The 248,867-nt window shown below is 41.5% G+C and overlaps 2 protein-coding genes and 2 long non-coding RNA genes across 7 annotated transcripts; 1 reads left to right on the top strand and 3 right to left on the bottom strand.

Moving 5' to 3' along the window:
- Positions 1-5,847: 5,847 nt before the first annotated feature.
- Positions 5,848-8,469, bottom strand: LOC134165022 (zinc finger protein 252-like). Its single transcript, XM_062621350.1, has one exon. The coding sequence runs from the start codon at positions 8,451-8,453 to the stop codon at positions 6,768-6,770; it is 1,686 nt and encodes a 561-aa protein (XP_062477334.1). The 5' UTR covers positions 8,454-8,469; the 3' UTR covers positions 5,848-6,767.
- Positions 8,470-8,730: 261 nt separating this feature from the next.
- Positions 8,731-11,123, bottom strand: LOC134165023 (uncharacterized). The gene is made up of 2 exons (XR_009965330.1): positions 10,777-11,123; positions 8,731-8,941 (listed from the first exon to the last, which is right to left on the bottom strand). It is a non-coding gene; the product is annotated as an uncharacterized LOC134165023 (long non-coding RNA).
- A 48,583-nt stretch (positions 11,124-59,706) lies between these two features.
- On the bottom strand, positions 59,707-211,250 carry CRHR2 (corticotropin releasing hormone receptor 2). 3 transcript variants are annotated; one of them, XM_062621347.1, is made up of 13 exons: positions 210,745-211,250; positions 196,638-196,731; positions 162,429-162,548; positions 123,901-123,986; positions 117,529-117,635; positions 102,153-102,270; positions 97,663-97,816; positions 95,216-95,276; positions 87,303-87,375; positions 77,396-77,481; positions 74,143-74,278; positions 72,344-72,385; positions 59,707-60,912 (listed from the first exon to the last, which is right to left on the bottom strand). In XM_062621347.1, exons 1-13 carry the CDS (start codon positions 210,808-210,810, stop codon positions 60,772-60,774), a joined length of 1,284 nt encoding a protein of 427 aa, XP_062477331.1. In that variant the 5' UTR covers positions 210,811-211,250; the 3' UTR covers positions 59,707-60,771. The 3 variants fall into 3 exon arrangements, with proteins under 3 accessions (XP_062477331.1, XP_062477332.1, XP_062477333.1); XM_062621348.1 differs by lacking the exons at positions 196,638-196,731; positions 210,745-211,250 and adding an exon at positions 162,686-163,159; XM_062621349.1 differs by lacking the exons at positions 117,529-117,635; positions 162,429-162,548; positions 196,638-196,731; positions 210,745-211,250.
- Positions 211,251-230,360: 19,110 nt separating this feature from the next.
- LOC134165020 (uncharacterized) lies at positions 230,361-247,259 on the top strand. 2 transcript variants are annotated; one of them, XR_009965327.1, is made up of 4 exons: positions 230,361-230,537; positions 234,508-234,604; positions 245,098-245,253; positions 246,998-247,259. It is a non-coding gene; the product is annotated as an uncharacterized LOC134165020 (long non-coding RNA). The 2 variants fall into 2 exon arrangements; XR_009965326.1 differs by having other exon boundaries at positions 230,363-230,537; positions 247,001-247,259.
- Positions 247,260-248,867: the final 1,608 nt, after the last annotated feature.

Below are 248,867 nucleotides of genomic sequence, written 5' to 3'. Positions count from 1 at the left end.
CTTCCCTCACCTTTTAGTCTGTGGATCTCAAAACACTTTGCAAATAGGAAATGCAGGGATGTGACTTGAAAGAGAACGTCTGGTGAGGCAGTGGCAGAGCCCAGGTCTGCATCCTCTACTAGACATGGTGGAGGAGTCTCAACCAGTGAGACCAAGAAAACAGTTTTGTCTGTGCGGCTGTGTGTCCCCTTTTAAGTCTCCATCTCCCAGGGGAGGTTGGACTGCCTGTTCCTGGGTGCTTTGTAGCAGGTAGCAAGCTGGAACCAGTTGCCCAGAGAAGCTGTGGCTGCCCCATCGCTGCCAGTGTTCCAGGCCAGGTTTGACGGGACTTGGAACAACCTGGTCTAGTGGAAGGTGTCCCTGCCCATGGTGGGGGGGTGGAATTGGATGAGTTTTAAGGTCCCTTCCAGCCCAAGCCACTCTGTGAGTCTGTGACTATTCAGCTTTGTTGAGAATCTTTGTTTTTTTTTTTGCTGGGGAAGCTCTCACTTCTCCCTCCTCATTCATATTGGCAAAGCTACACACCGAAGCATGTGGGTAGGGAGGGCATATTCAGGCTGCACAGATGTATAATGATACAATTACATGCCTGCTTTTCAAAATTCCCCTGCAGACTGGGACTAAACCCTAGGAATTGTCTTGCTAAGGGCAGCAGGATGCCTTCTGTCCTCCAACCCAGCATCTGGCTGACCATGCTGGGATGCAACATTAGCCACAGACCTTCACAGCCCTGTGCCACTTTCCATGCTGGGTGCTTGGCAATCAGTTTGTGAAAAGCAAGCAGAGTGGAGTTAAGCAATGTTAGGCTGTGCATTAGTGGCTGAGCTGCTCTGAGCCCCTGGCATCTGAAAGCGATTTGGTGAGTAGAAAGAGGCTCCCTTAATGCTGAGCTAAAGATGGATCAGGCTTATTATTTGCATGGAGATGTTAAGAAGAAAAGCAGACTTATTTTCTCTGCTACATACTTTGTCCAGAATGTCTTTAGGAGATAAAAGAAATTTTGTAATGACAGACAACTAATGACAGACAACACATCTGTGCACAGCATAAAAAGCAAACTGAGTAGTACACTCAAGGAACATTTGATGCAGGCTGGGAAATACCCCATGGAAATTGCTGGGAATATGCTCTCCTATTGATGAGAAATATTTCCAGGCATCAAAGAATCTCTCCCTCCCCTTTCTCCTCTGCTGAATCCCTGCATCAGTGTAGCAAAGGACAGCCAGTCAGTGAATGTCCCAGCTGTAGGGACAACCTCCCTCCAGCCCCATTTACCTTACATTCACCAAGATTTAGCTGTCTGTTCCTCAGGCAGGCAAGGTCTTGTTAGTGAAGGTAATCCAGGCCTATCTTCCCCAAGAGTGCAGACATCCAGGATTCCTCTTCCTCAGCTTTATCCTTCATCCTCTGTGGGACTGAAGTGCTGAGACACAGGAAGCCTATATCAAAGGTCTGTAAAAACTATCCTGAAAAAGAGGATAGAAAGTGGCTCAAAGGGAGTCATATACTGCTGCAGGAATTGGGCTCCCAGACAGGCTAGGTGTGACTGTCACCTCTCAGAGCATCCCTCTTCCCCTTGGCCAGAAGACAGAGAAGGGGCTGGGGAAGCAAAGGCTGAACCTCTGCAGGTCCTGCTTGGAACAGGAGCTCCTCATGCTCTATCCCTCTGTAAAGGCAAGCAGTAAGGAACACCTACAGGGTCTGGTGTAATTTCTACCGTACACCACTTTATGGAAATAAGTCTCAGAGAGACCACATGTGCTCAAACTGTGCAGCTAAGATGCTGCTGCCTGCAGAGTGATCAAAGGGGTGCTGATCTGTGACCTGTTTTCCTGTCTTTCCAGTTCAGTTACATTCATAGGGCTGGGGTAGGGGTGTGTGTTTATGTGTGTATATAAGCTACCCGATTTGGGCTGGTCCATCCCAGGAAATTAGTCACAAGCTCCTTAGTTTCTGATCACACCTGACCCCTTAGCTGGGGACAGAGGGAGGCATGCAGGCCTGGTTGGACGGTTTTGCAACATAAAGATCACCTTGCAGCAATGACTTCATGTGGATTTGTGCTCAGGAAATGAGCTCTCGTGATTTATCTTTCCTTCTTGCACTTCAGCCCTTGTGCACAAGGATATTCAGCCTAGGAAAACAACAGCAGGTGATGCTTCGAAAAGAGAAGCAAGAACCCATGAAGATGCAGGAACATCCATAAGCTCATTTCTCATTCACCCCACAGTGAGCAGCAAATGGAGTCATCCATGGCATCAGCTAACATGGGGCTTTAATGTAGCCTGAAGTCACTGATAGTAAGTCAATACAAACAGGCAAAGCTGTAAGTGAGATCTGATCTGGATCTAACACCTTCCCCCAGGGAAGCCCAGATTTTCATGGTGTTTCCTAGGCTTCACAGCATTTCATCATGTTGTTAGATCTGATCCACAACTCATTTCTGCCATCTGGTCAGAGGCTTTACAGTCCCCTTTTCCATGCTTCACATTCCCCCCTCTTCTCTCTGCTCTTCAACCTACCCCAAGCTGGTTAAAGCTATAATAAATTAACTTGATCAAAGTAAGACATTCTTTGTCACAAGAGCTTTTCTGCTTCTTTGCCCATCCACTCTGATGGGGAAGTTTTGGGCCAAGCAATACTGGCTAAATAAGCATGTGCCCTGACTATGCACAATGAGCTGCAGCTCAGTGGTGCAGCAAAAGGGTATTAGCAATCTCTGCCTGCATCCTAAGCCAACACTCTGAGCTGTGACTAGGAATAACCAGTTTTCAGGGTTGCTTAGCTTCTAGCTCACAAGATTTAGTTTCCTAAGTCCTTTTTCCCCTAAGTGAGCTCACAGCAGTGCTGTTCCAAGCTCTCCTGCAGGGACTGGTTTTCTGCTCTGCGGGCATTTCTAATGGAAAGTGAACTTCAGCACAGTATAATGATGGCTTACTCTTGCATGACTTCAAAACCCTGTTACTCTCCTAGCAGAAGTTGTCTTCTACATTCAGACACTCACTGTTCATTCTATTTTGTTTCTCGGAGGCCAGTGCACATGTAGAAATGAGTACAGTTTGTACCTTACTCTATTTTCAAAGCATCTTATCCTGTTTTTCAGATGATGAAAAAGGAGAAAATCTTGTGACTTGGTAGAGTAGGATTTCCAGATCTCTGCTTTTTACTTCTGCCTTTGGTTTACAGTGACTTGGAGGAGGCTGGTGCCCTTTGAAACAGCAGCTCCCCAGGGAAGAGGCCAGACAGAAGCAGAAGAGGCAGAAGTCAGCTTGGGGTGGGAAAAAAGAGTGAGCAGTAGGGCTCTGCAGTGTCTCCCATGGGACAGCAGCCTTTTTACAAAGGATAGCAACGGGCTGTAATCAACTCCTGCAATTAGCGGAGAGCCACTGCCGAGCACTGCCCAACTCATCTACCCCACTGCAGGGACTGCTCCTGCTTCCAGGCTAACCCTGATCCTAGAAAAGGAGATCACAGATTTTATTGACCTTGTTCAGAGTATCTGCAGCTGGGGACTAGTCAGAAGCTTTGGTCCTTTCATGGAGATCTCTCACCTTGGCTTTGTTCCAGCACAAGAAATCACTTTCAAGGGCGAAACTGCTTTGGGTCAGGAGATGGAGGCAATGATTCTAAGCGTGCCTTGGCTACAGGAGGTTCAGCTTGATAACCTGGTCCCGTGTGGTGCTACCTGGTTGCAACACTTTGCCTTGGGACGGGATGAGAGGTAGCTAAGGTGCTGGTGGTAAGTAAGTACTCATACTCCACAGAGTCTGCCAGTCACAAGTGAACAGATAAAGCCTGTGTAGAAGTATGTGATTCTGAGTGTTCTGTTGCTCACCCAGTTTTCATCCTGGTGTTTTTCCTTTTCTCACTCCCCATCTGTAGGGACACTAGGCTCCCTGCAGCCTGGGATTCGTGAAGAAGTTCTCATGGGAACTATCCTATTCTCAAAAGGCAAGTAAACATCCCAGGGTACTTATGCTGAAGCAGATGTTAGTTCTGGCCCCAGAGACCCTCTTGTTCCCACCATACCAGAACATGCTGAGCACCAATCAGCTCCATGCATCCAATCGAAGCATAAAATAAGCACTCTTGCATAAGAGCTCCCATCACAGCCTGTCTCCATCTTTCCTCCAGACAAGCCAGAGACAGAACTGGTGCTGAGATTATGCACACAGATAGTCAATGAGGCAATGAGGTGATCAAAAATAATCCCACAGCCAAATTCCTCCTGAAATCCACAGAAATGATGTGCATGGCTAGAAATAGGACAGCAATTGTCTCAAGACAAACCTTACCTGACCCACTGTGCAAGATGAGATTTCTTCTTAAAAGTCTAAAACCAGAGAAGAGGCTTGGTTCTTTTTTTTCTTTAAATATTTTCTTTATTGAGGAGATATTACAGACTACCAGCCCCAATTGTCCCCAGTAGCTAGGACACCCACACTGGCTATGGTCAACAGCGGAAGACCCAGGGACATCCAGGAAAGCTATTGACATTGTCCTGTCTGTGTGCATGGACACAGTAATACAACTGGCAAACCCCTCATACCAGTTCCTCTTCCTGGTAAAAGCCTCTAGAGTCCTACACTATGCTAATGAAAATGAAATAAATGCCATCCATCTGGTGATTAATTTCTCCCCACTGAAGGGCTCTGCTGTACCTCTGCCCCTCAGCAAGCCTAACAGAGGCTGTTTTGCTTCATTAGTTTGCCTCAGCCCAAGGAACATAGTTTCCCAGCCCTGCTATGAAGTATTTACCCACCATATGGCCCAGACCCATTTTTTAACAAGGATGCTCCTTAGTCTCCTCTAGAACATCCTAAACTTGTTTTTTCCCTAGAACATCCTAAACTTGTTTTTTCCCCTATGCATCTGCCTTTTCTGTCCCAGAAATGAATCTGCACCAGGTCACAGGGATTTGAAGGGGAGATTTGTATCAATCAGTTTGGCTACACTTTGCAGGTGAGGGGACTGAGGTTGCTTTCTTCAGAGGCTGTCAGAGCTTGCTCTGCTGTTCAAAATCATGTTCTGGGCCTGACTGTATCAAAGGATGAGAGAATCTAAACACAAAAATTACTCTGTGCATTTGGGGCTTGGCAGCTGTTCTCAGCTTTGTGCCACAATAAAGTGCCTCAATGCAACACCAGTGTCCAAGTAGCTGGTAAAGGCAAAGCTCAAGAACAGTTTGTCCTGTTCCTTTCCTTCTCTTCATGCCTCAGTTTCCCTGCCTAGAGAGGCAAGCTGCTCCAGAGTGGGCAGTGAGGATATACAAGCAGCTTGGGTCTGAAGCATCACAGCAGGTAGTTGCCCAAAGTCATGATGCATGACTTTCAGCAGCCTCTAAGAGGATGCTATCTGCAGCATGTCCTGTGAGAATGAAGTGGTGTGTGCCTTAGGGGTAGGAAGGGGGCTTCTTTTCTTGCACAAAACCAGAGAGGCAGAGCTACTATTTCACCATGGAACACTCTTCCACTTGCCTCTTGGACTGTACCTATTACAGCAACACAACAAACCTCAGTATGTGTCTTTGCTTGGCAGTGCCCAGCTGGCCATGCAACAGTGCTGCAGAGAAACCTTGGGGAGTTGCTCAGGGTATTGTGGATTCCCTCCACATCTCTGCTCCACCAGGGATTTTCAAGACACAAAGATTCATCTGACTAGGGAACACTCACACAAAATCATCATAAGCGAGCAATGAAGACTGCTGAACTGTACATGCTTTTGAGTAGCTGCACATTCCCCTTTACACCAGGGACAGGAAAGGAAAACACCCTGACAGGGAAGTATTTTCTAGCTCTCTAGTCCTTAAAGACTGAAGACACTCCCAGCTATTTCTGCTGCTTGAATTCCCTAAATCATGCCCAATAAAGTCAATATCCTACCAAGAGCTTCACAGTAACAGGTAGGGAAGCAGGTGGCTGAGAACCAGCCCTGGTGTTGCTCCAGCTGGTGAAGTCACTGATGCCTCTGAGACTTGGGGTGACAAAGCCACCTGCTCATTGGAGATGAGCACTCAGTGCTAAGAAAAGCCATTCCCATTTACATCCATGCAATGGGACTGTGGGGGCACAAATCACAATACAATCTGTTGGTCTCTGGGCTAGGTTTGGGAAAACAGTCATTAATTTTGCATTACTTAATTTTATGGACCTGGTTTAAGCCAATCTGGGAGCCTGGTTTGTGGGATTCAGGGCTTAAAACCCCACTCTGGGTGGGAATAGTCTACTCCAGATATGTACACCTGGTTTATTAGGGTCCATCAGCCCAGTAGGATCAAGGTATGGATCAGAGCTACATGAGAACTGGCCCTTGCTTTAAACCCTTCAGTAGATGGGAGAGATTCCTTCAGCTTCTGAGAAACACAGTATTCTAACAAATATAAATCCTGCCTGGTCCCCCTGGCCAAACATTGCCCACACAAGACAATTTTGGCATCCACAACTTTGACACTCTTTAGAAGCACAACCATACCATTACAAAGGATGCCAAGCTTTTATCCCTCCATCTCTTAAGTGTTCTGAGACCTGGCTCTCCAGCCCCATCACTCCCCTGTAAGCAAATGATGCTCTGGGGGTGTCCTCAGAAAAGCTGCAGAGGACTGGTTTCCAGCAGTGCTCTGCCCCACTGTCCCCACTGGACCCTCAAGTTGACCTCCCAGTGCCCAGATACTGCACACATAAGGCAAGCAGAGTTTGTTTCTATCCCTCCCCTTTCCCAAAGGACTTTCCCAAAGGCCAAGCACCACATCCCCTCAGCTCTCCTCTTTGCTATTCATGGGGTACAACGCTCTGTTTGTTGTGGTGGGGTCCACTGCCGGCCCCTGTGGCCTCCCCCTGTTTTAAGCAGGGAGCAGCTCCTTCCCGTTCATGAATCTTCTGGTGCCTCCTCAGGTACTTCTTCAGCCGATAACGTTTTGCACAGACCCCACAATTGTAGGCCCCACCTCGGGAGTGGAGCAGCTGGTGTTTGATCAGGTGGTGCTTATGGGGGAAGCATTTCCCACACTTGGTGCACTTGCACGGCCCCATGCGGACATGGATGACTTGGTGACGGAAAAGGTTGGCCTTCTGGTTGAAGGTCTTCTCGCACTCGGGGCACTGGTAGGGCTCCTCCTTGGTGTGAATCCTCTGATGCCGGACCAGATTTGACCGCTGGGTGAAGCTCTTCCCGCACTCGCTGCATTTGAAGGGCTCGCTCACGTGGACTCGCTGGTGGCAGATCAGCTTGCGGTTCATGCGGAAGCTCTCCCCACACTCACTGCACTTGTATGGTCCCTCACTCGTGTGGATCTTCCTGTGTCTGGTCAGGTTTGATTTCTGGTTGAAACTCTTCCCACACTCAGGACAGGGGAAAACCCGTTCACCCCTGGGAGCTCCTTTCACTGAGGGGTCTTTGGACATGGATTTCTCCCAGTTCTCCAGCATCCTCTCTTTGGTGGACAAACAGCTTTTCTTCTGCTTTCTCTCTGGGCTCTGGCTCTCCTGGTGATTGGCCTCCACACGAGGTTCCTCTTTAATTTGGATCCTCTGGATAGCATTGAGGTTTGGCTTCTGCCCATAATGCATCCCAAACTCAATGCTTTCCTGTGGTTCTTCCTTCACATGAAGCACCAGGTTACTGGCTGTGGGGACTTCCTGCTCATGCTGGCCATCAGCATCTTCTTCCTTTTTAAGCAGACTCTCCTGTAAAGCCATCAGTGGGATCTTTCCATAGTCCAGATTTTCTGGTGGCTCTTCCTTGATGTAAAGTTTCTGGCAGGCTATTGCAGAAATGTTTGCTGTGTCATCAGTGGGTGGTCCTGGATCCTCCTTCACCTGGATTTTCCAAGGAGGACTTTTCAGATTAAATGGGATTCTAGGTATGCTACATCCCTGGGCATCTCCTTCATGGGACATATTTTCCGACACAGTCTCCTCTGACCTGAAGGAAAGATCAGGCTCCTCTTTAATCTGCATGACCTGGAGAGACACACCATTAATATGTCCCTCCAGTGGCTTTTGCTTTTGCTTAGCATGGTTCTTCTGGTGGACACTGAAATATCTCTTGGTGCTCAAGCTCTTCCCACACTCAGTACAAATGAAAGGCCCCCCATGGAGGTGTATCTTCTGGTGGGCCATCAGTGTGGCACTTTGCCCAAAGCGCCTACTGCAGTCGGGGCATTTGAAGGGCTTCTGCCTCTTGTGGATCTCTCTGTGGGTGGTGAGGGTGCCCTTCTTCACAAAGCTCTTCCCACACTTGGTGCAGGCGAACGGCCTCTTCTCCATGTGGGTCCGCATGTGGATACTGAAGTAGCTCTTTGTGCTCAGGCTCTTGCTGCAATAGGTGCAGAGGTAGGGACCACCTTTGGTGTGTGTCTTCTGGTGGGCACCCAGGCATATCTCCAGATGGAAGCATCGCCCGCACTCTCCACAGCAGGAAGGTCTCTCTCCTGTGTGGATGCTCTGGTGGGTCATGAGGTGCCCTTGGGTGGTGAAGTGAAGAGCTCCTCTGCTGTGTGGATCTGCTGGTGTCTCTTCAGGTTCCCCTTCTTGCTGAAGGATTTGCCGCACTCCTGACACACGTGGGTCTTCAGTGACACACGCTTAACCGAGTCCTTCATGGCAGCAGTGCCATGCACCCAGTGGTGCATGGTGGAGCTGCCAAGCAGACGTCAGGTACAAAAAGGCACAGCATTACGGGGATGGACTGTCTGGGAGGCCTACAAAAACCATCAGGACACACACATCAAAGTGTACTTTAATGGATGCACTTTATTCCCTGTAGGGGAAAAGGTGCTGCTGCTGAATGCCAGCTCTGGGGCAACAAGGAGAATGTGGTCTTCTTCATTTCTCAGCCTCCTTCCAACTCAGCTTGAAGAAGCAATGTTTGTAACTCCATTTCCTGGCTATTCTGATCTCCTGGAGAGGCTTCCCTGTCATTTCTGGAGACTTGGACTAGTGGACTGAAAAAATAAAGTGAAAATAGTTAGGTCGTTATTTCTTCTCCACCTCCTGTGTTCCCTATGTAAACACCACAAGTGGCACCTTCATGGCTCCATGGGAGGCTGAACTTGAGACCTTTGAAGCCATGGGCTTGGCTGGACTAGGAAGAGGCTTATTTTCCCTGGCACTGGGGGGGGGGGGGGGGAATCTGTGATGTACTTGCTGCTGCAATGAGGTTTTGACTCTCCTATTGGTGCACTAGTGATTTACTCTCAGAATAGTCCTCTGTCCTTTGTCCAAGAAGATTTATAAGTGAATATTTAATTAATGCACATTTTTGATGAGTGACTGTTCACCAAACAAAACCCCCCAAACCTAAAGGAAAACCAAACTTGGTACCACTTGCAAACCTGAAGTGTTCTGCTTTTTCCTGGCAAACCTCCATGTACAGTGGAAGACAGGTCGGTGGTGTCCTCAGGGGACAGCTGGAGAAGTGAAACATGGAAAGATAAAGTGACTTTGTCCTCCTCAGTAAGGTTCAGCTGACAGCAAGGTCTGGGTTCTACGTATTTACATTTACCATGCGGAATAAATCAGTGCCAACAGAGATAGCTTTTATCAAGACTGTGAATTGCAGTAGGGAAAGAGCCAGAAAGACTGAGGAAAGACAGCGGTGCTGAAAATGACTGTCAGCAAATGTAGGCTTTTACTGATCGTACTGATAGGTGAAGGTGAGGCTGCCAAATCACCAGTTCTGGGGCTGGCTGCCAGCAAGGACACAAGCTCTCAATGAAACTTGTCCCTGGAGGTCTGGGTGGCTGAGAAGGCTGTGGCTGAGAAGATGAGTCCCTGGGCAGCCTGCCACTGATGTGTAAGGGAAGTGGGGAAGGAGGATGCCATGGGTCAGGGGACAAGCAATGGGAGATGTGGAGTATAAACATTCAAGCACAACTTGCAGAGTGTTACATGCTCCTCAGAGGAGAGAGGTCAGAGTGGTAAATGAAGTGGTCAGCTGATTCAGGAAACAGTTATAATGGGGAAATTTACTTCAGATTTAGTCGTGATGCTTCAGCTAAGCCATCTGTATCCCCACTGATGCAGGTAAGAGCTACCACTGAAGCACAAGAGTGCTAAACTCCCTGTGCTAGTACAGAGGTACCACAGGAAAACAAAACCAACTATTAAAAAGCGCCCCAAAACAAGTACCTGCAAAGTTATACTGAGCCAGGAAGGCCAATACACACCCACTTGGAGCACCAACAAGGTTTAATGTTTGCTAGTGCAAGGGGAGGACTGTGAGGGTGGGGCAGGACTTCTTCTCCCTGGGTGGGAGAGCAGCTATGTGACGTCTAGAGCAGGTTTTAATTCAGCAGGCAAAGCCTCAGCTGCAGCCAGGCTGGAAAGAGGACTCCGTAAAGTTCAACAGTGTATTTTTTATTGACAGAGGTCAAAACTCCCTTACTGGGGAGTATATTCAGGTGCAGCTGCAGGTGAAGGGGTAATGGGCTTGCTGCCCTGTCCACAGCCTCTCTCCTCACCACAGATGCTCACACCAGTCCCTTAGAGAAAACATCTCACCAGCAGCAGCATTTCAGTTGCCTCTGGATTTTGGCAAAAAGCCACAAATCTCTGAATTCAGGTCAGAGTAAAAGGAGAAATTCCTGCTTACATTATTCCTTTTATTTTTAAAAAGTATCCAGACCCTACAGATCCAAATCCCACGTTTACTTCCAGCTCTGCAATCCCCATGGGCTCAGCGATTGAATCCAGGGCAGAACCAGATCCCAGGGGGTTGCTTCGTCTTTTCTTTGGGCTACACAGACCAATGAAGGGCAGTTGGCCGAAAGCATCTTACCTGAGCAGGCCATCAACCTCTGTCTGGCATTGCTCTCCTCCGGGGCAGTCTCAGTGGCACAGCAGTGTTTGTGACTCGGCTGCAAGTTGCGTTGCAGCCCCAGCTAGTCTGACCTAAAGGAAGTCTGTGGCCAGCGCAGTGAGAGCTACCGGAGGAAGGGTGAAGCGAAACAAAGACAAAGAGCAAAGGTTGAAGGGGCAGGGGAGATGTTCTCAGCATCTCATGCCAGCTGGAAGGATTTTCACGCCACTGCCAAGGTGTTAGCGGGAGCGTAGGAAAGAAGAGGAAGAGAATCTCTCCCTGACATGCCTCTCTTCTGCAGCGCTACATTGGTGGGAAGCTGGAAGGGTCCCCGGCTCGCACTGCCTGCTGGGAATTGTAGTTCTCCCCAGCAGTTCTGGTCCCCCACCCTGCGCTCTCTGCCCTGGCAGACGGTAGGTCAGGACCAGCCTATTTCTGCCTGTGCCAGCTGAGATCGTTTTCTTTTTATTGTTGTGGGCAGGAAAACATCCCACAGTGTTGCAAGCTTCCTTTTTCCCTCCCAGCCCGATTGTCTGGGACTTGCTCCAGGAGCAGTCATGAGAGGAAAGATGCATTTCAGGGAATATTTCTGTGTCTGCAGCAGCTTGCAATCCCCCTGAGGGGAGGTAGCAACCAAGGCTGGTGCCTAGATACCGGGAAAGGATCCCTTTTACTGCTCAGTGAAAGCACAAAATTGGTATGCAGATTTGACAAGGGTGGACACTGAGGCATATGGACTTGATTTAGCAGTGATTGAGCACCACCTGGGAAAGGCTGTGTCCCAGCAGGACCTCATAGAGTACAGCAAGAACTGGATCTGCCCTGTACAATGAGGCTTAGAGACTCAGCATGAAGCTCTAGCCCAGGATGCTTCTCTGAGGGAGTTTTAGGAGCATGTGCATGGTGGAAAGCTGCTTCTGCAAACCTCTTTCCTGGAGCAGGGGTTAGGGCTGTCCCATGCCTCTGAGGTTGGATAATAACACTCATTCCTGCATAAGCCAGCACCTCCTATTGTGTCCTAAATATGGCACAAGGCTGCAAACATAATGTTCTCCTCCACTTTGATTTAGGGAAACTGATGCAGGAGGTGGTGAGGTACCTGGCTCAAATCATGCAAGGAAGTTCAAGGTTACAGGGTTGCTGGAGTTCAGACCTAGTTTACACACTATATCTGCCTTGGATAAAGTCTGCTGATGTATTTCCTACCCCAGTACAAGCCAGCAGTATGGGGCAGCAGCACCAGCACTGGGGTGCACCTACAGTCCAGCTTGTGTCCCAGCCCAGTGAAAGAAAAAGCCACACAAATCTAACCACTTTTATAGCAGTACATGCACAGCAGAAGATACCCAAGCCTTATTCAGTTTGCCTTACTGAAGGTCTTCTGCTTTGATGCATGAAGATGCCACAGCCCCAGACAGACAGCAGGGACCACAGTGTTAAGCAACAGTAGACCCCAAGCATGCTGAGGGAGATTCCTCATGTGCAGGATGCCTTTAGGGAACACGTCTCCGCTTTTCCATCCTTCCTATTTCCATAATACCAACACTGCGGATGGTGCCAGTCAGCAGTTCCATCAGTCAGCCCCATCTTGGTGTGTGGCACCATGGAGGGAGTGGGATTGAGACAGTCATGGATGAGGGACACACACAGAGAAACTGGTGGGGACCATTTGTGTGACTCCTTTTCTGCCAGAGGGATCTGCTGTAAGGTGGCAGGATCATGCCATTTCAGCTGTGTCAGTGTCCGTTTGTCCACTGGGACACAATTTAGCTTATTCTAAAGTGGATGCTTCTAGTAGGGCAGATGACTTGTGTTCTCAGAGATCCTGTTTCCCTCCACTGACATCTGCATTTTCGCAGGTGAGTGCCTCCATTAGCTCACCCTCTTCTTCAAACAGACCAGATCTGCCTGCTGTCTCTCAGACTCTTATAGAGCCCCAAAGTCCAAGAAAATAAGAGATCAAATATGCCTTGGTATGACCTCAAGGTTTTGCCTGTGCAGTCAAATATAGACTCAGAGTACATTATGCTCAGGCCCAAATGGACTTCTTAGACCGAGCTGTCAGGGCAGGGTTAGGCTATGTGCAGAAATAGCCTGGCCTCTTCTAAGCCCAGTTTGGAAGTGGTGACCTGCCAGTCTGAACAGCTTCTGCTGTCCCGGGGAAACCCACTTTGGAAGTGAAGCTGTGCCATCAGCTGCAGTGACTCTGCAACATACCACTAGATGCCAGTGAAAGCTCTTTCCAGCCTGCTCCTGCTTTGAAAATCTCACACTTTTGGCAATTTAATTTGTTTTATTGTATTTTTTAAAAGGTAATCCTTCACTTTTGATCTAATAAGGCCTCCTTGCCTTGTATAGTATGTGTTTAAACGTTTTGCATACCTCCTCTCTGTTTCTCTCTCAGTTTCTCTCTGTTTCTCAAATACAGATGTATTTGCCTTTGATTGCTAGTATTTAGATGAGAACTTTTTCCCAACATCTCCCCAGACCAGAATTTACCCCTAAGCTCCTTTTCTCATCCCGCTTCCTATCAAACACTCTAATTCCCCAGGACCTTCACCTCCCAAATCCTCTAGACGTTGCATTGTGACTTGAACTTCTGACATGGACAGTTGGGCCAAGAAACACAGGTGCTGGCATGTCATGTTCAAGACCTGTCCTGCTCTGGGAGATGATTCCTCATATCAGGTCACCAAGAGGCAAGACATAAGTCCAGCTTGTCCAGCTATGGGAATAACAGCCTGCTGGAACAGACCTGCATGGGCAAGGGCAGGGGATTACTGAGTAGAAGCAGGCTAGTGCAGGGGTGCTGAGAATCAGTTTGCATATGTTTGGTATTTAGTGGAAAGGTGAAACGGATGAAACTTGTAGATGCTGCAGTACTAGGAAAGAAAACCTACATGGGAGATGGGTAAAATAGCAAATAAAGCTCACAGTCCTGTACAGCAGCAAGCTCTATGCTGCGCTTCCTGGTGTAGAGATCAGTACAGGACTGAAATGATCTCACATTTTATCTTCTAGTGCCTGGAGCACTGCATGTTGCAGAACAGAATCTGTCCCATGTTACCCACTGATGTTTTCACAAGCTCCAAGTCCTTGAGCAGCCTCCAGGCTTTGCACACACCATTTTTTCCCACGTGTTTGGTCAAAATCCAAGTAGATTGGACTATGTCACAGGCACTCCGAGTGGACACAAAGCCCAGCAGCTACCCAGGCTGCAGGAGGGATGTGTGTTTGTGTGTGTGTCTTTCATGTGCCTGGTGCAGCCACCCTCTCATGGCAGAGGACCACTAGGCTTAGGAACATCTTCCCCTTTGGTGTAGCATTCTCCTCCAGTGCCTGGTGCACCTCTTGCTCTCCTGGTGCCGGTTGCCGTTGGAGACAAGATGTTGGACTAGATGGAGTAAAGGTCTGATCCAGGTTGACAATTTCTATGTTGCTTTTTCAGATGAATCTAACTTTATGTTTAACCAGCCAACTGACAAGGCTGCATAGGAGAAGTGAGAACTAAATTTAAGCTGAGCTGTCATATGCTCCAGTGCCTGATTAATTATACAATGAAATAAAAATGGAATTTGGCAAAATAAAGGAGGAGGGGTAAATGAAATTTTCACTGTGCTTTAGAAGGAAATATTGCCACAGGTTTTATTAAAGATGCCACAGTTAATCATATCAGGAGGCTTGAGGGCACGACGTAGCTTGTTGTGCTGGGTGCAGACAATGCTGGAAAGCTGAACAATGTGACATAGAGAGATAAGGGAGCAAGAAGCCCAGTTATTTGTTCAGGTGAGTCTGTGATTGTTTCTGAGGTTTGCAAACATGATAGGTGCCAGCCAAGCCTGAGAGAACGCCTAGCTGCCTTGCTACACTATAGATTGTTTTTATTAATTTAAGAAATAACTTTTACAGTAAGGCAAAGTGATAAAGGAGAATAAAATGTTTAAATGACAACTAACTTTCTATGCTCTTCCAATCCCCCTGATTTTCTTTAATTGCTTTTGAGCATCTGATTAGCAAAGAAAGCTTTTCTTTTTTTCAGCCCATATCTCCTACAGCTTCATTGTGTAGCCCAAGCCTACGGTTTCCTGTCCTGCTGCCATGAACATAATTGCGGTGTCTGTGGCTGTTTCCATATCCACCACACTCATCTGATAAGAGCTTGAAATTAATAGCTGGTTTACACACAAATGGGCCTGTCACTGATTTCCAGCCTTGCCAGATAACAATGATATGTTTGCTTTTCTGCCCTACAAGCAGCAGGCTTCTCATTCTTGAAGACTCAGTTGTTGTTTGATTTTGTTTTCCTGGGGAGAGCTGCAGTCAGGACTGGTGACTGCAGGGCTTCTATCAGGAGTGAGAAGGAAGGTTTATGGCTGTAATGCACCCAAATTGGAAACACCTCCTTGCCCTGCTGTGCCCCAAGGACTGTCAGCATTTTGGGATGGATCAAACATCACCAGGTCTTCTATTTGGTGAGCAGGGAACTGGGGTGCTACAAGGGCCTTGTGACCTAGCCCTGCACTAGTCACCCTTTCATCCCCGGAGTCCCACTCTCTTCACCCTTGGTTGCAACTTTCTTTCCCAAAACGACAACCCCATCATAAGATAACTTAAAAAAACTAGTAAGGTCCAAACGACATGCCCGAGGTTGAACAGCACACCAGCAGCAGAGCAGAGAAGCATCTCAGAAGCTGATGTAAGGCATCACAGCTCTGCTGCTTAATAGAGCACCCTTCCCAGTCCCTTTCTAATACAACAGCTGCTACCCAATGCTCTTACTCTCCTGACCTCATCCCTTCTCCACAGAAAAACACCGTACGTCCTCCCTGCTGTAATCAGTAGACTTGAGTAGTGAGTGCTACTTGCCTTCTAATGTCTTTCATTCCTCACATCCTGCTGAGAGGGAATCCAGACTGTTAGGTGTTTTCCAGGCCCACATGATAAAAGTAAAATCTGGGCATGAATCTGGCCTGTGCTGGTGCCTCAGTTTCCTTGCTGGAGGGCAGTGTGGTTAAACCGAGCTGTAGGCATTACTGAGAAGGTGGTCTTTGCTTTCAAACACCTGCAGCAGAGCTAGGCTCCCTGATAGTGAGCAGAGTTTATATTTAGTGGAGGAATTTCAAGGGCATGATTCATCTGCTCTAATTTAGATACCTGCCTTAGGCTGAGGTGAATCACTCCTGGGCCTCCCTGACTCGGTTTCTTCATGCTACCTAGGAAGCCTGGCTCAGGCACAGATGTGCACATACTGCTGTGTAAATCCTGTTGTCAGTGGCCTGCCAGAGGGACGAAACCTGATATGTTGGCTCCCCTCTCCTCCTGATTCTTGCTCACACGCCTCCTCTCTAGGCTTTGTCAACAGAGACTAAAGGAAAGAGGCAGGTGTGAATTTACACATCAGGAAGCCAAGGAGACGTTATGCCTCCTCTGATGCTGCCCGTGTCACAAGATGCAGGGCACAGGGGAACCCCCTGAGCCACATACAGCCCTGAAAGCTGTGAACAGCTGTGGAAGAGCTGCTAATAAATGTAAGATTAAATCCCCTAGGCTGCCCTGCTGCACTGATCTTTCTCTTTCTTTGCCTTTTAGTGTAGAGGATGTTTCCTTCCTCCTTGCATTGCTTCCTAGATACTGAAATGCTCAGTTATTTCTTCTCTCTGCTACAGTTTGATTTAATCTCCCTGATCCTCTATATCACCCTTCTCAGACTCATTCTCTGTCCTTCACTTGAGAAAGGAGAGTCAGGATTTCTATATGTAAAGTCTACAAGACTTAATAAGGACAGCGAAGTCAGTTTTAGAGGGTAGAAATACAAGTTCAATGTAGTTTTATCTACTGAGGACCAATTATCTGGTGAAGAGAAAAATCCAAGCAAGACCTTCCATCAGCTTTAGTGACTTCCTCAAAGGCCTGGAGAGCCTAGTTCACAAATTTATCTCTTTTAAATGATGTGAAAGGCCAGTGGAATTAAAGTCTTTGTATTCATCCTTCAAATCCTATCCACTCTCATGTTTAGTGTGCTTTTAGCCAACACAGCCAGAAAACCCTTTGAATTAAAACCAAGCAGCCCTAAAAGCCAAACTGGCAGATGAAGAAACAGGGTCTTGTGGAGTTACAGCAGGATGCAGAAGCCAATATTTTAAGAATACTCTCTGAGAGTCCTCCTGCTCAAGGATGTTTAGGACCAGTAACACTCATGCTCCTAGTGATTCAGTCACCACTCAGAGCATTATTCATACTTCAGTGTCCCCAGGGCTTCCCAGCATTTTTAGCCATTGTCAGAGACATAGAAAGGAAGGCTCTTGACAGCTGTTTATAAATATTTAGTGTCTTGCCCAGGTGAATAGCCATAGTAAAGATCCCATGTTTGCAGTGTGCGGGAGTTTGCAGCACAAGCTAACAGTAGTCATGAGGATTTGTTGGGTGCCGGCTCAGAAAAGATTTTTGCCATTTAAGGGTTTGTCATTTTGTTTTCTTACACTTCTTTTAGAGGTGGAGAAAATGAGTGGCATCCTGATGCTTGTATTTTATATGCTACTTCAAAGAGAGGATGCTTTTAAAGGTCAGAAAACAAAGCTGGGAATGAAAAAAAGCACTGTTTCCTTGTTAGCCGCTCAGCCAGCGTGGGCTATGACATGCTGTCAGGCAGCTGCAGCTCTGCATACATTAAATACACCTTCACTCATCTCATGCTCTCCCCATTTTCTTTAGAACAAGTCAAATCCTTTGTTTGAAGGAAAATCCTTGAGCAAGCACTGGCTTTCAAATTAACAAAATGCTGACACTCAGCACTGATTCTTTGTAGGAGCAGAATGGACGTGAAAACAACCTGAGCAGCATCGCTCTTTGAATGTGTGATTTCATTCTCTATGCAATTAGTTTGAAGCTCTTGGAATCATCTTGTTTGTAAGCATCAGAGTAGGGCAGGAGACTTGTTATCAACCCGCACCAGAAAGATAAAAAAATGATTTTTTACTACTAATCTGCACTGAGATATCATACATCATAAGCCAAGGGTATGGATGGCTTGGTGTCCAAACAGCAGGTACTGATAATAAGCTACTGATAAGTGCGCCAAGGTTCTCCACTAAGTCCTGTATTGTCCAACCTGTTCATGGTCTTCAGTTAAGAGGGGGAACAGGCTGTCCTATGAGGTAGTGCAGTGTCTCTCCATGCAATTTTCAAGATCCAGCTGGATAAAGCCCTGAGCAACCTGCTCTGCCCTCATAGCTGAGCTTGCTGTGAGCAGGAGGTTGGGCTATACACCTCCTGAGATGCCTTCCAACCTGAGCTATCTTGTGATCCTCAGATCCCATGACCTAGGTAATGTTGGAGTTACTCTTAGAAAATCATCAGGTAGCATGTAAGTGCCTGGTAGAACTGTAATTTCGAGGGACCTTGGGAAGCCTGCAGAGAAACTGAGGGATCTGAGCTAACCTAGCCAGGTGAAGCTGCAACTAACATCTATCTGCAACTGTTCGCAGCGGAGTGACAAAGATGCTGGAGCCGCTCTTCTCAGCAATGGTAGATGTTATAACCAGTGGTGATGACCACAAACTGCAGCTTGTGAAATGTAGGTGAGGTGTTAGGAAAAACCTTTCCTTTAGGGAGGTGATGCACCAGACCTGTTTCCCTGTGCTTGGATCTGCTCTTTTGGATATGTTAGAACACAGCAGTGTGATTCTGCAGCTGTGAGTGGTCATTGCTCAATGATAGCAAGCACCGAGGTTATTTCTTCCCTTTCATTTGAAGAGAAGCTTGTAAAGTAGTGCTGCACCTGAGCACATCTCACTTCCCTGGGAGTCTGGTATTGCTCTGGGCTGAGATGGGAATTTGGAGCAAGATTTGTTTTTCTTTCTGTTTAATTTCTTTCATAGGTCTTATGTAGGTTTGGTTTGTGTGTGTCTATATATAAAACCCTGGGGTGTCCATGGTGATATCAGATTTGTTCTCCAGTAAAATCTGAAGTTCAACAGATAGTTTATTCCTGTACTTAAAGGGATTTCACAGAACCACAGGATGGTTGAGATTGGAAGGGAGGTTGGTCTAATTGGTTGGGAGGTTGTGGTTGGTATCTGGTCCAAGCCCCATGACAAGCAGGGCCATCTAAAAGTGATTGCTCAGGACCATGTCCAGATGACTTTTGAATACATATAGAATCATAGAATAGTTAGGGTTGGAAAGGACCTTAAGATCATCTAGTTCCAACCCCCCTGCCATGGGCAGGGACACCTCACACTAAACCATCTCACCCAAGGCTCCGTTCAACCTGGCCTTGAACACCGACAGGGATGGAGCATTCACAACCTCCCTGGGCAACCCATTCCAGTGCCTCACCACCCTAACAGGAAAGAATTTCCTCCTTATATCCAATCTAAACTTCCCCTGTTTAAGTTTTTACCGGTTACCCCTTGTCATATCACTACAGTCCCTAATGAAAAGTCCCTCTCCAGCATCCCTATAGGCCCCCTTCAGATACTGGAAGGCTGCTATGAGGTCTCCACGCAGCCTTCTCTTCTCCAGGCTGAACAACCCCAACTTTCTCAGCCTGTCTTCATATGGGAGGTGCTCCAGTCCCCTGATCATCCTCGTGGCCCTTCTCTGGACTTGTTCCAACAGTTCCATGTCCTTTTTATGTTGAGGACACCAGAACTGCACACAATACTCCAGGTGAGGTCTCACAAGAGCAGAGTAGAGGGGCAGGATCACCTCCTTCGACCTGCTGGTCACGCTCCTTTTGATGCAGCCCAGGATACGGTTGGCTTTCTGGGCTGCAAGCGCACACTTCTGGCTCATGTTCAGTTTCTCATTGACCAGCACCCCCAAGTCCTTCTCCGCAGGGCTGCTCTGAATCTCTTCTTTGCCCATACCTTTCAGTTTCAACAGTTGTCAGTCAAAAAAGTTAATGTTGCACTCTAAGATTTTGTCCCAGCTTTAAAAATCTTGAGAATGAATGCTCTTCAGCTACTCTATTCTGGGGTCCACAGAGGACTTCTCTAACTCCCTAACTGATACATACTAATTGTGTGATACTAAATCTCATTGAATGTGAAACCAAGCACTTATCTCCTGCTCTGGGGACTGGGCTGAGTTAGCAGCCAGTTTTGTGTTTGTGTTGCAGAGCTGAAATTGCGAGGGCTTTCGGCGCAAGCACAACGCCTTTGTTGGAAACTAAATCCTTGTTTCTCAGGAGCTCCTTCTGTGCAGTGGGAAGCTGTCAGTCCCTTCCTTCATAGGAGATCCATCATTATATAAAGATGGGCTATGTCCTTGGAGAGCAAAGTGCTGTTAACAAATCAGTGGATGGCTCCCGTGTTGAAAGGAATAGGTGGTGCTTATTAGCAGGATAAAGCATCATAAAAAGAAACCTTTGAAGTGCCAGAGCTTTGTTGTTCTACTGTTGAAGTCAATGAGAACTTTAATACTGGCTTCTGCTGAAGTGGATCTAGGCTGTCTCCACTGATTTTGAAGCATACAGTTAGGCAGAAGATCTCTGATCTTCCAGTCTCCCAGGTGTGCTTAGGTCAGAGCTCTTCTGTCATGGTAATTTGTGTGGGTGTCTGTGCTGTGATTCAGGTAGCCTCCAATTGCACAAGTGTCTGCAAAGTGCCAACCCCATGCTGAGTCCTCCACCGAGCATGGTGTCAGAGGCTGAAGAGGGTTACAGGACATCCACCTTGGGTAGGAGCCTGTTCAGCCTCCAGATCCAGAGATACCTGACCCAAGGACCAGCCGCTGGAGTCAGCACAGCACTGGCTGAGTGCTTGTGCCATCCTTGCAACAGGAGTTGGTTCAGTACCCATGTCTGGTCTGCTTGTACAGGACAGTGGCCCAGGAGGGTGAGATCTTGCTGTCACATGAGCCAGAGCTGCTGCATATAGAGGAGCCCTCAGGCATCCCAGCACTGCAGATCAATGGAGTCTGAGAAAACATCCCTGTGGGCTTGCCCTCTTCTCAGTCTTCCTTACGTAGCCTTAAAGGAGATACTAAAGTGGTGGTACTTCAAACCACTGCAGTCCTCAGTCAGCTTTGAATCCTCTATGAGGCCCTTCCATGGATGTCCCACTCTTGCTGCTCTCTGGCAAAGGCTTGGAAAGTTAAGGTCAGTGCCAGTATCTCCAGTTTCACCACTAGGGAAACCAAGGCCCAGATCAATTTTTCTCTGTGTTACTGTCTGTGTTACTCAGGCACTAATATATCCCTGGAAATTAAGCCCAAGTTTCCATTCACTTTCCTAGGTGAGTGTAGGACATGCAGTCTTTAATTCACTTCAGGAACGATTTTAAAGCACTTTTATGTGTTGACAGTGACCAGTTCTTTCTGAAAGGCTAAATAGAAATCAGTGACTCATCTTGGCCAGGAGCATTCCTCTCTTTTACTTTACCTTGGCATAATCCTACACAGGAAGCACTGACACTACATTTCTTTTGCCTCCAGTTTTTTTCCCTGAAGATAGCTTTATACAAATGAGCCTATCATCTTTAAATATTTCTTGCATTAAAGGGTCACATTGTTCTGGGTTGTCTAACACTTTCTTAAAAACCTCCATTGGTGGAGAAGATGCTTCTTTCGTAATTAATCCTGTCCTTCTGATCCTATGGTGTGGTTAGCCACCCAGTGCAGCCCTTTTTCTGTTGTTGCCCCTGATGAAAACAACTTCACCAGCCTCTACAGCATCTCACAGTGTGTGACTTTATTTGTGAGAGTGGCTGGTGTAATCCCACTGAGCAGTGCTCTTCAGACTTTAATGATGTATCAGGGGCTGGGTAATCAATCCCGAAGCAAAGAGGCTGGCAATCACATGCCGGAGACTTTGCTTGGTAATGAGCTCCTAAAGTTTCTCTTTCTGAGGGATGTTGTTATGTCTATTTAGTAGAGTGTGTTTCAGTGTGCTTTTGCAAAGAAGAAACATGGTGTTTCTGAAACAAATGGGGTTGTTTATCCAACAGCAATCCACAGAGGTGGCACAATCCCAGCCATGTGCTTGTAGACTTTTTCCAAGTTTCGCCTCCATATTTCTCCTTCTTGCTGCCTTGGCTTCTCCTTCCAGCTCTTCTGTGTCTTGCTACAGAGCAGATCCTGATAACTTTGCTTGTGCTGAGCAGCACATTGGGATACAGATCATCTGACCTAACTTCAGACTTCTGAGGCATGCTCGCTTTAATTAATTATCAGGGTTCCTCTGTTGTCTATAGAATCAGAATCATGGAATGGTTTGGGTTAGAAGGGATCTTTAAGATCGTCTAGTTCCATCCCCCCTGCCATGGCCAGGGACACCTTCTGCTAGACCAGGTTGCTCAAAGCCCCATCCAACATGGCCAATTTTACATATGTATTTATTTATTTATTGTTGTCAATAAAAGATATAATGACTTATCCCACCCCAAGATAATGTTTTGAAATAAGCCAGCTGAGAGGACCCTGGACATCTCGCTTAGGTTAGACACCTAGTTCACCAAAGGGAGGTGAAATGAAATCCTAGCTTTGGTCTGCAAAGGGTATCATTGATGTCTGTGAGGCTGGTGTTGAAATGTAGTGTGGCCTTGGCTCAGTGAGTTAAACATAAATATCTAATGACTTTTGAAATGCAGCTTCCAACTTTTGCTCTAGGGAAGCACAAGTCTCTAAAGGCTGTCTCACCTGTGTGGGAATCCTGAATAACTCAAGGCTGCACAAAAGGTGATAAACACCTAAATTGAGACAGCTAATTTGAATCTTCTTTCATATGAGTGAAAGTGTACATGTTGACCTAGTATGCATATACAAAATTTAGGACAATTACTTCCGTGTCATCCAAACGTTCTGACAGTTGGCTGCTTTCACAGGGTCACTCAGGAGGCATCTCTGCTGACTGATGGAGGTTTAGAAGAGAACACTTTTGTGGGAAATTGCTGGATGACCCAAGTGAGGACATCGGTTCTGCAGAGAGCCTGACAACCTGGTTCTGTCAGTAGCTTGTAGACTTTGGCCTCTTTTAAAAAAAAACATCAGTCAGGAATGAACATGCTTGTCAGGATTTAGAATTTTTCAGTGTATTTTTATCAGTAGGTGGCAACCTTCTTTTTTTCCAAAGCAAAGATAACAGGACCTGTGAAATCAATCGGCTCATGTCAGCTACTCTAGAGATGCTGGTTGATCATGCCAAAGTTTAAAAGCTCAAGTTAAACTTTCTCCTAAAATCATGAAATATGTTACAATAGATTAAAAGAAAAGAAATTTGAGGTTCCCATAATAATGATTTCAAGTGGGGTAGCAGTGAGTGGAGCGAAATAACCAAGGTTCTCAGGAACATCAGAAGTGTTTAGTCACACTTCATGGAGGAACTAAGTAGTCAAGATAGTGATAAAAATCAAGACTCTAGTGAAATAAAAGCAATATATAAGAAGCAGTTGTTCATCCAAATAGAGCCTCCAGCTGAGTTAATCACTGTAGACTCCCTTGTCATCAAAAGAGAATATAGTCACTTTCACATCATGATTCATCTGGCCTATTTTGGCTCATGCCTGAACAGGACCCCCTGACCAAATTGACTAGATCTCTGCTGACTCCAGAAGGTCTGAAGGTGGCTAATTCAGATGGAGACAGCTGCTTGCCAGATATATAATTTCAAATGAATATTCCTCCCTCCAGCTGTCCCAGACTTCGTGCATTGGACATTTTGCACAGAAGCCCCGCACGTCTGTTTCTGCATTTGCAAGCCACATTTAACCATGTTTGCAACTGCTTCCTATTTCTTTATCTGACCCACAGTAATTGCAGGAGTGTGGGAGGGGAGCATGATCTTGCCAAGTCTTGGGTGACATTCATGTGCTAACACCGTGCAACAAAATCCATGTCCCATGGTAATGAATGTTCTTCTGAGTTGACAGGGAGAAAAATGTTGTTAATTAGTAGGCTGAAAATACGGGGGGGGGTGGGGTGGGGGGGGGTAGGGGGGTGTTGTGCAGTGCTTATCTTTCCAGAGGAGCTATTCTGGTTATCTGCATTTGTTTGGTGATGAGCAAGAAATGTAACCGTTTTCCCCACTATTTTTGCTGTCTGCTTGGAGGACGTGTGATCAACAAGGAGAACTTAGTAGAAAAGACCTTGCTAAACCATGATTTTTAATTTCCATGATACTAAAAAATTCCTTTAAGAAGCTCCCAAGTATATGACAGCTCAGATCTTCTGTGTTTTAACATTCCACCTGGCTTCCTTTATATACCTAATGTGCTCTCGGAAAGAGAGCTCTATTCAGCTCTGTCCTCACTTCAAATGGCATGTGCCAGCCAGTTTGTATAAGAAAAGGGTGTTTGTTAAAGTTTGTGGGTTCATTGTCTGCCCTCCAAAAAGGTGATGATCACAGCTGCCACGCTTAACATAGCATTAGGAATAATTACTTCCTAATTAGTGCTATACAACACACGCACTGACGTTTCCCCTGATCCCAGTCGGGAGCAGCACGTTGTTTTTTTTCCCCAGCAGCTGACAAGACATCTGATCCTGGAGCAAGCTGGCTTCTGGAAAGGTGGCACATCACAGAGCTGGCCCACCCAGAGCCACCAGACGGAGCAAGGTGATGACACATGCTGCTCTGCCCTGGTGAATCAAGCCTGGACAGTGAGCTAATGGTGCAGACATTACAGTTTATAGGCTCCCTGAGCTCACAGCCAACAAGTCTTCAGAGGTTCTCCCAGAAACTTCCAAGGAAATTCCTCAGCACTAGTGACATAATGTCTGTGGAGAGAGGTCTTTTTAGGGAAAATGTGCTGAACTCTTGCCTCCTCCTTTCTTAAAGTCCAGACAGTGTGAGAGCTAAGGACTGTTCATGACAAGCTTTGCCCATAGTAACTCCAGTGGAGGAGGGTAGCTTCTGGAGGACTCAGTGTGTGCCCTTGCATTGTGTACTAGATATTGAGTATTGGAGTCTCCTGCCAGTGTCCAGCTTTAGGGGCTGTTGAGGGCCTCTGGATCCACTCCTGAAACATTCCACCAGCACCAACCCTGCATGAGTGATGCCAAGTAGGTAATGGTGTTGTGGTTCCCTTCTCAGAAGAGTCCTACCATTGCCTGCCCCAAGGGCAGCTAGTATTGCTTACTTGGAGCTTTGCCTGTCTGTCCTTCAGAGGGGATGAAGAAGAACCATGAAACAGCTGAATACCTGTCCCTTAGTCCAGTAGAGAGAAGTTCTGCTGTGCCAGAGACATCCTCCTGGAAGGTATTTGGATGTGATTGTGAGTGTCTAATGGGAATCTGAGACTTACTAAAAATAGCGGTAGCTTTGCTCAAGTTAAAATCTGAAGTCCACCAACCCAGGAGATAACAATGTCATAGCCAGCTCTATGTTACATGCTGCAGGGAAGAAGGTAATGCCAAGATATTTTTCCAGTGGTGATCAGTGATGTGGGAAGACTGAAGTGTTGGGTCCTAATTGCCAGAGGGTGAGCAAGCAGTGGGACCAGGTATGCACAGTGTCTCATGGTAAAAACAAATAGGATGCTCCAAATTTGGCAGCCTTGTCTCTGAATTATGCTCTGACACTTCACTCTTTGCTTTATGCAGCAGTGCAGAGAGAAAAGGGATTTGATCTGTGTAGACAGCAAAGTGTAGCCAGCAGGAATCCATTATTTTCTTTGCTGCTCATTGGAGATTAGCATTAATTGACAGTCATTAGCTGAGAAGTGCCTTTAATCGGCCAGTTTTTTACCAAGTTTTACACCCATCTATTCTAGAAATCAGTCATCTGCCTTGCCATACCCCGTGGCAGTTACATAAACCAGAGGAAGACATAATCTTCAACTCCTCTTCCCAAGCAATCAAGCCCACATTATTAGCTATCCTTTTTTAGCTAGGTATCCATTGTACTGCATAGGGTCAGTCTCAAGATTTTACGTAAGGTCTTGATAAAATCCTGCTTCAGAATTGTCCCCTTTGAATGCCTAAGAATGATGCTCAAATTTAAAATTTAATCTGCAAATTTAACAGATTCAAATTTAACAGATAATTAGCATCAGAAAATCACAGTATGATTTCCATATAAATGCCTGAAAAATTCCACATCCCAACTGTCCTCTGGCAACAGCAGCTGAAGCACCATGGCCTTGACATCAGCCAAGATATGTGGCCCATAATAGCAGGCACACAATTTACTAGATTTTTACCATTACCAAAGCTCAGGAATCTCCAGAGGAGGAGCTGAGTTCCCAAGACATGAAGTAGTTATACCGTGTAATACAGGGGGGTGAAAGCATGGAAGGCAAACCTTGTGGAATCTTGGCATTATGATAAGACAGAGTGCTGCTCAGTTTAGCAGGTTTTGTCTGCAAGATCCCCAGGCAGCGAACACAACAGGACCCAATTGACAACTGCAGTTGGTTGCCAGGTTTTGTCTCTCCTGGCAGGAGATATCTGTAGAAAGAATCAATCTTTCCAGCTCAGAAACATAATGAAAGAGTTCAAAGAGTGAATGTATCTGAATGATGGGTATATTTACTGTTGTACGCAGGGTGTAAGAGTCTCCAGTTAAAAGCATCTGTGCTGTTCTCAGGAAAACACCCAATTTATAATTAATATTAGAAGATATTATTTATTGTGGGGATTTGTTAGGGATCTACATCATTTGGGAAACAATTTTCTCTGACTCAGAAAAAAAGATGCTAGTGAGTATAATTTTAGAACTAGCTGCTTAAAGGGAAAGTTAATATGCACTTAGGAGAACAGCAAAACATTAACCAGCTGCTTTCAGAGAAAATTCTCATATTTTGCCTTAAAAGATCGTTCCCATTTCAAGGGATGGATCACTGAGGAAATTTCATCATGACTTATGTGCTTACTTTGGAACAAAGGAGCAGTGTTTTAAGCATGCTTTGCCTGTGATTCCTGGTGAACAGCGACTCCCAGACCAGCAGCACATGGAGTCTTGAGGGGCCCTTTCCCATCTCATGTTTGTCCCCGGTGTTTCCTTATGCATGGACTCTATTCCTTTACTCCCTTGGTATTACTGAAATGCCTCTACATAGCCAGCAATGACCTTATTTATGTCTCTGACACTGTTCCTAGAGACCTCTCTGAGCAGAGAAGAACCCTAAGCGCTTCATGGTATGTTCCCAGCTCACCTGCCTCGGCCAGGATTTGTTGTGTGAGGATAGAGATGCTTATGGTAGGTGCCTAAATGACATGTCAGGATGGGAATGAAACATCTACAGAGCACATGTGTGAATACCCTTATAGTGACTGCCCTCAAATATTTCTAGGGCACAATTCCTCTCACCTGAAGGTAGATCTCAAAAAACAGAACACATGCTGTACAAATGCCCATTTATCTCCATACTATTGCAAAGGTGAGAATAGACAAGTCACTTAATGCTCAGACAAGTACCGCAGATGTCCCAAGTTAGTTGAGATGACTTTCTATTTGTGTCTGACTGAAAAGCCAGTTCTTATGCTGGCCAGCTGCTCTTCTACAGCAGGGGAAACCTGCTATGGTGTTCCACTAAATCCTTTAAATTAGTGCTTCATCACTATGTGAGAAACCACTGTGTCTGCAGCAGTTCTGGGGGAAGGGAAAACTTCAAGTTTTTGGTTTTGGCAGGCAGTTTCACAGGCTTTCTCCCATTTATCAGCACTTCTTATTCTTACATTAAACAACTGTGACAATAATAGCTGCCTGGCAGTAGGAGGAAAAAATTGCTGGGGTGAAAACAGCAAGCTTCTTTAAAAACAATGGTACATCACTTAATATATTTTTACATACAAATGAGATCCACTGCTATAGAATTAATTAAGATGTGAGAGCTGTGGTTTTAGGCAAATAGAAAGTTTTGCTGAAAAACTGAGATATTAAGAAGTGAGAGAGAAGAAGGCAGTGGGTGGAATTACTTGGGGAAGGTTTCTGCATTATCCTTTGAGGAGTCTGTGTGCTCAGATAATATGTCAATCTTCTGTGACTTTTTAGCATGCTTTTGTTATTTTTAGTGGCATAAAATGTATAGGTTCCAGCTGAGAGCTAGGACTACCACAGCAAGGGATGCAGACCTCAGTGAGAGAAAACCACTCTCCTCTCAGGAAACACAGCTTGTCTGGGAAGGAAGGGAAGCAAATTAACAGAGAAGGACCCAACAATATAATGCTGAAGGCCAGCAAGACCCAGAAGGGCAGCTCCAGTCCCTGGCTCATGTGTCCTCCTTCCCTTACACCTCCAGTTTATGGTGGGGAGCTTAGAGTGCTTTCTAAAGCATCATGTTGAATCCCTTTTTTCACTACCTTGACCTGGTGTTGCCATTCAGCTTACCTCTGAGGCACCTCCTGCATGCAGAAAGAAGCAAGTATGAGTTGGGGGAAACCCTGGCTTGTGACTTACAGGTCTTCTGAGTTAAGAAATACCAAGCCCTGGATAAAAGGTACAAATGAACCCTTCCATTAGAGAAAGAAATCTCAGAAAGGTCTGCCTAAATCATTCATGACAGCTGGAAAGGGGAAGAGAATGTGCAGTTTTCATATAGCTAGAGGCAATGACTCACAAGCTTTTATTTTCTGGATTAGACATTTAGAAGATCTCTCTCATCCAAAACCAGGCTAAATAATTCATGCTCTAGAAGAGCTTATTTTTTTCTGATGACTACAAATGGGGACTGGAGGTGTCTGACTCAGCTGAAGCTGTCTGCGCTTGTGGGAGAGATCAAGAGATTTCAAAGGCCAAATGCAGTTTATTCATTAGTTTAGTGCCAAAGAGCCTGTTATAGCCTCTGGAGCCTGGGGGCTTGATTCAGTCATCTTAATGAAGGAATAAGGTGATGATAAATATTAATAAAGGTGTCTGAAACATTTGTGTGAGACTGGCATTCATGACATCTGCCCCTGGGAGACATACGACCTTCTGGATCAGAAGTCAGGCAGGATGCTATAAATCATCTCAAATAGCACCCTAAACCTATCTTCAGAGAGATGATCCCTAAGCCTCTATGGATAGGAAGGTGAGCCATGGACACTTAGTCCACTGCACTCAGGTGAGGTGAATCCATTTCTAAGGCAATGTTGGTTATGAACCATTCTGTAGACTGTAGACAGTCACAGTCTTGAACTTAAGTCTCACAGAGAATGTGCCATAAATGCTCCAGTGTGCCGAAGGTCTTCAGTCCAGTCATGGCTGTGCTGTTCAAATAATGGTCACTAAAAGTAATCAATAAAGGCTTACCAGTTTCACCAGTTTTCATACACACTTCTGCAGGGAACAGAGGCTGAACATCTCCCAGCATACAATGTCATTGAAACAAATAGCACCTGAATGCTTTTTCTTTGCTCTCTCCTTGGCAATGGCACCTTTGAAATCACACTCTGTCTTGCCAACCTGCTCCTCTCCTGGGCTTCCAAGCAGCTGGTCATGTCAGAAGAGGAGAGCTTAATTGCTTTGACCTTGACAAAAATATAAATGCACAGGAAGAAAGGGGACAAAAAAGGAGCCATGCTCTTCAGTTGTTAATATCAATTCATAATAGTTCAAATGAACTGAGTAATATGATTACATTTAAAAAGAGATTCTTTTTCATAATCTCTCTCAATACCTAAATGGTATATATCTTTCTTTTTTCTTCTTTCTTTTCACGTAGATTTCACTGTGACAGCAGGAGGGCAATCTCAGAGCTGGCATATCTTCTGTTCCCATCAAACCTAGGTAATTTTATCCTAAATAGTGACATTGTTAGATTCTTCCCTGTTTTCAGCATGGACAGCCTATGAAAAGCATTTCAAAGAATAAGATGTGTGCCATTAGCTAATATTCTATAAGATGACTCAGGTGCATGGCTTAGCACTGAGCTGGAAACTGCTGTTGCCAAGCTAGGTGCCTGCCACCTCTGCCAATGCCAGTAGTGATACTCATTGGTCCTTGGATTAGAGTTTTTTTGGGCTGTCCTGATATTTAGGTGTTCTGAGTGCATATAATAAAAAAACAAAAAGAAAAATGAAAAAAAACCTCAAACCAACAGAATAACAAACCAAACATAAAATATATAATGTTGTATGTTCTGGGCATATGTAATAAACTATATATAGGCATATGTGGTATATAAGAACTAGAGAGCCAAATTGTCACCACCAATCCATACAACAACCAGTAATGATGAATATTTCATCATATTCCTCATCTTGGGTAAGATGTGCCACAGGTGCATGTGTGATCTGCTGTTTTCTCCTCTGAATCACCTGCCCTTTGGCATCAGAGTTTGAACCAGGTGGCTTCCCAGCAGCTCCAGTGCCCTGATCTCTATGCTTGTGAGAGAAGAGAATTTGTGCAAGGTGCATCCCCCACCTGCTCTGTTCTCCTTTTGAGCATGTCCTCCCAGTACAGAGAGGTGGATACCAGGCAAACTCCCTCCCACAGGAGCCTAGAATTTTCCCTGAATAAGAGTGACATTCTCTTCAGTTCTCTAAAGCAGCTCTGGAAACATGGGAATTTCAGTTCTGCAGGGAGTCTACCAGAAACTTCCCTAAAAGATAATGATCCCAGATCCAAAGCCCTGATGATGTGGTGACTGGAGAGGCAGAGGTTACATTGCTGACCTCCTGAAATATTTTCCTTTCCCCCCTGGAGAAGTTTATACTCAAGTGCTGTATCATTATTTTCCCATCCCGCCTCGTTTATCCACCTACTGCACCTTATCATATCCTGCCTTGTGAGCTCTCTGCCTCTGGGCTCTCCTTGTTCTGCTTTCCTGCATGATGCATAGCACAACACAGTTCTGATCCCAGCACCCTCTGAAGGTGCAGTAGAAATAAACAGATCTGGCATCGTCTAGGGCTCTCTCTAGTCCTGCAGGGCTGTGGTCATGTGCATTGCTTTCACATGCTTTCACATCAGAGATAAATACAATGTAAATGTGCAGATAGAAGAGCTTCGTGCACAACCACAGCTCTAAAAAATCATTGTGTAAACTAACAAACACCCTAGATTGTATTGGGTTCACTGGAATTGAGTCACTTGAAGCAATAAGCTTGTGAGAGGAAGTACAAAGGCATTTTTAATGCAGATATCGCTAATTACCATACAGAAATGAGTTCCCTTCACTAGAGACTAACCCTTATCACTTGCTGTATCTGATTAAGATGAAGCCTGGTAGATGGAAGCGGAACTGGGAGGTCTGACCCAGATAGCTGATAGGTCTGCTTTAGCCTAATTGCAGATAAAGTGATTAATTGAAAAATTACATTAGGGATTATATTTTACCTTTGGACTTCTGCTTGCCTGCCAGGAGATGTCTCCAGGCCTTGTATGAGCAGGTGAACATGGATTTCTTTTTCCCTGGGGCCTCCTCTAAGGGGAAATCTTTGCAGTCTATAACACAGCAGAACAGCCTGGAAAACACTATATATCCAGAGGAGAAAAGAGAGAGGCCAACCAGGTATGAATAAGCAAGCTCAGGTCCCAGCAGCAATATGGACTCAGCACTTCCCAGGCTGATTTACCTTTCTTCATGGTTGTGTCTTTCTTGCTCTGGAGCTGGGGTACACAGACGTGTCAGAGCAAAGCACTGTGTCAGTTTGCATGGAACTAAAGGTGATGAATCAAGGTCTTCTCAGGGCTCTATGTGTGGTCTCCCAAGGGATAGATTTTGGGCCCAACACTGCATAGTATCTTCTTAAATGGGATCAGTGGTACCCTGATGCAGTTGGTTGATGACACCAAACCGAGTGGGGAAGTGGACACTTTGGAAGGGAGAGCCACCCTTCAGGAAGAGCTGGATGGGTTGGAAAAGTGGGCCAACAAGAACCTTATGAAGTTCAATAAGGACAAGTTTAAGGTCTTGCCCCTGGAAAAACAAAATCCAGGAGTGCAGCACAGGCTGAGAGACCTGTCTGGGCAGCAGCTCTTTGGAAAGGGACCTGGCATCCTGGTAGGCAGAAGCTCAGTATGAGTGAATAGAGTGTGCTGCTGTGGCAAAGAAAGCCAACAGGAGGCTGGGTTACATCAACAAAGGCATCACCACCAGACGTAAAGGATTTATCATTCCACTCTACTCAGTGCTTGTCAGGCCATACCTGGAATACTGTGTTCAGTTTTAATTCCAAATATACAAAAAAAGATGTGGATGGGCTGGAGAGGGTCCAGATAAGGGTCACAAGGATGATGCAAGGACTGGGAAGCCATATGAGGAAAGGCCAAGAGAACTAGGTCTGTTCAGCCCTGAGAAAAGAAGGCTCAGGGGAGACCTTCTCACCATGTTCCAGTATTTAAAGGATGGCTACAAAGAAAATGGAGACTCCCTTTTTACAAGGAGTCACATGGAAAAGATGAGGGGTCATGGGCACAAGTTGCTCCCAGAGAGATTCTGACTGGACACAAGTGGAAAATTTTTCCCAATGAGAACAATCTGTCATTGGAATAATCTCCCCAGGGAAGTGGTGGGTTCCCCAGCACTGGACACTTAAGATTTGGCTGGACAGCGTACCAGGCTATCTAGTGTAGTTCATGCTTTGCCTATAAAGATTGGACCAGATGATCCTTGAAGTCTCTTCCAACCTGGTATTCCATGATTCTATGATATGTAGGCTGGGATAAGCTGCCCAGTTGTGGGCTTTCTTGTTTTTTCATCATTGGTCTGGGTATGTCTAAGCAGCTCAGCCTTGTGCAGAACCATATGGACATTGCTTTAAACACCCTGTAGGGGGCTTTTCATCTGCCTTTTCTCTTTTGGTGGCTTCAAAGGAAGATTCTTTAATGCAGCTATTAAAGCTAAGAACTTGTGGGAAAATTTACAATGAAACAAAGTTCAGTCTAAAAATGTCTTCAGTCTAAGTATTTCACCTATGTTTCAATGAACTTTCCCTAGGGCCTTAACTCCAAGCCTTAGGTGCTGGAAGCTCTGGCTTTCCCAGCCCCATGCTGGTTGGCACATAGTAGGCCAAGGGCACTGGGCCCTCACAACCTCTAGATGATGAATGAGACCAATGAGCATTCCAGCTTCCTTCAACACCTACAGACACAGGCAATTCCAGGCCACCAGAAAAGCTGATTATGTTTTTGTTTGTTTGCCTAAGTTTCTATTGACTTCCTTCTAAGTCAACACTGACCCCACATAAAAATAAACATGAAGCATTTTGCTTTCTCCCTGTCACTCCAACACATCACACTCACAGACATATATACTCCCTTCTCTGGCAAGCATCCTGAATTTCATATGAACTTGGGAAAACAAGGAAACCCTATTTTTCTGCCAGATTTAGCAATTGGTTACAATCTGTGCGATTGCTCAAAATCATGTTCAGTTTTGAAGGCTGAATAGCAGGTTGAAGGCATCTGCTTAAAGAACAAGCAGCCTGCATACCCAACAGCCTGTCTACTTTCTCTACACACACCAGTTTAATAAAAGATACTGTTTCTACTTACAACTCCTCTGGACTATGAACTTCATTCATGAGAGTCAGTCTGTGGTTCCAAGTGTTAATATTAGACAATGTTTGTCTATGAAGTATGGGCTGTCCTAACAGAGGTTCAGCCTAGTTCAGGGACCTCTTTGCAGTATCTGAAGGCCAGTCTAGGATTAGTAGGAAGCTTATTACCTGTACTAACAGGGCATACAAAGCCACAGCTTACAGACTAGGCAATGTGACTTGCATGCACTTATTACCTCAAGATATGTTTGAAAGCCTTTTTTCGCCAGGGAAATTTGTTTCTTTATATTTTGACTGGCTAAAGAGCACCTATAGCTCCTGGCTTTTCACTGGGGATAAAAAAGAAGGATGGGGTGCACAGGCCCTTAGCTTCATGTCATGAATTTTGCTTAGGCTTTGTGCATTCATCACAAGAACCAGCTCAAAAGCTGTTGCTGTAGCAGGTTTGTGTAATGTAATGGGTACAGGGGAAAGAAAAGCAGACAAAGGGGAATGAAAGAGGGAGGACTTCTGTATTGTTTATTCCTGATAGGATGATCAAGGTGGAAATGGCTTCAGGAAGGCACTTATTTGTGGTCTCATGAAGGGAAAACACTTGGGGTTTCTTACAGACTCCAGGATATTTGACAATACACATAAGATGCTAAGAGGCTGCTTAGAAGCGTGGACAGTGTGCATGAATAACAGAAGCAGAGGGGCAATAAAGCAGATGCTGGCACCAAGCTGTGGAGCACAAGTGAGGGAAAGCAAAGCTACTGCCCTAAGAGATTAGGATACGGGCTGCACAGCTAGTGATAAAGGAATTCTCCTGTGAAGCTATAGCAGGTGCACCAACTTCAGCCTCATCATAAGTAATCAGGGGTGGGATTACCTCATTGAAAGGTTTATGAGTCTCTCCTGTGCAGCTGTATAACATGGGATTCCTCCAGACATGGAATTCTGAGGACAGCTTTTATCATCACAAGAGAGTGGGGTTTTGACTTTTCCCAGGACATCTGACATTTGGAAGAGACTGGGGGCATGGGTGATAAACCAGCCGTTTTGCAACATCCTATCTCAAGTCTGAGTTAAGTTTTTCCAGAATGAAAATACAGGGGAACACATGTTCTGCATGAGGCATCCTGTTGTGCTGGTGTTTTGCTAAAATTTGAGGTATGTTTGGACAATAGAGGAATGAATACAAAGACACTGCTGAGATTTCTAAGAATTGTATTTGAGAGGCTGCAGAATTTTTCAGTGGGTTACTCTATTATCAGAGCAACTCCAAGCTGCATGCCTCCTTTGAGTGCACTTCTTGAGGACATTTTATTGCTGTCTGCAGCGTCAGCACGGATGTCACATACAACCAAGAGCTACCAGTGCAAGGATGTGACCTCTAGGTCTTCCTCAGAAATGTGACAACAGAGAGCATCTTGAATAAGAACCAGGTCTGCTAATGAGTCAGAAACGTGCTGGCAGCCATGGAGGTGAGGCATATCGTCCCCCTTTCCTCCTTGTCTTCTCTAGTGTCAAATGTCTTCCCTATGTGTTACAAAAGACTCACTGCAATTACAATGTCAGAGGTGGACTTTTTTACCAGCCTCCCTTCCACTGCTGTTGCCACCTTTTTGTTCAGGACAACCCATGCTGAAAAGTCCAGGGAAGGACATACACAGTTCTCAGTGTCATTTATTTTGGGATGGAGTTACTCAGTAGTATTGCTGCTGAAACAGTGCAATGGGAGAGAAAGCAATAGCCCAGCAGGAAATTATTAGTTGACTTCAGCTGTGTGGGTGTGAGGTATCACTTTGCTACCAACAGCCATCAGGCCCTAGAGACTGGGAAGATAAGTTTAGAGATGATGCTTTATTGCTGCTGACTACTTAGCTGATGGCTTAGTTTTATAGGGCAAGCTGAACTGCCAATATGCTGAAACAATCTAAAAAAACTTGCTGAAAAGAGTTATGAACAACATAAGATTCTATAAAGCAATGAGATATTTTTGAGCATCCTTTTCTGAGATCGTGGGTGAAAGCTACCGCAGGGTTGCGATAACACATTACACAGCTTGTCAAACTCCCTGTTGATGTCTGAGTCAGGATGGGGGGGAACAGGGGGCTTAATGTTTGGCTGGGCTTGTTTGCAAACACCTACTTGTGCACTCTGTAATGCAATGAGAAAGAATTGAAAGAATTTTTGGGGGCTGAGAATCCACTGAGCAGCTTTGTGTCTCTTAAACAGAGCAGTGGGAAATTAGTCAGAGGGACATGGTGGCGCCTGTGTGCTCATTCTTGGGAAAGCTGCAGATAACTGATTTATGAGTGTGTTTTGACATTGCAAACTCCTTGGAGAGCTTCTCAGGAGACCTTAGAGACATGAAGAAGGAAATAGTTCACTAGAAAGGGAAAAAACTGGAGCCAGCTTGACCTGCAGAGGGTCTGAAGTTAAGAGGAGGGCTTGAAAATGCGGTGGGAGATGCCAGGGTTCATGGTTCTGGGAGCAGGGGCAGGCAGCAGAGACATTGTAAACATTCTGGAAGTAGATCAGGGATACCACTTGGAGCTAGGGGACAGACAGGCCCTCCCTCCCTATAAACAGCAGTAGCAGCTAGTAAATAGCACAGCAAATGTCCCAGCGCTGGTGCATGGGTAACAACAGTCCCTTAGGAGAGCAGCAGGTGGCTCAAGGAGGTATTTGGTCGGCAAGATGATGTCTGTCCCAAGAGCTGTGCAATTTTCCCCTTGGTGCTTTCTTAGTGATCTTCACTCTCCGGTCCCTTCAAGGGCTTTTCAAGGTGTTTTGAGCAAATGCCAAGGATTATCCTTAAGGAGGTCTTACAGCTGTCCTTTTGGACAGGCTAAAAGGGGAGATGTGGAATGGGCCAAGAACAGGAAGACCAGTGCCTGCTTGAACTATTTTGCAGAACTTTGGCTTCCATGCCCTCAAGCAAATAGGGAGAGAACAAAAGACTCCAGTCCCCACTGGTCCAATGCAGTTGATGGCTCCTTGAGCACAGATCTTGCAGTATGTTAAATTCTGCAAATCCTACAAGGATTTCAGACTCAGTAATAGAATGAGAGTGGTTTCTCTAAGCTTTCATGGTGTAAACCTCCCCTAGGTAGGATGGATCTTTTCTCAGCTTTGCATTTCCTAGCTTCTTATACCAGGCTACTGTCTCCCAGAAGATATAAGTGGAGTATCAGAAGGAGACAAAACTGTGGCATTCTGGATGAAACCAGACTGACTGTGGAATCCATGACAGTCCTGCTTTGTTCTGGGGCCTTTGCAATTGTAATTAACAGCTCTTGGATGGCAAGGAGTCAAAAGTGTGACAAATCAAGCTTGGGAAAGTTATGTTTATAGGGGATGTCTTACTGTTTCTGAGGCATTTCTGATGGAACAGAAAAGTGTAGAGAAATGTCTGGTTTTTGTATGTGTCTGTAATTTGTGTTTAGCATTTTGCAGTTTTCACTTGGTGCTTAGCAGTTTAATGCATTAATTTTTGTCCTTTAACCTTGATTCCTTTTAGAGGCTCGCCAGACTAATTTATGCTCCATTCTGATGTTTTGGTACTTGCTCCAGACAGCTAAATGGGTGATATTTGTCAGCTGTAAAAAACAGAGGAGCCAGTAAGCCTTTCCCTCTTTATTCCCTTCCTATTGTCTCTTAGTAGCTAAGCATCAAGAAAAACTCAGTCCTTAACTTTAATGGATGACTTCATCATATCCCTGATTTCTGTGTGCCTTCCTTGGCACTGACTCCTGGAGACTTCTGAGGAAGCCAGTGTGAATATTCCTGCAGGGGGAATCTTGACCCATCCTTCACTTGCAGTTTCCAGGGAACATCCACGTTCCTGCTGTGGCTTCACAGTCAGGCTAGCTGGTGTCCCAGCTGAGGCTGTTCTAAGGACCTGAAGATAGCACAATTCCTCCATAAACTCCTTGCACAATCTCTGTTTCCTATACTGTTCATATACATGGAATGATAACATAGTTACATGATGTATTTTTATACATCAGAAGAAGGTATTGGAATAAGCAGGTTTTTTCTGTGCTGTGTTTGAGGTAGTTGCAAGCTACTCAAATGTTACTTTACTACAAAAATGCACTCACATCTTGGACCACTGTGAGTAGGGAGTGAGTTTGCTGATTTTGTTGAGTTGCTTGCTGAAACCAAAATGTTTCTGCTGGGATTGCCAAGGTTTTGCCCTACAAGCTGTACTGCTGTTTTGTCTTAGGACTGGTGTGCATGTGAGAGTATTGAGTTACATTTATGAAATACTTCCACAAATCTAATTTGGGGCTTCTAATTCCTCCTCCACAGGTAAAATGTCATGGAAAATGCAAACATCAGACATTGTAATGCTGCTGGTGTCAGAAGGTACAATGCTATCACTACGTGTAGACCTCCCTGTACTGGATGCTGGTGTCAAATAGCTTATTTCAGACAAGTTGGCTCTGGCTTCATCAGCTACCTGATAAACAACACCTTCTGTTGTGTTGAAGAGCATTGTCAAAGCTATTTATCTCTTATCTTCAAAAAGTGAGCTAGGGAACTGACTCACTAAAGGATGGGGAGCTTGTATTGTGGGTTTACTTTTCTTCCTGAAACATAAAGATTAGGCCAGTGTCTATTGCAGAGCATGGGAACATTGATCCAAGTATACGTTGTAGCATGACTGTCCCCGTTTCTCTTTCTGTAGACGGCTAGCAGGCAGAAACATTGTTAAATGGTGGAGTTAGGGAAATTTCTCTTGCTTTGACTCTGCTAGCAATTTCATATTAAATTCAGAATAGCAATTTGAACATGGATCAAAGTATTATGACAGCTGCCAGCCTTGAGTTTAAAATTTCTGTTTGGAAAAAGTAGTGGAAGAAGCACATCTTACACATTGGTGGGTAATGGATTTTAAATTGCACATCCTGTCACACCCAAAGAGACTAGGATTTTTGCTGAGAACTCTTGCTCCCTTTCTTTACACCACACTATGCTGATGCTCCAGGGGAAATGTATTGGGTTTTTTTAGGACCAGTTTCCTGGCTGCATTGAGGGTTTGTTGAACTGAGAGTATTTAATAAGACCTTGAACTGACAAAAAAAAAGTCTTCAAGACTATTTTTCTTCCTTTACTGCACCCTGAAGCCAGCAAAGCATTTCAATGCAAGCAAATTGCTGTTACGTACAGTTTTTTGGCATGCAGTACTTGCATGTTACAGCTATGCAGTTTTAGATTAGGCTATGTCCTACTGGTGTTTGCTGCTGTTACCACAGATTGGTTCTCAGAAAGTGTCTTGGATCCTCAGCGATGTGTGGAGCAGCTCTCATGCAGGCTGCACACAACCACGTCAAAAAGACAGATCAGGCATGATTTATCTGACAACCTCAGATGTCTAAAGCTGGAACAGTCTCCTTAAGCTACATTTGTTGCCAACAGAGAGAGCCACTTACAGAGGCCTAAAAGCTGTTTTGATGCCTCATTTAAAATGAGATAAGTCATGTTCTGGACTCTTGATGTTAACTAGCTCTTTGTTGACCACTGAAGGGGCGTAGGTCTATTAACTATAAGAGACTTTTCTACCAGAGGTAAGTGTCAGAAGCTGGATGCTGTGGATAGTTGTGCAGTATTTCATGGCAAAGATAACTTGTCTCTGGGGGGGCAGAAATGACTGACTTTTACCAGAAGCTGGGTTTCCACTTAAACCCTTCAAGCAACCTTTAGTAATAAATAAAGTCTTGCTGCCAGTTATTCAGTCATCTATAGCTGTTCCACATGCCATTGCAGAACATAGCTGTCTGTTGGCTGTGACTGCAGGGCTGAAAGTGATCACCCAGTAGTAAGGTTCAACTGATGAATAGTTACCTCATGTTCTTACTCTTAATCAACCTGACCTGCAAATGAAAAGCTGTGTTTGACCAGGATAACACTTCATGGGAAAGAGTTGAGGCCAGCAGTGATGTGCTGCTGATTTGTGAGTGACCACAATGCAGGAAAGCTGTGATCACATCCTTTGCTCACCATGGTTTGATCTGTCTTGTCTTCAGCACTGTGTTATTAGTGCTTTCTGACTGTGGGGGTTCCAAGCATTTTTGCATCAGTGCAGATGAAGACAATGCATAGGATGGGATCTAGGCTGCAACCCATCCTAAAGCAGATGTCTAAAATAGCAGATCACACGTGTCAACTTTCTCTTCCATGACCTCTGTTTCGGTAGAAATCACTCCAAGATTAATCTGTCCAAAACATAGACTATTGAGACAATTTATTCCTGCATTTTTAAATATTTTTTAACAGCCTTGAGCACTGTCTATTTATAGACAAAATAGTACCTTTAAACACAAAGTACAGTCTTTAGTGGTGTTATTTAACAATAACCTTTATTAATTAGAGATGAAATACAAGGTCACCTTTGTTCTGATTAACTTTATTTAATTTACCTTCACTCCACACACTATTGCTTCTTTATTGAGGAAAAAAAAAAATAAAATAAACCTGCTTGAATTGCTACGGTGCTCACTTCAAGCCCTGAAGAAGGTATCTTGCAGAGAGGAATTTCTGCAGTGGGACCATTGCGTGTTTAATTTCAACAGTATTGATGCAATGTTCAGAGCATGATTACATGGCGGTAATATTGTGTGACTTGAATACCTCAGTCATGCTTTATGCTGACAAAGCTGAGACCACCATCTCCATAGCTTCCCTGTATCCACACACAAGTGGATGAATGCAGAGGCTGACAACCTTTGCATTTGCAGGTTGCCAATGGGTCAGGCAACCAGGAAAATCTGCATTTTCTTATGGCATCTCTCTGTCCATCCCCTACAGAGGATGCCTATGTGCACTACATTTCTTTGGTGCCTCCGGCAAATTGATACCAAAAAAAAAAAAGCATACAAAAATAAGAGTACAGTATTGCTTTGTATTACTGAAACATGGGGTTGAAGTAGAAAAAATGGGCAGAGTGAGCATTATTTGTGCTAGATTTTATTCTAGTCCCATGTTTTCTTTAAATTGGAGCTAATTCCAGAACCAAATTCACCTGTGATTCACACCAGCATGATTTGGAAATAATCCCATGGGTTTTCAGGTAGCATTTTGGGTGCACACTGATAATAAATCAGAGTAGGACGATTCATCAGGATTATAATGGAGTAAAGCTGTATAAAAGACTAGAATATGAGAGTAACATTTGCCTCTAGTGGGGACTTCCAGCTCCCATTGTCACCTGTACAGGTCTATTTCACACTGTGAATGGTGCCAAGAACTGTTCAAATGGAAGGACTTCATTTGCTTACCAGCACAAAGGCATCTCCTGCCATTTAAGACCTCCTAAGGTACTCCTCGTGGCCTCTGGCTGCTTCCACTGAAAGTCTACATGCAAGTCCCATGTCATTTCAGTCAGCCAGCCAGGAGTATGTCTCTGATGCTCTGGGGTGTCTCTTATGACAATAGACATCCCTGTTTTGGCAGAAAAAGACAGAAGGAACTGTGTATTTACAGGAATTAACAATGCTTCATGCTGTAAGCTTTTGTAAAAATGGAATGAAAAAGGACAGTAAATAGTGAGATTTTTTGAGTATCTTGGATTTTGTTTTCTTTTCACCTAGAGGTTGTTTTACCTCTACTCTTTCCTTTAAGGATAGGATTTATTTTTCTGTATACTTTTGTCTGTGTAAAATATTTTTATTTCTGTATTACTGAAATTTTAATGTTCAGCTTTGCAAAATCAATTCGTAGTGACAGTCTGATTCAGGAGATGTTTTCCTCTAGAAGGCTAATGATACCATCAGTAGTTTTCTCCTCCCATTTATGCCACTCTGGATCAAAAGGAGCTCCATATGAAACAATAGATGTGATTCATCATTACATTATACTAATATAAAAGCAAAGTGATACATCAGTGAATCAATCCTGGTGGATTTAAGCAGGTTCAGAATATTGGTCATTTCAGTGCATAAAAGATAAATTCACCTTGCTAGTCACTAAGGTTCTCTTTACAGTAAGCAGAGAAGTTGATGGTATAGTAAGTAGAATACACTGTGCCTAGGGAAGAGGTCTGTAAGGGGACAGGTGGGTCATAGCCTCAGGGTTCCCATTCCTCTCCACATCCTTGAATGAGCAGCTCAAAGATAGGTTTCTACATTATGGACATCCCACATGAGCTGAGATAAAGCCTTCTATCCAGCATCTTTGTCTACAGTACCTGTAGGATGCTTGTTCTCATTGTACCTGCAGTAATTGTTGGAGTTTGTCATCCACAGGGCACGAACACATCCTAAACCAGCACAAAATTGGGCTAAAGTTACTGATTTTAGTTTATCCTATCCTTAAGGGGTGAAAAAGAAAGAGGAAATTGAGTCACTGGGCCTTTGGAGGGAACCAAGACTTTTTGCATGAAGGCTGTATAATGTGCAGCACTGGTTCAAGGTTTATCCCCAACTTCCTGGGCTCTGGAAAGATGTCACCATGCTTTTTTTAATTGTTGTGCACTTACCTGGAATTTGCTACTCATCCTCAGAAAGCACAAGATATTTTCTGCCTGCCAAATCTTTAGGAAAGTTTTGTGAGACATCAGCAATTGCTAGAGAAATATTTGAGCTTTGATGAAGGTGCAGCCTTTGCTTTAGCTGAGATAGAAATAAAGATGCATTCCTCCCTGCTTGGATACCCACATCAAGGCACATACCGCTGGAACAGGTCTTTCTGCTGAAAACCAATCAACCAGTAAACTAAATTTTCTAAAAATAATAAATATTCACACCCAGAAAACCCAAGCTGAAGTGGGAGCATTGGCTAATAAAATCTTAAGAAGCCCAGCAATTTGCTGGCAACATAACTTAGAGATTTAAGTGAATTTGAGGTTAGAGAGAGTCTGCTTTTTACATGATTTGAGCCCTGATATTAGTGCGCATTAATTGCCATTTCTTATCCCAGAACAGTAAGAGCTGAATATTTAAGGCATCTGATGTGCATCGGGAAAGGATTACAGCAAATACTTATGTGTCTTGGGTTGAGTGAGTAAAACAAACTTATTTAGCGTTTTATTTCAGCATTAACCAGATTCTTCTGGCAAAAGCTTAAATTAAGAAAGGTCTAAATAACAGAGTAACCATGGATTAAAAAGAAGACTTTGAATTTTCTGATCAAACTATTGGTCTCTAGAAAATAACAAGCCATCGAGAAAAAGAGGTGATGTTGGAAGTCATTAGTTTTGAAGATTCTCAAGAGATAAAAGCAATTAATGGCAAAAGATAATTTGTTATGAGATTCCTGACATTGACCATTTTTGCATGATTTTTTCCTCTTGAAAATCTTAGCTCAGAAGTCTGAATTAATATCCATTAAAACAATAGTTTTAGAAGGCTGACATCAAAATTAATTTCTTTTTCCAGCAAGTTCATGACATTTTACAAAATTCTTTTTTCTTTTTTTACCTTCCACTTTTTTTATTTCCTTTGAGATAGTCCTAGTCAAGTTCATTTGCATTATGAAGAAATGAGAGAGACCCTGTGAAGTCTTGATAGGTAGATCTGGAGTGAAAATCCACCCTATGTGGTAGCATAAATGATACTGCCATCAACATGGTGAAGGCCTACAGCTTCCCTAGAGCCATAGCAGAAAATAATAGCCAATGCCATGCCACCTTTGTGTTAGATAAATATTTCTCTTAGGCTGGGTTTTCATGGGTTTTATTGTAGAGCTCAGAGAATTATGAAATCAAATTATACCCATATGTCTCTTCAATCTTAGAGGAGGTCAGGTTGTTTGTCTATGGGGGGGTACGATCGTTGCCAGCCTTTAACTTAAAACCAAACATAAAAGTTGCCCTGGCTTGGTTTGTCTTGCTGCTATTAAAGAGTATGGTTAGGAAAATTAGTGGAATAAGCATATAATAATTGAAAGCCGTAAAGACTTTCCTAAGGGTTGTTTCATATTTGTTATTTGTTCAAGATGCAGCTTACAACAAATCTTCTGTTTGATGTTCAAATATTGAAACTTGACAGCTCAGTTATAAGTTTTTCATGTACTAAGTGCAAAAGGCAGCAAAAAAGAGCTGTTAAAAGAGAAAAAAAAAAAGCTTTCCATAAACACAGTCCAGATACCCCCTTCAGATTCTGTGCATGTTTCAAATGTTTATCAATTATTTTCCTTCTCTTTTTCACACCAGCATCCTTTTCTCCAAAGGTAGGACAGAGGATGTGGGCAAACGGGAGACATGCCTATTCAGGGTCTGGATCAGGATATTTCTTAGATCTGAAAGGAGTTAGAGCAGCATCTACTTTGTCTCTAAATATTATGACCCACCTGTAGATCTGCTGATAGTGCCTTAAACAATTATTTTCTTATTCTTATTGGCCTCCAGACAATTTTACTCTGAGATTTGTGGAGAAATCTGGGTTGGACTCCACAGGGACAAAGACCCTTTGGACCTAAATGAAGTTTCTGTCAGCTATTCAGGTCAGAGATGAAATCTCCAGAAAAACTGCAGGTATATTGTTACCTGGCATGCATCTTCCATTGTAAAATAAACAGAGGAAGCCACAGAAAACTATGTCAGTGTAAAGACCTACCAGCTGCATCTGAAATAGATTTAGAAAGAGGTAAGGAAAGACTAAAGGAATGTGTGAGATTTTGGTCAAATAATGCAGCAGGTGTGTCACATTAATTAAAACTAACTTTCAGTTCTTGATGCAGTTGCTTCAACATTTGAGATGCTCTATACCATCAGACAGATGGATTTGGAACAGCGTATGTGATGGGTGTGTTTAGCAACCTAAAATGCCTGGACTGCCCTTGACCAGCAGCAGAAAAACCCCAGGTGCCTACACTATGAATGTCCGTGCAAGAGGTCTACATGACCATTACAGGGAATGAAGAGTAACCCAACATAATAAATTCAAGGAACGCTGTCACTGTAAAACACACAACCACAGCTGCTCAGAGGAATGCCAACTGGATGTTCAATCTGCTTAGTCAAAGGAAGAGGATAAAGGAAGAGCTGTTCATGACCTAGAGAAAAATTTTCAAAACAAAAAACCTCTGATAGTACAGGACTCTCCAGCAAAGTAGACCCAAGCAAAGGCAGATCTGCAGCCTGGGAACTGAAGCTAAGTCAGTTCAAACTCCAAAACTAGCATAAAAGCAAGATCATTGTTATTAGTACCAATGCCACTATTTGAAGTAAGTGGAAACAATGTGTCAAGTTTTGATCGTAAGGATTTGGTCTAGTTCAACAACAAAGTGGGGCCTGACCAGGTAAAGGCCTGAAAAAAGCTGTCTTGGAAGGTTAGTAGTCTTTGTCTGGGCCCTGAAGCATCCACATTTCTGATCTCTCAGACCTCGTGCTACAGTTAACTTTTGACAAAGGAGAACTTTCCATAATAAGAGTAAAGTTTTCTGGAAAAGTAAACACTGGGGACAGCTAGTTTGAAGCTCTGGGATGAACTTTCTGCAAGAACTAATTGCCTTCACAAGCCTCACCCCCTTCTGCCCAGGCTGCTTTTAATCTCAAAGATATGGTGTCGTGGTTTAAACCCAGTCAGGCAACTCATTCACTCACTTCCCCCCTTTCTTTTCCTCCCCCCTACTCCTGGAGGGACGGAGAGGAGAATCAAAAGAATGCAACTCCCACAGGCTGAGATAAGAACAGTTTAGTAACTAAGGTATAACACAAATCACTACTGCTACCACCAATAATAATAATGATAAAGGAAATAACAAAGGAAGAGAATACAATACCTCCCACCAGCCGACCAATAACTCACCTCCCCAGCCCGACCAAGCACAGACCCATACCTCCTCCAACCCTGCAGACTCCCATCCTTTCCGGGTAACTCTCAGTTACATCCTGGGCATGACGTGCTGTGGTATGGAATACCTCTTTGGTCAGTTTGGGTCAGGTGTCCTGTCTCTGCTTCCTCCTGGCTTCCCCTCCTCCCTGGCAGAGCATGAGGCTCACAAAGTCCTTGGCCAAACCAAAACATCCTTGTTATCAGCTCTGTTCCCAGGCCGAAAGTCAAAACACAGCACTGCACCAGCTACCAAGGAGGAGAAAAATGACTGCTACTGCTGAACCCAGGACATACGGAAGTGCTTATAGTTTACTTAAAAATAACCCACTGTTACCTGCATGCATACACACACCCCCTCTGCCAGGAACACACATATGAAAGACATTAGTCTGATTAATGCCTGTTTCATTACTAGTTATTATAGTCATGGTCAAGAATGAAATTGAAAAGATATAATGAAATCAAAATAAACATCATTGTGTCCTTGGACTCTGGTAGTCATGTGCCACACCAAAAATCCATGTCCTTTACTAGGTCCAATCTCATAATCTCATACATATTTTAATTTTTTTTAATTTTTTTTTTTTTTTTTTGTCCTGACTTTTGGACATTCAAATCTTTCTATGTTATGGTGAGATTTATGTTTTCAGATTATGGACAGCTGAGGCATGGAGTCTCTGTATCCCTTGCTCTGGTCCACTTCACCAAAGCAAAAACATGTTTTAGCTCTCAGCTGCTGGAGCAATGAATAGACAAATAGACAAAAACAATTAAAGTGGTGGAAAAGTGCACTTCCTGCCACTTGTCACTACCTGCAAAACCTTGTGATGGATCAGTTATATATAGATATATAATAATATATTTTTGATCAGGGAGAAGGGAAAAACATCTGGAAAAGCTGTAGTACTGAGCTGTGAGGATCCTGTATCTTTTCCATCTCATAGCTGAGCACTCACTGATGGCTCCTGACTATGTTATTATTATATTAGACAAGTGGTTTCCAGCAAGATAGTATGGCTGGAGATGGTTAAACAAACTGATTTCTCCAGAGAGCTACAGGTTAAATATGGATGTGTGAAAAAGAGTTTTATTTTCCACTTTCCTGTGTCTGACTCTATAATGGCACTGTCTGTGCATCATATCAAACCTCAAATAACTCCCTTCCAATTTTCTGCTGAGTATTAATATGACTGACTTAATTTTCTTTACTCACAGTGAATTTGTGCTTGAACACCGTGAGCCCGCTGTGTTTAGCTAATACACTCATAAGAGGGGACTGCAGGTAAATCCCATGTTAGGCATAATGGGAATGAAGGCTTTGTGCACCTTCTCGTACATGAAAGAAGCAGAGAAATTCACTGAAGTCAGATGGGGATTGTCATGGCCACTGTCTAGACACATCTGGATTCTGTGCTGTAATGGGACAAGAGCATCTCAGAGGCTGGCAGTGTAAGGAGAGGCAGTAGTGGCTAAACAGAATGCAAAATAATGAAGGGATGGACAAATGGCAGTTTGCTGTCCTCATCTGAGACCTGATTTTTAAGCTTTCTGCACAAGCAGAGCCTGTTAGTTACTTACTTCTGGAGCCTGGGCTCCACAGACTGTACAAACCAGCATCTACATTCAGGTGAATCCCCCAGTCTATTTAGGAAGAAACTGTAACTTAGACGAGACATAAGCCATTGTACTTTTTCACTAACAGGGCTAAGCATTGAAATATATTACATGAGCACAAGGGAGATTCTAGCTGTATCCAAAAACATAGTTAGGTGCAGAGGTAGCCCCAGAATGGAAGCCCCAAAGGAGGCTTTGTGCAAACACTGCTGGTTTCCTGGGCTGGGCAGATGGAGCCATGTCCGAGCTGCGTATTGCTTGAACCCACAGGGGGACCACTGCCTTCTCTTGTCTCCATTTTCACAAGGGATACTGTCTTCTAACTTGCCTACCAGGCATACGTCTGATCCAGAGATTGATGCATACAGCCCAAAACCTGAGTTAGATAAAGGCTCAGAGTTGCTTTTAATGCAGTTTTTGCATCAGGTCTCCAGCTGTGGTTTTACAATGGAAAACTGCTCTGTAACTTTAGAACATTTTCCTTGGCCTTGTGTATGAATTATAACTATTTCATAACTTTCATTCTCTTTCTTTTTTTCTTAAAAAAAATCATACTTACTTTTTCTTAAAAAAATCATATAGCTTAATCATACTATAAAAGCAGAGGGCACTGAAAGCAAACAGCAAAAAATCCCCACACTCAAGTGGTCACCACTTTCTTTGGCTCTTTCCAAAGAAATACACATATTATTTTTCATTCCTGAGAAATAATTTGATGACAGTGAACCCCAGACAGTGCTATTTTATGTTGCCTGTAGGAGTGCTGAGGGTTGAGGACTGATATCTCAGCTTGTGACTCCTGCTTGTACTACAGAATATGTAACAGCAAGCTCCTCTTTGTCCATCCCTTTGTTACCTCACAGTCATTGTTCTTTGCTGCTGCCTCCTCTCCTTACACTGCCAGTCCCTGAAATGAAATTCAAGCCAGCTTGTCTTGTTGCAGCACCAAACCTTCATCTATCTTGGTCTGCAAGTGTGCTGGTCTCTGCTGACTGCACTGTGCTGATTCAGTCATCACAGCAGAAAGGGACATTACAACATGGGCTTTCTCTCTTTTTAACTAGTGCTGTCCAATGCTGAGATAAAAGAATAAAATAAATAAAAGTCTTAATTTAGGAAACGGCAAAGAGAAGAAAACTGGGTGACTAATGCACAATAGTCAGAGCATTTCAACTTCAAATGAAGAGATGGAGGTACAGGAGAGGTTAAGTAAATGCAAATCAGTTTTCTTTGGCTTGATATAAAATGATAATCATAGAATCATAGAATAGTTAGGGTTGGAAAGGACCTTAAGATCATCAAGTTCCAACCCTCCTGCTATGGGCAGGCACACCTCACACTAGACCGTGACACCCAAGGCTCCGTTCAGCCTGGCCTTGAACACTGCCAGGGATGGAGCATTCACAGCTTCCTTGGGAAACCCATTCTAGTGCCTCATCACCCTCACAGTAAAGAGCTTCTTCCTTATATCTGACCTGAACTTCCCCTGTTTAAGTCTGAACATATTTCCCCTTGTCCTGTCACTACAGTCCCTAATGAAGAGTCCCTCCCCTGCATCCTTATAGGCACTGATTTTGGTAGGAGAAAGTAGTAGAGAGCTAACAATAATATTCATGCATATGAGCTGCAGGAGGAGAGTCTGTGTAGAATTTATTGACAAATACAAAAGTAATCTGCAATCTGACCATGGTGATGACATTTTTCACTTCAGTACATACATTTCGGACTTCAGCTTCTGGCTTTTGCTTTGCTGGTGCTCTTTCAGTATCACAAAGAAAAGATGCAAGCATGCCCTTGTTTACCTCATCAAAGCAGCGTGATGTCTTGCTCTGTGTAAGTCTGGAAAGGGCAGTTGTTCTTAGAACAATGAAACTATTAATGTATTGTTGTCAAAGGCACTAAATAGCCTGAGTAGGAGCGGGTTTTCCTCCAACATTTGAGAGGTAATTGATCTGTAATACTGAATGCAGCTTCTTCCAGTGGAAGGAATTTTTCATATTGACATTTTATTGTAGAGCAGGATAGTTTAGGGACAGAATCCTCAGGTGGAGCTACCAAAGGTAAGCACATAAAGTTCATTACAACTTTCCTTTTAAAAACTAAAATATCTGACAGATAAAAAAGTCACTAATCCTAAAATGGTTTCTGCAACAGAACAATTCAGATCCAACGCAGATGAAGCTGGTCAACTTTAGTGGGTAAATTAGTCAGTGCTCTAACCAGTATATTAATCTCTCAGAAAGACATTGTGGTGAATGAGAAGGTAGATAGAAGTAAGTTACAGGCTTAGCTTGGTAGCTTTTTAATAATATGTTCTCATTTAAACAGCAATGTGATGTGGTACTTGTGATACAGAAGATCCCCACACAAGTGATTCACCTACTGGTGTCTAGCACCTTCAGAACCCTGCCTCATTTGGTTTCTTACCCTGCCACCCCATGTAGGTGTCTCAGGCATCCTAGGCCACTTCAGGTGATACTTAGCAGGTATGTTTAGACAAGTCAGTCAACCAAGTTCTGAGGTTTAGCTCAGGAGATACCTCTTTTTAACCCACAGGAGTCTGTACCAGCCTCCAACCCCTCTCATAGCCTCTGGGAATATTGTTAATACAGCCTGTGGGAGCTATTGGGGTCACCCAAAAGCAAGCACCTACATGTGCACAGGATAAACAACCCTCTGGGCTGAGCTTGCTCCATGGATGAGACTTCTACTACTTCCCAGGAGGATAAAGGCACCAGCTGCTTGGACATACCTACATACTGACACCTAAGCCTAGGTGCCCTTCTCGGGGAGGTGAATCCCAGTGGAGAGCTGTGAGCTTTATCTGCCCCCAGAGACAGGAAGGAACCAGGGTGCTTGGTATGCTGCTCCTGCTGTGGACTTGAGATGTCTCTGTAGGTTGGGACACAGGTGAGCCAGGAAGCTTGCTGCGTTGTCATACAGCAAAAAGATACTTGGGAAATGGCAACCCTTTTGAAAGCCCGTTTTGAATCCCATGTAGTGAATACCCTCTGTATAACAGCAGCTACAGACATTCAGCATGATAAGGTGAGTTGTTCATGTGATTCTGGATACAGATGTTACTCTGGCCCTGGCAAACAAAAGATTCTCATTTCAGTATGGGCCCAGACGGGATATATATAGCATACTCGAGGGGTATACAGACACTCTCATGGCAACAAATTATGTGTAGAGAGTGAAATAACTGTGCTGAGATAGTTTGATTGTTTGGATTGTTGATTCAGATAGGAACAACTAATAAATAACACCATTCAAATTTATGCTGATGAGTAATTGACAGGGAAAAGCATGTAAATCTTCCTTGCTGAAACAGGGACCTGGAGGTCTGATGTATTTGTTTTTTAATTGTCTTTGCACAGTCTTTTGGTTTTATGCTGCAGATGTGAGTGCTTGCAATCATTTCACAAGAAGCCTGTCCCATATGAATCATAAATGTCTTGTGGCTAGAAGCTAATATCATTTCAGAAAGTGTGGGAAGGGATGATTTATTGGTGGAGTCACATGACGAGTTTTAGATCTGCACAAGCCTGAGGCTTTCCTTTCAATCCTTAGGAGCACAGAGAGTTGGAGGGGGTGGTAGATTGGATCTGGATATCTGCCTTTATGAGTTCAGCAGGAGAGGGAACTACATGCTTCCTAGAAGAATTATGATGTTGGCAACTTTGAGAAAACATTTTTATGCAACTTTTTATTGCTTTGCAAGCAACTTCCCAATACTTGTCAGTGCTGACCAAAGCAAAAATGATTTTAAAGCCTGTGTACACCAAGTGGGGGAAAGAAGGAAGATGAGCCCGCCAGATATTGTTAACAGGGTCAAGGTTAACCTGAAGAACAGCACAAATGGGAAGACATATTGCTAGTCACAGATCTTTATCAGTGAGCGTGTAGAACACGCAAAGGGAGTAGCTCAAAATGAGAAAATGCAAAGCAGCAAAGCTGAAATAAAACCTGCAAGCAACCTCACTGATTACAACATTGAATATTTGTGTCATTGTCATGTGCTGCTTATTCAGGCAATGACTTGTGCACAGCACATCTCACTTTCCTACTCAAACCCCAGGATTGATGGTTTTCCCTGCAGAGTCCTATGCCTTCAAAACATTTAGTCATTGCAGCATGTACCTACTGAGGGTAGCAGGTGATCTATATAGTTTCTGCATCCAGTCCTTGTTTTTTTCTTAACAAGCCTTTCCTCAGATCAACCATCTCTCCCCTCCTCTAGGCAGGTTGTTCGCTAGGTTGTCTTACCCAGTAGGTTGGTCCTTGTTGTTCTAACCTCTGAATTGACGTAGCCCAGAAAGCCAGCAATATGCTGGGCTGCATCAAATGAAACGTGGCCAGCAGGCTGAGGGAGGGGATTCTCTCCCTCTACTCTGCTCTGCTGAGACCCCCCCCCTGCAGTCCTGCTTCCAGCTCTGGGGCTCACAACATACAAAGGACATGGAGTTGTTGGAGGGAGTCCAGAGGAGGCCACAAAGATGATCAGGTGGCTGGAGCACCTCTGCTATGAAGGCAGGCTGAGAGAGCTGGGCTTATGCAACCTGGAGTAGAGAAGTCTCTGGGGAGACCTCAGAGCAGCTTCCAGTGCCTAAAGGGGCTGACAAGAAATCTGGAGAGGAGCTCTCAACAAGGGCAGGTAGTGGTAGGACAAGGGGGAATGGTTTAAACTGACAGAGGGGAGATTTAGATTAGATATTAGGAAAAAGTTCTTTCCTGTGAGGGTGGTGTGGCCCTGGAACAGGTTGCCCAGAGAAGCTGCTTCATCCTTGAAGTGTTCAAGACCAGCCTGGGGGGGACTTTGAGTAACCTGGTCTAGTGGAATATGTCCCTGCCTGTGGCAGGGGGTTGGAAACATACGGTCTTTAAGGTCCCTTCCAACCTAAACCATTCCATGAGTCTAAGATATGATATCCCATTTTTACAAGCCCATCTTTGCAAGGTGTTCATGGTAGGACTAGAGTCTGTAGACATTTGCAGAAGTACTCTCAGCCTCTTCTGCTGACCCACAAATGCTAGAGAAATTAGGAAAAACAGAAGGAAGCACCATGCAAAGAGCTTCCTGTGATTTGACATAGGAATTGTTTTGGGGTTTGGATTTTACTTTATTTTATGAAGAATTTGGTCAAAATAAAAATGACAATTTTAAAAAATGTGAAATACAGTTCTTAGTCACCAGTAACAGCATTTTGAGCAACTTGTTTTCCTTCAACAAAAATTATTGCCTCATTTAACCCAGTTTTGCAAATATCTTCAGTTCCTGTGAAATTCCCTTTTGGGCTAGAGACATGAATTTGCTATCTATTGGAAAAAACATCATGTTTTGGTTCAGTGACCTAAACTGAGTTGGTGATGTTGCTGAATATAGAAATGATACCACTTGCACGTATTTATCTGCGCAAAATGGAAACGCTCCCTACAAAAAAAAATCTGAGGAGAAAAAAAAGAAGCCCACTCACCTAAATTAAAAAGAGCAAGTGAAAAATAACAGAGGTTTTTCCTCTTTGTATGTTCATCTATACCACCAGAAAAGAAATCTAAAACAGCTTCAAGAAAAGGAGCAGTGCTGTTCCTCCCACTTGTTCTTTTCCCAAGGTATGTGATACTGGGTTCAAAAGCTTGATCTTTTTCTTCTGAGTTCTAAGTAGATCAGATTTAAATCATCAAAACAAAAGAAACCAACTGGTGACTGTAATTAATGTTTTTGCAGTGATGAAACAATGGAGATTTCTGAGTGAATGGGGGACTCATCACCAGTGGTTGCACTCAGCAGCTGGGCACTGTGCTGTCATGGCTGGTTTTGTTCATTGGGATACAGGTGTATCTAGCCAAAGCCTGCTGAGGTCCAGGAGAGCCCACCCATCCAGTTCAAAGGATATTTTCAGAAGACCTGTCAGATGTGTTTCAAAAGAGCACTTATACACTGAAAAATAGATGAGCACCTACAAGGATATTTACTGCAAGTCAATTCACTCTGATATGCATTCAACTCCACCAGAAATCAATGGGAATTAAGTACTCAATCTATACTAGAATGCCTGAAAATCCCTTTAGGTGTCTATCTGCATGCTTAGAGCCCACTACACATTTGGCCAATAGCATGGAAAATGTACATTGCTACTGGATGACTGTGTTTGTTACCATACTGCCTCTAATAGGAGCTTGCTATTCGCACAACAGCTCACAATTCTGATGCCCATGCTACATCGCACACAGATGCACAATATCGACCCATTGTTGAATGGTATGTTTCACACGTGGATTGAACTGTAAACCTCTATTATTATGGGTTGTTTTTTTTTTTTTTGTATTTTAGTGTTGCACATTGAAAAAAAGCCCACACTGTGCTAGATGCTATATGGACAGCCACTGAGAAAAGTCTGTACCCCAGTGGGATTCCAGTCTAAGTGCTCAAGCTAGACAAGAGCAGAGAGAAATTAATACAAGCAGATATGGAAAGAAACTTTCTTGAAGCCACTTGGGAAGTCTACAACAGAAGTGGGAAGAGTGCATAAGGGTCCTACTCCCAGTCCAACACTTGATTGGTTGCTGAGTGTTGCTTGGTCTGGGAGTCATGTTTTAGCCATGAGACATCTTCTTAAGTAAACATAAGGATCGAAAAACCATGTGTGCTCATATACATACATGCAAACAAAGAGAAGGCTATTAAAAGCCATCACTAGATATTCAAAGTGAACTTCAGCTTTCACTCGAGTTGTTACTGTGGCAAAACAGCATAGGGTGACTAGATTTGTGGTTGGTTGGCTGGGTTGGTTTTTTTTCCCCAAAAGCTTATACGATACTTTTGTTAAAGAAAGGCTGCCCTACACCTGATGACTTATCTGAAATACTTGCACGCAGGTACCTGCTCACAACTCTGAGCAACCTGATCTAGCTGAAGATGTCCCTATTCATTGTGGGGTGGTTGGACTAGATGACCTTTAAAGGTCCTTTCCAATTCAAACTCTTCTATAATTCTATGATTAACAGAATTGAGGCCAATCTCCATCTGGTTGCTGGGCAAGGAGACTTGCAGAAATCCCTGGGAGATATAAAACCATGGCAATCACCAGATCTCACAAACAAGCAGTTGTGTTGACCTTGTGGCTTGCATTACTTTGATTGCATACTGCTCCTGAGTACAAGGGTGAGGCTTAGATGTTGCTTCACCCTTGTACTAGGGGAAGAAGCAATTTCTGTTTCGGACATTAAGTGATCAGTCAGGACCCACGAGTTGACCTGGCAGCTGATCAGTTGGCCTCTGGCTGAACTGCTGAGCTGTAAAACAGCTATCAGTAAGCATCCCCAAGGTCAAAATGAGTCAACTGCTACATCATGGACAAGCCAACTGAAGGACATTCAGAATTTCTACTGTCTAAACGTGCTTTCAGGCTGGATGTGACTGGTGAGGGTTGGGATGACCCAGGTTAACCACTATTCCCTGCTCAGTCTGCATTGGGCAGCTCACCGTGCCAATAAACACAATACTGTTGGACCCTGAGGAAAGCATCCCTGCAGGGTCCTGATGCTGTTTCTTATGACTTTGCCAGCAGCTTTATAATTTGTCATTTTTCCACCCCAGAATACTGAATCACTCATTTGACATATGCCAATATCCAGAGTGCAATTAATTGGTTCAGCCTTTGACATGACCCCTTGCAGCCTGGAAGCACAGAGGAAAGATGTGTCAAAAGGGTCAGAGGGTTCATTCCATAGCCTTTGGAGACTGCAGAGCTCACATCGCCTTCTTGGAAGCTGTCTCATTTGTTAGCATCTAGGAAACTCATTAAAGTTTTATGAGTTCTTTTTAAAAACTTTGGCTTCTCATAGCTTAAGGTCACTGTAATGCTGCTCTATGGTAATTAAACTTAGCAGAAATGCTTTCTTTCTATGACACTTATTAGCAAGTGGAGAAACTTAAGAAACCAATGTAGAATCCAACAGGACTACCCAGATGACGCATGTTTTTAACTACATATTTTGCCATCAGTCCACAGCTTCAAGATATGGTCTATTTCTTTTACAAAAGTTTCTTCTGAGATGCTTGTTATCTTCCAGCTCTATGGCATTAAATGAGAAAGGGAATAAAGTGAACTATTCTATGAACATTTGAAGGATCTATGTGAAACCTTCACACTCATGAACCTACAATATCCTTTCCAAACAGGGAAATACCATTTTCTGGGCAGTGAACTCAGAGGGTTGTAATCCCAAAAGTGCTTTGTTTCTCCCATGTACTAAAAGGAAAGCCTTGTCATGGCTGTCTGCAGCAGAAGTAGGTACCAACACTGCAGAAAAAGTGAGGCTGACCAAAGACCAGGGTCAAAGGCTCCTTCAAGGTGCCATGAAGATAGCCATCTTTGTGCACTCTCCTTGGACTCCCTTGAGCTTTTCCCCACACTGGGAAGAGTTTTCCAGTCAACATTGACTATTCGCTGTGTTCCTTCTAGTGACTCTCACCTGAAATTAGACTTCCAGCTGGCCATAAAGTCAGGTTCCATTTTTCTCTCTGGCCCTTAAGCCATACTCTCCTCCAAGCCCTGGAGGCACATCTTCCCTTCTTCCAGTGCATGGGTGCTCTAGGTCTTGTGTCTAGGTCTCATGTCTAGGTCTCTTGCCTCCCTTGTCCAGACCATTGATAAAGACATTAATAGAACTGGTCCCAGTACTGAGCCCTGAGAAACACCACTAACCAGATTTAACTCCAGTCACCACCACCCTTTGGGTTTGGCCATCCAGCAAAGCATAAGCCCATCCAAGCTATGAGCAGCCAGTTTCTCTAGGACAATGCATTGGGAAACGGTGTCAAAAGCTCTGCTTAAATTGAGGTAAAGACAACATCCACGGCCTCATCCCCTGAGCAGGTCACCTTGTCATAGAAGGAGATCAGGTTAGTCAAGCAGGACCTGCCTTTCATAATCCCCTGATGACTGGGCCTGATCAACTGGTGGTACATGTCATGTGATGGCACCCAAAAATCCCTGAGCTGATATCCCCATATCCAAAGAAATGAAGTTCAGCATCACTGACTCCCACAGGGAGTAGTCAGGATGAGGCAACATGTTGTCTCTGCTGCAAGCTGGGACTGGGGATTTATTGCAAAGGAGGAGTGAGAAAAGATTTTAATTGTGTCAGAAGGAAGCAATTAGTCCAGATCCACAACAAGCTTATACTTGCTCTCAGATGTCAGTTGGCACATGCATTATCTGCAACACTCAGCACTACATTTTCCTGGAAGACCTTTTATGAGTTCTATTTCAAGTACTTAAGTGTTCATAGTTGTTCATTTCCATAATGATTCACTGAACACATGAAGTCTTGTTTTCTTCCTACATAATATGCTACAAATCGGAACGAACTTGACCAGTTTTCTTCACACACAGAGACATACATTCACACATACATAGACAGTTGGATGTGTATGTACATCTGCATACACTGGTACATAAACACACATACACACAGAGAGAGAGGCTGTCAGTCCATCATACCCACAACCATTTTCCTGGCATAGCTAAGACTTTTCCTGCTGATCCAAAAACTTTTGTTGAAAGGGACATAAGGCTTTAAAAGGTATTACAATGTAAAGGAGATAGTTTTGTGCAAAGAAATGTGACTTCATTCATCTTTGCATCCCTCCCAGGAGAAACCACACGAAGAAGCCTTTTTTGAAGGTAGGAGGCATGAGCATATTTCCATATCATATGCTATGACTGCACACCAAGTTGCTCAGGACTTTATCCAGCTGGGTCTTGCAAAATCTCTGGAGATGAAGATTGAACACCCTCCCTGGAAAACCTGTCCCATTGCTTAACTGTTCTTCTGAGGAAAAACTTTCTCGTTACACCTGATTTGGTCCTTTCTTGTTTCAGTCTAAGTCTGTTATCTCTTGTCCTCCTGCCATGCATCATTGTGAAAAGCCTTGGTCTGTCACCTCAGTGATCTCCTTGTAGGTACTGCCAAGCTGTTGTTGGGTCTCCTCCTCCCTGTGCTTAAGCAGTTGCTCTGGCTTTATGTGCACAAGGCAAGTGCTCTAGACCTGAGCCTCTTTGTGGCCTGGGGCTGACACTGCTTTAGTTTATTAATGTCTTCTTGTACTAGGTGACCCAAAGTGGGCACAGCATCTAGATGAGGCCTAATGAGTGCAAAGCAAGGGGAATAATCACTTCCCTCAAAACAGCCCAGACTGCTGTTATCCATCGTCGTTGTCAGGCCAGCAGCTGGCTTGCCTTCATTTCAGAATCCACCAAGGTCCCTGGGTTCTCTTCCAGATGACTGCTCCTCAGCCAGTTGGTCCTCACCTGCACCTACCTGGACTTCTGCAAAGCATTTGGCATTGTCCTGCATGACATCCTTGTCTCCAAGCTGGAGAGACATGGATTTGATGGATGGACTTGGTGGATAAGGATTTGGCTGGATAGTCACACTCAAAGAGCTTTGGTCAATGGTTCAATGTCTAGGTGGAGAGCAGTGGCATTCCACAGGGGCTGGTATTAGGACTACTGCTGGAGAGATGTGACTAAGATGACCCCTTCCCTACAGTATTAGCAAAGCGTCATCTGACAAAGGGCAGGCTGCATAGCACAAAGATAATAGTGGGTCACTCTGGCTATGCACTCCAATGGCAGATGCAGCTTGTGCCCACAAAGTTGTGTTTTGTGTCTCCTGAGAAAAAAACCCAAACTCCACCACAGGGGAAAGGGACCAGTCCAGTGGAAGTATTGCTGTACTGCACTTGTACTTCAGGGCTGGGTGCATGTCCACAGCAGTGAGGAAAACTGAGGATGGATCTTATCTTTTCAGCCCTGAAATGTAAAGGGCAGGTTGTTTTCATTGCTAACGTGAGCTATATTAACTCATAGTTATGGTACTGAGTAGGATCTTAACTGCACCTAATAAAACCAAACGAAGGATACAGGCAGACAAGTAAACTTAAGGAAGCAATAAGGTAATATTGGTCACTTGATAGATTAGAGGAAACAGTGTTCAAAGCACTATTTCCTTGGAGACTACTTTCCACTCCGTTTCTATGGCAGCTTTCATCAGAACTTGATTGCTGTAAGGTCTGCGTGGTCCTTGTTGTGGAAGACAGAAAGATAGGAATTGCCTTTTTATCTGGAATGAGAAAGGGACACTGAGAAGGCAAGTGTGAGCCTGACATCTATTTTACTCATACCAGTAAGAGTCTTTCTCAGGACTTCAAAGGTAAGGAATCCTTCCAGGGACTAGAAAACAGGCTGATGGTGACCAACCTGCAAATGAAGAGAGCTCACTGATATGTGCCGCAGCTTGTGACTCCAGAGGGATCAGAACATGAGCTCCAGAACACACATATTTCATTTCTTGTTCCGACCAGAGGGTAGGGTGCCCACTGGTTAGGCAGCCTACAAGCCAGTCCTAGGTTGTCTACAGGGCAACCATGTGCAGAAAAGCTAGAGTTCTCTCTATATAATATGTCAAGCCTCATGTGTCCAATCTCAGATAGGAAACCCTCAGCTTTTTTTCTTAAATCCTGGCTTTTATGACCCCCCAAGATATGCTGTGTTCAGAATTACACCTGTCTATATCTCTATCATCCACCTATCTGCTCTGCACTCTCTGACAAAAAAGTAAAGCTGCCCTTAAAATAATATTTTATTGCTTTTTTTGGGATGGTCTGAAATCTTGCTTTTATAAAGCTGATAGTAGAAATTCAAACTTGATTTCTATCACAGTGCTCTAGGAAAAATATGCTGTGGCTGCCAGTACCTCAGGCCTGACAGACTTCAGAAAACTTCCATGGCAAAACAAACACGGGTAGTGCATGTGTTAGAATGGCAATCACTTCAGCATTAACATAAGCAGTATGTCATTAATGCTCTATGCCCACCATGATGGCTTGAAACAGGGTCCAATCCTGGAAGGACTGCAAATCTCTGCTTTGGACAAATACCAATAGGAAAAAGGACTTTATTTTTTGTGAAATTACACTGCTGGTAGCAACAATAATCTGCAACTTCTGTTGTATTGCAAATCCCTTTTTCATTTCAGACTGACCTAGAGACAGAGCAAATGCAGAGGTACTCAATCCACACATTTCTAACCTGTATATATGCATATCTGCCCCTTCAAACACAAATGCCATGAGACTGTGCATCCCTATGGTGATGCATACAAAATGAATAAAAGCACTGACACAGTCCTCTCTCATCAGGCACTTTTGTTTCCCAGCTGAAGGTTTGCATCACTTTGCAGAACTAAGGGCATTGACAGCAGTGAATGGCATAGGCAGGCACAATTGCAGTCTTAGTTGTTATCTCCGCCACACTGGGATCTATCATGCTAGTTGGCGTGCCACATGCAAGGCTATGTGAAGACTTTTCCCTGCTCCTCCTTGGCAGAGATGATAGGTCTAACTAGACAGAATCTCCAATCTCTTCTCCCTCAGTTACCTCACTGAGGCACATAAATCCAAATGAGAGTTAGGAGGGGCAAACATTACAAAATTTTAATTTGTTTAGGAAGAATGGCTTAGATTGGATTTTTTGAGCTTTGAGCAACGTGGTCTAGTGGAAAGTGTCCCTGCCCATGGCAGGGGGTTGGAACTGGATGAGCTTTAAGGTCCCTTCTAACACAAACCATTCTAGGACCTTATGATTCTATGAAGTTTGCTGTGCATTGTCAATCAGCTCAAAGCTGAATGTGATTGAGCTATTAGGACAGGATGCCTCCAAAATCAGGGCATTAACATCAGTGTTTTCCAAGATATTTTCCAGCCTTACATACTCCTTCTAAAAGCTAGTGAGAAATCAGTTTAGATCTGAAAGTTTAAATCCAGCTTGTGCTGCAAAGTCCTCTAAAACATGTGAAGAAAATTCAGAATAAGCATGCTAAAGGGGAAAGAGCAAATTACTCCATCACTTGTAAGATACAGGTGATGGAGAATATATTACACAACTTGGTTTTTTTTTCTGCTGTTGCAAAACCCAATGGAGAGAAGCGGAGCACAGAGGGACAGAGACTCAGTGTAACACCATGAGATGAGAAAGGAGGCATCCCCTCTTGCTCAGATTTTATCATCAAATTGTTCTTGGCTCACTATCACACAGGATTTCTTTCCCTCATCTTAGATACAAAACCATTCTCAAGATAGGTCTCCTCTTCCTTTCCAGAGTAAAGAAAATGATACCTTATTTTATTGAAACCAACCCAGAGTAGTGTTTATTACTGAAAATATACAGTATTTTTGAACATCACATAAAAAGCCTAGTAGATACATCTGCTCTACTTCAAAATGCTCAATAGATAATCTTGGTGCAGCATGTAGCACTATCCTCATAATGCAAACTTCCTCTCCTCATTATTTTTACAGCACTTCCCTTTTATATTTTTAAAACCCAGAAAACATGTTCTGTTGTCCTTCCCCACCCCAATCCCCTTAGCTGAAAAAACACAAAGACTATCCAAAGACTGCTTACATTGTGTTGAAAGCACATGGCTAAGAGGAAAAAAAATATTTTATAGAGCTAACTAGAGATATTGCTGTCCTTTTTGAAATTCTCTGTATGAACAGAGCATGGTTCTTGCAAGGCAAAGTGCCCTGTGTTAAACAATCCAGTGATGCCCTGGACAACTCCCTGTCTATCAAAGGGAGAAATGAGGAAGGTAGATAAACTTGGGTTTTTCACACTGCCTTGCAGATGCTCTTTTTCTTGCTGCCACATGTTCTTAAATGACAGTTTTGCAGAGAAGTAATTTTTACAAAGGAACAAGAAAGGCATGGGCTATCTATACACAAAACTGTTGAAATCATTTGGAATACAATGTAGAGGGTGAGATGGGCAGTATTTTAAAAACAGTTCTTGTTCACCACAATACAGAAGGGAAAAACAAACAAACAAACAAACAAAAGGTGAAAAAGAAAGTATTGTTCCAGCCAGTGTGCTGTTTTAGACTTTGTACTGCAAACTTCCACAAGGTGCAGTCAGTGTTGAATCTCTTTCTTCTTTGAAACTGCTTCGCCACCACTTACTTCAGGAGGCCTTTGCCTGGTTGCCTTAAAGCAGCATCATAAATACAGGAGATGAGAGTCCACAGAAATATGATGGGCACCTCATTGCAAAAGAGATCAGTGAAGAATAAAGGAAGAAAGTTTGAAGAAAGGGGCATCGGAAGAGTGAAGAAAGAAGAACCCTGAAGGCCACCAGGTGCACGTGTATGTGAGGGCTTATCACACGGCTGCGGTCTGTTTGATGCTATGGAAGCTGATTCGTGTTGGAGAGGTGGGGATAGACATGGCACGTGCCACACGCACTCGGAGGGAGTGATGGTCTTGCCAGCGGTGCCATCTTTTCCTGGCAGCAGAACGGACCTGGTGAAAAAACAAAAGAAAAGAACATGACCACTTAGAATACACAGGGGTTCTCTGTAAAGGGCACTAGACAGCATTGAGACAAATGGTGGTATGTGTAAACACTGAAACATGCAGGGCTTGATTCAGCTGCCTAAAAAAGGGCATTCACTTGATATTCTCTTGGGTACTGCACTCTGGGAACAGCATGGGTTTCCCATATCTCATATGTCTCATATATCTCACCTCTTAAATAGTCCAGGGCATTTCAAATGGCAATAAATGTCTAAGCTTAGGCAACTGGATCAAGCCCTCAAGATGGATGTACCTGATGGAGGTCTTAGAGTGACCTATCACAGGGACTATAGTTGCCTCTGTGTCCCTTGTATATGAATAATCACATATCATTTAACTAAACATTTGAGTCTACAACACAGACAGACCTGACCTAATCCCTGTGAGCATTTTCTACAGGCAGTGGAGAGCTACTTCTACAGTCAACAGGTTATCCTCAAGCACATGGCTACAAATAGGCCAGAGAAATCTTGAAATGCCTTTTTTTCTTTTTTTTTTTTTTTTTTTCATGGACCATAGTGTGAGGCCAGGAACCCTGGCTCAAATATATATGTATATAAGCAAAAGAAAGGCAAGTGACAGGAATCCTAGCCTACACACAGTGGGAGGGAAGGCTTGATATACTCCTAACACAGGCTGTAACCAATTCCTGCCAAATCACTGGCAGAGAAGATTCAAAGTCAGAATCTGGAATGAAACATTTAGAACAATCTCTGGATACTTTTTTTTTTTTTTTTTTTTTTTTTTGGCAAGATCAATTGAGACCCCTAACCTAGGCAACGAGGTAAGCTTACAAAATCAGTTGAGATGAATCTGGGTCCAGCTTCCTGGACAGCCAATGGGTAATTATACTTATCGCACTTGGAAAGGACGTTGACATTCTGCTGCCAACCTGGAATCCAATGCACTTTAAAAAAAAAGAGTATTTTTACATGTAACCTGTATATCTAGCCAGATCTCCTTTTCTAAAACCACATTAGAAGGTGGGGTTATAAATAATATAAAAGAGACATAATACCTCAGCTACTGACCCACAGCTTCCTGACTTCCTGACCAACAGAGCACCAACCAATATGATTGAAGAGCATGATTCATCTCTTCCTAAAGTAGATGTCCCAGGTAGGCCAGATACTGTGGTCAGATGAAAAATAGCTATTTCCTTTCATTAGTTTTAAAATGAGTCTAGACAACTAGCTCTGTTTTAGATGTCTGAATTATAAATTTAGCTAAATTTAAACAATATTGATATCTTATCCTGAATGTTTTTCAGTCTTTAATGTACTTATCTTCAGAGCATCCCTCAAAAGTAAAGGAGTGCTCTTATTCCCATTTTACCACCAGCAGGCTAACGCTTGGGTATTAATAGCAGTGATGTTGTTGTAGAGTAGACCTTGATGTGGTTCAGCTACCATAGCAACTGTACAAGGCCTGGGATGAGCTTACACAGCCTGTGTGAAACATGCTGACACAGCTTCTCAGCTACCAGCACCTGACCGAGGTAGAGCAAAGCCATCCTGGGTGTATATGCAATCACCACCAGGACTGCAGGGAAGATGCTGTTAAATCGAATTGTCTGAAGCTCTACAGCCACTGCTTTTCTCCATTTCTTGTAAAACCTGGTTCTTGTCTTCAGGTGCAGTGTGAGGGCTACTCAAAACATAAGGAACACCCAACCCCACTTCAGAACAGCTCCAACATGCTGTTTAATGGGTGCTCAAATGAGTTGATGAGCTCTAGTACAGAGGTATTTCCCACCAAACCACACACACTCAGTATTAGGCGTCCTAGATGAACAGGAAAATACCCTGATGGTTAAACCACACAACAGTTCACAAGGAAGTCATGGGAAGGGGGGATCTGCACTTCTCTCAGATGGTTTCTATCATCTCAGGTCTTGGTGGGCCTTCAGGGACTTAGATCCATAGTCTGCAGCATAACTACTTAAAACCTCTGAAGTGCTGTGATCTGGCACCAAACAGTGCCCTCTGATTACCAGCTTTGTCCATGAAATACACTCCATACACTGGAAAACAGTTTTGCAATTGCCCTCTTCGGTGCCTTCTCAGGGGAGTGCTAAATGTGGAAATGTGGCTTTTCTATCAATCAGAGCCCTTCTAGAAGGCACAGACTGGGCAAATTGGACCTGAGGATTTCTTTCTTTGATTATTTTCTCAACTACGTGTGATCTGTGCTGCTTGATCTGACATTCAAGACAAGTAGATGCAGATGTTTATAGTAAGGTGAGAAGAGTGCCACATACACTTTCTTTTGATTTTGAATCAATTGTTTCAATATAAAATAGTGATTTTGACATTTCACAGGGGTGAGGCAGACCCTAGTAAAATAAAGATTATGAGGGAATAGGACTGCTTGCATGGAGAAGGGGAAGAGTGAATATCCAGTGAAAGAGGAATTAAAATTAAAATACAGCACTTCCAGGAGCATAAATGAATTTGAGATAAGGATAAGAATAATTGTAAACAATAGTGCATGGGATTTCTGGAAGAGCTTCTCATTATGAAGTACTAGGTACAAGATGACTCAGTTTATAAAATGAGTTAAATGAGATAGCCACAGTCAGGATGGGCTGACACAGTCATATATGACTACAGTAGAAGCCAGCCTGGAATGTTGACTTTCACTGTCTAATCCAACTGACCTCACTGGCTCATTGAACCCTCTTCTTGAAACGTGAGAAACAGTGTAAAGATGTGTCATGGTGTTGCACTTTCCTGGTTGCCCACTATTTTCAAACCCATTATGGTTCTACCTTCAGTGGCAAAGGGATACTTATCATAGAATCACAGAATGGTTAGAGTTGGAAGGGACCTTAAAGATCATCTAGTCCCAACCCCCCTGCCATGGGCAGGGACACCTTCCACCAGATCAGGTTGCTCAAATGGGGCACCCACAGCTTCTCTGGGCAACCTGTGCCAGTGCCTCATCGCCCTTATAGGAAAGATTTTCTGAGCAACTGGTGTGAACAGATACTTATTCAGCCAGTGAAGCCAGATTAGATTTACCATTTGTGCTTCAAACCAATCAAGTCAGAAACAGTCATCTGGAGATAAAGACGCCAGCCTAAATAAGCAGTTGTCTGAATGGCTTTCATGATATGGTTTGCTTACAAGCTTTGAGAAAGGATAAAAAGTAGTAACAAAAATGCTTGTACTGCTGGAGCCATTCCTAACGGACTGGGAACATGGAAACAGACTGAACTTAAGACAAGGGTGAGTGCAAAGCATTCCTTAATGACAGAATAATTCACTGCAATTAGGATGTGACCAGAGGGCAAGCAGAAAAGGTTAAACTCAAATTTATCTCTTACAATTGAACTCAGAAATGTTAGCTTAACTAGGTCTATCCATTAAGCATCTGTAGAGTCAGTACTATATCCTAGAGTCAGCATCAGCACACCTATCACCTGAAATTAACAGCATTTGCCTGTAATAGCCCAAAGATGCTACAGGCTATTGTCAGTGGTTAAAGCTTAACAAAGAGCCTCAGGAATACAAATTATAACCTTCATCTCTATGTAACTTTGGTTGTTGATATGGCAAAGTGCTGCTGAGCAGAGCACTCAGCTCTCTGCGTTGACCCTTGGCCTTTTTCTTCCAAAGTTAGCCTCTCAGAATAATTCTTTTTAGCTCTTTGCACTTTGCATACTGTGAATAATCAGTTTCTGAACATGTGGTCAAATCAGATTTACTCCAGGCATAGGTCTGCTTTTGATAAAATAGACATCAACTTTGTATTGCTATTACTTATGCTAGGCGCTGGCTGATGGCTAATTTCTTGCAGCCATCAATTAGAAATTAGCTGAAGAAAGAGCCTTTAGCAACATTAAAAAGCAGGTTTTGAAAGAAATGTCATGTCTTATTAGCAGAGAGGAAGAGAGCTTGATTCATTTACACTGTGCTTAGAACAAAGGGGCCCATTCACTTGGGGCTTTTTGACTTAATGCTGAAATACAATACTAGTAATGTAGGTAGAAAGGAAGGGTCTGATAAAAAGAGTAGGATTAAATGAGCTGTCATGGTAATAGAAGCTGGAAGTAGACTACTGGGGCCCTGCCATACTCTGTCCCCAGAGAATCCCTCACAAGACAATGTTAACAAGTGAGGGGCAAGAGGACAACAGGTACTCTCTGACTACAGAATAATCACAGTGTTCAGTAGACTGTGACTACATAACCCAAATTAAGTTCTTGCTTTGGTCATATGCAACATTTTACTCCCAGAAAACCTGATCCAAAGGTAAATGAAATAAATGAAAAAGGTTTATATAGATGTCAATGGTCTTTTAAAAGGACTGATTTTTCTGCTATGAAAAGAGGTTTCAGTGATAAATTCATCAGGTTCCAACTACACTTAAGCGCCTTTGTGCTATGTTTCAGATCCTTGGGCTGCAGTTTGCAGGTAAGTGGAAAATAACTTTAAACTTCAAGCATCTTTGCTTCTGAACAGCAGTGCAAACTGTAGAAAAGTTGATGAAGATTTATTCTGTCTTATTGTAAGCTACAGATGAGTAAGAGGGACTTTCAAGGAATGTCCAGATCAGCAAAAGGGAACTGGCTTTGTGGACTTCAAATTTCAAGACACTGTGTCTGACTCTACAGCATAAAACACTTCCATGAAGTTTCTGAAGACCGGATCTCTCTGTATCAGATACATAGGAAAGGCTGTAAGGCGTTGGCAGCAGTTCATCAAAAAGAGACAACTAAAATAGGTCATTTGAAATCTACCCATATTTGAGTGAATCACTGCCTATAAATGAAGATGATGAGCTGAACTGTGCATGTGCATGTATTAGATATATAATCCTAGGGAGATAAATCCCATCCATTACATAAAAGAACTTACACCAACATAAGGTGATGCCTTACATGATACCTTGAAAGCTTTCCAAAGGGTTAGGGAAGAACACTAAATGCTCAAGGGAGGAGGAACACTAAATGCTCTGAAGAAGTCCATAGGTCAAGATCCTTGGAAGGCTTAATTGCAGTCCTGAATGGAAGCAAAGAAACAAAACAGCCTAAATACAGAGACCCCTGGACTGACAGACCTGGGGATAGGCAGATTAAAATGCTAATACCCTCAGAGAGACAGGAGTGAGTCTTTATTTCTTGTAAACAAAGTACATTGCTGAGCAACTATACATATATCCTACATGACTTCTCACCCTATTGGTATGGATTTACAAGGCTCCCAGTAGAGTTAACCTCTCAGGTCAAAGACGGTCATGTTACCATTAGAATAAAAATTGAACCAAGCAATCCCAGGCACAGCTACAGGTTGGGCAAAGAAGAGATTCAGAGCAGCCCTGCAGAGAAGGACTTGGGGGTGATGGTCGATGAGAAAATGAACATGAGCCGGCAGTGTGCGCTTGCAGCCCAGAAAGCCAATTGTATCCTGGGCTGCATCAAAAGGAGCGTGACCACCAGGTCGAAGGAGGTGATCCTGCCCCTTTACTCTTCTCTTGTGAGACCTCACCTGGAGCATTGTGTACAGTTCTGGTGTCCTCAACATAAAAAGGACATGGAACTGTTGGAACAAGTCCAGAGAAGGGCCACGAGGGTGATCAGGGGACTGGAGCACCTCCCGTATGAAGAGAGGCTGAGGAAGTTGGGGCTGTTCAGCCTGGAGAAGAGAAGGCTGTGTGGAGACCTCACAGCAGCCTTCCAGTATCTGAAGGGGGCCTATAGGGATGCTGGGGAGGGACTCTTCATTAGGGACTGTAGTGATAGGACAAGGGGTAATGGATTAAAACTTAAATAGGGGAAGTTTAAATTGGATATAAGGAGGAAATTCTTTCCTGTTAGGGTGGTGAGGCACTGGAATGGGTTGCCCAGGGAAGCTGTGAATGCTCCATCCCTGGCGGTGTTCAAAACCAGGTTGAACGGAGCCTTGGGTGAGATGGTTTAGTGTGAGGTGTCCCTGCCCATGGCAGGGGGGTTGGAACTAGATGATCTTAAGGTCCTTTCCAACCCTAACTATTCTATGATTCTATGATTCTCTATAAAGATGCCAATATCATTGTCTAATCCTCCTAAGGTAGGGAAGGGATGTACTCAAAACAATCTGCAAGGCTCAAGGCAAACAAAAATGAAGCTTGGATGGATTTTTCCTTTTCCTTATATAGCCTACATTACACCACTATTTTATGTAACATTATTTTCTTTTTCTGCTGGTCTGCAATTAGCCTGCTTAGGGGGTCTGTAATCAATCTGTTTGTTGAAGTCTTTGGCAGCAGTTCCATACAACCTGATAACAGGTTTGCACCACCTGCCAGACTAGGATGTTGAGGTTTGATTTCTGAAGTCACGACAGTACAATTCTGTTACCATACACAACTGCTTGAAAGGCTAGAACCAGTTCTGACTGGTTACAAAAAATTGTCACATATCTGCAGTACAAGCAAATGCTGTTGCTTTCCTCTGGGCCACAAATGACCATAACTAACCACTAGAGGAGTTGTGAATGAAATCAGACCACCTCTAACCTCTGTGATTTTGTTGTGGAGTGCTGTGCAGTCACCTCGCAAGAGCAGTGTTTTAGTGAAAAGGAAGATGGGGTAGGGAAGGACTGCCTGACCAGTTGCTGCCTTTCACCATGCCTGGACTTTTCAATTTTTGCTCTCCGGCAGGACCCTGGTCTGAAGACCTACTGTAGTCACGGCAATGTAAGTAACCTTCTACAGAACACAGGGTGTAGGAGGTGGTTACCGAGAGGGGACTCAGTCCTGGAATTAACTGCTGCCTGGTGGTCCCGAAGGGAAGGTTTGACTCTTTCAGTTGATTCTATATTGTCCAGGCATCCTCAGTAGTACTCATACTTCAACTGCTGGTCACCTTTACTCAGAAAGCAATCACTGTGGGAGGTGGAATTAGATTTTAGGCCTCTAGTCCACCCCCATACTCATATTTATTCAGTGATTTGAAGGAGCTCTTAATGGACATCCTTTGGGTTCAGAATGATTAATACGAAATCTGCTTAGATGGATGGTGGATGACCATTTCGGTGATGATTCATAGCCACTTTGAGCTTAATAGATTTTGAGAGACGGTGCCTAGGATCCAAGCAGAAAAAATTAAACACATTTATCCTTGCCTTGCACCTTGTTGTGAGAATAATTTACAGTGCCATCTAACAAAGTAACCTGTTCCATTGCACTCTGTTTATGATTTCTTTCAGCTAATTGGTTTCCATTTTAAATGTTAATTCATACCCAATTATCAATATTGACCAGATAATACTAGAATCTGAGGTCTTCTTGAGGTAGGAATTCATGCTTTGTGGGATGATTTCAGACAGAGTATTATATGAAATTAAATTCAGTCTTGTGATCTGTGAGTTGATATAAAAGATTTTGAGGAGCATCTGTGTTTTTGCAGTCATTGGAAAATAAATTCACAACTTAACATTCATTCTTTTCAAGTGGCATTTAACATAAACACATACTTTTTTTTATTATACCATTTTTCATAATATCTTAAATTCTCCGAAACCTCTTGTCATCAATTTTCTTGGAAGTCCAGAGATGCTCTTTATCACTCAGATTAAATGAAATTTGCATTAAAACATTTGCAGAAAAACATTAAAAACTGTCAACTTTGTATCTAAACTGCCTATTCTTATTAGGTTCACTGGAAGAATTTCTGTATAATGTGGTGGCTACTCAAAATCTGAAGCATCCGTATCTCCAGCAGAGAGGCTCAAAATTGTATACCTTCTCTCAAGACCTGGCCCATCAGCTTAATTCTCCCTGCAGCTGACAAAGCTGGTCCAAGATCAGTGGAAAACATTGTGTGTTGTGGAAATGAGGGAAAGGGATGTGTTTGTATCAAAGAATCAAAGTCATAAGGACACATTTGTCTAAATCAAAAGAGGCTACAAGATGTCACAGAGAAAAAACCTCCTTTCTGTTTCATTTGCCAAACTTCACAGATAGAACACTGACAAAAAGAAACTTTGATTACTTTTATCTGTGATCATAGACTTGAATCACAGAATCATAGAATATCTTGAGTTGGGACCCATACGGATCACTGAGACCAACTCCCTGCTCTCTTATGTAGGCAAACTCTTCTTAGGGACACATTCTGAGTGCTTTTTTTTAAGAAGTTGATTTTGCTCTTTAAACCTAATTTTAGTTGCATAGATGTTTTGAAGTTATACAGACTGAGATGCTCAGACATTGTAGCAACTGGACTGACTGGTATAATATATAGCTATCAAGCTAGTAGAATTTTCTTTATTTTCAGTTCATACAGGTTTGTCATGACACGTGGCTCTGTTTTCTTTGACTCTGTCACCATGCAGCCTTGTGTTATCTTTCTGCCATTTGCTCAAATTCTGGTAACTGCCATTAATGCTACTCTTGTATCCAAATCAAGTAATTCTCACATCAAACCGATTGAGAAATACTCTCGTCACATTTACTAAGTTTCACTGCAATGTATACATGCAATACAGGCAACAAATTAATTTCAACTTTTTCTTTCCTCAAAAATGACTGGGGTTAATTGTAGCTTCTCCTTATTCTGAGAACATTAAAATCTGGCATGCCTATGCAAAAGCTGCATCCAATTACCTTCATCACCACCTCTAGTAGAGTTGCCTCTCTAAGAGCAACTGATGTCAGAATACAAATGACATTCTGGTACTTCCATACATCTCATGTGATGCCATTCACATGCACTAAGAAATACAGGCCTTTTAATAGCAGACAATTGAGGAAGACAATGTACTGCAAATCTAACTGAGCAGTAAATGACTTTACTGCTTAGATATGGAAGTTTGCAGTAAGAAAACACACTTTCACTATGCTAACAAGCAAGGTCTTCATATATGCCTCAGTTGGCAGTGTAGCCTGTACAGACCTCTCACTTCACAAAAAGGAAAAATACAGCATTATTGCCAGCTTTTGCAATGTGATGTGGCCTTCAGGATGCAATCTGGGAAACATAAGCTCTTTTTAGAATGATTTATGAGTATGTGGAGATCTAGGGAGGACAGGCACTAACACAAGGGAGAGCTTTTATAATAGTATAATATAAAATGCATTTTTTCTTGAAAAATATGATTGCAAACCCAGAAAGCACTGAGAATTCACTGAATCTTGTACTTGTTTCTGAGCTGTGCAAAGCTGAAGCTAAAACAGAGCAGGAAATTTCACACTTTAAACCTTTATGATACTTCAAAAACATTTCCACAGCAGATTAAGATGAATCCAAAGTCCTTTCACTGTTTTGAAATAGTCAATGCTGCAATATTTGGGGAGTTTAGAATTATATTATACCTCAAAGAAGTATTTAGGGAGTTGCCATGGTTTAGGTACCCAAGTGGAAGTTGCATGTTAGATGTAAACGTATGGCTACAGGGAAGATTTAGCTCACAAATTCAGCTATTTGTAGGTGTCTACAGGTGAGCAGAGTGCCTAGGCATGCATAACAGTTAATGGAGAGACAGTCTGCACTTTCAGTGAAGTCTAGAGTTGTTCATGTGTGTAAATGGAAGTTTCTATTGTAGGCTAAGCTGACAAGATGATCGTATCCACTGGCTTGAATTAGTAACATAGCCAATTTAGAAGCCACTTGTATCCCTCTTGGCTTCTCACTTCCCAGTCAGAAGGTATGAATCTTCTACAGATCCTATATCATAACTGGTAGAACCATGTGGATGCCTCAGATACTCTATAGCCTCTCAAGTGGTAGCAGATATCTGTGTTCAGGGAAATTAATCAAGATCACCTACATCACCCAAGCTGGGTGTCTTAACCTTGAACTGACTCCCACAGAAGTGCCTATTCCAAGTGTAACAGTAGTGTGGTATCTGGGAAAATCAGTTATGGACATCATTCCAGACCTGCTAGTAGTTTGTTATCAAGGCATAGAAGTACATGACATGAATCATCCTGCATTTCAACAAACTTGATTATGTCTGAACTCATTTAAGTTGGAAATTGCAGGTCGGCTCATGGCTTTGGACTGAGAACCTTGGAGCGGGGTAGTGAAGGGAGTATTTCTCCCAGTACAAGGCAGCTGAAAGAATCCCAGAACAGCCAAAAGAGTGGAAGCCTGGTATGAACAGCCAACTGGCCCTAGCCCAAGTGCACAAAATGGAAGTGAACTAGGACGATACAAAGTCCTGACTTAGTAAGAAATCATATGGCTTGGGTTCCAGTCCCTGATGAATATGAGAAGTAATACTGAAGGGACATGACAGACTTTTGGTGCCTTCAACCTCATCAGACTGTGCAGCACAGCAGCTCACAAAAATAAAGCATGGTCATGAGCAACTCAGCTATATGGCAAGGTAGTCCCTCAGTTAAGGTGCCTGTACTTCTTGGGGAAGATTTCACCTTGCTATTTATTAAGAGGCAAACAGAGTGGTCAGAATTTGTTGAAGGCAAGCTGGAAAGAGAACTTAGAACACTCTCCTGCCAGTATGAAAAAGTAGCATGTGCCTAACCTGAGAAAGCAGTGTTGCTTCTTGTTAACATCACCTCAGAATTAATGAGGAAGAGGGAAAATGAAGAAGAAAAAAAGCCACCACTAATCTTGGTTCTTCATTGGCTGAAGTGTAGAAAATGCAGAGCAGCTGTGTGAGAAGACATGCCCATCCTTTCTCATAGCCCACAGTGAAGTTAAGAAGCAGCACAAATCAAGTACACACCAAATGAAGCAGGAATAACTGAGACATAGCATTAATTTCTGCAGAGACACAAATTTTGACTGGACAAGATGACACAGTTAAATGCAGGTAAATGGGACACTGACAGTGCAAATAGGGAAAAGATATAAACCTCTCACACTTTGGGGTGTAAGTAAACCACCGAGGGATATTACTGAAACCTTTCTTGTCTGAGTAGCAGTACTTGAATTCTGAGGAACACCAGTGACCCTGTCCCCAACCGTCTTTTCTGAATGCAATGGGCACTCATCATTCAGAGATAGATAGGCTCACAGAAAAACTCACTCAGCTCAGCATGGCCATAATGAAATAAAAATGGATCACCTGCAGAATATCTTTAACAAGAGCCCAGATCAGAAGAAATGCCCAGGTATGCCCAGAAATCATATTTATAATTAATGAGAAACTTCAAAAAAAGCCTTAAAATGAACAACAAAAATCTGAGAAAACTCCTTTTCCTCTGCCAAGTAATAACCTGATTTTGATAAACCTTTGTGAACAAAGGACACCTACAAAAAGAACTGGGAAATTCAGATGCACATTAACAGAAACTTCTGCAAGAGCAACAGACTGAAGAGACTATGACCCCATGTAAAAAACATCTCATGTCTCTACAATCAGGCATCCAAGTAAGTTCCACCTCCCAAGAATTAATTACACTGACAAAAGGGGACGCTACTTACCTCACCATTCAAAAAGCAGTAAAATACTGACACAAAGAAACCCTGTAAAGGACAGAAAACAGTCAGTTATTAAGCATGAATTTCAACACACAGAATCAGCGACTGAGCTGGGATCACCCTGAGCAAAAACATAATCTCGTTGAGATCATCCACCTTTAAATAGATGAAATTGGTACTGTACACCTTGAAGAGAAAATAGTGTCTTTCGGCTCACAGGTGAGACATGAAAGCTAGAATCTAGGCAGCTCTTCTACTAACAGAGGGCATTGCCTCTTCAGCTGTGCTAAAGCATATCTACAGCTTCCAGCTGCCCCCTAAAACAGCACAAACCTCTCACAGGTACTATGGTATGCCTGCCAGATCTATATGGATGTCTCAGACACTTTCAGGGTGGTGCCAAATGACCTGTGATGGTCTTGTGTGGGCAAGCATATCATCAGGTTGCTTAAGTTCATCTGAGCTGAACTGCTCTGTGGAATCTACTGACAGCAGTGACTAGACCCCTGTAATGACTGCAAAGATTGTAAGGACTATAACAGAAGATCAGATGACAACGTGATGATTTCCTCTCTAAACCTGTGAACAGAATCCTACCCATTTTGCTTTCAGAAATTGACTGTAATTATTGTCATCATAAAGGAGAGATTTCCTGTTTTCTTTCTTACATGTTTCTTTATAACACAATAAAATAACAAGTGTAGCATTTTTTAAGACATTGAGTATCAGCAGATAAACAGTACAATTAATTTTAGGGAATGAAAAATGTGGATCAATTAATTAATAAAAAATAAGGTTCCTTTGTTCATAGATAAAAAGGGACATTTCCCATTTTGGATATTCAGTTGTGATTTCTGGTGGGATGTTCTCTTTCAAAACTAAACATGCAATCAGTAAAAACAGTAACCCAAACCTCATAACTTTTGTAATCCATAACCCTAGATTTGGCTTGACAGTGTGTGTGCTGTATATTTGTATTGATATCCTGGGTATCAGAGTACTTGTTCTTGCCCATATGAGAGAGAAAACATTAATGTCAAACATAGTTCCACCCTAGTTCAGTAAGGTCTTTAAGCGGAGGTAAAGCTGTAGGACACATCTAAAAATCCAGAAGGCAGATACAATTACTCATGTTCCACTTTCTTTTATCCTGGCAGAATGATTAAATATTATTAAATATTATTAATATTTAATTAATTATTATTAAATATTATTATTTTTGTTACAATTTAATTTGAATTAATATTATTAAAATTATTAAATAAGGGGAGGGAGCAGATAGGTATGAGTTCTTAGTTGGTACAGTCTTGATAGCTGAGTTCATGTACCACTGCAGCAGAGCTGGAGTGAGAGACTGAGCGATACAGGTAATGTCTTAGCCAAGTTAGCCCAACTGGTAGGAGTTGTTTCCCTTTCCTTTAGCAACACCTACTCTAAGTCTCTGATCACTGTGCGCTTTGCGAAGAGAGAGGTTCCTTGGGAGGCTGATTTCAGGGGCAGTTTAGGATAGAGGCAACATCATCTCTCTCTCCATTGGCTTTAGATGGAGCCCAGATGAGAATCTGTAGCTACAGACTGAATATAGCACTGATATTAAGGGAGATGAATGCCTCCAGGACACACCGGAGAGATGTCCACTCCACATGGCATGCTTATATATCTATTATGTAAGCATGAACAAAGCTGACCTATTTTCAACTAATATTTCTATCATGGACTTAATTGCCATAAATTTGATGGCTGAAATGCACTGGGGATCCTTTCAGCCGTAACTGATAGCAGCTGTAAACATACTCTCTTACCTGAAAAGATTGCAGGAAGGAATTGAAATAGATGAAAACAATCTGGGAAATGTCATCTTCACCAGGGTTGACAAAGAAAAGCATGTAGGTGATGCCTAGCAGAGGCAGAAGAACTAATGTTGCCTTGACTGCCTTCCTGTGGGCAGGAAACAGAAAACACAAGTGAACACAAGAAAAAACAACTGTGTTACCTGAACCACCGTAGGTTGACCCAATCCAAATAAATCACTCCTTAATGGAGAGAGGGGATGAGTCTCAGAGCAATTCAGAGGAAAGTGAAGTACCTACATTCGCTAGAAAGGGAACTGAGCTGTCTCCTTGAGACAGTTCAGCGCCTGCACATGTCAAACAGGGTGAGAAGAAAACAAAAGGATGGCCTAAGACATGTCAGGGCTATCTGAAATTTATAGTCACTGGAGGAAAGAAGCATTTTAAGAGAGAAATTCATGTCAACTTCTGTCCAGAGTCTGTCACTAGTGAAGAGTTAGGGAACCCAAGTTCTCCCTCTGGGTACCTCCATCTCACAAGGCTTGCTGCCAGAGCGTTTGTTGAGGATAGCAGTGGAAGCCTATGTTTGCATAATGGCCGAAAACTTTTGAGTTTTTTTCCCAGGAGGACATCCAATTTTAGACACTTCTTAGTCTGCCTGCACAGGAACAGTTTCAAGATTTGTCACCAGATTATTGTGTAACCCAAAATGAAGGCTTCTTGGGTCCTCAGGCAATGAAGAACACCAGTTTCTTAGGGCTTGGGAGAGGATATTTAAGAGGGATGCTATGGGATACCATATCTGAAAGGCTGGATAGAGTTTAGAAGAGGACCATGGAAAGAGTGACAGCCTCCACCTTGGGTTGTGAAGATACAGGTGAGTTTGCTAGTTAACACTTTCCGACCAGTGCCTGACCCCTTGGAGAAACATGTTCTGAGAAAGTCTTTGCCTTTAAATCCTGCTGTTTGTCCCCAGACTGTGAACTCCAAGGGACAAATGGGAACCATTTTATATCCCTCCCTCCCTTTCTTTCTCTTCTTCCTCTAGGCAGTTTCTTCTCCATCAATGAGGCTTTAATTTTGCCGAAGCCCTAAGGTTCTCTGCAGGTTTGCTGAGTGATTTGTTATACCTCACGGTGATGTGATAAATGCACAACAAGGCAGGAAGGCAGTGCTCATGAGACCTGTTCTATGCCCATCTTTTGATTCTGTCTGGAGCGTAAATGTTTTCTCTTTTTCTGCAACACCTGCACACCCAACTCAATTGCTTAGGGCTGTCTTATAAATAATCAACAAGCAGGCTGTACACAGTGAAGCACAGTGATTATTAACAGAATTATGAAGGGCTAATCTTTATTGTTGGTGCTATAATAGTGTCTTGGGATATCAGTTGCAGAACAGCACCTCATTGTGCTAGGTGCTGTACACACACAGAAGACTGCAATTTTGCTAAGTCTGTAAAAATCTCTGTATAATGCTGTAACAGGTAGATAAAGACAGGCAGGTAGGAAAGCAGGGGAGCACAGAAACATCACCAGTGTCATGACAGAGTGAGAGTCTGAACAATAAAACTGCCACACCATTTAATACCTGCTTAACAAATGTTTGTACTACTCAGCTTTAGAGCAGCAAGGCCTGCCCCAGCCTTTCCTGGAACTGTAAGGATTTCTATTTAGGCTGTGAAAAAGAAGTTTCCCTCACAGAGACTGTAGCAAGGATAAGATCACCATCATCTGTTCAAGGATGAAGGCAGTTGCTACAGATTGCCTCAGAATCTAATATTTCTAATGCTCCTTGCAAACTGTGGAGGGATAAAAAGGTACTGAAATTTGAATAAGGGCTTTTCCATGCTAGTTTTAGTGTAATGGCATAAAGTTTGAGCAAGAAAAATGGGTATTTTCTCCTCTCATTTCTCAGGAATCATGCAGAGAAATGTTTGAACAAGAAAATCAAGACTTCTGCATTAACTTCACATTTGACTTCAAACCACAGACAGGAGTGAAAAGAAGGAATCAGGTAAAACAACAAAACCCCATTATTGCAGAATTGCCTCCAAAGTCAAGAGCAGGCTAAATTCAGGACACCAGGATTCAAGCATCTGCTTGATACACTGAAATTTTATCTCAAAGTGTTTTAGAGGATTGAGACCAATCTTACTGCGCTATTTCCCAGGGTAAGGACCTGTCTGTCCATAAATGCTCCAAACCTTGCAAGATACTGCAAATGCTAACAGACTGTTTAGACTGATCTAAGCCTACACTGCTGCTGGAAGGCGCCAGGCCACCTTCCTCCTGTTGCTCCGGGCTAAACATTCCTGTCTTCTCCTTTCTGTTATAGTGGTGATTGTCAGGTTGCACAGCCAGCCAGCTCGGGGAACTGATCTACCTGACAGGCCACCCCATCTGAAGGAAATGATTTGCTGAGGATTAGTTCTGTGATGCAGTTACATGAGTGGTTACACTAATGCTGGCACCAGCTTAGAAGGGGCACAGTTGCCCTTCATTCCCATACCTTACGCTTAAAAAGAACATTAAACCCTACTATAAATACCTGGATGCACACAGTAATCATAAGTAATGGTACTGCTATTGATTACAGATATGAGTGTTTTAGCCCAGGCTCTGATCTTCTTTTACTTCTCGCTCTGCTAGGACATTAGCATGAACAAGGATCTTAATATGCATATGCACATGATTTATTGGGCAGTCTTCATATTGTATTGTTCTGCACCTACAAAGCTAGAGAGGGGGACAGAGAAGCAACCAACCTACTAGTGACCACACAGTTTTTCACTGACTTAGCTACATGAATGGCCTAGACATCAGTGAAAGAAGTTGTGATGTATTTATATAATACATATGCTTGTGTACATACAGAAATTGATAAAGTTCCTTTCCCCACTTGAAATCAAATCCTTCTGATTTCACTGGAAGTGGGAAATTTCATGTGTGTGTTGGCATGTGCACGCCTGATGGAGGTGAAGAGGCTGCTGACTGTGGCAGGGCACATGCCTGTACCTGTAAGCCCAGGCTGTTTGCTTTGCTTGGACATTGAAATGGTGTGGACAGACAAAATGCAGGTACACTTTTATAGGTAGCCTGCAAAAATAAATACTGTGTACTTAACTGTATGAGCTCAAAGGGCAAGAAAGACACCCTCTGAGATCAAGAGTGGCATATGGAAAGACAAAGATGGGACAAGGGCAAGACAGGCAAGGCAGTTCTTTCTTAACACCAGAAAGAGCAAGAAGCACCAGCTGACTTACCTGTACTGTATTGTCTCTGAAGTGGTTGAAGCTCTCAGCTTTGTCATTAAAATCCTAACTATATTAAATAGAAATACAAAATTTATCTGGAAAAGAAGGAAAAGAGAGGAGAAAATAAGACTGCTGAATCAAGTAATGGTTTAAAGGATGTGATACTCCTTAAAAGGCACATTTTGCAGTTCCAATCTGAAAACAGCCTTTTGGTTTTACCACTGATTTCAACAGACTTGGAAGTTTACTGGAAATATCAGACTATGCAGCAAATATCCAAAGGCTATTAATGTTTTCAAAACAGCAATGAAAATGGAGCCCAAAATTCAAGGTCCCAGCAAGGTACTTATTTTTATTCTCTATTACTCCCTTCCTGGGTGCCACAAAGAACTAAAGGTGGGATTTGTTTGCCTACTCACCTTTGTTTCTGATTGAGCACATCCAAGGCTCCCTGCACAGACCATTTGGCAGCATTGTGCTGCGTTGTTATGACAGGCATTTGAAACCATCTTTCCATTCCACAGGAGGCTGTAATGGTTAGGTAGGGCTTCACAGGCCTACAGTACAAGGCTGCACTGCAGGGATCTGAATGTGAGATAGCCACACCAGACTCCCTTTCTATTCAGTGAAAGCTACACCTTACACTTGCAAGAGACGTTTAAAACAGAGCAGATAAACCATGCCTGAAAAACCCTTATTTATTTTTTTTGCAGTCTTTAAAGGTGAGATGATTGTATTTACCACTACCCTTTTTAATCTGCTGAGCTAGGTAATTAGTATTTCTGTTACCATATCACCACTGAGAATTGAGTTTTGTTCTGATTACTGTTGTTGTAGCATTGCTAGCAACCTTGTTACATAAATTTCCTCTCAGTGTAAACACAAAAGAAAAAAACAACAAACAAACAACTCTGAAAAGAAGATTCTGGATTATAGGCTGTGATTAGCAGAAGGATTTGGCACTGAGGAGCAAGTTTTGGGTTGCTTTCAACACATGAAGTAGGGTAGCTTACAACATACTGATCTGTCTCAAAATTGTTGACAATGTACACTGTCAGAACTACAGAACTGTTATCTCAAGACTGCCGAAGTCACAGCCTACTCTTTTGAGAAGACATTTATCTCACATGCATTTCCAGAGTGCCAGGATTCCTGGCATTTTGCAGCCTATGAATGGAACGATTCTGTGATTGACCTCCAAGCCTTTATGAAAGTTGTAGCAGAGCTGCCAATTTAAAGGTGTTCTCAAAATAGGCTGCTATTATTTCATGCAGGGTGGCATATTTCAATGATTGCAGTACCTTCGCATCCATCAGATCATCCCCTGCAGTTGCTTTAACACTATTTATAAGAAATGGTACAGTAAGCACCTGAATAGACACTGGGAGAGTGGCAGTGTTGGTAATCATGAACATTAAACACTTATTACGTGAGATAGATACAAAAATGCTGCTCTAGGAGTTAACATGTGGCATATTTGAAATTATTTTCTTATCAGAGCAGGGCTTTAGGCAGTATAAGAAATAAATAAAACAGTGCAGTTTGTATTTTTTTGTTAGAATTGTCTTTGTCATACTTAAGAGCTTGAAGTTAAATGGTTCTCTATGTATCAGAGACTAAATCAGCTTCATATCACTGGTTTGACTTGAAACTTTAACTCCTCACATTGATGACTTACACCATTCCTCAATTCAGAAAATGTTCAGGCAGCCTCTACTGACAGGGAGGTGGATGGGGGTGTTTATCCCACAGAAAGAAAACTTCTGCCTCTGAAATTCTGCTAGTAAATCTGGAGGTTCTTTGTCAGCTCAGAGCTAGGTTTGGGTTATTTCTATCAAGGATGCAAAAAGGGCACTGATACAGACCTTGCCACTTTTGCAATCATAATGGAAGGTGCCGGGTGGAATTACAAACTCTTAGGGAAGCGCAAGTTCCAAATATAAGTAGGACTAATCACATGGGGTTAACATGATGAACTGGACAAGAGAAAGCATTTCAAGTTTCATGGGTCCTACTTTGACGTGACAGGAGGGAACTGGAAATTCAAATTGCCGCAGGCTGCATCAGAAAAATTAAGAATTTTGATCTTCTATGAAATTAAATTGCAGAAGTGTGATTCACCAGTCCAGAAGGAGAATTGTTAGCTGAAAAGTTTGGGAGTTTCTTCACTAAAAACAGCTCTTTATTCTGCATAAATCAATTTTTCATTCTCCCACTCTTTCCCCTAAGATTCCCCTATTCAAGGGTTGCAGAAAGAAAACACTGATGATATACAGAAAGGACGTATTAATACTTCTCACTTAAATTTTTGTGTATGTTTGTGTTGATCCCTGTGACAGCTGGCTAGCTCATCTTTTTGGCAGCAGTAATACTGACTCTCAGATGAAGCTTGCTTGTGCTGGGTACCACCAAAATCTGAGCATCCCAATGGAGGCCACATTCAGAGAGACAATTCAGCTACCCAGGCACAGACCACAGCAGCATTTGAGGAACTTTTACACAGTGAAGGCCTATGGGTGGCACTGGTCCGTGTGACACAGGGCTGGTAAGAGACCAGAACCGTCTACAACAGCAACAGGAAGGCAGACAGATCAGTGTTTACTTTTAAGAAGCTGTCCAGTGTCAGGGGAAAGCCTGCTAGGGACATTATTTCTTTAACATTTCCTAGGAGAGAGGCCATTCACCGCAAGTCCTCTTCCTAGTTCATGCATTCAATATCCTTAGTCACTTGGGCAGTGCTCAAGCCTGTGAGACCAAAGGCAGACACTAAAATCCACCTGAGGATGTACTGAGAAATTCCAAGTCTTCATTTCAAAGAGACTGCCTCTTCCATTAATGTTTATAATCATGTACTTGTCAACAAGGTGGATGGTCTTGCAAACATCTTACTATTATACTGTTTTCCTTCTATCTTTGTCCCAAAGTTCTCCTTTGCTGTGCAATCCTTCAAATGCCAAACAGGATGCTATAGGTCTCATGCCCACAATAAAACTCAGTAGCCTTGTAGACAGCCCCAGGGTAGCTATCTACCCCTGAGCTAGTTATCACTACCTCTTTTAATAACCTATGAAGAAAAAGAAGTAGTTTTACAATATAATTCCTCCTGTCTATCTGAGATGTTTACTTCAGCATGAGATGGCTCTCCCCACTTTGAAGTGTCTGCTTATGTGATTTGCATAGACGGGCCTGTTGGGAAGTCATAAATTAAAGGCCTGTATTACCAGGTTGTGTTTAGTTGCCTAAACACAGTCACTGAGAGCCATTTTTGGTACCATGGTGTATCTTGCTACATTAGCTACCTAGGAGTGAAGTGACTTGGCCTCGCATGTAAAGTGATTCTATCACACAGTAAAAGCGCAAATAGCTGAGTTGGATTGGCATAATTTCATTTTAGATTACTTCTAGGCAGCTGCTTATCCCAGGTTCTACTCACATTCAGTGGAAAGAAACAGGTACCTCTCAACAGTGGTTCACTTGACATATTTTAAATGGGAGTTTTTGGTTAAATAGCGCTTGGACTTGAACCAGCTGCCCAAAGAAATCATCCAGTGATCTTCAGCTTGTCCAGGGGTATCCCATGGGAACTTCAACTGAACGAGTGTGGCTGTATCTACCGAGGATCTGTGACATTATATTATATGGAACCTAGTTCAGGTGACTACCAGATTGATTCTGTTTAACAAGCAAAGAAGATGAAGCCTCTGGTGTTTATTGCTTATGTATGTATGTACAGCAGTGTTTCAAAGTAAGAAAGATCTTAGTACTGCAAAGTGAGTGCTCCTAGGAAAGAGATTCTGTACTGTATCTAGCACACAATTATTTGTCAAGGACTTTCTTGTTATTATTGGAGCTCTGTGTCAACAAATTAATTTGTCTCAGAACTAGACAGCTCTAACAAAACCCACACATTAGTTCCATAAATGGAGGCTGATGAATGGACATTTAGGAGAAGTAATGATGACAGGCAGTGCATCCTTTTTATTTACCTTTAATCTCATTTGATGTCTTATTTTTGTTTATACATGTTTTCTGCTTCATAATACAAAATAGAACTCATGATTTTTCCCTTTATATTCATTGATAGGTAAAATGAATCTAAAGGTGAGGTCTTGATGACAAAATAGACCAGCTTATTTCTTATTCTCTTACTTTTATTTATGGTGTGCTAAGAATATCCTTACTGCTGGAATAAAACTGTCTCCAACTACAGATGAGAAAGAAGCAGTTTTCCTGTCTTCCCAGGGCTTTGGAATTTTAGTGTTTCCATTTCTAAATTGAGATTAAAATTCAGAGCGCCAAAATGGAGCTATAAGCCAGTGATCCAAAAAGCATTTGAACCATCTGTTTTGGCACTCATCAATTATAATCTGAACATACAAACCCAGAAGCTCTTTTGAACCAAAAGAAACTTTTCAGTGAAAGATTTAGGTCATAAAAATTTTCTGTCATAAAATCCAAACTCCAGTTAGGAGGAAATATATCTCTCTTAGAGAGATGAAATAGCCAAAGTATTCCAAGATGTGTAAAAGAGGGAACGATGAATGTGAAGGCTTCTTTAGGGTTTTCCTTAAGCTCAGGAATTTAAATGGGAAGTAATTAAGCTCTTCTTCATCTCTTTTGAGAGTTTAATGAGCAATTAGCATTTATTTTGCTCATTTCTGCTGGGCTTTCTGTTCTATGCTTCACAGAAAGCTTGTACTTCTGTGTTTCCGAGAATGTTTGCTCCTCTTTACTCCCAGGAAATGTAAATATCATTCTGTTTAGACTTCTCATTTTTATGCAACATGATAAAATCCACCCCAGGATCAAGTAACTCAAATTGGCATCAGAGCAGTCATTTTAGCTGGAGCATTATATACCATCACCCTGACCTCAAATGAATAGTCAGTTTATCAATGCCTTGTTTTAATTTTTCTATCATACTGTCCTGACATACACTCAAACAGGGCCTTTTATCATAAAATTTTTCCTTTCAAGAATTACAGGCACCGCAGTGACTCATTTTGGCATATAGCAAAGTGGTGGAAAATACGATCTGATCAGGAATAACAAGTTACGATTAAGAAGAGCGAGGCATAATGTGGCGGATGGTCATGATTAAGGAGACTATGGAAGAGTCTAATGCTTCAGGCAAGCACAGCAGGACTATACCCATCCTGAAGATTGCATGGGATGGTGTGTTTTGGTGAGGAAGGGAGGAAGTGGTAAATGAACACACATCCTCCTTACCTAATGTGTGTGTTACACATCAGCACACAGGCCCTTCTTTGCCCACACTGTCACCTAAACTCAAGTCCAAACACAACCCCAGTCCTAGCTGGGATCGCACCATTTCCTCACTAGAACCCTGTATCATGCATGAGCATGTCCTCAGCCTCTTTTCCAGTCTTATACCCCCCCTCTTACCACTGTGCTGGTCTTTCTGTCTCTCCTGAAACACCTTGTATTCAAAAAGCTTTGTTAAAGAAACACACTGCAGGTAACTCCCCAGTAAAATCAACTACCATGGGGTCTCTAGTCACATGTGACTCAATAGGGCTTCTCTCCAATTATTTCACCTGAAGCCAGGAACACACTGAATGCTGCAACACCAGAAAAACTACCCCTTGCAAAAATAGCATGCAGAGAGTTCTTGCCTGGAGAGAGAAATAGTCCCTCAATAACCAAGTCATCCACCACGCAACCAGCACATTGAAAATTACCAAGATGACATGAGACCCTAAAACACGGGCAGGCTGCTGTGAACAGCCCACCTGGCAGTTTCACAGGCAGGGCAGGTTCAAGTCATGAGGAAATGAGATGATCCAAGAAAGGAAACAAAAATATTTGGATTTGCTGAGAAAGTGAAAGAAAATAAAACAGAGAACAGGATTCTGCTATAAAAATTGATTTGCGTGGTCACACCTTGAGTACTGGGGCAAGCTTTGATCTTGACACCACAAAAATGGTATGTTGTTAATGATTAGCACATCATAAAGACTTCAGTACACGTCAGTTGTCTCCTGAGAAAAATTCCACAAGGGAACAAGGAAGAGCCCAACTCATAAGAACACTTAACTCTTCTACAGCACTTACCATCCAGAGATCTCAAAGCGTTTTACAAAGGAAGATAAGTATCATTAAGCTTGCTTTATAGCTGGGGAAACTAAGACCTAGAGCAGCAATCTACCTTGTTCAAAAGTAAACAGCTGATGAAGGAAAGAGATAGAAGTGATCTCCAGGTCTTCCTATCAGCTCATATACCCACTTACACCAGTAGTTAATTGATTGTGGTGAATTATTTTCAATAGGACTCAAAAAGCAGAAGTTATAAAATTATTCAGTTCTCAAGCACAAGGGAAAAAATCTATTAAAAATGGAAGAAAGGTTTGAAAAAAAAACCCAAATATTTGACCTGCCTGTTTGAATAACAGAAATTTTAATTTGGTTTTAGCTCTGTGAAATATTGCAGAGCAGTCTACTTCACAACAGTAGCTGCTTCTGGTGTCTATTGGTGCCCCTGTTGTTTGTCCTCTGATCTTGCTGTTTTAATGGTTCACCAGTTCTTTGACAGAGATTGTATTTAGAATTGCACATAAGAATTTTCTTAATAAAATCAGGCTGAAGTTCAGTTCTCTGACATGTATTTCCAACCCTCTGCTCCTTCTTTAAGTTCCGAGAGGGATGTATGATTAAAACTTGGTTATGCCACTCTGAGGAAAGACACCAGAATTAAAAAAAATCACTAATTTCAAGAGAAGATATCTAGCAGAGTGTATCTTTATAGTGTTATTGAACTGCAAAGCATCGAATGTACTGAATGGTTAGATCTCTCCTGGAATATGTTCAAGCCAAAATCCATTCAGAAATGAAGGAAAGAAGGATGGTTACCTACATTTTCTTCCTCACAGTTTTTTGTCAATATACAAGTTTCTTACTCACTGCTTAGGATCAGCATATCAGCGTTTATGCCCAGCTTCCTTTGCCTCTGAAATTGTCTCAGAAATTGTTTCTTGTATTCGGCCTATGTCAGCATTCAGGTTTATTCTAAAGACAAGTAGGAAAGCAATCAAAGAAATCTCTCTACTGCATTGTTCAAAGTTTTTGTTCCCTTAGATATAACAGAAATAATATGATTTAAAGATAGACTTGAGGACTACTGTCATGATCAAAAGGCTTATTTTGGGCCAATCTTTTTTTCCCAGTGAGGCTTAGAACTCCTGCATGACCTTAGAACTCCTGGTGTTATGCTGTCTTCTGCTGCAGCTGTTCAATGCATAGAGGCAATAAAATGAGAAATCAAAACGAGTGGAAATAATTTTTGACAGAATCCTCATATCTTTTAAAGAGACTTGGCATCTTTAGAAGCAGGTTTCATCCCTCTGGAACTAAGAATTTTACCAACAAGAAGACTCAAATCATATTGCCACTGGCTGGTACAATGATGCTCTCAAACACATAATGACGCTACCTTTGTCAAACAAGTAAACAAAACTCAGCTGAGCTGTATGCTAGAAACTTGGCTCTTAGTTAAGTAAAGTGGATGAAACCTATTTTAACTGCCATGGGTTAAGTGGTCACATGTGGATAGGGACTGTAATTTGATGGAGTTTTTAGTGTGAGCTCCCAGTACAGAGGGATAATTCTCTCTTAGAATTGCTATGTTTTTTCTTTCATAAAACATAAACTTCAATTAAAAATTTTTATCTTCATCTGTTCAAATCCAACTCAATAGCTGTGACTGAAAGTGGTCACAGACTTGTATGATTTGTGAAATCTTTGTGTGTTCCATTTCTGGTGACCATTGTTCACTGGAGGGAAGAGGAAAGCAGCATTTTGTCCCCATGTGTGTGAGGCAGAGGAACTGACTGTGTTTGACTGTGTTGCCTGGAGTACATGTCAGATCATCAAACTTCAGTGCTCTTAATCCAGCATTTCTCATGGCACCCTTGAACGGGTCAGTAACTCCTTTAATAATATGTGATGCTTGAGTCATTACATACGATTTGATTTCATTTGCATAAGGATCAAAAAATGACCTTGTCAAGTTGCTTTAACACAGTGTGGAATTATATATGTTAATTATAAACACAAGACTCAACTTCTAGTTTGAAAAGAAAAGGGGGGGGGGGAGGGCATATTCTAGCAATCAGGAGTGTATTGTAAGAGGAATTTTCAGATTTGCCTTTTAGACTATATTTCCAGAAACCTCCTTTCCTCTCCCAGCAGTGCTTTTTGATGCGAGTAACCATAAGGAGAGGGAAGGAAGGGCTTGTCCTTATGTTACTTTTCAAAATTGTATCAGCTGCTTTCCAACCCACAATGCAATTACTGTTGACATCTCATTAGTGTTTTAATTAGGGCTCAAGCGCAGGCCAGTGTAGAAAGGTTCAATACAGAATGTCAGTTCAGGCCCACAAAGTTACTGGCTCAGCCTAGAGGGGTCTCAAGGCTGCTCTAAATTAGATGTAGACCTGTATATAAAGAGGCAGCCTCCAACCATACCTCTATTTTCTATGCCTCTTTGGGGTCTATAAAGTGCAGTTCTTGGGAGAACAAAGCTATTTTCAGGTCTCTAAGGTGCCTGTGGTATCTGCCAGAGATGCTACCCAAGGCCTTTACAGATCTTGTTGACTAAAGGCGTTACAATAGATTCACAGACTTCGAGGGAATGATTTGAAATCTAAATGCTGCAGGCATCGCAAGCCTTCTACCTTGTGTTGTCTAAATAGGATTCCTTTGTGAGTTAGTCTCTGTATCAGTGAGACAATTTACTGTGAGGCTGTTTGTGGGTTTGGGATGTCTCCCTCGGTGACACACAATTATATTGTGCACACCAATTGTATTTCTCTCCTTATAAAATAAAAAAAAAAAGAGTTTTTAGACAAAACCAGACTCCTACTACATTTTTTCTCTTTTCAGCTACTCACAATATTGCCTGTTTGCTTCATCTTAATGATTACAGAAATTAACTCATGATTTCAGGTTAGGAAAATTCAGATTAGTAGCTAGCTTCCTAGGCAACAGAGAAGGTTTTTTTCATGTTGAATCACATGAAAGGCACAGCATTGACAAGGTGAGAGCACAAGGCTTTGAAAAAGCTGGCAGTGGCTGCCTATTCTGGAGCATTTGAGTGCTGGAGTGGCACTGGTTCCCTGAAAGGCGACCCCAGTGAGCCCTGTGAATTCTCTGTTAAGATATTTGCCTTCTTTCTAGGTAGCTTTTATGGCAAAGGAGTGGAAGAATAGAATAAGCTTTTTCAGCATTGTCCTTTCTAATAGCATTGATCTTTTCCATCCACACCGAGTATTTTCTGAGAAAGCATCACTGTGCTTTAGTTGATGGTCCAAAATTGTTTATGAAGGAGCTTCCTTCTTCCTCTGCCTACTCTTTGCTGGCACAGGAGACAGTGTTGGGTAAACAGATAAACAGCCTGTTAACTGTAGGCGGCACTGAAAGTGAAACTTAACAACAGGAAAGCTAACAAGCAAATATACAGCAATGACGGGGATGTAGAAGATGGAAACACCTGTACAAGGAGATGCAATTCCTTACCATAATGACTACATTTTCCTAATCTGTGCGTGATGGAATTGCCCTAGTTCTCAAGAGCCTCAAGTGGATGAGCGGACACTGTATGTACCTTCTGGTTTTGAACATTTTTCCTTGCCACATCTCAGAACATTGTACGAAGGCAAAGAGCATTACAGATGGAGAAGGAAAGAATGCCCTGAGGTCAAGGAAACAGTCAAAACTAGATCACTGTAATTCTGACTTGCAACGTTAGCTGCAGTGGCAACTTCAGAGAACAGCTGAAGACGTTTGACCTTGTTTGTATCTTATTTTACATAAAAGTAGACGTGGAACATAACAGATGCCTATCAAATTTCCCCTCAATGGAAGATGGCAGCATGCTTCCACCCACACACATGCTTACCAGAAGAACAAGAATCACTGGCCCTTGATATATGTAGTCGATATATTTCCCTGGTTCTTTTCCAAACCAGCATCTGGAAGGAAAAAAAAAACACAAACCAAAAACAAGCAAGTAAGAAAATAATTTATAAAGGGGAATGCACTTCTTTTAGATTGTAATCTCAAGGGCACTGTAGGGAAATGTTCCCTTATTTCCCAAGTTATTTAGTCATATACACAATCAGCAAGTGACTGAGTTTTTTGCTACAAAGCCACATTTAGTTTGGACACAGACCTGGCCCTGATTTTCCCCTCCCATTAGACCATTCATGTTCCTCTATGTTTTTTTGCTACTGCCCATATAAATATTTCCAAGAAATGTGAGAACCTGCTGAAAAAAAGATGCAGAAGATGTGTCCTGCTGGGTCTGAAAAAGGGATGAAAGAAATATTCTTTGTAAAGAAAAAAGAAATCTGTTATTTATTGCAGTGCCCAGAGACACTTCAATTCCACAAATTAAGGGCTGTTACCTAAAGCAAATATGTCTCAAGTTGCATGGAAATGCTGTCTAAATAAGGTACTGGCTTGGCTTTGAACCAAGCTGGTGACTACCAAATCCAGCATATAGTACAGAGACATCATCTGAAGCTAGCAAAAACCAGATCCAACATCACCAAAGGGAAATCAACTCAGGTGAAGTGAAACCACAGGTAAACTGAAAGCCCTCAAACTAGCAGAGCCTGGATGTGTCACAAGTGCTGGCTTGGCTTTCACTTCCACTAATGACAGGTGTTTTTCTCCCAGCTGTGTAATACAACAGACTAAACCTATGATATTGCAGCAACCCATTCTGTTGTTCACTTCATTCTCTTAACTGAGAGTAATAAGTCATACTAAGAACCATAGAATAGTTAGGGTTGGAAAGGACCTTAAGGTCATCTAATTCCAACCCCCCTGCCATGGGCAGGGACACCTCACACTAAACCATCTCATCCAAGGCTCCGTTCAACCTGGTCTTGAACATCGACAGGGATGGAGCATTCACAACCTCCCTGGGCAACCCCTTCCAGTGCCTCACCACCCTAACAAGAAAGAATTTCCTCCTTATATCCAATCTAAACTCCCCCTGTTTAAGTTTTGCCCCTTGTCCTATCACTACAGTCCCTAATGAAGAGTCCCTCCCCAGCATCCTATAGGCCCCCTTCAGATACTGGAAGGCTGCTTGAGGTCTCCATGCAGCCTTCTCTTCTCCAGGCTGAACAGCCCCAACCTTCTTATGTCAGTAAATGAATCAGAAACTGGCCTCAGGTCTGAACTCAATCATTCAAACTACTGTATTTTTCCTTGGTGCATTTTTGGCCCAGGCCAAGCAATAGCCAACTCTAAAACTATTCCTGGAGAACAAATCTGGAGCTAGCATGAGCCAGAGGACATTCCCAATGGTCCACATACTGCAGCTACCCTGATTTGGAGGCCAAGAGGGTTTAATAATATGTATGGAACTACTCCATGCTATTTGGACTCCAGCCTCAGTAACAATTCCAGGCACAGCTAATTGAATATAAGAGGCATAGCCACATGGCCTGGATCCTGGTTTCACCAAGCAGATACAATTTTGCTATCATAATGCCTTAAGGTTTATGTAGCTGAGCTGCAGATCCTGTAGGAAGTGGAATTTGGAGTTCAAGGATCTGAGAGTTTTTTTCCCTTGTGTGGATACCACATAACAAGTCTACATAGGAAAAGTTATGCTTTCCCTGTGTTCACCTTGTGACAAAAGACAAGCTTAGTGGCATTGGAGACATGAAACCAAGGGTAATTCCTGCACCAAGGAGACCATGGAGACAGGTGCAGATTTGCAGTTTTACAAGCATGCAAGAAATAATACATATTGCCTCAAAGAGGTTGCAGTCTGTAAGACATGACCACATGAGTTCAAGGCAAATAAACTGAGATAAGGAAAGCTATGGTTCATGTGGAATTCTTTTGAATCACATAACGCCTTCCTCCAAGGTTGCTTGCTAAAACCAAAAAGAAGCTGTTTGCCCATTGCAAAATGCTCTTACTGCACTGACTATATGGAAATGTTGAGATATGCAGCAAGCATTTAGGAACACAACTCAGTATCACACAGTTGTTTGCCTTTTCTTGGTTCAATTTCTACATCTTTTAAATTCCAAATGAATGAGAGAGCTTTGAATATTTTATGAATATAGACATGTCTGTATTCCCTGGTGCACTGACAGCAAATTAGTGTAAATTGGCAGTTTTGCAACTAATCTTCCAAAATTTCATGATGAGGGCAAGACGGAATAAAGTACTTCCTCCAGCCAAGTTATCATCGAAGAAGAATTCTGAGGGCAGCCTTAAATGAATGAAACTGATTTTTTGTTTTTTTTTTTGTTATGCAGATGGAAAGATATGAAGATGAATGAGTTACAGGATGTGCCAAAGCAGGAAACACAGCTCTCCAGAACTTGCAGGATGTACATTTGAGAGAGGCTTTTGAAGGGCATTTTGGGAGAACTGTTATATAGTGCCTGAAATGCAGAGAACCAAGAGCTATTAGAAGTTTCTGGGAAGCTGGCTGTTCTAGCAGAGGAATCTATCAGAGGGACTAATAAGAAGCAGACCGAGGCATGTGTCAGTGTCTTAGAAAATGTCAGCACAGAATTTGGAACTGAGCTGGGAGAGCACACATGATGTTCCAAGGCAAAGGCTACTCACTGCTCTTTGGAATTCAAATATTGTTTAACTGTAAGACAATACTGAAGAGCAAAATGCTGGCATTTATTATCTGATGCTCCGTATTAGACCAAGGTTGCATTGAGTGAAATATCATGTGTATAAACACACAATGTGAAACAACAAGGTTGTGGCCAAAGGCAGACTTCTACAAGTTACCTACTGAGGACCTGGATGCTCCAGATTCCTTTTGTAGTTAGTGGAGAAAAAAGGGCAGCTTTTCTAGGACAGTGTTCAGCTCATTAGGCTATAAAACAGATCTGTTACATTGTAATCTAAATGTTTCTAATAGACCCCTTAAATCAGGTGAGTAAGGGTGGGAGGACCAATATTTGCCGCTGACATTACAGACGCCTGCATTTGATTAGCTGTAGTCCATATTTACAATCTAGCTGATCAGTCTAGGACCTTAGTTGAGACACTGCAAAATCTTCTGCCTGTCATTTTAACTCATACTTTAAATCCAACAGAAGACATTATTTCTGCAATGAAATCAGCCCTGTGTATTTCTCTAAAACCAAAATCCACTGAAAATTACTTAGTGTATCAGAATTTTAATTCAACCTGTGCAAAATACCTTTTTTTTTTTCCTTTTTTTTTACCTCTGAAAGAATAAACAAACACGCCATGAATATTGAAGAGGACAATTAGGAAGACAGTTCTGATTAGATTAAGATATGTAAACACTCCTACTGAAAAGCATTAATTAATATTCTTCATGGTTCTCGGATACTTCTTTATATACAAAAACCATCACTGGTTTTATCATTAGTGTTAATTAGATCTTACTAATGTTCTTCCCCTTACCAACTGTCCATCAATGAAATTACTACAATAATTTTTAACAATTGAGACGTTACAGTACTGCTTTTTCAGAGTTGTCAGATTTTGTGAAAGAGCTGCAAAACCCAGGGAGGGTATTTGCCCCAGTACTGACTGTATTTTGCCTCACTATGCAGAACATGGTCTCTAGTAAGGACAAAACCCCTCTACTCTGCCCTGGTGAGACCCCATCTGGAATATTGTGTCCAGTTCTGGGCCCCTCAGTTCAAGAAGGACAGGGAGCTGCTGGAGAGAGTCCAGCGCAGGGCAACCAAGATGATTAAGGGAGTGGAGCATCTCCCTTATGAGGAAAGACTGAGGGAGCTGGGTCTTTATAGTTTAGAGAAGAGGAGACTGAGGGGTGACCTTATAAGTGTCTATAAATACATAAAGGGGGAGTGTCACGAGGATGGAGCCAGGCTCTACTCAGTGGCAAACAATGATAGGACAAGGGGTAATGGGTACAAACTGGAACACAAGAGGTTCCACTTAAACTTGAGAAGGAACTTCTTCTCAGTGAGGGTGACGGAACACTGGAACAGGCTGCCCAGGGAGGTTGTGGAGTCTCCTTCCCTGGAGACATTCAAAGCCCGCCTGGACACATTCCTGTGTAACGTTATCTAGGTGTTCCTGCTCTGGCAGGGGGATTGGACTAGATGATCTTTTGAGGTCCCTTCCAATCTCCAGCATACTGTGATACTGTGATACTGTGAAAATGAAAAATACTAAGATTCTGGTTGAAGCATTTTCTAAACATTCTTCCTGTGTACTATTTTGAGTTTTTAAATGACTGTCACTTACATAACTAGAACCCCAGTTCAACCTCCAAACAACTTAAGTTACACTTGAAATGCATACTCAGATGAAGGAGTTTCCCATTCTGTCCAGATTTTTGGGCTGTCCACTGGGATATCCAAACAGTCTTGGAAGGTGCAGGAGAGTGTATGTTTTCTGCATGTGTCCAGTTTGCTAGGTCTAACCTCATGGGGGAATACACATGATTTCCACAGTGGCCAAGATAAATGGAGCTTTAAGATAGCCTACCTGGGGAGAACAGCATGTTTTCATGGAACAGCTGAGGTTGGCAGGACCTCTGGAGATTGCCTAGTCAGAGTCACCTGAAGCAGGCTGCTCAGAGCTGTGCCCAGCTGGCTTTGGAGCAGTTCCAAGGATAGAGACCCCAAGAGTTCTCCCAACAACTTCTTCCATCATTCTACCACCCTCACAGTAAAAGGGTCTTTCTTGATGTTCAGACGGAATTTCAAGTGTTCCAGTTTGTGCCTCCACCTCTTGTCCTGTCACTGGGCACCACTGAGAAGAGTCTGGCTCCACCCTCTTCATATCCTCCTGTAAGCTATTTATAAAATTGATAAGAATATTCTGAGCCTTCTCCTCTCCAGGCTGAACACTCACAACCCTCTCAGCTTCTCCTCAGATGAGAGGTTCTCTAGTATCCTGAGCTATTGCTTCTCTAAAGCCAGGGCTCAGTTTTCTCTCATTTGTCTATATTTGCACACTCTTGAAGAATTCAAATTAAAAGCATGATTTCTATATCATCCCAGCACAGAGAAAGTGTTCTGTAAATGCCCCCAAATTTAGTGTAAACTGTCTCAATGGCTGATGGACTTCAGAGGAGAACAGACTGTTAAGTAAATTAAATACACACACGTGAACATCTCACACACATGTACCAGAAATGTATTCCTACATGTGCTTCAGTTTGAATGTTTAACAGAATCTGCTCCTTTCCTCAGGCCAGGAGTCAGTGAGCAGGGGCTCTCTGATTTATTACATGCTTTAACGCTCAAGAAGATGACTGAATATTTATGACAACTGACAGGCCCTCAACAAATTATTAATTTCTTGGTTTGCTTTGGTTCATTTATTTTACCGAGTCTCCCTTGCATAAAGTATTACTACAAGTATGAAAAGCAGAATTCATTTTATAGCCTTTGCCTTACAGCTTAATGCCCCTATTAGCTCTTCTTTTAAAAGAGCTCTGCCTATCTGACTAGATGCATGTGCTAGATCAAAGCAATTGCACTCCCGAAGCTGTAAGGACTTTCTCAATGCACAATACATTTAGAGCAGCTATGATATGCAGCGAGGATGCGTGTGAAGATTTCACTCCAAGGCAAACGTCAGCATTAAAGACAGAAAGGTGAAAACACCCCAAGACATCAGGTCTAATTGTCTGATTTTATCAAGAGTAACCTGGCACTTCCTTTATCAGTAAGCATATTAGGCAAATTTTGTGTATGAATTAAGAGTGCATGAGTTTGTCCATGACACGGATTTAAAAGCACAAGCTCCATTTGATAATCCACCCAAGGACGAGAGCTGAGCCTAGAAATTCAACATGAACAGCCTAGATATTCTGCATATGAAATAGGATGATTTTGTCTTTCTTGCCCTGATGACTGTATTTTGTACCCTCCTTTTGTTGTGAAGGGTCTGGGCCAGCTACACCTTTGCTGGTGAGAGGTAGCACATGTACCTACATAAACATATCATGTTTTTCTTCTATGATACATCAAGGTGAGATCCCTTCACATTCACTCTGCAGGTGTATAAAGGTGGTGAAAGAACGCACAGGTACAGATGCTGTAGTGATTTCTCCATCTGGCCATCTTGTGTGCAGTGTGATCACAGAGTGTGTGGTGTCTCTGCCTGTGGCAGGGATGGTTGGAACTTAGGATGATCTTAAGGTCCTTTCCAGCCCTAAGCATTCTATGATTTTATGTTGTGGCATGTTTCTGTCAGGGGTCCTAGTTTCCATTATTCCTTCTAGGACTGATGAACAGTCTTCCAAAATCAGGTGTTCAAACCTTGGTGTTGAACTCATTCACAACAGGAATGTTTAATGTGCATTGCCATTATTAAAGCATGTGGTGTTTTGCCTCTCCAGTGTTCAAAACACAAGTTTTAGTTATTTTGGTTTGTGCTGCTTAAGCTAATTCCTTCAGCTCTGTTTCTTGAGGTCTAAAGTCCTTCTTCAGCAGAACGAGACAGGTGCCATGCTGCCCTGGCTTGTGCAAGGTAAAAACTACATGGAACCTGACCATGAAGCAGACCCAGAATGCTGTGATTCTTTACCCATCCAGAAATAAGAAGGTCTGTGAGCTCACAAATCAGTAAAATCTGGTGATCTGAGGTCATGTTTCAGGCCTGATTGACTTGGACACCCTTGAAACAAGTTCCAACTGAAGTTTTCCTGGTCCTTTTGAAACTATGGTATGAATTCTCCTGCATGATTACTGTAGTGAGGGATGGAATCACGGAAAACTTTTCCTTCAGTGAAGGGAAGCCTCTTTGATTGCCAACATGTATAACTCCTGGGAATTAGATTATCACCTTCAAAGTACCATTAAAACTAGAGAAGAGAGATTGGTCAAGTGTTCAAAAGTTTGTGGGGGTCAGAGAGGAGGAACTTCATAGTGCAGAGTAAAATTCCTCTCATGCCTATACTACAGATGCTCAAAGCTCAGCCTGTCATCCTATCCATCTCCCTTGTAGTCAGGAGAAATAGTGCATGTAAGCCTAATCCATCCAACCTACTTTGGACACCTCCTTCCAGATGAGACGAAATGCACCCAGACTGCATTTACTGTTTTCACTGACCATCATTGATTATAAGACAAAGCAGACTAGTAGAGATGCAGACACCTACAAGGTAGATGCTTACATTTAATCAGATGTGATACAGACAGACAAACAGTGTGGTCATTTGAAAAACAGGTTCATGGAGAAAAGATATTTTTTTTAATATTAGGGGAGAGAGCTGTAACAGACAACAGGCATTGATCCAGACACTAACTAGTTGAAAAGTAGAAGCTAAGCTTATACTTGGAAAGTACATCTGACCAGTATTGATGTTTGAGGGAAACATTCCCAAAACACAGATGCCTGTTTATCTCCCATATTTTTCAATGTCATGCACTAACTGCTTCTAATTGGAAAAGCCAGAAACAGAAACGTGAAAATTCCAGCCATAAGATTATTCCTGGCAGACTGTCAACTGAATTCTATATACCCAGAAGGCTAAATCCTTAAGCGCTCAACTGTAGTTTTTATCAAGGTCTTATTCAAGCAAAATTCCCATTGAAGGAGATTACTATGACTGTTAATCATCTATAGCAGTATGAAATGATAGCTTCAGGGCTTAGATAAGGATATTTGGGGAAGGTATTTTCAGGAGTTGACTCAAGTAGTACTCTGAAATTTGACATGTTCTGGGCTTGAATGGAGGTGATTTGACCTTTCCTCTTGCCTATCAATCAGCCTCATTTCTAAATTACCAGTTCAGCCAGTAGGCATTTCTTAATCCATTTAGAAAGGTACATAAACACAAATGTTAACATCACTTACTGTTCATTTTCATAATATAGCTTGCCAATGGCCCAGGCAATGATGATTGGGCAAGGAATACCTGCAGAAGCAAAAAATCAGGAGTTAATCACATATAGATGGATGGATGGATGGATGGATGGATGGATGGATGGATGGATGGATGGTACCAAAGTAGTTTCAGATTTGTGTGAGAAAATCTTGGTTAAGGCACGTGAAGACTCTAAATACAAGTGATCTTATCTGGGTATCCTTGAGACAACACAATTGCTAAGGCCTCTTAAAAATAAAAAAAGATCATCTCAACATCTAGTAGAGTAAGAACAGTTAATAAAAATATTAAGAAACACACATGTATACCTCTGTAAGAGATCAGAACAATTCTGGTTGACTTTAAGGCAACTGTGGTCCCTTTGATTTTCTTGCAGTTGCTATAGCAAAACATTAAAGACTACTTGGAGGTTAGATATTTATGTCCCAGGCTGCAAGAAGCTTGTAAACTCATTTGGATCTTTGGAAAAAGCACATTTTCAAAATGTTCAACATTTTTTTGAGTTGAGTCTTCCCTATGAAACAGGATTTGAGAATGATGATGATTAAAGGATTGTGTACAGGAAGGCAAAGCAGAGACAGAAAGCACCCAAAAAGGCGAGAGGAAACATATATTCAGCTCACATCACTCCTACAATTAGCCATCAGAAACCCAGAGGGCTCTGAGAGAGGTATGGAGGGAAAATACTAGGGACCAAACCAGTCAGGGGGTCTGTGAGTACTGTGTGAACAACATTTTCGAGTTTGGTGAGAGAATTGAAAAATATTGGGAAAAAAATTTGATCAATTCCCCACATAAACATTTTCTTTCTTCTACAACTCCTCTTTCATCCTATATGATTCTGAATTAAATGACATACATTGTTTTAAAATAATTTCTGCCTTCAGAACTGCGATTCAATTACTTCTGCTCAGCTCTGAGAGGAGGGGGCATTTCTGAACAAAATAGCATTCTGCTTTTAGAAAAGAAAATATTTGTGACTTTTTTCCATGTTTCTCCGTTCAACAGAAAAGAACTGCCAAATTCACTGGTATCGTTTGACCTCAGATTCAAGCAAAAAAGCTGCCCGCCCAGGGCTTTTCTTGCAAAACCTCTCCCGGCCAAGTTCAAAACACGGACATGTCTGGAAAGACCTCTGAATGTATCCACTCCAATCTCCTGCTCAAAGGAGAACTATCAACACCAGCCCACCTCAGCCAGGGCTTAGCCTTGCTGAATTTTCAACACCTCCAGGGTCAGAGATTCCACAGCTCGTAAGTCATCTGTTCCAGTGTTGTACTAGCTTTTGATAAATCTTCTATTTTCTTAATATCCAATTGGAACCTCCCAACCGGCAATTTGTGGCCATTGTCCCTTATAAGAGCTGCTATTACCAAGAAGAATTTGGCTCCATCATCTTGTAGTTATCTTTCAAATCATTATTGCTACTAACAGATCCCTCCCGAACTTAATCTTTGCGTGACTAAACAAGCTCAGCTCCTTCAGCCTCATTTCACAGGTCATGTCCTCTAGATCCTTGATCATACTGACAGACTTCCACTGGATAATCTCATTTTTACACATCCCTTTTGATTTAACAGACCCAAACCTGGCCACACTATTCAAAAGGCAGCCTCACCAAACCTCAGTAGGAAGTACTAGTAATTTCTTTCAATCTTCTGGCCACAGTTCTAGTGCAGCCCAGTATGTGTTTTACTGCATTCATGATGAGAAGGCACTGATGATTTATATTCAGCCTGCATCCACTGCAAGCCCTACATCCTTTTCAGCAGGATAGCAGGGTGGTGCAGGTTATGTTGATGCAGCTAGGGAAAAGGAGCAGCCTTTGCTCTGGCTCAGGGCAACACAGTAGAACTGGTTACAGGGCATGCAATGAGCTATTTTTCTGTCTTTGAGTAGCCACAAGGATTGTACAAAGATTACGCGTGACTTTGTTAAAGGCTGTTTTCTAGGAACAAATTGCTCAGCAGTCCAAAAGACAGCTGTGAAGTTTGACTGGAAGATAATTAGGCTTCTCTTCTAGTCAGCTCCTCACTTAGAAGTGTCTCTTGAGACTGAGTGGTCCACAGGGCACAGACAGTATTTTTCTGTCTCATGCTGTGCTATGATCACTGCTTTGCTGACCAAAATGAAAGGGACACGGTATGAACTATTTCATTCACAAAATGCTGAGCCCTTAGAGCTCTCTTTCTTTAACACCAGGTGCCTGAGGACCTAAATGAAGAAGATAAATCCAGCAATAACCTATTAGCTTAGTGAAGAACTAACTCTGATCTCATGTTGTTCTGGGAAAGTTAGGTCTGAATGTCAGATTTCACCCCAGTTGGATTTTTAAAGTTTATTCTTGCTGCTCTTTTCTTTATTACTTCAATGCCAGGTACCACGTAACACCATTTCAAACACACAAGTCACTTACACCATCCTATGAAGAGAAAGACCCATTTTCGTAGCTTGTCTGTGGAGTAAGTCATCACTATAGCAGTGTGTAAGTAGCAGCCTTCCACAAACATCCAGAAAAAGTTGGTCACCACAAAATAATTGTAGACAGTGGTAATACATCGACACCAGGGCTGGAAAGGAAACACAATATAATATTTTAAAATCATGGTGAGAACATACAGAAGATTCTATACATTGCTATTCTCTTAAAAAAATCAATGGTGGAATTCATTCATGGGATGCAGATTTATACCTGTGACTTGGAATCACAATATCTTAGGTGCGGTCAGAAACTCACAGCTATGTCTGTGACTCTGCTGAGGCTTGTCTTTGACCACAACATGCAGGATCTCCTATACCTAAGCATGACTGTAAAGACAATGGCACTTCCACACCAGAAGTCTGCAAGAAGTTTAAGAAGCAGCTTTTTAGAAAGGAGGAGGCAGGCCATTTGACTACAGATAATCTCTCAGAGAGGTGAAGCCATAACCTAGGGCTGTATCTTGAGATGATGGAAGAGTCTAAGCATATCTTGGGCAATATAACCCACCTGCTGAGCAATTCAAAGAAACTAGAAGATAGCAGTTAATGTCGGAGTCTTCCTTCATTTCCACTGAAGGGAAGGAGCACCAATAACAATTAGAAAAAAGATATTTTAAATTAAAGATATGCTTTTATCAGCTGCTTTATCCCCTCTATTCCTGCCATTAGTGCTTCAGTCTGTGAGTCACATCACTACACACATCACCTCTGAATTTTGCTGTAACTTCAGAAGGAATTTTTGGTGAGGCTCAATATATCAGTAAAGGCATTTTCTCCTAATGTCTGTGTGCAGTGAGAGCACAGCTGTGGAATACACAAATAGCTGTACAGAAGCAGATGGTAACATCGCATCAATAAATCACAAGTAACTGCTGGTGGTAATTTCCATACTGCTACACACAGAAGCCTGGGGAAATTTATTTCTGACCAAGCAGGCATTCAGCATATTCCCTAAAGCATGACATTAATTACCTATGTTAGCTGGTATCATTGATGCCATTTTGGTTTCACCATTCTCCAGCCTTTTAATTAACTCTACTAAAGTATTTGAAACTTTTGACCCTCAGTTAATTTATTTCAGACTTCAATTGCATGAGGTATTGATGATCTCTAGGCAGTCAACAGAGCAGCAGATGCACTATCAAACCCAGGACAATTCTGTGGACTAAGAATTTACTGGACAAGAAACACAGTTACAAATTGATAGCCCATTCACAAGTTGTCATCATTTCTGTTTGTGGAGCTGAAATAAACAGAATAAGTCTTTCGGATGTATTAAAGCTTTCATTTCTGTATTATTTCATTAGGATTTGAAATTTAGCTTGGCTTCATCTTTAAGATAGGATTAAAACAAACAAAAAAAAAAGAAGATGAAACATTTGTTTTTCAAAATTTTGTTTAGACCAACTTAACTTATTTTTTTTCTCTTTTCAGCTTTGAGCAAAGGGAAGTAAAGCCACAATCAAAAAAAAAATCCACCTCTAGTTTTGGCTAACACTTAACAAATATTTTGGCTCCACTCCTGACTGACTCCCAAACTAGCAAGACTAGGCTTTTCAAAGACTCTAAGTCTCAATTTTTTGAAGGTATAAGCATGAATTAAATCTTTCCCTGCAGCCTCAATCTAGTGTAAATTCTCTGTTATAATGTCTAGACTCTTGTTCCCCTCTCTCCCTCATTTGCAACACTTACTTACACGGTTTTTGTCCTCTCCACAGTGCCCATTTTCACAAGAATTGTAAAAACTAATTATATCTGAGACTGTTGATCCTGTGTCAGAACTGAGTGGAACTGGACACTGGATTGGGACAAATACAGGAAGGTACACATAACGGTGGTGAGATTTCCCTCTGTGTTTCCGTAGGAAACCAGAACAAAATGAATTTTGAGCAATTCCATTTGGAATTGTGGATTTATTATTATTGAATAATAAACTAAATTAGTAGAACTCATTACTTTATACCTTTTAATTTATTTCACCAAGGATTCTTGATCCCCACATGCATCCACCATTACTCCAGACATATTCAGCAATTCCCCTTCTTGATTTATTATTATAAGCACTATAACTTCATGCAAAATGTTTCTACATTAAGTCCTTGATGCTTCTGTAGCTGTATTATTTAATCTCTGCTGATCAGCACAGAAGAGTTCACATCATTAGCTAGCATAAATGATGTTTCTCCCACTGATTTTGGTGGTGTTACTTTGTTTCTGACTTGAACCACAAGAAGAACATAACAAATTTATCACAAATCTTTTATAAAGCACTTTCCCAAAATGACTGCAGCCTTCTGCAGAGAAAAAATGTGTTAACGAAAATTGAAGCATGTGAGGATCTTTCCTTACACTTCCAGGTTTATATTTTTCTTGGCACTTTGTGACGGTCACATTTTAAAAGGCATTTGAATGCCTGACTCTAACTGTGGGATTTTTCTTAAATAACTGTAAAAAATTGTATTAAGATTTGCAGTATTGTCATGAGAGTTAATCACACAGCATAAAACTGTCAACAATAAAGCTCATATGCCACCATCTTCTGTGGTCTGAAAATGTCAGAAAGACAAAGTGAACAATGAATTAACAGAAGCTACATCTTCTCAAAGGAGCATCTGATTGAATAATAATACAGAGTTATGCATAGACTTCTTCCTTGTCTGGGTACTAATGACTTTTCTATTTGTTTTCCTGAAGTGTGGGATTAAAGTTCAGATGTCAAAATTGAAAAATTAACCAAGGATGACAAGTGCCCAGCCAACATTAAAATGAATGAGTATCCTGGCTCCTGGGGTGATTTTCAATTTCTGCAGGACCAGCTCCTACACGAGTGGAGCCACGACTGATATCAGCTACGGATCCAGCTCATAATCTCTAGGCACTTTAATCGACCTGCTTTCCAAAGACAGCATGAAGGGGGTGTGTGTGTGTATGGATGTGCATGTACGCTTGTAGTGCACTTTCTTCTTGATCATGAAGGTTATTATCAGGAGGTAGCCCTAAAAGGAGAATACTGTGCTATAAGAACATTACAAGGGAAAAAGAACAGAAAAAAACCTTGCCAACGGACTATCAAAAAAGATGACTTGCCAAGGAAATGTGGGTTTATTCACCATGAAAATAAAGAAGAAAAAAGCTTTAAATCCACACCAAAACCCTTGTATTATTGGGGCTGCTGGGAAACAGGGAAAGGCATTAGAGTACTTGCACAGGGACTGATTCAATGTCCTTCCTTAGACAATCATTTGCAATTGGGAGTTACTTGAGTGAACAAGAAATAACACGGAGAGTAAGAGAAATGGGAGAGTATGGTGACATGCTCACTTTCCCTAGAATACTCAATGCCATGCAAAGAAGACATGCCACTTCTTGCCCCCTTCAGACTTCTATTTTTTTATTGAGCATATCTGTCTGGTCCCTTGAACTGTCTCTCTCAATCAAGCAGCAGAAAGCTGACTTATATAGCTATGCAATCAGAAAGGTCCTCCTTGCTTTTTTTGTCAGCTAGGTTAGCACTCCATCAGTGTTGTGAATTCAGTCTCTGAGAATTCAGTCCTCCCCAAGGGATGAGCAAAAGGAACAGCGCTAATGCAAAAGAAGCAGCAGGAGCTGGAATGAAGCATTTGAATCTCTGGAGGAATGAGCACTCCCTTTCAGGGACAAGGATTGCTGCTGGATGCAGTCCATAGCACAGAACTTCATCCTCAAGACCAGCACAAAAGTGAAGAAGGGAAATGGAATTTTGTGAAAAAAAAACAAACCTTTAAAGATATCAACCAGCAAAAATTGGACTGTTTCAGGCTCTATTTCTTATTTTCTTAGAAGTCCCACTGACTCTAGGCAGTAGGGTGCCCACTGTCATCAAAGTAGCTGACTCAGAGCCAGATCAATTATTTCTGCTAACGGAGATGTTGCCCTCTGGCATTAATGCTTTAACTACACAGGTGTACAGCACTGCAAGAGGATCTGACAAGAATGTTCAAGAAACACCAAATTTAGTGTCTTGAACAATATTGTGTCTTACAGTACATAAATTTGGAAAGTATCTATGGACAATGAAAATAAGAGTTCCCGCTTTGGGGCAGGATTTTTATTAAAAAAAAAACCAAATCAAACAACCTTTGATATTAATGTAATGATACATATATATAAAATATATATACACACATATATATTAATGTAATGATATATATATTCTATATATGTACACATATATATTAATGTATGAGACAATGTAATGAGGAGATAAATAAAAATTTAGCAAATCTAAGCCTAATTTTCTTCCCTTTTTCTAATTTTTGAAATTACATGAAAGCCAGTCTGAGGATATTGATGTGTGTCCTTTGTAATATTTCTATCAGTTTAATAAATTCAGCATCCCTGCCAGTTCCTAAACTACATGCCAGACATACTACTCCAAGCACTTACTTCATTGCTTTCATGTATGTTGTGATCTATCATTTGAAGCAGAAACCACATCACATTCCTCAAGATGAATGTGGTGATCAAGTTCCAGTGGATAATATTCCGCAGGCATCTGATACTCCTAAACAGGGAAATACATTTAAATCAACATATATAGTCAATATATACACATACACATTAATGACTATATAAAATGAACAAGCTAATTCTGTTCATTTGCAAAATTCCTCATGGTTTATCCCCTTCCACAACTTCCCTTATGCTATGAGACAGGAGGTTCATGGGTCCAATGGGTCATCAGTAACAGTGTTTGAGGTTGTCTGCAGTTATGTCTTTACTAGGCAAGCATATCTGGGTCTGATCCCATTCTCTGGCTCTCAGGATAAATTGCACAGCCAGTGCCAAAGCCAAAGCTTGGATTTTGCAGTGTACTCACAACACAAATAAATGACATAAATATAAAGCAGCAACAGAAGAATGCCCAAATCTGTGCCGCTTCTCCTCGCTACATACCTTTCTTACAGAAATCACAGCATAAGTTTTGCAAAAAACCTGCATAAAACAGTTTTTCTTGATAACATGAGGAGCTCCCATTGAAAATACTTAATCAAGTGAAACAGGATGTACTGTAAAGACTCAAATATTCAAATGGTCATTTCATCCTTGGTTATCATTTCTTCTCCTCTCTGCTCCATCCCTAGAACAACTAAAACTGGTAAGACCTTAAACAATCAGACTGGTGTATAGTCTGTTGCATTGTTCACAAAGGAGATTTGGCAATAAATATCCGCACTGGAGTGCTAAAACTGAATTTACATTTGATCAGCCTCTTGAACAGGTTCGCCTGTTTGGACTTCAAAATTTTCAGACCCATTAATGCAATAGGAGAGCATGGACTGCCTCGTTTTCAGTCCAGGGCTTGGTTGGTTGTACCAAGATTTCTTAAATAAGGTAGAGCTGCATATTTTCCTTCACCAGAAAATATCTGTGTCCGGTTTTGATCCTTTCCCAGCCTCCATTCAGATGCAATGTAAAATAAGAACACAATGTAAAATATGAGCTACAGTAAGTTGGGACACGCTGCTTTAAAACAAAAGATGGGATATCTTACATAGCACTTGCTGCTGAAAAAAGTTCCAGGAGGCAGCCAGTGCATGGTGCTGATGCCAGCAATCAAAGTCTCAGTGAAGCCAGACAGAGAGTTACTCATTGCAGATCCAGTCATTTAAAGCAAAAACATTTGTCTTCTCATTCTTTGGGAAATGGTAAAAGAAGGCAAACGCCAAGCTGCAGTTTCGCAGTTACAGAGTCTTCAACTAAATGATCTTTTCTCAGCTAAAACATTCCAGTTATTAAAATCACTTCCACAGGGGTTCACGCAGCCAGTGCGTTTTCTGGGATCATTGAGTTAGCATTCTGCATTTTCCATATCAGTCTGTCTCCTTGCAAATTAAGCTGTCAAATAACATGGGGCAAACATAGAAAATGGTGTTCTCAAACCTGCTCAGCTGTAACTGACTGTAGCTTGTCCCAGTGGCAGCAAAAAGTACAACCCAGCAACCGACTTCACTGTTGCCTCAGGTGTTTTTCATGCCCATCAAACCAGCCTTCTTAACAATAAACACTATTTTGCTATGATGAAACACTTATTTCCCTTTTCCTAGGACTTGATTAGTCAATCTTAGGGACAGAAGCAATTCTGTTATGTCCTTCAGCCTCACAAATCTCTCAAACACTTCACAGCAACTCAGAAAAAAAACCCAACAAACAAGCAGAAGACCTCCCACATATGAGATACTGCAACTTACAGAAAGATTCTCAGAGATATAACCCTACTAAGTCAATGCTAAATAGCCTCTGTGTTTAACAACCCCAGTTCAAGGTGTGAAACTGGCATTTCGTTTTCAGAACCACAGTGACTCATGACTGGAATCAATTTGGAAAACAAATCTTCAACTGCTCAGATCCATTCCCTTTTATTTAAGCCACAAAGACCAAAAGCATTGCTCTCGGTGTGACCTTTGCAACCAGGGAACATGTCAGACATGTCTCACTTTCAAAATTTCACTGGTAACAGATGGCAAAGGTTCACGATTAGTCTGTCAAAGAAACAAGGCAACCGACACCTACAGCCTTTCCTGCTGAACTCCAGGAACCAAGCTGGCTCTAGACAGACTTTGAAACATGCTATTAAGGTCCGTTCTCTGCTGATCAACTGCCCATAAATGTCCTGTGGCTGCTCTTCATCTACATGTTTTATTCACTCCTTTTAGGTTACGGATTAGCAGATTAAGAAAGGAGTTTGAAACACTGCTTCTACTGGGACAGGGAGGCAAGGGACTAGAAACTGAGGAAATTCAGGTCAAAGTCTAGTTACTGACATGAAATTAATTGCTTCTGAGAGCTCTAACAACAAAACGGATCCAGCACATTTGCTACCTGAATGTATTTCTTAACAGTGAGAAGATAAAAGGGTGGGGAAAAAAAATCCTTGTTTCATGCCTCCATTTAGACGTAGTTTAATCACCCCGTATGAGCATCACTAAATCTGGCTTGAGGAAACCTTGTTCCCTCAAGATTTACAGCAGAACATTGAACTGGCTACAGAGGCAAATAAGATCAAACAAACATGTTTTGGGTTCAGTTCATAAAAAGAGTTTTTCCTTCCAGTAAGATCCTAGTCATCCTGTGCTTGGAATATAAAGACAAACTCAGCATCTACTAGCTACATGATGTTTGCCCTCCATAATACTACTTCATTCATACTATTTTGTCTTCTTTGCCCACCAATCTGCATCTAGCCACCGGCTTTTATTTGGATTGCAAAAAGCTTGGGACAGAGACAAACTTTTAGTGATGTTTGTTCAGGACCTAGAGCAAGAAGGTTTGGTCTGCGTTGGGAACTCCCAGGCTACACAGATAATTATGATCAAAATTCTCCCTGCTGATGGAAGATGTGTTTCTGGTATAAAAGTAACTAAAGCATAAATGTGATCAGCAGCTGGAATTTACTAAAATGAAGCCTGAAGCCTTGTCAAATGATGCTTTGAGCACGAAACAGGGACGGATGGCTCCCATGTTCCACTACCTTTAGCAAAAGCCATACTTTGACTACCAGCAACCTTGTACCATGGCCTCATTCTCTTTCTGAGACACTCTGTGTGTGGCATGGAGGGTAAGTAGATGCTTTCACCTGCTAAAAAAGCTTCACATCTTTGGGGCTAATAGAGTTGTAGAGCAAGCATTTGCTTTCCTGGCTGCAGTCTCTCCCTAGCCACATTCCCCACCAAACTGCTGCCCTGGCAAAGCAGCACAAACAGGTGAGGGGCAGGATTTGTTTTTGTGATGGTTGGGCTGCTACTCGGCTGGTGTTAATAGCAGTTAGGGTTTCAATGGAAACATGAGTATAGTCAGGCTGAGAAACACGTCTGAAAGTGCTGTAGAGTTTCTCAATGGCTCAGGCAGTGATGTGACACCAGGCATAGAATGGTTTTAACTTTTGGAGGGGGGAAGGGGTTGGTGGATTGTTTTTTGTCTTTGTTTTCCCTTTCCTTTTCTTTTAGTAAGAGTCTAAACTGGAGACTCTGAGCTTGGTTTTGTTTGTAGAGAGCCCAAAGCACATGGTTTCTGTTTGTTTCTGTCTCCTAAGTGCTACTAGCACAGAAATCACTGTGGCAGTAATGCAATTCATAGCCAAGGGCAGGAAAAGCTTGAGAAATAACTGTGTCAGGTTCATAGCGGAGAGGGAGAAACAGCAGGATTAATATAGTGTGGAGGCTGCAGGGCACAGCAGCGGAGGACTGCAGCTAAGTCAGTTGATGTAACAAGGGAAAGATCTCTTGCCAGTCACCTGAGAAAGCTGTTCTTATCTACAGGCATTGCTGGTGACTGTTATTACCGTAATTTAGCAAGGGCAAAGCATCTAGAGAGGTACTGACTGAGATGAGGGTCCCTTCATTTCAGGCATTATTCACATGAGACTGTTCTGCTGGGCTCAGAACTTACCCTGGGCATCAAGTCTATCTGTGTAGCGAGCCTGAAGTCTGAGGTTGACAGTGGATGAAGGACATGTCCCAGACTGGGTGACAAAGCTAGTGAGTAACAGGAGACCTGCAGCACAGATAATGTTTGGTGAAAGGACAAAGCCAACCTTGTTATACTCACTCATCTCTAGGTGGAAGCTAGCTTAAATTGATCAGCCTTAATTTAGATTTCAGTACTCCTGTTATTTGTGAAAATGACCTGTCCCTTTTTGAAAACTTGTAACAGTTTTCTATGACAATGAACTCCACAGTTCCTTTCTCCTTGATGAATTATTGCCTTCACTCTATGGAGTGAAGAAATAAGCAATTCTATGTTTTAGAAACAGCAATAACAGCACTGAAAAGGAATTCGCATCACATTGCAACTGGCAGGAGGTAGAATTTGAAACACATTGAGCTGTATTTTAAGTTAGCGAGTTGAGCTTTCCTACAGTCACAGTGATTGGCATGAGTGCATTCCCTCAGAACTCAGAAGCTAAGAAATGAGCTACTCTTACTTTGGTAGGGAGATAATAGCATAATTTGGACAGTGTGGCAGTGACAACATCAGGAAAATGAGAGAGCAGTCAGCAGGGACCTATCTTCTCAAGAGGGCAAAGAGTCGTGAGAGAAGGCAAAAATGGGAGATGAGGGGACTGGGTGGTGAAATGCTACTTCAGACATGATTGCAGCATCGCTAGGAAGACATTGTGAGTTCCAGAGCCATATGAAGCCCCTTAGACTAAAAGATCAGATGATAGAAGGTTTCATATTCTTCTTCTTGTAAGGTAACATTTCTACTTGTTTTACACCCCTTGATGTGGATGAAATGTTGCAAGTGCAGCCCAGCTTCCAAGAACAGCAACACAAGTCACCATCCCAGAGAGCCTGAAGGCTTGCACATCACAAGACACCATGGAATGCAGCTCTGGACTTCCTTTGAGGAGCCTTTTCCTGTATTTGCTTCCTGCACTGATCTTTTTCAGATTAAAGTGTTGGTCAAGGGCCTGGCTGGACTCTTCTACTAACTCCTCCCTGGTGCATGGGTCCAAGGACGGAAGGAATAATAAAAGAGGTTGTAGCAGTTCAGCCAGAACAGACTTAAAGATTGAGGCCACAACATAAAGATGTAAGAACTTCCATATTCTGTCAGACCAATGAGACATGTAGGCAGTCCCCAGTGGTGGTCAGTAAAAGACAGTCTGGAAAACAGTATTGGCAACAGGGGATGTAGACTTTTAGTTGTTTCTTGCCTTTACCTCTTTTCTTCTGGCAGTCAGGGGATTTAAAATATTCCTGATGCATATATTTATGATGCACATAAAATCATATTAAATCACTCTATTGGTGGGCCCAACTTCTCACAGGAGTCACTGAACTCCTTTTGTGGTTTAGGTTCATGGGGGTCAGGCCATGGTGTATTCTACTAAAATGATGGAATGAAGAGCTCATAAGCTGTTAGTCAGGGCAAAATACATTTGTCGATGTTGGTTCTTCTTCTCTGCTTGTCTGTCTCTTCCCAAGGGCTGGATGAGGACACATTTTCCAACAACTACATTCCCTCCTGTCCCTTGGGAATTAAAGGGAGGAGGGACAGAAAGAGCCAAGAACTGGATGGCAGGAAACTGCTAGTCCCATGGGCTGTGGGAGCAAACTGGGAGGAGCGATTGGTAGTGTATCCTTAAGTAGCACAGTTCATTCAGCAATTTCACTTCTGGATGTGCCTGACAGCAGGTCAGGGCCTGAAATAGACCCCTGAAATACAGCAAGTAGTGTCAGACAGGCACATGCAAGCTGCGCATCTTACACTCAGTATAGGAATGGGCAGAAGGAAAATTATTTCCTTGAAAAGGTGAGAAAAGAAGGACTTTCAGTTTCTGACTTGGAGGGAGGAAAGATACTTCCACTGGGAGCATCTTGGTTCTGTAAGTGAAAGGGTTTATCGGCTCTTCATGATTTAAGTACCCGTGCTTTGCCTGCTACTGAGTAATCTCCAGACAACTACTTCTAACAAGACAAGAGTTTCCACTGACAGACTGTTGCACAAGAGATCTGCTGCAGTGCCACTCTGCCTAGTTTGGCAGAGGTGTCCTCATGTCCCTGACAACTGGGTAAGGGATCAGGAGCACAAGTAGTGTTCTCCCAGATCCTTTCAGTTGCAGGGAATGATGAGGGAAGAAACAGGAATAACCAGAAGATCGATACCTGGCTCCCAGCCTGGTGCCACCAGCAGAATCTTGTGGGTTTTGATCATGGGTCACTTTACATGTCACCAGGACTTTTGGTAACAGACAGGGTCTCAAAGGGGTCTTTGCACAGGAGTTCATTGTGAACAGTAAGCACAAAGCTAATTGAAAGAGCTTTAAACTAGATTTCAAGGGGAAAGGGATAAAACAAGGCTCACCAGAGAGAAGCCTGGAGGCAGCATGCCAGTGTTTGAGTGGCGATGTGCTAGCAGTCCTTCAGCCTGCTATCCCAGTGGAGGTAGGGGATGGAGATCCATGCAGCAGCAAAGACACAAGTATTAGTACAGTGACTTGCTTCAAGGCTAATGATGTGAGGCTTTGGAAAGAAGAGTGCAGCAAAAGACAGAATATTTTCAGAGACTATGTTATGAAATACCATGTTTTATATATACAGAAATTTGGGGACAATGGTACAGGAAAATGTGTGCGTTCCAGTGAGTTGAGAGTCCCAGAGTATGTCACTGTGCTGGACAAAACCAGATAAGATGATCTGGGAGCACTCACAGTACACAGAGTGCTCCACAAAAGCACTAGCTTCAGCTCTCTGCAGCAGGTTAGACACAAACAAGTAATTAAGGTGAAAGCAAACATACTTCTCGTCAGCCTTCCTAATTATTAAATCAAAAGCCAGGTGTATGGTGGGAAATTACACATAATGACCTCTTTATTTGATTTGAGAACAGACCATGTTTCAAGCCCAAATGTCATTCCCTGACTCAAAATCACACCACTGACATCCTGAACTGCTTCGTGTGCAGGGTGTCATAACCCAGCTTCCACAGGAACAGTAGCAGCAAATGGAAAAAAACCAACCAACAGAACCCTGCAGCTGGTGACTGCAGCCTGTGTTAGAAGAGGGTAGAAAGAGCTTCTGACTGCTGGTAGAGAAAAGACATTCTGCTAATTATTTTTATCAAATGACCTAAATTGTGTGGTTGGATGCAGAAAGCAGAGAATTAGAAAATCCATTCTTTTGACTTGGGAAATGATGAGATCTGAAAATGCAGAAAATCTTATCAATTATTTCTGTACAGGTGGCCTCACTGATTCAGACATGGAGATTTATAAAAGGGTTTCTAAAATAGCATTGGTAAAACTTTAAGTATCCTTTCTGTTTGGTTTTTTTTTTTTTTTTCCTTGCTCTATCCATACAGTGGTATTTTTCCAATTTTTCCTCTGGGATATGCAGAGCTATCATTTTCTGATTCAAAGCATGACACAAACAATTAACATTAGCAATCCCAAGAATGTGCAAGTATGGTTGAAAGCTAGATGAATTAGTTGAATCGTTTGCATGGAAATAACTGCAAAACACATCTTTAATAAAAAAAGTTTAGAAACCTTCTATTAGTTCATGTAGTATTCCACCAATAATGATGTTCAATTAAGACTGCTGTCCCAAACTCTGTCTGAAAACAGGTGGCAGGAGAAATCTGAGCACACTTTGCTGGAGTCCTTCCCATTCCATGACTGTTGAAAAAAGCAGGAAAAAGAATCATGGACAATACTTAAAAATGTCTTTTAAAGGGCAGGCAAAGTCCATATACAAGCCATAAATGGCACAGAGTGGGAAGAACACCTAACAACAAGTTGTTTCCCAGGCTTTGTGCCTGTCGAGGCCTATTTGCTTTCATTTACATAGAGGCGTCCCCTGAGGTCCTCATGGTTTCCCCTCCGTGCTCATGTTCAACCAGTGCACATATTTCGGTATTCCTAATGCTTACAGATGGGAAAACCAGCTGGAGAGGTTGGCAGGGAAAATGAGCCTCTTGGTGGCAGTTGCCTAAGGGAATATAAATATTCTCACAGGAAATGGAAGGGGCAGTTGCAGGGTAAGAATGAAAGCCTGGAAAAGAATAACAGCTTTATTACAAGGACAGGTGAAATACTCAGGTGAAGAAGAGAAGCAGCAGCTTCCATTAGAGTTAGGATGTGCATAGACCCTAAAAATAAAACCACTGTGGAAACATCTGTGCCTTTTCAAAAGCTTCTTTCGGCTGCCTTCAAGCCAATCTTTAATCCAGGACACAGGGCATTCTGCCTGCTTTAGACACAAAGGCGAAAAGCGCTGATGCTTCTAGGACTGGAAGCATGCAGCCAGCACAGCACAGAGCAAGACCAGCAGCAGGACAGCCCCAGGGCAGGACCAGACTGAGTGTGCCCACTCTCTGTGCCCAGCACTGCCTGGCTGCATAGCACAGTGAATAGGGGTCAAAAACGGCTCTCTGCAAACCACCCATGAACAGTGTGAATAACTATAAGGCACTGATCCATCCTGTGCTTCATTCGTAGTCAGTGTACAAAGATAAATATTGCCTCTGAGAAGTACGGGGTTAAATATGGGCTAATTGAAAAGTAGCCACTAGATACTCCAGTCTGAGAACATGGCTCCAACCTTGAGGGTGCAATCAGCTCTTCCATCGGAGAAAATTCCTCTGTTCTTTTCACAGGGACAGCAAAGTCGGATGCAGATTATTTAGTACAGAATGAGATCATGGTTTAGCTGTTTGAAAAAAGATTTAGGAATCTGCTCTAATTTGCTTTACTAAATAGAGGTCAGCTGTCAGCTATTTCTGAACCAATCAGAACATAGGGCTGTGAAGTTATCTTTTTAGCAGAAGCTACTTTGCATCTCAGGTTTAGTACCACATAACCAACTAACTTCAGAGTAGCAGGGGCATGGTACATGGCTACAGCCCTCTGGGGTTTATCTAAAACATTGCCCTGTTGACAAAGGTTGTAGTTATCAGTCTGGACTGTGGAAGCTGAATGTTTTCTATGAAGTGGTTACTGCAGCTGGATTGTACAAATTAGAGTTAGAACTTCAGAAGCCAGAGACTGAGAGCTGATCTTGGTTGATCTGGGTTGCAGCTACTGTTTGGGAAATGTAAGGATGCACAGCATGTCCTCATTCATAATCCCCTTGAGAAATTATAGGGGATTTTTTGTATCTGAAAGAAAATTAATTTAAATTACCAGGTAGGCAATTCAGAGGTTATGGTTCGATGTTCTTTTTTTTTCTCTTAATACAATCATACAATTAGCAATGTTTATTAAATTATCTACATTTACAGATACTGTGTAGATAAACCAAGGAGGAAAGTCTGGGGCACTGATGTCGCTGTTCACACTCTTCTTGGCCTCATTTCCACAAAAACATAGTATGAAATGTTTCATTATTTTTGAGTATTTGACCAGGAATTCAGGAAATGCTATATAGGATCAGTGGGTTTGACATGGGCAACTCTAAACATCTAGGCTTGAAAACATCTTCTCTGATTCTCCTTCCCAGAGATTACACGGGACAAGTTCTATTTTCAAGTAAATTGCACACCTATGCAAGATTCATATATAAACTGTAAAGACCAAACTTTGCTTTCTTCCTTCATCTGAAATGTTGGAAAAATTGCAAGGCTTGCTCCAATGTCCCCAAAAACATTCCATCATAATCAATAGGAGGAAACAGCACAGACAAGTTTTAGCTAGCCAGCCAACATAGATCTAATCTTGCACAGGACAGTTCTATTACCCAAATTAAAACAAGAGAATGTCCATCTCCAAAAACACTGCCTCATGGCTAAAATCTTGGCAATAAAAGAAATTTATATAGGAAAATATTTCAAGCACAGGATAGGAAATGGCCTCCTGATTCTCCAAAACTCAGGTCAAGAAAATAATTGAGTCAAAGCCCTTCATAAATTCCTGAAACTCTAGATTAACTCCAGGTTAAATTTTTTCTCTGTCACATTGCTCCTGGATGCCTCTGCTTTGTGGGTTGGAAATCATCCACTAATATCCACTCACAAGTATATCTGTAGAGCACTTACTTATACCCATTTCCTCCTGCACCGACATTGTCCTTGACTGTAAGTAGCTCTTCAGTTTCTAATATTTATCCAACAGTGATGTATTTATAGGTAGCACTAATACTCCTTTTCAGCCATCATATTGCTAGGCTACAATAGCACTATTTCAGATGAAGCTTATGAGACTTCCCACATTTTGAGAATATAGCTCTTTGGGCACACTTATTACTGATGTCATTTCAGGACTTCATGTGGGCTCTGTTCTTCTCTGCGAGTTTTGCACTGAGATATGAGATGAGAGGGTAAAGTCAGTGGGAAGCAAAGACATTGGCCTAAGGTTTATCAATAGAAAATGTGTTTCTGTCCTTTATCAGAGTTGGTGAGATGAGGCACTTCACATGCTTTCAGGCACTTCAGATGTTTTGTATTCAAAGATAACCATCTCCTTGCATAGGTGCTTCTTTACAGAGCTCCGGTGTTTCCATTCCTGCCTTGCCTTGAGAACTTTACTATGGACTATTTCAGGGTGGGACAGAGTGCTATGTCTAAGCCTGTAGCCATTGCATCCACAAAAAATACGCACTGCAGTTACTGGCGTTTATGCTGAAGTTTAAAACATGCCACGTGCCTGAATCATCACCTAACACTGCTATTCCAAGTGGTAGATGGAATAGACTAGGTGGAAAGCCAGAAGATGACAGGAAAAAAGGGGAGCACTGACATGAACTGATGAATTTATTTGATGCCGTGGCCTGGGACTTACTCCTTTTACTCTTGCTCCACTACAGGAATTCACATATGGGGAGACTGTGCTTTAGATCTGGACTCTGCTCTGCTTTAATTGCACCAGATACCACATGACCTTTAAGTGCAAACTAGTACTGATTTTGCAAATCACCTACCCAATTGATACATCCTCAGTAGCTAGGTGCTGACAAGCATCAGATCACTTTGCTCTATGAAACCTGCTCTGTATGGATGCTCTACATCTCTTCTGAAAGGATTCTTAAAATCATTTACTCAAACTCTTCAATTCTTACTAACAGAGGCCCTGCAGCAACAGTCTCACCAACTGCATGCCAGACTGAAGATCAAGAGGCAGTTCAAAGAGTTTGGAACAGGGGAGGAAAAAGGAAAGTAGATCTTCCTCTCTTAAACACTTGGAGATGGTTGGGAGGCTGGGGGAGGGGTGGAGGATAAATTTTAAAGTGCCTATGTTGTTTCAAGAAAAAACCGTTTCAGTCTTTTGGGAGAAAAAAAATGTGTGATATTCAGGAAATCTGGCTGTAATAACAATAAAGGGGACACTGCCTCAGACCTATGGGGTGGGGAAGAAACAGGTAAATTTAGATGTTACCAGGAAAGCAAAATTTCCCTTGAAACCTGAATTTGCTTTTGTTACCACCACACAAGTGACAAAAGATGTTATGCAGTGTTTGTGGGTTTGTTTCTTTATGAGCTTCCCTTATCCAGCAACCTGCAGAAGGACAAATTATTTTTAATCTTCAGCCTATCTTCCTTTCAGCACCATCCCTTATTGGATACAAAACTCAGCAGGGACTTAAATATTTCTCAGAACAAATACCTGTCTTCCCATACTACTTCTCCAGTCACTACTGCCCCAATAAAACATCTTCTGATTGAATCCAGTCAGGTCACTGCTGTCTATTGCCAGCACATCGTTTAATCACAAGTCAGGAGTTTTATAAAGGACTCTTATTCCACCTCAGAGGCTGGTATAATGGCACACTAACAAAGGAAAACACAGGACAAAGCAATTTGGATTTCTGCATTATCAGCAACAGTAATGGAAAAATATGAGTCAAAAGAAGTTTTTGAATCTTTTTTCTTGGTGTTGTTTTTTTTTTTTTTTTTTTCCTCCTTCAGCTTGATTGGCATTACTGATAGGAGGATTCCTCCTCTGGAAAATTTCTTCTTTACTAGTGTGAGAATGTGATTATGTGGGACAATGAGAGCCCTGCCAGCGGAAACCGCCTCTGTGCACCTGAGGGATGGCTCAAACCTTTACTAATGAGAACATATAAACTGAGATTCACAGTAGTGTAGATGCATTTAACAATGCCATGTGAAGTGCCCTGAGCAAGTCTCTCTAGATCCTGCGTTGGAGATCAACGCAGCTCTACAGCACATTTGGTTTATACACAAATTCTCATTTTTCCTTCTCAACATATTTCTTTCTGTATGCTTGTTTTGTTTTGCATTGTAAAGACAGCATGGCTCTCCCACTTTTAAGACCACCTACATTTTAATCTTGGGGAACTATCCTTGACTTAGATCTTCAGGAGCTATCTCAATGACTCACTGCCATTCAGTCAGCATGCCAACAAAAATCAAGCCCACTCCTGTAAGTCTGGCTTCACTTCTTATTATTCAGGTGCTAAATAAAATGTTTAATGGCTTATTTTTCATTGCACAGCTAAGAAAGAAGGATTGGTTCATATGTGACAGATCTGAAGAAAACAGGTGTGGAATAGGTCTTCACAATAAAAGAAAGTCCCTGGCTGAGCTCCTCTCACTTCCCAGTTATGATGGGGTCTCCTGGCAACACAAGTACAGATGGCAAATGATTTCATTACTTGCTGCTACATCTGAGATTTCTGACCCTCAATTATCTTTTGTTGTATGGCTCCTCAGAGTTTAAGACAGTAAGAACATTTCTAGTGGTGTGGAGGGTGGGTTGTGAATGCAGGACAGAGGTCTGTATAAGGAACTGAGGAAGACAAGAACTGGGGACAAGATAACACAGGATAGATTTGAAAGAACAGGGACTAGATACAGTACTTTCCCCTTCCTACTTCAGCACAGCCAATGTCTAAGCTTCCCACCAACACAGCAGCTATCTGGACTGGGGCAGCAACAGCAGTGGTGAAGCTTATATGTAAAGGCAGAACACCCATCTCACTAACTGATCACCAAAGCAACACTCTTTGCCATGACAACGAGGTATTTAACCTGCTCTTAAAAACTCCAGTATGAGAGATCCCACAGCCTTTCTAGCAGTTACATTTCCAATACAGCAGGCATGCTCAAGTCTCTTCCTTCAGACAGGACTGCCTTTGGGACTCCATCTGCACTGACAGAGCAAAGGAAAATCAAGCAGGTGATGAGCGAGAACCATAAAAATACAGAGAACTTGAGCCTTCCCAGGGGTGTCCTCCATCTTCACCTTCAGCAGGCACTCATGGAATGAGGTAGATGGATGGAGTGGAGCAAGGATAAGGAACTGGATCACTGAATCCTAGATTTTGATAGAGCTGAATCACAGAAACTAGCAGATTTCAAATTTGGGCCAAGACGTGGGACTATCAGGTCTAGCCTTCAGACTCTTCTATTGATTTTTTTAGCCAGAAATTATCTAGATTCTCATTTCACCCAAATATTAGATGCCTTCTTCCATCCAAACTAAACCAGTTAAAATATCCCAAATAATAGGACTCAATTATCAAAACTGATTTGCTCTTGAGACACTTAGAAGAAGTAAGTGTGACAAAGATGTGCATAACCTAGAAATTCACACAGTATAAATCTGTAATGCAACATGAATCTGGACTGCCTTAACCAGAGCATCTTTAGATCTTTTGAAAACAGATGTAACACTACAGACACTGAGGTAGCTCATGCTGGTTAAAGCTGGCTGGACACTAGAGGTTTTTTACATGATAGAGTGGGAATTTGAAAAGATGGATTATCTTGATTCACAGCATGCATAGGGAAGTACTTATTTGCTGCAGTCATTTCTAATGCTTAAGCTGACTGCAAAATTTAAATCTTAAAAGTCAAAGTTGAAATATCAGAACAATTTAAGAGATAACTAGGTTCCTTCCCTGTTAGAAGGTGGATACATTTATATCATAATATCTAATTGGTTTAGTATTATTTATTCAAACATTTATAAAAGATTCAGCCACATAGCAGGGAATAGAGTTACAATGAATAATTTGCATTTTTTTATTCAGGGTACATTAATTCAGGTCTCCAATCACTATGGGAATTAGCATTATACATACAGTAAAAAGGCTGAAATGCAAGGTTAAAACAATGAACCATAAATGTTCCCACTGAACATTTTAAACTTTTTTTCATTCCTCTTAACATAGATTATTCTGTTTATGGATGCTGGGGTGAAAGAAGATTCCTGTTTCTAATAAGAAAGACCCTCTTGCTCAGAAGGCTCATGAGGGAGACAGCAAAGCAATAGGCTTTGTAGGGATGCTTCACACTAGGAAAACTTTGATTCTCTCATTTAGGCCACTGTCAATTATCATGTTGTAATCTGGCGGCGGGGGTGGTGGTGGATAATCCACCTGTTTCTTCTCTGCTACTATATAAGCTACTACATACAAGATTTTTTCCCAAGGATTATCCCTGCATAGCACTTAGTGCAGTGGGTTCTAAGCTCAAGTTGAAAGCTCCTAGACAAGACAGCACAAATAGCACAGAAATATCAAACAGGTAATCCAACAAATAACACAGAAATATCCAACAAGGCCACTCCTATTAAAATACATTTCCATGACTTGGGCTGTGTACATACAATACATATGATGACTGACGCACATCTACCTATTACTTTCCCCTAAGTTTCCTTCCCTCCCATGCTTTCTCTTCTCCCTGTAGCCCTAATACTTCTCCAAAGATTTTCTTTCACTGACATATCCATTTGACCTGACAAACTCCCTTCCGTACCACTGAACCAGAGAAGCAAAGTACGTCTTGTGCAGTTTCACTGATTTGCATCCATCATTTCATGGGCACTGCTGGGGATAAAGCTCCTCCAAACATGTTTCTCTTGTTATTTAAGAAAATTTCCAAGTTCTTTCATGGAAGAAAAATTGAAATTAACCCAAAGCTAAATGGAAAGATTTAATTGCATTTCCTTTGGTCTAGATCTGGGCATCATCTGTCAGGGAATGCAAAATGACTTATGCCATCACACACTGCCTTATAAAAAAATGGAACTTACCTCCAAAACTTGCAACTTGACACACACAAATCCCAGCTGCCCTTAACAAAGCACTGTGTGCTTACTGAATTCTTTGCTGAGTCAATAAATCACATACAGTTCTCTTCCTGAATACAAATAGGCATGTCCTATGCACAGAAGCCACCATTACAGCTTATCCAATGTATCAGTCCATGAATCCATGTACATGCTCATGAGTATGAAAGCCAGGATCATTTTTCAAGACCATACATGACCTGGACAGTGTTATTAGAGGGGTTGAGTAACCCAGTAAGTGTCACACACCCAACCAAGTTAGAAGCATGCAAAGAGATTACTCACCTCAAGCACAAGAAAAGCATAAAGGCAACTATAAGGGCCCCTACTGATATACAGTGCCCCAGGTAGTTTATGATGAGAGCAATCTTGTAATGGAGCGCATACTTCCTCTGGAGGTAAAGAGATAACATGATTAAATCAGCATGACTCTCTAAGCACTGACATTAAGGAACAGTTAATCAGTTTAGGAAACAGTAATTACTTTTCTTGACTTTAAAATTATATAATAGCTCCAGGGCTGATGCCTATGTATAAGCCAAACATGCTGCCCAGGCACAGAAGTGTAGGCTTGGTTTCATTTCAGTTTGGGATTTGTTCACATTTTGTTACAAATCTCAGCAAAAAGGGTGCTGTCCCCCCCTTTTTAATCCAATTTCCTCAGGATTTCTTATTTTTATTATTACATTATTTTAAAACTTTATAATTTTAAGGTGACAAAGACATCAAAGACACATCTTCTCACTTTCAAAAGTTATAATAAATTATTTTCTTTAGGAAAGTGCATGGTTTTAATGAGCCAAGTAATGCTACTCTCCTACTCAAATGGCTTGGTTTTCAGACAAAAATGAAACAGTTGTCAGTAAGAATAAATAATAAGTGCTTTCCATACTCTGAAGTACATTCCTTGCAAGCTATGATTCATATCTTTCAAATTGAGGTCAGAATCAATGCAGACTGAAAGACCTGGAATAATCTTGTGGTGTTCTTTCAGTTTTGAGAGAGCCTGACAAACCAGAGATCCTGTTGGTTTTAGCAGCGACCCAAGTATGTGGTGATACTTAATGTATTAGTATCTATTTCCTAGGATGCTCTGGAAATTATTGGTAGGTTCTTGATCCTGTAAACAAAAGATTAAGTACAAAAATGCTCCCACCTAAATCAGTGAATTTAAGTGATGTGACCAAAATTTGACCTTGAAGTAACTGGAACATTCTTTATTGGTGGGCTGCTGCTGGCTTCAGAGAAAAGAGAAGCATCTCCTCTCTTTGCCTGATGGATAGGAAGAAGTAGAAAAACACTATTCAGATAAGTACTGAAGCTGGTCAAAAATTGACAGAGGTTTGCTACTTGAAGAACAAATCCCCCTGAAAAAAAGGATTTTTTATTTTTAATTAGTTTTAGCATTTCTTTCTTTTCAGGTTAAGCAGATCTTTCCCCACTTTGGGATGTTGTCCTCCTTTAGAAGAATGAGACCTTTGAAAACTAACCACATAAAATTGTGGTTTCTTTTTTTTCTTTTCCTAATAATTTCCCTTAACATTTTATTCCAGTCAATGGAATTTGTCAGTGAATGAATATTTGGATGAAACTACCACCAGCAGCTGTAGTTAATTTGTTCCATTGTTCTGTGAAGATAGCATCTTCCAGCACTTTGCCAGAGAGCAAGCAAGTGCTCTTGGAATAATTTCTGTGATGAAACCTGCCTATATCTTCAGCACATGTGGTAATGTGCTGTTTCTGGACATAACTCAACTACGCAAGGTATTTTTAAGTCTATTATAAAACCCCCTAAAATAAACTTTCCATGCACAGGCCTATTTTCTGAAGGAAAAAAAACAACCAAAAACCCCAAACAAAACAACAACTAAACCTACAATATCTGAATTCCCCACTCAGTTCTGTTAAACCTTAAGTCACAGACACATCTAAAGAGGAAGTAAATATGCTTGACCTGATGTGCCTACGTGAAACACAATGTTGTAATGTTCAGCTAGTGCCCTGGCAACCTGCTTTACTTCTTTATTTTCCCATCCAGGTCATAGAATCATAGAATGTCTCAAGTTGGAAGGGACCTACATAAGGAACATCGAGTCGAGTTCCCTGCTTCTCACAGGACTCGACTCGAGTCGAGTTCCCTGCTTCTCACAGGACTACTAAAACTAAACCGTATGACTAAGAGTGTCATCCAGAATTGCTCCCATAGTGCCAGAAATCTTCTGGAGGATGACAGTGTTTCTCCCAGGCTAAAGAGCCTGCTCTTTGAATCTGACCCTTGAGCTCCCTCCTTTGGCTCCTAACCACTATTTCAACTTCACTCAAATTTTAAGAAGGTATGGCTCACAACACAAGAAAATGAATGGGAAAATAATATAATCAAGCTCCCCTTTGACACACTGATGCTGAAGGAAAAACAGACACAACTTTCATTTTTTCTGTTGCTGGCACTAACAAGGTTTCCTGAAGGCAAACTCAAATACCATAGAAACAAGAACTGCCTCAATGCCTCTGAAAAACTAAGCTGTCAGGGTGGCAAGATCACTTTCCACCAGCCTACGTGCAATCTGCATCTCTGGTAGAACTGGAGACAACACCTTCAGGGCTGAAAAACACATGCCCAGAATCAGTCATGTGGTGGCCAAAGCTCAGTTCATGTAAACTACTTGCATAACTCTGTCTCACCCTCTTGAAGACCAATACATTTGAAATGATAACAAGCTTCTACTGTCACACAATATTACTTTGCTTTCAGGAAGGTGTATCACTTCACTAAAATGTAGGTTTAAACCCTATTCAAGCTTAGGAGGAGGGTCATTACATTAGAAAGCAGATAGAAAAGCAGTAATAACCTTACTCTTGGACCACAGCAGGACACATCACTGAAGTCCTCCTCCATGCATGACAATCGTGTAGTATCAGACAGCACAGAGTTATCTTCCAGCCAGCTTCTACCAGGTAAACTGAGGAAGCCCAGCCTTATGTTTTTACCTGCACCAGTTTTGAAAATCTAAAGCACACTGGGCTCCCTACAGCCAGATTTCAGGCTAATGATGGAGTCAACCTGCCTAGAGGACTTCTTCCCTTTGCTTTGGCTAGGACATGACTGTTCACCTGTCTAAACCTAATCAGCCAGTTATTTGAGCTAATAACCACATAATGACAGCACTCTTAGCTCTCCAGATGACATGGATCTTCCTCCTTTTAACAGAACTTCCTGACAGGTCCTGCCAGTGTTTACAGGTCATGCCTTCCTGTGAGGCTCTGCACTCCATTTCCAGATCAGTCACTTCAGATTAGATTTCTTCCTGTTGTCAGAATGATCTCACCACCAGAAGACTTTAAAAGCACCATATCTCTCTCCAAAGATTTTCAGAAGCAACTGGGAACTATCTTTGTCACCCAGGATTCCTCTGAGTTCACTGCTTTCCTGCTCCTTGCCAGCTGGAAGCTGGCTATCTGTGGCTAATGTGACTGTGCTCCTAAGTAGGATACATTAACTTAAGCCCAGCGTGGTGCTAACTCAGCTACACAGCTTGAAGCCACCTCAGAGCATTAGGAGAACCAGATTCATATACAGATGCCACAGACCACATAGACAAGACCAAAAAACCTAATTTATAGCTCTTTTTGGAGGCTAAGATATATTTGTTACTGCCTGAGACTTCTCCTTCTAAAAAGAATGCAGATTTGTGCCAGATGCAGTAAAGGCTCCTTTGACACGGGAGCTTGCAGGCTGCATAGAAGCCTTCCATTTGTCATACATTATGCAATCAAACAGCAAGTTGGATTAAAATGATTTCTGTAACTGATTCCAGTACCTGGAGAAGAAGCTAACTGGTTGTTCAGAGGATGGGATTCAGCCTGGCATTAGGACACCTACATTTGGGTATCTACCCAATATCTGAACTAATAGGTGAAGCAAAGGCTAGAAATAGTTACATACACAGAGGCACCTATTGCCCTTTGAAGTGCACTCAGGAGACTGTGCTTCTTAGTTGGTCCTGGTGACTGACCTCCAGTCGCTGCTGCTGCTGAAGGACACAGGTATTCCAGAAGGCCTGTGTCATACCTGCCAGATGCACAGAGACATACACTAGGGCATTTTAAACCACACTGTCTAGCTACATTCCTAGCCAAAGTGGGAATCTAGGGCGAAAGCAGTCCCAGAGCATGGCTTTATCAGCTACTGCCACAGGTCTTCACCACAAGAAAAGCAATGATGTGCTAATGTAACACAGTGAATGCATGTTACAGGACCTTATGTCCCCCAAGACTGACCCACCACTGAAAACTGAAATTTCCCTTGCTACATTACGTATGCTATGTGATAAACCATGTAGCCTTGGACATGGGGCTGGTCTTGAGAAGTCCTGTTCCTGTCCCAGGTATCAATCACTGCATTTGAAGTCAAACCATGTAGTTCTTTAGCACTCTGCCTGTGAGTGCTAAAGAACTAAAAGTAGTGCTGTTTTCTGTTAAAAATAAACACAAAACACAGGGCATACCTCCTGGCTGATGCTTAGCATCTGCTAGGAACAGTCAATAAATAACAATGGACCCACATGTGCGCTTGCATCTCACCTTTAATCAAAATGAAAGATTAGGAAATCTGGGAGGATTTTTCTTTTTCTGTCTCTTTTTTTTGGATCACAAAGCAAGCCAAGTATTCATCCGTAACACCGAGCATTATGTAGAGATTTAAAAAATATTCACAAATATTAATATTTGCAAAGCTTGTTGCAAATCTTTAAACATGTAAGAAATTAGATTTTAAGCTTTTGCAAACAAGGGTGGGGGAACATCTGTACTTTTTACCTGCTTAAGGAACATGCTATTTAAAGAGTTTTAAGCTATCACCATAGCTGCAAAGTTTTTAAAAGGAAAACAGAGTAAAGGAACTAATCCTGTCCTCTAGTCACAACACTTCTCCAGCCTCTTCAAATAAAACTCATCTGTATTTGCTTGTGCAGAGATAGCAACTGTTCGGGTCGTGCAGACAAACACATAGAGACTGTCATTAAAACACAGTAGCATTTTCCTGAGCTGGTACAGCAGACTGCTACCATCAGGCTCAGGCTTCCCATACCAGTTAAAGCACATGAAAGATTTTCACCCATCTCTGGTCCCCATTCTCTAAATCAGCACTAGCTGCTATGCACACCCCATCTTGCTCATTCTTAAGAGGGTGGTTTCAGAAATGCACACCCATTTCAGTCAGAGATGGTCGGATACTATGGTCTGCTGTTTTGCTCAACCGCAACCACGTTTTCACTCCCCTTGCTTGTGCTGGCGCCAGCACTGCTGCAATAATTCAATAAGATAGCTTAGTGAATGGATACATCTGAAAAATGACCCATCAAAAAATTTTTAATTCTATGTGGGAAAGAAATGTAAGGAGGGGCTGCACTGGGGTGGTCTCAACTTAGATCAGCTTAAATAGCCATGGGAGCCTCTCCACTATGCTATACCACCTTGAACATGTATCAGCCCCTCTGGATGGCAGTCATGTACTGGTACATTTTTTCTTACTTTCTAGAAGCCTCTAGTAATAGAGGGTGGGAGGTGGCCTACCACCAAATTACCTAGCCAGTGGGCATGAATAGGCCCTCCTCGGCAGCTGGTGTGTAGTTATCTGGTTTTCAATTCGCTTGTCAAAGCCCACATTCAGCAACAACATGGATCTTACAGGATGGATGCTGGGCCACAGCCAAAGCGCATCATTACTGCTTTGAGTACAGAACTAGTCCAGATAGTTCCCAAGTACTAAATCTGGATTAGCTCTGCAAGCAGCCTTCAGCAGGTAAGTCTTCCTCCTCTCCATTTGCAACTGGCATGGTACAACCCCAATGATAGAGTGAGTGTAATGAACCCCACAGCATAAACATGCCTGAGCTGCTGGGCTCCACCCTGGTTCTTAGAGGGGAAAGTCACTCCTGGCAGGGAGGTAGCACAGAGCCCATGTATGCTTATGTCTCACCATAGCACTCTAAACTGGAGAAAGAGACCATGGCATGAGGGCTTGAAGGGAGGACTAACGTTCATGACGCCTCCAAGAAAAGCTAAGACATTTGACAAGAAAGGGACTTTGCACAATTGTTTCCAGCCTTTCTGAAGTAGCTTAAGCCTATATGCTAATTTAATTCTATAAAAGCCTATATAATGCAAGACTAGCTCAATCTTTTAACAGACATCTAGGACCTGAGCCTGTTTTTTATGCATTTTTCTGCTGCTGTGCTGTTACATATTTGCTGAAGGAAAAATGCTATAGAGATCTGGAGAGGCCAGTTGTTGATGAGACCTCAGAACTGGTACAGAGTGGAATCAGCTTTCAGTGCCAAAGAAGCTTTTGGTCTTATTATTACTAACATTTACTGTAGCAGCTGTAGGCTTTGAACAAAGATAGGAGGTATCTGCATAAGCACACATCATCAGGGATAGAGTGTAATAAGGCACCATTTCTAAAAAAACATGTGAGTAGCTGATATGGAAAGAGGATAAGTGTTTTGCCTGAATTCACAGGGAGGATTTTTTTGCACAGATAGATAGAAATGGAATCAGCCTCAGAAATCCCAAATTAGTAGGTTAACCTTAAACTTAGCTTTGCATTCATGTATGCTGTGAAATGTCAATAAGAAGAATGAAGAGAAAAATACAGACCTTGTCATCCAGAATAGGCTCGCACTGAGAGTAGTTTATCTTGGAAGCCCATGTCCCATTGCCCAAGCATTCTCTGTAGGCATTTCCTGGTACAGACCAAAATAAAAGAGAGATGAACACTCTGTGCTGATCTTTAAACAGCCTAGCAATTTCATGGATTTAAGAAAATGTTAACAGAACAGATTATTCATGAGGCAAATCAACTTATCCCACCTCTGTGAGGATTAGAAGAGCCTTCTGAGGAGAGCAGAAATAAAAGATGTAAACACATCTAGATACAACAAGTATTTAAGATACTTACTGATAATGTTTTCTTACAGCATATGGGTTCAGAAGACAGCAAAGCTGTGAGAATAATTTTGCAAGAGAAAGCTCAATGTGATAGGTTTTAAAAAGCAGTTAAATTTTGTATTAAAAATGAGCAGACATATTTAGGTCTTTAGTGCTCCATGTAGGTGAATGGTATGTGTATGGTAAAGTTACTGCTCTACTCCCCTCTCATTTATAAACTGTAACTATAAGAAACTCTCCTGGAAATACTGATTTTCTAGAGTCTTAATAGGCAACAACATTATGGGTAAAACTTCTGTGAAGAACCTGAAGGAGCAAGATAACCACACTGCCCAGCCCTGGGCAGGCAGGTGGGGAAGGCCACACAAGAATGTCTCTGGAAAGGTTTCAGGAACTGATACACCTAGGTTAGGATGTGTTCACCTATTGTCTGTGAAAAAGAGATCTCTTCCGATATTCTTCCTATGCACCAGTTCTCCCAGAATATAAGTTACTTTACAAACTACTGTACTGAAGCAGAGGGATTTCACGTCCAATTGCAATGTCATGCTGAGGAACTCTGGGAGTGGCATGTAGAAATACTTGGGGAGAGGAGGGGAATTCAGTTTTCCACAAGCACTCCTCTTTATCCCAAGGAACTCAGAGAGAAAACCATGCAGCATTGCTGTACAAACTACCTTCCTGCACTCATCAAAAGTACATCTAATCCCAAGCAATAGGGTTACTTCCATCCTTATTTTGAACTGTATCTTAGAAACAAGAGAATTAAAATAAAACAGGAAATTCAGAAAGATCCCCAAAGGACACATACAGGCAACTTCCTAGTGAACTCTTCCTGATGTTCTTGCTGCCCTTTACCCAACTTCTTCTTGGGCCTTTGCCATGGTCATTCAGTGCTAGTTCAGCACCAATCATCAGGAAAATAGGATCCCAAATAAAAGCATCATATTGAATGTTTCTTAAAGTGCTGTTGACAACAACCTTTGAAAAAGGTAAAAGTAGTTTTGAAAAGGTGCTTTGTCTTGGGACACATGAAGGAAAGTCCACATGGAAAGTAACAAGTAACAGTTCACCTAGATGTTCCAGATTATACCATATCCATACAGATTGATGAATTTTATGTTGCTGTTGTCCATTTGCATTTTTTCGTTCTTTCTTTTTGGAGTGACAAGGCCAACATAATAAAATAAAATGACTGGTAACATATCAACTACAGGAACTCATGTTAGATGTTAAGGACTTCAGTCTCCATTTCTGTCACTAGTTTACAAATTCACACATTTCCCTCTCTTTATTACTGGAAAAATCAGGTATAAACTGCCATTTCCATGCTATTTTTCTCATGCAATTTTTCCCTGAAGGGTAAGCAGATGACTAGATTTCTTCCCTCACTGTTGTGTTAATTATTATTATTCAATATTTCAAGCTAAATATATGTCAGGACATCTTTTACTCTCTTTCTCTGAGAACAGGTCTGAATGGGATTCAGGTGGTTGGATATGAGCTCCATCCCCAAAAGCCCTTGTATTTGGCCCCTGCTTCTGGCCAGTGCTGAAGATCTCTGTGCCAAATGGTTGCTGATTTTGGTCTCTGTAGAATATGTCTGACTCTCCAGACAGAGTGGGAAACTTTGGTGCTTAGTCATATGTTGAATACCACTTCCAGGATAGTGATTATATGAAACTCTTATTTTATTCATTCTGACTCTTCCTTTCCCTCCCCATATCTTTCCAGCTCGGGTGTGGAGACTATAAACACAGTCAACACTTAAAATGTACAACTGGAACTACACCAGTACCTGAGAGGGAGAGGCGCATTTGAATCAAGCACTTAGTTACCCATGTAAAAGGAAAATCACTCTTCTTTTTCTGATTTCTCTCTAGATGAGAAATCGACAGAAAGTAAAAATAGCTTGAAGTTGGGTGAAAGAGAGGGGGAGTGTCAAAACTAGGGAAACAAGACCCATTTGATACCAAAGCTCTCTTCAAAGAATTCTCGTAGTTGAGAAAGAAAGTAAATTTTATGAGTGCTCCCCCTATCCACACTAACATTTTCCTCTGTTCTTTTCATTATTATGTCTATTTAGTACAGAAATGAAAGCATAACGTATCCATGACTTCTGGAAAATCACCTGGCAGGACCATGGCAGAGCTGTGAACCATCACAAACCATGTATTTTACCTTATGATGACCTGGTGCCTCTGTCATCTGCACCACATCTTCCTTGATCATTATAGCCTTCTTTTAAGTAAAAGATGTGCCTCGTGTTTATTACCCAGAACAAGTATTAGACAACAGATCATGATCAAAAAAGCAAGACCAAATTTCACTAATGCTATTCATTTGCACCTCTATTTTGATATGTAACCTTTCCACTTAGGATACCAAAAGCCATAAAATGTGCCTCTGAGCTCTCCTTCAGGAATCCTATACAATGTGCACATCAAAGCAGTTCTTTGAGAAACAGTGATCTGGGTTTACGAGCTGTCCCATCAGATCTCTTACATGGTGAACATGTGAACAAGAGGAGGAAAAAAATTAAATTCTAAGTTTCTCTAGTCTAGAGCCTCCTCCAGTATCAGCCACTTCTTGGAAACAAAAGCAGCAAGTAGATCTGAGTTCTGGGAATGTCTCATTCCAAACATTAGTAATCACAAGTAATTTATAACCTAAAGCAAAGGTCTTCTTTCTTCCAAATGCCTTACAGAATTAGTTCTAGCAGCCACTTGGAACCAAGCTTCTGGTCATACTGAATATATTTTCACATATCTATTTTAACATAATACAGATATTTTACACAGTGCTTTAAAGAAGAATAATAGAATTATGATTTAGTGAGAGGGGTAATATCAGAGGGTAAGAGAGTCACTGCAGGCACTTGCAAGAACAGCTCTTGTTCATCCACAGATGAACCCCAAGGCATAGAGTAAGTTTAGCATTTCTTGAGCACATTGGGCTAATAACATATGCACTGGACAGAGGCTCACTGCATTCAGAGACAGTCACAGAATCACAGAATACCAGGTTGGAAGGGATGTCAAGACACCTGGTCCAACCTTTCTAGGCAAAGCATGACCTAAACTAGATGTCCCTGCACCCTGTCCAGCTGCATCTTAAAAGTGTCCAGTGTTGGGGAACCTACCACTTCCAATGACAGATTGTTCTCAAAGTGAAAAATTTTAGTCTTGAGAAGGACAAGTCGCATCTGATATGTGCTGAACATCCTGTGTGTGGTTGTATACCTCTGCACAGAAGACCCCAGATAAATTAATGGCAACTTCAAATAATCTCCATATCCTTTTTCATAGCAGTGAACAGCTGCTTCATAGCATCCCTACTTACTGTTAAAGCAACACAGAGAAGATGAAGAAATAACAGACTGGACTCAGTGACAGGCTGAGTCATTGGAACATGCAGAGTTGTAGCAGTGATCAAAGCAGCAGAGGGATGCCAAAAAGATGACAGAGACATTGGTTTTATGAAAGACAGCAATAGAAGGTATATGTCCCCCCAGCTTCAGAGTATGTAAAGGAAGAGAAGAGGGAAACCAACAGCTGGTGATCTCACTAAGAGAATTCTATGATCTCTTTTGTGATTGAACATGCTGAAGAATATTCTTTCTCACATGGTTTTCCAATGAGAACAGGGCTTATTGTACTTTGTGTTAGAAGGATTCTTGCCCTTTGCTTTAAAGCACTGTGTGCAGAAAGAAACTGGATCAAGTTCAGCTTTTATTAATGACTGTCATGAAAAATAGAAAATGGAAGAGTCATGATATAGAACTCCACTGTAGAAACAATGATCACCCGGGAAGAAAAGAACACTTACATGATCTTTCTAGGGCAACAATAGCTAGTAAGAGCTCCTAGCAGTATTTCTTTTCTTCCTAGATGAACAATAAAGAAAAAAAAGGTGACAATTTTCATTTTCTTAGACAAATGGCATACTGAAGAATTTAGTATACTTTCTATTATTACACTTTCTCCTTCCTTACTGACTTTATTCTAAAGAACAAATATACAAATAGAGATTTTTGGTGGTTATAACTTGTGGTTGTGCTGTGTGTGCACCTGCACTTGTATAATACAACTGTACCAGCAGATTTAATCTTGATGCAAGTGAACAGTAAGAAGTAGATGACTCATGATGATACAGGCAACACACAGCCATTATATACATAGATTTTGACACATCATCCACACTTCTATGCTTCAGTCTATGGCCTCTTCTTCGACTTTGAAAATGTTGATTCTCTTTTGTTGTAGATTATTAGCAACATTTATGGCCCTTGACTGCTTCTGCTTAACCATCAGCTCAGGGGACAGGCAAAGAGGTAATAGGGAACTCCCTGAATAGAAAGCAATATGCAGTAGGGCTCAGACTGTCACTCAGGTTGCTAGCTTCCAGAAAATGTATTTCATCCCCTCCAGGCCAGGCAGCATAACATATGCATTTTCATATTTCCTCTAAGGGCTGATTCAGTCATGCTAATCACAGTCATATGCTATCAATAAAGCAAATGACAGCAATGGCAGTATTCCCAGAGTCAAATGCAGCAATTAAGAGCCTCTCAGACAGTGTACTGCACTGCTTTCCACTACTGTCCCTGCTTCGTAGTGGTGGCTGCTGTGCCAGGTCTTAATTCTACAGCCAACATTTCAGCTCCATACACAATATAGATGCACGTATACAAAGACTACAGAAGTACCAACGTTTGCAGTTCTCATGGGCTCTAAAATTATGAAAAAGGGATCTCCCTTTCTAAAAAAAACTTTGTATCACATCACAAAAAGGTAGGTAAAAGATCTGAGCATAACTCTAACAAAGGACTGGCAGGAACAGAACTGTGAAACCCTGTTCCTTACAACCAGCCACCCACAGCAAGAACAGGGACTCTTCGATGTATTAAGCTATTTTAAAAGCAATGCTTCCTGCAAAGCCCTAGTGAACAAGAGTGGTCCAACCCACTTCATAAAGTCTTTGTTATAAGTCACTGTTCACTCTTAGCTTAAACAGTCCTTCAGAGTCCCTGCAGTGAGCACAGAACTTACATCCCTGCAGATTTCACAGGGTCTTCAGAAATGACCTCCTGCTGGTAAGCGTTCAGGAATGAGTGGTGTGGTGACAATACTGTAGGTAGCAAAACGGTGCCAAATCTCCTCAACTCCAGACTTTGGGAAAGGTGTGCCCAGCTCAGTCCATTTTCTTATGGCTCTTCTCTGAATAAAGCCAGAGAAACAATCAAATAACTATAGAAATGTTTCGCTCATATGTGCTTGTTTATATATACCCACATACATATACATACTACTATATCAAACTTGATCTTTTCTTAGTGGAGTATAATCATTTAAGAACAACTGAGAAAATCCAAGGTGGAGATCAAAAGTTCCTTGAACGAAGAAGAAAAATAGTGTTGCATTTATCCGAAAACTGAGCATGATATCAAAGCTCTGTCTGCTTGTCAGCAAACAAGATTATTAAGAAACCTCAGCATATCTGTTGTTCAGCATATCTGTTGTTTAAAGAAAGAGAAGCTTTATTTAAAAATAAATATTTTAATTATTTAAAAATAAAAAATTAATCTGGGATCAACCCAGATTTAGAAAGGTATCCCCAAACACCCCATAAACCAATAATAATGGGTAACAATTTTGATCTGACATGGAAGGACATGAGAGAAGCTTGCAGAGGTTTTTTTGGTTCTTTTTGAAGGACTCTGCACGTTCAGGACAGCTGGTGCTTTATAAAGGGGGAGACATCCAAACTTTGTTTATAGCTTTGTCCATAACCCTCTTGAGCACCCCTGCCACTCAATACTGGTATCACAACACTAGCTCTAGGAAAACTTGCATAGACACAAGCAGTTTTTCACCAATAAGCTCAAGGACCTTTATCCCAGAACAGTAGTATGACTTTTGGCCATATAAACTCACGCAATATTAATTCCTCCCCAACAAGAGGAGACTCGAGACTCATCTAAAAAGACCTCAGTGTTGTATCTAACCAGCAAATGAAGCAGCAACAGTCAATATTTGTGGTCCCAACTGATTTTTCTGCAACTTAGAACCCACTGAATTTAGATGACTGTGGTAAGTCTTAGTATTAGGTATAATTGACTGCTTCAAAACTGCAAGTGTTTTCATGAAAATTATACTTAAGATACCAGTAACACCAGACAACAAAAGTACACACTAACACAGAGCAGTTACAAAAGCTGTACTAATAGGTGTACTGAAAATTGGCCAAATGGCAAGGTCCAGAGGGCCTGATGAGGCCACCTCTGAGAACTGTCTCCAGTTCTGGGATCCCCAGTAAAAGAGACACATGGACATACTGGAAAGAGCTTTGACAGATGGCCACATGGTGACTAAGGGACTGAAGCACCTCACATATAGGGAAAGGCTAAGATAGCTGGAAATGTTCAGCCTAGAGAACGAAAGGTTTAGGAGGTAATCTTATTAATGTATATAAATACCTGAAGGGAAAGTGCAAAAAGGATGTATCCACGCTCTTTTCAGTGGTGCCCAGTGACCAGAGGCCACAGGCACAAACTGAAACACAGGAGGTTCCATCTGGACCTCAGGAAACACATTTTTACTATGAAGGTGACAGCACTGGAACAGGTTGTTGAGGGAGGCTGTGGAGTCTCCATCCTTGGAGATATTTAAAAACCATCTGCACAGAATCCTGGGCAAGTGGCTCTAGGTGGCCCTTTCGCAGCAGGAGGCTTGGACTAGATGAACTCCAGCTCTCCCTTCCGACCTCAACCAACCTGCGATCTGTTATTAACAGGACACTATTATCCTCTGGAACAATTTTAAAACACATCTTAGATTCAGTGCTTTACATCAGTATGAGAGGTGAAACCTTGACCTTAATTTTATTTCTAATAGCAGATGATGTTGCATTTCCGAATAGAATATGCGAAGAAGAGTATTTGATGAGTGGTTTTCTTTTTTTTAGTTTTTTTTTAATTTTATTTTATTGACACTGTTGAAGAACATAAAGCCTTCCAGGTAGCGGTAACTCAATCTGTATAGATTGACCTGGTGGCAGGCTTGTGTTTAGTCAGTAAAAGTTCATTAAAAGCATGAAACAAACAAGAGACTGGAGCACAGGGTAAAGGTAAGTGGATGTAATTCTCAGCAGGAAGTTAACCACATCCTTCCAGTCATTAGGGGGTGAAAGATAACTCCAGACACTGCACAGATCTTGTCCTTGACAACTGGAACTAAGCTAGCTTTGAAAAGGATTTTAGTCATCTTGACATGTCTCATGTAGATGATTTTCTGACAAGGTTTACATTTCCAGTTGTCATTAAAATGGAAATCTGCCTTCTCTAACTATACATGCCTTCATCCTGGATCCCACACATAGAATGGCCTATAATCCTGAGACAAGTTCATCTGCTACTGGAGTGAATGGAATAAATAGGCAAATGGAAAATAAATAAACCAGCCTGTTAAGTTCTGAGCTGTGCACAGCTAAGGGTATCTGACTCTTCTGAAAACTTGCTGATCCATGTTAGATGTCAGCCAAGCTGAAAGGAAGGGTCCATCAGTCAGAAAACCAGAACCCCCACTAAACAAACTCCCTAGAAAGCGCAGAGTTTTGAAACGTGCAGTTTGCTGTGACTATGCCAATCTCAGATAATCACAGATGCAGCAAATAACTGAAAGAGCACAGTGGGTCACTGTTGTCCATCTCCCTACCAACCGGATTTGTTCAGCGTAGATTAAAAAGTGTAAGCCCCAGGAATTTCTAGTAATTGCTTTGCAAAACCATTTCAGACAGCCTGTTAAATCTCTCCACTGGGAATGTTTTTGTTGATGTCCTAAATAACTTTTCCTCCCTTTGAAGACATCTATTAAACTCTTTTTGCCTCTGTATTGCCCTCTGACCAAGCTGAATAACTTGTCTTCTTTTCTGGGGTAGGTTAGGCCTGCATATTTACCACAGGAAGAGTTCAACCTTGTAATTTTAGAGTACCAGCCTGTAACAACTCTTGTTCAGCACATCTTACCAAGTCCCTACACTGGCTTCAGGGCACAGCAATGTGGCTGTGGAGCAGCCAGGAAATGATGCCCAAATCATGGAGGTATTTATGCTAACAGTGGAAAATTTTAGAATAATTCCAAGAACACAGGAGTAAGCCAAAACAAAACAATATATTCCAGCACTGAACACTGTAGCCCATAAGTTAGTCAAGTTCCACCGCTGGACTTCAGGAGGAGCTTGAAACCAGTTCAATGGATTCCTTTCTTTCAGAGTGTCCTAATCACTGCGATATTGTGAGATTCTCCCAGGGGCTCCTACAAATAATTTTTATTTATTTAATGTTCAAAATAAGACACTTTGCTTCATATTAAACAAAATTTTTTTCTCTTGAGTACTTATCCACCACGATCCCCAGTAAATCCAACAGGAACTTCATGATAGGAATTCCTTAGATTGGCTGCTTAGATTTCACCAAATCATAGAATAGTTAGGGTTGGAAAGGACCTTAAGATCATCTTGTTCCAACCCCCCTGCCATGGGCAAGGACATCACACACTAAGCCATGTCAGATCAAATGAGACAGAAAAAAACTGTGTTGCATAAAGGATACATCATTTTACGTGTATGCTATTCTTAGCCATTTTTCAAAGGCTCAGAAAACAGCAAGTCTCTCAAAATAGGGGCTGAATCATGGGGCTATAAATTATTCATGTGCCATCCTTCCCATTTGGTGGGTTTCTTCTGATGTTGCAATGACAAGCTAGAGTTGGGTAGGATTCACAATGCACCAGCACACTGGTTACTATTTCTAGAAACCGTGACAGTGGTATAATTGTAACAGCAGTCAGACATCCATGAGATTGAAACGAAAAGTCTCTCTTCACAAACTTTATTTGTGAATGAGGGGTATTCAGGGGAAAAAAAAAAAATAGAGGAAAGAATAGTTATCCAATCAATGCTTATTACTTTGTACATTAAACAACATCATCCTGAAAGCCAAGCTTTCGGCAAAGAGTGATTTTCATAGATGTCATGGTTGTTTTTTTTCTTGGTTTTGGTGTTTTTTTTCTGCTTTGTAGAATTATAATGCACTTACAGGAGAGTCTTGGAAGGCAGATAAATAATACTTTAGGCAAGAAATACTATCTTAGGAAAAAAAATTCTGACCTCTGCTCTGTCTAGCTCACCAACCTGATGCTTTTTCAGGCTTTCACACACATTAAAAAAAGTTTTTCTCAGCTTTCTATTGTTTTCCTTTGCCAAGAAGTCCTAAAAGGCTTTATGAGAAGCTTAAGCAGTCTAATTATGCTCACTTCATGAACTGATTTCCTATCTGCTAAAAACCTCAAGTGATTCACCCAGGTCATATAAGATTTCAAAAACAAAGACAGGAACAGAACCTTTTAGAAGTTTCTAAGTCCTCTAGACTTCTTCAGTTTAGAAAAACATATCTGGATTTCTATCCAAAGGCATACTCCATTAGGCATACCTATAATCTTGCTCACACCTTTGTGTCCTGTCTTACACAGATCCACTTCTGAACACAACTTTCCTTAGACAAGCTGAGGAGGTTTAATGCTTGCTAGACTTTAGGAGAATAAAAAGGCATCCCAGGTATACAGCTGTGTTTGTCTGTACCTCTTTCTCCCTCTCTCTCCTGTTTTTCACCTAAGTAAGTGATGAGGTTCAGAATCAACCTTTATTAAGTCTTTTCCAGGCAACCCCTGGCTGCCTCCTAAAGGGACTGGATAGGAACCTACCTGATGTGTTGCCCAGTTCACCGCAACCCCTACTGAGACCTCCTACCTGGGCCAGCCAGCTGTTCCCTTGTTCTCATTTCTGATACGTGCCTTACTGATGAGCTGTCGCTAGACGTTGGGCTGTGCTTTCACCTTCTTACCAATGGCTGATTCCAGGTCTCACAGCCTGGCCTCTGTGCCCCTACCTCTCTTCTCCACACTGCCATGACTAACCTCAGTAATGCGAAGTTTCTGACCCTGATGTATCTCCACTGCACTCAGCAGGTCACTCTTGCCCTAGGCTGGGCTGCCTGGCAGCAAGCATTGCCATTTTAGCACCTTAAGAAAGATCCCATAGACTGAACTGTGCAAAGCTGTCAGAAAAGCAGCTCTTTTTCACTTTGTTCAATGAAATATCTGTCAACGTAAAACTATACACAAAAGAAAGTACACATCCTTTCTGAATTTCCAATCCCTTGCAAGTCAAGCCCACACAGTTCACTTCAGGAAATACAAATACCACTCTTCATTGCTCATGGGTTAACAAAAACTGCTCCGCAAAATACGCCTCTTTGATAGCGCATATTCTGTTTCTTTACAGCTTCATTTTGAATTGTGTCAGGACTCAGGTGTGGACTGTGGCAGGCAATCCCCAAAGAGTTTCCTTTTCCCAAAACAATCACTCCTCAGAAGGATGACTGGGAATTATCCTGGAAGCTGCTCTCTTTGTCACACCTCCTTATAGCTCCTGTTGTAACCCTGCTATTAATCATTCAATAAAAGAGGATTATTATTAATTTCTATAATTATTATCCTTTATGCCATTAATTTCCCTGGTAAACTACTTCATAGCTTGCGATTAAGGAGAATCTTGCTCTGAAATTCCAGGCTCATGTTGTTGCTGAAACAACTGAGGGAACACCAAGAAGATGGGGAGAGAGAGACAAGTGAACAGCTCATCTGCATTTGATAACTTCTCAATTAATCCTGCTTTCATAAACATGCAAGTGCACAATTTTCCCTCATACTGATTGACATGACAGAGTTTGGGCCACATTTGTCAAAAGCACTAAGAAAGGGTAAAAAGGAAAATAATCTCTCCTTTTCAGTGTCTATCAAAAAGCGCTGCAATGCCTGAAATTAAAAGTATATCCTGTCACAGCATGCAAAGTTCATAATTTGGAAAACAAATGGAGGTTACTTTCTTCTGTATGGTGTTACTGTACTGAACCTGAGATGTGGAGATGCAGGGCTCGCCTGCAACCTCCCAAGGCTGTTTGCACTTTGCAGCTAATTCCTTGAGACAGCACAGATGCAAATGTGAATGCACATAGAACGCAATGGTTTTCAACTCAGACCTGCATGTATTTTTAAGCAGAAAGATACAAGAGGGAGATTAGAAAGCAATCTGTATTGAATTACTCCTCAGATTACCACCTTTTCCCTTCACTTGGTTTTCAGCGCATGAATGAAACAAGCAAACAAAAAAAAAACATTTTCATTCTAGCTGAACAGAAACCAGAGTTCGACTCCCAAAAAGCCTGTTGCAAAGGGCTTAACATTTCCACATATACCTACTCAAATTAATCTTTGGTGAAAGGCCATGTATCACACCAATTTGTCACATTTAACATGCACAGATATCACTTTTAGTTCAGCAAGTCACAGAAACCTGGATTGCTAGAAACTAAAACATCACCCAAGAGCAGTCTTTCTTCACTCTTACCCTATTCTCATACTCCTTTCTACTGATAAAACTGAGCTCAAGACAAATTCTAGTGTCAAGATGCAGATGCTCATACGTAAGTGAAGGTTATAACGTACGTGCTGCTAAAGACATCTGCTAATATTTGAGATGACCTTTGGTGTCCACTGCATCCACTCAATCCAGGCCACCCAAACAGTACTAGATTCCCAAGTTTAAGCAAGTGAATTGACCCCTAGTTATTGTGGCCAGCACAGTCCAGACAGATTCAGCTAATCAGTGGCCATTTACTTTACGGTGCTGAATTGTTCTTCCAGTGACTACATCTCTATTGACAACAGGGAGAACTTAACCATCTGGAGCACATAAGCACCTTTGTACAGATAACTACATTTAAGTGTCTGGGTTAAACAAAATACTTGCCTGGATGGGCCAGTATGTGGAACACTCGCTCCTATATGTATTTTAAAGACTTTCCTCACTTGAGTCTGAATGATACAATTGCTTTAAGAACACAGGCTGCCAACCATAGTGTTCATATGGATCATGGGCAAATTACTAGGGAAAATTCTATGGCCCAGAATTTCCACCTACATAGATACCTAAAAAACACGTGAGTGAGAAAGGCGTAACCTGAGAAAGGGCTCTCACTGCTGGTTAGTCCAACAAGTCACTAATTCTCCCAGTGTTCTGTAGTAGTGAATTTCTGTGAAACACTAAGACTGGAAGATGGAAGTCATTACCCAGGCCTGAAACACAATTTGATACACTAGGAGGTACACTACACAGAGCTATGAAACTCCCTGGCTAATCCCCTTCTGTCATGGCATAGGCTGATAATGATGTTTGATCTTTATAGTAATTGCCTCTTATTTGAAATTCAGATTTCAATTAGTCACTTGCCATAATTACTGAACATGCAGAGAGATGGCAGTGACAATGAGAGGTGTAACTGTACTTTATTACCTGTAGTAAAGCACAGTGGAATTAAGAAACACTATGATCTGATTAACTCAGTAGTAGGAGACAGAGGAAAGAAGCCCAAGGCTAAAGTTCTAGGACAAATGACTTGAGAAGACAATTTGTGCAACCTGCTGAGGTACATAAGTCCCAGTGTGCATCCTCCCTTTAATTTCTGCTGAGGTAAGTGGGAATGTGGGGAGGCAATGCTCTTCTCACAGAGACTGCACTGCCTGAAATTTATTCAGGAATTTGGTGACCTTATGAAATGTCAGCTGCAATCACATAAGCAAAGCTGCATGAATGGTTCATAACTGAGCACACAGTCAATGTTCACTGGGAATCTTGACCTGGCCCCAAAGCTCTGCAAAAATAATGAGAAAGGTGGTTGAGAAAATAAGGAGGTGGTGGCTAGGGATGGGACTGTATTCCAAAATGCACCTATTCATGTGATATCTGCCTGGTAAGGTCCAAATACCTTTTAACATGGAGTTTGGATGAAACTTCAGCCCAACAGCAGAGGCTGTGAGAGAAAACCAAGAGACAAGGGCCCTCAGAAGATAAGAGCAAGCCAGAAACATAAAACATCGCACATGACATAACTCCATTAGGAACCAGAACAGTTGTTTCGATTTACAGTGATTTCTATTTATTTTCCTCATGTCAAACTCCTGTCCAGATCATAGACCCAGCATTTTCACTGCCTTTTAGAAAACTACAGTCTTACAGGATGATTCAGACAGATCCTGTCACACACACTTGCAGGTCTTAGGATGTCTGGACAAAACCACGACATACGCTATAGTCAGCTATATGCTGTGTTTGGTTGCCAGAAAGCACCGTGTCTTCCTTAAGTCTAAATATACAGCAGGGGAGTGCAGGGAAGAAACAGACTGTCTACAAGACAGAGAAAATAAAAAAAAGGCTGGAAGCACAAGACATGTGACCACATGCCAAAGTCACGCCTGCCAACTAAACCTGGTATAACGGCATAAAAATTCCAGAAGTTTCCTGGCAGGTATGAGCCCATTTTGCTGAGCCACAATTTTCCTTCTAAAAATGTAACTTCAAAAAGGGAATAAAAATGGGCAAGTTCTACCAATTTATGTGAAGTCGACTTGATTCTTCCTAACACAAAATCCCCCCTAATCATACTGTTTTACAGGATGAGCAAAATATTCTGCCACATCGAGAGCCTGAATTTTGATTGTGGAGATGACTGCTGATGTGACAGGTTATAACTAACTTCTTTAGGCCATCACAGATCAGGTTTGTTTACATGAGAAAGTAAGGTCCCTGCAGATACCGAGAAATACAACAGGAATTCCAAGTCTTACAGTCGTATTACAGCTAATAGCAACACTACACTTTCTGTTGATTGTCTCTCCCTATAAGTACCCTCCTTCTCCCACTGGGGAGCAGAATAAGTTTAAAAAGAACTTCAGGAAAACACTTGGCAGGAGAAAAGCAACACCCAGCTTGTCTTTCTTACATGGTCGCAATGAGAAAACAGGAAATTTTCGTTAAAGAAATTAAAGAACACTGGGCTTGGGCTCCAGTTTTGCCTCCCTCTCTATCAGTTTTCCCAGCCTTGAAACTAGTGCCAAAAGCTTTACTGAATAAATAACATAAACCACACACAGCAGTTCTATGAAGAACACTGTGTCCAAAGATGTTTTCTCTGGCCAAAAGGGCAGCAGGCATTAGCTGACTTCACAGGTACGCTGTGTGCTATGTTGATAATGTACCTGCTTGTGAGAGCTTGAATTTGAAAGTCCATCAACTGCTTAAGCCACTCAGGGCTCCCCTTCCTATGGTTCTATATAACTACCTTCCTTGCTGTAAACACTGACACACTTGCATGCTTTCCCAAAATGTAACATGAAACATAATTCATATGTAAATCCTTTCCTCTAGGACAGCATGTGTCAAAACGTTAAGCTAGATCAGAAACCTAAGAGAAATAATATTTCATCTAATATATGCTAGCACTGGACAGATACCAGGAAATCTGGTTTGCAAATGGTACCGAAAAGGAAGTGAGAAAGTATGAGATTAATGTTGAGAGGAAACTGTGACGGACCACATTGTTCTGTATGGGTTATTTTCCTGCACATACCACCTTATGAATCAAAAAGGCAGATCAGAGATGTGCATTTGGCACTCTGAGTGCAAGATGGGACTGTCTGCACTGCTTCTTGGTCTCTGTTTCAGTCCAGCTTCCCAGGACATCTTCCAGCCCCCACACAAGTGATCTTTCTCTTCACAAAAAATCCCCTCTGTGCTCAAGGAGTTGAATGATCACTTATTGTCCAGGAAAACCATTAATAATCTGCAAAAACTCAGGCAGGTGGAAAAAAGGAAAAAAGGCTGTTCCCCTGACATAACCTTATTAATACAACGCATCACTCATTTGGAAAACCTGCTGTTATGTGGGAAGGTGCCTTCTTATCACCGGGTAATTATTGTCTCTTGGGGGTTTGAAATGGCACAGAAGGGAGAAAGGGGATTTTAAAATCTCTTCTAATTTTATAGTGTATAATGGGTGCTGTCAGCACATGCTGTGACAGTCTAAGAAAAGCGTTTCATCAGCTTAATTTCTTGGCTAAGCTCTCTGATAAATCTCAAGAGCCTGAGCTCAGTTAAACTAGGAGTGACTAGTAGGCCATCTCTGAACCATTCCACATAGTTTTGGGTTCACTACAGCCTGGCAAACATTGTGCAGCAGCTTCAACATCACTGCATACATCTTTTTAAGACCCATATACATGCGACTTCATTGCTGTCTGTGATGTTCTTCATAAAGCCCTACCATTAAAAGGATCAGGATTTCAAATTGGGCCAAGAGCCGTTCTTATATAGTTACAGTGCATTCAATCCCCTGAATGCAAACTACCTTCTGGTGGAAGCCTGCCTCAGGGAAAGACCATGACTACTGTTCAGAGATGTCCCTGTATTTCTCTCCCAGCACTAGTCAAGGTAATAAAGAAGCATCTGGGCAGACTTTTAGTGTCAAAAAGCCACAGAGATTCCATGGCAATGGAAAAATTGCAAACTATTGCAGTAAACAGGGGTATGGATTTGTGTACAGTGAGAACAGAAATCGTGCTCCCAAAACCTGTACTGGAAGAGAAGATGCTCTTTAAAGAAGTGCTGCAGTGGGTCCTTGATCACCACTGGAATTAGCTCAATCCAGCAGAAGAGAACTATGTAATAGGCACAGAAACTTCCCAGAGTCTGCAGGTACTGAAGTGTTTGAAACAGGAAGGCTGGTGATGTTCTAAGTGTCACCAAAACTAATGTCCAAACTAAGTTCTAACAACACTGGCAAAGAAGAGTATCCCCTTGATTAATTCACCGCACAGTTCCATGACCATGAGGAAGTGGATGGAAAGCTAAGTCATTTCACGCTGGCACAAAACATTGCACACCATGCAAATGCTGCACACCCAGTTCTCTACAGTTACATGCATGATTTTACATACAGGACATTAATCTTATGTTAATTCTTTAATTTCTCCAGTCCTGCAAGTCTGGAGGATGTATACTAAAAGGGAATATTATAGCCCAGGCTTGTTTGGGCTGTTTTCCAAACAAGAAGTCCCTTCCCCTGGAAGGCTAAAACTCTCCTTCCACTTCTGTGATTATTACAAAGGAGCTTGTTCTAACTAAGGAAGGAAGGTGACTACGTTAATGAGAAAGAAAACCTTCTTTTCCTATATTTCACTTTTATTTTTTTCTTTTTTCTTTTTCTGGAGCTGACTCTGAAGGCTTTCTCTTTAGTTCTAGAACTGAGGCTTTCCAAACCAAAATTGCTTGGTTTCATCAGCCACAGGGTTTAGGTACTGGTTTCCTAGGGAAAATGCTGGCTTCAGGGATTCTGAAGAAGCACTATAAGTTGGATCCAGATTGAAAATAAACAATAAAAATAGGGCATACGTAGGCTTTGAGGTATTAAGCTTCTTTTTTTCTTTTTGTCTGTTTGCTTTTGCTTTTCTAATCCAGATCAGTCTTCAGAACCTAGTGTGGTTTCCAAAGGAAACATGAATAAGCATGAATGAAGCACCAGGGAAACAAAAGATGGAAAGAAAGAAGCAAGAGGAAAGCGAGGCAGCGTGAGGAACCATAAGCAAGGATACTGTAGAAAGTTCTCATCATTCAATAGCCGAATTTGCTTGCTCTGTAAATAGTTGCAGATTTCCTGTCAGGCTGACATGGAAGGCAGACACCAAGACTGTTCACAGTGAGAATGCGAGAAGAGTTTTAGAAAATAGAAGAAAAAAAGTGGTTTTAAAAAGATTTGCCATTTTCATTCAACAAAGAGAGCAATAAGATCAGGTAAAATATGTTTGAAAGTGCTTATTCACCTAGAAGAAGTGTTCAGTGCTCAGCATTCACTTCCATTTAGATGAGACTCCCATTCAAATACCTACCACCTTCTTTGGCAATAGACTTTCTCATATGAAAAGAAGAACATTACTGAGAACTCACACATTCTTTTCTTACATTGAAGCATTTATACACAGTGCCACTTCCCTTTCAACCACAAAATTAACCCCTTGAGAGCAAATTGAGGGTGCCTTATTTAACCATTGGGTATTCAAGGAATCCATTGAGGACTGCTTAATTCATGTTCTGCTTGGTACCAAACTGTAAAATCTTGAATCCCAAATTTGCCATGAGCAACTGTGCTGTAGAAGAACAATAAAAAATAAAAAATATAAAAAAAAATACATAAAAGTAAAACAAAGACATTAAAAATATATTAAAAAAAAAAGTTAGAATAACAAACTTCATTGGACTTCAAATAACCCAAAGTGCATGAAAAGGTGTCTTATAATGCTTTTGAAAGCAACACAGATTTGACTTCATCTGCAAAAATAGCAACGAGGTACTGGCTCATATGTGGAATGTAGAAATGGTGATATGAAGCTTGTTTTCTTTGATAGATTAATTAAAAGGTGGCTTCTGGTTTTTGGTTTTGTTTTGTTTTTTAAGATAGGGGGAAACTTTGAATGCCTTTACAGAGCAGTGAGGTACATTTCATAGCAATACAACCTTCATGTGCACGTACAGAAAAGCTACAGAACATTATTGAAAAGTATGTTAGCTTGACAGTTTGGACCTACTTTTAATTTAATGCAAACATGAAAAAAAATCTGCAGTGCAACATAAAACCTCTGCAGCTGCACAAATGAGCATCCAAATCCTGAAGCCTCTTCAGTAAGGAAAAATAAGAAGTCACTTACAGTTTCCACTGGAAATGTTCATTTTGGACCAGAGCCTCAAGAGACTAAGTAAGTGCTGTTCTGTTGAGCTGTAACACAGTTGGTTTCTATTTTTACTCTATAAATTTTATTTTTAAATACTACAATGGAGAGACCCAGTCCTTCTCCAGCTGCTCTATCGTCTCCCTTTCAGAGTAATTCAAAATGGTAAAGACCTTCTGTTAAGACCTGCAGTTTTTTATTCACTAATGCATTTGCCACCCCTGAAGGCATATAACTTCATGTCTGGGTCAGACATTCTCTCTGGAGAAGGCAGAAAGACACGAATAAAGAAAAGGAACAAAGTTTTTTAAAAAAGTAACAAAACGTGGTACAAAGATCCACAGTGATAAGTTCTAATTAGCTACTCTCAGCCGGTCTGGCAAGGCTGTCTAACTAGCCATCACAAACTATGCCTAAAGAATTCCACAAGGTTCCTCTTTTGCTTCCATCGCAATGATGGCTCCCAAAGCCCATCTGAGCAGCCTACCACTCTTAAAGCCAAGGTAAAACAGGCTTTCCCCACTAAATTACTTTTAATCATAGAAGCCTAGAATGGTTTGTGTTGGAAGGGACCTTAAAGATCATCCGGTTCCACCCCCACCCGCCACGGGCAGGGACACCTTCCACCATACCAGGTTGCTCCAATCCCTGTCCAATCTGGCCTTGAACACTGCCAGGGATGGGGCAGCCATGGTTTCTCTGGGCAACCTGTGCCAGGGCATCATCCTCACAGGGAAGAACTTCTTCCTAATATCTAATCTAATTCTCCCCTCTGTCAGTTTAAAGCCTTTACCCCTTGTCCTATCCCTGCGTCCATTTCCAGCTTTCTTGTTGACCCCGTTAGGCACTGGAAGCTGATCTAAACTCTTCCCAGTCTTCTCTTCTCCAGGCTGAAAAACCCCAACTCTCAGATGTGGAACCTTCTTGAGTTATTACTAAAGAGGGGCATGACCAGAGGGTGATTTGGCTATGCATCTCTTTTTCTGTCAACTAGAAATGGAACTGAGAAGACAGGCTTAGATTAGTCATCATTCAGAGATGGCTAAAATTCATTGAGATAAACCCCACCTTATGCATACAGTCCAAACAAGAATTTATTTTGGGTCTTGAGGTTCAGCAAGTACAATGCTGCAGATTTCTAGCATCGAACCTAGACGAATTCTACAGTAATGAAATATAAACGGAATCGTACATTATTTCAGGAAGGGTGTGATGTGGCAGGGTCACCTTGGGTGCATAGAGACCATGCAGCAAGCCATAGCTACAGGAGATAAATTAATAATTCCTTAATCTGGACTTTGATCCCTCTGTGGTTTTAGCAGGAGTAGTAAAAAATTAATACCCACAAAAGAACAAATTTGAGTCTTCCAAATTAGATTCTTTCTACTGAAGTGGCATCTGGAGGTTTTGTACAGCATGGACTTCAGTTATAGTAGCAGAAGCCTCAGCCAAAGACCCAGGCTGTCACTGTGCTGTAAGATGTACTCATGAAATAGAAAACAGCACCTTTCCTAAGTTTCTATAAGCAAAGGTTATGAAGGAACACTCTAAGAAGAAGAAACTAGGGTGCAGGATCCAAACCAGACAGTGAGAAGACTGCAAATAGCATAACAAAAAACCCAGTCACAGATCACAGGAAATAACACAGTTGTTTGGGACAGACTTGCCATCAGCCTCCATCAAAGCCACACAGCATGGGACAAATTTGCCATCCCAAAGAACCAATGATCACAGCAAGCACTCCAAGGGAAGGATGGCTTTTATGTAAGTGCTCCTGACACTCATATAAAAGCCAGGCTCAACCCATCCATCACAAAAATGCAGATTTGAGAGTCTGAAGCTGAACCTTAGTTTCACCTGCTGCAACTTGTGAAGACAGATTTGCTGTGTAATGCTTCCCGAATGAAACATTAGTGAGTAAAAGCCAACTTTGCTGTCACTTAGGCAGTTACAACATCCTGGAGTAGTTACCATTAAAGACTTTTCTTTAAAGAAAATCATTACCAATAATTGTGGTTTGTTTCTTTCTTTTTCTTTTTTTTTAAAAATTCTTATCTATCTGATCTTAATTATGTCATGTAAAATAAGATTATTCAATGCACTACCCTTTAACTGTTTTCCTCTTAAGATAGAGTGGAAATCTTTATATAGATAGAAGATTCTTTTTTTGTAATTACACAAGTGTTTAAGATAAAATGTCTTTTGCTTTCCTGTGAACAGGGGTTTATCTTTGGATCAATCAATAGAAGAAGCTTAGCAGGCTTTCCAATAAGAGTAGAGTGTTAACTATTATTTGTTCTCATTATTTTTAAAACATGAAGGAACTACAATACACATCATGTAACAGTTTCTTCTGGTCATCATCTCTGAAACTCAGTTAATCACTATAATTAGCTGTTACACGATTGTACATCCAGAATATAATAGGAAGAAACATTTAGCTTCAGAGAATTACTCAGGATTTAGTTCTAAGAGAAGGATATAGCTCATTATCTCTGTTTAATAGATTTACAGTGCAGAATGCGTATACCAATTATTTCAAGGGCTTCTGTTAACTTAGTATTGAAAATCATTTATGAAAACTATTCACAGGATGCTTCAGACTGCCCTGACTGATAATTGATTGCCTGTGATCAAAGCTAGTTTACAAATCCTCCTTTAACGCTTTCTACCCTCTTTTACCACTCACTTTCCACTTACACATTTTTCCATCCTGAAATACTGTTCTTCATGATCTGTTAAAATAACTGATCTCAGAAATTCAACACTGATAATAAGTGATATCACCAGTAATAATAATATATAACTGATATATATCTATATTACATATAAACATAATTCTATATATTCTATAGCTAATAATACTTTTGTAGAAGGAAGATAGGCTGAGAAAGTTGGGGCTGTCCAGCCTGGAGAAGAGAAGGCTGTGTGGAGACCTCATAGCAGCCTTCCAGTATTTGAAAGGGGCTTATAAGGATGCTGGGGAGGGACTCTTCATTAGGTACTGCAGTGATAGGACAAGGGGTAACAGGTTAAAACTTAGGGGAAGTTTAGACTGGATATAAGCAAGAAATTCTTTACTGTAAGGGTTGTGAGGCACTGGAATGGGTTGCCCAAGGAAGTTGTGACTGCTCCATCCCTGGCGGTGTTCAAGGCCAGGTTGGAGAGAGCTTTGGGTGAGATGGTTTAGTGTGAGGTGTCCCTGCCCATGGCAGGGGCGTTGGAACTTGATGATCTTAAGGTCCTTTCCAACCCTAACTATTCTGTGATTCTATGATTTTGTGAGCCATGTAGTAGCACTAACACATCCTTAACTGTTGCCGCTTTCTAAACATCTCTTCATTCTGTAACCAGATGAAAAATCTGGCTCAACAGAAGCAAGCAGCTCATGCAATGATATGTCAGTGCTAATTCCCATAGTGACACTCAGAGTGCCTTTACTAGAGCCCAAGTTAAAGAAAAAAAAATGCTGAAGACCAAGGGCTTTACCACTTGCCCTTTCCAATAACCTGTGAAATAGCAGTGCAAAAGACAACTTCCCCTGTGGTAACTGTGAGGGAAATGGGTTCAAAAAGCTGATGAAACTGTGGAAACTGAAGTTCCTCGAGATGTGTTGAATAGAGAGCAGTTAGTGAAGGAAAGCTTGGAGGTGTCATGGTAGAGTTCCTTTACAATCATGTCATGGCACCAGACTGAAAGCCGAGCACCTCAACTTTGAGCTATGTTACAGAAGGTATAAAAAGACATTCACTTTTCACAGCCCTGTGAAATTTTAAGGAACATGTTAGACAGGACATGGTATGAAAAACCCAGGAAAGCTTAAAAATATGTGTAGGGAATTAAAATAATTACTACAGATCAATGAGCTTGTTTCAACAAAAGAAGATCAATTTTGAGACTCTTTAAAGGAAGACAACCAACCTAGAATTTCAGGTAAAAATAAGTCAATTTAGTCTGTTGTCTCTATTTTGGGAAAGGACATGTGCTGCAGGCAGAGAGAATTTCTCCGTATGACTTCATTAAGCTATTAAGAGAGAAAAATGTCTTTGAGTCAGAACACTGAATCTTGATTGTTTTCTGAGAACGAAATCCAGTTAGTGTATTTAGCTATAGAACATGTGTTGAATTTAAAACACTTACACGTAGCTTAAAATACAGCCAGAATTCACTACTAAAACAGCTATATGAGAATCATGACCGCAGGGAGTATTTACAGACAAGTAATGGGAACATAACCAAGCCAAACTGGCCCATGAGACTGCAGTAGCATACCCAAGCATTGACATCTCTGCCTTTTAGTCCTAGCTGGGCTAGAGCATCACAAATTGATGGTTGTGCTGTTAGAGCTTTGATGCTAATAATACTAAGTCAAGCTACACAAGGTGCATCTGTAACAGTCAGAACTTAAATTGCACCACTGACTGCATAGCAGCCCTATCCCTTTGCATGGTTCTTTGAAGAAATAACTGATCTCCTTCCAGATTCAAGGTAGGATATGCCGCTAAAAATTAAGTTACCTGGGGTACACTGGATAGAAATTTCAATCTGCAAATTCCATAAAAATGATCCAGGTTATCTTTCTGGAAGCCCTTCCCTAGGACAGAGCCTGTGCTCTGTAGTGTTCAGTTGCCATAAGCATATGACAAGCTTTTTGACAAGACTAATAATCTGTCAGAATGAATTTTGCTGTATTTGTTTCATATTCTCCTGTGGTGTGTTGACCTTGACTGGCTGCCAGCTGCCCACCAGAACTCCTCTCATTCTCTGCCTCTCTTCATCAGGATGGGGGAATAAAATGAGATGAAAAACTTGTGGGTCAAGATAATGCCAGTTTAATTAAAAAGGAGCTGAAACTAGCTTTGTTCAACATGGGGGCAGCCTCCGTCCTCTTCACACAGAAGCCAGTCTGGCAGCCCTCCTGATATAGAAACCTTGCTGTGTAAACAGGTACACTTCCTCTCTTCCCTCTCATACTTTCTGGCCTTCTAGAGCCTCCTACTATTTGCCTTGGGCAGCACAGATTTTCCAGAGTTTGTTTAGAGCCCACCAAAACCCAGTCTGGTCCACAGCCACCACAACAATGGAAGTAAAACGAAGGTAACTCTAACTATCAATTATCCTGTCCATACAGTAAGAAGCAAACAAGAAAACACTTCAAGAAACACCACCACAACAACAAACCACAAAATCACAACAAAGAAACAAAAAATCTCTTGCCTGATCTTGCAAAAAAAATGAAATCAGTTCTTCTAAAATTGCAAAGCATCATTTACATTTGCGTGCATTCATGAGATTAAACATTCAGGATATCGCTAATACTGGAGCTGAAACCTACTTATTAAAAACCTTTTTTTGTGGGTATATTAGCACTTACAAATGAACAGAAAAATGTCTCGGGATCTTTTTCCCTATCAGTGATCTGACTTTTACTTAAATCTTATATGCAAAGTTTGCCTTGCAAAGCTTCCTGCCAGATTCTTGCAGTCAAAGGCAGCTTTATGTGAGTTGTTATTACATAGCACTACTGCTTCATTACAAAATTACATATATTATGTACAGCAAAATTGCCTAATCTGTGTAATTAGCTCATCTCAGTTACTGCTGGCAATGGAAATAGCTGTGAAGGTTGAACAGAGAGGAAAATTAACGGCATTCATTCTCAAACAAGGATTCCAACTGTAGGACTGACTGGCTCTAGTTGTCCGTCTTACCCCAGAGCACAGGAAGCTGAGATGACCATTAACTAGAGGCACTCAGAAGATACTGATTTATAGCAAATACATGCTGAAAACTGCAGCAAACCAGAGGCAGACACAGAGTTATATTCATATCTGTGAGCTGGGGCATGGGAGGAACAGCTAGAGACATTATTCTTAGCTTCTGTATTAGGCTATGTCAGACACACTGATGCATCAAAGCCCTACAATGCACAGTAAAAACTAATCCTCCTCAATTCCTAGTTTTCTTTACTTTTCTCTCCCACCACCACCCAGTCCTGACAATAACTGTTTCACTTTTTACTACTTCCTGAAGTATAAGCCCTGATTCTGCTCTTTCTTTAACCTAGGGTTAAGCAACTTGTTTCACTGCCACTTCATTTCTTATGCCTGTGAGCTACCCAGATGCTAATGACACTGTCACACACCTGCACTGTTCACAGACAAATTGCAACTGTATTCATGGGGCTGATCAAATGGGCAATAAGCCTTCCAAAAATCAATACACCGTTACTTCAGTTTTAGCATGAAAAGGCAATGCAGAACCTGTTTTTTTCTAACATACCATATTTCTCACATAAATACCTAAAAGTTTGAATTCCTAATCTTATTTTGTGCTACAATTTTGCATGATGTATTTGAAGTATATTTTCAGAAAAAAAAAAAAGTGTGAATAACTAAAGTCAGCTGATGGAAAATGGAGACAATCTCCACTGATAAAGCAGGACAGTTCAATAATTTATCTTCATTGGATCAAGGAATGATGCAAAATCAACTGGGTGGGATACCTGACAACAGAATATGCATTATACTAGCAAATGTAGCCTAGGAAACAACTCTGCATTGCAGATAGGAGCACCGAATAGCTGAATAAACATGATTTTGATAACTAAGCATTTCCTTTGGCACACAGAAAAATTGCAGGTGCTACAGACCAGCAGATCTGCACATAGACAATAAGATATGAGAATAAAGACACAGATGAGTTGTGAAAACATCCAGTTAAACACAAAAATACACTGGTAAATGTAGCGTCACTTACACAGATTAAATATCCAAGCTCATGGATATTTTCATAACTCTGAAGATGTTAATTACAATAACGTCAATTTTTCCAGAACATACAAATGGATATTTCCATTTAGCTCATGGGTTTGCACTGAGAATAGAAGATTTTTATTGCTGAAAGAGAGTCTTGGAGACAACAGTATTAATACACTGAAATCCAACTGCCTGCTAAGCACTTTGTAAATCTGAAAGTCTTTGTATGAGAATTCTTAAAGGACTTCAAAACACAGATTCTGTCTTCAAAACTGTCCCTCCTCAGGGACACTTGCTAATGACACTAAGGAACAAAGGTGCTGTATTACCAGAGAACTTCTCACACTCTGAACTAAAAACGGAGAACAGTTTTTATAGAGTTGGAAGGCTTCAGAGCTCCTGATTTGTTTGAGTTACTTTACAAAGGGCAATATCGAAGGACACCAGACTGAAGCAGCTTGCCTGAGGTCAGTTGCAGGGCATGAAATAGGTCTCATTTACTGTCTGTTAGGATAGTTACCAGCTAGATTTGGTGTGAAATTACCTTAGTCCTATCCCTTTCAAACTGGCACAACCACAAACACTGACCCTAGACTGCAGCAGGTTACCAGAACAACCCCACACATTAGTGATGCCCCAGATGGATCAATGCAAGCTGTGGTCAGGCAAGTCTTTGCCTTCACATTGGAAGCTGCTCTTTCAAGGCAACATAGTGAGAACCAAAGTGGTTTCAGTGTGAGGTGATGTTCCTGTCACATGCCTGCCCACCAACCCAGGGGACAAGAAAGCCAAAGGAGAGACAGCAAGAAAAGAACATGAAGGTAACTAGTCTATGGACATCTCTTCCCATAGGAGCATGGAAAGAAAGAAAGTACTTAGACCAAACATGCTAAAAATTAAGCTGCACATCACCTTTTCATTTACAAGCAGGCTCTGACATTCTCTTCTGTCGAGTTTTAATCAGCTCAAAGACTCTGGTGGCACTGCTGTTGGTAACTGCGTCTGTTATTCTATGCTGCCTGCCTTGGATGCTGTACAGCACATATCACACTTATTCTTTATATCTGGTATTTAACCAACAATTTCCTCCTCTCACCTGCTGTTCTTTGGATTGGCACCTCAGACTTTTTGCTTGTTGTCTCAGAGCTGACAGCCAGCTCGCATGACACTCAAATTCTTCCCCACAAATGCTTTCTGCATGTCTCCTAATGTCTGCCCATCCCTCTATCAGGGTTCATGCACTGCATTCTTTGACAGCACTAATGCCTGAGCCATTCCTCACCTACATTCTGTTATGACATCTTTCCACACAACATTTTGTCCTTAATTGTCTAGGAGCTTCTCTGCACGACCCACCATGCTACACTGCCAGCTCTTACTCCTCCTGCACAATAGCATTTCTGCATTGTAAATCACTTAACCTGTCACTAAAGCCTTTTGCAGAAACTCCACCCTCACCCATTCCCACAGGGACTTTTAACTCCTTCTCCTGCAGGCACAAGGTCTCTTATCTCCCTGTTCACTTTCACTTCAACCAGTAATCTCCTTTTTCATTCCTAGTCTGCTTGGTTGTTGCTCTGCTCTTCCTCAATCATTTTTAACTCGTACTTCCCCTCTTCCTGCAACCTTCTGTAACTGCAAAAGAGAACTAAATTAGGAGTGGAAACCAGCCAGTCCCAGAGAGATGAAAAATTTTCTAATCCTGAGAACTGTTCTACATATTGCCCAGATGCTCTCAAAGTGTCATCTTTCAGGTGTGGTAGGACTCCTGAGCCAGACATTTAGCTCACTTCTCAGATGCAAACTCCAGGCTTCTCAGAGGGACATCTGAACCAAGTCACTGGTGCTCTCTTTCTTCTGAGATTTAAACAGTAGATTTATTCCTCTTATCTTGAGGTAGAAGAGGATGCGTATGCCAAAGTCAGAGTTCAAGCTTCCAGCAAGCAGTATGCAACACCCAGGACCTAGACATTTGAAACTTCCAGCACTTAAGCTGCTTAACTTCACCTCAAGGAAGCTATTTTTACCCTTCCTTCTACCTTGAGCAGATAGCTCTTCTGAATGAGCCATCAATGAGTCATTGACATTTCAGGATTAAATCAAAGCAATTAGCCCTGCCTTTTCCAGCTGATTTTCATTAAGGTAACATGGCAACTAGACAAAGATCAGTGCCCTGTGAGTTTCACTTCATTCCCCTGTAAGTAAGCAAAGGATGAATGCGTAAAATGGTGAAGAAAAATTACATGCTGTGCATCAATAGGTATTTGGAATCAAAACAACAGACTGAGATAACTATTGCTCTGTTGCATGCCATGTAATACAAATTCTTCATATTCTGATTATAGCTCAAGTGTCCTAGAAATGAAAACACACAACACCACTAAGTGCCATGTCACAGGTGCCCATGGAGAACAGAAGATTTATGACAGAGATCACTGAAGGACCCACTTGAAATCTCTAGGAATGCCACAAAACTCTAGAAATGCCGATTAGAAGGAGTGGTAAGAGTTAATCTGGTGCAACTCAAAGTATGTGATGTTGCCACACCATGTTTATTTTCACCTAGCAAAGCCAGGACTTCTTCAGCTCAATGTTCAAAACCACTGAAAATGCTTCATTTCCAGAAGGTACTGATAAAATCAAAATAAAGCTTTCAAAGCTACCCATGAACCTAATGACTTGAACACATAACCAACCTACCAGAGTGAAATCAATTTGTTTCCCTGAGATTTCTGAAGCTGAATTTTAGCTCAAGTTTACCAGAAGCTGAGCACAGACAGTCAATTTCCTTACACTCCCAGGGCATCAGTAGCTCATTCATGTTTCTTCCCATTCTGGGTACTTTCTGTGACTAGTCAGGTTACGGTGGGGAATGGGGAAACAGGACTGGGGTTTTCATAGAGAGCTTAGAAGAGGTAGTACATTGAAGGCAGACAAGAGGTATGCAGTCAAAGAAGTGATGAGAAAATAGCAACACAAATTCTCTTGAGACCCTGTAATTGGAATGAGTGTGGTCTGGTAGGTGTTCCACCTCTGCTTGTCCATGTGCTGATATAATCACAGTAATTCAGTCACGGATCTGCAGCTCAGATCTAACAGAGAATTCATAAAATATGACTCTCTAGGAAATACTTCACACCCATTTGCTGAAAAATCCAACTATTATTTGTTGTATTTCTAGTTACAGGAGAGCATTTTACATACTCCCATGACATTATAAACTGAAACATGCTACTGTGATGCCTGTGCTCTTTTCACATACTTGCCTCTCCTTATATTCCCCACAGCATTCACTGAAGGGATAAAGCAAAATACTTATGTGAGAATAAAACTTCTATTATTATTTTTGCCAGAATTTATTTTACAGGAGCATACACTGAATACAGTGAGAGATGAAAGGGTACAGTGAATATAGTAGGGATGAAGGTGTTAAGAACAAATTAGGATGAAAAAGACAAAGCCAGGCTGAGAATGGGTTTACAGGTGGGTAAGGATGACTTAACTACAAGATAATACCTTTGTGGTGATCTTTTAGCTCTCCCCCAAGAAAGAATAAGAACAGCAGCAAAACTCAAACTCAGTATTTGTAGTGCTGCAACCTTTCTCCCTGTGACTGGACAATGCAATGCACCACTATAGCTGCATTTGGATTCATCCCTGTCCTTTTTTTATTAAGACTTAGGCTTTGAAGCAGAAAGCAGATCCAAACAGAACTTTGTTCCCTCACTTCTCAAACAAAATAATCTGAAAGCCTTATTTTAGTGCTGCAAAGGCTTCCTAAGTCACTCAGCTTTGGCACAGGGCTGTCAGTTGACAGGTGGAAATGTTCATTTTTAGAGACCTAAAGAGAAGGAGACGTTAAATATTGGCAAAGCAATGGGACAAGTGGGTGAGTTTGTACATGAGGTTTATGTGAAGTGGGAAATTCAGAAGATGAGATTAGATAACCAAAATGAACTTAAAGTTGATCTATGGGATCCTGGCTTTCTTCAGTGGAAAGTGTTAGCAAGAAAGAATGAAGAGATCTCTGCACAGGTCTTGTGAGCTGGTGCAGTCTTACCTGGCTCCCACACAGTCCTACAGCACTCAGAGGACAGGTGCCTTGACTCTGCAAATCCCTGCAACTTCCTACCCAAGATGTCACAATTGATACCTTGGGGAGAGGAGCTCTCAGAACAGGAATATAAGCTCTTGAAGAAAAAGGCTTCCCAAGCCTAGGGGTCTCTCCCTGTAGCTTCTGGGACAGAAGAAGCTCCTACAATGCAGCAATATACTAGGTGCTTTCTCTGTGGAAGACTAACAATGGGAGGTGGCTCCGAAGTGCACCTCCTTTTCATCATCCCTATCATCCTCTGCCTTTTACTTTATTTTCTTGAACAGTAATAGGGTGTCCATAGATTATGATACCTACAAATCCATTTCCAGCAACTAAACAACTGATTTCCAAGTGAGCTCAAAGCATTCAGTGGATCAAGTGTATTAAGATCAGCACAGAAACTAGGATCCTGGAAAATACCTTCCACTTCCAAACTCTGCATTAGCTGCTTTAGTTGAAAAGCAGCAATCACTGTGGCAAGCCTGGAGATTCTGCAAAAAGTTAATGACTGACCATCACGTACTTTGAGATACATACAACAATTAAGTTAAACTAAAATTCTTAGCAGTGAGGAACAGAATCACTAGGAGTTCACATCTAAGTTTAGTTAAAATGGTGATGATGCATTAGCAAAGTAATTTACTTTTTTGTCTAGCTTCCATAACACATTTTCTGGTTTCCAAATCTCTATTTGCTCCCGTGTCTGACTCAGGAGGATAACAAACTCCATTAATTCTCATGTCACTGTATGGTCAGTGCTTTCTGACCACCTGGGGTTTGGGACAATGCAACCACATTGGGAAAGGCTCTTCCTTCTTCCGTTTTCCCAGGGAAATCTCTTCATACAATCTGGGATTTTTAAAAAAAACCACTGAGTTTCTATTCCTATAATTTACTTCAATGTATTGTTTCTCTCTGCACAAGTCTCATATGGAGCAGGATCTGCCCCTCTGTTAATCCCAGCACTACAGAGAAAGAAGTCAGCATAAAGCAGTCTGAGTTTTACTGATTTTGTGAATTTTTTCCCAAGAGCTATCAATTACAAACTCCATGAATATCATCTGAAGGGAATGAAACTGCACTGAAAAAGGAAATTATTTACTAAAAATTCATTCCCCTCAAAGTTCCATGGGAAACCATATTTCTCATTGCCTTCTCAAGCAGTAGGTTATTCTAACCTGGATGTCAAGACAAGCAATGCTGGGGAAACTGAGTAAGTTTCCCTTTCACAGAACAGCAGAGCACAAGCAAAGTCTTGCATGACTTTCGGTCTGAGAACTTTACTCGGACCAGGACACAGCTTACAGTGACATTCTTCCAAGCCACAGAAATTGCAAAGATTCACCATTACATGAATAGCAAAGATAACTCTGTGCCACTGAATAACATAGAGGAAAATACAAAGAATCTAAACCTGGTCAATGAACTTATTGATCTATCTGCAGAACACTCTTCCCAAGAGGAAAAGGCAAGTTCAGTGGTGGCAGCTGAGAAATGTATTGTCACACTGTTAATGTACCTATTTGTTGGTCTTGATAAGTGGAAGCACCTACAGCATCTGTCAAGTACCTAAAGGTCCACAGGGAGATTCTAACAGTTCCTGCTCTCAGGCAGGAGAAATCAGATTGGTGCAATAGGAAGCAGTACAGCAATGACCATAGTGTATACAGCAAGGAGGAATCCATGTATCATCTAAATTCAAGTCCTTGCGGACTGCTTAAGCTGCTTTTATAGAGTTGCTTCACACCTTAATGGCTACTTTATGTTTTGCATAGCTCCACATCTTCTCACATAACACACACCTACTTAGGCACAAAGCTTAGCACTTCTCTACCTTTAGACTTTCAGAGCAGCCCTGGTGAAACCACCAGTAGCCACCTACCCTCAGCCAGTGATCTGCTTCCAAGCAAGCGCTCCATAAAAGGCAGGGACAGCAGAGTTCCTGCCAGAACATCCTCCACCTCCTGTGTCCTTGTCCCCACTTCACTTCGGTGTCTTTTCTACCACCCAGCAGAATGGGGAAGCTGCAGAGGCAGCACGGTGTATAATTAGAGGACAAAGTGCAGGACCACTATTCACACCAGTTTTCTTTTACCCCATCCATCTTTTCCACCCCCAAGTGACTCAGTGCATATGCTTGTGGACACTTTACCTGCACTTTAAGTGACACCCTGTGGCTAAGAAGAGGAATTACGGGTGACCATTCCTTCAGGGACGCTCTCTCTAAGGTTTTGTGACATTAAACACTGAGGCTGAAACCTAGTGAGTCGCAGACAGGCGTTAGGTGTTCAGCGACTGGAAAGAACAATCTGATTCCACCTTCTCCAGCAGGGTTTCAGACCTCATCCTCCTGCAGCTTGGCTGGCCCAAAAATGGGTTTTAAGGAAGAATAAAACAAGAAAACCCATTTCCATGAGAAAGTAGCCACACTAGATGAAGCTGGGTGAGATTTTTCCTCTCATTTTGGCACTGTGATATGAGGATTTCCTGCTTGGTCTCCCTTTGTAATGTATTTAATTCTTTCCCTTCCCTGTATATTCCTGAGCCATTCCCTCTTCCACTCCTCTCCTGGCCTCAGAAGCACACAATTTTGCTAGTGTCTAATCCTAACTTGTGGGAAGAAACTGAACCTCAGTCCATCTGTTTGCCAGCTGGTACTTGCTGTCAGCTTAAACAACAGCTCACTATCTCATGCATGTTACAGAGAGGTGGATGGGGCAGCTTCCTCAGAGAGAGAGTCACAGAAGCCTCCAAAACAATGTGGGTAACCCTATGTTTGCTGACCCTCCTTGAAGGCCACAGGTTACGAGCCCCCTCCAAGACCCATCATTGTTCTCTTGCTTTGACAAGTCACTTTCCCTAGCAATTCTGGGTGATGATTCCTCCGCCAGGAGTTCAGGGTCACCACCCTGGAGGGGTAAAGCCTGGGACTGAGCCTCCTGGTACTGCTGTGAGGTCTGATTAACTTCAGCAGAGGATCAGATAGGCTTGGTGCAGAACGTCGGCAGCAATTCCTGGCTCTGGAAGTCTGCCTCAAAAGTCAAGCCTAAACTTAAGAGAAGCCCAATCAGCTACAATAGGATCATAGCAAACCCATCTCGTAACTTATTAGTGAAGAACAAAAATACTAATCAATGTTTAATTGCCTGGAGAAAAGGTCCCTGAATGTGACTGAAGTAACATTAATCATCTTCTTATTTTACTACATGGAATTAACTTGTATTCTGTGCTCAATGAAGAAATCACACATTTCACAGCATGACAGCAGCAGCAGCAAGAAAAATGAGCTCTCTCCATTTCTCCTTTTAAAGATTGTTTTCAACACTCTTCTTCCACACTGCAAAATTAGAGCAATCTCTTACTGCAAATTATGCTTCACAATGGAGAGAAAAAATATAAGAAAAACTTGAGGAAAAAAAATTAAATAAAGCCTCTACCATCTGTGCATACACTGAAATCAAGAGCCTCCCAGTGCTGTATTTGTGGATGGATTCAGTCTAAACTGGCAAGAGAAAATGAACAAAGATGGTTGAAATCTTAATCGGGATACTACTGGAGTCAAGCTGGCCTAATCAACTGCAGATTTGGTCTCCTCCAAGAGAAGATTTACGAGCTTAAAAATCATATTTTATTTCCTCTCCCAGAATTCCATTTCTGGCCGCCTTTTTCTTGTGCTGTGTTTGTCTGGTTTCTCATCTGACTCCTCAGCTGAAAATGATGTGTTGGTCACCCCAGGATGGCTAAAGCATGGCTTTTTCAAGACTACAGATACTGTTTGAGGTTTTTATTTGTGATTGTTTGCTTATTTCTGTTTCTTCTTCTTTGTTTTTTGTGGCCTTTTTTTTTAAGAAAAAATCTTTTTCCAATGAGTCCATAAATAAAATTGGCTACAAAACATTTCTACTTATCCCGAATCTCCTTCTATCATTAAACAGTTCAGTGGAATAAAAGCCTTCTGGACATCTAACAAAGTTACTGAAAAGATATGAGGTGGCAGTAGTTCTAAAGCTTCACAGTACTTTTCTGAGTCTGAAAACACCCATGCATTGCATAGCAAAAAGAGGAAGTTGTGTATTTGATCTTTGAAACTCTTCTTTCAGAAATGTGTTTTAAATATATAAAGAGCCCTTCCATCCAAATGGCAGTGCACCAGAACTGCTTAGCATCTGCTGCATTTCAGGCTAAGATGCTTCCTCTTACCTTGTCCTTTCTCCAGCCCACACCTTAGCTGCATCTCCTCAAGGCATCCAGCCGCACCTTCACTCATGCCTACAAGGCTGTGTTGATGGGCAATTTCATTTTTCTCTCTCCAATAAAGACGAAAGGCCACCAGAGCATAAAGGGTCTCTTTCTTTTACAAAGGGACTTAGTTTCAGAAAGGCACCCTTTAGAAATCAAACCAGAACAACCTCTGAGGAAAAACTAATGTGAATGTGATCAACAGAAGTGCTCAAGACACTAAAATACACAAGATAAAACACAAGTGAAAATGTTATTTGAGCCTCTAGGCTAGCTGCTTATAAAAGTGCACATTTTTGTAATTATCAGGACACGTCTTACCCATATAGTTTGAATAAGACTCGGTGAGCAATGATTTCCAAGCAAGGCTGATGTTCTATATGCAAGCTGAAGCCACCACTCCAGAGAACTTTGAACAATAATTAGTCAGAAAGAAAAGCAGCAGAGTTTAGATCTTGATAAAAGAATGGCTGTTTAACCTATGAAAAATAGCTCTTTTGCTCCTTTAAAAATTAAATAATCTCTTTAACCCCTTTCAAAAGGGGGGGTGGGGGGGTGGGGGTGGATGCAAAACAGAAAAGCTATTAAGTTTCTTCTTCACCCTTCCCCCAAGCACACAAAATATTATTTGCCTCTGTTCAAGACAAGACATCAAATAACTGCAGGAATTTTTCTCTCAGTGTGGAGTAAACTAAGTCAACAGGTACAACTGTGATACTTGTGCCAATGGCTCTTTCTCTGATGTTTGTCTGCGAGAACAACACCCCAGCTGCTAAGTCACCAGCCCTCTCCAAATCATTCTCAAAAAGGCAGTTGGCTAGAGGGCCACCAAGGAAAAGAGAGTGTACACCCCCTCAGAACAAGGAGTAGGGAAGGAAGGACCAAATCCCCATCAGTGCAAGGTTAGCAGTGCTTATGTGCCTGGTTTTGGCAGCATAGTCCCTGGAGAAGATGAGGATGCTTTTTGCAATACCCAAAACACTTATCTGAAGTGGCTACCTCAACCTGAGGTAGTTGAGGTACAAGAGCTACAAGAGCTTTCCTGTACTAAGAGGGGGTGACAGGATTTGCAGAGAGGGAGTTAGAGCTATAGAGACCTTTTCTTCCTGTTGATCACAAAAGCAATCTTACCTCAATCCCCAGGTGTGCATTCGGTTCAGCTCAACAGACGACACCCAGGGATGAATTCAGCTGCCTAAATACAGGCATTATATCATTTGTCTTAGTGTATCTGAAACACCTTTGTGGCTTGGAAGATAAAGCACAAACCTTCACAAGGCCTTGGCTCTCTGGGACAGGAACTAGATACCAGGCAAAATACCCCTAGACATATCAGCTGGCACTAGCACTTCTGCATGGACTACTGAACTGATCTGTACATTTAGACTAAGCTGAGTAACTCCCTAAGGCTTCGTCCCCGGTATAAATTAGAGCTCCATTAACTTGTATTAAAGATTAGGTACCTAAATTAGCTGTTGATACCTACTTAGAATTACCTGCATTTGTGTGTCTTAACCTGTATGACCACTTCTTTGCAAGCAGCAGAAAGTCTCATTACTGCACATTTGCTGAATTAATCAAGCTTCAGGATATCCTAATAAGTGAATTAATCTGTTTCCTAAAATAAGAATAAAAGCTTCACACTGTCAAAGCATAAACACATCTAGAGGGCAGCAATGATATTGTCATCTTTAGCTAAATATAGAACCTGAGCAGAGACAAGTGCACAGCCACACACTGCACCAACACATACATTTCCCTCCCCCCGCCTTTTTTTTTTCTCTTTTGAGAATAATACATAAGCTTTGCTGCAAAATTGCAAAGTTGTAAGTGTGTGGCATCATTTTCAGATCCTTGGTCAAAGAACATTTTGCCTGTATTCACAAATCATATTGCAGGATCACGAGATCTTGATTTGTCAGCATAACTTTATTTCCCTAAGAGGGAGAAAAAAACTCACCAAAACAACAAAGTGTCAGAGATGAAAAATACTCAGAGACTGACAGATTTTGTTTTACGAATCCAGCTGAAACTTATCTGAATCATTCAGCAGTTCCCAAGAGACACACAGAAACACAGACACAGGCACAAAATCACCACGGGAATTTTTTGCAGTTAGTCTGGAAATATTTTACGCAAACAGTTTATTCTACAGTAGCAAACAAGAGAGGATTTTTTTTATACATCAGTTCTTATTCTTAATTTTTTTTACTCAAATACTCTTTCATTAAATTTTGCTGGCATACTGCAGGGTTTGATAGCATTCCGCATCTGAGCACTCAGGGGTTCTGAGTTAGACAGAGCTAACATGCATGCAAAAGCATGTAGCCAGGGTAGGTCCATCCAGAGCTGATATGTAAAGCAACCTATTTATTGCATTTTGTCTTGAATTACACATACTATGTGTACAGAGACCACAATAAGGTGCAGAAATAGCCCGGTGAGTACCAGAACTTGGGCAGCCTGGTTTGCCGTGGATCAACAGCTTGTACCTGACTGAGTCTGGTGTAAATTTTTCATATAGCTCAGGCACTTCCCAATCTGGATATCTGGATTTTCTAGTGTCTAAAATGCAAAAGCTTTTGCTTACAGGAAATTCTACTGGGTTCATTCCCTCAAGCTGATGAGCTGCTTTTAGGAAACTGGTAGGAACCTGGAATCTTTGAGAGCTTCGTTTCTAAAACCAAACAAAAATAATCAGAGAAACTGACCCACATTAGAATGACAAATGTACCCACACCCATACAAAACCAAACTAAAGATACGCTACAGTTCCTAAAAGGTGTCAGCTTGCAAACATGGGATGCGTGACAGTATAATAAATAGCTGAGTTATGACCTAGAATTGGATAAGCCCTTAGTAGATAAAAGGCATCACACGGTGCTTTTTCTAAATTTGTCTGAATTCACTCTCAAAAATATTACACACCATCATTTCTCCCTTTGCCTTATCAAAATGCAGAACAAACCAGGACAAAACAACACAACATGTCCTAGGCAGTAATCTCATATTGACCCAAGCCACTTCCTTATCAAACTTTCATTTTGCAGCTGTATTATACACCTCTGAAATTTGCAAGATCGATTTTCCATTTTTTTATAAGTTGGTTGTGCTTATTTTATTATCTGCATGGTGTACACAGTCTAGGTTTCAAACATATGAAGTCCCGTTACAAATGGCACTCTAGTCAGCCCACAAACTAATGTGGTGAAATCATGCAAGTAGGAGTAAGGTCATGTCAGTATTTGGCCATCCCAAACTATAGATGTGATCTGAATGTACTAATTGCTGTGTCTTCTAAATCAAAAAAGAGCTCACACCTCTGTATTCGAATCTTAACCTGCTGTCCTACTGCTTTCCCAAGCTTTAATCACCAACTGCTAACTCCCATAAGGTACTGATTTTACAAGTTGACACAAATCTTAGTATGGTCCTTCCCTTCCTTTTCTGCACCACAGCTCGGAGCAGTTACATAGACGGAAGGGTATAAGATCAACTGAAAGCCATACATGCAGTGGCTTCAGTGTACTTCATTTCTCTATTGCAACCTACATATGCTCCTACATCTGGGCACTAGTATGCACTACAAATCAGTCCTGCAAACACACATTTTCTCAATGTGACTACTCACATTTTATGTTGAAAGGAACAAAATGTCCATTTCCCCAGACTATGATAAAATAACGCATGAGGATTGTGAAAATATATTTTCATCAGTCTTTAGTTAACATGCCATTCTTTTAAAAGCAATGGATTTAAGAAAATTTATTAGCACTATGCAAGCATTAGCCACCATTGAGAAGGAGAGGAGCAGGGGAGAACTTTAAATGATGACACTGATAACTACTAAAAGCATTAACAAAGTTCATAAAAATAAAACAGGGTATTCAAGACTTTTTTCCTTCAGTGCATGGGAAAAACATTTAAATCCTCTCCACTGTGATTATGATATAAATAAGAAATCATCAAGAGGGCGTTTCTTTTTTTTTTTTTTTTTCCCCTCTTTCCTTTTGGAAAAACAAAAATAAGGCAATGCAAATACTGACATCCCCCACTAAAGAAAGGAAACGGAAAAAAAACCCACCATACTTCTTTGAGGTACTTTTAAGGGTCCATTCTGGTACACTTGCTCTTGTCTGGTCTGTCCTTAATTCTCAGAAATTTTCTCCTGAGCTCAACTGAGACCATAAAGGTAGCAGACTACCTTCTATAATCAAAGACAGCATAACCCAGCCCTTTGCATGTTCCCATCTATTTTATTGCAAAGATGTCAGGTCAGAGAATACAGGGTTTGAGGATTATCTTGCAGTTCTCTGAAGTAACCTCCTTACACTGCTCAAAGTTAGGAATGACAGAAGCTGGTCCCTAAGAACAAATCTGGAAGAGGTTTGTTTTGCATAGCAAATACCCTGAACTTTCATCGGGTTTTCTTACCTTTAACTCTTAAAGCTGGAGAAAAAATAAATTCAGTTAGTTAAAAACCAAGATCTAAGATGACAGGGTCAATCTTCTACGGGACTTCCTGAGAATGCTAACCCCACAAAATTAATACTACCTGAAAATTAGACTACTAGCACCTGAGCAACAGTTCAGAGTGAAACACGGAATGAAAAGTCTCCACAGTCAAAAGCACACTGAGTACTGAGTGACAAATAAGTGGGTACACATATTTGGGACTAATATCTTAAAACCTCTCAAAAAAAAAGTGCAACCAGTATTGACAGATAAGGGAAAGGAAATGAGTGCCTGGGTCCAACTGCCTGAATAATAAATTTTTAGTGAGTCATCACGATTGTTTACCTCTAAGGCTAAAGCACCTCTAAAGCAAGAGATTTCTAAGGAGCCTCCATGCTCCCTTGCTTTGAATATTATTTGCTTCGTAACATCCTATACTGTTTCCCTTGCAGAACGACGCAGCCACTCCAACTCATAAGCCAACGCTGATGAAGTTACTTAACATATTCCAGATCTCAGCCTTCTGTTTGTTAGATACAACTTACAGCCCAGTTTGTCCCCCTGTTCACATAGCCAGCCTCTCAAAGGGAGAGTCCTTCCAAAACACAGCTTTCAGGTGTTTAGAGTAAGTACTTCACAAGTCAAAGGATCTTTAATTATCTTTTAATTATCCTATATGAAACACCGCTACAAATACATTCAGTTATGCATATCTACACGTGAGTAAACACACAAAGCCCAGTATACCCTCTTTAGATTGCAAAGGGTATTTTTGCCCAGATGAACCTAAATACACTTAGAGTAAAGAGGAATCAGTGTACAAAAGTCTGTGTTTTTGAGAAATCTGAATCATTCCAGGCAGGAATTTTAAATATACAGACTGGAATGTAGAAGAAATGTTGATTCCCAGGAAAACACTTTTTTTTTTTTTTTTTAATGGAAAATATATTTTGGATCTCCCCAGGCACCTTCTCAACACCAATCTGTGGGAGAAGGAAAGGAGTTTGTACTTACTTGTGGTGTTATATTTGATCCCATTGAAGAACTCGGGGCAGGGTCTCTCTACTAGTTCCCCTGCAGAGGTTCTGGGCCAGCAGGTCCCGATCTGATCAGTGGTGGCATTGCAGTACAGACCTTTTGCATTAAAAAAGGAGACAGAAAGGGGAAAAGAAGCAGTTTAGACAGCACAAAACCGACATGCATCACAAAGCAAACTGAACCTTTGCACCTAAAAAGCTTTCCCAAGCCCTCCGCTAGGTAATGTTTCCTACCATCAAAGCCCAGGAAAGGGACAGAGGAACTCTCTAAAAAAGTCTCTTGTAAATGATCCAGGAGGCTGCAGTTGACATCAAATTCTTCCAAGATGAACTGAGATATGGTTACATCCATTATTCACCCTGGGACTGCTGGACTGGATCAGGCTCCTTGCCCCTTTTCTGTTTGGTGGTGGACTTTTTTTTTTGTCCCCTCTCCTTTCCTCCTTTCTGGAAACAAATGAGTATCAAGCTGCGGACACCCTGCAATCTCGTGTGCGAGAGCCTCTCTTCTTCCCAGCGTGCTGACAACTTGGCTGAGAGTCTGCGTCTGGCTGTGCAGTTCAATCCTCCGAGCTTGTCTTAGCTTTAAACCAGCAGCTCAGGAACCAATGGGATCACACTGAGCCCAGAATAAGGGGCTTGCGTCTCTTAGCCAGCTCCCCTGGTCTAGCAGCTCTCCAATGCCGCCTCACATTGCCAGACTGTTGTATTGCTTTCTCTCCCTCCCTCTTCTCGCTCTCTTTCCTCTCTCTCACACACACGCACGCACGCACACACACATGCAGAGACAGTTTTATTGTTAGCTTCGGGGATGAGCACTTTTGCAAAAATACACGCTGCAAACTAGAGCCAGGGAGGAAAGGAAAAGCCATCAGATGAACGTAACTCCTCTGGCTTTTTGTGAAGCAAAGCAATTCCTGCCTTTACTGTGTGGAACTGAGGATGAGCAGAGATGCTTGGACAGGGAGGGGGAAGAAGGGACCGAGTCCTGTAGCTGCAGTACTGGATCCTGAGCAAGGTTTGAGAAAAAAGAGAAATAATAAACGCTGGGATGAGGAAGGCATTAGAACAAAGGAATCTGGAGTAATGACCAGCAGAGTGGGGACAGTGAGAGAAGGGTTGTGAGCCCAGCCTGGGAGAAGCAAGGCACAGAGGCAATTATCACATCTTTCAGCCACTCATGCTGATGGGATGGGATGTACAGTAGAGTAGGGGAAGGCACAGAGAGCAGAGGAGACCTCTGGAGTGAAGGATGAGCCACTGAGGGGACAAGGAAGAAAAGCATGGCCACCTTCGATTTTCCAGTGGTAGGAGGGAGCAAGCATTTCAGAAAGGATGGAGCATGAAGTCTGAGGAAGAACTTCTAAGCAAGGAAACCACAGTGTGGGAACAGAATAGCAAAGGCTTGACAAACTGGAGTTGTTATGGAACAGGATAAAAAGGGTTTTGTGAAGGGGAAAGATGAGAATTTTGGAGGGAGTCCCCCAGATGTTTGGTCATCTATTGGGAAATCAAAACTCAGTGCAATGGGAATTGGGTGAAGTTCTGCACTCTGGAACATGCTGGAGAACAGTTTAGACCTAACCAGCTTTTCTGAGTTGTTATATTAGGATATAAGGAAAGTTTTACAAGAAAGTGTCAAAAACTTGTCAAGGAGGATCATCTAGGATCACAGGTTCAGAAAGCTCTTAGGAAGTAAATAGAAAACTGACTTGTAAGGGAGAAAAGAAGACAAGTATATATGTTGCAGCAGAGATCAATGTAGAAACAGAAGGTAAGGACAATAAAGAAGTTTTGAAGAATGAATAAAGAAGAGAGAAGAAAGAAAGGGTTCCAGAAATGAACTCCTGTTCTACAGTCTGTGTTCACGGCTTTAGATAGGACATAAGTCTTACACTGAGTTCAAAGCAGTGGTATAGGGCTTCCTATAAAATCCATCTTCCCACCTGCAATGGCCTGGACTTTCTCTTTACTCATATTTAAGACTGAAGGGTTTCATTCTTTATTCTTATGGACCGAAAGAATTGTGTCATTCAAAGAAACGAAAAAGAAAAAAAAAAAATCACTAGGTTAGAAAGGCAAATAAATTAACAACATGCACTGATGAGAGAACTGGACAGGTTGCTATTTTGCCATCTTGGAATCTGGAGATTTTTAACATTTGCAGGTTACAGTGGGGAGAGGTGAGGAGAGCCACTGTGGTTTTTTTTTGTTTTAAATATTCAAAACCCCACAAAAAATAACAAGTGCCCTAAATCTCTAGGCAGCATTATGTTCTGAGGCAAGTGTATACATGTCTCCACTTCTCTCTCTGGATCTACAATCTCATCCCCAAGTGAATATTCCCAAATTTCAACCATCTTCAGAAATCTGCATTTCAATAAATTGACCCTTGTCATTACCACCAGATGTCTTTGTCCAGTGCATCTCTAATCTCAAAAAACAGCAGAGAATATTTATATAGCATCATTCACACACAACCACCACCAATATACTGCTTGTCTTTAAAACAGGGCTTTGCAAAGAAAACCCTATTTCTTGAGCTTTCAAGTGAGGGTGACAAAGGGTGCTCTAAACCTCTAAGTAATTCACAGACATCTGTCCCTCAAAGTATCTTTAATTCTGCACTTTTAAGTTTCTTTGCTTCTTCCTGACAGAGTAGTTCAGTTCAGAAAATTTATTTTTGTTCCTCAAGCAGAGCTTCTCAGTGATGGCTGTGAGATCTTCTCAGAAGAGAGCATTTGCAAGTGCCCAATGGCATCACTGACCCCAACAGCCATTTCTATTGAGGCAAATCGGTGAGCAGGGCACTTGTCCAGGATGCTGGTAAGACACCTTTTTTCTTCTTCTGCAGGCAAAAAATCACATAACCTGACCAAAAGTCTTCATTTCTCACTTACTGTCTGCCTTGCCCATTTTCTCACACTATTTGTTGTGCAGCCCTGGAATCAAAAACTTGGCTGGAGGCTTTGGGCACTAGAATTTTCTGAATCTTTGGAGGGATGCATCATTTAATAGCTTACAAAAAGAAAGACAGATAAAAATCATTAATTTTAAGTTGATAAATGTTTCATGCTCTTAAACACTGCCTTGTATTTTCCAGTGTAAACTCTTGCAGATTTTTCAAATGGTTTAAATATTAGAGTTGAACACTAAGCTGGATTTCACTTCAAAACACCCAAAAGTAATGCCCCAAATTAAACTTTGTTTTGTTTTGTTTTGTTTTCAGAATTAGAAGAATGATTTCTTCATTTGAGTGAGAAAAGCAAGAAAATCTTCAATCTAAAGTGATTATTCTCTCCATCTTTCCGGTTCAGGCAATTTTAGAAACTCAGAAGCAGTACATATTGCACAGATAATACTACTGCATTACATATAGAAACATAAAAACATAGAATCATAGAATAGTTAGGGTTGGAAAGGACCTTAAGATCATCTAGTTCCAACCCCCCTGCCATGGGCAGGGACACCTCACACTAAACCATCTCACCCCAGGCTCTGTCCAACCTGGCCTTGAACACCGCCAGGGATGGAGCATTCACAGCCTCCCTGGGCAACCCATTCCAGTGCCTCACCACCCTCACAGGAAAGAATTTCCTCCTTATATCCAGTCTAAACATCTCCTGTTTAAGTTTTAACCCGTTACCCCTTGTCCTGTCACTACAGTCCCTAATGAAGAGTCCCTCCCCAGCATCCCTATAGGCCCCCTTCAGACACTGGAAGGCTGCTATGAGGTCTCCATGCAGCCTTCTCTTCTCCAGGCTGAACAGCCCAAACTTTCTCAGCCTATCTTCATACGGGAGGTGCTCCAGTCCCTTGATCATCCTCGTGGCCCTCCTCTGGACTTGTTCCAACAGTTCCATGTCCTTTTTATGTTGAGGACACCAGAACTGCACACAATACTCCAGGTGAGCTCTCATAAGAGCAGAGTAGAGGGGCAGGATCACCTCCTTCGACCTGCTGGTCACGCTCCTTTTGATGCAGCCCAGGATACGGTTGGCTTTCTGGGCTGCAAGCGCACACTGAAGCCAACTCATGTTCATTTTCTCATCAACCAGCACCCCCAAGTCCTTCTCCGCAGGGCTGCTCTGAATCTCTTGTTTGTTCTGCTCTGCTCTGAATCTCTATTTAACAACCAAAAAAAACGCCCCAGAAATAAATACAGAGGAGACAAACAAATTGTCCAGGAGTAAGTCTGAAGGAAGAGAATAATTTATTGTTCCTCAGTCCACAAATTAGAACCATTCTTTAACAGTCCCTTTCCAGTTCTACTGTAGCCTCTTGCTGAAAAGCTACTTTTGCAACTTTCCCTGCGTGCAACTAACTACTTAGTGAAAGTTTCCCTCTGTCTGGGTCTAATAAAATCCTGACCATGTCAATTTGATTCATTTGATATGAAAATGTTTCTCTTTATAAAAGAAGCAAATGCAATTAAATGAAAGATTGACAGAAATACTGTAGCTGGTGACACTGCTGATTGATTGATTGCTGATGCAGTACCCTTTCATGATGCATTTGATACACATAACTACTAGATCTTGCCAGGCAGTAGGTAGAAAATATCTGCCTTAAAAATTACTGAGCAACCCAAGAAAACTAGTAATTGCACTTGGCAGGCAGAAAAACTTTGTCAACTTGAAAGTGGGCTTATTCTTATGTGGTAGTACTCATTGGTTTGTCTGGGTATGTATGCAAGACATATGAACAACTGATTTGTATAAGAACATCTGAATATGTAAGGTTATGGAAGTGAACAAAACAGACAAATAAATACATAAACACACACACAGCTCAGCAAGCCTCTTTTACAGAAGAGATATTGGAAAGCAACCTACAGCTCTTCCAGTAAAGGAATGAGCTTTGCTCATAAATGGAATACAATATTCCCTGGTAATGGAAATCTTTGTATGCCAGCCTTTGCACCACTGTTACACAGCTGGTTTCTCAATCTGTCTCCAACCCAACCCAGCTGGTAGAATTAGCCAGAGGATAGATTTTAGTTTGCCTCACTAACAGTGACTAACAAGGATGACATACTGTTTAACCAGCAACACCAAAACCCAGCCTCTATGCAGACGCAGGCAGTGTTAGTGTGAGGTGACAGTACTACTAGAACTAGCTGATTGCTCCTTGGCTGTGTCTGCTAGAGGCACCTCTCCTCCCCAGACACTCATCCTCCATAAAATCAAGGGACCACTATATATTTCAATACCCAAGATGGGAACCGGGGGGAGGGAAAAAAAAAAAACAAAGAAAAAAGAGAAAAAAGAAGAAAATAAACCAAAACCCAAAAGCCAAGCACCAGTTCTCTTCTTATTTCCCTTCCTCAGAGAAACAAAAGCCCACTGTACCACATTCAGCCTTCTTTTCTCACTGCAGTGGCTGTTTCATCACCCAGGTTCCCTATCCACTAATGTGAGGAGTTCACACTTTCCAGGCACAATAGTCACCCATCTCTTCTGTTATGAAACACAAAGTTGAGGACAAGAAGTGCACATCATTCATCAAACATCCTGGTTACACTAATAATTTTCTTACTTCAGTTTTGCTGGCTTTCAGGAATTTACCTTACCAATATGAAAGTATCACATGGAGTCATGGTCTCTTTACATCTCTTTCTTTTAATCCAAGTAGGTCCACATCCATACATATCATCTGATTTTGTAAACTGGTCTGTTAACACAGCCATGGACCTGTGTCTGGAGCGTGAGATATGCAAGATGGCTGCATCCCAAAATAACCGAGTCGAAAGGGTGCTATGGTCTGTAGCCCGAGGACAATGCCATGTGGTTGAACCTCACTTCTGTCCGGTCCTGATGGAGTTGATGCTGGTTCATGAGAAATGCCATGAACACTTTGTGATGTTTATCACATCCTCAGTGAGGGGTCCTATAAGGATGCTGGGGAGGGACTCTTCATTAGGGACTGTAGTGATAGGACAAGGGGTAATGGGTTAAAACTTAAACAGGGGAAGTTTAGATTGGATATAAGGAAGAAATTCTTCACTGTGAGGGTGGTGAGGCACCGGAATGGGTTGCCCAGGGAAGTTGTGAATGCTCCATCCTCGGTGGTGTTCAAGTCCAAGCTGGACAGAGCCTTGGGTGAGATGGTTTAGTGTGAGGTGCCCCTGCCCATGGCAGGGGGCTTGGTACTAGATGATCTTAAGTTCCTTTCCAACCCTAACTATTCTGTGATTCTATGATTCTATGAAGGAGGGACTCAGATCAATCTCAAAGAAAAGATTATCTGCCCTGGTTTTGATGGAAACACAGCAGAGAGAAAGATGAAGAAGGAAGAGGAGGGGAAAGAAACATCTTTCTTATTTGTAGAAATGACATCTTTAAATCCCTAGAGGACAATCAAGAGGCACATTTAAGCTTGATGACAGAAATACAGAGTCATCAAGTAATTGTCCATACAGCCTAGCTGCTCTCATTTGGACTTAGCATCTACCTCTGCATTTTACCTTTAAGTATGAGGCAGGAGAGTTTTAAATGGCACAATAAGTTTTTTCTCATCTCCTTTTTCTGTTTGAAAATATGTACCCCAGTAATCCTTAAGTATTGCAATGACCTTTCAGCATCTGACTTTAAAGTTAGTGTGACTATTCTGCTATGTAAAGAACACAAGACCGAATACTTTCAGGAAGGTGCTAATTTAGCAGAGTGGCTTCTGAACCATAAACTCGAAAGCCTTCCCTCTCAACATACATTGCAAAACTGATCTGACTACACTTGCAAATACAGTGACAGCATGACCATTACCTGGTAAAATATTTCTCTTTCCTTCTCATTCCAGATATGCTGGCAACGAATATAAACCCAATTTTTCAGAGTGCGAATAGGACAGCCTCATACCATATGGAGCAAGACAAGTCAAGCAGTAAGAGATGGATGACAACATAATGATCGACAGTAGACCTCTTAACTGCCATCGGAATGTTTATATGGCTATCTTCTCTGCCACACACACCACAGCTTCTCACAATGAATTATACTCTGATACATGAATAAACTAAAGAAAACCACTTCTCAAGCTGAGTATTGCACTTCTAACCAAAATCTGGTCCTTAGTGCATGTGCTAGAGATTTACGCAGTTGCAAATTGTTGTATGTGGAGAGGAATATCAGACATAGATAAAAACAGATCTGTGTTTCACATGATCAACTCATTTGTTAGAAAGAGGAGACATCCTTTATTACTAGAAGTGAAGTATGACTGTAGTGAGCAAAGATAAAACTAAAAAATGCAGGTCTGTGGTGATAAATCTTTGCCGCTTCATAGATATTAAAAAATATTTACTGTGGGTGTAAAAAGATGCAACAGCATAAATAATAAATGGCTTATAGTTACACATTCATATATTTTTTTCAGCACATTAATACATTTGTCATTCTCTACAGCTATAAAATCTGTACAAATGAATCATGTCACATGATACAAATGATGAGACACTGCAAGGAAACATTAAAACACAAAAAAGAACCAACCTTGACACACTCAAAAACTGACAATGTTATCTTTTTTTAAAGTGAGGAGCTTTGGATGAATGTGCAGAACACCATCTACCATGTCAGAGCAGAGAAACACTCATTCCAGAATAACTCTGGTTGTATACACGGTCAAATTCAGGGTCAGTGCTTCACAGACATACAAGAACACAAAGGACCTATTTTATATATTTACTTATGCCTGGCAATGGCCCAGGCCTCTGTTTACAGCATAAACAAATACAAAAAAATAATGGAGGTTAGGTCACATCTTAACAAATGATGACTGTGATGGTGTGCCTCATTTGGCCCACTTTCTTTCTGTTCAACAGGACCACTGACAAGATGTATAGAAAATCAGGGTATTGCACTGCTTTCCTCTTTATAACACATCAGGCAACAAGATTTATTGCATCTCACTTCAGGACACACCAGTCAAACTCTTGCTGTCCCTACATCTCACTCTCCTTCATTGTACTGACTTTCAGTGCACGCTGGGAAGATCTGAGTAGTCATCCCATTTAGCCTTAGGGTGGGAGGAAACACAGAAAGAAAAGGTAGATCTTCAGAAGCCAGTCCCCCATTTCCTCTGAAAACACACAGACACTCTGCATGATAACAGACTTTGACATAGAGCTCAGAAAGCAGAGAACAAGACAGAAATAACATATGGTCATATTGTCCAGCATCCCATCTCTGACAGTGACCAAAATCAGATGCTTCAGAGAATGATTTAACCCACCAACAAAACCAGCCTGTTCCAAATAATTGCCACGATCTAATTACCAGGGCACCCTAAGCAACATTAACATACGCAGTAAGAGAATGAATTCTTTGGGTTATGGGTCTTGCCTTCATTCCCCAGCATACAGCACTGTAGCTACAGTATTGCAATTCATAGTTTTAAATAATCCAACTTGCACTCAATTGGGTATTTTTGAGAGGCATCAGCATTCTGGCTTTCAGAACCTAGGCTAGTAGCTTGTGTACTCCTTTGGGCATGTCAGCCCAAAACAGATGCAAAATCCAGGACTCATAACAAATTTAAACACTTCAGAGTTGCCAGCTCGCAGATTCAGGTTGCTCTGAATCTGAATTTTATGAGGTACATAAATTGCCATTATAGCCAAGGAGGATCTAAATTCTGATTCAGCTGTCTAAAAGTACACGTCCAACACCATCTGAGATACTCTACCATATCCAAGATAGCCACAGGAGGCAGATAAACACAGGACCTAGGAAAGACCCACCCCTACTGGAGCAGCCGCTGGAGGCCAGGCAGTTTGTCCTCAAGCATCTCACATGTTCTGGAATACCAGTAGCTAAGCAACCAAATAGAACCTCAGATGTCCATTCATTACAAGGGCTGATCAGGTCTCCCTCAAAAATTTGTATGCATGGGCACATAATCTCGAAGACATAATCAGAATTCCAGCTAGCAGTACAATATCAGTGCACACTGCACCTCTAAATGCCCACAAGTGCCTCACTCAAACTCAACAAGGAGCAATAGCAAATTTTCTTTTAAGTACTCGGTCTTCTAGTATGTACCTCCTCTCAGCTACTGGATAATAGACTGAGCAAAACCTTTTCACAGAAGGGAAGAAGCCCATCATCAGGATGTCACTAGGAAGACTCTTTTAATATTATTACTTAGGCTCTACTCTATGTAACAGATTTTTATTCTACATAATATAATAGATTTTAATTTATCTGCTAGCCAGCAGGACAGTCAGCAACCACCACAGAAAATGCCTAGAAATTAAGTGGAAGAAATCATGATCAGTCATGTCAACTTCAAGAAGTGAGACAGTAGTTCTCAAGAGCATCATTCTGTAACAGACAGTGAGGTAGGGTCCATGCACATTAGAAAGAAGCTAAAATGATTAGGCATGATAATGGATTACCCCAATATTATTTAGGGCCATGATAACCAAGGGAAAAGAACCTGATGACACCCTGATTTGTGATTTGCAAAGTGCTTTTGAACTGCTACCATATGAGATGGCAGACCCAGAAGAACAGATGGATCAAAGGACATTATCTCTGTAGCGTTAGTTTGTGCGGGTGTCTGGATTCAGTGACCCTTGCTGTCTGCATAATTTTGGATACCTCCTGGTATGCCTTCAGATCTCTCCCCTATCTTGACTCACTACCTTTTGTTTGACATTTTTATTGCCAGGATCAATATTTCTGATTCTGTAGCACAGGGTACCTCAGAGCTTACATAGGTACGGGCTGGATATTTGAGAGGTCCATAACAGCAAAGGGATTCATCTCATCCAATTTAATCCATCTAATACTAGGGTGTCTAGGCTAAGCCAGGTATCTAGGCTCTCTAACAGCCTCCAAGGAAATGGCCATTTTCAGAGAATGATGATTCATCTAATTTGGAGACAAATGCTTTCTTCAAAGTCGTAATTCTTATGATATTCTGCTTAGTAGGATGTAATTCAGCCCAAGAGATGGTTAGATACCGTTGTATTTTAGATAGAGCTCTGCCAACACATCAGGTATCTGAGACAGATATTGGTACTGTAGATACATGTTAAATTAGATAAATTGAAGACGACAAATCATGCAGTGCAGCACAGTTTCAAAGCAGAAAAAAGCGCCTACATTGAGCTATCTTTACAAGATAAATGATATTAACTACTGTCCATAGAGATGGTTTGATGGGGAAGAATTCCACTAAAAGCAGAGAAACGCTTCCATTTCACTGATCCTTGTGTGCTATGAATTGTGTTGGGGAACTCTACTGTACACACAAGCATTCATACTCACATACAGCAGTTTCTGAAAACAGTAGTTAGTGTGACCATAGTCACTTGTTGTGCACTGTAAAACAGAAAAAATATTTTCACATCATTCAGGTCACAGCTTAAAATTTTGTGTAATAAAAATGCCCTGCTCACATGATAGTGACACACTGTAGAATACTGAAAAATATGCATTAGGCTTATAATTAGTTTTGTTAGGTTTTTTCTAAACATGTCTATTGTTGGGGACATGTTCTTCAGTAAAGGCTGTTTCCTTCTTCAAAGTCAGTTTCACTGAAGAGCTCTCTGGTGCTTAAACATTGCCTAACTTTAAACCCACATTTACATTTCACTGACTTCAGGAACTCAGGAGGAGTTTGAGTGACTTGGTAAATAGAGGTAATTTGTTGAACTAGGACTTAAATGCTGGTTTGGTTGAAATGCATACATATTTGTTCAAATATTATGTTCTCCCTTAAATTTTATTGGCCTTGTATAAAGCTTACAGGATCTTGTTATTCTGAAACATGTGCTTTGAGCCACCTGTAAACTGACTGCATCCATTTTATTGGTAAGAACTTTCACAGTAAGAATAAACCTTGGAAAACAGTTTAAACCCTCAAAACCAATGTTTTTCTGTTCTTATCAAGTGTTTAGATAAGGAGAGCTCAATCTATAACTGGTTACATCTGCATTGGTTACAGTGGATTTTTATAAAAGCCAAGGATCAGAACCCAAGAATTCAATGCAAAACAGCTGAAGACTGAAATAAGCACCAACATTAAAATAAATTTATTTCAGTAAAATACATGTAACTGTCATTAAGTAAAATAGAATAGCTGATACTGTGATAGATATTTTAATAACAGTTGCAGCAAAATATTAATCCTGGTAAGTGTGGAACTTCCGATCTACTTGACAGCACAGCTGGGTCTCTTTTCCCATGATGTGTTAATTTGTTTTGTATTTGGTAAACTGCACGTCTCACTGCAATGAATATTAAAGAAAGAGTTCTGGAAAAACATGTAACACTCTAATTAAACATTCTGTCATTCATATTCTCTCACACTCAATAGCAAAGAGAAGATAACTTCTCATTGCTAAGCAAGTGCTGCTTCATTTATGGACTTATCAAATCTTATTAACCTTTCAAAAAATCTCTAACCTCCCAGTCAGAGGAGCCATTCACAGTGTTGCTAACTGGCAGTGGTCCTAAGTAGATGTCAAACTCTGCAGACTGATGCCTGGAAAAGATACCGTTTTTCAGCACTTCTTCTCTTTCCCAATCTAATAAAATCATCAGAATCATCATTTATTTATACAATACTGCACACAGCAAGCACTTGATAATCACAACTTTGCCTCTGGGGACTATTTAATCAATAAATAATTATTTTTGCAGAGACTTTTTTTCTGCAGTTATTGTGGTCTGAATACTAAGAATTACTTCAGTAAGGACGAAGTTCTCTTCATTTTCAATTCCTGTAAAGTTATTAAATACAAAACCTATACTTTATCCCAAAAATATTTTCCTCTCTATGCAAATAGCCCTTCCTAGACGGAAATGATGAATGAATAACTATTTCACTCAGGGATAAAGCATTTGTCAAGTGCTGTGGAATTCTTCTGGATCAAAGGACTGATGTAAGTAGGATATAAGTCACCCCTAACAGGACTGTAAGTTACTACCTTTGACATATGTAGCACATATTTCTCTGCCTGGTTTCTAGACTTGTTTGGCTCACTGCCAGAGCATTGTTGACTTCTTTCACTTGGCCGCTGGAGGGCTCTCCTAATTTTCCACTACTGCAATAGAAACATTTGATTGAGTTTAAAAACATTATTAAAGAAAACCTGTTTGTGGTTAGCTGAATACAAACCAGCAACAACCAAAACAGGAGAGTTCACTAGTTCATATAAAGACCTTCATGTGGACAAAATGCATTTCATTGTCCCTTCTTCTTTAACAGCAAAAATGTCACTATAGTAAGAATTTCACTAAACAGAAGATACCCTTGTACGCACAAGAGTATCAACTGCACAAGAGATTATGGGTTTGAGATGGACAGCAAAGTCTGCCCTCATCACCCATTCTGCCCCATACCACATCATTTCACTCCAAACTGCACCAGAACTGCAGTTCTGGTGTCCTCAACATGGAAAGGACATGGAAGTGTTGGAACAAGTCCAGAGAAGGGCCACGAGGATGATCAGGGGACTGGAGCACCTCCCATATGAAGACAGGCTGAGGAAGTTGGGGCTGTTCAGCCTGGAGAAGAGAAGACTGCATGGAGACCTCATAGCAGCCTTCCAGCATGTGAAGGAGGCCTATGAGGATGCTGGAGAGGGACTCTTCATTAGAGACTGTAGTGATAGGACAAGGGGTAACAGGTTAAAAATTAAACAGGGGAAGTTTAGATTGGATATAAGGAGGAAATTCTTTCCTGTGAGGGTGGTGAGGCACTGGAATGGGTTGCCCAGGGAGGTTGTGAATGCTCCATCCCTGGCAGTGGTCAAGAACAGGTTGGACGAGGCCTTGGGTGAGATGGTTTAGTGTGAGGTGTCCCTGTCCATGGCAGGGGGGTTGGAACTAGATGACCTTAAGGTCCTTTCCAACCCTAACTATTCTATGATTCTATGATTCTATGACAACTCAATTCATTTTTCCACTAAGCATGCATTCAGACCTCTGTCACCTGATTTCCAATTTATTTTGCCACCTCAAGACCAATTTCCATGGCTAGTTCAATTTGCTTTTGAGGGAAACACTGATGGGTCAGTCATCTCATCTTTTTCATATTAATGCTGCTTCTGCAGAAAGAGGAGATCATATAAGGTTTTCCATTCTCCTGTAGGAAGAAGCATGCTGTGTCTACACTGCTGCGAGTACTCGCAGACTACTGCCAATTGAGAATTACTGACAAATCATTTCTTTTTTTTGTTTGGTTTGGTTTTAATCAAAAGGATTGATTTAGTTAAATTTTCTGGTGGAAGCAGAACAGTTCATTTTATCTTTTCTTAGGACAGTATTTCCAGTGCCAAAATAAGAGACAAGTAGTTTAGACCATCCCAGAATAATCATTTGAGATGAGCTTTCCATTGTGATGAGGGAAAACCAACTGTAGAGCCCTGTTGCATTGTTTTGCCCCATACCTTTGTTACTCACGGCTCAACCAAACTCTTAGGTATATCCTGAATTAAAATCTCTTTTCTCTTTTTCCTGATGCCACAAAAGTTAACGCGCAGAAAGTCCAGCAAGCCTCACGGGAAAATGTCCACCTCCAGAAGGACACCAGCTTGGTGATTACTCACTTCTATGAGTAGTGGGAGATGAATCTGCTATAATGAGCCAGATGACAAGATATAACCTCTCAGATGAGTTTCATACTGTTCACCCAAATACACCATATGTGGGTTGAGTAAAAAAGACCAAAATCATAAAGAGTGGAGTGCAGGCGCAGAGAGTTCAAAAGAGGATCAAACACCCTTCAGTCACCTCCTACAATTTTGTCACAAGCAGCTGGGGAAGGATGTGGATTTTAACATTATCCTGGTATTGCTCCTCTGAGTTATTTTGAATGCATTTAAATGTGAGATATAAGCCAGCCAGCCTATGACATGTGGCAGAAAACATTTTTTTTCCTCAACTTAGACATAATTTTGATTAAAGAGTCCTGGCTATGATCACTTTATCCCAGATCCTTTGAGATACTCTAACACAGAAAAAAACTACCTATGATAATGGGCAAATAGATTTTCTTGGCATCTGTGACTCTGCTTCTGTCTTGGAATATAAGATTAGCTAGAGTTAGGAGGGAACATACCGGGGGTCATTTAAATTATACTTTAATTATTTAGTCTGAATTGCATGAGAATGTTAGTCTGCCAGGTGACAGAAAATGTCAACAGAAGAACAAACGTGTAAAATCTGGAGAGGGAGTTTATATCATTTCCTAGACTTTTTTTAAATTTTCAGATTCCTGAGTGAAATAAACAGTTAGGATCCTTAAATTTCAGGTGTTGATCAGCTTATCCTAAAGGCTTTTATGATATAATTAGTGTATTACAGTTAATGATAATATTTCTGTGCTTGGAGCTGCAGTAGGTCATCCGCAAATACCGACTGGAAGCTCTGGGTGAGAACACTCTGACCATGTGGATGTGCAGCAGTCTCTGCCTGAGAGCTAACCACCTGGACTCCCCTTAACAGCCAGTGGATGAAACACGCACATCTCGTTATAAAGTGCACATTTAAATCAGATGAATGCATAAACGCCACAACACTAGTAGCTGCCTATAAGAAGAGACTGAAGCATCTGGCTTAATTGCAGATGCCTACATTATGTATCTCTAACTGTAGGTGGGCTGAATTTTTTTTTCACTTCTGATTATGAGCAAAGATTTTTTGGTTATTCCCCCATACAGTCCTGTGCGTTTAACATTAAAATTACAGTCTCCACTGAAACAATTAGCTAAATGTTTCTCCACACCAAGAAAGCCATGGTTTAATTTGAAATAGTTGATTATAGGGATGAAAGAACAGCCCATTTTACCATCTTCAGATAAAAACTCGTAACGCACTTAAAAGAAAATTCTGAAAATAAGCAATTTGTACTTTTTAGGAGAAAACACCACTCCTCTTCAGACGAACTGTACTAGCTTTTATCGTTTATGTTCTCTAAAAGTCTTTGCTTTTGGCAAAATCTGTAGAAAATATAAACCAGGAGCTCACAAAAGAATTGTCTTATGAGCATGGCTCAGGCCAGTTCTCCTCTGAGTTGCAAATGATGTAGATGGTTTTCTCAGTTTAATAGAGTAGCTGTCAGTGGCAGAGAAATCTCTAGGCTCCCTTAAAAGTCAAGAGGGACCTAGTCAGTGCAGTCAATGGATTCTATGGGATGATTTCTGTTACCATAAAGATACATAAATTGGGTCAGGTAAATTGTCTTCTAAAAGTCTCTCTTTCTTAACATCAGCTATAAGGGCAACCTGGGCTGACTTGCTCACTGGGATGTCTGTACTATGAATGTCTAAACTTAGGGACAGGAATCCCATCTGTAGGGAAAATAAAAGAAAAAAATCATGCCTAGAAAATCTTTCATGTAAAAATAGCCTCAATCAAAACTTCCACTGGAGCTTTGCTTTTGCTTTCAATTTTGTGCAATTTTCCATTATGATCTTTACTATGGATACATAGGAATCCTGTTCCTAACCACAGTGTGTTTATTTAATGACTGGTTTTCACCAACCAATAGCCCCAACTAAGAGAAAAGTGAAAAACGAATTAGAAATAACTTCCATGGGTTTACTTACACAAAATTCAAACAGCATGAGTTTGGCTTTTTATTCTCTGAAAGTAGCCACCATAAAATTTGGGGTCTCCTGATGGATAGGCCCTGACAAACCAGACAATAGAGCCAGCATTGCTCCAAAAGATCAAGTGCAATTTTTCATTTTACTGATATATGTACCTGTGTCCTCCCTAAAATAACTGCCAGGGTCTTTGAAGTAGGAAATAACTCAGGCAGGTAATTATTTATAATGCAGAAGAATTAGTATTCTTCATAGGAATTTTCTGACAGCAAACTCTTTAATTTAACCCAACTGACAACAGTTCATGCCAGCTCTGAGCACAGGCAGAATGAAAAGGTGTCTTAAATGCACCGTTGATGTGTTCAGTACCTGTGATGCTGAGTTAGAGTGGGTTCTCCACTTTTCCTGTGAGACTGACTTTTCTGTGGTTTGCTTTAAGCCTAAGATTAGTTGAATTTGGAAATAAGGTTCCCTCATGCTACAACCCAGCCTAGTAAGCCACACCGTGTGACAGCTGAAGCAATAGCTGTCTTCTTGAAAGGCAGGCTAAACCTGAGGCAGCTGGACCTGTAACATATGTTTCTGCAGTAGGAGTTAAATAGCCACAACAGAACTTAATGACTTCACAAATTCATGGTCTATGATCAAGCATGCAGGAGACTGTAATAAGCTAACCAGCTGAACAACTGCACCAAAACAAGCCATTTTGCCCTATTTTCTGGACCCAGTAGGAGTCAAACTGCTCAGTACTAAGACCCTGACGTTGCTGAAGAAAATGCCAGATTCATACACAGCACTCAAAAAATACCCAGCTACCGCAAAGTGCTGAGTTTGGGGATTTTCTGCTGAATAGATTCCATTTACATAGAAAACAGGCTTTTATTTTTCATAGTTTACACTTCTACTGTTACAACAGCCCCTCAGCTGAGGACTGATTCAATTTTAAGAGCATTGTTTAAGAGCAGAAAATCTCATTGAAGCCCATGCTTTCCAGAATAAACATAAAGGGAAGAAAGAAGGAACACAAGCAACTATACTTTTACTGTTTTTAGCATAAAAAACTTCCTTTCTGAGCATGCTGAGACCTGCAAGTATTTATCCCAAGAGACATGCTGATCCGATTTAGCTTCTAGATACTATCATAATAGGAAAATGAATAATAGCAATAACAATATGATTCATAACCACAACACAGACTTTGACTTTTCATTTCTGAGATTAGAAGTGCTCCAGAAAATGAGAACTCATTGATTTCCTAAAAGCTTTCACTAACAGGCTGAAAGAGCAAAAAGAAAGGAAAACCTGTTATTCTAGAAAAAAGCTTGGGAATCTATGTATACTGACTACTTGGATTTGAAGAGAGCGAGGCAAAAAAAATTAACATTTCCGATACAGAACCTTCCATTTATGTCCAGCAGAGGAATACAAATTCCTCCACGGATCAATGAATTTTATCATATGATTTGCTCCTAATAGCAACTATCCCTCTGGAGGTGTTTCTGTACACTGACTGTACCACTGGTCTGTAAAGCCTAGTGACTAGTTCAGAGGCAGACACACACTTGAGTGAACTGTTCCTCTCCAGGAAGATGAAGTGTTTCGAGCAAGGGCCCAACAGGCCAGGAATAGATGCTGCATCTTCCCTGTCCTTTTTCAATTACATACAGGCTATTCTCTTGCCTTCAGGCATCACATGTCCTCCTCTCCCAGCTGCAGCAACATAACCAGCCGTCCTCACGCTTATAATGTGACTCAAATTGTCCTTTTCAGTACTGATAAAAGAGGGATTTTGTAAAGTTTTCAAAGAAGCCTATCTGCACTTCAACAACCATTTCAGTTCTCAGAAGCCAGAAGTATAAATAGCCGCAATCTTCATGACCCCAAGAGGAAATAAATGTTTCTGAACTACATAAACCACACTACAGTGTGCTGACAGTAAAAAAATGGTATCTTTTCAGCATTAGATTCCTTCATTACGAATCACTGGAAACAATCTTCAGTGGTACACAAAGTGTGAAAGCAGCACAGAACCCCATATCACTGGAAAAGAAATGTTACAGACCGAGAAGCAAGCCATTGGACAAGAAAATGGCCTCAGGCTGTGCCAGGAGAGGTTTAGATTGGATATTTGGAAAAAGCCTTCTCCAAAAAGGTTGTCAAACACGGGAACAGGCTGCCTAGGGAAGTGGTGGAGTCACCATCCTTTGAGATGCTTAAAAGACTTATAGATGTGGCATATTGGGACATGTTTTAGTGGTGGACTTGGTAGTGTTAGCTTAATGGTTGGACTCAATGATATTAAGGGTCTCTTCCAATCTAAATGATTCTATGATGATTCTTAGAAATGCATTTGCCTCTTTCCCTAATTGAACCCCGTAGTTCTTCAGAACAGCATCTGCACTGAATAATTACTATTCAGTTTATGACAGGAACACAAAAAAATGCAGGCCAAAGGCTATAGAAAGACAACTGTTTATGATGCCTTTACAGCACCAAAATCAATGTAAGCAGAGAAAAGGCCTGATTGTACAAATAAGTGGAGTAGAGTTAATCTCAACTAATTTCAGGCATCCACAGAGGAGCGTGAGTTCTATCCTAATTGTTTTAAAGTGTGCAAATGTCTGAATTTAATCAGAGAAGCCTCTCCCTTCATTTTCTGATTAGTCACAGCTTAAAGAAATTCATTTGAAAGAGGCTTGTTTAATTTATTGATTTAATTTTATTTTTTTTAATACATGGATTTTCCAAACATGTCAAAAATTTTACTTTCTCAAAAGAAAACATTTACATTTATGTAAATCCAGTTGTAGTATTTTTCCTCTGGCAGTAATTGTTTAAAGTTAAATACATTCTTAAAGTCAAAAGTCTGTAGGATTTGGAGTTAAAATTAATATTGCAGGAAAACATTCATCCTGTTCTAAATAGTACTGGGCGTCAGCGAATTTCTCCTCTGGAATGGGTCCTGGAATAGAAAAGGTAAGCTTTGGAGGGAGTTCCACCACCTACCAATGCCTGATGATTGCTTTGAAATGAACAGCCCATCAGATTATTATTGATCCCCCTGAGAGTTATTTGGTCTTCACTCTGTATATTTTATACTCTCACTGGACTCACCTGTCAACAGATGAATCAACTTCTGAAAAATACATGTGGTCAATCAGAATAAGATTAGGACAGATTGGGAAATTTCCATCTCTTCTGAGACCTAGTAAAGCACAATCCGCTAGAATGAAAAGCAAATTGTCTTTGCCTAAATCAGTTCCAGTGTGTAAGAAAGGAGGAGAGGGAAGAAATGCCTCCTTAAAATTGGGTTGTGATAACAAGTATTTAACTGACAGTACCCTAAGTAAACATCCTGCTGGGTTGGTGTTTTTTTTTAGGCTGATGTTCTTTCTTTTTTTTCTTTTTATAATAAAACAACTTTTTTTTTTTATATTTTCTGAAGGTTTTAATACAATTGAAAGTAGTTTCCAAAATATTTCCAAAAATCTTATAAAGTAAAAATCTTCCTAAAGGTAAAATTTGTTTTATTCTCACTTAAACATCTTATAGCAATCAGAAGTATTAAGATTTTAAGTAGATTATTTTTCTTTTAAGTTTGCTTTTGTTATGGGAAATTTTATATTATCATTGCCTTAAGAATTTGTGTTAGAAATTCTTAAACAGATGGGAAGAGCAAACACTCTGAATGTAATTACACTTAGTGTTTGGGAGCCTTATCATATTAGGGGAACTGAAGGAAAAGGCACTCAACCTTGGTACATACTTATACTAATAGCTTTATACTGCTTTTCTCCTAATATGTGTTGCATTTTTAATCTAGGTCAGATTTAGAAATTAATTTACTTACAAGATCCTGTTTAAGTGCTTCTCGAAGAGTGACTGTTGTTCAATACTGCCATGCTGAAAATTACAGAAAATACTGCTTCTCTAGATGTATCAAAAGATTTCAGATTCAAACTGTGACCTTGATGTAGCATCCAATAAGCACAAATATAAGTTATAAAAGAACTTTTTTTTAAAGAATCCTGGTTGGAATATCCCATAGCAATTGCTTCTCCATTAAGTCTTATACCAATGAGCTTGTGCAGAAATGGCAGCAGGAGAGAAAACTTTAGTATATCCATCCCAGCCCTTATCTTAAGAGCAAAGCCCAGCTCTAGACACTGCTGTATGTCAAGTCCATCACCCCCATCTTTCTAACATTCAGCAGGCTCAGTTAGCTGAATAAGGTGGTGACTTCTAGATACCTGCAACAAAGGATATGTAGAGGGGCACCTGTGGGTACAAAGAAGAGAACGGAGTGATACAGGATGTCCTGCGTCTCAGGAGTGCGTGAAAGAGCAGGAACAAAGAGGAGACAAAGTAAAGGAGAAGCCTGGAGAAAAGGGCAAAAATACATAGTCTGTCCCCTTCCTGTGCAGTGAAATTTCCAAATTAGCACTGACTCTTTACCCACTCTGCTCTCTATGAGAAACCAGCTCACCCAAATCTCTTAATTTGCAAGGAACAGCAAATTTATTTCACCACAGCAATCACAGTCTCACAATCACACAATCTAGAGTAATAAAGTGGCTGCAGAGTTGTGAGGGACAAAGACTCCTATCTACAAGCAGACACAACTACTCATGATTTCATGGAGGGAAAGAATGCTATCCAGAGGAACCTTGACACGCCTGTGAGGTGAGCTGATGACAACCTCATGAAGTTTAACCATGACAACTGCAAGGTCCTACACCTGGGTCGGAGCAATCCCAGGCACAGCTACAGGTTGGGCAGAGAAGAGATTCAGAGCAGCTCTGCGGAGAAAGACTTGGGGGTGTTGGTTGATGAGAAAATGAACATGAGCTGGCTTCAGTGTGCGCATGCAGCCCAGAAAGCCAACTGTGTCCTGGGCTGCATCAAAAGGAGCGTGAGCAGCAGGTCGAAGGAGGTGATCCTGCCCCTCTACTCTGCTCTCATGAGACCTCACTTGGAGTATTGTGTGCAGTTCTGGTGTCCTCAACATGGAAAGGACATGGAACTGTTGGAAAAAGTCCAGAGGAGGACCACGAGGATGATCAGGGGACTGGAGAACCTCCCGTGTGAACACAGGCTGAGAAAGTTGGGGCTGTTCAGCCTGGAGAAGAGAAGGCTGCGTGGAGAGCTCATAGCAACTTTCCAGTATCTGAAGGGGGCCTATAGGGATGCTGGGGAGGGACTCTTCATTAGGGACTGTAGTGATAGGACAAGGGGTAACGGGTTAAAAATTAAAACAGGGGAAGTTTAGATCGGATATAAGGCAGAAGTTCTTTACTGTGAGGGTGGTGAGGCACTGGAATGGGTTGCCCAGGGAAGTTGTGAATGCTCCATCCCTGGCAGTGTTTAAGGCCAGGTTGGACTTGGGTGAGATGGTTTAGTGTGAGGTGTCCCTGTCCATGGCAGGGGGGTTGGAACTAGATGATCTTAAGGTCCTTTCCAACCCTAACTATTCTATGATTCTGTGATTTCAAAAAATAAAGTGGAAAGCACTGGGAAGAAGGAATCAGAACAACACTGACTTGAAAACACCCATCATGATGATATAACCTGGGAAAGAAAATCATTGCTTCCACACAGTCTTTGGTAGCATTTAGCTGATAGGGCTACATCTCTTCCATCCCCAGGCAACTCAGCTGGGCAAATGGTAGTAATTACAAAGCGGAACTGCTATTCACGATGTGTAATCCAATCATGGGCCAAAGGTCAAAGAAAAAACAGTAACTGAAAACAGAAAATATGTTAAAATTGGCCTGGAAAATAATAAAGAAAGCATAAGAGAAAAAAAACAAACATATGGAGAGGCCATATGTGTTTGGCCACATATGTCTCTAAGGTAAATCCCACAGCTGAGCCCCTCTTAGGCTTTGAGCCATAACAACCTGCAAGAGCTCTCTGGGGTCCTCAGAGATGGGAGTGACTTGACAGCTTTCTTTAACTCAGGTCATGTGGATTGTTTTTTATTTTTCTCCTGTCAGGGTTTTTTCACCTGTTCAAAGTGTTTCCGTTGTTCAAAGACAATTTTGTAGATCAGGTGAAGGCTAGACATGATCAGGTAAAACTTCTGTAGTTGTTGGCTTACCCACATAATTATTCTTTTCCATGACAGTTTTGTCTACATTGGCCACTATTTAATTAAGCTAATATATTTATGCAATAAACACTCGAGAACCAAGACAATTCAGAGCATCTATCAGTATCATTTACGTATCAGTTGTGAGGTGTATACATGGAACAGATAAAGAAGACAGGCAATTTTGTTATGGTGATCACCTTACCCTTGCTACATACAAATGCAAACCTTTCAAATATCATCAGGTCTTTTGCCGCCTAGTATGGCATGAAGGTGTTTCTACAGCATAAAAGATGCCAGCCACTGCCAATGTCATGCTACCATGTATATATCCTGTTTTCTCTACATCAAAATATGCAAGTGCCACATTTCATATGGGAAAAGAGTAGTTACTGGAGAATAGGGCAGAGAGAGAGCAATTTCAAACCTACTTCAAACTAACGCTATGATCTCTCTTGCCCACCCTTGTGTTTCCTAATAGGCACTGAATAATTATTCATTATGAACATCTCAGCACTCACTCCCCCAGAATCATTATTTCTCTTCCCTTGAACTTCACACCAGCCACCGAAATCCAAGTTTAATCCCTTACTTTGCCCTGGAGTTCTAACTATCAGTTTCATCTTTGGGCCTCCAAGATTTCTGGTGATTAAATGAAAATATCAACACATAAGAACTCCAGCTAAAACCAACAGCAGTTACATCAATCAGTTAGAAAGTCCTCATGTTTCGTGTGGGCTTGCAAGGCTACTGTGGAATATTCAAAACTTTTGAAATGCAAAAATGTCAGCTGCTTCCTTTTAATTGCTATGTTTTTAGTGTCAACCAAGTACTGCAGGCAGGCTGCAGAGTGAGAACATCTCAAATTCTAATATTCCTCCAGTAATTGGCTTTCAATTCTTGGCAAATCATTTAACTTTACACCACATATAAAACATAGATAAAAATATCTACTCCTCAATATCCATGGATTCTATAAGAATCTTTTTGCTATTATTTTTATTTAAACTAAGGAAAGCTAACCAAGACAAAATATTGCTATTTGTTGCAACACTGGAAACAAGAAGGAACTGAAAATGGTGGACTTAAGGTAAAATAAGTCCTAATAGTCAAGCCTCTTGCGACAAGATGAAAAGTTAAAAAGTGCTCTGAAGTCTGCAATGCAGATCAAAAACCAAGTATTCTGTGGCTGTTTCATCCATGGACTAAGGGACTGCAGAAAAACAAAGTAATACTGTGTAATACTGCATATATTTTTCCTCAATTAATTTGTTTTCTCAAATAAAATGGACGCATTTATTTCATTTTCTTGTGGATGTTGATGATTATAATACAAAAATAATCATTTCTATTGTGCATGTTTCCACTGATGCCCCTGAGCTCTGTCTCCCTGTTGAAAATGGTCACATAATGATACCCTCCAGGTTAGAGAAATAGTAGTCAAAAGTTTAATAATGTATATAGCTATATTAATTCTCATCTTTTAAAAAAATAATTGTTTCTTTAAAAGTACATATACTGGGTGAATTTCTGTATCACTTATCTCAGAGATTTCCATCCTAACTAGCATAACAAGCTATTTTATAGCAACCCAGAAAACTGTATCTTTTTTGCTAGTAAGAGTTTCACATTAGGATCTGAGAATGCTTCATAAGAAATTAAGTAAAAGCATAGCAACCAATCAAAACAACATGAGACAACACCATCCTGGGCTGAGTGAACCGGGCAGTCTCTCCCAAGCAGAAATGACAAGATTTACGTGGCAACTGTGGCATTTAAAAAACCATTTCCCTCCCTGAAACTCAAGACTTTTAAAACCTCTAGGAGAAAAGGGAAGGGAGGAAAGGGGAGGGGAATTGGTAAGCATCCTGCATAAATCATCAAGTTTATTTATCCATGAAGAAAATGGAGATTTGTGCCAAGTTTTAAATTAACTCAAATGAGAAAAGGATTTATTTTTCTGGAGACATGACAGTAAAAAACACCCATCGTATTCAAAAGTCCTAGAACTCAGAGGTTTCAAAATTCACCCAGTGGCTACTGGAAGGATTTTAGAATCACAGAATCATAGAATAGTTAGGGTTGGAAAGGACCTTAAGATCATCTAGTTCCAACCCCCCTGCCATGGACAGGGACACCTCACACTAAACCATATCACCCAAATCCAACCTGGCCTTAAACACTGCCAGGGATGGAGCATTCACAGCTTCCCTGGGCAACCCATTCCAGTGCCTCACCACCCTCACAGTAAAGAACTTCTGCCTTATATCCAATCTAAACTTCCCCTGTTTAAGTTTTAACCCCTTACCCCTTGTCCTATCACTACAGTCCCTAATGAAGAGTCCCTCCCCAGCATCCCTATAGGCCCCCTTCAGATACTGGAAGGCTGCTATGAGCTCTCCACGCAGCCTTCTCTTCTCCAGGCTGAACAGCCCCAACTTTCTCAGCCTGTGTTCATCAGGGAGGTGCTCCAATCTCCTGATCATCCCTGTGGCCCTCCTCTGGACTTGTTCCAACAGTTCTATGTCCTTAGCATAATGACACTTTTTATTCTTTAAGTAATCAGATATTTATATATATTTACACATACATATGTATATATATTTATACATACACATATATGTTTATTTAAAAATAAAAAACAGAACAAATTTATCACATAAGAAGCTGCCCACCTGAGCCAGAAATCTTGGTTTTAGGCTCATTAATACGAATTTCAAAGACCTGATGCCCACTGAAGTGTGGCTACACAATGAGGATTCACCTAAAGATTTCATACCCACTTTCAGTGATGAACTCACAAGCATGTCCTCAAGCAGGTTAATAATGAAATTGCAGCTGTATCTCCCTTCTGATATTAACTCTTCCCCCTTTATTTAGGGCAGAAAGTAATAGCCGTATACATGCTGCTAAATTACATCAGGGATGCTTTCACAGAAAGGGAAGGTTCTTAGGAGTATGATTAATTTCCTGTAACTCTAGATACTGCAAAGTAGATATCTGCAGCTGAATGGGCCTTGTCAGCCCCTATACCCTTCAAAAAAAAAACAACAGGTTTGTTTAAAGATACCAGAACAGCCCTATTGGTTCTGAATAAAGCTCCACCTACTACATCATCCTGTCTACAAGAGTAGCCACAAGTGGCTGCTTAGGGAAGAACACAGGGACTGGAGACACATAAGCACTCTCTCATCCTTCCATATTCATGTCAGGTTGCCGGAAGAAGTGGTATATGCTCCATCCCTGGCAGTGTTCAAGGTCAGGTTGGATAGAGCCTTGGGCAACATGGTCTAGTGTGAGGCCATGGCAGGAGGGTTGGAACTAAATGATCTTAAGGTCCTTTCCAACCCTGACTATTCTATGATTCAATGATTTCCTGAACCAAACAAGGTTTCTCTGGTATGGTAAACCTCTGTGCATTAAACAGCGTTAGCAGTCAAAAGATCAGCTTCTGAATGCTTAGCCTTATGTATCTGAGACATCTGCACAAGATGCATTTTCAAAACGATGAAGACAGAGCGTTGCAATGGTACAGTTCCTTATGGTATTCTTTACAGGGTTTTAGGGAGGTCAAATAAATCCACAGACAAGCTAGCGGGTTTTTTACTGCAGTGCTATTTAGAATAATGAAACCCAGTTCCTGTAGCACATTAATGGAGTTGAGATACCACATAGCATTTAGAATCATAGAATGGTTTGGGTTGGAAGGGACCTTAAAGACCATCTAGTTCCAACCCCATGTCACGGGCAGTGACAGCTTCCACTAGACCAGGTTGCTTGTAAGTCCAATCCAGCCTGGCCTTGAACACTGCCAGGGACGGAGCAACCACAGCTTCTATGGGCAACTCTGCCAGCTGCTCAGCACCCTTTAGGAATCTGTTTCTCATTTGTCTCTTTTAGCTATGGGTATGTGCACTCAAAATATCCTCATCCATAAACAATCTTTTTTGTCTATCATGTTTATGCAAATGAGTAACATTGCTCAGTGGAGTGTACTGCTGCAGTGAATGAGTCTTCTCATACAAGTAAAGATATACACAAGGTGAAGTGGTTGAACAGTTCAGTTCTTAGTGGCTTACATAAACTGTGCTAACATTTTCCATTATCTTTTTCTTATACAGCCAACTTTCACACTTTGACAGTTTAATGAGTAAGTTGAATGCCTGAAGGAAAAAAAAAAATCACATAGTTCTTACTTTGTAATGGAATAAGAAAGTTGAACAATACAGAGCTGAAGCTTTACAGGTCAGCTTTGCATCTGACTAGCTTTAGTGCTTAACTATTTTTTCATACATGGCACTACACAATAAGATGCCCCCACCTTAGGGCTGGAGGCCAAGGCAAATCAATTCCATGCATAACAGAGTTTATTCAGAAAAGTTCAATCAAGTGATGCTGTTGAGAGCTAAACAAGGACAGATGAGCTGCCAGTTACAACTTTAAAATAGGTGATTTATGCAAGCTGAACCTCTGATTCATTGACTGTGTTCGCACTCTAGTCCACAGTAGGCCATGACAGCATCTGTAAGAACAAACTTTCTCTTCCTCAGACCATCCACTGAATTCTCAAACAGCTTTGAGCACATCTTGTAACATATTAATAGCAGATGGTAGAAAGTCACCCTCTTTTTTTACTTTCACTAGATGTCAGTGAAGTAAGGGAGTGCTGGCAGGTATAAATTTGTACACAGGGGTCTAAGACACATAGTGTTTACAATTACACGTTCACAAAGAAACAGATGGAGCCCAGTCTCACCTTAGCCTGTCTATATGGTGGATCTGGCTCCACATGTGACTCAGGGACACTCCTCCAAAAGAAGCATGGAAACATACACTTTGTCAGATAACAGGGAGACGAAGACAAGACAACTACTTGTCAACAAGAGCACATCTAGAGGCTCATTCCAAAACTGGAGAGCTAACTCAGTTCTGGGGTCATAAGGTCATAAGCATTTTATTGAAATCAGAAACAACATCAAAAATGTTCCCCATTCTCATCCATCTCTCCTGTTTCCTAGTAATAATTATCCTCCATGTCTAAAATATGTAAGACATCCTCTTGAACCAGCCATCTTTCCAAATAATGCAGTTTGTAGTATAGCTATTGTTATTTGGGTGTATTCACTAGATTGACCACAGCATTATTTCACTGTTTGAAGGACTCATCAACCCACAAACCCAGAAAGAAATGTTGATTTAAAAGACAGAAGGTGTTTTCATTTAAGACCAGATTCACTGACGTGATTCCATGTGAACAGAAAAGGCACTCCATCTGTTTAGTAGAACTTGACAAAATGAGAGGTTCTACAGAGTATATTTTTATCTGTCAAGTATATAAAAAAATATATCTAATTTAGAAACTGCATTCAGCAAATGGGATTTATTGTACCAACTGTATAAATTCTAAGATTTAAGTATATTTGATGAAGTGTGGCATTGTAACAGTAATTACCAAGAGTTTGCTGAGAACATGTCATAAAGAAGTGACAGATCCAGGACTGAGGTGTGCCACTCTCCTGAAATACGAAAAAAACTCAATGGCATGTTCCCAGTACATGTTTCCATTGCATGTTTTTGTTTATGAGCTATGATTGTATTATTTGCATTCCTCTAAAATTCACTTTTCCCTTTTCTTAGTCTTCACAGCATCCCAGGCAGGCAGCATGGAACCCCCATGGCAATGCCATAAAGTTCATCACTGTAAATGCTTTTAGTACCTAACAGGAGCATGGGATCTCCCTCAGACCCACACACCAAACACCTTAGAGACTCCAGACAAAGATGCTACAGATTTTCAGTCAGTTCAGAGCTGATGCCATTGAGAGACAGTTTTAAGATGTTCAGAGGGTAGTTACCTTCCTGTAAAGTCCAAGGAAAGGGATTATTGATGTCAGGGGAGTTAATATTTCATCCTAAATCACTAGCACAGCTTCTGGTTAATTGGTCCCTCTTCTAAGCCAAGATTACTTCATTTTGTAGTTTCCTAAAGTTCTATAAAAACAACTCTTCATGGGATCAAGGCACTGGAGCAACTTCTTACTATAACATGTTTCACATGCAGAAAAACAGCACAAGGTCAGACTAGAAGCAACAGTTACTTATGTGGAAAAAAAACAAACCATCCCCCCCCCCCCCAAGAAAAAACAAACTGTGTGGCTTTCATCACTATAATACCTGGTCACTTTAAAGCCCCATTTACACAGCTTAGAAGGTTTTTGCTGTACATTTTACAAGAATTTGTCACCCTCTGGACACCTAGGGTAAATGTGGGAACCTTCAGATATGTTTCTATGCTCCATCTACAAACCATTTACTGGGAAAAACAAACAAACATACAGAATCCAAAAGCATCGTAGGTACTTTCTCTGCACAGCAAATGTACAAAGTAGATGTGTTGCTTAAGGACATGGTTTAGTGGTGGACTTGGAAGCATTAGGTTAATGGTTGGACTTGATGATCTTAAGAGTCTTTTCTAACCTAACTGATTTTATGATTCTAAATAATAGTCTCTAGTGGACCACAGAACTTGTTGGTCTGTCTACATAGTTTTTTAATACGTGAGAGTTTTTCCATATCCTCGCTTGGAACCGCACCAGAAATGCAGCTTAAGAAATGCAACTTTTTAAATTATAAGGACCAGTGACAGTCATACAAATTGTGCAACAATATATAACACAGTCAGCTTTATTTTGGGAAGTATAAGAAAGCATTGCTAGACTGCCTGGTAGGTCATTTGAGGCAGTGGGAAAGTAAACCAACATCATCACCTCTATTTAAATAATGTTATTGCAACATCTGAAAATAGGAAACACAAGGAAGATCACTTGTGTCTAGCTTGAGCTTTGATCATGCAAACATGGTGCTAGGTTAACTTTACGCCTGTGAGCTGTAACTCAGTCGTGTGGAGATGATGAAAGCACATTCCTTAGTGCCCCAAAGTCAGTGTCAGGATCAGTGTACATAGCTTCAGCCAGCAGGCTGGAGCCAAAAGAGTGCAAAGCATATGTTAAAATGAATAGCTTGTCCAAGTATCATTACAAATGGAAGTGTTCATTGATGTGACCAGCTGAGAAAATCAGAAGGGAAACTGAAAATTGCTGCCATGCCACTACTGTGGAGGAATAGTTTGAGATGTAATGAGGCCAAAAATTCTGTTTCCAAGAAACAGAAGAGAGCAATGTACAGAAATAAATAACCCCTGGAGTAATGAGTGCCTCACCTTTGCAGTGCAAGTTATCAAATATGCGTGTCTGTCATGAAGCTTTCATCTACTAAAAGAATGATTGATTGAAATTGACTACTGAGAATTAACAACAGTCAGCCAAACAAAATCTACAGCCTGTGTGCACAGAGCAGTATGGGCAGCAAGGTAAAACACTTTCTTTTTGGTGCTGAAGTGTCTGTGGTTATATCACTTGTCAGAGAAGAATCCATGTATTTGTTTGAGCTATAAATGTGGATTTAACTCTCATCTTGCAGACTACATGCTATATGGTGTTAAATTTGCAGATATCTATTAATCTCCTCTGTGGAAATGCCTATACAAGGATATCTAGATTGAGTTTGACATCTAGTTCATCTTAACTAGTTCATCTAGTGCAGCCATTAAGAGATCTAAGGAAGGATTCAGATGGCCACACATAGGCATCTGATGCTACAACTGCCATGAGATGTCCTTCTAGCCAGCATCAGCTACTCTAGAGGGCACAATTCTCTTGTAGATTCTGTGTCATGTCTATCGGCCCTGCAGGTCTTGGTTACCCTATAGCATATTAAAGGGCACTGGGCACTGATGTAAGGGCAACTAAATCCCATTCCACTAACAATAATGGGAGCTCAGATTTAAATGTAATTTAAATGTTCATGCATTAAGCAGAAATGACCCAATCAAGCCTGTATTAACAGCAAATCAGGACAGTGGTATTATGACACGCACACAAAGCCATACAGATACATCTGCAAGCCCAAGATGGTCACACCTCTCTGATTTGCAGAGATTCGTGATCAGTAGAAGGCTCAATCAGGTATAAGGAGTGAGTCAAGGAAAAAAACTAACCAGGTAGTCAAGTTAACTTCTGTTTACCAAGTTTTGCTAGGAAACTGAACAGCTTAACACTGAATGCCTTTCCCACAGACAGACAGGTCATACACAGGATCATGACCCTTACAATAGGGATGGAGACTGCCTTGAGAAAAAGCCTGTGCTGCTTCTGGGTTAGAAATGAACACAGTAAAAATAATCTGAAATTAAAAGAAAGTCTTCTAGTCACAGATGACGCAACCCTTTCCAGTAAAGTAGCACAGAGATATCCTCCAAAAACAAACACAGAAATCTCATATTTTGTTCTAATAAAGCTCCAAGAAGACAGGAATAATTTAAAAAAGAAATTGCTCACAGAGTCTGCAAGGTCCATTATCTCACAATTGCTCTAAAACCTTGTTCAGAGACACTTGCACTTTGTTCACAAAGGCAAATCTGTTGGGGACAATATAAAAAAAAATATATGGAAATAAAAGCATTGTAATAAATGGTCAACTTGAAAGTGGCAGAAACACTGCACAAACATAGCATCAAGCTTTCAAACTCTTCCTTATCAAAATGATGGGAATAATTTTCTGAAAAATGAACTTGTCAGTTTTTAACATTCGAAAGGAAGCTTTACAATCTTTTACTTTTTTTCATGCATGAATATTTCAAATTAAAGATAACTGTAATCTATAAAATAGTGATAAAATTATGTATTTGGTTCTCCAAAGACATTTTTCAAATTTTTATTTCAACAGGAAATTCACATTCTTGGATGCTAGTTTTCCCCAATTTATGTGGGTTTTGTCACCACTATACAGAAACACAGTCACACCCACATACTCCCCTGAAGACACACACATATACGTATTCACTTTGTACAAATGTACTTTTCATAGGTGGAAACAGAACCAGATCTATAATATTGGAGCAGTGTTCCAAGGTCTGAAATAACCCTGACATATGTGGTTGTGGTTTTGGTTTGGTTTGGTTTGCTTTCATGAACGGAGCACTTTTGCGTTGATTGAAAGGATTAGCTCTTAATTTTAATATAGTATCAAATTCTGAAGTTTTCTTCCTTGAATGAAGAGGAATGGTTAGACTTGATCTTAAACGTCTTTTCCATCCTGGCTGATTCTATGATTCCACAATCATGCACCAGACACACAGCTATCAGCTACTATCTTTCAATATAGACTTTAAAAGTAACCTGCAAGGACATGAGTACTCAGGTTCTCCCACCCCCTCCTAAATTGCTTTTACTGTTGTCTAGCACACTTGTGAACAGTTCCTCTGGAAAGTGATAGCATAGGGCTGTCTGTAGTTGGTTTGCATGAGGCCTCAAGGCAAGATGTCTTTGGAAGCCCCACACTGATAGCCATATTAAGAAGTTATCTGACGTGTGACAATGACCGGAGAGAAAGCTTGCATGAGATTTCATAAATCCTTCTCTTGAAGGAACCTTGTTTTGGCCACTTGTGACTTACCAATAAACCCCTACAACGGAACAAAGCTCAGAGGAGATGGGCACGGGTGATGTGCATGTGAAGCTCAGAGAATAATGCACGGTTGTGACTGACCACAGCTGTTGCAAAAATGACTTTATTTCAATGCAAAGGGGACAGATGGAGGCCTTTGTTTTAGATAAGTACCTACCAACAGTTAAGTGGATCAACTGGTAAGGTAAATATTTCTCCCTGAGTTCTTTTTTTAAAGAGTGTGTCTCCCTGAGTTAGCCAGACAGCATAGGGCCAGGGTATACATGGCTCAGCACAAAAGAGATTATAAAACCTTAACAGCTAATGAAAGAATTGTGAAGAATGCAGCTAGCTTCAACCTACATATTCTTCCCCAATGACTGGGGATGCACAGTGTCAAGATGGTAACAGCCAGGACAGCTGACCCCAACTGACTCAAGGGATATTCCACACTACATGATGACATGCTCAACATATAAAGCTGGAGAAGAAAGAGGAAGTGGCGGATGTTCACAGTGATGGCACCCTGCCTTCCTGGAGATGACTGAAAACCCGCCTGCTGATGGGAAGGGGTAATTGAATTCCTTATTTTGCTTCGCTTCTGTGTGTGGCTTTTGCTTTACCTATTGAAATGTCTTTATATCAACCAACACGTTTTCTTACTTTTACCCTTCTGATTCCCTTCCCCATCTTACCAGGGATGAGTGAGTGGCTGTGTGGTGCTGAGCAGACTACCAGGGTTCTACCATGACAAAAAGGTTCAACAAAGAATAAGAAGAACTTTTCAACAAGGAACTTTTCATGCCTTCCCGTTTATGTGCTATTGTGAGTGCTGGAGAAGCCTCTAGTATAAGAAAATGTCCCAGTAATGGGAAATTATGGCAATCTCCAAATGATGTCAGATTAGTTGGAGACTTGAAAAGCATCTTTGAGGAGCTGTATGTTGGAATCCATCCCTGGATACATTCCTCCCATACCCACCAATATGTTCCTTAAATCAGAGCTTCTTCAGACACTTGAGTAAACAACATCAGAGTAGTATAAGCCAGAATTTGTCCAGGTTGAATTCTGTACCACACAGAATCAGATTTACACCATTTCTGTGAGACAACAGTCTTTCACCATAGCACAAAGTGACCAGAATGAGGGCAAGGAATCAACCCACACCTCAAGAGGATCCAATCACCAGAGGGAACAAGTAACTTTTCTTACAGTGCATCCCAGGACTTCATGAAAGGAAATGCATGACATCTGATTTACTATCTCTCCTTTATGGGGTTTTCTGAATAGCCTTAAATGCCATAAATGCAAATTATAACCTTCAAAGTGATGGAAGGGTAAGAAATAGAATAATAGAATCATAGAATGGTTAGGGTTGGAAAGGACCTTTAGATCATCTAGTTCCAACCCCCCTGCCATGGGCAGGGGCACCTCACGCTAAATCATATCACCCAAGGCCTCGTCCAACCTGGTCTTGAACGCTGATACAATCAGCACAGTAGCACTGGCCATCCAACTTTGGGGGAGACAGGGGAGAAACAAGTGTAGCATTGACAAAATTCCTGTTTTCAGATGCAACATCTGTTAAAGAGGTCTTAAAAATTGTGTGACCAAACATGTCAATGGACCAAACAGTGTGACCAAAAGGTTTCCATGGAGATCAAAAGTGAGTAGGATCAGATGTAATACAGGACTTACAGTCACTAAAGGAAACATACAAAATGGGAAGGTCAAAGGATGTGAAAGGAAGCATGACAAAATCCATGGAACGTCATTGTGAACTGTGGACCCACTTCCTCAAAGTTCCTATAAATATACAAGCTCTAACTCAGGGTATGTATAACACATGTATAGAATTACGGTAACCCTGGATATTATTGTAATTCTAGCCAAACCATATCAGGAGATTAAAACATCACAAACATCTCAAGCTGAGTCACTGTAGAAAAATCCTGCCATTTCAACCCATTCTTTTTGTATATGAAACCAAAGTAATAATTAAATAAAATTCTTCTTTAGGTCCACAAATACAAGCACACAACCCTATTAAGTTCAAAAGCTGCACTCAAACAATCATGAAGGCATCATCCAAGGATTTTTCAAGGAAACAATGCCCAAAGGAGAGAGCAAGTTATATTGCCTTCCAGCTCTGAAAAAGTATTGCTTGGTTTAAATCACTTCAGACTGAATTTACAATGTAATTCACTCAGCAATTCATTGAAATTACACACACATGAAATTCTCAAAAGCATTTTATGCCATCTGTTTAGGACACTTAATGTGAACATATTTGGGGGGTGAAGCTGGTTATTACAGGGGGAGGAAATTAACATATTGGACTAATTAACAGCATCTTCTGGAAAAGAGACAGGGAAGATAACCAATTACAAAACTTGAATGTTTACTGTTCTCCCAGCTAGAAATAAAGATTGTTCAATATGGCTCTCCTTGGAGAAAGAAAAATGCAAGAAAAGGCACGTGGGTTAAGATAAGGAGAGGGAGAAATCACTCACCAATGGCCAAAACAGTCTTGACTTGAGCAAATTCATTTATCACCAATCAAATCAGAGCAGCATAATGAGCAACCCAGTTTCAACAGTGTGTTCTACACAAGGACTGGATTTTACTAGCACATCCACATGTCTGCCTACCCTGCCTCAATGACCCAGGCTGAACTCAGTGAAATGCAAACAGCCTCTGGCAATGAGACTGGACCCGTCTGGATAAAGACCCTTTAACTGTAATAACCTAATAACCTTCCAACAATCATATCATTTAGAATATAGTCAGTTTAACAGATTAAAATATGAAAAACGGCTGTCATTAATGGTTCACCTGAAGCTCCTTCCGGGTGGGCAAAATTCAAAGTGTTCTTTCCATGTCATTCCACTGTATATTGTTGCAAATGAAAACCCAAGACTGGAAGCACTATGTTTATCTCAGCAGGAAAAGATGTTCCTAGAGCAAGGACACTTTGAAAACAGATCCTACAGTAACAAGAAGCCAACAAGAAATGGAGAAATAAATACCTGTGACATTGGTGCGGGCTGACAAAGCTTCACAGTACTTTTCCAGCAGAACAGACAAGGGCAGGTTCACAGAAGATTCACAGTGGAGAACTATCTGGGTGAACAGACAGAAAACAAAACAAACTGTAAAGCACCAGCATAGAATAGATTTTCTCTTTCATGAGTACAATAATCCCCAGCACTTTCACTGCAGTTCTCATTCAAAACTGGTTCAGGAACAGACCTCCCCTTCAGGAACAGAGAAAATTTAGTTATACTTGCTTAGCTCCATGACATCAGGTGGCATTCCTCTGACTAAATGAGGCATCTACAAATGAACCGCCTATTCTGGACCTCTTCTTGTGGGAGCTAGTCAATAGCATTAACAGAGCTTAATAGCATTAACATTATCTCACCTAAAAGTAGATGCCTAAAAGAGAGAAGATAAGTCATTTCTCACTAAAGGTCCTTACACGTTCAAGAGAGACAGCAATTGGCAAAGGACAATTCAGAATGCTTGAAGAAATGCTTCCACTGACTGTAAAGGTAAAATAGACAGCCCTCTAAGGTGATCCTTGGCTCTTTTTAGCCAGTTTTAGTCTCTTTTCTAGACACAAATTTATGACTCTCAGAACTCAGAGTGCTGAACTCTCCACTGAATGCAAATGCTAGTGAGAAAGAGCACTAATGTCAACACAGGCACTTCAAGAAAGCTGCAGGATCAGAACAGGATAATAGTATAGCCCAAGTAAATTTTAAGAAGTGTATATTTAGTGTTGAATCCAAAGAACATGTTACTATTTTCACACTAAAAAATGAAATTACTCTAGTGCCCATTGCACGCAGTGGAGAGAAGCTCACAGAACTGTACATCTCAATGAACACCTGAGTTGGGATACTGCTTGGAGCAATAGAATCTCTTGAAAAGCCCTTTAAGAAAGGCAGAACTGTGGTGAGAAAATTCAGAAATGACACATCAATGATAGAAACTTCCATTTTCAAACTATGAAACAAAATTTTCTGGACTATTTCTGAGGGGGTATAAAGCTGTGGTAACACACAAAAAAAGGGTCTTTGCTTTTCTATTTATGCAGAATGACTCTAACATAACACAGGCAGCTTTTACTTAGGGAAATGACCATAGTCCTTGAATGTTGACATTGCATTCAGTGCTTTATGATGTGTTGAGTGATTGCAGACCCTCTTTATGTCACTGAATCCCTTGTCACTTAATAAGAAGGGGAGTAAATGATCATGACAATAGAATTCATCAGCAGTGCTGGTCTCTAAAGAACAACTGTTCTTTGTACAAGACCATTTCTACCTGTTTTTCACTTTGCTGTTATTTTACAAAATAGGAAGTCTTGAAATACAAAAGAAAAAGAAAAAAGCCTTTCCCAGACTTTACTCTTTTCAAATAAACACCATGAAGCTGCTGTTTCTCCCCAGGGATACTTGAACTCCCACTTCCAATAGCAAAGCCTTCCAGGGTACTGACCATCCATGGTCATGTCAAGGAGACAGAGAAAGGTAATGGCTCTGTTCTGCAGGCAGGGCAGGTGCCATCTTGCAAGGCACAGAACTCCATCCAGCTTGCCAGAAAGCAGACTTTGTAGTGGTCATGTCTTACATCAGACTCAGCCACATGAGTTGACACAGAAGAGACATTTCTTCCCTTCTATCCTTCCACCCCTCTGCTACCTCACAGGCCAAAGCACTGTCTCACTTCAAAGAAGAAACTTGAGCCATCTCCATGTACTGTAAATACACTGCATGTTCAGCTGTCCGCTTCGTAAGATGATGGGAAAGAACAGGCAGAGGTCAAGCGTAGCACAGCATGTGTAGGAACAAGAAAGGTTAAATGTCACGTTTGCTTTAGGGTCAGCTTAGGGTCATTTGGCTGGAGGGAAAAGCACCTTCTGCATGTTATGTTACTTTTGCTTTCATTTTCTCTCCACTATCCACAGTGAACAGCTTTCTTGTGCGTGATACTTTAAAAAAAATTGTATGTAAAGCAGATGTCCTGGTTTCAACAAATCCCAAAAGCCTATAAAGCCCTTTTAGAATAAAAAAGAGAATAAAAAAAAAAATAAAGAAACCAAAACTCCAAACATGTAAGTAGTGCAGAATTTTAAAGATAAATAATTGGGCCTGTAACTGTGTATCTATTTTGAAATAGTAGTTGCTTTGAGTAGCTAATGCACTCCTTTACTCAAACTGTGTTTCTCTTAAGATAGCTTAAGATGCCCAGTTCTCACCAAATCAGTTTTACGTTTTCTTGCACATTTACCTGAAACATGCACAGAAACGTCTACCTTAATTTCACTGAGCCACTGCGGACATTTATGAACAAATAAAAATAATGTTCTGAGCCAGAGATTAAGGTGTTATTTTTTTTCTTTGTTCTCCAACATCAGGCCAGATATAAGGAAGAAATTTCTCATGACAAGGGTCATGAAACACTGGCACAGGTTGCCCAGAGAAGCTGCGGCTGCCCCATCCATGGCAGTGTTCAAGGCAAGGTTGAACGGGGTTTTGAGCAACCTGGTCTAGTGGAAAGGTGTCCCTTCTCATGGCAGGGGTTGGAACTGGATGAGCTTTGAGGTCCCTTCCAACCTAAAACATTTTGTGATTCTGTGAAAAGAGAGTCCTTTACTCTCTAAAGCAGGGGTACCAACTAAGAGTCTGCAGGCCAGTTCTGTGCAGTTCAGAACAATATATGGAGACTTTGGTCCACTTCCTGATCACGTCTGAGAGGACATTCAGAAAAGTAACTGATTAGTTGTTCTAGTGTGTCACTGTCTGCATCTCTCATGGTCATTTTGTTAAGACTTTTCCCCTTGGCCATGGTAACTGGGAATTTACCATGAGATTGGCTCTAGACATGGGGAGGGCAGATGAAAAGGGCAGGAACTTGAGAGAGTAACATACTGCTATGCTACACTGTTAGAAGTTACAAGACACCAATCTTAGTGCGTGTTCCCCTGTAAATGGAAGCGTGCCAATGTGCAAACGTATTTGTATAGAATTTGTTCTTTGTCACACAGGCACTCTCATAAATTCCTAACATGAGGTCATAAAAATACATATGCAACATTATATGATACATGTAGCATGCCTCAACGTATTCATATGGAGAGATCTGGACATAGAAGAGTATCTGACCCATCATAGGGTTTCCTCCTCTCAGTTCCTACCAGAATTTGCGGTTATTTAATGTAGATTAGAGATGAACTGTAACTTAACTTTAAAAAGAATTAACACAGAGTCCTGGTTTGGAAGATTACTGTGTTCCACTGCACGGTGAGATAGAGAGACAGAGATAAAACGCATAAAGCAAACACTGGCACTGTGTTCATCTGCATTGGAGAGGTTGTTTTCTTCTTTCAAACATGCAAGAAATGGCTACAGTAATATCAACAAGCCCCCAACAGGATCCAAACCTGTCAATATAGGCATGGGGTTATCACAGAAATATGGTGCAAAAAATCTTGTAAGTTTAAATATCTGGCAACAAGGAGCATCAGAGAGAAAGAGGTCAGCATGACTGAAAACTGATGGGAAGAGTGGAAGTAGAAAAAGATGACATATGACAGTGAAAGAAGTGTTGCCAAGATAGGGGAGGTAAGCTTGGAGACAGCGAATGCTGCCAAACATGGACAGAGGCATACGCTCCACTTTCCCATTCTTACATAACAATTCCCAGACACAATATTTTAGTTGCCTAATAAAAGCCATCTTTTTAGAAAAAGTTGTTATGCCTCCCTGTGAAACACCTGCTGGTGGTATGCTGAACAAAAGGAGAGGCGCTGACACCTGAGCAAAGTAACAGAGCAAAACTTCTCCCTTTTAAAAGTATGCAGTATCTAGTACTTATGAGGTCCTACAGAAATCTATCCCATGGACCTATGTCCTGGGTTCAGCATGGGTTCAACCTATAACAGCGTCTCATCAGAAAGCCACTCACAGAAGAGCAGTGGGATTTATCTCAAGAGTTCAGACTTCAAAAAGAGAGATCACTTGGGGATTCCTTTGCAATTCAAGAAGAGAAGTAGAAATTTTTTCAGAGGCAGTTCATCTGCCGTATTTTGAATCTCTGAGCTGAAATGAATCAGTCCCTGACCTCCTCTGACTGCATTAGCTGGGTCTCACTCACCCACTATAAGGACAATGTAACTTAGATGAATCCTTCCTGAATTTTCTTTACATACCATATATTACAAAAGCAGAGGTAAAAATATTTTTAGAGGCGATGGCCTCAGAAGACAGGAAAACATCACGTATCATACAATTATCTGGAGGACTTTCCAAATAATTTTGTAGTTATCAACAACAACACTTGCTCAGTCCATAGTGACAGAAGGATTCATCTCATGTCTCCACTGCCACGTAAAAATGGAGTTTCAGTCTAAACTAGCCACCTGTGCTCCTCACAAAGTCAAAGCACTTTCCCCTACTGAGTGGACAGTTATGGTAATGGCATAGGTCGTGAGAAGAGGATGCTTATTCCTGCCCTTCATTTCCATGAAGCAGCACTACTTTTAAGACTCCAGCTGCACCACCTCTCAGTGGTTTCTGTAAAACATCTGTGAGTGCTGAGGCCTTCAGTTCTACCTCATTTCAATATCAACAGTACAGTGAAATTGCCTTCAGCACATAGAGCGCTGCTACTTTGTAGTTTTGCCCCAGAACCAAAAACAAAATAAAACAAAACAAAATAAAAAAAACAAAGAAAAAAAAAAGGAGAGAAAGGAAAACCTGCACTTAATTTTTGGTTCTTCAAGTAGACAATGCAAATAAAATGAATTTTGATAAATACTCAGATTAAATTAAGCTGTCCAAATGCACCATTTCTACAATGAGATCAAATGTTCTCCTGATCCTTTGGGAAGGATTGTCTCAAAGCAGTGATGAATTAAATGCGAAAACTGTAAGTTTGTGTCCAAGAACCTCATTTTAGAGAAACACGTCTAACTTAACCATGAATATATAATTAGTGAAGGAGCTTGAGAGAGAAAAATCAAAGTAAATCCCACAGTTCCTTGATTAAACCCATACTTTGTTTGAATACAGGTAGGGAGTTTCCAGGGTGGGTGGGCATCTGGGAAGTCTTTCAGGGGGTTCCTTCCATCACCAGTGCTGGCATGTGAAAACAGATTCTTTGGGACAAAACCAGGTATTCAATGGAATGCACTCATAACAAATGCCAACATTCATTGGAGCAGCTTTTTCTGTCTAAGAGATACTAATACATGGGAAAGAATGAGGAGAACCAGAATATTTGCTGACTACTGATCACCCGAAGGAATATGCACAACCAGGAGGGTAAAGAATGCTACTTAAGAGTGAAAACAGAGAACAGGCTAGGAGAAGAGGGGAAGGTAGTCTCCTCTGTGGCCAGGATAAATTTATATTCAACTGTCGCATGGTTACTTCATACACAAGATGTAGGCAAATGAGATGCTTATTAAAGGACAGAGCTAAGAGGACCAGCACAGTGGAAATATTTTGTTTGTTGAAGAACCAAAAAGGTCAGTTCTCTGTTTCAAGATATTTTCAGCCTTTCTCAACTCAGTAACTTCACTTTGCTAGCACCGCAGCATTTGGCAGTATACAATCACTTGGCTCTGCTTCACCAGAAAAATAATTTCCATTTGTAATAGAAGGTTTAAATACAAGTTTTCACAGGAACTTGCAACCTGAAACCTGAGTCAGCTAAGGTTATAGTAAAAGGAAAAGACTGCTAGCACAGTTCAAGAAAACAGTTTCCTTTTCGAGTCATCCTTTAGCTCTTTCAACTCCTTGACATTACTTGTCCCTAAACTAATCCAAGCGGCTAGATAAAACAGTGCTACTAGCTAGTGAACCACAAATGATCCAGGAGACACTGCTCTACAATCTTAGCAGCCAGCATGCATTCTTCAGCTCTTCCAGGAAGTGTGGAGAAAGAGAATAAAGTCTGCAAGAATGGAAATAGGACCTCAGTTTAACAAAGCAACTAAACACATGCTCAAGTCTAAGCATGAAATACAATACATCTTTCTTCAGAAATAAATTAAAAGAACTCAAGCATCTGCTACAGTAAGCCCACCACTGAACTTCACTGTTGTCTTTGAAACCTGGAGATCTGTTTTCATTAAGCATCTGCTCATGTGCCCTGCTGAATAAGGGTGTAGATAGAATGTTCTTCATCAATTGAAAACCATGCATGTGCTAAGTGACTTTCTGAGTCACAGTATACAAAGCAAAACTGTTTAAGGCCACCCATGAGCTGGACTTGTCCAACCAAGTCTCCACGCCCTTCCAAAACAACATCAGATACTAAAAAGGAACAAAAATAGCATTTGAATCACAGGCTACAGCTGTTTTCAAATAAAATAGTTTAATGAAAAGACTTTTCAGTTTAACATCCTTGACAAGTTTTGGTTTTCATGCCCCATATATATGGATAATACATATTATATTCAGAATCTGGAAGGGGAGCAAGCCCTGCACAGCACTCTCACCTTCATGTCTGCCCTTTGCCTAGGTCTTCAGACCAAACCTTTGACTAATTCTTCTCCAATCTTTTCAATCAATTCACATTACTGTGGATCCCCTCAGCAGCTCAGATGTGACTCATCTTACTCCCTTATTTCAGAAGACATTGCTTTAGGCTCCCTCATACTCCATGGAAGAAAAAAAGTACTATCACGGAACAAAACAGCATCTCTGCTTTACACATGTACTCTAGGACAAGATTATTTATGCACTGGAGACAAAATACACAGGGAATACAGAGTAGCTCAAGTTTAAAAGTCACATTTACCCAAATGAACGCTGGCATCTCATCTACCTCTCCTGGGCAAATTTTTATCTACCTGAATGGTCTCTGCAAATACTATCACCCATCCAATGTCATGACAATGCCCCTACACTTGGCCTCCCTTTGCAGGCTCTCCTAATTCTACCTCACTAAACGTGAGCTCCTAACCTTTGTTTTTCATGTCTCTGCCAGTATGCTGCCACCTAAAAATATGGTAAAACCCTACCTTCCATTCTGTATCAAGATTTCAATCGGCTAGTGATATCTGCTCTCACTGTCCACTGGATGAAGCCCTGAGCAACATGATCTGGTTTTGGAATTATCCCTGTTTGAGAAGGAGAAGGGACAAGAGATCTCTAGCAGTTCCTTCCACCATAAATTGTTTTTTCATTCCTGGATTCTAGAGCATCCCAGCCTTATGGTAAAAAGAACAAGAGATAACAGTTACTTCCAAACCCCTTCTATTGGCAATGCTGAAATTAATAGATTACAGACTGCATCTTGAACAATAATCAGCAGTCTAGAGGCTTTGAAGGGGCTTTTTTTCACTCATGTTTCTAGTATTTCAGAGTCCTTTTGCATAATCATAATTAAAATATTATGTGAAATACTACAAAGAAGTTTTTTTTTTATATTTAAAGACAATTTGCCTCATTCTTCACTGGCAAATACTCCAGCAACACCACCCAAATCGCAGAAGGCAAAGGCAAGGACTGGAAGAGTGAAGAACAGCCAATTGTAGGAGAAGATCAGCTTCAAGAACATATAAAGAGCCTGAAGGTGCGCAAGTCCATGGGACTGATGAGATTCATCCACAGGTCCTGAGGGAACCGGTGGGTGAAGTGATTAAGCCACTATCCATCATATTTGAGAAGTCATGGTCTACAAGAAAGCTGGAGAGGGACATTTTACAAGGCATATAGGGATAGGACAAGGGGGAATGGGTTTAAACTGAAAGAGGGGAGATTTAGATTAGATCTGAGGAAGAAGTTCTTTCTTGTGAGGGTCGTGAGGCCTTGGCACAGGTTGCCCAGAGAACCTGTGGCTGCCCCATCCCTGTCAGTGTTCAAGGCCAGGTTGGACGGGGCTTGGAGCAACCTGGTCTAGTGGAAGGTGCCCCTGCCCATGGCAGGGAGGTTGTAACTAGATGAACTATAAGGTCTCTTCCAACCCAAACTATTTTGTGATTCTGGGGTGGAATTTTCTTTTAATTTTTGATTTCAATCGAAAGAAATACTTAAAGTCTGACAATATTTGAAAATATTCATGAAAAAGACACTTGTTTTGAGAAAGTAGGGATTTGTTATACCTGGGAAGTTCTCTCAAGTTCAAAATGGACTGAATAGCTGATCTCCCAGCAGTTAGGATGTGAGGCAGGATGAGGAAAGATCCTCACTCCATCTGATGTGGAGCTTGCCTAGTCAAAATGTGCTCTAAGACATCATTCTTGCCAGCCAGAGAAATAACCCTGTCCTTCCTCTCCACTTTGATAGAGTCAATCAACAACAGAAGGAGCAAACTGGTTCCTGGACATCCTCACCCCCAAAACAGGGAAACAGCAGGAGCACAGCATTCCTCTAAGTACCCCTGAGGACTGGAACTAAGAAAGCAGAAAGGTTGCAGCTGTGATGGCTACATACAAAGTACAGACACTGGTGCTGGCTCACAGGCCATCTCTCTGCTTTTGCTGGCATAAGCCTCCTGAAACTCAAGCTGTCTGGGCCATGGGAGTCTGCTACTGCCACTCAAAGGGAATCGATACTTTAGTCCATGTACTGAGACGCCAGCTCGCAGAGCCTGGCTGGCAGCCCCATTGGAACTCATCAGCACACTTCCTTTTATTCACTTCTACCTGCTTTCCTCCTTCCTCTCCACTGGAAAAGCCACCCCAGTAAAGGACAACACTCCCAAGGCCAAGGTGGCACAGAGATAACAGCACTCAGAAAGCCTTCCATGTCCCAAGAACCTGGGTAACAGCAAAAGAGATTATCCCATAGCCCACAGAGGCAGGTGGCTCATTTCCAGTTCTCTGGCACTTCAGCTACTATTACTAGGGCAAGGGTTTAGCATTGCAGTGAGGACAGCTAATGTATTTTAATCTCCATCTGCATTGCTCACTATTTACTTTCCCACATACACAACCCAGAGTAGATAAGTTATTCAGCCAGGATTACGCAAGAGTTTATAGAGCTTTAATTAGTTTCACTTTCTTACAGCTCTGTTGAAGAAGTATTTTTCAGCTCTTGAAATAGCCAATGGATTTTCTTTTTTTATTTGGTAAAAACAAGCCACACTTCTGTGCAAACACGTGCCATTTAACTGATCATTCCTGGAGAAGGACAGCTTCCAAGTTCTCCACCCATTTAGCTCCACAATAAAGCTGTCAGTCTGGGGAACAAGACGTGTGCCAGCAGGAGCAGCACACTCCCAGCACCTGACTCTCAAACGTGGGCTCACTTGCACAGCAATGAGGTCAGGACAGGACGTTAAAACCCAGCTCGCTGAACAGGCTTTCTCAGAACACCACTGTCCCTTCCGCAGCACTTCCCAAATGGCACAGCCTTTGTCAAGATCATGTAGAGCTGGCAGAACGTCTGCTTGGGAGAGCCCACCCAAACAATCCCACACCCAAAGAACTGATCAGTAGTTATGAAAGTGTGATGTGCTACACATCAAAGAGCACTGTAGGAAGCATCAAACAATTATCCCCACACTGGCACCAGAAACTGGAAATTAAATTTTTATACATTTGGACATGAGTAATTAAATTCAAGCAGCCATTCATCCGAAGGACAGTGTTTGTTAGCTGATTAATTGCAATGGTAAACGACTAGTTTCTATTTGTCTTCTCTTGTAATAAGAGCCAAAGTAGAATTTATCCAACTTTTCAGAGGAAAAAGAAAAAAAAACCAAAACCAAAAGAAACCCAAAAAAGCCCACATAAAGCTCTCTATCTGACACTCACCAGCTCAAATCAAATACAGCTATTTTCAAAGCTATTAAGACACACAAAAAAAATTTAAAATCTTAGATTCTGCATAAAGAAATAATTTGATACAGAAAACTAGCAGGAGGCATTTAGTTGTCCAGGCTGGTTGTTACAAACAGAAAAGTAAGAAGGCAAAGACAATGTTTATGCAGTGCGTTATTCAGATACATATCACTACATATCTACAGGAGGCCAGGAGGTGCCATGTGGCTCGCTGGACAGCTCCAGCTTTACATCTAAGAATCAATGTTTGCGCTTTAATTGAGAGCAGACTACTTTTGGGATTAAAACTGGTGTAGGTTAAAAGGAAGAAGGACATGTGCATGATCAAGATTTGATCTATCTGTTTCAATTTACAGACACAGAGTCGAAAAGTAAACTCCTGCAAAAATGTCATTTAGGGTTTAAAATTTTAATCTAAAACCAGCTTTTCCCCAAAGCCTCCAAACCTGAAAATGACATAAACTAAAAAGGATCAAATTCAGCAGTGTGTGTGCAGCCTGTTTTTACCACCCACCACATTTCCTCACCTCCCTCCCCCCAAAAAATAAAATCTGTGAACTATTTTAAAAATCTAGAAATGTGCCAATGTTTGTTCTATTTTTTTTATTTTTTTTTAAGGCTTGGTTTACTAATGTATAGGGTAAAATAAAAAGAAAACAGAAACACACTTCCTTAAAAATTTTATATAATCCACTACCTTGTTTTTCTCATCTCAGATCATCACCTCACCAGCAGGATCCCACAGCAATCTCTAACACAAAGAAAGCTGACTGCTGAATTTGAAGCAATGTAGAGTTTGCCTTAGAGGAAAATGCCTTCCCCAGGCAGTCATGAGAGCCCTGAGCACGGGTAGTTGGACATACTCCACCTAAGCTAATAAATCCAACAGTGCAAAGGTCTGTTTTAAGTACTTAATCGTTTAGACTGTTAAATTTTTAGAATGGTTCCTGGCCACATTTTTGCCCCAGGCAATGTAGCGGCATCTCAGACAGTTCCCAGAACGATCTGGGAGTTAGGCTGCACCATAGACCATTCTTAATCGGCAACTTGCACAACATCTCCCCATTTTAGAAGTTGAAGGAGCTTAACAGTATGGGCACAAGCCACACTGTGATATTTGGCCTGAAGGCTGAAGAGCTGTCCTGGCAATTTTAATGTACTAGTGGAGCTACAAGCAATGAGACTGAAATTGAACTAGACCTGATAGAGCACACTCTGTGATGAGATACCTGCACCATCCTGCTCCACCAGCTTCAGCAGAGGCATGCAAGAAGCATGGCAGGCACAACTGCACTCTGGTTTGCAACACAAAGGCCAAAGCATTCAGAGGACTTAATCATTATTTCTCCTCCACTGTTGACAGAATAATAATATGTTAAGAAGATGCCTTATAGGAACAAAAGCTAAAGGCTGCTTTCTTTCCAGCTAACGGCAGCTATGAATACCACTGAAATGTTTCACGGCTAAACCACCAGTCAGCTAACATCAGCTGTTCGTCTGTGCATGCAACTACCTCCTTCAAACATCCAGGAACTACCAGAAGATGGCTACAGTTTAAACCCTGCCAAAATATTACATCAGGAAAGGCTTCTCCTGAAGAGATGTTTATGTTGCATTAATTCCCAGTAGGACAGAATTTTGACAGTCTCAGACCAGCAATATTATTCAACTTGTCACCACTGGATGATGCACTCAAAATGCTCTGGCTGTGTTAACAACTTCAGGAAAGCATAGGAATTATAGCAAGCTTTGCTTTTGGTTTTGGTTTTGGTGAATAATCCCCCCTCCAAATTACATTAATTCAGCAAGGCCTGTTTATCAAAATGCCAAAAGATTAATTTGCCTTTGTTTATGGTTTGTTTTCCCATTTAAGTAAATGCATTTTCCAGTGTATTCTATGTACAGAAACCCTTTAAAGATAACATAAATCTCAGATCCTGCTCTGCAAGTCTTCACCCTTTGGCTGACCAGTCCTGTGAAATCTGACAGGTCATTTGCACCAGTGTTTGATCCAGTTCTGTACTAGAAAGTTGCCTCATTTCACAGGTGTTGCAAATCTGCAGTTCCCGTCAAACACAACTGCTCAGCTGCTGTGAAAAATTAAGCTTCCTTAATTACATAAGGGCCAGCCCCCATAAGCAGCTATGCCTTTTCTCAAACCCACAAATGCGAGTAAAGCCACTGACTTCTAGTCACCTTTCAAGTGTTTTCAAGTTAAACAGGAATCTAAGAGCATTGGACTTTACTCAAAGATTTAAAAACATTGCTCTTAAGCTTCTTAGTGCAGTTTTGCCCAGCTATAAAGCAGAGATAAAGATTTACCAACAACATTTTGGAATGAAAACACACCCCCAAAAAAACAGGAAAAGCTCTGGTTTTGTTTGCTACAACTGGAGCAACAAGAGCTGTTCTATACAAGAGCCTGAAGATCAGCTTCCAACATATTATTTCCACGTACTGCATAGGCGTACACACAAGTCTCTATCAGACACAAGTATGCTACATCCAAACAAGATCCTCTCTAAGCACACTCAGAATCACAGAATCATAGAATAGTTAGGGTTGGAAAGGACCTTAAGATCACCTAGTTCCAACCCTGCTGCCATGGGCAAGGACAAATATACTCAAAGTACACAGTTTGCTCAGACCAAATGCATTTTATGGAAACTTGACATTTTGATTCTTAATCTGCACCACTTTTTTCTTTTCTTTCCTTCAAAGCAGCTGTTTTCTTTTTAAAGCAGCAACGTAACTACCGAAATGTACAGAAATAAGTCAAATGCAAAGTTACAGAGGAACTGGAAAACTGTCCGTGGATTACATCTACAGAGGAAGCACATTTTTTGATTCATTGATAAACAACTAGTCTGGCAGCTCTTGGTACCTGGGTACTTTTGGTCGCTTCACGGACAGGAAGTCCCCCTCTCTGAACATAAACTGAAATATTTTTATGGACCAAAAGGAATCAATACAGGAAAACAGAGGCTGGAGGAGATGTGGAACTAAGAAACAAAGAAGAACTTCTTTGGGTTTCAAAACAGCAAGTGTGTAGACCTTGCCACTCTGGTCCCGTATGTGCTGATCTCTGGGGAAAAAAAGTCATTGGCAGAGCTGAGAAAATATTCTCTGTCTTCTAAGAAACTGCAATGCTTCTATGATTAAATTGCTGCTTGCTTTTGGAGCCTTTTCCTGACCTGGCTTCCCTCTATCTTTCTTTGTAAATTAGAGAGGAAAACAAAACAAAACAAAACAAACAAACAAAAAAAGAACATAAGGCAATAGAACAGATTTTTATTTTTTTTTTAATCTAAGGAAATGTTACAGATGGCCCAGTGACACCACAGTCCAGAAGGATCACTGCCACTTTTTAATGCTGTGAGAACAGCCTTTACGAATTCGGTGCAAGATCAATGTACCTCCTCCTCAATCTCACGTTTGTTTCTCAGGTATGATTTAGCACACTTGAAACTACCACTTAAAACAAACAAGCCACCAAAGAAGTTAGTCTGACTTAGGAGTACGGCTGGGAAAGCTGCCTGATGCCCAGTCTCACACAGGCCAATCTTATCTCCAGCATCACCCAGGGGGAAGTTTTTGAGGAAAAAGCACCAGGAGAAAAAGCCTCCCTTAGATTTCACTCAGAAGAAACTGGGAGCAAATACTTGGATGGATGCGTGGGCTGAGCCCTGCCCTTCACCACTGCTGTTGGCTGATCCCTGCGGTGAACGAGCGACCGATGTTGAGCACATGCTGCAAGAAGCCGGGAACAACGGGCGCTAGCCATGGCCACGCAGTACTCGGCTGAACGGTGGCAGGAAAACTCCCTTCCTCTGGGGCAGGGAGCTGGAGCACCAGTGGGGACCCCGTGCTGGACCTCTTCTGGCAAGGAAAGGGGACAAGAAGGAGTCTGTATCACAGCGAAGGGGACACCAAGAAGGACCACGGTTGAGCCCAAGGGCTCTGAGGGTACCCATAGGGGAGCGGGCACAGGGAGAGGGTGTTTCTGCGCCTGGAGACGGATGGGACCTGTAAGGGAGCAGGCAACGGTCACCTGGACGGATTCCTCAGCACCCGGGGCGGGCGGGACCCGTGCGGGAGCGGTAACGATCTCCGTCCCGCAGCGCCCGGGGACGGACAGCATCTGTCAGGGAGCCAGGACGGGGTCTCAGAGCCCGGAACGAGAGGGACCTGAGAGGGCGCGGGTGACGGCCACCGAGACGGATCTCTCCGCACAGACCGAGTGGATTCCCCGCGGTCTTGCGGCGTCCCCCGCCCCCCCCCTTCCCTGCCCTCCCTGCCCCGCACCAGCCCTTCGCGGCCTCGGCACTTACGGGCAGGAGCAGGAGCGCGGCGGCCGCCGCCGCCGGGAGGCTGCGCTGCGGCGACCGCCCCGCCATGGGGCCGCCGGGGCTGGGGTGGTTCCTCCCCGGGGCCGGCGCTGCCCGCTCAGCCGGAGTCTCCGCGCTGGCCCGGCGCTGGCATCTCCCCCCTGCTGCTGCCCTTGACCCCTGCCCGCCGCCGAGGAGCCAGCCCCAGCGCCGCCGGCGCGTCCCAGGGCAAACCCCCGTGAGGGAGGGAGGGAGCCAAGCCCGCCCACCGCCCAGGATGCCTCGGGGATGGAGGCGGCTGGGGAAAGCGACCCTCAAAGCTTCCAGAAGCAAGGAAGACCTTCCTCTCCACCTACACTGAACGCAAGAGGGATTCCCGCCTTCGCCAGACACTGAGTGCAATAGGGACTTCGCTGACCGGAGTCTTCTACAATCAATGGGGTAACGCCCTCCTCAAACACCAAGTGCAATGAAGATCCCTTTTCCCAAGCACTGGGTGCAATGAGAACACCTTCCACACGAGCCTCCAGAAATGACGGGGATCCTCCTCTTCCACCACCCTCCATATATTGAGGACTCTATTGCCTCAAAGTTGCCGGGAATAAGAGGATTCCCCTTGCCCAGTTACTAGGTGCAGTGGATACTCCCTTCCAAAATCAGGTGCAATGCAGATACCACACAACCCTCCAGAAGCAATATGAATTCATTCACCACCACCTCTTCCTGCCAGGCATTAGGTGCAATGTTAACTCCACTGTCCATAAATTTTCAGGAGCAACAAGTTTCCCCCACTGCCCCAGGTACAAGGTGCCTTGTGGACTTTCTATAAGCCTTGAGAACGCATGGGGAACCCTCCCTGACACTGTGCGCAATGTGAACCACCTACCAATCCTCCAGGAGCAAGGGAACACACACACCCACCCCACATCCCCCCCCAGCCCTGGATGCAATGTTACTAGGAGCAGTGAGGACTTTCACCTCTGAGATAATGAGCAAGTCTCTAGGCTTCCTGAATAGCCAGCTAAAGGGTTCCAGTGTGTTGGTCACTGAACTCATCAGCACACCTCCCCTAAAATCTCCAAGCCTGTGGGGCATCCCTTTTGCTGCTCTCCGGCTGGAATGGAAAGCTCTTGCTTCCTCAGCACCAAGCCTTGTAAGACATCACAACATGTACACCCTCCTAGCCAGGCAAAACAAAAGCAGCCTCTGTGACAGTTCCTTGTGCATTTGGTCTCTGAACAGGAGACATTTGTCCTGCTCTTCTCATCTATGGATACTTGAAAGGCTAGACCCCTATGCAAGCAAAGGCAAAACAAGGTCACCCTGTATCTTCATGCCATATTCACACTGACAGTCTTGCCCAAGGGGCTTCTGGTTCTCTGCTCTATTGCCCTAGGTGTTGGTGGTGGTAAGGGAATTGGAGTCTTACAGATTTGGACTTCCAACCCTCCTGAGGCCCATAAATTTCTGGGTTTAACAGAGTCTAACTACTCCCTGCCTTCTGCATCCAGCCAGGCCTCTCCATACAATGGGTGCAGCTGTGGTATTGTTGTGACTGATTGTGACTGTTGGCACCAGGCCAGGCCCTGTTCCTCCCAGTGCCAGCAATGAGCCTAATAATATTCTTTTTTTAACTCTGCTCCATGCCGTCTATCCAGAGGACAGCTAGCTGTGCTTCAGATCACAGTCTGTACCTGTCCACAGCTGGGACTGTCCCCTCCAGCTGTGTCCTGTGGCACACAAGCCTCAGTCACAGTTCTTGAGCGGAAGCAGACATGACATGTGCCTTCCCATCCCAGCTGCTGGATTTCCACAGGGAGCAGTGTCATACACTGCCCATGAGAAGTGACGGCCAAAGCCTGCCCTAGTCACCTGGTGCCAGCAATTGCCTTTCAGGGAGGTGGTGCCTTTTCCTCCCTGAGACACTGCCTTTCCACCACCTTCCTTGTTTGTTTTTTAAATCAAAATCGATTGGCATAAAGGTTGTGGTGGCAGGGAAGAAAGAGTTCCAATGAATTCTCAGTGTTTGTAGAAGCTTAGCAAGCCTTACTTAGAAGCAAAAGTACTTGGACATCTTTCTTTAGTCCCCTGCTGAATTATTTAAGTTTTTGTCATTTGCTCAGAAAGTCACAAAACCAGCAGTTTCTTATCCTGTCTAAAGCAACTACAAGGAGGCTTACATCCCTAATTCCGTGCAGGAATCCTACTTAATACAGGGTGAGTATTACAGCAAGGAGAAGGGCACTTGTAAGCACTGGAGGACCTGGGATCCTCCTAACACACTGATAAAGTTTTCAAAAAGCAGCATTATTTTCTTTTTTCTACTGGTTATTCAACTTCTGAATTCATTTAAATATTTGAGCTTGCCTAGTGTTTTCCTCCCCTGCCAGTTGCACACCACCATTTGTTTCCTTTCATTATTAAAAGAAAACAAAACCATAACCCAAAGTTGCATGCTTGCAATTAATATGAATGCTTTCATGAAAATGCAAAAGGAGGAATAAATACAGCACAATTTTTTATTGCATTTAAACATCAACCTCCAGGACTGGAAACTCACACGCAACAGGATTACATGAATTCATGCGCATTGGTAAAGGAAGCCTGAAGCTGCATGTGCACAGACATAGGTCAACTGCCCTGAAACCAGAAAGGTTTTCCAACATGCTGCTCCATGACTTTCTGTTATGATTTATCTGTGTTTATTGCGCTGTCCAGAACCAGAGCCTCATGTTAAAAGCTGTATTGAAGCAGAACAAAACAACCCCCAATTGTGACTATCTAAGGATTAAACAAATCATTCCCTCAGTCTCATTTTCAGTGCTTTTCCCCTTTATAGCTGATTGCAAAGTCTAACCAAAGCTTTTCATTGACTGCTTTGCTTATAAATTCCCTCCCTTTCAGATCCCCTTATGTTCTTTAAGGACTGAGCTCATGTTGCAGCTTTCCCTTCAGTCATGGTGTGCCTGGGGACTCTTTTCCCAGTCATCTCCTTTTATAAAACTTGTAGGATCATTCATCAAACTGTCTGGCTTTATGGGTGAAATTGGTCAAAGACTTAAAATAGAGAGATATATATAGACACAGATATCCACACACACACGTGCATGTGGATATGGCATATGAAACATAAGCCTTGTTCTTTTAGGGAACAGACTAAGACCGATGAGATCAATACACAGAGATTCAGTAATGCAGGAGAAGAGCATGACAATTTTTATCAGTTGGATAGAGTGAGTCTCCATATGGAATCATGGCATGGATCCAACTGCTCATTGCTTGTCTTGCCCAAATGAATTCCAGATATTGCTTGCAACCATGCCCATACAAGGACGATTCACCCTTGCTTTTTTTGGTGCTGTGTTTTTTTCTTTTTTAAGCTCCTTAAAGGACTTACCAACTCTAAGCCTGCAAGTATACCCACTGCTCTCAGTGGAGAAACTGTACAGAAAGTATCCTCACTGGAGGAAGGATATGGCCAGCTCTTGGTGTAACATCAAATGCAATAAAGCCCTTGCTGTGTCTGTAACCTTGAGGAGTTTCTACAATACAACTAAGTAACATGATAAACAGTTTTAATAATAACCAGAAATACCACACTAGGTGTAAGTACCCAAAGGTTAAAATCAGACTGATTCAGGTGCCAAATTTGTATCTCTGAAATATTGGATGACCTCTCAGAGGGATGTCTTTCAGTTAACAGGAATCAATAGAAAATATCAACTATGTCCCTCTAAGTGAGATCCAGAGTCCTATGGATGTGTTAACAGCAGGGCAATGACAGAGATAACATGGAGAGGGACTTTTTGCAAGGACATGTAGTGACAAGACAGGGGCTAATGGCTTCAGACTGACAAAGGGTGGATTTAAATTAGCTCTAAGGAAGAAGCTCTTCCCTGTGAGGCTGGTGAGCCACTGGCACAGGTTGCCTAGAGAAGCTGCGGCTGCCCCATTCATGGCAGTGTTCAAGGCCAGGTTGGACAGGGGGCTTTGAGCAACCTGGCCTAGTGGAAGGTGTCTCTGCCTGTGGCAGGTGGGGTGAAACTAGATGGGCTTTAAGGTCCCTTCCACCCCAAACCATTCTATGATATGATTTTGTGACATAATTGGACTGCTCATCTGCAAAGGGGGGGGTACCATGAGTCTTAAGCAATACGTCAGTCTCTTGGGGCTGAGCTCCAGCTGCTTCATCTGTCCTATGAGCATCTTGAATGAGCACACTCTGTACCTCCTCTGGAAGTTAAACCTGGACTTTAAAAGCTCTGGCATAAGGAAGAGATGAGTATGTGTCTGATCACAGACATATGGTTCGATGAAGAGAGGAGCTTGGATTTTTTTGCTAGACCTTCAGGGGATCGAAACATCCAAAGAGCATGGGTTCAGTCTGAAGAGCCTGGGTTCAGTTTCTGACCTTAGTCTCAACCTCTACTTAGGTTCTCTCGATACTCAGTGTAAAATGCAGGGTTTACTCCTATTGTGGGCAATCAAATGATGCAGGTTTTTGGGGAAGGTGGACAGTCTGGGTCCCCATTTGGGACCTTGGAAAGGTTTTAGCTCTGTCATGCAGGATCTAAGTGGATTCATTTTTAAGTATGTATCAGATGTTTTATTCATCCCTTAAGCTAATAAACTACTTCCAGAGATGTGACAGCAGAAAACTACAAACCTCTGAAAGTGCTGTACTGCTCTGTCCCCTTTTGACTGCATCAGTTTCAGCTCTGTTTCGAAGAGGCAGGTGAATTGATATAGGTGTACTAGAACTGAAAAAGGTCAGGCTGGGCAAAGGAATGGGAGAAGTCCCACACGCTCTTTGCAGAGTGAGCAAATGCCACGATAACATTTGAAATGAGAATAACGTCTGCAAGGGAGCAAAGTTAGCTGGAGGGTTCTTATTAATAATGAATGTAATGGCTTCTGAAGCAATGGTGGGTCAGAGTTGGTAACGAGCACTGCACAGGATAACAGAAATCACTTTGAGAAAGTAAAGGCACATAGTTTCTTCCTCTTCATTTAGTACTCACAATTGAATGAAGAATACAAGTAGGATGGAGGAGAAAATGGTGATATTTAAAGAAAGTTCCATTGTTTGAAATGGTTTCTAATAGTGAAATCTCTGGGGCATAGTATAAACCTTGAGACTAGGGGAGAGGAGGAAAATGAGGTGGAAGTATTACCCCTTAGGCATAAAATAGGTTTTCTGGCTTTCTTTACCGTGGAACTCATGTGGACACTGTATTCTCATGGAATAACACAGGGCTTTTCCTTGTGACAGTATGCCCAGTTTAGTGTTTTGCACATCCTATTGCCAAGGCACAGCAATCATCTTATCGCTTCCCCAGAGCCCCAGAAACTTAAGCTACCATCAAGCCCACGTGGGCTGGGCAAAGTGTTCGGGTGGCTGCATAAAGAAAGAAGCTCCTCTTTCCTTAGCTGGCTGGGGGACAGCAAAGCTGCCACATCAGGTGATGCCAATATGGGCACCTTGCAGCCAGACATTCAGGTGCCTTGCTCCAGCTGACAGGCAGGTTGAGAAGAGCAACTGGCAGCCTGGACATCATTGCTCTGAGGGTATCCCCAAGATCTCTGGCAAAGGAGTTTCAAAGACAAATTCCTTGTCCAGAGGATCAGGCATGGAGCCTTCTCTCAGCCCAGGACCTTCACCAGAGGGAAAACAAAGGCTATACATCCCAGCAAGATTTTAAGATCAGGTGTCCCACCTGAAGCAAGGGAGAGAAAGAAGATCCTATCACAGACCACAACTGTCATTAAATCATCACTCTTACTAGGGGTGTTCTGTCGTTATCTTGTGGAAGGGACTGTAGGCATCAGCACCTGTCAGATCTCTCATCCAAATATCTGTGAGTATTGACTGCAGGACAACACTTTTTCCTTCACTTTTCTCTAGGTGAAAAAGTACCTGTGTCAATATACTCCCAGCTAGTTCATATCATATGTGATGGTAGGCTAGTTGGACTTGGCAGGAAGAGGCTAAAAAAAGATAGCCAAACCAGGATCTGCTACAGAGATATGATTACCAGAACAAAGGAACGTTGAACAATCTGTGCCATGTACTTATTGATACAGCTATCTCTGTATTTCATCTTTCAAGGTGTCTTCTTTCCATGGATTCTTTGGTTATCCAAGAAATTATTCCTGTGCCTCACTGGAAGTATAAGTTACTCCTTTTTGCATGGATCACATGAAGAAGGAGGAGGAACTACTGATTACACAAATGATGACACAGATCCCCATTCAGGAATTCTTTAGTTGCAATTGCTTTGTCCTATCCATACTTAGCCAAGCAGTGAAACCTCTATAAACATGTGCCATGGTTGAAATTGCTTCAGTATTACTTTCAAATATGGTTAAGTGTATTATCAGAAAATATTTCCTTTTACAAATGGAGGAGGAGGAAAATGTATCATGAGAGCATCTGCCTAATTTGGTTTCATATATTCAAGCCACACTGATTCCCTCTAAGTAGATCTGACATTTTGACGGTTCCTCAATATGACTTTATTATTTTCAGAAGATTTTCAAGTTACTTCTGTGGAACTGAATTTTAGATTTTCAAATAGCAGAAGAAAAATGTCTTATTTAGTATCTCTCTTCCACTCTTTTATTAGAAATATATTCTTTGTTTTGAATTTAGATTACAGTGTCAACCTGTATTTTACCACACTGATGCTCCAAGTGTTCTGGCAATAGACACTCAAATGAAGATTGAGGGCCCACACTTTCTGCATCCTCCTTTAATCCACTGATGACACTTAAACCTGGCTCATATTTTTTCTGTTACAGTGTTTTCTGCAGAATGTAGTTTTCAGTGTTGTTTCTTAAACTTTATGTTTGTTTCCCCACTTCACAGGTAGTGTCTTCCAACAATGCTTATTCTCCAAGGAGCGATTTTTTTTTTTTATATCAGCAATCATAAATAAAAATAAATAACACAGCTTGAGGGCCAAACCCCTGATCTTTTTAACTTGAAATAATTATATAGGTTACCATAAAGGCCTCAATAAGAACTCTTATTACAATACTTTGGGAACATACAGCATACAAATGAGAGACTTACTGGTTTGCAGAGAAATTCATATTCCTGGAAGTATTCAAGGCTAGGTTGGAAGGGTCATTGCCCATGGCAGGGGGAAATTGGAACCAGGTGATCTTTAAGGTCCCTTCCAACCCAAACCATTCCGTGATTCTATGGTTCACAGTTTGAGTATTCTCAGCCCATCACGTCTCAGAGAAACAGACAAGTTAAGGCGCTAAACTTCTATTTGCTGAGGATTGAGTGTATGCACATGGCAGGTGACTGCAACCAGAACATGGTAATGTAATTAGGTCTTCACTGATTTCCCTAAATTTCAGTCTGCCATTTTTGACATGCTTCATCATTGCCTTTGAAAGCTTCCTTGCTGAAGTGCAGTTTCACCAGTTGAAGTTTTGTGAGGATCCTTCCCTTGAGCAGGCTGCTCTGAATTCTTTGAGGTCTCAATTATTTTAGTAGCTGTGTTGTCAGCAATTTACGACCCCAGAACTGCCAAGTCACTTTAGGATTTCCTTGTGGGGGATTATCACAGCATCACACTCAGCACGTCAGAAATTTCCTTGCAAAAACTTTTTGCCAATGCAATGTTTGTTTTATTTCTTGCCATCATTTGACAACACTGCTCATTTAACTTTTGTAATGAAATATTTGAAAATCACTTCGTTTTTTTTTCTTTTCCCCCAGGAACTGTTTGCAAGCTCTCTGGAAGCTCGCAGCAGAGCAAACAAACAAGAAAAAATGATCATGATATTTCTTCACATAGTTGCCTGACACTGTCAGCTTTAGTGGAGAGGCCTCTAAATTTTGATTTAGCAGGTAAATGAGTCAGAAGCAGTTTTACAAATATTCTTTTGCCCATCACAGCAATAATACTCCAATTCTATACTTTGTAGCCATGTGGATTTCAGTGAAGTAATACTGGAATACTCACAGAAGAACCAGGCTCAGAAAGTCAGAAGAATTCAACTGTCATCATATTTTATCTCTTTTAATCTCTAGACTAATATTACTATGTCATCCTGAAGAAAAGCATCACTCTTTAACCAGGAATAACTGCCTTCTAATTTGGATTGCGCTTGCTGTGTTTTTTCCATTCTGGGTGCCTAAAGTTAGCCAATTGAAGCCATATTGGGAATGTAAACATATGCATTTGTGTGTAAGTATCAGCCTTACTTCAGCAGGCTAAGTATATACATAAAATGTGCTAGAATTAGACAGAGAAGTCCAGCTTTACTTTACAGCACCTTAAACTCAATGTCTACAGTCAGTCTGTTGACTCAAATCCCAGTTCTGTTTCTTCCCTTGACTATGAAAGGAGCTGAGAGCAGTGAGTTCAGATGGGAACAGCTGCCTTGTAGATAGCTGAAGTTAGATGAGATTAATTCCAGCCAATCTTTCATGAGAGAAGAAATTACACTGCAAGTTTTATTAGTTTCCGTATACTTAGCTGTTCATTGCCACAGCATTACGACAGTTTTATAAAGACCGAAGATCTGGTCCAACACACTTAAATCCTTACTGAGAGGCATCATCTTTAGGCATGACAGAATTTGATTGCTGATGCCCATCTTGTTCACTGCAATAATTAGTGACACCTTTGGCAATACTTCCCAATAATGAACATCTGTCTCCCAGAATCTGAGTCAAAGCTGCATGTGTTGCCTTATTGTATATGAAAGCTTTTACAGGCAGAAGAGCTGTAGGACTTTTTAGTTATTTATGTTAATTCGCTCCTAAATATTGCAACAATCATCTACAGCAGTTTCAAACTTCATAGCTTTGGGTATGAAATTTTACAGAGTAATGCTTTGTGCACTCAGTCAGTATCTAATTAAAATACATGCTGGCGGGCTTACTGTGGCTCAGCCGAGATCGCTTGTGTTCATTTCCTTCAGTCCTTCTGATGATCAGTCATAGTCCCTTTCTACAGGAGTTCTTTGCATCAGATGTCTTTAGCTACAGATGTCTTTATTTTCACTACGAGTCATTTTAGGGGGCTCACAACATACTTTATAACAAAATTATGGCCTTGCGTATGCTACCTTCAATTAGGATGGTTCAGCCTTTTCCAGGCTATATATCAGTATTGAAACCTCACACCTGAAGGGTTAGATGAAGTTAGCAGTGGGTCCTCCAAAGGGTAAGGCTGTGCTCATTATCAGTTAAAAATATTTTGCTTTTGGGATCCACATACTTTGTTACTAGTTGCACCCTGATGTTTCCACGGACGCTGCAGAAAAGGTGGGGAAGTGGGTGGACCCAGCCTGTGGATTACCAAGGAAAAAATCTCATAAAAATGTAAAGTAATTCCTGTAAAATTCCAACACTTTATTCATTTTAGCAGAGATGAAGCTATCCAAGCATTTACAGAAATTTCCTTCCAGCTCTCTAAGGAAGATAGAATATTTTTATGCTGGCTTTTAATTTAAAATCATGCTGAAGTATCTGTGAATGTAGCTAATTCTACTACTAAGATATAAAAGAATACATTATGATAGCAGAAAAAGGATGCACCATTTCATGCTTATTTATCAGAGAACTGGTAGTAAAGAATTTCTTTTTTGCTCAGAAATTCAGTTCTCTAGGTACTGGCTGTCAATAAATGCCGTATTACACACTGAGATATGAAAAGGAAGGAGAAGATTATTGTTAGGGCTAATGCAATTTACGCTTTAATGAAAACAGAGGCAGAGAAATTGAGCTAAAGGCACCTGCAGTTCCAATGCTTAAGGGTATGTAATTTCTGTCGTGTTTGTCTTTTTTTTTTTTTTTTCAGGTGGAGAGGGAGCAAGAAACTTTTTCCAGGTAAGTTGATGAGAGCAATTGACTGAATATTGAGACTTTTTCCAGAAAAAAAAAATAGTTCTAGTCTGTGAAAGACTAAAATAATTAAATGTATAATATGGTTCAATTTCTCTTCAACTCCAAGAACAGATACAGAAGGTGTTTGACAGACTTAACAAAACCTTTATTCATTCTCATTTGAAATCTTTGAAACATCTGGGTAGAGCATTTAGGGATGGACAGAATAATATTCCCTGAGTACCTGCAGCTGCAATGCTGGCTGAATGGAAGGCTCCACAGACCTGTCTTTCAATCCACATGAAAATATTCAGGATGCTGGTAAAGCAATTCAGATACAAACGTGACCTGAAAACAGTGGCTCCTCCATACCAGCCTGTGAATCAGCTATAGGTATGACAATAAAACACAGCTGGGTTGCAAAATCACATCATCCTTATCAGGCTTGCATTAAAATTTAGATATCAGTGCAGATGCTGTACAAGAATTCTAAGTTTTATAACATTTCATATATGTTAAAAATCTAGACATTTCCTTCTATGGAGGCAGAAAACAAGTAGCAGTAATAAAAGCAACAACATTGCCATGTACCATGTTAGCGCATCTCTTCTGAGATTGCAAAGAACGCCAATGTGTTTTACATTATTTAAGGAAAAGAGATTCAAAGAGTTCTTAGGAGTGTCACAGGTAAATAATCTATTTAAAAAATAAGCTTGGGGATTTTCTGTACCTCCCTGGGCCTGACTTTGAAGTCAGCCCTGCTTTGCACAGAAGTTACAATAGGCATCTCCAGAGGTTTCTTCCAATCCAAATTTTTCTATGATTCTGTATTCCATAGCTATTTATTTTACATATAGAGGCAGCATTTCTCCTTTGGGAAAATTCTTTGTAGAACTCCTGAAGAGGCAAAAGGTGATGTTCATTTATCATCAGTACCTATGTGGTGTGGGCTAGGAGCCAGACATTGAACAGACATGCTTCACATCCTGCTTCCTCAAATACCTGGACTTGTTTTCAACATCCCTCCCTGCCAAGGGTGGTATCAAGCAAATGGAATCAGCAGAAAGCTGAGCGAGTGAACAGTCTGGTCTGGCTCATGTGTAAAATTGTGGAGAAGATAAACAGAAATCACAGGGACACAGAATGAAACAGACAAAAATACTTTTAAAGAGAGAAAAAGCATTTATGGCACAGGGAGTTTCACACAGCTGAGTGAGTCTTCACAAAGCACTGCCTACTTCAGAGGTTTCACCCCTTTTCTGGCAGGGGACCATACCTGCCATCTAAATAACTTCTGCAGCAGAGGGAAACAAAAAATAACTGATCCTTTGATCACTCTACCCAGAGAAATCATGTTCATCTACTTTAAGCAGCAATCAGGATTAAAACAAAGACAGCAGGTTTTAGTCTAATGAGCCAAGTGGGGAAATCCTTTACAGAATAATACTCTAGGTTACAGAAATAAAACTTAAAAAGAGGAAAAATCAACCTTAAACATGCCTGACATCTGCTTCTTGTTAATCTGCCACTGAGGTAGCGAGTGCAGCAGATGACCCATCTCAACAGTACCTTTCCCCTGTGGTGCTGTCTTCAACAAGGGCTCGTTTTTGACAGCATCTCTCTTCAGTGATATCCAAGGGGACTCAGAGCAATATCTGGGAATGTCCATTTCTCCTTCCTCTGTTCAGTAAAGGGGCTCACCATGCTAAGCTGTCAGAAGGCAAATGGTAGATTATCTGAAATTTGCGAAGCATTAGGATATAATTCTCACACTATGCCAGTCTTTCTGTGTAGGAAGCCCACTGATTTGCAGCCTCTTCTAACCTCTCTCTCCATCCAGCAAGACTTAACACTATGAGGCTTTCCAGGATGTGTGGTTCCCACAATAAGCAGAAACTAAACAAGCATCAGATATCTTGATTCTTGGAGTCAGAAAAAAAAAACAAAACAGAAAACAAAAACAAAAACCCAAACCATAAAATGTTTTACTGGCCTAAATGTTTACTAGCCACTAAATGTTTTAATGGTATGCTGGCTTGGGCAAGGGCATGAGAGCCAGGAATTAAGGTCTCACATGTTCCACTGTTGATGTGTTTTAAGTTAAGTCTTCTCTTCTTTGCTTTCTCTACCCGTAAATTTGGAAAAACCCAAAATGTTTTAACCATAAAATGCAGAATTAGTATGCAAAGCGTGAAGCATATGGTGTTTATATCAACAATAAATATTTTTGTGCTTGGATGACAGGCAGAAAGCTCCTCTCCACCGCATGGTGGGTGCATTGATTACTGACTTTATAGGAGGCAAACTAAAAGCAACTGTTTCTGTGTCTCAACTGTGTAACAATTTGATGCTGAAAGCACAGCTGACCTGCGGACAACGCTATGAAACAAAAAGGAGCTGCGGGGACAGCTTCTTGCTTTTCTTTCAGCCTTGGTTCTGAATTTTTCATTTCCTGTATTCTCATGTCCAATATGTTACAATAATCAGTATGACTGAGGAGCACTGGCATAAGGCCACACTGATTAATATAACCAGGTAATCCAATCTTAATGAGGTTTTAAAAGGAGCTTGACAGTAGTTCACAAGCACTTATTAGATGTATGGCTTGTCTGTGATTACTGAAGCATGCAAAGAATGTTATTAATAGGTCTGCAGTCAGGTGAATAGGTCTGCAGTCTTTGGATTAATTTCATGTAGCAACAGGCAGTGTTTTAAGTAAGTGGAAACTTCAATGACAAACATGTTGATAAACTTTCCAAGAACTTGAGGAAACACAGCAGTGGAAAATGGATAAGGATAAATGTGTTGGGTAAACATTCGTATCTCAGATTCATCCTTCAAGCACATCTGCTCCAATCACCTCAAGTTCACAAACCACCACAGATAAACACACACCATCTTTCTATAACCAAAGTCTGAAATTCTATACCTGAATCACCAACCATGAGAAAGCATAAATGATTACGAAAAAACCTCCCAAAACAACTGCCGTGAATAGAAAATGCAGATGCCATGGCCTGCTGGACAGGTCTGTGTGAGCACAGCAGTGACCCCCAGGTTAAAAAAGGAGTAACCTCCCTGGAATTACAGTGTTGAAAAAGTACCACAGGCTTTATAATGACATAACGATGGCTGTGCCTAGTCAAAACAAAGCACTGCCCAGCTCCATTTCATGGGCTGGGACTGCATAACTAGCAGTAAATGCGACAGGCAGATAGTACTGTCCTGAAGTATTTACTCAGCCTCTGGTAATTTCTGTTCCAGCAATTTCCTAGGTCAGGAGGTATATCTTTGCATCTAAAGCTATTATTACCTTTTTTAAAAGAATAAAAATCTATGAATTTATCTAGTCCACATACATTCCATACTCCATATTTATTTCTATATATGCCCTTTATTTTTCATCCATGTAAACTCTTCCCCTTCACAACAAGCTGTGTCAAGGAGTTTAACAGTTCATGCAATGTGAGGAATCATTTTCTGCTATTGGTTTTGAAACTGAATTTTGGTGGTTTTGTTTTACAACTCTTAGTTCTCAAATTGAAAGAAATAGTGAACAAATGTTCTCTGACCGTCTTCTGCAGGCTCCAACTCTTTCAGACACCATGGTGTTTGCAATATAGTCCATTGCAAATTCACAGAATACTGTTATGAAATGAAAACAGGATAACATAGCAACCACTTTATTTTTTGCATTTGCCATGCATATTTGTAGTCCACTGACTAACAATCTCTTTGTCTTTCTCTGATAGTTAAGGTCTAAGTTCAATAATTCTAAAAGTCTCATAATTGAGGACATAATGATTTTCGGGGTTCATGCGTTTAAGTAAAATGTCTAAAGGCAGGTTGTCAGTACAAGCAACAGCGCAAACAAGCATCATTTTATAGAGGACAAAAAAGTACATGTTTGTTGTTTTGGTTTGGTTTTAATAAAGAAAATATACAAACCTTTGTGAGAACATCATCAGAAGCAGAAAAGAGACAATGTGCTATTGCTGGAGCAAGTCAGCTTTGCCAAAATTATTCTGGTTTCATACTAGTACCAGTGACAATACAGCTTCGTAGCTTTAAAATGGTCTAACTACTGAGCCAGATCTTGCCATTGTTCATGCAGAAGGCAGTAATTCTTATCAGTCTCAGTAGGGATAGCTGCTTAAAAGCTGAGTCCCAGTCTTGCTCATTTGTTTCATGAAATAAATGCCTTTCAGTAAAAGCAGTTTTCACTAATAGTAAATTCAGTCTGCTGAGATTCTGAGCAGCTATTTAAATCTGGAGATTTAACAGATTAGTAGGAGAATGCTTATTAAGAATCAAAATGTGAACTCTCACATTAAGGATTTTCTACAGCCTCCGTGTTCTCATGATAAAGAGACATCAGGTCACCTGCTCCATTAAGCCCTAGTGTTTATGCAATTCATTAAGGCAGAACAGGAAATGCTGTCTGCTTCCAAAATCCCCTACGGAATTATTATAACTCTTTTCAGCATCCCACAAGTTGTGCCTTTACTTTAAGAACTGCAGATCGTCTGAAACAACCCATCAGAAATATTCCTAAGGAATGTTTTCCCACTGGGAAATGTCAACCTGTCAAAAGAAAAATGTATCACGGAAATAAGTCAAGTTTGATAAAACACTGTTTCGAAAAAAATCGGAATAGAACACATCCATAGAAATGTTCTCTTGTCAGTCTTTCAGGAGCAGCAGGGCTTGTTTTCTATTTTAAAATAGCTTTTTGGTTTACTTTATTTCCCATGAAACAAAAGGAGAAGAAATCACAATGAAAAAATTTTAGTGCCCCCCAAACAACCAACCTTTGATATTATTAATTTTGTTTCATGAGGATTTTTTCTATTATCCATTTAAAATTAATTTTTTTTTGTACTTGCCAGAATTTCAAGTGAAAAAGAAAATCTCTTTCTTTCTCCAGTTTTAATTAAGCCATGCATTTCCCACAGATTTATTCAGAAGAGGAAAATGTAGAAAACACACAAATACACAGAATTAATAAGCAATATTGGAATACATATTGAAATAGAGGAGGCAAATTCATAGAAGAAAAACTTATTGAGGTTTTTTAAATAAAAAGACATGCCATCTGACCTTGGAAATCTGGCTGACTGCACACAAATCTTCATGGACATGAAAACTTTAATCTTAGGAGGTAAATACTGTTATCAGGGCTCACTCCAGTGCAATAATCAGCATAAATTTAGGTTGATTCTAGCAATGAAGCAAGAAGCCATGACTAATCTCTGATTAATTTGGCATATTTTACTTCTTCTGAAACTAGTTTGTTTTACCCATGGGTCTGCCATTGTTGTCTCCTAAAGTAATGTGTGCTCTCCTTTGGGAAGCTCTGGATGACAGTCATGGAAACTCATTGTTTCACAGGCCATATCTCTCTAAAAATGGAGCTATGATGGGTCAACTAGAAAGGCTAATTTATCTGAGTGGAACATCCTACTAACACAACTATATTGTTTCCATGTCCAGAATTAGCTTAGTTGAGACTAGACGAGTATCTCAGCCTTGGCAGCACATTGCAGAACGTAGATATTTCCCAGGAGACATATCCATAATCTATCTGCTTTGGAGACAGATGCTGTCAGCTGTCACAATAATATGTTATTGCTTTCCATATACAATCAAGAGCAACAGCAGTACTGTACAGATTTTCTGGCATTTCTCCTTCTTAGATTCAGAATGTATTTAAGGCTACAGTGTTGTTTTGGCTCAGTTGTTTTGTGGTGATGAGAGAAACTGTGGGATAATTTCAAAATGGGAGAGATTTCCAAAACTGAGGTGTTGAAATTTTTCCTGAAGAAAAACAGGAAATGAAGCTGTTTGAACTTCTCAAGCAGATTGTCCCATAGACAGATACCAGTGGCACACAGAAGTTTGTCCTAGGCTTTTACATGCCTTGTTTTGAGAACCACTGAATTGGCAGAGCCATGAGGATACAAATAGTCCTGTCCTGTAGTTGCTGGTGTCCAGTCAATGAGTTAGTCACTGTAGCATAGCGTGAAGGTGATAAATGCACAGATTATAGAGGTTTACCAAGAGAAAAAGACTACGGTCATCAGTAAGAATGAACTACCACAATGAATTCTGTATTATCCAAGACTGAGGAGTCAAATTATGCTGGAAGGCTTCATACCACCTTCATAATTAAGGCCTGTTAGGCTTTTCAGGGAGACAGTTTCTTGTTTGACTCTTTGGTTGTAGCATTTCAGCAGCATCCAGTTGGATTTCTGGGGACTCAACTTGCTTCCAGCCCTTCAGGCAAGAGCTATCTGACCTTAAGGAGGCATTATCCTCATTTGGTTACTCTGTTCTGCTTATATTCTTCCTATGGAAACTAAGAAGTACTCAATAACCTAAATGCCAGTTTTCAAAAATGCCCTGATTCTAACTGGGATGAAAAGTTTCCTGTGAAGCAGGGCTTCATTTTATGCTCTGCTACATCAGAAATCAAGACAGACTCAGGGAAACAGATATGTCATACCTGTGTTTGGACATGGGTGCCATAGATAAAGACTGACACACAGGCTGACTTCCCAGCTTCACCTTGGGCTGGCTGTCATCATGGACCTGTGTGGCAATCACAGGACTATGTCTGACTCTGGTTATTATTGCTAGACCTGATCTTAACATTGACTTCCTGGCCTAACCTTGGACTTGAATCATCAGCATCAATTTGCCTGACTATTTGGACTTTTGACTGAACCTTGGTGCCATGTCTGGATTTGCCTTGCTTTGGGCTGCTGTGAGGCAGGATCTTGGCCAGTGGGGTGGTAGCCCTGCTGACTGGTTTATCACTCTTGGTTATCATAGAACCACAGAATGGTTTGGGTTGGAAGGGACCTTAAAACTCATCTAGTTCCAGCCACGTACCACAGACAGGGACACCTTCCACCAGACCAGGTTGCTCAAAACCCCATCCAGCCTGATATTGAACACTGCCAGGGATGGGGCAGCCACAGCTTCTCTGGGCAACCTGTGCCAGGGCCTCACCACCCTCACAGAGAAGAGCTTCTTCCTAATATCTCATCTAAATCCACCCTCTTTTAGTTTAAAGCCATTCCCCCTTGTCCTATCTTTACAAGCCCTTGTCAAAAGCCCCTCTCCATCTTTTTTGTCCCCTTTAGGCACTGGAAGCTGCTCTATGTTCTCCCTAGAGCCTTCTCTTCTCCACGCTTAATAAGCCCAGCTCTCTCAGCCTGTCTCCATGGCAGAGAGACTCCAGCCACCTGATCATCTTTGTGCCCCCCTCTGGATTCACTCTAACAGGTCTATGTCCTTCTTATTTTGCGGGCCCCGAGGTGAATGCAGGACTGCAGGGTGGGCCTCACCAGAGCAGAGCAGGAGAGTATCCCTTCCTTTAACCTGCTGTTCATGCTGCTGGTGTGGCGGCCCAGGTTACGGCTGTCATTCTGGACTCTGTATTTGCTCTAACAGGTCATGTCCTTCCTATGTTGGGGGCCCCAGAGTTGGACATAGTTTCTGTATTTCTGCACCTCAGGGAGCAGCTGACCATCACTCCCTGACAAAGGCATTTTATAGCTCGTGCTGTTGCACGAGCTGTTGCTTGACAGCTGTCTACTAAAACCTGGAACAGCACCAACTCTTTGCAAAGAATGCCAAACCCCCACAAGGTGGTGAGCAATTTTTCATTACTTGAGAAGTGGCTTGATCAGCAGCCATCATAAACAGCTCATAGTACCAAAGCCCTAAGGTGACCAACCCCACCACAGGCAAAACCTCATCCGTGGGGAGAGAGAGATATCTTTACAAATGAAGGAAATAAGAATTGTGGCACTGGATAGCAGTGAGGACAAAATTGTGGAACAGTTTGAAGAAAAGCACGTATTCAGATGAGTAATTAGAACTTCCCCTATGAAGTACTTTTACCTATATACTTTAAAGTGATACTAATAAGCTTTTAAAGTTTAAGCCAAGCATTACTCTACCAGTAGATTAAAATAGAAGTTTAGTATATAGTATTCATTAACAGTTACTTTTTTCCCCCCTTTTTCTTCAGCCAGTAGACATTAACTAAATGAACCCAGTCTGATTAGGTTTGGGTATCCTTTTATATCCAGCAAATGAAAGAAGTGAGCTTGACAGGGGACTGTAATCCCTTTATTCCAATAAGCAGCTGTTTAGTTCTGTAACAAGATGAATGAAGCTTGAACTGCTTAACACTTGCTGGAAGAACAGTTTATGGTCTCTAACTTCATGGGTTTTTCCCTTCAAAGGCTGAGCTGATGATGGAGCTGAAGAATGTTTGCCAAATCATCTTGAATGACAGCAATAGAATTTTCCAGATTAAATCCCAAAACATTTCGAGTTTATAGTCAAAAGAGACATATCATCCTCCTGAAAGACAGTGAACCTGAGGAGCTTTTAGGTGTCATTTTTGAAAGTGCAAAGTAATAGAAATAGTCAGTGAAAGAGTTTACCTGTGTTTAGTGCTTTTTTTTTCTCACCCCAATTGATTTAATGATCTGGCTAGCAGCTTGGCTCAAGAAGAATTATAACAGCTCACTAAGGGAGCAAAAAGATAGAAGTGAAAAGTGAGTGAGCATGAAGCATCGTTGCTGCTGCCGCCGTATGGAATAGTGATTTCTGCTTATATATATATAACTATTACACTTCTGAAATACTGGTCACAGTGGAGGTTACTAAATACCCATAAGGTAACGAATCAGCTCCAAGAAAAGAAAAGATAGGCTGGGTTTTTTCCTTCTTCTTCCATTGTGCATCATAAATCAGGGTTTACATTCATTGCTGAAGAGCTTTGGGAAGACCTTTTTTTAAACAAACAAACCCCATTGCTAAGCCTGAATTATTAGGATTAGCTAATCTTGTCTGTAATTACTAAGATCTGAAGAAAAGTTATCCAAGAACTATTACTGTTAGAAAGAGCAAGCTAAGCCATCACTGTGCTTTAGCACATTCCCATCTGACTTGCTTCTGGGCAGTTTCTGGTGAGTATTCAGATCAGAAGTGATTTTTAAAATCGGTGTTGTCAATGATAAACTTTTAGAAATCATAAGAAGTCCTCCAAAAGGGAGGTTATGAACATAGATGCTTATTTACAAGTCTTTTCCTATATTCACTGGGATTATCTGGTTCCTTTGCATCAAGTATTTAGGACTCTTCATAATTAGTCAGGGCAGAAAAAATCTGGGGGGCTCACTGGGTTTTCTTTGTGAAGTGCCTTTCCAATAGCTCCACTGTGGAAGCTGGAGAAATAAGTGAAGTATGAACTTCTAGGATAATTATAGGATGTATAGGATATAGGAACTTAAGTGAAGGGTGTGAGTTGGAAGCACTGAATTGTGGAGTGTCATGAAATTAATGTGCTCTTCCATATTGGTAGGTAGCACAGAGTTATCAAAGAATTTATGTAACAAATCACTGACGTCTTTCTATAGTGTGCCAGCCAAGGAGAGTCAGAAAGCTTATTTGATCAGGTTTTTGGAGTTTGTAATGGAAATATAATAGCCATGAAAATTTAAGGAGACTTAGGGGCATTTTTCCATCCAGGATATTCATGCATTAACTTAATGCTGCTATTCTAGCCCCACAACCTTTTCTAGCCTGATGTACTCTTGTCCACTGCACCGTCTCTCCATTTGAAACACTCACAAATACAGTAATTAAGGTAGTCTCTTTGCTTACCCAGCTAACAGAACACGCATGCATACTTCCTATTTAAAACAGCAGCACTAAGTCATACGCTTCATAAGACAACTCCTTTAAAAATAGCAGTGTGTGTTTGGGAACACTGCCTGGCTGTTCCTGCCATAGGATACTCACTGCCATAGGATACTCAGTTGCATTTCCCTATTGTGTCAGCTTGAGGCTTTTGACCCTGAAGGTGGAGCCAGACTTTCAAATTCTTCACTGAAATCCCAGCTGCTGCAGGACCCTCATGGTGAGGGCTTTGGTCAATTTATTTTTAGGAAGACTGCTTTAAAGAGCCTAAGTTTGTTTTCCTTTGCCTGGGAGTAACTCAAGGTAAGTTCTAAGTAGGGGAAGCTGAAGATAATAAACCAGTCTGTGCAACAGCAGAACCAGGCATCATAATTACTTTCCAATACGAGTCAAATTCAGATTTTACCATTCCTGTTGATTTTAAACAGAGGGTGTTTCACAACTGTGGTGAAGAACAGCAGCATAAAATAAAACTATGAAGAAAATGGAGGTCACTTGGACAGAAAATCTGTGGAAAAGAGAAGGATTAAATATACATGACTACTGTAATCATGCAGGTGCTCAAAAGCAGTTTGTCTAACACATTATCAATAAATCAATGATTGTGTGCAATGACCTCCAGGGAGTGCTAAACAATGTTTTTGGTTAATTGTGTGTGACATGGCAGGTAAGCAAGCAGCTCTCTGCCACTTATCTGATGCCTTTTGTTTTGGGATACCTATGGTCATGGTTTCAAAACTGCATTGCATCAGTACGATGGAGTCTAAGCAGGCATTTGTACCCATAAGTTAAATGCATTCCCTGGCCGTGGGGAACAACCAGCTTAGGTCATTCCATGTCTATTGTATTGAACAAGGGGCCTGTAACCAGAAAGCCTGTTGGAAACAGATGCTGACCTGTTAATTCCTGACCTGTACAGGAGATGCTGGTTGGCTTAGGCCTCAGCTGTGCCCAGCAGCAAATTGTTCACTGACAAGAGAGAACATTATACTCCAGAAACTGTTCCTGGCATGCATTGATTTCTCAGTGTAGGAGAAAATAAAGCAGATAAGGATGCAGCACTTAAGGTCAGACTTTTGCATTGGCTTCACCAGGAGTAAAGTCAGGATGTTTTCATCTGAACATCAGGAAAGAGCTCAGAGACAAGTGATGAGTTCTCTGAGAAAATGAAGGAAAACAGGGAGCTGTCAGGATGGTTCAGGCTTGCAGCTCTGCCCCAGATGCTGCTTAAATTACCTTACAAGCAAACCACTGTGCAGCGCTTGGGGTGGAAATCTTGAGGGACCTTGAAGTCAATGGATTTTTTTTCCCCTCAACTAAATGCAAATCCTAGAAACAATCCAAGGAAATACTCTCCTGCCTTCCCTTGCCATAGTAGATTCGGACATCTGTCCCCAGGGATCCGCTGTGTTCTGAACCCAAGTGCTTAACTCAAGAGTTTCTGATGTATTTACTCCTACATTCTTTTAGCATTTTCTACTGGTCAGCAACTGGTACTTCCGGCTGTGGGAAGTTTGAATAATCTCAATGTCCCTGCACTTGTCCCAACCTTGCATCTATCCCGTTGTCACTAAATTTCGCTGTGTATCAGTAGACTGATCTTTGTAACTAAATAATCTTCCAAATTCTATGTATTATAACCCATGTGATACCTCTCTAGTTTCTTTCACAATTTCATAAAAATTCTTTGGCTGTAGATTAAAGCAGATTAAATCTGCATATTTATTTATACTTGTTGAACCACAAATCTTACTATCATTTTGGAATGATCAGTTTAAAAATCTAATCAAGCCTGATGTTTTCACAAGTCACTTCATGAAGATTCCTGGAAAGGTGCTTCTCAATCCAGTGGATTATTGAATTAATTGCCAGTAGTAATGCCATTGCTGTGTATAGTGGGAAAAGGAAAGAAAAACAGCTCACCAACTTGGAATCGAGACATTCCCCTGAGGATATTAATGTCACCAAGTCCATAAAGAGATTATATAGTTCAATAAAAATAGAAACAAAGTCAATGCCTTGTTTAAAAAGATAAAGAAGGTCAACCATAACCTGATCAGGGCAATTCAGGGAAAGAGAACACAAAGGGAATTATAACACATGCATCAAGAATGAACAAATACCCTTAAATGAGTAATTTATTCTCCTTTTCTGTTTGCAAATTGCCCTGGTCCAACAGTTATTCCTTTCCCTTCCTACCTCTCCCCCCTCCCTGAAATTGCTATCAAAACACTTCAGGAAGTAGCCCATGCTCTCTAGCCTGCTCACAGGCTTTTCACTGCCAGAATACAATACATGACATTGAAGAATGAGCTTGTTTGAACAGGTTGTGTTAGGTTTCTATGTCCTCCTTGAAAGCGTGCAACTCTTCAGATGAGTTATCTTTGTACTGGGAAGAACCATGTTTACAAATCTGAAAGGAGCAATTATCAGTAAATGGTTTCTTCAGGGCAATGAGCCTTTATGCTCCTAAGAGCTAGGCTTAATTGAAGAACAAGCAGTTGTTTTGTCCTCCAAGCTACTGGAGCCTGCCAAAGTGGGAGAGGTTTTATTCTGTGATGTTCTGTGTCAGTTCTTGTCTGTCAGCTCTGTTTACTTGGCTAACACTAATCATGTGGAGCTTCTTTTGTCAGGATTGTTTCGCAATATTCATTGAAAATAAACTGTTCCAACCCTTCTTACAGTTAGTAACAATGCTATGGACATCAGCAGGGGGAAAATATATACCTGTTCTGGCAGCTGTGGGTAATTCCTCTCTCCACGACAGTACTGGGTTACAAAGACCCCAGAGATTGTGAGTAGAGTGATGTTTTATTGGTGGCCTCCACACTTGCTGTAGCATCCATAGGATAAATAGCAACTACTGAAAGGAATCCCATGAGTGCTGAGCTGTTCTGGGTGAAGGATTTGAAATAGCAGTGGCTACAAGCTCTTGACAACAGACATGGGATTTTGCTCTGGTGTAGCAAATCCTTCCCCTGCCCTGCAAGCTTTTGTGGACAGTAGATGCTTGCTCACTGCACAGCTCCCATGAGCAGATGCAGGTTCCCTCCTGATGTGGTTTTCCTCACATTCATAAAGGCAGAAATGCTATTCAGTTTACAGGGCTGACAATTCTTGGCCTTGCTGGAACCTCCAGAGTAACTGGTAATGAAACCTGACCATTATTCATGCAGTATTATTGCAGCATGTCTTCTGACAAATTTCTCCCTTGGGTACTGACAGGGTCCTAGAGTGATAATGTTGACAAAGGCAGCTAGTTCATATGCAGCTGCCTGTGGCAGTCTGATTCTGCTTCGTCCCAGAGAGCTTTCTTATAGTGGGAATCTGTGTATGTAACTAGGATGTTGTTTTCTGTGTATTGAGTCTTCATATTTTTAAGAACTGTGACTGACTGGGAGAAGACTTGTCATTTCTCTAGTACTACAAGCCTGTTCAGGCACACACATCCCCACACAATGCTCTCTCCTGGGCAATGGTACAGGTGTTCGTTTATTTCTGATAATTGTTTTATTTTTGTATTCAGCTAACATGAAAACTGGGTGGTTGAAAACAAACAGGAAGCTGAAGCAGAGAGTGTCTAGAGGACAGTGAATGGATTGGAGAAAACCATTTGTATTAAAGAGCTCTTAGGTGGTCACTAAAGGAGCTCACTAAAGACTAAATCTCACGCTCGGCACCAGCACCTCACAGTAAGACAGGAGTCTGACTGCAAGTTTTTGGTCTAAATCTGCTAGGAGACAGATCTGAATTGCAGTCCCAAAACTTCTGGAATAAACAGTGAACTACTGCTCCTTAAGTCATACCCTTCCTTGACCAGACATGACATCTCTGTTGAAATGCTATGCTCATTTCCATTAAAAGCTGACAGCTTTGAAAGGCGGAGGGGGGAGGGAGGGAATTGCCAGGAATTTCTTGATCAAACCTTCTTAGGATCCCATTGGCCTTATCATTATAGTCTCTTCTGTAGGTCCTTTCTCAATCTAATTTATTTGCTGGTGTTAGTTAACAAATGAGAAGGGCTCTGATAAGATTTGGTCCCATATGTAAGCATTAGCAAAGCTGCAGCACAAACCAGAGTTCTGCAAATAGATATGTAAATGTATCATAAATCGCTTGTTTCCTGCAGTCAAGAGGTAATTTACATACACAATCCATCACTGTCTCCTCACTGAACTTTCTATTGACAGGTTAACAAAACTTCTGGGACACCGTGATATCCAGGATGAAGACAGTAATATGTATTCAGGAGGGTGACGGTATTTGGGATGGCACTAGTGCAGAGAGGTATGTGGTGTTATGCCAGGGTACTGGGATCTACCAAAGAACCCAAAAGGATTTACTCAGCCATAACAAACATACACAAGAGCACATATGAAAAAAAATCTAATCAAAGAGAAGTTACAGTTCCTGGTCATCTAACTACTGTGTGAGCACCCAGTGGCCTATAATGTGAAAGGATATAATCTAGTGTTTAAATCTGGGGGATTTTATGTTTATCAAATTGCAGTGTTTCTGTCAGTGCTCAAAGATAAGAAAACTTATAACTATCCTCCATAACCCAGTACTGACATCTGACAACAAGGCTTACAATGAGGCCCCCATATCAATGCAGCTCAGCACCCTGTGTACTCATTCACCAGGTGCAGAGCTGCAGAGACAGTCCGCCTCACATGCTCCAACTCACGCTGAGCGGGAGTGATTGTACAGATCTGTAGGTTCTCCATCCCTCTCAGGGTTGTTTTCTTCCCTGTTCATCATCTTAAAAAGTGGGTGTGGGAGACAGCTGGTTCAAATTCCACACCCACCCACAACAGTAGTATCTTTCTGCCTGAGTATCAATAGTTGACAAGCCTAAATTGTGAAGTGCTGCAGGAATAGTGAAAAAGTTGAGACTGCTATGCTGAGAAAACCTTTATTCCCTTGTAGGAATGATGCATTAGCCAAAGGTTAGAACTGCTTTATTTCAGGGTGCATACAGCTATGGATGTGACTGTCTTTAATGTAGATCAGACTATTTTAAGGCATACCAAAAAAACATAGAATGAATTATAGAATGGTTTGAGTTGGAAGGGACCTTAAAGATCATCTAGTTCCATCCCCTACCATGGGCTGTAGATGGATACATTAGATAGACACAGTAGATTTGTTAACACGAAGAATCTCTAAACAGCAAAACAAGACTGAACATGAATCCTTTTTCTTTTCAGTCATTTAAACTATGAATATTCAAGAGATGTTCAGCAAATATTTTCTCCTGGTTTTAAATAAGCCTTTTCTTATCCTGATATTCCTACCATGTTTGCTTTTCGCAACAGTCCAGAGGAAGAATATATTTGTCAAATCACATCTGTGAGTGATTCTTGGTCTGTAATTTCTTTACAAGCATTTGTTACATAGGATTGAACATAAGGATTCAAACTTCAGGATGTGTTGTGTAGCTGCTGTGCATTTTGGTTCCTCTCATAGGGAACAGAGCTATGAGAATTGCATTTCCTCAGGGAATAATTCTGTTTACAAATTTCAAATATACTCTGCAAATACACTTCACTACTAACCTAAATTGTTTTGTTCCCACAAGCACAGCAAACGATTTAATCTTTCTCTTTGACATTGGACTGTCCAATTAGCCCCTCCTTTTTCACAGCTACAATGCGTTACTTCACCACTTTCTTGTAGGGTCTAGTTACAGGAGCAAGAAATAATTTATTACCTGGCATCTTCCCTAAGAGACAGACTATAGGAAATATTTCAGGTCAGGAACTCAGATTGTTCAGGTTAAGGTCAATCAAATTCCAATTTATCTCACAAGGAAAACTTGCCACAGACTTAGTGAAAGCTAGGTTTCCCACTTCCAGGCACTCCATGCTTCAAACAAGGCCTCACCACAGCTTATTTTTCCTTATGTACACAACTGTCACTATGGCCAGTATTTAAATCAGTTCCACTTGGCAAAAATAACTAGATCTGGACTGAAAACAAACCCATTGCCTGCTAAAAGGCATTGAGAGATTTCTCTGCTCACTGGCAGAATGATCAGCAAGATCCTTTTGAAGATTTCAATTTGTTAATGGTACTAGGGCAGGCACAGGAACTGACATAAATCTCAACTTTTTCCAAAGTTTGTGAACAGCAGGCAAGAGAATGGACTAAGGAAGAGGGTCCCTCAACTAGATGATAGAGAGAAGACAATATATTTTGGGTGTTAAAATTTAACTGTCAACATTTATTACCAAAGAAACAGTTTAATGGGATACTGAATTGACAATGATCTTTCCTGGAGCAGAAGACTGGAGAAGAAAACCCAAAATACATTTTCTGCCCATGATATGAAATTGTTTCTTGTTACAACCCTGCCAAGAAACCAGGACTACTAGACCAGGTACTGGCTGTTCCCATCCGGGAAGACAGCCTGCACTCCATTCTCCACTAGAAAGGGTCGTTCTTTGCTTGGACTACATTCATGGGATACACTTCTGAAAGGCTGAAGGAACTGAGCCAAATATCCTCTCCATGTCCCCACCTCAGATGGATAGAGCTGTGGTACACGGCTGATGTGCCTGAGATTTGGTTCTAGAGTGGAAGCTTGGGGATGGAAAAGAAGATGATTTTCTGTAAGACGCATCAAAAGGACAAGTCTGGGCACTGTTGTCTTGTCTTCATCTTTCTTTATTGTCTGACATTGATTTATCTATACCCAGAATAAAGTAGGAAATATTCATCAGCATCAGGACCAACATGAATTCCTGAAAAACTCTACAAATATCCTGTAAATAATAGTGATTCTTTACTGACAGACAATTCTAAGTTCAGATGTCAGACACACAATAGAGCTGACTTAAAAAGTGACAGTGAGTGGGATTCACAAGGCCAGATACCAAATGATGACCACAGTGCCACATTTGAGCTTTTGCCTATATTCTCTGTGTAGATAATGGGAAGGAATAGGTGCTTTCTGGGTATTTTTCATCTTACCCTAACCAGACTTTTAAAACATAAAAGGTGACTTGTGCCCTAAAATTTCCTATTTCTTTGCCTTGACAAATAAAGCACCAGGTAATGTGCTTATCTGTAGATATCTACAACCTTTCCCGTTTTAGCTGTGTGGTAATGGTGCATACTTAGAGCCCGCAGAAAGTAGGAAGTAATTTATTTAGGTGCACAGCTGTCAATGGAGGGAATCTGGAATAATTTATATATTGCCTGCTGTTTGCCCTGGGATAAGAACAAATGCACAAACATCTCACCAGTTTTGATAACATATTAGGCCTTGGAAACTTGAATGCATTTTTAAGTCTTTAGGGTAGTTATCAGAAAGGAATATGAACAAAGATGATGTGTTATGTATTCTCTTCAACAAGACTCACACCTCTATACAAGCTGTGTGGAGGGAAAGACAACAGAAGTGCTAGCCAGCAAGATAAATGAACACATTTGCAGCTGATTTTTCTTGTCCAAAATCACACCAACTGAAGAACACATATAGCCTTTCTCCAGAAAAAAAATAACATCCCTCCCCAATAATTAATGACTAAGGGTGTACTGAAGATAAAAAAAATAGTCATAGCAACAGCTATGTGGGCTGTTATCTTAGTGTCAGAAGAAGGACTTGGGGGTGTTGCTTGATGAGAAGCTCATCATGACACAGCAGTGTGTGCTCCTGGGCTGCATCACCAACAGCATGACCAGCAGGATGAGGGAGGGCGTTCTCCACATCTTCTCTGCTCTCATGAGACCCCCACCTGAAGTTCTGCATCCAGCTCTGGGCCCCCAACATAAGAAGGGCATGGAGCTGTTGGAGCAAGTTGAGAGGAGGCTATGGAGATGCTTTGAGGTCTGCAGAACCTCTGCTATGGAGACAGGCTGAGAGAGCTGGGTTTATTAAGCCTGGAGAAGAGAAGGCTCTGGGGAGAACATAGAGCAGCCTTCTAATACCTAAACTGGACTACAAGAAAGCTGGAGAAGGACTTTTTACAAGGGCAGATAGTGATAGGGGATAGATTTAAACTGGCAGGAGATTTAGATTAGGTTTTAGGAAGAAGTTCTTTCCTGTGAGGGTGGTTAAGCACTGGCACAGGTTGCCCAGAGAAGCTGCGGCTGTCCCATCCCTGGCAGTGTTCAAGACCAGGTTGGATGGGCCTTTGAGCAACCTGGTCTAGTGGAAGGTGTCCCTGCCTGTGGCAGGAGGTTGGAACTGGATGAGTTTTAAGGTCCCTTCCAACCCACACCATTCTGTGATTTATGATTCTCTGATTTTATAACTGTAGAGTGAAGACGTAACTATGGTCAGAGAAAATTGTAACATTTCATGATCATCTGTTGCCTTAAGTCTCTCCTTGGTTTCAAGAAGCCTCCACTGCCTCCAGTCTAACCTCGTGCTTGAAGAAGGATTACTAAAAAACACTAGATCAACTCAGATGTGATTTTGTCTAAGACGAGTCTTGGGTGATGAGTCAAGGGTGGATATCTCACAACTTCTTTGGGCAACCTATTCCACCGCTACCCTTCCCTGATAATGGAAATGTCATACTCAGTATCCAGCCCAGAATGCTCAAGATGCAGTCTGTGGTTGTTGCCCTTTGTTATCTCCATTGCCAGTGCTGAGATGAGTTTGACTCCCATATCTCCACGTCTCAATTTCAGTGAGATCTCTCCTATTTTTTATATTTTTTTTTGCTGCAAGCCACAGTGTTACAGTATTTCAAGTTCATTTCATACTCCTCCATCAAGGATATCTGGCAGACTGTGATGTTGCTGAAGGGGGTGATCCTGTGCTGACAGCAAGGCTACAGATGGGGATGAAGCTAATGAATCTCATCACACCCCACACTCCATCTCTAGTACTGGTGTTTAGCGAACTGCTGCATGTGAAAGGAAGAAAAGAGACATTCCTTAACAACCTTCTGAATGCTGGCATCCTTGCTGCAGTGTTAGGTTTCCTTCAAGTCTGACTTTTCTGCTTGGCACAGAGAATATGTTAAACAGAAAGAACTTATACATAAGTTTTAATGTACATTAGCATGATCTTCTCTTTCTGATCAACCAAGTTTCAGCTGCATTTGGCATTGGTGTTCTAATAAAAGGACCCATTTTTACTGGCAGACCACCTCACGTGGAATGACCACAGATTTCCAGTGCATACTTCCCAGGCCTGGTCTCACATCTGTTGAACGAGCATGACTGGTAAGACAGTTTGAACTGAAACCCATAGCACTATTTAATCTGGCTCTTTTGATCAGCAAGAATGACTCCATGATCCAGGTGTTCCTGCTCCTTCCTTCCCAGGAGTCACTGAGCAGGACCAGGCCTTCTGCAAATGTTGCTGCAGTGGTTTGTTTTACTCTACCAGTTACAGCTGCCATCTCACTCCAGCATCAAGATTAGAGGCTTGTTTCCCAGGTTAGACAGCAACAATGACATTCAGTTTCCTTGACTGACTTTGGCCTTGCTGTTAATAAGTTGTCTGTACTCATGCCACAGTTCCATGTAAAGGTCCTTAATATGATTAGTTTGTATGTGTTGAGGCCTTTCTGCTTGAGGACCCAAGTGTCACTGTGGCTGCAAGCCAAGCTGCAGGATCTGCAGGTTTCCAGAGCAGTTGGGGACTGCAACAACTCTCACTGGTCAGGTGCTGTCACGTCCTGTGCTGGTCCTGTGCTGGTCAGGAAAACCTTTGTCAGCTTGGCTGAACCATTCCCAAAGAGTCACAGCACAATCGACCTGACAGTCACTGGGCTCTAATTGCTGATGCCTTTTAGCTGCTCTCATTGTCATGGCTTTAGATGGAACAAAACGCCTTTCTGCTGCTTCCCATCAGTCACAGTTTGGACAGCACTGTTGACAATGTGCCACCAGACAAACATGGTCAGAATGAAGCAGATCTTTCAAGCTGACTGTTTGGACCCGTTTGGAGGTTTTAATTCCTATCATGTCTTTATACACCCCCTTTGGTGAAATCAGTATTTCAAAGGTCTACCCCAGCCTACACCAGCAAATGGCATCATGTTTCTCTCTTTCTCCATGTGTGATTTAAAAGCCACCACTGATGGGAGCTTGTTCTGGAGTGACTTGTTCTCAAAACTCAGGGTTCCAGGTTTTTCTCTGCTTTGAAGAGGTGCTGTTAATGAACAAACACATCTTTTCCTGCCTGCCTGCTAAGTGAGGACTAAGTTTTCCTGAGTGAGTTCTGGTGCCATGCCAGTGATAATTCTGTTTCTTTTGAGAGGTGACCTCTTGATGGAAGTTAGAAAGGATGTCAATTCCTTCCATATACTGTGTGTACAGAATTTCTGTGCAAGCTTTAAAGCAACTTTTAATACTGGATGTATTTCTGAAGTGAACATGTATTTTTAAATGCTGGTGTCTCCACATGGCTGAGTTTATGGAGTATGTAATATTACACTCAAAATGGAATAGATTTAATTGAATTATCCACACACTTATAAAGCCACTTATCACTACAAGCTGCATGACATGCAAACACAGGTGCATGAATCCTCACAATTCCTCCTGCAACATGGAAAATTATTACCGTCTCTAGCTGCAGATGAAGGGATAGAATATGGCATTTTCTGAAGTCTCTGAGTGATTTTTAGGATCTACTTAGAAAAATTCCTGTAATTTATCCAGGATATTAAAGGGAAAGATCTGAAAGCCACTGGCTAAGCCAACAGCTTAACTCAGATCTTCTGTGTCCAAAAGCAAGTGCAGAGGTAAGCCTTATCTAAAGGGAAGGCTGCTAGACAGCATAAGGCAGTGTTAGGGTATGAACTGCTACACGTAGGTCTCAAGATCACCAGTAAATACATACTCAAATCCCTTGAAACTTCTGGTATTTTTATGCAAATTGCAGAAAAGATCACCAGCTGTTTAGGAAAAAAAAATAATCAAAACAACCAAGAAAAAACCCCCAAACAAACAAACAAAAAACCCCAAAACCCAAAAGCAAAACCAATAAGATATTATGCAAAAATCATAGAAAAAATTATGTTGGAAGACACATCCAAATGTCAGAACTGGCTGCTCAGGACAGGAACAATTTTGGAGTTATGCATGGCAGCTTGCCCATGGCATTGTCCAGTTAAGCTCTTAAACCTTGCAAGAAAGGTCCAATATCTGGACACATCACTGTGAAAAAATGTTTTCTGTTCCCATAATGATTTTTACTTGTGATAGTCAAAATCTTTTTATGGGTAATTCTTGGAGCTATTCTAGGTAGAACACAAAGTTTTAAATACATGCATCGTTCCAGTACACATGGACAAGGATTCCTTCCGAAGTCTCAAAAAAGGTAAACATGACCATCAATTCACTCACCCTCCATTATGAAGCCTTCCTCCCCCCTCCACACACCATCCTTCTGAACATGTACCTAGGAAATAAAGAGACTTGTGGTTACATTATTATTTCAACCCAGGATAAATCCGCTTTGTCTTTCCTGTTTATTTTTGCTAATTCTCTGCCCATCAGCTTGTGGATCATTTTCATTATTCCCACTGTGTTTCATTCAGATCAGGAAATCAACCCCAGATTTCCTGTCCTAGGCTGTTAGGTATGACAGAATCTCTGACAACAGTCCTTCATCCCTGCCATCCCTCCTCTGAAAACTGAGTTTGCCCTGATATATAATGTAACTGCCACTCAAATGTCAACAATTCTCACAAAGCACAACGTCTTCAGAAATGTATTTAGACAGATATGTCTGGCTTCAGACTTTGCTTAATCCTTAGTTCTCTTTCAGACTTTTGGTGGCTGTTCTCCCCTTTGTGTCTTGTGTGGAAGCCACTCTACTACGCCTGGTGTAATTGCTGCTCTCCAAGAGTCAAGATCCCTGTACACACTACCGTGGGAGTGCCCTGGTGTGCTCCACAAAGGGTTTGTTCTTGACTGAGAACCAGCTCTGCTCCAGACATAATCTGGTACCCTTATGGTGTCTGCAGTATACATACAACCTTGCTTCAAATTGTCTGGGAGATTTCATAGCCTATTTGTTCCTCCCCTTGCCAAATAAAAAAAGGCTAAATAAACAGTAGGGAATTCACATATGCTTCACCTCCGGGCACTGAAATCTGTATTAACCGCTCCTCCAAAAGTTCAGCCTCTCGTTAGATGAGACCAGACAGGACAATCTTCATGTATCTTACATATAGCAGAAAAAAAAATTGAAAATAAATGAATAATGAAGAAAACTGGTCTGCAAAAAAGGAGACAAACCCTAACCATTCCTTACCATTATAGAAATTTACACAGATAGATAGGCAGTGACGAGCAAACTGCTAAAGGTAAAACAAAAATGAAATGAATAAACCAAGATTCTCTAAGCTTGGACTCGAGCAGTTATTGCTTATTTCTGTGCAACTCTCTGGGCCAGGCCAATTTTCCTGGACGAGAGACTGCTCAGTCCTGGAGAACAACAAAACATTCCCAGGTAGTTGTTAGAGGATTAATTAGAGTGGACAGAAACAGTGAGAGCCCGGGAAGCCTGTTGCCTGCAGCTGGACCATGGCTGTGAAGAGCTGTGAGCAGACACACAGCCAGGTCTTGGAAATCTCAGGACTTTTTGTTGCAATCCATAAATGCTGACAGAAAAAAACATCAATGACAGATACCACTCCAAAGCATACAATGGAACAGGAAACACTATTTTATTCAACACTTTATTTTAATGTCTCGTTCCAGTCATCTCTTTTCTCTGACTTTGTTCAAAAGGTTTTTTTTCCAGTTTCTGGCTTATTATATAAATATAAAAAAAAGAAGAATTCAAAATGCTTTGAGTGTTTGAATTGTGGCATCTTTACAGGAAAAGTACAGGCAGAACTACCTCAAAATACAATGAAAATGCATCTAAGAGAAAATAACCTCTTTTTTTTTTTAAATGCTCTTGGTTATATGGGATGACAAAGTGAAACCCATTCTTTTTCTATACTACTTTCCTGATTGATAACATTAGTAAATTAAAAAAGTGTAGAAATTTTTTTAAATATTTAATTATTTGCTTTCTCATGATTACCTTAGGTTATATTTGTAATGGTGTCAGGGCTGCCTGAATTAACTTAAAACATGTTAATTCAGGTCCTAGAAAGAGTCTTTCTGCAGTCATTTGAAGTCTTGGGTTGCTGTTTGTATCTGTTTCTCAGCAGGTACAAATGCAAACAGATATTCCTCAAGTTTGAGCAGCATATGCCCATTCCACGCCTGAGTTTTCTTTCTGTCTCAAGTTCTGAGTAACAGATTTACAAACAGTTAAAAATAATAAAGTTGTCATTCATCTTAATAAAACCCTGTTGTCTGAGAAACTTTGCATTGTGAAGGTGACTTGAACATGGATCAAGTTCTAAATTGAGGTTATGGGAAGAAACCCATTCCCACTGGACTAATTTAAATACCAGACCTTTTAAAAACCTATGCTGGTGCTGTTGTCTCTGTAGTTTTGCAATTGTAAATAACCTTTACTGAAAGACATGTCAGGTGTGAGTTAATAATAACCCATTCTCCAGATTCTACCCTTTTCTTGCAGGAATATTGCAATTAAGACCATTTTCTTGTACCGTACATTCCATCAACAAAAATTTTCTCTGTTTGCATGTCTTGGGCTCAGTTTCTGTCTCAGATAAGAGGACCCCTACTATGTTTTTCAGTATTCTGATGGAATCTCTACTCTTGTACATTCTCTTTTCCAGTTTTACCCTATTGAAATTAAGCCTAATAGTTCTGAAGATAATTGGATTCCATGTACTGATCACATCCACCTAGCTGAAGTCCCTGCTGTTCTACTTTGCAGGATTTATGTTCCTCTCTGATTCTTATCACTTAATGTCTTTTTAAGACAGGGACATTTGCCAGGAACAAGGAGGTGATACGCCATTAGATTCCCCAAATGGTCTCTGCTGATAAAATAGGTTACTCAGTAATTACCCTAGCTGAAATTTCCACAACGAAAGCCACATGGACACTTGATAGTGTCTCTGTGCTACTCTACCAACATGAACTCATGGAAAGTTTCCTGACAAATCAGATTTTTCAACTCAGCAGCTACTAAGTTTTCACACCATGCTCAGGAGTGGAAAATAAAACCCACTCACAAAAAATTCTGTCTGCAGACTTTCACAGTGACATTTCTGTGCTCTGTCTCAGGAAAAAGCTAGGAAGGGCAACTTTCATGCTTATGAATAATATGTGTTTTTTCTAAGACCTATAGGTGGGAAAAGGTGATCAGAGACAGCTGTTGGCTTTGGCATAGTTGTCTTGGAGCTGTTTGCATTACACTCACCTGAGCCCTGCAGCCAACAATTTACTTGACTTGTGTATTCAGCTCAGGGTCTGAGGCTGGTACAGACTGAACAGCATATTGAGATCTGCTCCTGATTAACCATCTTCAGGGACAGGAATGTTCAATGAAAGCCGGCAGAGAAAATCAAGCACTTACTCTAAGCAAGCAAAAAGAAACAGTCTATTTCTTTTTCCTCAAATTTCCTGTACCAAAGCCTCTACTTCAAAGATTTTTCATTCTCTGATAGACTCTACCCTCTGCTGCAGGAGTGAAAGGCATCAGTCTCTCTGAGACCACACAGCTTTGCTCTCCATGAGCATAGTTTCTCAATGAAGAATTTTGACAATTCCTATTCCCTGACACACTGTACTGCTTTTCTCCGGATTTCCACACATTGTAAAAACCATCTGGTCAGTCACCTCTGATGCACAAGAGAGCATTTCAAAGAACATCTCCATTTAATCTCCAAAGTCATGGCTACCTGGTAACATAACGCATTGGTTTGATGCAGGGCTAGAGAGGAATTGTCTGCCCTCAATGCACACCCCTGTAACGTCCAAGAGGCACAATGTATTCTCTGGAGCTGAGCCATAAACAGAGGCTGCTGAAGACAAGAGTCAGCTGGAAGATTATGGTGATAGAATACTTTCTCTGTAAGCAAAGACAGGTAGGTCTGTGTGCGTAAGTCTCTTCTGCCCCTCTCTCTATGAGAACAGGAAGTTACTGAATGCTGAACACTTGCGATCTCACACACACAATTTCATGCTGATAGGCAGAGGGATGCTGCTCACTTGGAAACACAGTCCTTTTCATTGAAGGTGAGATCACTGCTTGCTGTATGGTGACTACTAGGGACATAAAGCACTTTTCTCATTAAAGTTCAATTTGCAGGTATATATATCAGCTAGCTGCTGACTCCAGAGTTACTCCTCTGAAGCACTGACACTGTCACATAGACAAATTAAGAAGCCAGAATCTTTTTGCTCTTAGTTTTACTACCTAATGAGACCATCTGCAAAATGCACTTAACATTGAACTTCAGTGAAAGAAGAATAGCCCTTTAAAACCTCAGGTCTTTACTCATGACTGAAAAACACACTAATACCAATTAATGGAGTAGTAAGAAAGAAGGAAAAACCCCACCTATTGTCAGTTTTTTGCATCTGCACCTTGACTGGCTTTCACAGGCTTTGTGGGTGTTTTCTTCTAGCAAGTAAGACCAGGAAACCTGGTCCCTTTTTTACTATCCTCTGTATTTAAAAAAGCATCACCAACATACACAACAGTAACCTCTGCTACTGTCATGAAGCAGCCCAGAACTCACCAATTCCAACAGTTTGCTTGAATATTACCTGGTTCAAGCCCTTAAATGCCTATCTGCAGTCTTTAAACAAAATCCTCTCAAACCTTTAAACCCACAGCAGATTCTTCCACAGCATTAGAAACAAAACCAGAGGATCTAAAGCTCATTATAGTGGAGACTTGCTTCCTGGAGTCTGGCATTCCTTACCTCATTGCTATTTGTACGCCTGTGATGAGACATGAGCCTTTCTTGAGAGCACTGTATGAATTTTAAGAAAAAGCCAGCATGTGCCTACAGTTCTGACACAAGACAGGCAAAGCATATAGCAAAGTAGTTGTGCAAAGGGTAAGGAAACATTGCTAGTGAATAAAATATTTTCTTCAGCTCCTGCACTTAGGGCTGGAGTGTCTGGCTCTATTCACTTTCTACAGGAGTTTTTCTTCAGCATTGCTATTTCACATGGACCTATGGCCTTCTTCTTCATTCCCATTGTTTCTCAGGTTTACAAAAGAAAATGAAAAGCAAATAAATTGTTCCTGGACAATTGTATACTTTCTCTCAAACTTTTGCAGCTCAGTGTGCACAAATTTTAACAGTACATTTCATTATGAGACTTGAGAAAAATATCAAAAATGTTAAAAAATGTAATAAAATATGAAAGATAAATTGAACAGAGACTCAAAATAATTTAGAATAGTCTAAGTTGGAAAGGACCTCTGAAGGCCCTAGTACAACCTCCCACTGAAAACAGGGTTAAGTTCAAAGTTAGGTCAGGTTGCCCAGAATGTTATCTAGCTGAGTTTTGAGTATGTTTCAGGCCAGGTTAGTCATCATTTCGAGTTGGCAGCCTTTCTTCCTAGCAGATACCTGATACTTCTGACTTCCAAGCCTGGAATTTGTCAATGTCTTGTTTGAACTAGGCAATAGAAACATTGGGTACTCAGGTGCAGATGAATTTTTGTCTCAGCAAAAGCTCACATCCCCTGAACCCTGAATTTTTTCTACATTTTCTTCACTAAAGATCTCCAAACACTCAACTTATATGTAGACTATAAATGTCAATAGCTGTCTATCCAACCATGACTTTCCTTGGAAAGTGGTTCCATAGCAGGAATCAGAAGAAAGGAAGACAGAAGTCATATACACCGATTTACCAGAAGTTGCCCTGAACCTTAGATGACCCTTCTAGCAGTTTTGACTCTCATTTTGCTGTCCCAGTCTCCAGAAACCATTAACCGAAAGATACATTGCCATCATAAATCCAAGTACTTAAGTACTAAGAACCTTTGTTGAATCCAAAATAATACCCCGAAACTACATATACAATAGTCTGCCTACACTGTAATAAAGAAATGGATCCTGCCTCATTATATTGAATTTGGACTTGCCCACCAGTCAGTTAAGCTTAATTTATGATAAGAAACTGAAAAATATGACAGAAAAGCTCAGTAATGCACTGTGAAATAATAACTGGTTTGGCTTCATTTAAAAAAAAAAAGGAAAAAAGAACAAACCATAGTGATATTAAATTTCTCATTTAAAAGACCCATATTCAGTCAACAGTGAGCATTAGTTTTCAGCAATGAAATTAGACAGACAGGAGATAAATATCTGCCTAACTCCTTCTAAAACTGTGCCTTCCTCCAAATCTCAAAATGATCCTTAAAAATTGCAAATGGATATTGAGAGTTCAGAAACAGTAATTTTACTTTTAGATGGATGGCTGTGGGGAGTTATTTCATGTTTGTTTGTAACTCTATTTGGATCAAACAAGTTGTGACAAAGTTTTTGGAGGATCAGGACAAGAAAACAACTAGGAAATAATCCAGTGATACCTGGTGTCACTGGTGTGATATTTCTGAACAGGCTCTCACTACACGGTGGGGGACACGAGCAGAAGACAGGGCATTAATTATTAAGATAGTTTTAGAAAATTGAAGGATGATTGGTTTCAATCTGAAAGGAGATCATCGAGTGACGGCAATCAGAGAATGTGATACCAGAGAAGAAAATCAGGAAAAGAGCAGTCATTCTGGTGCATGAAACTGATTTCCAAGAGCGAGATGACTCCTATAGCTATACGTACAATATGGATACCTCCGTTAACTGGCCTCAGACACTGCACTGCTAGTAGCTGGCCCTTGGATTTTCTCATCTCCAGTTGCCTTATGCATATAAGTGCTTAAGCAGGTCTCTCAGCAGACTCCCAGACCTCATTGTCTCTCCAGTAGCTGGCTTGGACCCCTTTGTCCCTCCAGCAGCCAACTCAGCCGTCTCATGTCTCTCCCATATCTGGCCCAGACTTGTGACCACCCCAGTATGGCACCTCCCACCAGCTAGTCTGTCCTGTATTCATTAGTGATCACACACTAACATACACACTCAGACAACATGTACACTCTGGTCTCTCTAGCTGCTGGCACCACAGACACACATGGCCTCCAACCCACAGTGTGACTCCAGTGATTCCAGACCCTCATACACATATGCAAACAGAAGAGGGAGCCCCCTCACCCAGGGCAGTAGTTTGAAATGGAGTTTAATGAGAAGACAGGACAGTCTGCACTGATTTGGAGCAGGGTATGGCCAGACAAGCATGGCCAGGCCAGCAAAATATTTACATGTATCCCACTGTTTTACCATGCTTTTCCTTGCTGGACCAGTGAGATTCCTCCTTTTCTCCTCCTTTAATTCCTCCCCTAAACATCCAATAAGAAGCTTTTTGTCCTCATCAGCTCATGAGGTGGGTGTCATCCCTGACCCATGGGGTTGAGGGTCTCCTGGGGCAGCCCTGGGACCAGCAGGGTCTGGGCATTGTTTCTCTGCCAGCATAGGCTATTGGGGTCTGTCCCTCCCCAGTGTTTCTCCTTTGAGTGCAGCATAAGAGCCATTAATCACACAACCTAATGAGGTTCCTTGAAATCAATGGTCTTATCTGCCCTCAAGTATTTAAAACGACAGTCCTCGCTCTTCAGCTT

This window comes from Pezoporus occidentalis, unplaced genomic scaffold (genome assembly GCF_034315485.1).
Source record: "Pezoporus occidentalis ecotype Australia unplaced genomic scaffold, CSIRO_AGI_Poc_V1 ctg23, whole genome shotgun sequence".
Classification (NCBI taxonomy): domain Eukaryota; kingdom Metazoa; phylum Chordata; class Aves; order Psittaciformes; family Psittacidae; genus Pezoporus; species Pezoporus occidentalis.
The sequence above is the reverse complement of the archived record's forward strand: the minus strand, read 5'-3'. Positions and strand labels throughout refer to the sequence as shown.

Coding starts and splice junctions, on each gene's coding strand:
- LOC134165022 (XM_062621350.1), bottom strand. CDS start 8,453: ATGACCCACCAGAGCATCCACACAGGAGAGAGACCTTCCTGCTGTGGA.
- CRHR2 (XM_062621347.1), bottom strand. CDS start 210,810: ATGGCGGGGCGGTCGCCGCAGCGCAGCCTCCCGGCGGCGGCGGCCGCC. Junction 87,376..95,215: donor CTATATTATGAAAATGAACA/GTAAGTGATGTT, acceptor TTTTCCTTCCAG/ATGCTGGTTTGGAAAAGAAC. Junction 72,386..74,142: donor CCTTCCTGCAATCTTTTCAG/GTAAGAGAGTAT, acceptor TGTCCTTTACAG/GGTTTCTTTGTGTCAGTATT.